At 43.2% G+C, this 243793-nt stretch overlaps 1 protein-coding gene across 7 annotated transcripts; it reads left to right on the plus strand.

Annotated features, from left to right (window-relative positions):
• The first annotated feature begins 39029 nt into the window (after window positions 1-39029).
• Window positions 39030-232802, plus strand: CUNH1orf21 (chromosome unknown C1orf21 homolog). Of its 7 annotated transcripts, XM_040738970.1 has the most exons (8): window positions 39030-39398; window positions 78149-78309; window positions 125197-125433; window positions 150850-150944; window positions 154625-154675; window positions 206827-206903; window positions 213202-213262; window positions 230285-232802. In XM_040738970.1, the coding sequence occupies exons 3-8, from the start codon at window positions 125340-125342 to the stop codon at window positions 230321-230323; spliced, it is 417 nt and encodes a 138-aa protein (XP_040594904.1). In that variant the 5' UTR covers window positions 39030-39398; window positions 78149-78309; window positions 125197-125339; the 3' UTR covers window positions 230324-232802. The 7 variants fall into 7 exon arrangements, with proteins under 7 accessions (XP_040594904.1, XP_040594902.1, XP_005071334.1 ...); XM_040738968.1 differs by lacking the exon at window positions 78149-78309 and having other exon boundaries at window positions 39031-39398; XM_040738972.1 differs by lacking the exons at window positions 39030-39398; window positions 78149-78309 and adding an exon at window positions 48369-48484.
• The last annotated feature ends 10991 nt before the right edge of the window (window positions 232803-243793 follow it).

A 243793-nucleotide genomic window follows, 5' to 3' on the forward strand; every position in this document is an offset into this window, starting at 1 on the left:
CTGTTGGGACCTGCCCTCTTTTTGCATGAGTCCTTCTTTCTATGCTCCGAGTTTCTTCTCTGCCCCTCCCACTGAAAACCTTCACACGTCTACAATCCTTAACTTCTTATTTTGGAGTAAAGCACAGATCATCACTGCACCCTTTCAGCTCTTCTTACTACTATCCATAAACAAATTACTGGCTGGTGTTTAGTTTTCACATTTTGATTCCTTTGCCTACTCCTTACTACAATTCCTATGGGAAGCTAAGATAACCGTGTGTTAGCAAGCTCATTTGTTTGGAGTGAGGTATACAACTCTCACTCTTACTTACCTTGCATTCTTCAGTGAAAACTCTCTGAAGTGTATGTGTATTTAATATTGTTCTCCCCCTTTTTTTCTAATGAGGAAACAGACAAAGAAAATATCTGTGTTGCTGTTGTTGTTTTTAACCCTTTTGGGGTCCACCACCCAGTTCCCAAATAAATACACAGAAACTTACTCTTTTTTTTTTCGCCAATTTTTTTCTTTTTTTTTAAACACTTTCTTTTTTTTTTATTTATTACATAGACACCAGATTGAATTGTAGATGGTTGTCAGCCACCATGTGGTTGCTGGGAATTGAACTCAGGACCGCTGGAAGAGCAGCCAGTGCTCTTAACCTCTGAGCCATCTCTCCAGTCCCAGAAACTTATTCTTACTTATGAATGCCCGGCCTTAGCTTGGCTTGTTTCTAGCATGTTTTTCTAACTTAAATTATGCCATTTCTCTTCTACATTTTGCCTCTGGGATTTTTAACTTTTCGTTATTCTATGTATCTTTCTTTCCTTCTTATTCCATGGCTGGCCATGTGTCCGGGTGGCTGGCCCCTGCCATCCTCCACTCCTTCTTTTGACCCTGCCCCTCCTTTCAAGCCCAGATTTCTCTTCCTATTTATTCTTTCTGCCTGGCAGCCCCGCCTACCCTTCTGGTCTAGCTACTGGCCATTCAGATCTTTATTAGACCAATCAGGCATTTTAGGCAGGCCAAGGAACATAGCTCTACAGAGTTAAACAAATGCAACATAAAAGAAAGCAACACACCTTTGCATTATTAAACAAATATTCCACAGCATAAGTGAATGTAACACATCTTAAACTGGCATTCCACAACATATCTGAATAGACATTTTGCAGGACATTTAAGTGCTCACTATTATGATTCAGGGGCGTATGATTTAAAATAGAGAGAGAACCTTACATCTGCATTGAATGTCTAAGCATTTGAAAGACAAGGCCTGTGGAAATAGCTCTGTTGGCAAAGTGTTTTCCATGCAAACTTGAAGGGCTAAGCTCAATCTCCAGCAACCAGGTAATAAAATTCTTTTAAAAAATCTCAGCACTGGCAAAGGGTTGGGTGTGAAGACATGTAGGTCCTTGGGGCTCATTTGTCAGCCTGCCTATTCCATTCAAAGAGCCCTAAATCCCAGCCTCAAAATACAAGGTGGGACACTCCTAAAGATTGACACTCAATGTTGACCTCTAGCTTCCATGTGCATGAACACATAAAAACATCAAAAACATCTGTGTTCTCAAACACATGGAGCCAGAAACAGAGACAGAGAGAGAGACAGAGACAGAGACAGAGAGACAGAGACAGAGGCAGTCACACAAAGCAACATGCATATATACATATAAGTCAATATTAAATATTGGCAAGTTTGCTGAATAAATAGTGTGATATGATAAAATCACAATGAAATCATTTTCATAATTTCCTTAAAGTAATTGTATACTTACAGCACCCAATATTCTTATTCCTAGGTATTTCACAAAGAGAAGGACAAATTATGACCACAAATGAACTTGGGTGCACAATAGGTAATAGCTTTGTTCTGAAGAGCCTAAACTAGAAATGATGCCAAACTCTATCAACGTTGAAATTTGCAAACAGATTTCAGTTATATTCATATAATGGAACATTTCTGACCAATGAAAAATAATTAGGGTCAGGAAGAACCACCAGCACCCCTGGCTCCTGCCACTGAGTCTGTTCTGTGGATGGATACTTACCTCATGTAAGGGAAAATACAGATCAGCCACAGTACAACTGACCCCCAAAATAAAGTAACCTCAAGGTTTCTGTAAATGTTTAGGTAACCCCTCCTCTCTGAAAGGCAACTTCTTTGGAGTGCTGAATCGCTGCTTGTAATCACAGGTAAGCTACTGGGTGCACCAGAAGGGAAGCATTTGCTGAGATGTTGGGCAACAGCTGACTTAAGCATCTGTGTTGACGCAGTTGGATACATAGAAAATACTGATACTTCAATTTGTGGCTCTGGAACTTTGCTTAGCTACAAAATGCCAGCTGTTCCCGAGGCTCCAATTGCTTACTACTCAAGAACAGAGTTCATGTACAAGAGAGAAGAGAGGACCATGCACAAGCTGGCAGTGAACTCCAGGGAATAGTGCAGACTCCAGAGTTGTTGAGACTAACCCAAACGCCTTTCAGATCATAAGACCTCCACTCGTCATCACTCCTAAGCATATTCTTACAGAACCTTGGTTTTGCTGATTGCTTGGTGATTGTCATAATAACCTATGTGACCACAGTCTGAAAATTCAAGGCCAGACGCTAATATTTAAGCAATCTGCCAAAGTCATTAGGATTATCCATTTACACCACCTCCTGAATAAGAAAGACTATAATGGTTACTCACTGTAAGTTATTTACAATGACCTAAAAACTTTGCCATGACCTTCCCACTGTCAACCTCCTTCACTTGATGTTGTCACTGTTCCCCAGTCACAGAGGCCTTTATTAAACATTTGTTATGTGCCACATTTTAGATTCATTAGTTACCTGATTTAATATTCATAATAGCCCCAAGAAAGAGAGAGTGTTGTCATTTCATAATAAAGATCCAGAAACTGTGTGACTAGGCCAAGGTGACCTGAATAGAGTGTTGGAGTCAGATAGTTAAGCATCTCTATACCAAATTCAGCCCCCAAATGTGTGTCTTCAAGTCATGTAACAATTGCATGATTGCTATTGTCACAGAATACCTAGCAGAAATGTGAAACGTAATTAGATAAATAATCTCAACTGGAAGTTCTTATTTTTTCCCTTTCATCTCCCTCCCCCCCACCTCAATCAATGGCTAAACCCAGGTGTCGAAGACAGAACTGTAAATATCACCTTCCATTGCTCTCAGTTTCTAAACAGCAGCTACCCAGTTCTGTTGGTTTCCATTGTTACATCTGAGCCATCTCCATCTCCCCGGCCACAAGAGCCTCGACTCTGCAGACAGAGACCACGGGGGAGTTCGTAAGAGGTTATCACTTTCAACACACCCCACACGGTGATCACCTCATATTACACATACTATGACAGGCAGACTCCTGGCAGTAACATGCAAAGAGTGGCACCCTGCCAGTTTTCAACTTCTCATTGTTTTTGGCATTTTTGTGATCGATCGTTGCTGCATTGTTTTTGGAAAGGGAGTGAGGCCAGGCAAAGTCACGTCAATCATCACCTGTGCTCCACACTGGATCCTCTCTTGCCTGTCCGTCAACTTATTTCCTTCTATATACATTCCTCACCTATATTCCCTCACCATAACATAAACAACTATTCCACTGCATTTTGTTTGTATGCTACCGCAAATTGCATATTGATGTCTTAGATGTTTGCTTTGAGATGAGGCATTGCTGTGGTTTCCCAGCTGGTCTCCAGCTTCTGAACACCAAGCAGTCTTCCACCTTGGTCCTTGGAATAAATGCACTCTAAGTGAACAACCCTGCTCCTGGGGACATATGCTTTCTAGTTGTGGAAGTGAAGCTGTGCTAAACCACCTTCTGCACTCACTTTTTCACTTGGTGTCATGAAGATGCATCCATGAAGTACATCACATACAGTGTCTGCCTGGCAACAGCTATGAGGAGGCTGGTACATCCACCATTTGATAGTTTATCCCAAGGGAGATGCTCGTCCAAGTTAGATTGGTTCCCACTCTCCAAACCACAGATAATAAATTGTTGTGGCCTTGTGTGGGGGTCACTTTGTCAGTGACACTGCTGGGTAATCTTGCATATTTAATTGGAAACTGTACTGCCAAATGACTCCAATAAAACATTTATAATGAGACAGTGATTGTCACAATGGGATAAGTAAGCGCTATCGTTGTGTCCCATACAAGATGAGACCGAATGCTTCTTTTAGAATGAGTTAATATGTCATCCAAGTGAAAATAAAAGAGAAAGTTGAATATTATAAAATCCAAAATGGATAAAGTGTTTAGAATAATATTAGTGTCCCCTCCTGTAAAATGCAATTTTGGTAGAGCAACAAAACACTAGCAAAAATCATACACATATATATGTACATTATCTGTAAATAAAAGTTAACACATTAAAATTGTGAATAATCCAAGAAATTAAGAATAAAGTATAACCAATAATTTATTCTTATAACCAAAAACAATTAAGTTAACTACTTGGAAATTAAGAACTATGGAACATTTTTTAAAAGACATTTGATCAAGAAGATATCAAGACTAAAATTTTAATCCACAATAAGTAGTGAAAAAGGAGAATGCTCACACATTAATGGATGAGACACAACCAAAGATGTCATCCTAACTAACAATAAGAGGTCATAATGCCTGTATTATTTTCAGTAATGAGAATAAACATTTAAAAAATCTAACATCTGTAGAGAAATATTTTTCAAGCTAGGTAAAGAAAATTTTTAGAGATGAAACCTCAGTTTAACCAATTGAGAAACAAAAATTGATAGAACAATAAATTACTCCAAATAGTAGTATTGTTTTAAAACCAGTGAAATGCATGATCTATTGCAAACTTGAGTAAGGCAATAAGGGAAAGTGATTGAAAATGAGAGGGGCCAGCGAAGTCACTGGGGTAAAGATGCCTGCTGTGGAGGACTAGCAATTTGAAGCCTGGGACCACCCGTAGGAGGGAGAGAACCAGTGCCACAATGTGTCTTCTGACTTCCCCATGCACACCCATGGCATAAGTGACCCACATATCTCTTACACACGCATGCACACACACACACACACACACACAAATAATAAGTGGAGATAAATTTAAAGAATGAGGAAAGATTACAAACTGCAACTAATGAAAATTTAAAAATCATAAGACATAATTACATGCAACTTCATGGCAACAAATTTTCAAATCTAGAAAAAACTGGTAATTACTTAGTAAAAGATAAATCACCAAAATTAATGCCCCCCCAAAAAATATAGGTTGATTGGTACAGAAGATGTTGGGAAGTCCTATGGATGCTTTTCACTGTAAATGTCACCTACTGGTTCACAGCTTTAATCTAACCAGGCTTCAGAGAACAGTGAATTCCTAAGTCAGTTGAACGATTTCAGACCACAGGAGAAATACAGAGCTCCCAACTCATTTTATAAAAACTTTCCAGGTTCAGCACAAAAATTATAAAGAAGGTACCAAAACAGATAACTAGTCTCATTTACGTACATGCATATAAAATTGGTTTTTAAATTAACAAATAGAATCTAATGTATATAAATTGGTTTTTCTTTGGTTGCCACTGAAATGTTTATTAACACATCAATGAGACAGTAAGCATTTTTCTATAAAATTGCATGAATAATTAAGGGTTGGTGACAGCAGACCAAGGTTATTGTACTTCAGGAGATTTAATAAAATGAAAATTATATTATATTTAGAGATGCCAAAATGTCACTTAATAAATTCAACAATCATTCTTATCATATCCTAACTAGGGAGCAGGGGTTCCAGAAGGCTAGAATGAGGAATATGGTAAATGCCCCCCATAGTAATAAGGCGAAACAAAATAATCAGAAGTAATCACTTTAAATTCTAGAATTTGGAAGCCTTTAAGATCCGAGAACTTCACCTTTTGACTCAATTCAGCTGAGTCAGCAATTTGCTCTACAAGCTCTCCTTTCACCTCTTATTTCCAGTATTGAGTCTCCAGTCTTAAACATGTGTCTTGAGGTAGTTTTTCTTTTTACCTATAAATTACTGGGTACATTTTTCATTGCTGTGTTTCTCCACCCCTTAACTACACAGCTTTTGTTACATCTTCCATGGGTTTCTCATCTGATCCCTCTTTTATTCCTACACTCTATTCTCTTCCTTTTCTTCTTATTTTCACTGCTTTTCTTAAGTATTACCTTCCATAGCTTCAACAGCACAAAAGGCAGGCACAGTCTTTCATATTTCAGAGTGCTTTGTAACTTCCTGCTGTTGCTTCTGATTTTAGAGAGAAAAGTAAAATGACAAAGCCTTTGTTCTAATCATTAGCTGATAGTTTCTACTTTAATTCCGTTTAGGTATTTGAGGTCAATGAAGGACAAAGTACTACATTTGATCCTGGGAAGAACAAAAATACAGTAAAAAATCTAAATAGGTATTTCTAAAGACAGAAGTAGAAAGTCTAAACAAATATTTTAAGAATAGTCATTATACAGCAGTTTTCTCTGAATTGAAACAAAACTTGGAAACTCAGGAAGACACTGAACCTTACAGGATTCACAAGCCCCTCCCTCAAGTTATAGGACCAGCTTTCAAGTTGTGTGTGAAGCTCAAGACGTACAGCCTTTGTGAGTTGTCATTCATTTTGGGGTAGGCTTTTTGATAATGTAACTACCTTTTGTCTTCCATATTTCCATAAGTGACTCCAATAAACTCACTGGCTCACTAAACTAGACTTGGATATAGTCATTTTGCTGATCTGACATTGATGCCCTACCTTAAGTAATAGGTGTTTATTTAAATATCCTCAGGAAAAGTCAGACTACAAAAGTAAACACCATTCTATTAAGACATAGGAATATAAGGAAGGAAATATCCACTGGTCACCACAATGACAATAGTTGTTCAGTCTCATAGAAAATTATTCACAACTTTACCTTATGTGAAATGGTTCTATGTTTTGGGTACCCTCAGGGCTACCATAGTCATAAACATGCTTAGAAACATTAATAAATGGTGCTAGACTAGCTTAATAATTATGGTAACTAATAGCCAGTGTGTCCTTCAGTAGGTACTTCTATCCAATGCCATGAACCAACATCCAAAGTTTTCCTCTGACCTCTACTCTCATATTGTAGTACATGTATGACTATACTCACTCACACACACACACACACACACACACACACACACACACACACTCCTTCCCTTCCCCGAGTCCCCCCACCACCATAGTTAAAAAAAGATCTAAACCAGCCCTTACCTGGCTGAGAGAATACTAGCCCCCAAAGACTTAAAGTAATTGTTCTTTGGTAATTAAGGGCAGGAGGGTTTCTTTCCTCTTTTGTCTCTTCAAATAGACATGCAGAGAACAAAAAGTAAATGAGATCAAGCCCTTTGAGGACTCTGATGCTGCTGCCAGCAAAAAAAAAAAATGAATTTAAATATAACTAAGTAGGAGTAGGAGGTGGCATTTTATTCTCTATAAGTCTGAGGATATTGTCACCAAGAATTAAATTTAAGGACTTATGAGTTCTCTCTCTGTCCTATATCAGTTACTTTTATTGTTGCTGCGACCAAATAACTGTCTAGAAGCAACTTCAGAAAGATGGTGTTTGTATGAGCTCATGATTTTTGAAAGGACACAATCTGCTGTGGCCTGGAAGTCTTGATGAGACCATGAGGCAGCTGCTTACATTGTCTCTGCAGTAGGAAACAGAGAGCAGACAGGAAGTGAGACTGGGCTCTAGAGCCTCCACTCCTACCCCTGAAGACACACTTCCTCCAGCAAGATGCTATCTTTGAAAGGTTCCACGCCCTTCCAAAACAGCACGACCAGCTGAAGATCAAGTGCTTCAACACTGGAATCCATGGCGGGAATATCCCATTCAAACCACCTATCTCAAACATGGCAGAAGTCTACACTTCAAAGAAACTGCATTTGACTCTCGTGGTATTTGCTTACTCATTTACCCTACCTTCCTGCTTATCTCCTTCATCTTATTCTCTTGTATGCCCTCAAGAACTGCCCCATGGCTCAGTGACAACCCCTTGTTTCCAACAGAACCCTGGCCTGCTATTTGGACAGCACAACTTACAAGATGAACAGTGAGCTTTTTTCCTGTCAATTTTAAAAAAATGTTCTACAGGAGCCAGCTATGGAAACCTAGGGTGACAAGTTTAGTAGTTTGTAAACCGTATTGGATCTTTGGTTCCAAAAACATTATCATTATGTCTATGTCCAGCTAACAATGATTGGTTCTGAACTTCGAGCCTCATAACAAACCCTTCAAATGTGGACCTGAAACGTCACCTCAGTTCTTCATTCATGCAGCTGTCTTGATAGGGACATCAAATAGTGACGGATTTTTTTAATGACTAATCATAAAGAAACAATTAGTGAAATATAGAATTGCATTATTAAGTATGGCTGACTTGAACATTCAAGAAAGCACTGTGTAGTGGATTATGGAGTTGATTCAGTGGTTTCCAAAATTTGGACAAATATAGACCTCATTTTGATAGCCAGATTCATATTTGCTGTGGCCACAACAGTAGCCTCATGCAGACTATGTTTTCCAAAATAGTGATGACCAGATGGTAAATCTCACAATTCAACACAAAGAACTTCCATACCAGAAAGAATGGAAATTTCTGACTTTTTCAAATTTGGGCCATTTTAGAAATTTGGAGGGGAGTGATTAGATAGAGTCTTCTTATGTAGCCCTGGCTTGCTTGGAACTCCTTGGAGCTCACAGGGATCTGCTTGTGTCTGACTGGGGTAAAGGTGTGACCCTGGGCATTTTAGAACTTTTAAGAGCCCATGATTGGTTTTTATTTCCAGGTGGTTAACTGGATGTTCTCAGACTGGGATCTTTGGAGGTTCAGGGCAGGTGTGGATCATACAGTCTTCTTTCTAGTTTTGCTCAAGTCTTTGACTCACACCTGACACAGAAGAGTAGCATCTTTCTTTTTTCTTTTTTCTTTTGTTTTTGGTTTTTCAAGACAGGATTTCTCTGTGACTTTGGAGGCTGTCCTGGAGCCAGCTCTTGTAGACCAGGTTGGTCTCAAACTTACAGAGATCCTCCTGCCTCTGCCTCCCGGATTCTGGGATTAAAGACGTGCGCCACCACTGCCCAGACTGGAACAGTGGCATCTTATAATCCATTTTCCTATGTGCTTTCTTGCCTCTTGGTTTTTTTAGTGCTTTCAGTCTGAACTGAACATCCTCGTGTTTGATTTATCCAACCATTATTATTTACTAGCTGTTTTACAGACTGATCACTCATGTCCCAACCCAGATGTCACCTCCTCAAATGCAGCAACTGCCTCTTCTGTTACTCTGGCATCCTGGATATCACTGCACCAAGTTAGATACTGCAAGCACAGGAAGATATTTGGTTATGTTTGTGGAGTGTAGAGGATGGATAGAGGGATGGATGGATAGATGGATGGATGGACGGATAGATGGATGGGTAGTACCTATTTCTCTTGGCATGTCAATTTAAAGAAACAAGTTCTTCTCAAAAGCAGATCTCTGGATTTTAGAGGAGTCAAGTAGTAAATTATTGAGGAGGAATTACAGATTGCCATCTGCTTTTGACACTATGTTTTATTTGTCATTAGTGATTGCCTGCATGTTCCTTTCCACTCCTCATTAGAGAGTTGCTGAGTGCCCACTACCTACTGCCCACAGAGATATATCTATAAGCTTATTCACTGCTTATCTCAAGTGAAGTGTGAGACAGACCAGAAAAGTCTGGGAAATAAGCAGTTTTAGCTCTCCCATCCTTCTTTTTAGGACTGTTCACACTTGCCCATCCCTCTGGCCTCCTCCACCATCTTCTCTTAACTAGTTGTCAACCAATTAATTAGCTGGTGAGAACTATTATATATTACATATATAATAGTTTTGTGTGTGTATATGTATGTAGGCGTTTGGTCTGTGGGCCTGTAATGGTGACCACACCCCTTTGGGTGTGGTTTCAGGCAAATAGAAGCAGAAAGAGAGGAGCTTGAGACATGGCTTTTCTTGGCAGTTTTTTTTTTTGTGGGTCAGTGGATCCTGTAGGAAACACAGGGAAACACTCCCATGGTTCTCCATGGTTCTTTGTATTTTTTCTGTGTAATTGCTCCCCAATAAACACCCAATTATCATTTACCTTGGATTTAGTGATACCATTACATCCTCGCCTTTGTGTGTGTGTGTGTGTGTGTGTGTGTGTGTGTACTGTCATATGAAGTATTAGCTCTTTTTTGGAAGTATTTTTCTTTTAGTAAAAAGAATTCATAAAGAGTGGGTTTTTAGCATCTAGAGAAATTAATCTATAATCACAAAATTCCTACCTTGAATAACAGTGGGAGAAGACATTTAGTGACCGAATTCCTGAAAGGTTGCTTCATCCAGTCATAAAACCAGTGCTTGCAAAGTTTATGAAAAAGATCCAATTAGATCCAATTTCTATGTGCAAATTTAAAGTGTATTTTTTTAAATTCTGCATAGGCATATTCATGCTTTGGGGAAGTGGGCTTGATCTAATGAAACTCACAAGTCACTAATTTATCAGTCAAAAAGTAATTAGCATGTTTTTGTTTTCCTTATTATAATATTCATAATTTTTCTTTAGGAACTAGATGTCAAACGTCTGGTAGAAGTGCCAAGAATGCCCCCTCAGCTCAGCACAGAGCTTAGCGTTGCAGGCAGGAAGACACTACTGTTGAGCTATGCCGGCTGCACGATGGGACCTTTTTTGGCTGCTGTTGTTCTTATGATTCCTAGGGACCTAGGAATTAATAATTCATTGAACGACTGTTTGTCGAGATGGAATAAGAACAATGATCAGCTATCAAATCATATAATTAGGAATGAAAGCAGCACAAATAATAAGTCAGATTTAAGAGATTATTAAAGGAAATGGAGGTTAGGTTTATGGAAGGGATGGATTTCTGCATAATTAATGCCATCTGAATTGAATGCTTATCTGCTTCATAATTTTTTAAAAGATAAAAATGGAGTAAGAAAGGAAGGAAGGGTAGAAAAGAAAGGAAATGTATTTTGTGTCTTTATTGTTTATGGTGAAGGGTCTGGGATCACACTCAGACCCCATGCATGATCTACATCTGTTTTAGTAGACTGTCAACAGGAAAGATGACAAGTGGCATGTTAAGCAATGTCCTTATTTTGATGGCGGTGAATGTCATAAAGCTTTTGGCTATACAGGCTATCCCTTAGGCAAGGCCAAGGGCAGAGGCCGCAGGCATAATTCCATACAGGCAGTTTCAGAGACAAACAAGATTACGTGTTCCAATTTGATCCCAGAAAAAGAACATAGGCTACTAAATAAAATGTGTGGGTAGGGAAGGGAATTTGATAGCTTTGCAGAATGTTTTTCAGTTCTGAATATTGCTGCCAGCCCACTACATAGGATAGCTTCCTGGAGACTGCAATACCAGAAATGACCATTACCCTGAGTAAGCTGGGAAAATGTTGCCCCCTTCTATCTCTATAAGCTGTCCTTTGAGCATGCCAGAGACTTCTGCCACCACATTCCTTCACAACATGGCTATGCTTCATATTAAGGCGCTTCTAGAATAACTGTGCTTTAGCAAAACTGCTTCTTTCAAATATAGGAAACATAGTAAACTAACTCTGTTTCTTGGATCCACAGTGTAGGACATACCAATGCCGCATCTTTAAGTATAGTTATTCTAATTCTAGTTATTTTGCAATCTATAACATACCTGTGCATTAGTGCTCAACAGCTATGTTTGAAATCAGTGGAGGTCAAGGTCACCACTATCATTTTTCTGCTGTGTTTTTCACTTTAGGAAAAGGCTTGTCTAGTAGACAGTGTCTTGTTTTAATATGTTTGTCATTTCAGTCCAGGATATAATGAGTTTTACTTCCTATACCTAATGTAGTCTAATGCAAAGCAGCCATGGCAGCTTGATCTTACAGAGCTCTAGAAACTGAAAGACTTCCAGAGATTGCTTTTGGCCCTGTTGATTCTGATTTGCTTGTGCATGCTATTTGGTTGATGCTGTGTTTCACTTCAAGGAAATAAAAAACAAACAAACAAACAAAAAACAATGAAAACCCAACCATTTCCTTTCTTTCCTTCTTTTGAATTATTTATTTATTTATGTATATGCATGTTTTGCCTGCATATATGTCAGTGCTACATACATTCCTAATGTCCATGGAGGCTGGAAAAGGGTGTCAGATCTCCCTATAGATGGAGTTACAGATGGCTGTAAGTCATCATGTGGGTTCTGGGAATCAAACCCAGGTCCTCTGGAAGAGTAATAAATGTTCTCAACCACTAAACCATCTTACTAACCCAAAGGATACTTTCTGCTTAAACATTGCCTTAGTTGGGGAGATTTTCTCATTGCTGGATGATTCCCTATCTCACTCCATAAACGCAAACAAATTCCCCAGCCCAATTTAAAGGATAATTGTAAGAAAATGTAGCATTAAATTTAAAAATCAGCAGCAACGTTTGTTTTATTCACTTCTGTGCTTTCTTGTCTGAGGGATCTCAGCTGAACCTTGTCTGAAGTCCCACATATAAGTGATTTTAGATCATTTGACCCCAAAGTCATGAAACCCAACTCTTGTGTCATGAGCACATGTTCTCTTACAAGACTCCCTGTCCATCAACAGATAGAGCATTAACTCAAATAAGCATTTCCTTTAATAACTTCGCTTGGAAGTGACTGCATGAAACCATGAAATAGAATTTTAAGTTTCTTGTTTCATTGAAATCGGATCAACGTTTATTGGCAAACACTAAGTGCTGTGGTCAGTGGCTGGCCAGGTTTCTCTGTTAGCTGCCTGGTTGTTTCTTCTTTGTACAGCAAGGAGGCATAGGAAAAGTTGGATGGTACCATCTTCCAGGATCCTGTAAGGCTCCTGAGCCGGGCAAACCCTTCCATCTGGCATGCCAGTACTTCCTGTGAACTCACTGGCTGGAGATCTGTCATCCTTTTAGGTGAAGCCTTGGCTGACCACTTCTGCCTGTAAGCCCCTGCTGGACTGGGTACAGGCTGCTTCCCACATCTGCTTGTTTTAGCAGACTTGAAGTTCTGTGAGGACAGTGATGTTATCACATATGTTTTTGTAGCATAGTGGTCAAACACAGTGCCTAAAACGTTAACCATTCAAATGGAACTGAACCACTGGGGTGGAGGTGGGGAACTATGCTTTTAGATGCTTTAGATTCTCTGGGAATTAATGTTTCCTGAACAGAATGCTAGGATGTAAGTTGCATTAGCCATTTTTTTCTGTTGTTGTGCAAAAAAACAACAACAACAAAAAACCGTGACCAGGGTAGCATATAGAAAGGAAGAGTTAATTAGGGTCCATTGTTCCAGGGGTTAAGAATCTGCAATGGCTAAAAGCGGCAGGCATGGTGGTAAGAGCAGGTAGCTGAGAGCTCACATCTTCAAACACAAGCATGAAGCCCAGAGAGCAAACTAGATGAACGTGGCTCAAGGTTTTAACTCTCAAAGCCAGTGACACACTTCCTCCAGCAAGTCCATGCCTCCCCATAATCTTCTCAAACAGCACCACCTACTGAGAAGAAAGTATTTTAATACAGGGGCCTGTGGGGGACATGCTCATGAAACCACTACACTGGGTGATTGCTGGAAATCTTTGAATTAGAGTCTGTCGGTTCCCTAGCTCTGTATGCTGGTAAATTAATTCCTCTTGAGTCTCAGTTGCCTAATCTCTTAGCTGTACTGGTCAAGACTAAATGAGATAATGTAGCTCTCCTGCCATCAGAGGCATTAATAATCTCTTATTTGTGATTAGTGTTTACCCTATGCTTGTAAGAACAAATTTTCCCATCGATATTTTCTTTTCTTTTTCTGTAAGATTCTTACTTTTTCACATAAAGCCCTTTGAAACTCTAAAGCAGTGGTCAACAAATATGTTCTGTAATAGGTCAGATAATAGCTATTTCATGTTTTAAAAGCTTCTCGGTCTCTGTTTGTGGGCTGTTGTTTTTCTCTCAATAAAATGATTCTTAGTATACATGCTATACAAAAGTAGGTCTCCAGTCAGCTTAGACCTATAACCTCTAGTATGCTGAACTCACTGTCAAGCAATGGTCCCCTGACCAGCAGCATCAGCAGGTTTTGGGAACTCATTAATAATGTACATTCCTTTGGTTCTCCCCTCCTCCCTGCCCACTGCATCAGAAACTTTGAAGTTGTGTCCAGCAGTCTGTGCCACAATAAGCCCTCCAGGTGATTTCATGGCAGGTTATCAAGCTTGCTTGCATATTAGACTCACCAAAGGGGCTTTCAAGCATGTCAGTACCCAAACTTCCTTGGATACCACGTCAGAAGCTCTGGGGGGTGGGACCAGGACATAGATGTTGTTTAAAATGCTGAAGGTGATCCCGTTTGCAGCTTCTGCTGAGAATGGCTAAATAAGCCCAGGCGACAACATTCACATCTGCCGAGAAAAACTCAGTACTAATAATGTTGCCAGGGATATGTAGTGCTTCAGAGTCTTTGTTTTGATATTTCTTGAAGGGATCTCACTACAGACAGTCAGTCAGGAGACAGCTATCTGGAGCTACAGATGAAACACAATATTAGAGGCACTGGGCATTTAAAAAGTATATTAACTGAAGGCTGAGATTGAACTCGGTTGCAGTGTGGTGAGATACACCCATAATCCTAACACCCAGGTTGTGGATCAAGGACAGTCTTATTGATTGTTGAAAACATATTGAGTTCCTACTAAAGGACAAGCACTGTGACAAAATGGCAATGGCCGAGAGAAATGGGACAGAATAAGCAGGTATCAAAACTGATTGGCACACTGTCCCCAACAGCATATAAACCAGGAATGGTGGGCCTTGAGAAGATGGAAGATGAAAAGTTCAAGGTCACCTACCCCCTTCTATGTAGAGTTAAAGGTCAATCAGGGATTCAATTTGAGAAATTCTGCCTCAAAAAAAAAGTGTATAGATGCCTAGCTACATTTGAATAATTTGCATATGAAAAAGGATTCCTTTCATTGCAAAGAAGCCCACAGTTTCAGTTTTACAGGAAGAATCAATCTAGAAACACTATTTCCTTTCCCAAATTTCCAGATGTCTTTCTAGACCCCATGCCTCATCACAGTGGGCTTGATCCATTATCCCACTACTCCACAAAGAGTACACTGTGGCAGGTTTCATTCTTGCTTGAAAAACAGTTTTCCTATAAGCATTACATGGAGAAACATTTGCATGGTTTTATACTGGTAGGATAATTCTAGAGTGTCACATTTGACAAATGACATCAGCTAGTCTGCTGTAGCCATAAACCAATTTAGAACTCTTATGCATAATTTGGCTTCAGGTCAAGGTGGTGTAATATGAACCAACAGGATACACAGCACAGAGTGTCCTTAGCAGCTATCCTAAAGATCAGCAAAACTCATTCCTGTCAGAGAAGCTCACCCTGTCAGGTCAAGCCCTGTGGTCATCAGGGTAGGATCTTCTGACTGGAATTGTTTCTTGCCTGGACATGCTTCTGTGTTTTCTTTTCTGTGGCAGGCTTGTTGGATGCTTCCTTCCTCGATTCTCATCCCCTCTGGCCCCCAACCACAGCTCTGCCATCTTTGTTACAGGGATTCCCGTTTTGTTCAGGAACCAGACAGCCATGTTCTCCAGTAAACTCCGACCTCCTTTAAGGTTGACTCTTGGTGGCGACACAAATTATGGTAATTCCACTATTGTGAGTATTGTTTGGAATAAGAATGGAACCACAATTCTGGCCAATGAGCCCTCAGATGAAGTGTGTAGGGAGACCTTCTGAAAGTTCTCTGTCATTCAACGGGATGCAAAGAAAGAGCCTTCATTCTTTCTTTCTTTTTCCTTCATTCTCTCTTTTCATTATTGGGGGCTGAGCCTAGTGTTGCAAGTGCTTTGCCAGTGAGTTTTATCTCAAGCCACACATGTAGTTTCGTGAATACCTACTGCTGGGACCTAATGCAGCCATCTTGCAATGGAATATGAATGGAACTGAAAGTCAACATGACACACTAGATATCTCACATGTTAACTGGGATTCTCTATAGAAATAAAACCAATTGTGTGTGTGTGTGTGTGAGAGAGAGAGAGAGAGAGAGAGAGAGAGAGAGAGAGAGAGAGAGAGAGAGAGAGAGAGAGAGAGATTCATCTAGCTACTACAATTATAGAGTCCAGGAAATCTCCCAATCTGCCACCTGCAAGCTACGGAGCCCAGAAAGCCCAGAAAGCCGGTGCTGTAACTTTCAGTCCAAGGTCCAATGTCTGAAGAGCAGCCTGGATGCAAGCATTAAGTCTTGCACAGACATACTGGGCACCAGGAAATCCAGCATCCAAGGGACTGTTAGCCATATAAGTAGGTGTGAAAGAGTCCTGGGTCACTGTTTGTGTGACTGCTCAAGAATACGCTTATTAGCATTGAGGGGGTGCATTCTGTTGGGAGACTGACTTTGTAAACACTCTTTCCTTTCTTAGTCCCCTCACCCTTATGATGTAAGTTTCTCCACCAAAGGCTGCATCTCACTGACTGTGTATCTGCCATGTTTATGCATAAAGAACTGATGGAATTCTTAGTTTTGTAGTCCCACCCATGCCAGATACTGGCACAATGGACTAGCTATGCCATGCAGGCTCTGGCGTTTTTAAAAAACTGGTTATGCTTATCACTCTTTACATTGTTGTTGCCATGGCCACAGTCTGAGCTGCCTGAAGGTTTCTCTACACGCCCAGTGCTTTGCATCTCATAGGGATTCAGTAACCATCAGATGAATGTACACATGAACTCTGCAAATAAAAGACCAAAGAGGAGTTGGGGAACTTGAACATACTTCTGGTTCTGTCTTGGAGACATAACCCTGAGCACTAGCTAGCCTCTTCTTCCCACATCTAGTTAAAACTCGGAGTGAAAAGTGCCATAGCTTCTTTTGAAGAGCACTGTACACATTTCCCTTACCTGCTCACTATAGACATTTCTGAGCTAAGTAATTGGATCCCTATGGATATTTAAGCCCCAAGAATTTCATTATTGCAGTGTGTGTGTGTGTGTACATACATATGCATGCTTATAAGTGTGCACACATGTATACTTTTGAGAGGGGAGACCAATTAAACCTGTTCTATAGTGACAAGTTTATAGGGAAACTTCAAAGGCATGGGCCAAATCCGAACATAGCATTACTTTAAAATTGTCTTCAAGGGAAATTCCTTACCCAGCAGACTGACTCTGGTAGCTGACAAAGAGATTGGCTTCATTTACTTCCCAGATACCCTCTTTTCCACCCACCCACCCACACCAAGAAAGGCAGGTTTGTGGGACTGGGAATGAGTGTGGTCACAGAGAGCATGGCCCCTTGCTTTCATACAGAAACATCATTATCTACCTTAAAGAAGTGAGGCTGCTTCATGCTAGGACTAAATGTCACAAGATCCACGGAAAGAGAAGGAAAGACTTCAAGCAAGAGGAAGGTGTGTCAGTGGAGACCTGGATTCCCTGAAGTAGACTATGGTTTTGAAATTGAACCCTTTGTGGACAGCGCATCCTCAGGAGTTCAGTGAAAACGGAGAACATGCTAGAAAAAAGCAAACACACATATTAAATATGCTTCTTGTAATCCTTAGCCATCTATGTAAAGATATAAAAACTATTGGCTGAATAAATGATACCAATATTGGTGTGAATCCCACTGTAGTAGCCTGTTTAACTCCTTGTAAAACATTTACTGTTCCTTATAAAATAATGACTTGCAGCCGGGCGGTGGTGGCGCATGCCTTTAATCCCAGCACTCGGGAGGCAGAGGCAGGCGGATCTCTGTGAGTTCGAGGCTGGGCTGGACCAACAGCCTCCAAAACAATACAGAGAAACCCTGTCTCGTAAAAAACTAAAACAAAAAAATAATAATAATTACTTGCTTATATGTCTGTCTCTTCAATCACATTTTGGGTACCTTAATACCTGTTCCACATTTTGAGACATCTTTGAATCTCAGTGGCCTAAAATACTTCCAGTAGCAGGCACTCGGTAAATGTTTTGAAATGGTACTAAATCAGTATTTAATGGTGAAAAGGTCCAGACTCTGTCAGTTGACAGATATTTACTAAGCCTAGAAGAAATAAGGCAGATACTGCAAAGAAAGATATTTTGCTTATGTAATAGAAAAAGCCTGGGATCTGGAGTCAGATAGGCCTTGCTTTGAATCCCAGCTTTTCCATTCACTGATTATTCTAGTTGCAGGTGCTATCTCACTGAACCTCGGTTTCCTCCTTGAGAAAATGGGGACATCAAATTTCTCAGTGACGTGCTGGGAATTAGATGAGGTGCTGTCATAGGTTGAATTGCAGTTACTTTAGGTTGAATAGCGGTTCCTTCCAAATTCCTGTGTTGAAGTTCAAACCCTCAGTACCTCACAGCATGACCTTTGGAAACAAGGATATTTTAGATGTAATTAATTAAAATCAGCTCTGGTATACCCATCTGACTAGAATATAGCTGGTGTCTTGGTTGACTTGGAAAACTTAGAAGGTAGACTTGGACACGTAGAGAATGGGATGGGAAATGAAGGCAAACATCAAAGTGATGTTTCTATAAGTTGAAAACTCACCAGATGCTAGGGAAATGTTATGAGACAGATTCTTCCTCCAGCTATCAGAAGGAACCAGCCCTGCCAGTCATTTATCCAGTCCCCAGAACTGTGAGGTAATGGGTTTCTGATACTTAAGCAACTCTTTTTGTGGCATTTTGCTAAGATAGTCCTAGTAAACTCACACATGTGGCATAAATAGCACAGCCAGGACAGTGCCTGGTAGAAGGAGTGTCCAGATTCTGTACCTATTACTTGACGTATGTGTTATACTTTCCTGGGAGATTATGCTTAAGAATGGCAGAAGGTAAACATTTGATGGTTATGGGGGACCACTGAACACTACAGTAATGGGCAAGATCGTGATTTATGCTAGAAAGGTCGATATTTGCTGCTATGAGTTCCAATAAAATGTAAAGAGATGGCAGTAGTTAGGGAATGATATGTGATGTAAGTGAAATATCCCCCTCTAGAGAACCACATTCTCAGGAGCTTATTAGGAATTTCTCTTTTTTTTCCACAGTGTTTTTCATTTTCATCTTTCTTTATATAATGAAAACAGTAACTTTTTCTTTTTAAAACTGAAAATGCTGATAAATGGAGAATGTCTTTGTAGTCCTCTCCTGTCTGGTGCTGTAATGCAGTAATTGAAATGGGTAACATAGAAGAGTTTGTTTAATTCATGGTTCTGCGGGTTGAAGAGCATGCCACCGGCTCCTGTTGGGGTTCAGTTAGGGCCTTGTGGTAACTGGCTCCACAATGGCAGGCGTGAGTGTGGAAGAGGCTGCTGCTGAGGCACAAGGCAACATGCTAGAAAGGTCAGGCTTGCTCTTTTTATAGCAACTCTCTCTTGTGAGAGCCAACCAGGGTCCCACTATAACTACATTAATTTCTTTCATGAGCTGGACCGCCAAAGACTTAATCACCTTGCTTTAAGGCTTCGCCACTTTAATGTTCTTACCACGCCTCCCACATCACAACAGGAAGCTCAGACTTGTAAAGCAAGAGACTGTGGTGGGCAAAACTAAGCCACATCGGCACTGTAACTTTTCACAGCATGTCTTTAAATCTAAAAGAAAACCAGCTAGCCCAAACTGTAATCAAACACATCAAAATGCCTTCAAATACTTACTCTTAACTATTTAGAATAAAACAACCATGGCTTTAGTAGGAAAAGTACAGTAAATTCTTCCTGTACTTCCCAATTCTTAAAAAGGCCATTTCTTTCCGTGTTCAAGTTTTAAAACAGTGGGCTATTCATAGACATCCGGTTCTCTAGCAGGGGATTCTGAGTGGACCTTTAAACTCCAGCTGATGCTGCAGGTGGAGGAGGTACTGTGGTCTCCCTCGAGAGTGTCTCAAGCTAGTGAGAGATGATCAAACACGCTACCGATCACCATAGGATGAGGAAAAAGCACGTCGAGATTCAGGAACGTGGAGGGATGGTGCTGAGGAGAAACAGCACTGATGGGAGAGGGCGGAGGGACTCCATGAGGCTACAGAAGAGCCCCAGTCTCAAGGGATGAGCGGGAGCTGGTCTGCACGAGACGCAGACCACAGATGGGGAATGCTTGGTGTAGCACAGGGAAGAAGTTCCTCCTCTGATCTGAGAGTTGAAGGGAGAGGGAGGTCTGGAACTCCATGGTGCTAGAAAAAGAGCTCAGTGCCTTGCAGGGTAGGGAAATGTGTAGAGCTGAGGCTGTAGGTATGGCATGGCCGGGATCATGAAGTCTCCTCCCCATCTAAGCTATTCGGCTCATTCAGGGAATCCTGTCCCAGCCTTCTACCTTGAGACTGCAGGCAGGCTGTCACTCCCACCTGGCATCTACATGTTTCCTGGGGATCCTACCCAAATTCCAGTGATCTTGTTTGTGAGGTAAGTGCTTTAACTACTGAGATTTCTCCCCAGACCTGAGACCATGAAAATGCTTATTGGCTATGCCAAGTAGTCGTTATTTTATCCCTTTGGCAGTAAATGAGATTTTTATTGTGAGAAAATATACATGACAAAATTTGCCATCTTAGTAATTTTTTAGTTTGTAATTCAGTAACATTAAGTGCATTCATCATATTACAAAACTGTCACCACTCACTGCTTGTTGCCAGAACTTTCTTACTACCTCAGATGCTATGGTAATGAAATAGTCTACCCAGTTATCCCACCCTTCTCTTGAGGCCTTGGAAACCACAATTCCACCTGCCATCTCTACAGAATTATCCACTCGAGGTGTCTTACATGAATGGACTCATTCAATATTTGTCCTTTATCTTCTGTTCTGGCTCACTTAGTATAAAGTTTTTGAGGTTCATCCATTAACAGCATGCTAAAGAGCTGCATTCTTTTTGTAAGACTACATAATATTCTGCTGTGGATATGTCACATTGTCTTGATTCATTCATCTGTTGGTGGCTCTTAGAGCTTCTTTTGTCTTTTGACTCCTGTGAATAAGGTAGCCATAAACTGGTCTGTAGCTACTTGTTTGAGTCCTCAATTTTAACTTCTCCAGTGGAAGTGCAGGCCATACAGCAACTGTATATTAACTTCATATGGAACAAACTATTTTTTCATAGCAACTATTCTGTTTTATGCTCCTATAAGCAACACACAGGCTTTCAAATTTTCCTTGTCTTTGACAATATTTTTTACTTTCTATTGTGAGGTGGTCACTAATAGTAGTCATCCTAATAAGGATAATGTGGCATCCTACTGTGGGTTGTTTTAACATTTAATTTTTTGAGGGGGTGGCTCATACATGCAACAATGTAAGCATGGAGGGCAGAGGACAACTTGCCAGTTTTAGCTTCTACTATGTGGAGGCAAACACTACCTGTTGAACCCTCTCTCTGGCTCATCACTGAGTTTCGGATCTGAATTTCTCTAACAGGTGGTTGATGTTGGGCATTTTTTAAATGTGTTAATGGTCTCCTGTATGTCTTCTTTGGAGAAACATCTATGTAGTTCCTTTGCCCTGTTTTAAATTAGGTTAGTTTTTGTTTGTTTGTATTGAGTTGTAGTGCTCTTTACATTTCCTGGATATTAATTGCTTACCAGATTCAGGATTTGCAAATATTTTCTTCCATTTCATGGTAGTCTTTACATTTGCTGACAATATCTTTTGATGAACAAGGGTTCATAAATAATTTTAAGAAGGTAAATATTATTTTCTGGCCAGTATAGAGAGGGGATTCAGTAGGCAATGCCAAAGGCAGGGAGACAGGTTGGATCATCATTACCTCTGGGCAAGAGATAACAGTATATGAGTTATGAAAAAGAAGGGAGGGTTGAATAAGGGATGGTTTCATTAACAAAGTTCATGACACGTAAGTATTAGAACAAGAGTCTGAATTCCCAGAACCTATGTAAATTCTGGGTGGGTGTGGTCAAGCACCTGTAACCCAATTCAGAGAAAGAGACAGGGTAAGGCAGGGGGAAGCTGGTCAGCTAAGCTAGTTGAATTGATGAGCTCTGGATTAGCTGAGAGACCTTGTCTCCAGAAAAGAGATGGACAGTAGTCAAGAAAGACACCTGAGGTTGACCTCTGACCTCAGTGGACACACGCTTTTGTACACACACACATGTACACATAAACACGTATACACACATGCAAGCACACAACACAAATATACATTCAAGAGAGGGAGAGAGAATGAGAGAATAGGAAGGAAGAATTCCGTTGCATGACCTTTCCTAGTGATGCCTGAACACCTCATGTATGAAATGATGACAGGCCAAAGAAACTATTCCAATGAAATCTAGGTTAGTGAACTAATGAACTTATGAGGTTACTAAAGAATGGGCAAAAGTTTACTTGTAGAAGCATAGGTGACTCAAAGGTAACCACATCATTGAAGAACTCACCCCGGATGGGTGACAACAACAAAGAACTACGTTCTTGATGCTCCCAAAACACATGCCAGGCAGTTCCACAGAGGGAGCCTCCTTTCCCAAGCCATTACTAATGCTTATATAACCTTGTGTACTACCGCTTGTATAACCTTGGGGAAGAGCCTGGCAAATCAGGAGCTCCCTGAGCCCTGCAAGTTTCATGTACTTCTGGGCTTTGGATGCCTTGTTTACTTCCCATGTCTCCTGGAGGGAATATTTTAGAGCTAACAGAAACTTGCTTAGAAAGTAAAAGAGAACAGGAATTGGGGGTTGGAGTATGGAAGGGAAAGTGGATGGGCCAAGGGAGGAGGATGTGCTATAAACTATTTGACTAGTCAGCAAGAGATAGCCACAACCCACCTGAGGGAGTGGAGCTAAGTGCAAACAAGGGGAGCATTGGAGAAGAGGGAACTCTAATGGATAGGATGAATGTGGGGTAGGTAAAGGGATGGAGGTCCTGGCCTTGAACAACTCAGTAAAGCATCACCTTAGTTTACTGTTAACAACCTGAATGAAGGCTATCTTCAACACAGTCTGGACTGGGTGTTAGGGAGGCTTTAGAGCAATACATAAATGTGAAAAACAAACACACATTCAGATCTGCATTGCCATTTGCATGTGTCCCATGAGCTATCACTGAGCTATATACTTGTGAGTTAATAGCTGATATTAAAGATTAGAAGAGAGATGGCTCATTTGTTGAGTGAACTTGCTACTATTACAGAGGACCTAGATGCCCCGCACCCACATGGGGGGATGGCTTGCAACCTTCTGGAACTCCTGCACCTGGGCATCCAGAGACCTCTTCTGTCCTCCACAGGCACTGCATGTGTGTGATACCTAGAATTATATGCAGGCAAAACATCCATACATGTCCAATAAAAATCTATTTTAAAAATGAGATTTCATGCAGAATCCTGCCCTTTTTTGTCTCTCTTGATAAAGCACATAGGATGCACTTTGCAAATTCCAATTAAGGTGGCTACCTTGTTCAGATAGGCATATCCCAATATACCTCGGTTCTTACCCAGCCTGCCCTAGCTCTCAAATTTACTTCCAAGTAAGGGTACACATGTACCATGCACATTCTGCACCATTTCATGTGCAAATAACCAGCTAAGGAGTATTTATGAAGTATTCTAAATGCTTATTATGTTCTTCATTGCTCTCCTAATTCAAAAATAGAGACACCCCTATTATATTTGAGGTACTTATAGCCTAGTTATATGGCACATGGCACCCAGCTTCACAGAATCTAGTCACCCTGTGTCACTGAACTCGTGAAATGAAGATGTGCTGTAAGTGTAAATTACACATTGGATGTCACATTTGGGTCAATGATAAGCAACATCATTATGAACATTTTTATACTGACTCCATGTTAAAGTGATAATATTTTGACATAGTGGGTGAAATGTTATCTCTTATGAAAATAGTTTTCACTCTTTCTTTTAGTTGTCAATGCAGGTGTTAGAAAAATTTAAATTACACAAGGTTGTTTGCTTTATATGTCTTATTGGGTAGCACCGATCTTGACTGAATGTGGGCTTGGCAGAACTTTACCCAACTCGCATGTGTTGGGAGTGAAATTTGCACTTTGATGAAAATGTTACATGAGTCTGAAGAGATGAAATGTGACCAGGTCTGCATCTGTCACTTGCCAGAACTGGAGCTGAAGTGGCCTGTTTGTTCTTTCAATCTATTCTAATCCATTTCTTCTGCCATAGCTGGGACGGTGAAGGTGGTGAATATGGTGGTCGTGAGGATGGAAAGGTGAGGCTACAAGGTTTAGCATTCAAGACTGCTGAGAAGTTGTGTTTGTTTGGACCCTCTGAGAAGCCATGTCAAGAGGCGCTCAAATGTGCAGATTTTATTGGGGGAAATGCTTGTGGAAGAAAAGACAAAGGAAGACATCCCCCGGGGCATGGTGTGGGGTGGTAGGCTGGGCCAGCAAATCTGAGACACAGACAGGCAGAAGAGAGGAAGAGAAGGAGAGGGAGAAGAATGCTTGGGTCCCTACAGTCTAAGAAAAGCTCTACAAAGGGCCCAAAGTGGGAAGAGTCTGTCTCTGTCTTAGTTGCTGTTGAGTTGCTGTGAAGAGACACCATGACCAAGGCAGCTTATAGATGAAGCGTTAACTGAGGGCTTGCTTAGAGTTTTAGAGAGTTAGCCCATTAGTATTATGACGGGGAGCATGGCATCAGGCAGGTAGGAATGGGACAGGTGCAAGAGTTGAGACCTTTTATCCTGATCTGCAGGCAGAAGGTAGAGGAGGTAGGGAGGGGAGAACTCACTTCTGGGTTTGAAAACTCACACAAATCCACCAATTCCTGAACCCGCAAACCTACCAATCCCTGAGCCTCCAAGCCCACCAGTCCCCAAGCTTGAAACCCCACATCCTCTGGGCTTGCATTGAAATCCCACCAATCCTCACTCGGGCAATCTCCACCCTGGAAAACCCCGCCCCCAAGAAACTCTATATAGAGCTTGCCTCTAGCTAGTTCCGCAGCTTCTCACCTGAGTGGAGGTGGCCAACCTCCTGTGTTCTTCCCAGTAAATATAAATCTCTTGTGTGAGGTTGGTTGTACGTGAGGTGTGATGTGATATTCCTCGGCTCCTGACTGCCAGGATAGCTTTCCCTTCCGAGCTGCAATACTTGTGATGGGGGAAACCTTTCCCCTCAGAGCTGTAACACAGTGTGAGCTTTTGAACCCTCAAAGGCCACTCCCAGTGACACGCCTCCTCTAACAGCCCACATCTGCTCCTCCCTGGACAGTCTACCAACTGGGAATCAACCATTCAAATATATGAGCCTATGAGGTCATTCTGCTTCAAGCCACCACAGGAGTCTCACAGGAGTGGGCTTTCGTACCCTGTTGTACATAGTTGGGGCCTGGAAACAATGGCTGGGGACTGAGCTTTGCACCGACTGGTACAGCGATGTGTTTCAGAGTGCGGCCAAGAGGACCTGGGTCATTGCTTCTGCCTCGTGGAGGTTTGCAGACATACCACAGAAGCCAGCCTTGATGACACACAGGTTAGTTAGGCAATTTAGAAAAAGTATGGCCAGTATATTACTGGCAAGAGATCAGAGACCTAAAATAACCACTCTTTTCTCTCATATACTTAAAGGAAAAGAGCAGTTGTGGTATATAATTAACTATGGTGTAAATTGAAGTGCTGGGTTAGCTTCCAATGAGTCTAATCGGGGTTTGAAATGAAAATCTTAAAGGTCACCTCCACTTCCATACCTGGAATCCCTTCTTTGTTTCCAGGGAAAGACTGTCAAGAGCACCCTTCTCTCAGTGACATGTCCTGTGACCACAAAAGTGAAATGTTTGCTTTGTAGAAGAAGCTATGAAAACCAAAGAAGAAGCAGACACACAGGAAAAGGGTACACCATGTCACTCAGACTGGTGTCAAACTTTCTGTGTATCTCAGGCTAGTCTCATGATCCTCCTGCCTCAGCCTCCTGAGGCCTATGGTGACAGTCATGTACTACTGCACTTGGCTCAAGATAACGTATATTTCAGTTTTAATTTAGCATTATTAACTATTACTATTATTAGCGTGTATGTGTGGGAGAGACAAGGAGATGTGTGTATAGGCATGTGTGTGTAAGTCAGAGAACAATTAGTTAGAGCCAGTTTCTTCCTTTTAACTTTACCTAGTTTCCAGGGATTAAACTAATCATCAGTTTTGCTTTTGCAGCAAACCCTCACCCTGGCCCGTGTGTGTGTGTGTGTGTGTGTGTGTGTGTGTGTGTGTGCGTGTTTCCCTTTTATTGCAAATAGATTCTTTTTTTTTTTTTTTTTGGTTTTTACGAGACAGGGTTTCTCTGTATTGTTTTGGAGGCTGTCGGTCCAGCCCGGCCTTGAACTCACAGAGATCTGCCTGCCTCTGCCTCCCGAGTGCTGGGATTAAAGGCATGTGCCACCACCGCCCGGCTGCAAATAGATTCTTTTATCACACAATATATCCTGATTACAGCTTCCCATCCTAGTTCCTCCCCATCTCCCCCCACCTTCCAGTCCACCCCCTTTCTGTCCCTCATTAGAAAACAACAGGCTTCTAAGAGATAACACCCAAACATGACAAAATAAAATATAATAGCCTAAAACAAAAACCCATCACACCAAAGTTGGACAAGGAAAACCAAAAGTTTGAAAAGTGCCTAAGAGAAGGCACAAGAGAAAAGAGACCCATTTATTCACATACTCAGGAGTCCCATAAAAATGCTAAAGCGAAAGTCATAATGTGTATGCAGAGGTCCTGGTGCACACCAGTGCAGATCTTGTGTTTGCTGCTCAGTCTCTATGCTCTCTTACGAGCCTCGCTCAGTTGATTTAGAGGGTCTTGTTGAGTTCTATAGTCTTACCTCCCTCAACAAGCCTAACCGCCTCTGATAATGTATATTTTTAAAGGCAATCACTCCAAATTCTACAGTATGGAAACAGCTGTTATTAGTAGTTTGTTGTTTTTTTCCAAAAATGCACAAATATATAACTTAATTGATTTTATTGGGTTTTTAAAGGTCTATTTATCTTTATTTTATGTATGTGAGTGTCTTGCCGTCACGTACATATGAGCACCGCATACACGTATGCCTGGTACCTGGGGAGTGCAGTAGAGGGCTTTGGATCTCCTGGCACTGAAGTCGCTGGTGGTTCTGAGTCACCCCCATGAGAGCTGGGAACCAGACTCAGGTCCTCTGTAAAAGTAGCAAGTGCTCTCAGCTACTGAGCCATTGTCCAGACCGAATTAAATTTATTTTTGTCATCCCAGGAAATGTTCAGTTTTCACACTGCTTATAGTCCAGTCACAAACATTCCCTATCATCATCAAACCCTTAAACTAGTGCGTTCTAGTGAAGGTCATGTCCTTGTGGTAAGGTTCTACAAGGTGAGTAACTGTTGAAGGTAAAGCCGTAACACTACTAAAGTAAAACCAGGAGAGCTTTACTTTTCACTTTTAAACATGTCATCATCCAACTGGAATTTAATTTTAGAGTTTTCTCAGAGTAAGCACATATTTTGTTTTTATTTTACAGCTGTGGCCAGCTTGTCCCAACAATTACCGTGGTGTGACCTATCATTTTCCTTTTCACCTTTCTCACAGGTAGTCTGTTGTTCATTCCTAGTGTTGTCGCAGCAGATAATGCAGCCGACTCAGTTTTCCAATGTGAGGAAATGCACTCACATTTCTGCTTTACCAAGCACTGCAGGTCTCGGTTGATGTGAGCTATCGTGTGGCGTTGCAAAATGAATTTTTATAACAACTAAGGTATTTAAGCTTCTGAATGATGTTTATTTCTCTTTGTAAACTAGACTGCTTTTTGATGTTTCGTTTGTAGTGGTATTTGGTATTGCAGTGTGGCAGTGAGGCAGATGGCTCGCCACAGTCACTTCAGTGCTTGGGCTGTATCTTCCCAGCTTCCTTTGCGTTGGTACTTGTGAGGCCTGGCCATTCTGAGATTTCTGATCTTGCATTTCCAGAAAGTTTCTGTTTCCCATTATGCTTCAGAAAGTAATTACAGTAATTCTTCTTGGTCCCTCTGACTCAGGCAATGATGATTAAGCCTCTATTTCTTACAATTAAAAAATAAATAAACCTACTTGGAACACCATGCATTTCCTTCAGGGCTAACGAAGAGACCTGTTCATCAAATGAGGGGGTGTGCCTGGAAATCCAACTGGATGTCTAAGTAGGCAGGCAGTGCTGGCAGTGGGGACACCCTCTACTGAGTAGCTGATCTATAAAAGCTGTTCAGAGTGATGCGAGCTTAGCTGGGCTGGATGCTCTCTTTCAACAACGGTGATGGGCTGTACACTCAGGCACTCTGGGTTTTGTAGCCAGGGCATTCTCAAGGGATTAGTAAGTGCCTCTTCCCACCTCCCTGGCTGCTGTAGCTTTAACTTCTTCAGACTTTCAGTCACTGTCCAGTTACTGTCCACTGCACATACCTCTCTGCCACAGTGAGTGTTCACTGCACACCCTCTTTCCTGCAGTGAGTGCCCACTATACACCCTCTTTCCTGCAGTGAGTGCCCACTGCACACCCTCTATCCTGCAGTGAGTGCCCACTGCACACCCTCTATCCTGCAGTGAGTGCCCACTGCACACCCTCTATCCTGCAGTGAGTGTCCACTGTACACCCCTCTTTCCTGCAGTGAGTGTCCACTGCACACCCCTCTCTCCTGCAGTGAGTGTCCACTGCACACCCTCTCCTCTGCAGTGAGTGCCCACTGCACACCCTCTCTCCTGCAGTGAGTGTCCACTGCACACCCTCTCTCCTGCAGTGAGTGTCCACTACACACCCTCTCTCCTACAGTGAGTGTCCACTGTACACCCCTCTCTCCTGCAGTGAGTGTCCACCACAACCCTCTCCTCTGCAGTGAGTGTCCACTGCAAACCCTCTCTCCTGCAGTGAGTGCCCTTCCTTCCTTCTTTCCTTCCTACCTCCCTTCCTTCCTTCCTTTCTTCTTTTCTTCATTCTCCCCCAATTGTTAAGATTTCTGTATTCCCCCTCCCATACTATTTTGTCATTTGTTGCTGTTCACTTGTTTGAATCAGGGGTTCATGTGGCAGAGGCTGGTTTTGAACCCATGAAGCTGAGGATGACTTTGAATTCCTGATCATCCTGTCTCCATCTCCCAAGTGCTGGGATTACAATTGTGTGCCAGTTTACACTTACTTTATCTTCTGTCTCATCCTTCATAGTCAGTTTGTCCAAAGATACCCAGTAGGTATAAGAAATAAACTCACTTAATTATCCACATTTGAACCTCACCACTTAGTTCTGTGCAAAGCCTTGAAAGAAATTCCAAGGAAACCCGATGCTGGATACCACAATGGCTAAGGTAAAACTATAAGAAGGCTTCCAAAGACCAAATGAAAACAGAAAGCACAATAAATGACACTTTATATCTACTGGGAAGTGGGAAATTAAAAAGCAAACAATAAAAGTCCCTGTGAACACAGGAAGATGTTGAAAATGATTTGTCCAGGATTCGGGGAACATGCTAGAATTAATAGCAGTGGTGATTGTGCAGTTGTGTGCGTATACCAAAAGCCACTGACTTATATGACTTTAAAAAAATCCATGTATGCTTTATCATAGTAAAAATTGATTGGCCAGTACAAGAAACACACCACATTTCAAAATAATTTTTTATATTTCTCAAAATTTTAAGAAGAGGTGAGGGAAGAAGAACTCAGCTCAGACAAGGGAGACGTTAGATGAATTCTCTGAAAACCCAGCACTGAATTCAGAGAGAAAAGAGCTTAACCTAATGACACCCCCCAAATCTCTGTCAGCCAGGCCTTTTCCAGAGCTCTCTGCAGTATGAACTCTGTTGCAGGGGAGGAACTTGAGGCTGGAGCAGTGGCTCAGTGGGTAAGAGTACTTGGTACACAGGCATGATGACTTGAATTTGAACACCTGGAACCCACCTGAAAAGTCACAAGTCCCATGAGGTTTGAGGTTGCGTTGCATGTGTAATGCCATGGGGACTGGAGGATCCCTAGGGCTGGCTGACTCAGTCTAGCTTCTGGTTCAATGAGACTCTTATCTAAAGAGAGAAAGGCAGAGAACGGTAGACAGGAACCTGGTGTCTTTCCTTCGTTTCTATGTGCACACGCAAGTGCTCACATTCAACTGTACCCTCTCTCTCTCTCTCTCTCTCTCTCTCTCTCTCTCTCTCTCATACACACACAGACACAGATACACAGACACACAGACACACACAAAATCTCTCGATGTTAAGAGAGGTCAAGGCAGATTACTCATGACCACACAATAAGCAAGCAGCAGGGCAAGAGGATTGGTTGAGAGGCAGCTCTGGAGAGTTGCGTGTTTTACCTGAGCTTGAGTGGTCTACATAGAGAGGACGCACAAAATGGGTCAAGACAAGAAAACTACACAATGTGGGTGGGAACCTGTCAACACTTGGAAATGAGGACTGGTCTGGAAAAGCAGGTAGGGACCAAACTATGGGAAAATTCATGTGCCTGTTCAACATTTCAGACAGATTTCCTTATAGACTCTTTAGAGTCTTCTAAACTAAAGTCAGAGTTGTGTAGCGATTTCCTCTTGAGCCTCGCTCCGTGAAGAAGCCCAACCCCGTCAAGCCCCACCCCACCAAGCCCCGCCCCACCAAGCCCCGCCCCACCAAGCCCCGCCCTGTCAAGCCATAAATAGTTGTTGGGTAGATGAGACTTTGGTGGGGTAGCTTCCTTGGGAGTGTACAGGGAACACCAGTGACACAACTTTTGCGAGTTGATACCATGCTTGGGTCTGCTTTCTGATAATGCTGCTGCCTGAGTCAACCATGCTCCTGTAACACAAAGTCAATGCTTCACCAGGCAGGCCTGACTCCTATAGAGCATTCCTTTGGCCTGTGGTGGTTATTTCTATTACACGACTAGATGTTTCAGTGCATCAGCCCAGGAGAAGTAGTAACCCAGCAATAAAATGTCTGTGCTGTAGAGAGAACACTCCAACAGGAAGGCTTATGGGAAATCAGATACAGAAAAAACTGGGTCCAAACCTAGGAAGGAAGATTGAGCTTGGATTGGGGTTGTACAAATAAACAAGGAGGAAAGAAAGAAAGAAAGAAACCACCATCCCAAGCTGCTGAATCATTTTATTTATTGTTTGTTTTACTGTACTAGGTACTGATAGCAGGGCCTTCTGCACCATAGGCAAGAGTTCTACCTCTGACTCAATTGTGTCTCCAGCCTTGTTAAGAACATTTTAACTGCTTTGTGTTTAGACTTAACTTGCCATTGACATCTAGCATTTTGAAAAAGGTAAAACTATTTTCACCAACAGTTATTCAGGACCAAGGAGGACAGGGTTAAGTAAATGGAATGCTGACGCATAAGGCTGACGTCTTGCTCCAAGCCTGCTAGCCACGCTTGTGTTGTAATTTCCAACCTTGCTTAATGGTCTTATGGCTAAATGCACAGGAAACTCCTGATCAGTCAGCAACTCCACAGTCCTAGAGCAGCAAGCCCCTCTTCTGGTCCTGGCACCTCACCCAGGAGATGCTAGGAAGCATACTGAGGGTGCCTACTGTTCAGTTGATTCCAGACATGATTCTTTCCTGTGCTAAGTCACACTAGCTTGGCAGGCACAACAGGATGAGTAAGTGGTGAAGAATCCTGTCTAGGACCAAATCTCAGCTCCGTCATTTATCATCTGAATAGTGTGGGGTGGGGCCTACGTACTTAACCATTGTGTTCCTTGAATTTCATACCTAGAAAATAGAGGTAACAGTAGTTACTTCACGGCATTGTTGGAAGCTTTCATGAGCTGAAATATGATTTGGGAGAATTTAGAAATTACCAGTATTCCGAACACTTTGAAATCTGGTTTTGAGATTTCCCAATTTCTTTCTTTCTCCTCTCAGAAACAGCCAGAAAATAATACTTAGCTGATTTTTCTGTGGTAGCAATAATTTTCCATTAGGTCTTCAATGGTCAACTTCTCAGTAATTGTGCCCCATCAATTTTGCAAGCACTGTCCACAATAGCTGAAATATGGAATCATATTCAGATACCCTTCTCTTCAGTGGTCGAAAGAATAAAGAGAATGTTGTATGTTTATACAATGGAATACTACTCAGCCATAAAATATTGTGGATAGAGCTAGATGTCCCAGTGTTAAGTGAAACAAGCCAGACACAGAAAAACAAACACCATGTGTTCCCACTCATTTAAGAATTGAAAAGTCAAGCTTGTAGAAACATCAAACAAACAGTGGTTATAAAGAAGAACAAAAGAGTAGGAGGGCAGAGAAAATTAAGAGGGACTTGTAGACACTGGAAAGACGCTCGGGGGCCATGATCCTTGAGTAGATACCAGGGAGGGGATTGGTCCTTGAGTAGAAGCAGCTGAATGAATAAACTGAATGCACAGTGTATGCAGTGAGAAAGTATCGCTGACAAGAATTTCACTCATTATACAAAATTCCATTAGTTACACAAATAGTACGTATTTAAAGTGTAAATCCTAAAAATCACCAAAGATGAAATGTAACACAGAACTGTATCACAAATCAGTTCACACCATCAGAACCAATGCAACTGATCTAGCTATCTTGCAGGCTGCTGTTTCTTTGCATGAGTAGGACTGTAGCTGTCTTCCTCTTATCTATTTTAACATTGGGCCACTCTCTGAAACAGAGTAGAGAAAGGAGAGGGCATTTTCATAGAGGTGAAGTTGAGTTTCCTGTTCTCTCCCAATTTCTCCTCTTTATCTTACATTCTTTGGGCTATGTCACAGTTGCTTAGCTTTCTGAATGCTGGTATTTGCTGTTTCCAGTAAGAGGAGGAACACAGGAACTTCCTGGGTGAGTCCCCTAGAGCCCCCTTAAGGGTGTGTTGAGCCAGAGTCACACAGCCTACCTCACAGAGTTCAGTAGCCTGGAGCCTGCAGCCAATGTGTGAAACAATGCTATTGCACAGGTAAAATGGGAGCAGGACATGTACTCAGCAAAGATTCGAAAGAACCAAAGACTTGGGCATCCAGGGATCCCCTGTCAGCCTCAAGATGGAAGAGTAGACCTGTGTCTCCTGCAAGAAAGGGTTGCGTGTTGGAAGACTAACCTCACTAACTCCAACATCTGAGCGAAGGAAAGAGGGGAGGCAGCTGGCGGGCCTGGGAGTCCAGCAGTCCTTCTTCTGCATCTCACATCCCCCTGCTGTAATCTCAGTGCTGATTACCGCTCTGAAACTCCTGGCTTCAAGTATGGATATTTTGGTCTACCTACCCAACTTGTGAAAACAAGATAAAAGAAAATATATACCCTAAGGAGAAACCCAAGGAAAAATAAATATAAGAGCTATAATTTTCAGATCTAGAAGAGCAGGTTACTCAGAGTAATTCACACATTGTTGAAAGGCCAATTAGAGAGCCATTAACAAGTTGTTGGCACTGACTTTAACTCAGAGCCATGTGGGAGCTGTGTGCCCTTCGCATGATGCATTATAATCAGAAGACATAAGCCTCTCCCAAGCTACAACTGTACATCATGCACTTACCTATGTGCATAAGTTTTATCCCCTACCCCTATTCTCGAGACTCTGGCTGCTGATTTTTTTTTTAGAGACAGGGTTTGTCTGTGGCTTTGGAGGCTGTCCTGGAACTAGCTCTTATAGACCAGGCTGGTCTCGAACTCACAAAGATCCGCCTGTCTCTGCCTCCCAAGTGCTGGGATTAAAGGCATGCGCCACCAAAGCCCGGCCTCTACCTGCTGATTTTGACGATGAGACAAACATAATAAAATATGTGTGTGGAAGGTCCCCAGAAGCTTAAAACTGTACAATCCAGCAAGTGGAGAAGCAGACACTGGATGGTACTGGAGAAGTGGCAATCATTCAGATGGGACTTTTTTTTTTAAGACTTAAGAGTCTGAATTTGGCTTTGGAAGACAAATAAACATGAGGCAGAAGAGTAGACCAGAAGGAAAAGAAAATATGTTTCTTAAAGTGTAGGCTCACTCCACCTCCCCAGACTTTGTCATTGCATCTGCATGGGAGGTTGAGAACAGTAGCATCTGACAGTGATGATGGGTGGGTGTGGTGCGTTAGTCCACAGTCATTAGGAATTACCCAACATGCTCATGACACACAGCACGTAATCAAGGCTTACTGTACACACGGAGCAAAAACAAGTAGAGCAAATCTCAGGATGTTTGAGGATCATTTGTGTTTGGATTATCAGGCCAAAGCTACCCACCTCTGATTATTCAGAAAAGTTGACTGTATTAGAAAACCTCTAAACTAAACCACATCAAATCAGTTCCTTGTTAGGAAATGCTCTGGCAGAGCAGGGCATCGTTTTACTACCCTTTCTTTATCTTATACATTTCTCTGGGTTTCCTTTTTATATTCAAAGGTAAAGGAAATCTGTGCATCATCTTCAGCTCAGTGTACCACAGCAAGATATCATAGTCTGGGTGACTTAATGACAACAATTAACTCCTCATTGTTTTGGGGACTCAAGTCCAAGATCATGACCGGTATGGCCCAGATTTTGGCAGGAACCTTCCCGGGGCTGGAATGGGTGCCTTCTTGTTGTGCTCCTGTATGAAGGCAGGGAAGAGAGCAGAATGACCGATGGTTGCCAGTATGAGTATGAGAGGCCCACCTTGGAGACCTCACCTATGACCAGCCACTTCCTAGAGGCCCTACCTCCTACACCGTCATGTCAGGAGTTAAGTTTAATATATGAATTTTGAAAAAACACACAGTTCATGATACAATTATATTTAAAAGTAAGAAAAGTAAGAAAGAAATCTAAGAAGCTGCGTTATATGAGTGGCCTTATGAAGCTAAATATTCATAAGCAAAAGTTTTAGAAACTGGAAACATTTTGATGATGATCATGTCTTTGAAGATTTTTTTTAAAAAAGAGCCATTCATTTATGTGTGTGTGTTGTGTGTTCATGTATGTGCTGAGATCAGATGACAACTTCCAGAAGCCAATGCTCTCTTTCCATTATTTATTTATTCATATTTATTTGTGTGCATGCATATGCCACAGCTTGCACAAGGAAGTTATAAGACAACCTGTGGGAGTCAGTTCTCGCCTTCCACCACCCGTTTCTAGGACCAAACTCAGGTCATCAGGCTTGAAGGCCAGGCCCCCTACCTTACTCTGAGGCAGGTCTCTCTTGTTTGTGCTCACCACTGGCCAGGAAGTTTCCACTGGTTTTCCTATCTCCTGAATGTGGGCGTTCGGGGATCACAACCATCTGACTTTTTATGTTGATCCTGGGACTGAACTAAGGTCGCCTTGTGCAGCAAGTACTTTTGCTAGCTTCTATCATCTGGCCCTATCTTTGAGGATTAAAATGTAGCTTTTCTGGGCAAACAAAAAGGCCATTTTCTGGCAAGTTATATTTATAGTGTTGGATGATGCAGAGTTTATCACGTGATGGGGAAGAGCAACAGAGTGAAGCCAGAAGACATTTCATCCTTTTAATGTAAATCTCTATATTTTTATCTCACTATTCACATGTCAATAGAGAAGCTATTTTGCGATGAAGTGTCTGGTAGATTGGGTTGACCAAGCAGTTGGTTTTTGTTGTTGTTTGTTTATTTATTTTTGAGACAGAGTCTATATAGTCCTGGCTGGCCTACAAATTACTATGTGGACTCTGCTGTCCTCAAACCCACAGAGATACACCTCCCTCTGCCTCCTGAGTGCTGGGATTAAAGGTGGTCACCACTATTCCTGGTACAAACAGGGTTTAAAAATTATTTTTATTTTCTGTGAGTGTGTGTTTTGCACCATATATGTGTATGCCTGGTACCAGAAGAGGTGATAGATCTCCTGGAACTGTGTGTACAGGTATAAAAGTGGTTGTGAGCCACCATGTGGGTATTAAGAACTGAACCTGGACCCTCTAAAAGATCACCAACAGCTCTTCAAGTTGCTGAGCAGTCTCTCCTGGCCTAGGCCAGCAGCTTTGCAATACTACTGCCCTTAAAATGAGGAATTGTTATGTACTTTGAAGTAATGTTTATCAGAGGTCAATTTCTATAAGAATTCTACTATAAGTGGATAAACTTACTAAAACCCTCATGAGACTTACATATGATCTCCATGCATATGAACCTTCCCTAGGGAGTTTGTTGTTTGTTTTTTCAAGACAGGGTTTCTCTGTGTAGCTTTGTAGATAAGGCTGGCCCCAAACTCGAAGAGATCTCCTGCCTCTGCCTCCCAAGTGATAGAATTAAGGGCATGCCGCCACTGTCCCGCCCCTAAGGAGTTTTTGATGATTTTTTACAAAATTAATCTTAAAAGTGGCTCAAATTGTAAATGTTTCATGCCCCCATGAAAGTAGATTGCCTGTGGTCAGTACAGACACTTAATAATGAGAGTGCGTCAGTGAGGCTCAAATGGACAGCTTCTCCGAGGAACAACTAACACTAATGGTATATTGTAACTGGGACCCGATAAACTAGCTGGTCCTCTTATGAGGTGCTCAATCAATATGTGCTGACCGAATAACAGTAAAACAAACGAAGGAAAATGGTGGTCATGCTTGAAGCACTTACCAAGTGCTTCTCTCTGGATGGTGGAATTTTGATGATTTTTATTTTCTTCACATTTACCTGAGTTTTTCACATTTAAAAACATTTCACATCCTGGTGTGGTGACACATCCCAGAGATCTCAGCATTTGGGAAGAAGTTGGAAGATAATTCAAGGCAAATGGAGGCGACGTACATGAGATAATGCCACTCAACAACAACAACAAAATCACAAGGAACACGTAATATCTTGACGAATTTCCAAACCAGCTTTAAAAGTTCACAGAATGGGTGGGCTTTTGGCAGGACATGTATGAAAGCACTTGCTCTGTGACCTTCTGTTACCTCTGAGGAGTTTAAGTCACAAGGCAACCTGGGAGCTTTCAGCTCAGGAACTCTTCAGTACCAGCCCCTGTTTGAGACCAGAAGGAAGACAGGTCTACTGCAGAGAGCTTGGTCTGTCTGTCTAGGGCTCATCTAGTGCTAGTCTAGGGTGGTCTGTGTGGATGCAGGAAGGAGAGAGGAGGTGAAGAATAGAGCATGTGGTCCTCAATGTCCTTTTTATGTAAATGCTGGCATGGATGCACACACAATATTCACACTGGTTATACATTTCTTTCATTTTATTGCCAGAGAAGATTTGAGGGCATGTCCCAAACACCCCCAGAGAATGGTTGACCACATTTGGAAAAACTCAGCAGCAATACCCACCCACTTCAAGAAGTAACTTAGAGAAGGAAAAAAAAAGAAGTATGCTAAATTTGGGGTTAATGTTTTTATCGTTGTTGAGAATGACCACTCCTGTTTTTTTTTTTTTTTTTTACTTATAGTAGACACAAAGTATCTTACTCTAAACGCCACCTCAGTTTATTTTCCCATGAGAAAGAGGCTACTATCAATTCCATTTTGCAGAAAGAAAAGTTGATAAAAATTCCCACAAGCACTGTCCTTTCCTAACCACTCCCTTCCAACGGGCTAGGCTACATATGCAGATTACAAAAAGAAAAATAAACTAAAATACAGGTACAAAAAAGATGCAATCCAAGTTGAATTTCACGAACAATGTAATATTGGCCTTTGCAGTTGAAAAAGAGTTGAAAAAAGAATTGAATTTAAAAATAAAAGAGGCCGATTTTTCAGACACTAATGGGTGGGTTTTTCGCTCATTTCATTAAGCTGAATTACGAATTTACTTTTCAATTAAGTGTCATATCACTGTCACAGCTGGGTCTTTTCTGTCTTCATCGTGGCTCAATGTGGAAAGCTATTCGGCTGTGTGTGTGTGTAATCGGTGAGGTCTGAGGAGGATCTTTTACCCCCATTGTTTTCTTGGGTGTCCTCCCTCTGGGGGCCTGGCATTCCTCACGTGTCTAAGGCAATGAAGGAGCAATGAAGCGCGGGGGAGCTGCACAAAAGACAGGCAAAGGCTATCAGTGTGGGAAGATCAATTCAGCGTGCACCCGAAATGCCCAGTATGCCTGGGATGAGGAGAAAAAAAAATACCCCTTCCCAAAGGGAAGAAAATTGCTTGACCTGTGGGGGTCCACAAAGAACAGGGCCGCTAGCAGGGGGATGATCTTTCTGGGTCCCTTGTCAATTTCTCAGCTGGCATGGCCTCGCCCATTCTGTCCTAGGAGGCCTGCGAGGGCCGGGAGAGCAGTGCATGGCGTCCGCATCTTTCTAGCAGCTTTTGGTTTGCACTAAGTCCCAGAAGCTTCCTTCATTCATCTTGCGGGCGCTGCAACTCCTGATGCAAGGTGGGGAGTTCAGAGGCGGGCCTCGTGGCCTTGGCGGCGGCCGGCCCTGCCCGACTTGGGAGGGGTAGGGCGAGGCGGTGCAGCCTTCCCCAGTCAGCTTTGAGCAGGCACAGCCCCTCTGTGGGGCCCAGGTCTGTGGATCTGCAGGACAGACGTTCCCCTCGCCAACCTCCCCCACCCCCCGCCCCGTTCCCGTGAAACCTCCCACGGTTCCCATGCCAGCAACCGAGTGACAGGCCCTGGGAAGGCCAGACAAGACACAGCCTTCCTATCTGGGTCTGCCCTCCCGCCAGCACGGGTGCGCACGAAATCACACACACCTCGCCCTCCATGCAAAACACACACACACGCACACGTACACGTACACACACACACACACACACACACACACACACACACACCACCCTCCTGCAGCACCCACATGCGCCACATAGACACGCAGTCCGCCCTTCCTGCAGCGCGCGCACACACACACACACACACACACACACACACATGCACGCACACACACGCGCGCGCACACACTGAGCTCGCTCCCCTTCTCCCCACAGCACACACACCCAGGCAGACAGACAGACATCCTCAAGCTTGCCTACCCTCCTCCCTCCCCGCAGCCGCGGCCGTCCGGCCCCTCTTCCCGAAGCGCCGCGCCCGCCGTCCTCCGCAGGCCCCGCCCCGGGGGAGGAGAGCCGGACGCGCGCGGGAGCCAGGGAGGGGAGGGGAGGGGACGGGCGGCGGGGGAGTGTCTGGCTGCCCCCGCCCCTCGAGTGAGCGACTGGGCGCGGAGGTCCCCTCCCTCCCCGCTCCGAGTCTGCCAGCTCCCGCTCGCTCCCTGCCCACTCCCGGGGGGCCGTTCCGTGGCGCGGCCGCCGCGGCCACCGCTTCTTTCACACTTTAGTTGCGAGCGGCGCGCCGCGCTCAGTGACTGGAGAGCTGGCCGCACGCCGCCTTCCCGCACGCACGCACGCGGGCCCGGCTCCGGGGTTTTCGGCTTTTACTCCAGGCGGCGGGAAGGAGGGGGAGCCCCGGCCACACTGTGGGGAGGAGGAGGACGCGGAGGAGGGAGGAAGAGAACAGACGAGGCGGCCAGGGGCGGGGGCCGGGGGGCTTGCCACCTTCAGCCCCCCCCCGCGCGAGCGCCCAAGGTAAGCGGGAGCCACCGCCGGCGCGCTGGGTGTCCCGGGTGGGCAAGGAGGGAGGCCTGTGGGGTGTCTGCCGAAGGGATGGGAGCCGTGATCCTGCCGTTTGCCGGCACTCTGCCCGGCCTGGGCTGCTGCTGCTGCCGCTGCCGCTGCGGGGCTGCCGGGGCTGCTAGCTGCAAGGGAGCGGAGCCAGGCTGGGGGAGCTGCAGGGGGGCGTCTGCTTGCTGGGTGGAGGGGCTGGGATGCGGTTAGGGCTGCTGACGACTTTCGTCACATCGAGGCCTGGGTGGCTGGTGTGAGACACCCCTCCCTTCCCACCCGCACCCCGCGCCGCCCTCAGCCTTCCTGCTCTTCTCAAGCTTTGCCTGTAGCCACTGTTACTTTGCAAGCAGGAGCTGGGAAGGAAAGAAAAAAAAAAACACCCAAATTTAGCATCTTTTGCTAAGTCTCCAAGTCCCTTCTCTTGCTTCCACTGATGGTGCGCTTATGTGGGTGATGTGATCCCCGGGGTTTCTGAAGTTTTGACCTTTCCAGGGTGGCTTGTTTTCTCTACATCTGTTTGCCTTCCTGGGTGTATTTATTATTCGTGCCCTTGCGCGGCGGCCCGAGGGTGCTTGGTTGTATTACATGAGCAGATTTCTCTTCCCTCTGCATGCAGTTCGAGAAGTGCCGCGGCGGCGCCTGGGCTGCCTTTGCTTGGCTGCTTAATGTCCTTCCTCATCATCCACCCTGCCCCCTCCCTCCAGAGATTTTTTTTTTTGCCCATATTTAATGTTTGTGTGGGAGAAGTCCCTAGGCTGAAGGGCTTTCATCGCCCATTCATTCCTCTTGTGAAGGCCCTGAATAGCTCAGGCAGGCATGTTGATAAAATTTGGGGGTGCCTTTCTTTGCTTGTAGAGTTGCATGGCCAAAGATAAAAATACACACACTCGAACACGCATTAATCTTGAGAGACAGCAAACACAGTTTGAGAGGGAAGTGATTTGTTTCCAGTAGGAAGTTGACAACCTATGAGCTAGCTACCTTTATCGTATGTGAGTTAGGAAAAAGTGTTTTAAAATAGAGCTTGTGTTCTGCGTGGCTGGAAGACAGCCATAAGTTCAGTTGCTGAGCAGCTCGGAAAGTGATACACCCTGATCAGCCAGAAGCTCCGTGAAGACGCTTTTCTCTGACTCAGACATTGGGAGGGGGCCGGCTGGCCACAGATTTCCTGTAGGACTTTTTTCCCTTTTAGACGCGTGGGGGAACTGACAAGCTCATTAAACATGGTTCTAAGGAGCACCTTCCAGTTCAAGGCGATGGGTTCACTTTCTACCTAACCAGAATAACCTTTGAGTTTGGTAGAATGGGTGCAGAATTTGGGAGTTTCCACCCTTTTCCATACTTCTGGAGCTGGGGTATATGATCGCCTGACTATGTGCTGTGTTGGCTGTGTGGAAATCCAGTTGATGGGATTTGGAAATGAATCTGGACTCCATCATCTGTTTTTGTTTTCCTACTTTGAAGGAAGGAAGGGTCCATGGGATAGAACAACCCAGCCTATTTAAAGGCATTAGAAATGACGCTGGAATTAGCACGTCAGAGCTCACAAGTGCAGCATTGAAATGTAATCTGTGTTTGGTACTGTGCAACTGAGGTTTAGAGAACAGGACTGCTAGGAAAGCAACGTGAACACATGCTCTGGACCCCTTAGATGGGAGAATGTCTCAGGGGGGCTGAGGTACCTCTGGCATTTAGCTCTTATCTCATTTGGAATATAAACTCCACACACACCTTCTTAGAACTTAGGACATATACCCTACTTGCCCTCCGTCCACTTGGGTGGTAGAGAGGAAAAGGTTCATTCTAGAAGGACCCCAATGCTTTTATCTCCCTTCTTCAGGGTTAAGTTTTCACTCCAAGCTGAAAAAAAACCCCGATAATTTTGTTTTCTTGGCTAGTAATTTGCTCTTCCCCAGCCTACCTACCTCCCTTAATCGTTTTGTATGGATTTCGGGGAGCTGACAGGGCACTGTATGAAGTGGTTTGATGAGATCTTGTCTCAAAAGAGGTGGGCAAAGTCCCTGAAGATGACACCTGAGGCTGTCTTTCTTCATCAGATGTACTTGGGCTCTCTCTCCTCTCCATGTTTCTGTGGCTCTCTCTTGTGCAAACACGTGCGCGCACACACACACACACACACACACACACACTTAAAAGAAGTGACTTGAATCTCTTGAAGTGTCACAAGATGTGAATGAGGAACTTCTCCATTGGTTGGTTCTGTCTGTTGTGACTGATTCAGACTCACTACCGGGGATGGAGTTCACACCTTGTACCATGTCCAGGATGCGGGTGTTTTCATACAGTGTTGGATTTGGCATTGAGCAGGCTTTGCTCAATATTGTGTCTGAGTGGTTTTCCCTAGACTATTGTTCGGCCACTTGTATTGCATGCTCTTTATCAGCAAAGATGTCAAAAACTAAGTGTCTCTCTGCTTCCTTTAAGTAAAAAAGATGGGGGGGGCCTTTATAGAGAGAGACCTAAGTGTGCCAATTACCACAGGTTTCCTTTCAACTCATCTATGTAACTGGTAGCCAGCTATATAAACACCTTTTGTGGCAAGCACATTTAAATACAAAGGTCATGGGCTTTTGTATCATTCAAGAAAGTTTTCTTCTAGACTATGATGGTAATTCTGTCCCGGACGATGTGGAAGAAGAATGTGAGTTAACTGAAGGTGTTCAACTCACATGTCTTATAAGGCAATGCTTTGTTTTCCTTCAGCTTGTTAGATTTGAGTGTAGAGGGGGCGTGGCTTCGCTTTGTGTGCCATTGGACACATTTCCCCCTTGCTGTGTCACTGTTGCCTCAAGCTCTGGATACTGGTTTAAACTATTTAGTTCTGGTTCTCCTCACGGCTAAACTCTAGACACCTAAACTCATCAGAGTCATGGGGTTGACGCTGTGCTAGGGAATGACCTGGAGCATTTCAGCAAGCCTTCCTAGCTGCCGGCTGATTGTCAGTCAGAGGTGAGGCTTGGCACATTTGCTCTTATAATGCAATTTTACATGAAAATGGTTTTCACATAAAAGTTGATTGGCCTCCAACTTTTCAGGAACCTCCTGACCATGCTAAACAACCCAGGCATCTAGTAAATAAGAATTCACTCTGATAATGGAGGGGTAGATTTAGTTTCATGAAAAAATACATCTCTTCAAAAATACAGTTTTGGAAATGATTACAGGGCAGACTCCACCTCACAGTGGGTAGAGGGTTTGGAGATGATTCAGGTGTAAAGACCCCACATAGTATACACGGTGGGTGTTCATGTGTTTCTCTGGTCCTTCTCTACTTTAGTATGTAGAAGTATTTTGAATAACCTTTTTGTTTATCGTGTGCTCGTATGTATTCGAACACATACACATGTGCGTGCAGAGGTTAGAGGACAGCTTACATGATTCAGTTTTCTTCCTGTACCATGTGGGTCCCAGCGGTTGTAAGGATTGGTAGCTTGCACCCTTATCTGATGAGCCATGCCATTATATTACTAATAAGTTTTTAGCAAATATGTGAATTTTAAGCTATTTCATGGCCCTTCTTTTAGTATCACTGTATAGTATGGAGTAAGAGACAGTGCAAAATACTGTTGAGAAAGTACACACACACACATACACACACACACACATACACACACACACATACAGCTCTTTTGTGCAGGAAGAACTGCAGTACTAAAACTACATTTTTAAAAATGGTGATAGTTTTGATTTTTAGGACTCATAATTCAGGAGCTTATCTGAAGTGGTGTGTAAATTATACATATACATATTTTTAAAGTAGGCAGTCATTTAACCTGTCTCAGTTCTGAAGTTTAATTTTACAAGTTAGAGTTGCAATAAGAAACAACATGACACTCTGCGGTTATGCAATTATGACAGGAGCGCTTGGGGGTAAACCAGGATAGGATAAACATGGAGAGGAATGCAAGCAATGTCTGCAGTCACAGGTATTAATATGATGCCGACTTTCCTATAAATGTGTAGCCTGAAAAATGTATTTCCTCAGTTGTAAGTCACTCAGTTCCCTAGACTTGGGAAAGAGTACAGCTTCCCTAATCTGAATGTAAGCTACTGACCAAGCTACTAGGAGGCAGGGCTGTCTCGCTCATCTCCGAAACCCCCATGGCAGCTGGCAGGGCATACTGCTTTGCACTTGGACGTCACTCAAATAGTGATCAAACTGAAGGAATTAACTTAATTAGTTAAGGTCTGTGATGTGTTAAAACCTTGGAGAAATACATTAGATGCAGACATAGCTTTTAATAAATCGGTGTGATAGTTTATTAAGATTGCACCAGGGTGGAGTTTTTGAAACATATTTGACAGGGAAGTAAACATGGCAAACAGGATGCTGGAACAGATAACCTCGACTCCGAGTTAAAGTCATCTTAATTTGGAATAGCCGTGATTTCCATAGCTGATGAATCCTTCTCTCTTGTGATCTTCATCTTACGTGTCTGAGGAGCTCAGTCAGCACCTCTACCTTCTAGTTACCATCTCTTACCATTTTCTTTTCATGTCTCCTTAGACATTGAACCGCAGTGGTAGCCATCAGGGATTTCCGTGCTGGCATCTCTCCTGGTAGAGAGGTCCGGGAGAGCTCTAACACTCTCAACTCCCAGTTTATTTGGTCCACAGCTGCTTGCTCCAGAATAACCTGGAAAAAGGCAACGTGGAGCCCAGTGCGGTGAGCTCACTCAGGCTCCCAGCATCCTGGGGCTCTCTGAAATCTGTTCTCTTGAGCTGGCCTTGCTTACCTCCAAATATCCCTTTCACTTCCCTATTCTTCCTGGAGCTTTTCCATGCCTTTCTGCCCTGCAGATGTCCACCCACAACCCCTCTGGTGTCCTCTGCCATTGTGTTTTTACCTGCAAGAGGAGGTTCATTTGAGAATGAACTACACTAGCACCTTAGCCAGGAGCCACTTTCTCTGTGCTCCTCCCACCTGCTGCCCAAAGGCTTCCAAACCCAGCCCCTCCCCCTGCCCTCAGGGCCCTGTGCTCAGTCCTACTTTGCCCCTCACAGCCTCATCCCTCCCACCTTCTTTCCCCCAGTAAGCCTCAGATCTTCCAGCACTTACCTGCCCCTGCCTGTCTCACAGCCTCCCGCCATCTCAACAGGCGTGTTTATAGAATTCGCCAGTTGACAGCCATACACTTTATTCCTCACGGGATAGGTGGAGTTAGAGCGTGGAAGTTGAGGGGACTTTCGGACTTGTTTTCACTTTTGATTCCACAGTGCTGTACTGTAGACTTGAAAGGCTCCTAGGCCTTCTGTAGACTTGAAAGGCTCCCAGGCCGTGCAACAGCAACCAGAGCTTTGCTTCACTTGGCGATTCCTTCCTCCAGCGGACGGCAGCGAAAGGAAAAATCCCGATGGTGATTGTTAATTTGAAAAACTCGATCGGCAAATCCGGGGAAGCATCGCACAGCTTTCCATGATGGTCCCATGCAGAGGCGCACCAGATTCTCTGTGTTGATCACGAGTAGAATGGTTTCCTTTGGCCTTTCTTCTCCTTTGGTTAAATAGACATTGCTGTAACTTGGAACCACACCGCTCCCCCATTTGTTGCGCACCAGATTCTCTGTGTTGATCACGAGTAGAATGGTTTCCTTTGGCCTTTCTTCTCCTTTGGTTAAATAGACATTGCTGTAACTTGGAACCACACCGCTCCCCCATTTGTTGTGATTTTATAGTTCTCCATGATAGTTTGATAAGCTCCCGGGACACATTTATCCCAAGCGAAGGCTCTGTAGCAAACACCTTACATTATCGATTTCACCTGTAAGTCTGTATGTAGTGTGTGTTCACCTTACCAGGGAGACTACAGCCAGTGGAAAGGTGTTTGGGTGAGGACTGTGACCTCAATGAATGAAATGAAATACAGCCCAGGGGTAGTTAGGGCACTTTTCTAGCAGGTCTGAGGTCCAAGGTTTGACTCTCAGATTCGGGGGGTGGTGGGGTGGGGGCTGGAGGTGGGAAGTAAAGCCACATAAGCCCCATATAAGCCATTGGCCTGTTAATGCAGGACTGACCTTTTTAGAAAGCTCGACTTGAGAAGTAGCTCTGACACTGGTAGTCCAGTGCGTGAGCCCTTTGGAAGAGGCTGCTTTTATAGTGGGACAGGGAGACCGGTGTTTAAGGAAGGATTCCCTCTTGGCTGGCTCCCTGCTTTATTTGATGGTGGCAGATAAGGGTAGTAGTTTGAGTTCTCATCACACCCATGTGTTCCTCTTCACTGGTGACTTATGGCTTTTCCTGCCTGAGAAGGGCATCGTTTGCCTGGAATGTGGGGACATTTTTCGTACCTGTTCTCAGAGAGCTAAGTGGTAAGTGAAGTAGGTCTCATAACAGCCTGAGAGGTGCTGTGGGCATCCTGTGGACTCCTGATAGCCTCTCCTTGACCTTCAGTGTTGAGAAAGAGGGCTACATTCATTATCTCCAATTGGGAGAGGCCTTGGATTCACACGACTTCTCATGAGAAGATCCCAAGGCCCTGGCAGAGTAAGGTGACGCAGAGATGGTTCCTTTATGCGGAGGGGTGACCTCCGTTCTGTCTGCAAGCGAGTTTCCTAAGATAGTCATGTAACAGTTCCTAGGATGGGAAGGTTATGAGGGGATAAGCAGCACATACCTCATTATGTATCTCACACATATACTTTGATGGGGAATTCACAATCTAAGAATCTCTTGGAGTTTCTTAGCATCTCCAGAAAGTTCACGTTTTTTTTGTTTCTGTGCTAAAGACATTCTGAGAAAGCTCCCCCGAGGCAAATCTGCTTGCCTTTGTTGCTTCTTCAGGCCAGCCTTGGGATGACCTCCTTCCTCCCTCTTACTGTTTCTCTTGATACTGAAACCCTTTCCCAAGTCCGAGTTCAAATCCTTCATGTTCAAGGAACTCTCTGCTCTAAGAATAGTTTCTTCCTTACCTTCCATGTACTCCTGTAACAATATTTTATTATTACTTTTGGTTTTAGGTTAGAAAGTTCTTTTTCAGTGTAGAGAATGGGATCCCAGATGTTATACTAGACAAGCTCCCCTACCACTGAGCTATATCCCCACCCATCACTTATATATCCTCTTGGTCCCAACTAAATATATGCTCTTCTGCCCTGCCCACCAAGCCAGAAGACTTGATTGTGTTGTATAAGTAGTTATTGGTTGATTGACAGCTATTAATTGATGTGAGGCTTGGAATTTTTTTTAATGAAAATGGTGCTCTCATTTAAAATTCGCTTTAGCTAACTGAGGAAGTCTAGCTTGGATGGGGAATGATAGTGTTGTAGTTGGCCAAGGTTAAGGCAGCTAATCTTTCTTATTTGCTCCAGTAATTTATCAAGCAAACATTTGCTTTTCTTGGTGATGATTTGTGTCATCCCAGTGCCTGGCACCAGGGAGATGTTAGAGATACAAAGACCAGGCCCTGGCTTTGTGTAGTTCCCAGGCAAGCAGGGGAATTGTCACGTGAGCACATGATCCGTGGTGAATACACAAACATGCTTTGGGAGCTGAGATAAGAAAGCACTTGAATTGGGAGATAGGCCCACAGGACACCCGTTTTCCCTGGGAACAGTCTTGGTCACTCCCACTGCTCAATACTGCTGCGTACCCCCTCACCCTCTAAAGGCGTTAGGTTGGACAATAAATTACAGTTTGATGAGTTTTTATTTTTCTCACTCTACTCATTCTCTGACATTTAGGCCAGTTCAGAGACTGGCCTTTTGGGACAAACAGGCCTGGGAGCAGAGGGAAGATGAAGCAGGCCACTGCAGGCAGAAGAGCCTTTGTGATGAGAAGCCACGTGGATAGGGTTCTACGAGGCTGCTCTTTCCAGGTGATGGAGGACTAGAAGCTGAGGCCTATGAACTGTGTGGAGTTTGGACCTTTACCCAGCATCTAAGCAATGGGTGTCATTGGAAGAGGGAAGACACACCTTTTTTTGCATGGTCATTTCGTAAGTGTAGAGAAGAGACTGAAAAGGGGGACAATGACAGAGCAAGTGAGTTGTGGTGTTCATGCCAGCCTGGTCGGGATGCTGAGAGCTAGTCTGGAGAAGAGGTATAGAAGGAAGATGAAAACAGCAACAGAACTGGAAGGAACCAGTAAAGTTGGGGGGAAATGATGAAATATTTTCTGAATGGATCATGTTCACTGAGAGGAAAATCCAAGCACTGAGGGAAAAAGTTAGTGAATCAGTTTTAAAAAGTTAGTGAATCAGTTTTTAAAAGTTAGTGAATCAGTGTTTTAGGTATGTCTGTTCTCTTACATGGAGAGGCCTAATAGACAGGTGGAATTCTGGCCTGGCTTTCAGAAGCAAGTCTGGGATAGAATTACAGGTTTGATCTCAGCTCAGTCATCATTTCTTAAGGAATCATTTTGCAGTTTCCACAGCAAGGTTAAATCCATCTATTCTACCTTCTTACTGTACCATGCAACTCCTCCCTGGTATGCCGCCTCGGTGTTGCAACTGCATGTTCGTTTTTTTGTGATTTTGGGATTAGCATTAATACTAAACCCCAAACCAAGTGTAAAGCTCATGAGGGCAAGACTGTATCTCTTTGATCCTTCCCTAATTTAAAAAGATCCTATCATACACAATGGGGTACAGCACTTGTTTGTTGAGTGGGTATGTGGATGGATGGAAGATGAATGAATGAGATGTGGTAGGTGCTACTGTGATTTGGTATGAGATTTCCCTGGGAAACTGTGTAGGAGAAAACAGAACATTGAGTTCTGGGGAACTCCAGCCTTCAAGATGTGTGATAGAAAGGACAGAGAAGAAAATGCAAAATGGAGGTTCTCAAAGAGGCAATCAACTAGACAGGAGAGGTGTCTGTGAGAGGATGCAGCGGTGGTGTTTTTAGAGTTCTTGCATGAAGAAGTAAAATAATACTGATGAACTTTCCTCAGGATTTGTGATGTCTCTTATTAAAGAGAGCTGGGAATCTCCACTTCATTGAAGAATATCAAGTATTTCCTCAGTCTTCAAAAAACGGCTGGCATCTTGCCATTGTTATGCAAGGGTGTGCTCCATGCAAGGCTTCAAGGTCTGTCACTGTGTTAGTTTGTATATTTAAAATTCTGAGTTTAACACTGTGTAACTTATGCCAGCACCTGGCGAGGTGGTAACAAATTGGAGATGAATTTTGGAAGGAGGATGAAACAGAACAATGTTTAATTGTTGTGGAATCATGAGTGTGTGTATTGATTTACAGGGGGATAAAAATACATCCCGCAGATGAATAGCCAGTGCAACTAACCACACAGTTAAAACATTGTCACAAGAGATGGTTAATTGTCTCTTTTCTACAGAAGTGGAGGGTGAGAAGCCGTGTCATTAAAGATTTGTAGTATAAGCCGGGCGGTGGTGGCGCACGCCTTTAATCCCAGCACTCGGGAGGCAGAGGCAGGCGGATCTCTGTGAGTTCGAGGCCAGGCTAGACCGACAGCCTCCAAAACAATACAGAGAAACCCTGTCTCGTAAAACCAAAAAAAAAAAAAGATTTGTAGTATAAGTAGGGAAGCCCACTAAGAGTCTGATTCTTGTTTTCAGTCTCTGCAGAGACTGGATGCAGAGAGACTAGAGGTAGAAGCAGGTGAAGCATCCTAATTTAGTGGGAAGGGTATTTATTGGCTTTTGATTAACTCCATTCAGCTTCCCCCACTTGTAGCTTGTGACTTACAGCAACAAAACTTGTATTAACAGAAGCTAATGCATACTGAATATTTACTCTGCTCTCTGGTACTGTACTGAGTACATCATACACATTCTCCTCTTTAGTGTGTGCAATAGCTCGCTGCAATAATTACCCTTACTTCTAGTTTATAAATAAGAAAAATTGAGACACAGCATGCTTAGGACCTCTCACCAAAGTAACAGTAGTGGTGATGAGACCAGAATTAATTTCTCTGACTCCATCATAAGATTTTTAATGATTTACTCCTTGCCAACTGTGCTCTCTCCTCTGCCTGTTCCCCCTACCTGTGTTTCTTTTTGAAGCATATTACAGACATGGTTATCATCTTGTCTGTACTGACTAGATTACTATTTCTAAAAGATAAGGACTTTTTTTCTCATACAACCACAATTATCATGCCTAAACTTGTTTCAACAATTCTTTTTTTTTTAAATCAAATATCAGAGAGCAGATCTTTTAATTTCTTCTTTCTATTTTTTAGTGATTCCTTTGTGACATTCAGGATCCAAAAGATGTCTGCAGCTGAGGGATGCATCTGTTTTTATAGTAGACTTCCTCTCTCTGTCTGCATCCCTTCCTCATTTTCTTCCCTAGAGTTTATTTGCTGAAGAGACAGCAGCAGGCCCTGTGGGGTTCCTGCATTCTGTGACTTTTCTGTTTGCATCTTTACCTTCTTTTCTTTCCTGTTTTTCCTGCATACTGGTAGCTCATCACGCGGAGTGTGGTACCCATCCCAATACATGCGATCACAGACAGCCTGCTTCTTTGGGGGAAGAGTTAGGAGAATGCACCTTGAGTGAGGTCTGGTAGGTAGTAAGTGAGATGCTGAGATTGACATCCAGGCTCTAATGAATACTCAGTGGACTTTGTTGTTGTCAACCTGTTCCTTCTATGATAGAATTATCTCAGGTACTTCAAGCTGCTGAGGGTCAATGTCACTGCAGAACAAGTTATAAAATCAGCTAGCTGGAACTTTTCTCTCATGAAACACATCAACCATTTGGTTACCTTGCGGTTTGTGTCTTTTGGTATAATTAATGATTGCTTTCCTTCCCTCTATTTTAATTAATGTTCAAAATAATGAGTTGATTTTCTAGTGGCTTCCAAATGAGACCAGTGAAGTGTTTTGTTGTATTGTTTATGTAAATATCATTATGAACACAGGGATTTTAGTGCAGTTTGTATTTAAATCCCCTATAATTATTGATTGATTTTGTACATTTTTTAGACAGGGTCTTGCTTTTAGACCAGGCTGGCCTCCAATTGGCACTCTTCCTGCTTCAGCCTCCAGATGGTCATTTATTTCTAAATTCTTCCTACATTTTTCCAGCGGGAGAGTCTTCAAATTGGTTTCTGAATCTGCTTGACGAAACTAGGAAGTTATTGACAGATTCATTTCTTTCTGGTTTAACAAGATTTTTCAGATGTGCTTATTTCCTGCCTTGATCTTCATTAGTGACAAATGGTATCTAGATGCCAGAGGCTAGATATTAAGGACTCTTCCTGCCTCCAGATCTTATTGCTTGTTTTTTTCAGTGGGCAGAATTAGGAAGGTTTATATGTATATACATATCTACTGAGATATGAATATAAACACATGTCCATATGCAGATGGAACACTAATTAATATGCATATATGCATATGGTATGCTCAGTGCATATTTATATATTATTTTATTTAAGGTAATCAAACTCTTGTTTCTTTTCCTCATAGAAAAACAGTAGCATCCTGTAGTTCCACACATTCCTTTTTGAACTTACTAGTGTATTTGAGAGATCACTTTGGAGTTTTCTCATTATATCTTACAACTGTGACTCTGCTGTGTTAAAATATCCAAATTGTTTATTGAATATATGGTTGCCTCTAGACTTCTGCACTTCCATTGTAGTGGGGACTGGTTTAGTTTTTTTGATGGAAATTTAGTTGCAAATCAAACAAAAAACTTGAGTGTACAGGACTGCAATGGAAAGTGTTGTGAATATTTGTTAGTATTCTCCATGGCTTATCCTTATGGTAGGTTCTAAGTAGGATCACTGGGTCAAAGGATAAATACCTTGTAGTTTTGCTCAATGCAGTAGTTCCCTGTTGCCCTCAGAGATGCTACAAGATCCCCAATGGGTACCCTGGAGTGGCAGATCATGACAAAGCCTATTTTTACCTCTATACTTCTAGTAAAACTTACTTTATAAATTAGGACATAGTAAGAGGTCAAAATGAAACAATCGTGACATTATGCTGTAATTAAAGTTACTTAAAACCTCAACTTTGTGTTTCTGGAAATTTCCATTTATATATAGTTTCCATAGATAAATATGGAGTATATATTTCATATACTAATAGATATACTTACTGTAAAGCCTTAGTATTTTTGTTATCTAAATAGTGAGAGATGATTATAACGTAACTCAGGACCCAGTCTCGTGAGTCAGGGTCTTTGTAGCTGAGGATGGCCTTGAACTTCTGATCTTCCTGATATAACTTCCCAAGTGCTGGGTAACAGCTCTTGTACATCATGCTCAGTTTTGGTGGTGACAAACCCATGGCTTCGTGAGTTCTAGGCAAGCCCTCTCCCAACTGAGCTTCATCCAAGCCCCTTTGTATCTTTCTTATAATGAGCTGACTTGAACTCTTCTTCTCACGAACCTGCCTCACTTGCCCCCTCCCCACAAATCATCTCTTAAAATTTCCCTCTTTATGTTATATTGGAGATATGATTCCTAATGTTTATGAACTTTTTTGAGTTTACCATTGGACATTTTCACTGATTGCCCCTTTAATTATGTAATGGTTTTTGTCTTTTTTATTGCTTTGCGTTTTTGAGTCATACTTTGGAAAAGCAATCCTTATATTCCAGGCTTTAGAGTAATACTTTATAATAATATAATATAAACCATGCATATAATTGATTAGTAACTATAGTAAATATGTAGAATAAATTAATTGTAATGATATATTTCTTTAACTTCAAAACTATTATTCTAATAAATAATTAGTATTTAAAAGTTATTGGTATTTGAATTTTTATTAGCACATATTACTCAAAAATAATGTTTCATTATATTTCATACATACATAGAATATATTTTGATCATGCTCACTCCCATACTAAAAATTTTAACCATTTGTGTATGTTTTAAGTTAAAAACAACATTTAAAGAGAATTTTGTGGATGCATGTATATGCGTGTTTATGTGCACCATGTGTGCAGGAGCACTTGGAGGCCAAAAGAGAAGGTCAGACCCCTGGAACTGGAATTACAAGCAGTTGATAGCCACCATGTTGACGCTAGTAATTGAGCCTAAGGCCTTACAACAGTCGTACATGGCCTTGACCTCTGAGCATTTGTTTGTCCCAGTTTTTAACTTTTAGCATATCTTGGGCTCTAGTTTCTATTGTAAATACTTGATATGTATTTAGATTTCACCAATTTATAGTTGAAAAAGAGGAACTTCATAAAACCATGTCCCAAGTGTACCTAAGAGTTTGCCAATAACTGAATTGAGTATGAGTGTTTGAACTTCAATTTCATTTGGTTAAGAGTAAATCAAATAATATTCACTTCTCAAGTACTCACTAGTCGTATGTGATTGGTAGCTGCTATTTTGGAGAGCCTGGTCATAGAGAGTCTCGCCTATATCGTCTTTTAGTAGTTGTGTGATTTTTGTCATTAACGTTTTACTATGTGTTTAATCTTAGTGGATGGTGTGGAGACTAGATTCAATTTCCTCTTCTTTCAACCTGGTTATCTGGGCATTGCAAGCCCCTGCTTAAAAAGTCCATTTTGCCCATTGGTTTTTAGATAGGCCCCAATTATAGAATTAATTTCCATACATAATCAGTTGTATTTCTGCAATTTCTATTCAACTCTGTCCCTTCATGCTCCAGTACCTTGCTGTTTAATCATAGTGGATGTGGAATATATTTTAATATTAAAACCATTCATGGTGCAATACCATCTCATGCTTGGCAAGTCTGTCAGTGTCAAGTGATGGGCAAAGACACAGAACAGAGGGGCCGTGCTTATGTCCTCGGCCATGCTAAATTGATGCAGTGATTATGGGAGGATGGCAGAATGGGATCTGCTTAGAGTATGCAGCCAGGCAGGAGTGGGAGCAGAAACTTTGCCACACCAGCCTTACCAGTTTTTATATGAGTTGGGCTGATTCCCCATTGAGAAACTCTTAAACATGTACAAGAATGCCCAGAGCAGTGCTGCTCATGATAGCAAAACTCTTGAAATGGCCGTTGTATCAGCCAACAGTACACTGAGTGAGGGAGCTCTGCATTCATACAACCAGTAGTGAGAATAACCTACACAGTGGTAAGTCACCCTGTTGTACTCTTCTGCCTTGCCCTCCCTCAAGCCTACATGCTTTTAAAGTCATCGTGTTTGAAGGGGAAGGCAAGATAGGACAGCAATATGGGAAGGTTCCATTTATGTGAAGCTCACAATGCTCGGGTAAAGCACCTTTTTGACTAATGAGAGATCTGTATGTAGGAACATGTATTTAGAAAAGCAAGGAGATGGTGGCATAGGAGAGTCTTCATTGTGAAGGAAGATTGTGCTTGGAAGGGGACGTGTGGGAAGTTGCCTGGGTACTTGATGGTCCAGAGATAGGCGTACAGATGTTTGTTTGCATTCCTTCTTTAAAATCTACATGCATTGTTGGTTATTTCATTGCGAAAGAAGAGCCAAACAGCAGTTGCCCAGATACAGACGCAGAGGCTAAGCAAAGCTCAGAGTAAATGTGTGCCGGAGAAAGGCTGCAGGTGTGAAGCCTTGGGTTCTTTTGTTTCTTATGTCATAGCAATAACTTCTCAATTGTATGAAAAACTGAAGGCAAAAAAATGTGTTTGGTGTCTGTGTCAAGCAGCAGGATATATGTTCTCCTGTAGCGTGCGCACATAAGAGACTGTGTCATCACAGGTAGACTTGTCAGTTCTTCCACACTAAGCAAACGAAATGAGCTACTTAATGAAATTATTTTCATGACCATTTAAAACTGTATTGCATGATAGCAGATCCATCCCCCCTCCCTCCTTTCCTTCCCTCCTCTTTCCTCCTTTCTCCTTAGTTGGGATCTCATGTATCTCAGGCAGGTCTCATATTCACCATGTAGTAGAGTCTGGTCTTGAACTATTAATCCTCCTGCTTCAACCTCCCAAAGACTGGGACTATAGGCATGCACCAACATGGCTGACAAGAGTGAATTTTCAATGCAAACTCTTATGAAGCACATGTTATATTCCAGACACAGTGTATACAGGAGCTCATTTAGCTTGAAAATCAGGCCTGTGGAAAACTAGACATGGCTTCTCTTTTGCAGATTAATAAACCAACGTCCAGGAGGGTAAACGACTTGTCTGAAGTCATACAGGAAGAATATGTGGAGTTTTGATACAGATTTATGTACCCCCCAAATCCACATTCATAATTTCTGTTCCAGAGGATTCTAACTTCTGCTCTTTTTCTTTTTGTTGAGAGCTTTGGCTTCTCCTGTATCCCTTTTTGCTTGATGGAGCTCCATCCCAGAAAGACTGAATTTTGGACAGGGAAATTCCTCAGGCTCTTGGGCAAAGTTCTTTGTAATATCTAGGGTAATTTTTAACATTCACTGTCGAACTGCTAAGTGACTTTTTCCTTCCCTTCTGACTTTCATGGATTTGTTGGTGTGAGTGGATTTGTCCAATTCCTTGTTTCCATATATGAAGCCATCCCTAGCTTGTGTCCCCAAGACTAACATGAATCCCCAAACCTTCCTTAGGTACAAACCTTACATGGGTCTTTCTCCAGCTTGTCAGGTTTTAGTACCTATGATAGTTTCTTGCTTCTTAATGGACCTACACATTCAAATTTATAATGGCAAATCAAATACATTCCCTAATCTTTTCTCTTTCTATTACAGTTTTTAAAAAGCAGAGAGAGCACTGATAAGTCTTACTTTGGCTTGGTGGTACAGCTGTGTATCTTCTCAAGTCTCCAGGTCTACTCCTCATCCTTTTTACTGATATTTCCATCAGCAACTGCCGCTTAGGGGGACTGAGTGGCAGAGTGGGAAAGAAAATTCAAATCAGTATTTGGTTGCTAGGGAACCTGGTTTACTCAGAAATTGTGACTTCCAAAAATTCTGTAGAAACCACAGGAGAACTACTTGGGAACTGCTGTCTTTTCCTCTGTTGATTCATGCCCACATGGCTGTTGAGCCTATTTCCCTGGGAGCTGTTTCAGGGAAGTAAAATATGGGGTGGGGGCAAGGAGAGCTAGAGGTGTAAGTCAGAGATAGAGTGCCTGCTTAGCATACAGGATGCACAGGTTCGATCCCCAGCACTAGCAGAAAGCAATAACATTTTGTAATCAAAAAGAGAAAGTCAGTGTAGGAGTGAAAATGGTAGCTGCTCATCTCTAATACTCTGCAAGTTTTTATGTGTCTCTTGATGACAAAGGAATCACTTTTAGAACAACTGACAAATCATATATTCTGTTTTCACTGTTTTGAGTCTTTGCCAAGTCAACTTTAGGTTCAAGTATCAGGAAACATGCTATCTCACAATATAATTTCTCACATGATAGTTTTATGATGCTATGTGTGAGGATGAAATCTTCATTTTTCTTTTTCATTAGAAAAATCACAATTAACCAAATTAAAAACTAACCACATTTTCCCTTGCCCAAACTCATGTGATTGGTGAAGAGGCACCGTGTGTAAACATGGAAGTGCGGGTAGCACCAGCATGGGTCTCTGCTACTCTGACAGATCATGTGCTCACCTTTTTGGGACCCCTGTTTTGGATCTTAAATGTCACAAAGAAAGGTTTCAAGCAAGGGCCAAGAATTAATGTCAGTGACAGAGAAGGACAAACAACCCTGATCCATATGATAAGGTATTTATTGTTCTTTGGGAAGTGTGATTTCTGTTTGAAGGTGTGGCCAGGTTGCTTGCTAAATGGCAAACAGGGTAGCAATGGGGAGAGGATTCGATGGGCTAGCACTGCCGGCCTTCATAGGGCCTGAAGACATTGCAGGGCAATGTAGGAAATACATTCAGGATGCTTTTTCCAATGATTGTTCCATTAAAGGGCTATTCAGGAAGGACTTGAGCCTCATTCTGACCCCTTTTTATTGTGCTTAAGGAGCCAGCCGCATGTGTGAAGAGTAAGGAAAACTCAAAGTGGAGACTTTGTCCAGTTTTGGATGCATATAACAGTAAATGAGTCTTTCTCCTCTTTCTTGTTCCTATGCCCCCTATTTCTCCATGGAGCTGAATCTTTCGTGTGGAACTGAAAGTGAGTTGTCACATTTTACGTGTCTAAATTAAGTGGGAGAAATTTAAATGAATTCCTAGATGCTATTTCCTGTAATTGAATGAATATACACTTACCAGGTAGCTTTTACTGTGAAAAACTCCAAGCATCTCTTAGGTGCTATTTTCTTTCTTTTGAATCCAGCCCCAGGAGTCCATGTCGAGTTTCACTCCAGCCACTCAGTGCAGTGTGTGCACCTGCTAGCCCACTGCACGCTCATCTAGAAATACGCGGACATGTTTCCCCCTCAAACAGAATACACCATCTTGGGTTGCTTTGATAGCTTTAATAACTCCCTGTTCCCTTTGAAGCATCATGATTTTTGTGGGAATGAGGAAAGGCAGACGAGGGCATTTAACCAAGCCATTCATGGCTACTGGGTTGTCAGATGAGTGTTATATTTGACATATGTATCTTTATTCCTTTTATACAGAAATTGTGTGTGTGTGTGTATTGTGTGTGTGTGTTATGTGTGTGTATATGTGTGTGCTATGTGTGTGTGGTGCGTGTATATGTGTGTGCTGTGTGTATGTGATGTGTGTGTGTGTGTGTGTGTGTGTGTGTGTGCGTGTTGGTTGCAGTAAGAGTCATGATGAAAGGAAGAGTTTACAGATGCAGGGTCTGTTTCTTGCACTGATTGGGCAGATAGGTTAATGGATATCAGGAGAGGAAGAGAGTTTGGAGACCATTAGGTAGCCCTGGGAATCTGGCTTCTCATTGTTACATCTTATTAACCTGGCCTCTAACTTTGTTAGCTCAAATGACTGATACAACTCAGAGTAGTTGGAGGATTAACAGACCAATAATACTAAGATTAGGCAGCCATGGAGGAGAAGACTAAATAGAAAGGGTAGCTATTCAGCATCTCCTCGCTGAGTAGGTAGATGACTCAGTACACTTGGTAAAACATTAAAATTGCTCTATTAAAACTGGGAAGTGTGTGAATGCTAATATTATTACATCACAGTGGGGAATGACTTGTTTTTGTTGGTGGCATGTCTGCAAATCCAACATAAATCCTGAACTGAAACATTACTTTTCACTGACTAGATGGGCAGCGGAGTGAACACAAAAGCTCAGAGAATTGATTCTGTAGCAGCCCCGGAGTTCAGAAGATTTGTGCTTATAGGTGAGCTCCTGCACATGAGGAGACCCCAACATTCTGTAACAGAACCCCTTATAGTGGTGGAAAAACACTGCTGTATTGCCTTGACTTTTCATTCATTCATTCAAATCAACAGTGGGTTGTTATTGGGTCATTTGCTAGGACCTGGGGTTTTGTTAAATTGAGGTGTAAATTAAATGTTAGTTATTGCCAGACATGGTGGTACACACCTTTAATCCCAGCACATGGGAGGCAGAGGTAGGCAGATCTCTGTGAGTTTGAGGACAGCCTGGTCTACATAGAGAGTTCCTGGGTAGCCAGGGGTACATAGAGGGACCTTGTCTAAAAAAATGCTATCTATCAAAGAGCTATTAAAAACATGTTGAGTATCTTAAGGAAAGGAATCCCTGATAAGAGCTTAGATATGGGCAGAGTCATGGGCAGGGCTAACTGGACAGAAGGCCAAGACATGTTCTCCCGAAGGCTCCAACATCCTTAGGGGATTCTCTGACATTTGAAATAGCAGTGGTACTGGTGAGATTTTGCCATCCTTTCTCTTACATACCAATCTGACCACGTCTCAAGCATAACAAAATAACACATTAGAAGCCTTTTATCTAATGCTGACAATGCTTATTCAGAAATCTTAGAAGAAAGTCTGTGCCTTTTGCTGTTGTCACAGTGACCCAGTGGGCTTAGATTTAGATGTCAGTGGTTCTTTCTGCTGGAGGCTACCTAGACTTAATTCAACATGAAGGTAGTTGGGTAGTTTAAATGATATTTCATTTTATATTTATTTATTTAAATTTATTATTTTAAATTCTATGTGTGGGTGGGTTCAGGGGTGAGTTTGTGCACATGAGTGCAGGTGACCACAGAGGTCATTGGTGTGGGATTCCTCTGGAGCTGGTATTACAGGCAGTTGTAACGTGCCTGACATGGATGCTAGGATCCAAAATCCAGTCCTCTGCAAGAGCGGTGTCCTCTTTGAATTGCTGAGCCATCTCTTTAGCTCCCAATACTACCATCTCTTGCTTGGCACGTTTTTGTTTGTTTGTTTGCTTTGTTTATTGTTTGTTTTCCCCTTTATTGTTACTCAGTTGACAGAAACAGATCCCTTTGTAATTTGGGGGCACCCCAACCGAAGTTTGCTAAAATTGATAGGATTTTGCTGTGCTTTCTCCTTGGTCAGGATGAGTCATAGCTGGACACCCCCAACCCCCACCCCACAACCTGTTCTTTGCTGTTTAGATCCCTCTCCTGTTGGATTGGATTCTGATCTGCACCTAGTGTAGGAAGAAATCACTTCACAATACTGGGAAGAGGTAAAAGAAATGGAGCGGGGATCCTGGATGGTAGTAGGGATGTGGGCTGCAGACTTGAGGGAAGGGAGGCGATGTCAGAAGAAAATGAGCTCAGTGGGGTCTCAGGGTAATTTCTGTCCCATGTCGCGTGAATGGTTTCTTCAGTGAAGGGTTTCCTCATGGGTCCTAGCAAATGCAAACAGAAAGACGAAGTCTCTTGGTCATGAATTACCAACTCCTTACAGAATAGCAATGAATTCCTTGCTGAGTGCGGACTTTGGTCTATGTGCCCTGCCCATGAGGGTAGCTCTTCTCACCTTGCACCTGCCAGGCTCACAGTGGGCTTGACAAATATATACTGAATTGAATTAAATGTTGTGGTGACTCCAGAAGCCCCAGAGACTCGTCGTTCCATTTCCCATCTCTCTGCGTTACTGAATAATACCCTACGTTCTAGCCATACCCCCATTGGCTTTCCTCTTATTTATGCCTTTCCCCTAGCAGGGCAGCAGAGTAGCTACCGGCAAAAGAGAATCAAAACATTTATATAAATTTGTGTAAAGGCAGGGAAAGAGATATAGCAGAATGGGGATAAAGGGATGAAAAATTGGCAAGCTTGTAAGAAATAAAAATGATATATTAAACATTCTCTATGGAGAAGACGTTACAGAGATAGTAGGAAATTTATTTTTTCAATATGAACTGAAATAAAATTTATCTAAAAATGTAAAATACTAATTGTAACAGAGTTTCAGTAGCAAACTCCTTTTTCAGCAGCCCCAGTAGGCTAGGCTTGGTCACCTCTTCCCTGTATGCATTTAAAGAGGTGAGCAGTGGGAAGCAGAGAGATTTGTTCATGGTGACCGCCTCAGTAAAAGGGAACAAATAAAGGGGTCCACTGACCCCAAGCCCATCCTCACACAACCCTCGTGTGCTTTAGAGAAAGAACTGGTGTGTAGGTAAGAGAGCTGTGTGCTTACGCAGTCCCGGTCAAGATGGGGTCTAGTTGGTCATTTTCTCAGTTCTGGTTCTGAAAGGTGTTTAAAGAAGTGCTTGTGGGTTCTGAAGAAGACAGTGTGCTGCTCTTGCAGAGGATCTGAGAGTGGTTGAAACTCCAGCTCCAGATCTGATGCTTCTGCAGGCGCATGCACTCGTGTGTACCAGCCACCCTCCATACACATAATTAAAGTTATTAGTAATAAAGAAGTCTTTATTGCTTGAGGCGGTAAGGTGGTTCCCGGGAGACATTCCTGGGTATAGCTTCTCTCCAATGGGTAGTTTCTCTCATCTGCTGGGTGGTCGGTCCTGGGTGGTTTTGAAGTTCCTGGAATGCCAGGTGACTCAGGAGGAAAGGTTAAGGACAATGACAGCCCTGTGCCTTCAGCCAAAGTAAAGACTATAGACACAAAATGCAGGCAAATGTCAAACTTTCATCTCTTAGCTCCACCATGGGCCAAGTGAGGAATCAATACTTTTTAGCAAAAGCATCTAGGAAAAAGTTTTGTATCTAGAAAAATAAGTTGCAAGTTTCTTATTATTTCAGGGTTTACTGATATGGCCTGTGAGAAAAAAAATGCTACCTAAGCTAAAAGATCTGTGAATAATTTGTCTATGAAACACAGAATCGGAAGCAATATTTTGATAACTGTATAGATGAAGATGACCAAAGAAGTTGGGAATTGTCTTGCGAAGGCCATCCTGAAACATAGGATGATTTTTGGATAGATATCTAGGATTTTATGTCTTCATTCTAGCTTCTGAAGATGCTGAATAATCAAATTTGTAATAGCACAAGGCATAGTGTAGATTGGACCGTGGGCTGCTATGCAGTGTTGAAACAACAGGGAGAGCCAGCTCATTTCCAGGTGGACATATTTCTGCAAATTGAAATGAATTACAATGGGTTCTAGATAGTGAAAACTTGCTAATGGTTTATGATGGTATTGGACAAGAAGTAATCAGATTTTAGATTTTTTCTAACATATCCATTGGATTTATTTTACCTGACATAATGAAAGTTTAATTTACCAAACATATTTCTTTTCTTGAAATCTCTGTCAAATAATCTTACTTCTCTTGGGCAATCATAAAACCCTACATAGGTAATGTAAATGAAATATTTTCAGTTTGGAGAACATCTCTCATCAATTCTCTGTATTCTACTGACAATATGTTTTTGTTCAAATTTGAATCTTTTTACTTATGGGACAGCTTATGATCAAATCCTAGATTCAAGGGTCTGTCTACTTTCTAGGATTTAGCTGCTAAGTATGCTTGATTTGAGGTAATTGCTTGAGACTCTAGAGTTCTACAATGTAGAACCAGGGGGTGCTCCTTATTCATGACTGACAAGTGAGGGTGCTCCTTATTCATGACTGACAAGTGAGGATGCTCCTTGTTCATGACTGACAAGTGAGGATGCTCCTTGTTCATGACAAGTGAGGATGCTCCTTGTTCATGACAAGGGAGGATGCTCCTTGTTCATGACTGACAAGTGAGGATTCTCCTTGTTCATGACAAGTGAGGATGCTCCTTGTTCATGACTGACAAGTGAGAATGGTCCTTGTTCATGACAAGGGAGGATGATAATTTGTTATTTGTAGTAAGCCGCTGAGCACCTCTTGGTGCTTTCACTCTAGGTGTGGAAAGTGAGTGCCGTCTTTCTCTTAATCCAGCACAATTGAAGAGGATTGGCTATATGTATTTCTTCAGAGGCTCTTCTTTTCTGTCATAAGCCAATTTAGTTCTGGCCTACCTGGTTTGCTTCACTGAGATAGGAGCCCAATGTGAGACATTAAACTTATTTGATGTTCTCCTAATGCTACTGATATGGCTGGGAGATTTACAAGATGATTGTATACTTAGAAATTATTTAAATTATTTGATAGAGATGTCCATAATCATATAGAACCCTAAAGGAAAGGAATTTCCGTTGCATTTTACTCCAGTCTTCCTGTAGATGATGGGTTCTGTGATGACTATATCATTGGATAATTTTTAGATTTCTGTTTATTTTAATTACTCTATGTCACCCACATTTAAACATCACTTCTGTGAGATGAAACAAAGCTTTTATTAGAAAGTAATGAAGCCAGATTATTGCTTTGCAATGGCCCATACGGACTATGTACTTGAAGGTGTATTTTACAGACTCAGGTCAAGAACATATTTCCATGTTTAAGAATGCTCTGACAGGAGGCAAGCATTCCTTAGTGGGAGCCTGAGTCAAATAAATAATACCTAGGCACTTACTAAATAGTATTTGCTTAGTGTATGTCTGTGTTCACACCAGCATGGACACCAGAGATCAAACTCAGGTGTGTTCCTCAGGCACTACCAACTCTGTTTTTGAGGCAGGGTCTCTCACTAGACTAGGACTCCTTCAGTAGGGTAGTTGGTTGGCCAGTGAGGACTAGGGATCTTCTGTCTCTTGATCCTCAGCACTGGGTTACAACTATACAGCACCATGCTTGGCTTTTTGTTTTTCTTTAAATCAAGTGTTCTGGGGAATTGAACTCAGGTCCTCAAGCTTGCAAAGCAAGCACTTTATCAACTGAGTGATTTCCCTAGTCCTATTTACTTGCTCTTTAAAAACCACAAATAGTAAAGTCAAAATCCAAAAATTCCGTTTGGCATCAGTCATGTGAAACCAGAAAAATGTTTGTATCTAGAAATACATTGTGTAAGGCCTGTGTAAGGACATAAAAGAATAAAAGATAGTCTACGAAGCTGGCCCTGAATTTCCCTGCAGCCACTTGAAAGGAAGAGGCACAACTGGTTATAAAACTCAGCTACAAGGTAAAAATATATCATTGTTCTGGACAAATGTGGCTATTTCTGGTACTAGACAGAGGGAAGTTCTCCTTTTGAAGGGACCTTGAGTATTGGCAGTCTAACTTCACGTGGGAAAAGCCCTGGTATGTTCCCCAGGTTGTCTAAAAAGAATCTCATTGATGATTGCGAGCAGGAGCTTTGTGGGACACTGCCTCTATTCACCGGAGTTGTTAACTCAGGATGGGCTCAGCACAAGACCCCTGCAGTTCCTCCTGCCATCTGCTGGGTGGAACTGTGTTGCTGGAGTGGCCCTGCCGTGGTCACTGTGAGCAGATTTTGAATTCTTCAATTGAGAGAGTGACTGAGGCCCCTGTAACCACAGTGTATGGACATTACAAAAGGTATGTGAGAGAAACTCTAAAAATGCTAGTATCCAGGGCTGGGGGGTGTGGCCTGGTAGAAGAGCAATCATCTAATATGTGGGGCCCTGGACTCAATCCTCAGCATAGCAAAATTCCCCAGCACCAACGAATGGAAAATCTAGTATCCACCATCCAACTTCTGAGGTAAAACTCATCTTCAAATCCCCATAAAGATTATAGCATATTTATAGTCATTGCTAACATTCATTTGAACTAAATCTGACAGTGTTAAGAATGACTGGGAATAAGGGAGTGTGTAGTTGCTTTGTATTAGCATTGTTGTCCCTTATGAACATGTGAATGATGTCAGAGTTGGTAATATTAGGTTCATTCATGTGTCTGAAGTCTGGAGAGTATTTCTTTCCTGTGTTGGTTGCTCTAGATCTTGTCAGTGAATCTCTGTGGTAGCTAATCCCAGATTTCACCATACCAGGTGAATCTTTCCCAAGGGCACTCAGGAGGCTGAGGCACTGAGTGCAAGGACACACACACACACACACACACACACACACACACACACACACACACACACACACACACAGAGTTCAATGTCATAGAAAATGAAATGACAGCACCCTTCATCTTTGCTCTTATTCCCAGAGCTATGGGAAAATGTCTCTACCATTGAAATATTGCTGTGTGTGGCCAAGTTATCTTCAGGCCTGCTTTTCTTATTTGTATTTTGTAAATAAGGGAAGTCAAAGGAAAGGATGGGTGTCCTAGTTTGCTTTCTGTTGCTGTGATTAAGACCATAACCAAAAACAACCTGAGGAAGAAAAGGTTTGCTTCAACTTATATTTGCAGTCTGTTACTGAGGGAAGCCAGATCTGGAACCTGGAGGCAGGAGCTGTTGCAGAGGTCATGGAGGAGTGCTACTTACCGGTTTCCTCTCCATAACTTGCTCAGCCTGCTTCCTTGTATCACCCATGACCACATGCCCCGGGGTGACACTGTTCCCAGTGAACTGGACCTTCCCACACCAATCGTTAATCAAGAAAATGTTCTCCAGACTTGCCTACAGGCCAATATTTTATGGAAATATTTTCTTAGTTAGGATGATTCCCTCTTCCCAGATATGTCTGGGTTTGTGCTAAATTGACAAAATCCAACCAGCATAAAGGGGACAGGGCTGTGTCAGATCCAGGCAGATGGAGCAAGGAGGAAAGTCCCTCTGACATTTGCTTCACTGAGCACACACTGCAGGTGTTTCTTCATCAGTCCAGGTGGTTCTCAGGTACCATCCTGCACTCTCCTGTGGAATTTATTATTACAACAATACTGACAGACCTACAGAGGCATTTTGTAGTAGAACACACGAATTGTAGAGTATCTCTTCTCACCCTGGAAAGCCTGACACTGAACCAGAAGTTAATAGTTGCTCATTGAGTTCATTTGGTTAGACACTAGGAAATAGGTTTTGGGTTGTAAATATCACATGGTCTTCCTATGGGAATCATTGTGTGGTCCACAGCTGACCCTCAACCAAATGGAGAAGGCCTCTTGGTGGTAGTAGTGGGGAGATGTTATTAGAAATGCAGAATCAAAAGCCTAACCGTGCTATCATTTGGAAATAACTGTTCCAACCTCATGTTTAACTTCATCTTCTTGAATAGTTTTATGTAGCTTCTGTAGATCAATTCTGTTTTTGGTTGATCCTGGCCTTTTGTTAAAATCTTGGAGTGCCATTCGTAAGTTTTATGCTCGGAACTAAATATGGCTAGTTCTGATTACTGGTTTATTGATCGTCTTGCCTCCTACAAGATCTTTTCCTCCAAATCAAGACATTCTCTCCCAGAGAGATAAGAGAGGTTTAGGATTCTGAGGAGGCTGGAGAAGATTACAAGACTGGTGAAGATTAGAGAGTTGTGGTTGACAAGGAGATCATCATGGAGCTGTCTGAAGCATGGCTGGGGTGCTGCAGCGCACCCTTAATGAGTCTTCAGCCATGCCGGGGTGGGCTCTTTGTCAGCCCTACACCTGTAAGTAACCTGATTCCCGCGCTCCTGTAAATAACCACAACAAATTCTTTGGTTCACCAACCTGGACTTGGGCAGAATCATTTCTTTGGGGTGAAGAGATACTTGTCCACATCTGCCCGGGAGAGAGCATTGGAAGACTCTTCTTAACTCTGTGTGGAGGGGGAGCAAAGCTCTGTGCTTCCATTGTTTCATTTTTCAGCCCTTGAATATTATGCTTGTTAGGTCAGAGGTGCATTTGATGAAGATGAATACAGCTTGAGCAATATCGCCATGAGAACTATAATGCTTCTCCCCACAGCCCAGAGTCTTGCTCGGGATTAGAAGTTAGTTATGAACTTGGCCGTGTGAGTGGTTTTGTGTGTTTGTTTCATATTCTTGGAATGATCATTTACAAATAGTGGTTCCCACTGGGCATGGAAATTCTAGTTTCTGAGCATGGGTCAAGTTTGGGTTAGTGGACTAGAGAGGGACATGTGCCAACAAAGGGGCTTTATGTGTTTAAGCACACTCACCTGGCAGACAGGAGGCAAGAGCCTTCTGGCTTTGCTAATTGACTTTGAGGAATCATTTAGCCTTCTTGTCTTTAGGCCTAATGAGTAGAACAGATTCAGACTTCAGAGCACATGCCAGCCTCTTAAGAAACTCACTGAAGTGACAGTCCATCACCTTTAGCAGCTGGTGAGTCTCTGTGGCAGGAGCCCTGGGATGGAAACCAGCAACATGTCCATGTTGCATGTTCTTTTCTAATAGAGCATGGACTGTGGCCCACATGGTCACAAACATATGGTGTGGGTCAGCACTTTCCTAACTGCGGGAGTAACCCACTAATGGTCTTGAGTTTCATTTAGTAGAAATTGGAAAGCCATTTAAATATTGAACAAGAGAAGAGAAAGTACCAGAAGTATCAAGGAGTGAAGAGTAGCTAAGTTAGAAAGGTTCCGTGTGTTTTTTAGGTACTTGGTTATACTCACACATGCTGGCTGGAAAACACCATCCTGCCTCCTCACTTCCAGGCAACTTGAACAAATAGGACACTGGGAGCTAGTCTTGCTCTCGAAACTCTGGTTCTTTGAGGAGGGTGAACTTACATGGCATAGGTTTTAGTGCTGATGGTGCAACCTGAACTGTCATAGGATGAGTGTGTTGATTTCACAATTGTAAGGGCAAGGTTGTTCTCTCTATCGTAACATGGAGGAAGAAGACCATTCCTAAGTCCATTACTCAGGAGCACACATTAAAATCTGTCCCTGCATGGTTTTATTTATTCATTGCCAGCTGCAGTTGAGAGTAAGTGGAAAGTTCCAGGAATAAACAAGCTGTGATTTACAAGTATGTGCCATTCTGATTAGTGTGCTAAAATAGTGTGCCATCTTGTTCCGTTCCACTGGAATATGAATGAACCGTTTGTCCAGCGTATCCATACTGTATAGTCTACTCACCTGATAATTATTTAGTAGCCTTGCAGTTGTCAAATCAATGGTGTGGACTAGTTATCCTAAGTATATACTGTTGAAAACACTTTATTGTAGATATTACCTTTTGGGAAAAAAGCCATGGTTCATACACTCTGACTTAGATATAGTTTGTCTCCCAAAAGTTCATGTCTTAGAAGCATGCTCACCACTGTAGCAGTGTTGAAGTGAGGGGTTTTAAGGTAGGCCTGGAGAAGGCTAATTAGGTTTTGAAGGACTTGTCCTCAAAGGTTAATGCTGGGCTTGCATATGAGCTACTTTTCTTAAGAGTATATTGTTTTAAGGTGACATGGTTGGGGAGAGATGCTTAATGGCTAAGAGCACTTGGTGCTCCCGTGGGAATCTGGGTTCAGTTTCTGGCACCCACATGGTGGCTCACAACCTTCTGTAACTCCAGTTCCAGGATACCTGACACCTTATTTTGGCTTCCATAACTGACATAAGACACAAAAGAGGTGCACATATGTTCATACCGAAAAATAAAATAAATAAATATAAAAAATTAACGTGCTTGGCTTCTTGTCTTACCGTAATGCAGTTGAGTGGGATTGGGGACAGGCCAGGATGCTAACTTATGCTCTTAGACTTCTAGTGCTGTGAGCTAAATAATCTTTATAAACTATTCAGCTTCAAGTGTTTTGTTATAACAACAGAAAATGGACTAGTATAAGTAGTTCAGGCATACACTGGACATCTTGGAATATATTTACTGAAGAGGAGGGGGTCACTGTAATAGGAATCCCAGTTCCTCTTCTACTTATTTAAAATACATCCCAGACCAGAAAGATTGCCAGGGAGAAACTAAATCTTCACAGAAACAAAATAATTTTCCTAAAGAGATTGCCAGTTGAAAAGAATCTAGATAGTTACTCCCCATGAACTAATGTATCCCTCTCTTTGCTGGTATTTGTTCAATAAATATTTTTTGGGTGAAGGTTCTGTCATGTCACTTCAAATATTTAAGTAAGACTTGTATTTATTCCAAAATCTTTGGAGATTCTTCAAAGAATCATATTTTAATGTTTTTCCCCATCAAGCGGGTGATGAGAACTACAATTAAAAAAGAATGAAGTCTGTGGAAATTAGCCGATTTGCTAGACTAAGGAGAAAGTAGGCTGAAGTCATTGATTCAACTTTATTCATCTGCATGTTTATCTCAGTGGCAAATACCTTCCTCATGCCTTCAGAGATTTTGTACTAATTCTGAAGAAAGGCCTTGTTATTATGTAAAAACAAACCAAACCCAGGCACATTCATCACCCTGTATATGTGGAACTCCTCTTTAGAATTGCCCTTCTAAGTGAGATTATGATCTGCAGGAGAAAACCAGTTTCATGACTTCAGGGTTACACCTCATTTTTATGAAATACAGCATTACTCAATGTGATTACCTATCCCGTTTGGCAAGCTTGGTTCTGCATGCCTGCTGGTTGCTTCTCTGCGTTCAGTCCTTCAGAAGATGACAGATTGCAGCCTCTGGGCTGTTGGGGTGCCATGGGAGCTCAGAAGGTGCCATAGCAGAAAGATTTAGTACATCAGGTTAGTCTTTCTTGACTTCTGGTAGAAGTGCCAGGTTCCAGAGATGACCATGAAGACACTGAAATGGAAAATTGTTGAAGTGTGTTGAGTGTAAAGCAAAAATTATTCACTCCCAAGCTCATAATTTGATTAGTGGTTGTCAGTGAAATGCCTGAAAGCTGAGGGGCTAAAGTTTAGCCAGACAAAGAGTTGGGTGGTCTCCTCTGATTCCACAAGTGTGTGTGTGTGTGCGCGCACTCATGCACATGTGCCTGTGTCTGTACTTGCACTCATGTGTGTAAGCCAGTTGATTGGTGCTCTGCCTTCAGTGTTTTGGGCTCAGTGATGCATGAAGGAAGGGTGACTGCCTGGGCAAGGCGGGGCATGCCCCATGTGAAGTGGATTACTGTCACAGCACTTTGACGTGAGGAGAAAAGCTGCATATAAAGAATATGGCCTTTGCTGCCATCAGGGAAAAAAAAAACAGTCAAAATATAGAGCTGCTTCCATAGCAACAATGCTATTTTTTAAGTATAGTTAGATCCTAAGTAGGCCCTTCCCACAAAGACACTCATGTGTCAGGACAACGCTGACAGTGGTTGCAGTTGGGGAAGGCTTTTAATTAGCCTTTTTTCCCTAAGGACAGCCTGTTTGTTTTATATTAAAAATTTACAAATTATAGATCTCAAATTGTTATTATGATTAAAACTACTTAGTAGGGATTTAAAATTGGGGGGGGTTAACAGTTACCAGAAAAGGAATTTTTGTCATTTATGTGTAATCTAATTTTAGATCTTGAGACTCAAAACAGAGATTTAATAAGCAAGATGGAAACCAGTTAGCCATGTATGAGATGTTTCATCAAAACCAGGCAATTTCTAATGTTGAAATGTTAGTTTCTCCCTTAACCTTGGCACCTAGTTTGTGAGATGGCCACCATCTGTCTAGAAGGAGTAAAAATGTAAAAGCAATTATTTTCTTACATGGTGTGTGGGAGAGAAACCATAGATAAATTTAGGTAAAAAGACAAAGTAACCTGTGCTGGAAGAAGGCTAGACCCTGCAGGTGACAAGGCTTGGTCATATGTCTTCTATGGGAACTGACATCCGCTCCTTGGTGTCTACTATCTTTGGTTCAAGAGTTGGGTGAGGTGGCACCAATTACCTCAGGCAGGGCATTCCCAGCCCTGTCTTCATGCCCAACCAAACAAGTAGTAGACTGATTTGTAAGTTTCACTCTCTCTTGAGAGTGGTTGGCCCCTCTGTTGTTCTTGCTCGTAGACTTTGTCTCCTTTGTGTCCAGATGTTGATCAAGACCTTGACCTACCATTGTGATGATGCACAGAAGTGAACTTCCAGTAGAGTTGTAACTTTTTTCTGTTGCTCTGTGGGACCTCCTGGACCCAGCAGTCCTAGTTGAGTTAGGTTTTCTTTGCTGGACTTGTGAACTGGTTGTCACACTTCCTAATGCCAGAAGCCATGGTCAAGAAATAGCCGACTTACTGAGTAACATTTTTTCCTCTTGATAAATTTATAGGCCTCTGTTATTGAATGTCAAGATCTGTCAGGACTACATTAGCTGGGCAGCTTAATGCCAATTTGCAAAGACTAGTAAAGAGGTTAGGAGTTGTCCTCGTCACAGAAAGCCTTTAGGGAGACCAGGGCTGACTTCAGTAGACTGGGCCATCTCTCTTTGTTGTTGTTGGTTTGTCTGTCAGAATGTCAGGATGATTTTACAAGATGACTAGATATTTTATTACAGAAGTACAGCATTAGTCAGGCATGGTACATTCCTATAATTCCAGCTCTATGGAGACCGAGGAAGGAAAATTGCAAGTTCAAGGCTAGTCTGGGCTGTATAGTGTGAACATGTTTCATAAAACAATCAAGAAGAATATGGCTTCTTTTTTGTTATTCTTCCTGTTTGCTTCTTTTTTTTTCAGTGTCTTTTTATTTATTTATTTTATTTTCCAGTTTAAATTTAGATAAGAAACAAGGTTGCTTCACAAGTCAGTTCCAGGTCCCTCTCCCTTTCCCCCCCCTCCTCCCGTGCCCTCCCTCCAACCCCCCCCCCCCTCATTCCCCCAGGGAGGGTGAGGCCCTCCATGGGGGTGTCCATAGTCTGTCATTTCATATAGGGCAGGGCCTAGACCCTTCCCCAAGAGTTCAGGGTGAGAGTGCACCTCACATTGTTCTATGGGAGTCCAAAGTCCGTGTGTATACTTGGGATGGGTACTGATCTGCTGCCCAAGGCTCAATGGATTCCCTAGGCCTCCTCACCTGTTTGCTTCTTTGAGTCCTTCTTTTCTGTCTGTCACTAACTGCATCCAGAGCCTTTTGAAAACATGGCTGTAGGTCTTACTGTTTGGCACTGTTGAAGTTGTGAGTCAGTATTGTAATGAGGGAGGCAAAGTGGGACTCAGCCCTGGGACTGCAGAGAACTCACTTGGGCATTTTCAGTGGTGTATTCTTAGATTATGTAGTCTATTTAGTCTTTGTGAGGCCAGTTTGCTCCTGTGTAAAATGAGGACAATGATGTCTTGTTCATCCACTTTGGTGAAGATGAAATGAAATGTTGATATACCATGACTGGTGCATAGGAAACATTACTAAATGACGGCAGTCAAGTGCTTTGGTACTTCAGTGTCTTTGTTCATTTTTTTCCTTGCTGTGACAAAATAGCCAAGGCAGAGTGATTTAAAGGCAAAGATTTATTTAGCTCATGATTCTCATTGCTGGAAGGTCTAAGCGGTGTGGTGTTGGAGTTTTTTGAGGCTATCCACCAGCTGGTAGAGAGCATGTTTGAGTGCGATGAGTAGGTGCATGTAGAAGAGGCTCAAGAGTTGGGTAACCTTGCTTTAAAAAAAATCCACTCCTGAGTGACCAGTCCAGTCCCACAATAGCCATGACTCACCAGGAAGCACATCAATTATTCTGGAAGGCTCTGAGACCTCTCCAAGTTACCACCTCCCAACATTGCTGTGTTGGGGTGCAGGCTTCCTGCATGAGGACCTTTAGGGAACATCAGATTCCGAGCCATGGCATTTTTAGCAATTCAGTTTTTTTAGGTCGGATTCTGTGGTAGAATATCCAATCACCATTGCCACCCATTCCACAAATATTCATTAAACATTAGCACTCGAGGTTCCACTGGGTGGACAACGCAGACAAACCCCCGGCTTCACTGAGTGTATCTTCCACCTAACTGGGGAAAGCAGGCAATAAGTATGGCAAATTAATGAATTGTGTCATTTTTGAAAGCATTAATACCATGGGGAGAAAGAGAAGCGGGGAGATAGGAGATGAAGATCCAGGGGCTGGAATATGGAGGTGCCCAGGGCTCTGATTTTTGCTCTCAGAGGAAGGGGAAGGGTTACCTGCAGAAGGATGGCATGATCTAACACTTCCATCCCTTTTTGAAATAGCTTTTCCCCCCCACACAAAATACATCCTAATAACAGTTTCCCCTCCCAGTTCTTCTCCCTTCCCCTCCCATCTGGATTCACTCCCTTTGTGTCTCTCATTAGAAAACAAACAGGTATCTAAGAGATAATAATGAGATAAAACATAATAAGACAAAACAAAACCTTAATGCATCAGAATAGGACAAAAAGAAAAAAAAGAGCCCCCAAAAGGCATAAGAAACAGATATAGAGACTCACTCATTTGCAAACTGAGAAATCCCATAAAAATACTAAAGGAAGCCATTGTGTGTGTGTGTGTGTGTGTGTGTGTGTGTGTGTGTGTGTGTATTAAAATAAAAAATAAGAGTAAAAGAAACAAAGGCCTGACATGACATTATGAGACAAAGGACCTCCAAAGATACCCCTGTGCTCGATCTGTTGCTGGCTGTGCAGCCTACCCTTAAGAGTGATCTCTTTTCCCAGTGAGACTCCCTTGGAGAAAACTATTTGCAAGTGCTTATCAGTTGGAGATGGCTTCTGAGTTGGGGATGGGAGCATGCTTCCATTTCTCCGTTCAGCTCTAGGACTCCATCTGGTGCAGACTCATGGAGGTCTGCGCTTGGTGCCTCAGTTTCTGTGATTTCATGTGTGTGTCGACCATGTTGATTTAGAGGGCCTTGTTTCCATGGTGTCCTCCATCCTCACTGGCTCTTACACTCTTTCTGCCTCCTCTTCTGTGGGGCCTTGAGAGGGAGGGATTTGATGGCAACATCCGTTTGGGCCTGAATGTTCCAAGGTCTTTCACTCTCTGCATAATATCTGGCTGTGGGTCTGGATATTTGTTCCCATCTGCTGAAAGGAGGAAGCTTCTCTGATGATAGCTGAGTAAGATACTGATCTATAAGTATAACAGAATATCATTAGGAGTCATTTTATTGCTACTTAATGTTTTTCCTTAGAACAGTAGTATCTGGTTTTCCCCTAGGTCCCTGGGATATCTAGTCTCAGATTCTTGGCTACCCATGTACTATCCGATATAGGTTCCATCTGGTGAAGTGAGTTGGTACTCCCACAAGCTTTGTACCGCCATTGCCCTAGCATTCTTGCAGGCGGGACACCATTGTAAAATGAAGGTAGCATTTCTCCTTTGGTAGCATGCAGAGAACCTTCCTGTACCAAAGACACTAGCATGTAGGGGTGACGCTCTGTGTAGGCACCGGTTTGACCTCCACATTTTCAATGAGTTGTGTAGGTATTGGCTTAAGCAATAGGGGCCCTTTCTGTCAGTTTGTGGAGAGCAACGTATATCTTGGCAAAAGTCTGGGTTGTTTGGGAACTTTCTGGCCAACAACTCAGTTAACTGTGACCCAATTCTAGTATTGGAAGCTTCATTTGGTGACAACAGATGTCCAGGTGGGTCTCTGTTGCCCAATATTTGCTGATTTCATTTAGATCTTCATATATGTTTATATTTTATGAAACTTCTACTGTATTGTGTTTCCATACTACCCCTTAAATGACCCTTAACTTTGCTGTCTCTCCCTGTATTCCCTCCCTCACTCCCCTCTTTGCTCTCCCTCTCCACTTGGTCCTCCTGTTCCAGCCCCTCCATCCATCTGTAACCTTCTAGTCTATATCCCTTCCTTAGGGAAGTCTGTGTGTTGCCCTTCCCCTCTCCCCTTACTCTGTACCTAACCTGTGTGGTTCTACAGATTGTAGCTTGTTTATCTTTGACTTAACAGTTAGTATCCACATATAAGTGAGTGCATACCATATTTGTCTTTCTGGGCCACCTTACACAAGATGACTTTTTCTAGTTCCATCCATTTTCCTGTGAATTTCAAATTTCATTTTTTAACAGCTGAGAAATATTCCATTGTGTAAATATACCACATTTTCTTTGTCTGGTCTTCCGTTGAGGGACATCTAGGTTGCTTACAGTTTGGCGTTTATGAATACAGCAGCAGTGAACATAGTTGAGTAAATGTCTCTGTGTAGTATGAAGTATCTTTTGGATATATGCCCAAGAGTGGTATAGCTGTATCTTGACATAGATCTAGTCACATCTTCTTGAAGAACCATCGTACTGATTTCCATAGTGGCTGTACAAGTTTTCAGTCTCACCAGCAATGAGTGGGTGTTACTCTTTCTTCACATCCTGGCCAGCGTTTGGTCCCTTGGACTCATGCAGTGGAAAGAGAGAACCCATTCCCACAAATTGCCATCTGTCCTCAATACATGAGCTGTGGCAGGTGGGACACATATACGTGCACACACACACACACACACACACACACACACACACACAGTGTATTAAACAACAAGTGGAAGGGACTCCTCAGGGAAATTGTGGAACTGTCCTTTACACTCTGACAGCCAGGATTTAGGCTGTACAGGAGGGATATGTGCTGATTTTGTTTATTTCACCAACAATGTATCTTTGGGGATGAAAAGCTGAAGAGGTTTTGTAGCCTAAAATGACTTTTGAGTTGTTTGTCCAAATTATTTTAGAAGTATTTGTCTTTGTAGCTTCAAGATTAGATGGATACTTCACTTACCCAGCAGGAGTTCATTATTTTGGTTGTGAGATGTTATTAGAGTTAAATTCTCTAGGTCTGGCCAACTGTGAAGTTAGCACCAGGCAGTCATGGGACCACAATGCCAGTCATGTTAAAATGAGACCTGTGATCATGGATAATTTTTACCTAAAGAAAGATAACGTTGTGAAGCCATCTAATTTTAACTGTTAGGAGGAAATGTCCAATTTGTCTTGGGTTTGTCTTCCATTGGCCTTTTTGTTTTTAGCAGCAGTCAGTGCTAGTCTAGCCCCTGGCTTTCTGCCTTTCCCCAAAAATATCTTATTTGGGATTAAAATGCACTTGTATTTTTGTTGTTAAACTGGAGATGTTAAAAATCTGTTAGTGTGGGGTTGGAGAGATGCCTCAGTGCTTAAGAGCAATTGTTGCTCTTCCAGAGGACCTGGGTTTGAGTCCTAGCACCCTTGTGGTGGCTCACAAACATCTGTAACTCCAGTTTCAGTGGATCTAGTGACTGCTTATGGCCTCTGCTGGGCACAGGGTTGTACATGGAACTAGACATACACGCAGGCAAAATACCTACACACAAAATAATTAAAATTTAAAAGTAGGCTAATATATAAAATAACCTTTAATCAATCTCCTTCAGCTACAATTTTCTAAATATTATAAGCTGATAATTAAAAAATGAGATCTGCAGTAAATAAAGATTAGCCAGTGTACAGATAACAATTGAATGATCTGCAGAAAGGATGATTATCTAAGTTTTGGTTAATTTTGTCTTTGCTTTCGTTATTTTGCTTTTTGCCTCATGATTGCAAATTTCTCTATCTGATTGAGCTAGCCGTGTGAGTCACACTTTCACCATTGTTAGGTTTGTTTTCTATGCATTTCCTCTGATGTTATTACTTTTCTCCTTGAATTCATTCATGCATTGTGTTTGATCAAACCAAAGCTTAACCAGGAGAAAAATAAAATTCCTTCAATTCTGTAATGAGAATTCTTCCCACCAGCCTGGTCCCAGAGCCATGTCAACCTCAAATAACACCCAGAGACTCTAATAGTTACAATGCTGTCGGCCAATGTCCAGGGCTTCTCATTGTCTAGTTCTGTCTTAAGTATTAACCCATGACTACTAATATATGTTTCTATAAGGTCTTATCGAGGATGCCAGCCTCATGTGTCCTTTCTTCTTGGGATCACATGGAGACCCTCTACTCCTGACTACATTTCCCAGAATCCTCCTTGACTCCTAGTCCCACCTATCTTGCTTCCCTATTGGCCAATACCCCCAATATCCCCCAAACATCTAGGCCTCCCCACTTTCTCTTATTCATTCTACTTTAATGGGGAATCAAAGAAGCATATGGATCAGTTGCCAGGAAACATGCGCTAGGTGCAGCGCAGGTTCTTTTGGTCATCAGTTCTCTTTTTCTACTAAGGGTCACAGTTCTCAGTAATAAATCAAAGCTTCCTTACCCCGTTGGTCAGAAATCGAAGATGTCAAGTAGGAAGTACTGTTTACAGTGGTACTGCCTGCAGGTTGGAATGCTTTCTAATTTCGGTCTTACAGCAGTCATTAGTATTACAAGTGTGTCTGAACTTGAGCTTGTGAGCACTGTCTGGTGCTTCATAAAATAAAAAAAACTGCCTCATGGATGTAAGATAAGCACCCCAGGAACCCCGTGGAGATCTGTTCACACACTGTGTGCACAAATATGTATATGAGTAAAAGTATGTAAAAGTACCAAGTGCCTTAAATGCTAACCTTGGCAAGAGATGTGCCAGCCAAGCATGTGGGAAGTAGATGGGGAGAGGGAGGGTCTTAGCATCAAATGTATTGGCATTGGATGATGGGAAGTAGATGGGGAGAGGGAGGGTCTTAGCATCAAATGTATTGGCATTGGATGATGGGTAGGATTTCCTGCGTCATGGTTGCTAGAGCGAGTATGTGAGAGGAAAGAGTGAGCACTAGTTCAGGGACAAGGCCGTATGGATGCTGATGACCTCCACTGCCAGACATTTGTCTCCCCGCTCCCCCTTGTCCTTTTATTTGTCTGTCAACCCTTAGTTCAAACCTCACCATGGCCTCCCTGAGGAAGACTTATTATTTGGACATAAAGTGGTCCCCCAGTGACTTATTATGGAGGCTTGGTCCACAATTGGTGGACCTAGTTGTTGAGAGGCATTTACAAGGGCTCTAACTTACAATGGTTGGACCCACTGAGAGAGACATAACTCGATGGTCTGTTACCGGGAGTGATGGAGACTTTGAAGAGGTGGGGCCTAGTTGTGGGAAGGAGGTGCCTGGGGCATGACCTTGGGGCCTCTTCATTTAATGGCTACTATGAGGTGGGTCTTTTTGGCCACACCCTCTGTGTACCATGACGATCTGCCTTACCACAAGCTAAAAGCAGTGAAACCAGCCGGCCACAGACCACAGCCTCTGAGACCATGAGCAAAAAGTAGGTTGTTCCTCCTCTCTACTGTCTCTTGGCTTTTTTTGTCCCATTGTTGAGGATCTGAATACAAAAGGCTACTTGAACTGCATGTGGGTGTTGGAATCAGACCCTCACTTGCTGTGCTCTTGGGCAAGTTACTTAATAGTAAATGAAATTTGTGTCAACACTGCATGGTAGCAGCGTTGTTGTTCTTCATTGTTGCCTTAGTCTTTCATCTCTGTGCTATCCCCATGAGGCAGGAAATACTGTCTGTCTCATTTCACAGACGGAGGGAACTGATGTGCAGAAAGAAACTAGAAAATTGCTTAAAGGCACACAGCAAGACTGTGGCAACCCTGGGAGTTGGACACTGGCACTTTAACTTTAGAAAGGGCACTCTTTACTGTAGCTAGCCTTGTGGTATGATTTTCAGCAGTGCTCGGCACTCAGTGGTGGCTCAGAATTGGAAGGCATGGTGCTCATATTTTCCATTTCTTTCATTTGATTGAGAGCTTTTACTTTTACATTTTTCTTGTGTTGTATTTGATGCAGATTTTGTATATTAGATTGGAAGTGTCTTGAAGACAGAAACTACATATAGCACGGGTCCTCTAGTAGTGCATTAAATGCTTGCTGAATGAGTAAACATATGAATTATTTTGATCCTGTCTTCCAGGCATGCCCTGCTGGGTTTGAAGTCAACCCTTATCATCCATTGCCTTTGTGTCTTATACACATTAGTTATCCCCCCTTAAGTCTCCACTTCCTTGTTTATGTAATAGAGATAATTTATTTATTATGAAAAACAAGGGGATAATGCCTATCAGAGGCTTGACAGAATGTTCGGCATATGATAAGCCAATAGTTCCCATTATTTTAGTGAATTATTGCCAAAAGTTACGTGCTCTCTCATGTTAGATCTCTAACTTGCTGAGATAAAGATTGTTTTCTCATTCAGGAACTTCACATATCACAAGACAGAACTGTGACCAGATATAGAATTCTGTACAGTAAGATACAGTAGACAGAGTTTGGGTAAACTGCAGGAAAAGAGAAGAATAGCACTTTGGTGGGTTTTGACAGATGAATAAAATTCATAAGACAGAGCAGGATAGGGTCCTCAAATGCCTGGATTGCGAATTTAATTGAATAGGGAATGGGAAGTCATCAAAAGTTTCTGAGTAGGAGGCTGACATCAACAGAGCTGCCCTTTAGGGAGATTAATCTGACAAAAATATGTAGGATGAGTTAGTGGGGGAGAGAAGCTAGGAAATAAATACCACATAGACCTTTAGGGGAACCTCCTACACGGGATAGAAATCCACTCTGCAACAGCCCATACAGATGGTCACCCAGCTGATGCCTGAACCACCCAGCAGTGGCAAGTTCACTACCCATCAGACGGCTCCCTCTTTCCTCTTCCTCTCTGCTTTGCTTATCCATCCATTCCCATGATCCATACACCCACCGTTGAAATGTTTCCCGTGTGCCTTAGGAGGCTAGGTCCTAGGAATGTAAAGCTGAATATCATTGCCTTGAAAATCTCAGTCCAGGAGTCATGGCTTGGTTTGGTTTTATTTTCTTGGTTTGTTTGTTTGCTTTTGTCTGTTGTTGAATAACCCTGATGGCTGGAAATTGTTTCTTTTTAGCTTGAGCCTAAATCTGCTCTTTGAGCCTTTGTCTTCTTGGCCCATTTGTTGTTGTTTGTCTTCCTCATTGTGTGCCCTCATCTCATTGCAAGCATCTTTCCTCCAGGGTCACAAACTTGTGTCAGGGAACTTTCTTCTCTGGGAGACTGGCTCCTCTATGACAGCTGCCTACGGCAGACGATTGTAAAATTTAAGAAGCTGAGTGAGGAGCTGAGTGAAGCTTTGGGAGTCATCTGGAACCTCTATCTCAGCCCTCATCACCCTAAGGTAATATTTGAGTCACAAATAAGTTGTGACTTGCCTAAGATCACCCAGCTGCCGAGTGACAAAACTAGGGCAAGAACTCAGGCTTTCCAGTGTCCAGACTTGCAAGGTTCTTAGTCTGTCTGTCTGTCTCACTACCTCTCCCAGATGTTCTAGTTCTACACATTTTTAATGTCTCCCAAAAGTCTGGACGCAAAAGTTGGGTGTTGTATTCTGTTGAGTGTTGTGTGATGTGGTTGTACTCTGATCTAGGTAGAGAACTGAGTTGTTAGAGTTCTAGAGGCCATTAGTGGAATGTTCCAGCTTCATGTGACCCTCTTGCCTGTATATTCTCATTCAGCCTCCCAGTGGCCCTGTGGATTTGTTGGGCCAGTTTCAAGTTGACGAAACTGAACCTCGTAGGAATAAAGTACTTTCTAACCCTTGGCCACAGAGCTAGTGCATGGACATGCTGGGAAGCCCTGATTTCAGTATCAGTCCATCGATACTTCCTAGAGAAGGGCCTTACCAGCATTTCTAACCAATCATAGCGAAGATGCACTTAGTGAAGCATGGTATTTGTGAGCCTGTGTTGAATGGCCAACACCAGATGCTTGCCCTTTGTTCCTCCCAGTGGGGCAGATGTTCTCTGTTCTTTCACCTCTGGAAGAGTTAAAATCTGAACAGAGGACCCTGTCACTTTCATTTAGACGTCACATCATTGGTTCTAAGCATCTCATAGATCCAGAGTGGAGCAAAAACTCTTGAGAGGAACCTGTTTACTTGGCTGCAAGTCTTAGGGCTCTGTCCTTTGTGGGAGGGTGGGGGAAGGGGCCTAGCAACATTCTTAGAAATCAATCAGGATGTGAGATTAAACAGGCCAGTGCGTGTGGAGTGACTTTCAAACCAGCATGAGAGTGCTAATCCTGGGTTCTAAAATAAGAATGAGTCTGCTTTGCCCAGGAGCTCCTGCTGGATGTTTGTCCCCTGTCCCCACCTTCTTCAGGCTTTCTGTGCTGTGAGGAGAGTCCTCCCTCCTCCTCTCCACCACTCATGATGTTACACCAGCCTATGGGGCAAGGCCAGAGGCCACTTTTGAAAAACAACATATTTTCTGGATTAGAATGAACTTTTCTTGTCAGTGCATGTCTGGCAAGCATGTTTACAGCACCGTGGAAGCCCTTATCACAGCTCGGTGAATTTTTGCTTTGCCCAGATGTGCCCCAGCCGGGGATTTCCTTGAGAACACAGTCCACTGGGGTGAAGCCTTACAAACCCCATCTTGCCTGATTCTACAGAGGGGTCAAAGTAAGCTTTGGTTGCATCTGGTGCTAAACATCTCTCACGGAATCACATCCTTGGGAGGCTCTGCTGCCTTCCCTGGCTTCGCCCCCATCAAGATAAAGCTGTTGGAAAGGACAGGGACCAAGGGCAGAGCCGAGGGAAAATGTGGCCCCGAGGAGCGCTTCCTCCACATTATTCCCAGAGCATGAATGAACTTGGTTGCTGTTATGTAACTGTGAACCCTCAGACCTGCGTGCGATCCTTGTCTGTCCATTCTGACTGAAACTGCCAGGACTGCTATATAGGGACTCTCCTCACTGGGGCCCTCTGTCCCCCTGACCTCCCCATCCTCCAGTTTGTCCTGCACACACAGGCAAATGGTCCTTCTCAGAGCCCTTCCTTCAGCTCCAGGCCCTTCAGCTCCAGGCCCATCGCTCTTGGAGCAGGCACATCCCTAGGCTCGGCCTTCTCCACGGCCTATCATGTGGGTACACTATGCTTTGTTCCTGCTTCACAGGCCTTCCTTCCACTCACTGAGCCTGACAAGCTTTTTTCTTCTAGAACTACCTTCTACTAGCTTTTGATTTCTAACCATATCTTGATTCCTGCCACTTGGTGCTATTTAGTTAAGGAAGTCTTCCTGAATGACTTTTCTCACGGTGTCCAGTACTATTCCCTCTGAACACTGATACCGTCTTACAGTAACTGTAAAGAAGTTACAGTTTATTTTGGCTATAGTTCTAAAGGGCTAGATGTCCATAGTGGCAGAGAAGGCATGGCGGGCAGGTGACAAGAGCAGGAAACTGACTGATCATATTTTAGTCACATACAGCAAGCGGTGTAAGCTAACTGTAAATGGTGCAGGCTAAGAATTCTCAAAGCCCATCCCCAGAGATGTATGTCCTCTAGCGAGGCTCACATTCTAAAGGCCCCAGAACCTCCTTAATCAACAACATTAACTGGGGACCAAGTGTTCAGATACATGAGCCGATGTGGGACATTTCTCATTGAAACTACAACACCATCCCTCAGCTCAGGGTTCTATAAGCAAGACACACTGTGTGCTCCTCACACCGTGGGCATGTATCAGTTCCCCGACTCAGGCAACATTGAGGTGCTCCTGTGTGCTAGGCTGACTTACTACCTTGACTTGGGTGCTTCAGACAGGAAAAGGAACCGCTGGGGTGTTACCTTTAGGCCAGCAAGTAAATGTTCCCCCGGGAGTAGAGATGCTGGCTCAGGTATTCAGAGGGCTGCTGGCAAAGGTGTCTCAAGAAGGTCTGTTTGAGCCGAGCTCAGCTCTTAATTTGCTATTCTGTGCTTCAGGTGTCAAGTGGGCCAGACTTTTTCTGCTCACCCACAGCTCTGTCAGAAACAGGATATAAAAGTTAACTTGACATGATATTCTTAGTGAGCCCCTGCTAGTATGGTGTGATTATAAACATCTCTGCTAAAACTCCATTTTAGCTTTGACAGAAACCTGGCCACTACTTCAGTTTCTTATATCTATCCCCATTTGGAAAGAAAGAATGAGAAAAAAAAAAGCTGAAGTATCTTCTTGTGTTTGCAGCTGCCTTTTGAACTCTGTGGATCCCCAAAGATTCCCAGAGAGGCTTGGAGGCCAGGGCAGTCATCTGTCTTCCACTACTTTCCCCTGTTTTTAGATATTTCTTGTTATTTTCTTGTTTCTTTCCACTAGTAAGCCTAGGGGGGTGTTTTTGGGTAAGAAACAGAGTGATGGCATCTGGAAGCCTGGTGTTCTCTTCAGCACCCAGCAGGCTTCTGCTCTCATCTGTTGACAATGTAGTTGACACGAATGAACTTGATGTCTCCTTCCAGCTCTTGCCCCCAGGCGGCTCTACTTCCTGATGTCCCAACCTTCCAGCTCCAAACTGCAGGCTGAGCAACTCTTCCACTTCAGCTCAAGGCTTGCATACATGACCTTCCTTTCCTGTCCTCCGTGATTGGAAAGGTTGGTTTGTTGCCTTTCTTACCCTTCGTCCTTCTAGCCTCTTCCTCATAGATTTAGCTTATCTTGGGCGTGACCACCCTAATTTGGACAGACTGGGACTGTACTTGGAACTGACTTTGTCCACTCTGAGGCTCACTGACTGTATTGGTATGCCCATGTTTAAATTTGGCTCTAGCTGTTAGGCTGTTTGGTAGGACATTTTACCTTTCTGGGTTTCACCTCACTTTCTATAAAATGAAAACAATGATAGATCTCACTTCTGTGGATGCTGTGACGTATCAGTCGCTCGGCGTTTAGTAATTTATTTCTGGTGAGCGAGACTGTTCAACATTAACCCCTCTAAATATTTGTCTCTTCAAATCTCAACCATTGAAAAGTACCCCAGCAGACTTACAATGAATTTTTTATCTTTTTCATCACCATCTAGGTAACTATGGTTGAAATTTTGCAGGGCAACACATTTTCTACTTGAAGAGAAACTTGATTGCAGTGGGCAGCTTTAGAAGGAAAACTTTAGATGGAAACCAGGGCCCAGAAGGAAAGATTCTTTTTCTAAGTGGTCCAAGAGACATGATCAGAGCAGCTGCAGATGAGGAAGGAAAATAAATACATTGCTTCAACAAAGCTAGCCATACCTCATGTGTCAGAATTAATAATGCATATACACACATTTAACTACATGAGCACTGGGTTGTGTTAGTATTTCCCAGGCATCCAAGTAAGAATTCATTTTTGTTGCTTTGAGACAGGGTCTCATTGAACCCAAGCTGATCTTGATTTCTTATATAGCCAGGGCTGGCCTTGAGCTTCTTGTTATCCTGTGTTCTGGCTGCTGCTCGTTCCAATATTCATTTGTGTCTGGAGATAATTGTTCTAAGGACATAGATCCAAGGACTTAGATCTTAGGACATAGATCTGAGGACATAGATCTAAGGACACAGATGTTTCTGTTGGTTCCTGAGAAGCCCTTGGTCTGCTGGCCTGTGCCCTGAGTAGATAAAATAGGTAGACAGAGACAAAGTAACAGGATCTGAGCAAAACGAAGTGTGAGAGAGATCTGTTTTGTTATTAGGGTGTCACAAGCAGAGGGCCAGTTAGGGAAGAGGACTGTGAGTAGGGTTGTGATCACTGTACGGTTAGGTCTGCCCTCTTTAGGTGTTTGCCTCACCTAGGTCCCTCCATATCTGCTCTCAGTGACTCCAGACAATATAGTGACTCAGTTGTTCACCAGACATATCTTAAACACTCATTGAGTGCCCAACCCGGATGAATTTGATGCCCATTAAGTCTCGAGGAGCTCATAGTCCATTTCTTTTCTGTTTTTAAGGCCCACTCATAACGGTGGCCTCTAAGCTGCGGACACAGGGAGAGTAAAGAAGATCTGGAGCCACAGAACCCAGGCATCTGGCTCCTCTGGAGTTAAACATGCTGATCACATCCCTCTCTTCTTCCCATGCTGACTTCGGTCACAGGAAAGTTCTTTGCATTTGCAAATGACATAATTTTTTTCTTAAAAAAAGAATCTATGAAGGTTTCCAATTCTAAAATTCTGTGATTATATGATTCTAAATTAATTTAGGAAAGTAGGCAGACAGTTTTGAATGTGTTTCCATGGACACTGGATGTCGTGTTGAGGTGTCTGCTTAGTCACATTTGTTGCCATCTGTCATCAGAGAATTGCTGGATTTTGGTCTGAGGGCAATTCAAGGCACTGATGGGGATCTGCTGTGCTAATATTCAGCTGAAATATTAGAATGTTCCAGCAGCTTAGCATAACCGTCAGACAGTGTTAAGCTTGGCAGGCAATGTTTAGTATACCAAAAAAAGTCATAAATAAGTTTTTACTTACAGTAGAAAATAAATCTTAGTGTGAGAATATCCAATAGGATCTGTTTTAGGATATACTTATACTTAAAACATTATCTACCATTAATACACTCATTATTCAAATTAACTGGAGGGTGTGTGTGTGTGTGTGTGTGTGTGTGTGTGTGTGTGTGTGTGTGTGTGAAATTTGACAACCCTAAGCAGCACTGGTCTATAATGTGTGACCTCGTGAATGTCTGTCACATAATAAGGAACTTTCCAGTCAGCTCTAGTGGGTTCCTCCTTACCAAGCTCCTCCTACTCAGAGGAATTGCTAATGATAATTCAGGTGTGATATATCTCAGTGTTCGTAGGGATTTAATGTTTCTTTTTTCTGTTACTGCTGATGAGGTGACAATCCTTTCATTAAAATGACCATAAACATAATATATATCTTAATTATTAGTCAGTTATTTATGGTATTGAAACGCAGATCTTTAAAACAATATTTGGTGAAGTTTGAGTTTAATTTCTGGATGCTTCTTGGCTTTGTGTTTCTTATCTGAGAAAACAGGTCTGAATTTATAGGGGTCAGTACCTGTTAACTGAACTATGTCCCTCAAATAGTGTTCTGCAGTTCATCTTTGATTCTCATCATTTCTTCTTTTAAGATATGGTGTGTGTGTGTGTAAGAAGAGAAAATACAGCCCCATGTCTTTGCAAAATTTATAGGCTTTTGGTGATTTAAGGTATGCACTTAAGTCCTGCATGGAAAATATGAGAGGTTTGCCAAATCCTTGAGGTAATTAGGAAATTCCCCATTTCTGCTTTTGCTACATTTAGTGATGAGAACAAAAATCTTGAGTACAAGTTTGGTGTTTTCATGATCATAGTTGATGTCCAAAGGCAGGGTCTAGAATCCTTATTTTTTTAAGCCTTCACTAAACCTCAGAACTCCTGCAGGCTCATTGCAATTTAAGGCAGACCACAAAGTGTGTGCTACTTTCCGGTCAAGTCTGAAGGGTGATGAGCAACAGGTGCTATCGTTTTCATGTTTCTTCTTGACTTCTACTGGTATCACAGGTCATGGCTCTTCTGGTGGCAAGGGTGGAGTGCGTCTGTATGCGTGATGGTCACTCATGGTCTTGATTCACTCACTCTGTAAACATTCAGTTGAATACATCCCAGTGACAGACGCTCATCTCTGGGTTGGGAATATAGCTGAGAACAACACAGAGTGTCCTTGGTTTGGTGGGATACCTTGTCCTAAGAGTGAATGGTAGCCATAACCAAAGAAGGACTATTTCCATATAAACATTTCAGGCACTGGTAAGTGCTGTAAAGTCAACAAACAGGGGCAGTAGATTGTGTGGCCCAGTTGCTAGGCATGTACCTTGGAAGCTCCTTCTAAACCAGGAGTGTTTGTTTGTTTGTTTTGACCTGGAGGGTAGGGAAAAGTCAGCTGTGGAAAATTGACTTCCCAGAGCCTCTTTTGCCCATGATGGAAAAGAGGAGACTAGATGGGGGTGTGGCAGTGGATCCACTTGAATTTTTTTGTCCTGAAGACCAACCTCACCGTGGACGGGACTTCAATAACCTCCTCCCTCTCCACTACACACAACCACGTACATGCATTGCAGGTTACAAATACTGTCCTGTAAACATAAAAGTGATTTGGTATTTGCATGAAGCTTACTCTAAAGGGAACAGAGGGAATTGGCCTGCAGTATGAAATCAAGGCTCTTGTTCTAGTCATGTAAACAACAGGGGTAAAGAAGGAAATCTTTGTCTGACAAGAGGGTTCTCCCACACCTTCCCTTGGCTCGCCTCACCTCTTCTCTGAACTTTCTCTGTTTGGTTCCTCTGACTTGGGAACCTTTCCCCCTGATATCACACCCTGAGTGTAAAGAGTGAGCAGCTGTGGGTGAAGGTGGACAGGAGACATGGGGGTGTCAGGCGGCATGGGTGCTTGCTCGATGGGGCTAGTGGGAACTTCCATGTGGTCTACAACACTAGCACCCTGTTATGAACTTTCTCCAGTGATCAAAATGAGAACGGGCTGGAGAGACGGTTTAACAAGCCAAGGTACTTTCCACCAAGCCTAACAACCTGAGTTTTAACCGTTGGAACCCATATGGTAGAAGGAGAGAACTACCTCCCTCAAGTTGACCTCTGATGAAATGATTGTTCATGTGCAAGTATATATGTACACAATGTAAATAAGTGCCTGTATTTTAACACTTAAACTCAAGTAAAAGGAGGTTAGAGTTCACATTCTCAGTAGCTTTAGGTGTGACTTTTACTCCAGATCAGTGAGACATAGGGCTTTGTTCATTTCCACGCTCTGTACTTGCTGGCTTACGGGGGATGCCACCCCGAGAAGCCAGTTTTATTTTCCGGTTGTGCTGGGAATTCAAGAGTTGGAAGTGGTCTCAGGGCTTCTGTAATCACCGAGGAGAGCCCTTACCTTTCTCTTTTTGGATGCCGTGGTACTGGAAGGGCAGATGTGTGGCCCTTTCTGCTCCCCAGTTTCATGCTTTAGTTTTTGCCTCACAGCAGAAGGAAAGTAGTTATCCTGCAAGATGTATCGAGCAAGTGAGCAAGATTGCTCAAAGCCCGGCATAGACTGGCCTTCAGGACTAGGGTACATGCTGGGGAGGGTGATATGTCAACACAGCCCTTGATCGGAAGCACTGATGAGACACACCCCTTTATTAGATTGTGCACCCTTTAAGGACAAGGGCTGTGCTTTGTCTGTTCTTGAATACCTCTGTGCTATAAAAAATATGCAGCAGTCAACTTATAAAGAGAGTTATTTTGGCTCAGAGTCTGGGAGGTTTCAGTCCTCCGTTGATGTTCGCTGTTACTTGAGGTAAGCAGTACTAACCAGCAAGAGCACATGGTAAACAAGACTCATTCTCCTCATGACTCATGTGAGGGACAGAAAGAGGGAGGAGCTGTGATCCCACAATCCCTTTCAAGACATACCCCAAATATCTTAAAACCTTCCCCTAGGCCCCACCTCCTAAAGTGTCTACCACTTCCATGTAAGTGTTGGGGAGGCATTGCAGACCCACACTACAGTACTTTAGTCCCTTGCAAAGATTTCTGCAACTGGAAGAGAGACATAAGAATATGGTCACATTTAATGCAACAAGGAGCTCACCACTGACACACACACACACACACACACACACACACACACACACACACACACAGAAGCTGCGTCATTGGGTTGCGATCATGACACATAATTAAGAATGTTATTCTGTCCCTGGCTTGTTTGTTCACATCGGTCTGGCTTGCCTCCTGATTCTGACACTGGGTGACTGTTTGATCTTGAGCAGTGTTGTGGTGGTTCTGTCAGAGAATATCCTGGATCCCGTGGGAGATAGGACCTAGCTTATGTATGTGTCATGAGGCTCGCTATGAAACCTGTAGGCTAGTCTCACCCGTGGTTCTGTCCTCTGCTTTCCTGTCCATAAACAAATGGTTTTTTTTGCCATGGTCTAACTACTGTTACTGCCATACCTTCACCACCATGATGAACTCCTTCCCTTAAGTTGTTCCCACCAGATAATGTCACAGCACTGAGAAAATAACCAGTATAAACGATTTGCCTCATCTCTGGTGGTCCTGGTTTCTACATAAACACAGATGATGGTGTGTGATGGAGCTGAGGAGGCTGAGTCTTATGAGGGTGGAGGCCACTAAGGTGTGTTTTAGAATGATTTGGGGGGATAGAGTTATAGGAAGTGACTTCTGATTCCTCTGCAGTAGATATTGATGGCTTTGGGAAACTTGCTTCAAAATCAACAGCATCAGTATATACTTCCACATACTTTTCTGTTCGTTTGTTTATTTACAGAATTTGTCTATATTTGCCTTGAGGAAAGTCAGAGATTGTTTAAGTTTCCTTGAAAGAAATTTAGTAGGAAATTTTACTTGTTTTAATATAGCAAGGCAGTAGAAGTGTTTCTTATTCTTGCAAGGCTACAACATGAAAACGCTGTGTGTGTTTGTGTGTGTGTGTGTGTGTCTGTATGTGTGAGTGTGTGTGTCTATGTGTGTGTCTGTGTGTGTCGAGACAGTGTGAAGTGGGTGCCGGGGTGTTGAAGTGTATGCCATTTTATGGTACCCTTAAGTGTGGTAAACATTACTACGAAACTATCTGAGATTGAAACATTCCATCCTCCAGGAAAACTCCTTAAACAGAAAAGTAAACAACTCAAAATAGCTCCTGGAAGTCCCTGAAACTGAACAGATTCACTCAGTCCCTCCCTGCTGGAGTCAGAAATAAAATCTGCAAAGACACGACAGAGGGGCTGGGCAGAAGACGACTCTAAGGTCAGCCAGGCCGTGGGAAGCAGAAGCCAGCTGAGCTACCTATCAGCATAGACCAGAAACTTGAGAAGGATACATCCCAGCCTGTTGAGCCCCGTGCAGGCTGTGCAGTGTGCTTCAGCTTTTGGCCTTTGTGAGTTGTCATCACGCTGGGGTGCGCCTTGGTGAGTCATTAGAGTCATTTCTGCCCCTGTAAGTAACCCCGCCACCGCCGGGCGTTGGTGTGCACGCCTTTAATCCCAGCACTCGGGAGGTAGAGGCAGGTGGATCTCTGTGAGTTCGAGGCCAGGCTGGACCACAGCCTCCAAAACAATATAGAGAAACCCTGTCTCGTTAAAAAAAAAAAAAAAAAAAAAGTAACCCCTCCCCCATACTCCTGTAGCAAGCCCTGCAGACAAGTTGGTTCACCACATAGGACTTTGGTGTATCCGTACTTTGGTCTGTTGTGGGATCCCTGTCTGAGGTAAGTAGACATATGGGTTGTGTCTCCCCAGGGAAAGTTTCTTTATAAAACAGAAACCTGGTTTTCTTTATTCAATGAAAGAGACCTGGCTAAGGGGTTAACCAGATTCCAGCTTCTCTAAAAAAAGTTAGGCTCCTGAGTGGCTTAGCGTTTCCATTAGAATTCGATGCCAGAGACCATCTTATGTTTGAACCTGAAGGGTCCTGTCTCGTGCCCTCTGTTTAGTTCAGCTTCCTCAGGAACTGAAGTTTTGCTTGCTTCCTTTGGAGTGGCATAGAGGGAAGAGTTACCTTCTCAACAGGCAAGTCTTCTGCTACAAGTCTTCCTCTTTTTCTTAGTGGAAATTTCCATCCTGAGCTAAATAGACATTACACCTCAGTACAGCTTCCTCTCAATTTTTGTGATGGAGTTATTTTTAGTGAGTTACCGTGTTTCTCCTATTCCCTATTTGACTCTGCTGTATCTGTTCCTTCTCTTCCACCATTAGTTAATTCCTGCAGCTCTTTCTTAAACTGTTCCTCTATTGAGAGATTATATGTATGTATGTGTGTAATATGTGTGTATAATATACATTATACGTATATATAATATATTATACATATATAACTATATATGTATATATGTATGTATATATATTCTTTTTAGGAAAAGATTGGAGGGACATCTGTTTTGTTTGGAAACTGGGTATCAGATCTACCCTAACTTCAGGAACTTGTTTCCAGGGTTAGACTTTATTTAGGCTAATACAATTTGCATTTATTTCCTGGGATGTTTATTCTTTTATTCTCAGTGAACCTAAAAGGATGTTGCAATTTTTTAGGTCCAGTTCCAAATGAGAAGGCAGTAGCAATGCTGTATGATTTTAACAGTTTTGAGTGATTACATTCATCGAAGCTAAACTCATACATGACCTTCCTTAAATCCTATATTGAAACCCTGGGAGACAGATTGTTATGTTTCTTATTGTACCAATGACTGGGCAGAGTTAGCAATTTAAGCACTGTGGAATAAATGCATGCTTCTAAGCATCTTGGAAATGTATTAGTGTATTTAAAACTACTGTCAACCCCAAGGTAACCTAAACTTTGTCATTATTGTAGAAGGTTATAGAAGAATTGGAGAATAGTTAAGGTAATTTGCTAGCCCATTTCTGCAGTATTTCATGCCCAGCAGGTATGGGTGTTGACAGGGCCTGATGCTCACTGGTAAGGTGGAAGGTAGCAATAACTGTCACAGTCCAACCTTTGGGTTGTGATCAGTCAATAGAAGAGACTGATAAGGAAAAGCACCTTGGACAGTGGGGGGTCACATGGTGCATCAGTCAAGTCCTGACTTTCCCCTTACTCTTGGATGATCTTGCAAGTTACTTAGCACCTCTGACTTTAGGATAGTCGTCTGCAAGTAGAAGCAGGGGGCCCTTCGGGGGCAGTGGTCCCATTAAATGGAAAAATGTTTGTGAATTGTTTGGAGCTGGACACATAATAAACATCCATTCAAATATCAGCTGCTGTTAATAGTTGATGCAATTGCAGACTGTAAGTTGGGTGAGGTCACACAGTGCTAGTTCTAAGTCTGTTAGCAATAGACCCTCCACTAAATCCCTTTGTCTCTGGATTTCTTGATTTGTATGATGGGGATATTTAAAAGAGAGTTATAGGGCCTTTAATCCCCGCACTTGGAAGGCAGAGGCAGGAGAATCTTTATGAGTTCGAGGCCAGCCTGGTCTACAGAATGAGTTCTATGATAGGCTACAAAGAAACCCTGTATCGAAAAACTAAAAAAAAAAAAAAAAGGTGGGGGTGGTTACAGTAAATCTTATGAGATATGCGACATCTGAAAATATAGAGCATTTGTTGATCTTTGTAAATGCTGATGACCCAACCTTTTGCTTGACAGGCTCTGGGCACCTAGACTTAGTGGTGATGTATTTACACTGGCCATGAGTTACCCTATGGCACTTAACAGTTTGACTCCAATCTCATGTTTCCAGTGACTGACATATGCTTTCTGGGTCAAGACTTGGATTAGATCTTTAAATTCTTTGAGGATCTGAATTCATTTGTTTGTGAAGATTAAAGCCTTTATTCTACAGTTGATAGTCTTTGGAAAGTCCTTTTCTGTTTTAAATTAATTTTAAGTTATGATACCAAGTAGCTGTTTTCATTGTGGCATTTTAATATGTATATGTCGTTATTCCTTGTTTGTATCCTCCTCCACTCTGCCCTCCCCATCCCCTTTTGTTGGTCTCCTTCCCCCCAACAATAGCCCCTCCCCTCTGCTTTCATGTCACATGACAGGTGGCCCTTATGCGCATCTTCTTGGATATATTCTGTGCTGAAAAAAATTCTGCATATGAGAAAGGAAGCTGTGTATGAAAGGATTTATATTGTTACCATGTGAGTGGGCCAGAATTTGCTATTAGACCAGCAGTGTTTTCAATAATTAAAAACATCATTTGGCATTTTTAATGTTGGAAGACTTTGCTTCATTCTCCCCGTCCATTCCATATGAAGCGTTATGGCTTGAAGTTGGTAATAGCAGCGGTCATTCCTGGGCTTTGAATGTAAAGAAAAGATGAGCCACACCAAACGCAGAATGGCTCTGTGCCTTTTCCTGGAGATGCCCTCCCTTCCCAGGTACTTCCCTAAGGTTTAGGTGCAAAGTCCCAGAGCACTTACTTAGCGCTTCTACTCGCACTGCAGTCTGCTTTATTTCTGTAGGCTGTCCAAGTGCCCTGCATACACAGCTCTGGGAGAGACGATTGTGGGTAAGATACGATCTTCTTCCTCAGCTGTCTCACGGTTTGGGAACCGGGGATGACAAGAACTGCTCTGATGTATATCGTTATCTGGTTTTACAGTCTGAAGCTTTGTTCGCCACTGGGTACTGGATTTTATATTCCACCAGATAAAAGTCTATAAATACTGAAATAACTCTCCTCTCTTCTCTCACAGAGGGCCCCACCTCCTGTGGCAGGCAGTCCTTGTGAGCTCATGCTTGGCTCCAGAGCCTACAAGCTAAATTTTCTTTGTAAATACTGTACCAGTGAAAGCGGTGTTGTGTCCACTTCTACTTTTGCTGCTTTTCCTGGGCCTACGGTTTCACTCAGTAGCCCAGACTGGTCTCAAACTCACCATCCTCCTGCCTCAGCCTCCAAAGCGCTCAGATATTATAGGCCTGTGCTACCTCAGAGGGCTCTTTGCCATACTGGGACGACGGGGAAAGTTCTTTTCCTGTAATTAGACTTGATTCACTTCTTTGGGTGTTGCATCCTTCTTCCTAAAGCTGTCCCGAGCATCCCTAGAGGGATGCTAGTGAAGTCTCTCGAACTTCATTATCCCATCAGCTCCATTTGTCTTGCTGGCCTTTTGCAGAGCCACTGAAAAGATGGCAGGGCGATGGTCAGTTCCTGCTGACGCGGTGGGTCAGAAACATCACTGCGCCAAAAGGCACCTGATTCTGGTACATCTGGAGTCTGAGCCAGGAAGTGAGATGTCCGTGGGGACTGCACACAGGCAACATTCTCCGAATGGAAGCACAGCATGACTCTCTAGAACAAGTGAAAGAATGCTTGCTTCTCTCAGAGCACAGGCTGCTTAGGTGCCTTTCACCTGAAGGCATCAGCCGTATCTCACAGGAGGTTCTTCCTTCCCACGAAGCCAGTTTACATAGAGATTCAAGGCGTAGTGATCCAAATCTCACCAAAGGAAGATCTTTGCTCTTCTCTTTCTGGCTTCAGCCCCAGCCTTATGCTACGAATCACCCCAGTCTGTTATTCTCCCCAACGTTATTCACAGGTGCAGGGGGTTCCCGAACACCCACTAACTAGCTGGGAGACTCCTGGGGAGGTCATCTTACATTCTAATCTAGTTCTTTTAAGTATAAAAATGAAGGTGTCATATCTAGCTTTCCTGTGCAAGTATATGATTGTTACGAGGAGAAAGAATGGAATACTCCATGCTGTCACTCAGGGAATATTTAATAGTCACAAAGAGGTTAGCAGACCGGGAGGGTAAAAGTAAAAGTCTCCAAGCTAAGAAATACTATCATACCTGTTGCATTCTCAGCATGGAAACGCCTGGAAGAATGATAAAGCATTTGTCTATGGGTCATATGGAGTATCATTTACAAATGAGAAAATAGCCAAGGAAGTGGGTTACCATTTCCATGAGGTGTGGGAAAAAAACAACCTTCCAGCAGAAGGAATGTTTGAGTTGGGCTTTTCAGTTGACAAAACTTCATGAAAAAGCTGATATGTTTGTTGCCTTTACTTTTTGTTCTCTACAGTGGTTGTCTGTCCCTAGTCTGTGCGCTGGCATCCTTTACTGGCTTTTGACTTAGCATTTATCCTAACAAAAGTCACTTTATAGGTGTACTTACAAACACACTGAGAGCAGGCTTGTTCCCAAATGTCAGTTTCTGGATATGCGCTTCTATAATAATAAGTCTATTTACTTTTCTGGGTAAGTTTTGCTCCAGACTACTGCTCTGTAAATCAGAACTTGCCTTGTTTTAGACATGGTGTTTATTTCTAATGACAGGGTAATTATAATACACAGGGACACTTAATGCTTTGGAACATATTTGATATAAATGTTGAAGGAAAATTTTATTCTTTAGGGGTATAGACAAGAGAAAGGTTAAAGGTGACTAGGTAGGCTTTCAGAAGAGGCATGTTTGATGTTTTGAGTGTGTGCCTATGAAAAAGATGTCATGTGGGGATAATGGTGAGAATTACAGTGTCACATGCAACCTTGAGTCGCTATGTTATTTTATGTTAATAGTTACATCGGTGCTGTCCTTGGCTAAATATTTTTCTTGCAAGATAAAGAAATGTGACAGTAGACACTGATTAAGCTGTCTCTCAGGTCCACGCCAACTTTCTTAAAAATAAAACATCCTCCTTTTATCCATCTTGATAGAATTCAGCAGTCTTTATACATTATATTTGTCAAAATACTGAACTTGAATCTGATCAGATGTCTACAGCCATGTGCCAGTGTTCACAGTGTGAAGGAGTGGAGTGGGCTCCCCTAGAGATACTTTATAGTTGTAGTCAACAGAGCATAAAACTTCACAGGTCAGATGACCCAGAACACAACCAGCACACATGCAGAGGAAACTTATAGCAGGAAAGTGGCCAAGAGGGCCTGGTAGCCGATTTCAATGAAAGGAAAATACAGGGGAACTTAGAATTAAACTCTGACTTCATTTTTAATGGTTTTAAGGACTTTCAGGATCTGCTACTGTTTTTTTAAAAAACTGGTCCTTTTAGAGACTGATTCTGATGTTTAGGAATGAGATCATGGGAGCTGATGATTTTTAAAGTTAGGCATGGCTACAAGGGACAAACCAAAACCTGACTTTGAAATGGACTCCTGTTTTTCTGCCCTTCCCAGGATCCCCACCATACATTTCTAGAAAGGGTGCTGTAGAAGTCATTGTCTAGACTTAGTTCTGTGATTGACTCAGCATTCTCTTCTGTTTCCTATTTTGAAATTTTTATTTTTATTTTATACTTTTGCCTGTGTGTATATGCGTGTACCACATGCATGCTTTGTACTCATGGAGACCAGAAGATGCGTTGGATCTTTGGAATTTGAGTTAGAGACCGTTGTGAGCATCCATGGGTTTGCTGGGTCCTCTGGAAGAGCATCAGGTGCTCTTAACCATTGGGCTATCTTTCCAGTTGGCTACCCATTTTTTTCCTTTTTAAAAAAATTTAAATTAGAAGCAATCTTATTTTATCTACCAATCCCAGTTCCCTCTTGGCTACCCATTTCTTAACTGTTGTTATCTTCAGTTCTTACTTTCCTTGAGCATTCTTAATCAGTTCTTAGATGAACCTCAAAAAATAATTAATTCCTCTGAGGTGTAGTGCTTTGTATATGCAAATGTTTGTTTTTTCAGAAGTCAGCCGTTTGACTTTTATCTTGGTTCGGCTGTGCATGATCTAAGAGCGTTGTGGACTGCCTCACACCGTCCTCACTTTTTGTTCCCCTTCCTCTGTGTTGGATTCTTGTCTCTGGTTTCTGGCCTGCAAGTCTGTCCTTTGCAGCAGCCCTGGGCATCTTTTGTCTACTTATCTTCCTCATCTGCATTAACACCTCAGAGGCTATATTTGTGTAGTTTCTGCTCAGGCCACACACCTCTGAAGTATCCCAGATCTTTCTTCCTTTCTTACCCTGAGGTCTCTTAAGTCTGCTGTGCCCTAGACCCTGCACTTGCTCACCGGGCCTCCATTACACGCTTTGTGCCAATCGCTTTGCTTCTAGCCTTGTTTCTTCTGCTCCTAGGAATGTGACACTAATCACATCTGCTTGCTGGGCCTCTCTATTGATACCAGTGGCTTATAGGGGCTCAGTAAAGCTCTCCATCTTCATTATCAGTCTGGTTTCACACATTTCCTCCCCAGACCTGTTCAGAGTCTGGAAAGTCAAACCCCCAACTTTTCCTGGCATCCTGCCCTGCTGTGCTGTCAATGTGGAAATGTCTCCCTCTCCTCCCATTTTATGGGAGGGCTCTGCTGGGCCCCTCGGGTGCTGCCATTTGCAAACATCACCACCTAGGACTGTTGTGAGTTTTTAATTGTGTGTTCCCAGGGCTGCGCACTCACTTGCCAGCACTTCCATAGCATCTTTGAGAATGAATGTCTGCCTGTTGCCAGAGACTGGGAGCTGTCCGATGCATTTGCTGGGAGCCTCCAAGCACTGTTCTTTCTCACTGTGGACCTCACTCCCTGCTCTGCCTGGAGGTGGTGGCACACAGACCTCAAAGTCCCTTCTCTGTTGGCTCTCACTTCCCCAAGAGAGGAGAGATGTGAGACTGTGTGCTGGAGGGGAGGGGACAGGCGTGTTTAAAGACGTTTTTCTTCGGTGACTTGAGTGTGTTTCTCCCCTTGTAAGTTCCCCTATTTCCTCTCATTTTTTTTTAGTGACTCCTATAAAATATGGGGGTAAAGCATTTGTGGTAAGACCATTCTCTTCCCAGTCATTCTGTTTAAATATGTATTTTGAAGTCAATAAGGCAATAAAATATTATTTTAAGTTTACTATATACTGCTGTTAACCCCACAAAGAGTTTAAGTTGATTTATTTTTAACTTTTATTTTATTTATCATTATTGTGTGCATGTGTCCATGCATTCCGTGGTGCATATGTAGGTCAGAGGACAACTTGTAAAAACAGTTCTCTCCTTCTATTCTACCTTTACATGGGTTCTGGGGATAAAACTCAGGTCATTAGACTTACATGGTGTGTCACCAGCTCTAACTGGATTTCTTAATACCCATGAACTGCTGAACTCAGCGGGGATAGTAGACCTCTTTTTCTCAGAAAATAATAATTTAAGTCTTCTGAGAATGGTTTTAGACAGAAAAGGTTTTCCCTATTATCTCAGTGTTATACATATAATACCAGTCATAATTAAGATTCCCTGTGTTTAATATATTTATAAGCTGAGGATTAGCAACTGTGAGCTTGTATCTAATTGTATGATCATGCATCTCTACATAGCTTCCTTTCAGTGCTTAGCAACTTCCTCACACCAGGGGTTTGGACCAAGGGGCAGGACATGCTGGCCCTTCGTAATTCTGTAAGTGGGGAAGGAATGCTTGTATTAACTTGGCTTTAGAAATCTTAAGTGCCCCAAACTGTTGTGTCAGACATGGACAGGGTATGGATTTGAGGGAGGAATTTTTGTTGAGATTGGATAGGCAGGTGTTATAGCTCAAGGATTAGAGCCTGGAAGACAGCATGGCGGGGTCCTGGGTGGATGTCTGCTACAACTCTCACCTTAGGGTTTTCACAAAAGGTCACTCATGCTTTAGTTCAAGAAGTCCCATTTACTAAACTTGCTAGAATCAGGGAAATGCAGAGCATGGGAGGTGTGGGCTTTGCTACAGCCATCCAGGCGCGGTGTCCCTCCAGGTAAACGTCTACCTTCCGCCCTTTCCTAGACTCCCCAGCCCCATTGCAGCTTGCTTAGGTAAATACGCAGAGGTAAATGGGGTACGGGAACAGCGCAGATGGGAGAATTATTTGCCTAATAGGCATGCATTCAAATGGGTGCTAGCAATCTCTTAATACAGTGAACGAGAAATCTGTGAGCTTTATGGTGGTGATAGAATAGCTGCATTGTAGGTTTGGCATACCACAAAGGTATATGGCCCCCAACCCCCCCACCCCAACACCCAGAGGGAGAGCCAGAGAATACATCTAGATCTCCTGTTCTTTTGCTGTAACTTTTATATACTCTGCTTTGTCCACACCAGCATTAAAATTAATGAAATTTGTTGTTCATGGAAGGTCTTAGAAAGGTTAACATTGAATAGAAGGTATTTTTCCAGTTAATGAATTATTTTAATCTTTATAGCCAGCACTCACATAGGGAGTAACAACTGCCTGTAACTCCAGCCCATAGGATCTGACACCCCTTCTAGCTTCTGTGGGCACCTTCACTCAGCTGCCCAGCCCCCTTCATAAACACACACATGGTTAAAAAATAAATAAACCTTGGGTATTTATGTTGTTGTATCCAATTTCATATGGTACCGTGTTATGTAAGGACATTCTTATACAAGTGCATGTTATACATTAAGTACAACTTTAAGTGTTTTTAAATTCAGTTTTTGAACACTGGTTTTTAATCTCAATCTGCCCATCAACATTTGCTTAATATCTTATGGCTCTGAATGATGGGGCAGGGGGAGAGGGAGAAAAAGGTTTCTTTAAAGATTTAGGAAGCGTGCCCCCCCAAACAAAAATGTGTTGGGCCTGGTCTGGGGGCACATGCCTGTCATTCCAAGCAGTTGGGAGGATCCAGAGTTAAAAGCTGGCCTCAGCTACATAGTGAGACCCTGTCTCCAAAAGGAATATATTACTTTTTTCTTTAAAGCTCATTGTGTAATTTCCTCCCAGTGAGCATTTGGCATATCGCAGCCTCTGTTGCTCTGAGTTCACAGAAAGGGCAGGAGTGAAAGCCGGGCATCAGAAAACTCTGCTTCCCGTGTTTATAAACTGGATGAGCAAGTGCTTCATGGACTGATTACATCCTTTGTAAATTGTTTTGGTTTTAGAAATAAATGTTAGTGTTAGTTTGTTGTTGGACAGAAATTAAAGTGCTAATGAGTCCCCCGAATGATCTCTTGCTGCTCTCCCTCCCTTCAAGGCTAGTAGTTTGTGATGTTGAAGTCATGAGTCAAAGCTAAGGCCAGGTACTTAAATGAATTTCTCCCCTTGGTGACCCACGGAATTTGTAAATCCTGGGACAGCTGCCTGCGTGGGATGGAAGCACTCTTAAGGAGTACTTTCCATGGGAAGTTTGGGATCTTATAATTGACAAGCAGAAGGCTGGCTGGCAGGAGAGCTGTGAAGGAAGGATGGTGGATCACTGTGTCACCTCCTAGGAAGGGCTCTTACTGTTTTGTTCTGAAACAGGGTCTCGAGCTGCAGTACAGACTGGCCATCAAGTTCAGTGCAGTCAGCCCACCTCAGCCACCTGAGGGCTAAGATCACAAACGGGAGCTGGAGTAGAACACCCCACTCCCTGTCATTACAGGGGTCGTCACTGAGCATGCACTGACCCCTTATTAGTGGGGTCACCACTAGAGAGGCCAAGGGTCTGTTGTGTTTATAACAAACAACCGCATTAGGAGTTGCTCTAGAAATGACCTCTGAGTTTTCTATTTGTGACAAAGTCATGTCCATATGCTGCATGCAGTAGCAACGTGACCCCGTCATCACCAAGAGGAGAGAGGCGTTTTGGCCACCGTACTGACTGGACTTGTACATTTTCTCTGTGTTTCTTTGTGATTGGTGTCTCAAAGCAAGCTTTGGTTAGTCTTTTTAATCAATAAATACCATAAGTTCTGTGGATCCCTTTATTTACAGTGTCACACCGAATTGTTGAAATTGTATTCTCTGGGGCAGGAACTGAATCTGTGTTCTATCCTCCTTATTTATTCCCCTCCATGATCCCCTGGAGCATTGTCTTTCTGTGACCCCACATAGTTTTACTGGAAACAGCCCTGTTTGATGAGGGATTTTTAAGGCCTTTAAAACATTTAATAGCTTTTTTCTCATCTCCATTGTTTGTACCTTAAAAGCTTTCAGCAGCCTCCAGGGTGGAAAAGTCACTTAGAAGGAAGCATGAAGCCATTTGACGAGAGGACTGCTGTCTTTCAGAAGCTATTGATTCCTTTTATTCAGCAGTTTCCCTCTTAAAACAGTGAACTGACTCACTGGGAGCCGTGGTGTACTTCTAGAATGACCTTCTGGTTGGGGAAGCACACTATGAACTGTCTCTACTGACTAAGAAGTCATTGGTTTGGGGAGAAGAAGCCACTGTTGTGTTCTAGCCAAGCTGTCCCTGTGGAACAGAGCCCCGTTCCATTTTGCAGGTCCTATGCAGGAGGAGCTGCAGCTTGCATGGGGTGCCCAAAGTACTTGTAGTGTTGCCTCTGGTACAGGGGCAGCCAAAAGCACTGTTTTGGACACCTGCTTTTGTTTTGAATTCTTCCCTGGCCATTGATAAAATTTTAGTTTGAAGTATTGCATAATGTACAGTGTGGTAACATATTTAAAAATCTAGAACCAGCTTTCTCAGGAAATGGATGCTTCATTTTCCAGAAGGAAGCCTCAGTGTTCTACTGTTATGTTGCTTCGTCCTGACAAATGGCCTGATTTTAATGCCCTCTCCATGCTCCAAGACTTCATTCGTTGTTGGCACCTGCTTTTCTTCTTACTCTCTGAAGAAATCTTGACTAGAACTAATTTTTAAATTATTTTATTTTTTAGATTAGGTTCTTTTCTGTAAATTGTGATGTTCTATGAAGAAATAGCTGGTTTTCTCTGAGATGAGGAGGCAGGGAAGACCAGCTATTCCTGCCTCTGTCCTTTTACGTTAGAGTTTGTCTAAAGGTAGCTTCTGCCTTTGCTTTGCCTAGGATGAGTTTTAGAATTAAGTTTGAAATGCAGCCCACAGAGAGGACTACTTGCAGCGAGTCTTTGGAAAGAGCAATGGAACTTTGTTTCTGATTTTAAAAACAAATATATCTCATGGATGGGACTTTAACCTGCATAGTGTGTGGGGGGGCTACATATTTTGATGGAACATTTATCACACACATATACACCTACTCTCTCTCTCTCTCTCTCTCTCTCTCTCTCACACACACACACACACACACACACACACACACACGGTAAATTACATTTCTTTTGGAAAGACAGGAACTTTGTATATTTGGAACAGCCTTTTTAGTGAATGAAACTGAAAAACTGAAGGAAAGACTAGGAATGCTTCAGATGTTCCATATTTAATCTACCACAGTGTGATATGGTTGGGACAAATAGATACTTTATTGTATGAGTAATCTGTTGTCAGGACTGACTGGCAGCAGTCACGGATTCTTAGAGGTAAGTTTATGGTGTGTCCAACAGTGGCAGGCAGTATAACCCACCAGTCACTTGCTCGTGGAAGGGGCCGGGTCCTTTAACAGGTAACTGCTATTTGATTTCCCTAAATTTCTTAGAAAACATTGGCCCCAAGTGAGTGCTTTATTAGTCTGAGATATCTGCATTCTTTTTGGAAATGGAGAACAGTACACATTTTCTCTTATATAAAGAATTTTAAATGAATTATGCCCTTGTTTCAAAACAGTCTAGATTTTGAAAGTGGGAATTAAAGTTTAATGAGGTGTGATGTGTCATGAGTATCTAATAATAGATCTGTTCTGACATCCGAGTTTTGAGTTTCTCAAAGTTCTGTTGTTAAAGGTGGTGAGGATATTTGTAGGTTTGTCCCTAGCCTTATGACCTGGCATGTGTTTGGGACACTGGACTTCCTCTAGACTTTTGGTGGCGTTGCCATGGTACTGAGTTAGAAAAGAGCTGTGGAGCTGATCTTGGATGCCTTTCGTGCAGGGACGGGGGTCTTTCAAGTTATTATTTTTCTTTTGTAGAAATTGTCCCTCTGAATCTGTTAAAAGAGAATAAATACTCAGAGCCTAATCACAATGAAGCCCAGTTGTGCCCCACTGGTGCTTAACCTCACCAAAGTCAAGTTCTCGGACCCTGGCTCTCCCAGAAGTTTGGAAAGAGCCTTCAATGTCTGATTTGCCACTTTCTAGGTGAGCTGTCTAGCAACTGAACTTAAAAATAAACCCAGTCCCAGCACATTTCTACACCTTCAGTGTGCATGTGAGGTTTTTAGCAGTCAAATTTGGAGCCCTGGGTAAGGCCCAGCATCTGCATTCCTAAAATAAGGCCAAATCCATCTCGGTCTTGTTGGTCTCCAGAGCAGACTTTGAAAAACAGTCTTAGGAAGTAACTGTGACTCAGTCATGTTCTGTGTACCCCACAACTGGATACAGCGTCCTTTGGGCAGCAGTATTTCCGCCTTTGGGGGCAGCAATCAATATGACTACTTTTCAAGGTGATTGCTAATGTTAAGATTTACTAAATAGCTTCTGAGAATTCCTGTCTTTTGGTTCCCCTCCCTATTCCCAGCATCTACAATAGCTACACATGCCAGGTCTTGAGTAATTGTCTGCCGAGTGAGTAAGATTATGGATGAATGATTCTGTATCTCTGAGACTGGGGATCTTAGGGGGTTTTTTGGTTTTCAGTGTCATATTTTCACCAAGAAGCTATATACTTTTGTGAGTAGAAATGAGTGTTATATGTTATGAGACCTGATTCTTGCCTGCTGGAGAGTGTCACTGTTGACACCTGGTCTCCTTTCGAGGCTTGGTGCTTGCATTTACTTTTTTGGATTAACTAAGATAGTTCATCAAAGCCAGCAGGTTAGAGACAATATGGTGTAAGTTTGAGATATAGAAACTTGTTCCTTGGGAAGGTTATGTTTTCCCATGTTCTTAGATGGTACTCCTGGCTCCCACTCCTTTTGAGGATCAAGTGTAGTGGGCAACCCATACTCAAGATCTTAGAATTTTCATGCTAAAATTCTTCATGCTCCAACTCAAGCCCTACTCCTCTATGCAGTCTGCCCTGATTCCATGCAGATGTGCCTTGTAGCTTTACCTTTTTTTTTTTTTTTAAAGAAAGAAAGGGCCAGGCGTTGGTGGTGCACACCTTTAATCCCAGCACTCGGGAGGCAGAGGCAGGCAGACCTCTATGAGTTCAAGGCCACAAAAACCAAAACAAAACAAAAACTAGTTAGTAACAAGCCTAAGCTATTAGCCTAGCATTTATAATTAATATTAAGTCTCTGTGTGGTTATTAGGGAGCAGTTGGTCCTGATGAAAACCTCCACCTACACCTTTATCTACTGGTAGCTTTACCTTTGATACTTGGTTTTCTGCTAATTCAATTACCTTATTATGCCACAGAGTTTTTATTTTAATTATGTTTTTTATTGTATGTTTAGAGTAACATGATGTTTTGATATATGTATGCCTAATGAAAGGGCCACAGCATTGTAACAAAGTAACATGTCTAGGATACCTTTACATCAAGTTACCTTCTAAAGGGTGTGTGTATGTGTATATGCTTGTGTATATATGGGGTGTGTGTATATGGTGTGTGTTTGTGTGTGGTGTGTGCCTATGTGTATGGGGGGTGTGGTGTGTGTGTGTGTATGTGCATGTATATGGGATGTATATGGTGTGTGTGTGTGTCTAGGCAATAGTACCTGAACTCTACTGTCAGCAACTTTCCAGTGTAAAATACAATGTAATTTACTTATCCCCTGTAACTGTAGCCCTGTGCTCTTTGAATTACTTCTCCCCAAACCACACATCTGTTTTTGGTAATTACTATGCTAGTCCCTGTTTCTATGTATTTAACTTAATTTTAAACATGCATCCTAATGCATTTAAAAGAGGCAAGGTCAAGCAGTATTTGGTTTTCTGTGCTTAGCTAATTTCACTTAGTTTGATGTTAACCAGTTTAATCTATATTTTTGTACATATGGGGTTTTCCTTTTATAAGACTGGATAACACTCCATCTGATAGTTCTTTCGTTACTCATCTCTTCAGACACTGGGAACAATGCTAAAGACAGCATGAGAATGCAGGCATCTATATGGAGTGCCCATCCTGCTGGCTTCGATTATGGATTGAGAAAGAGGATGACTAGGTCATGTGACCGCTCTAGTTCTCATGTTTGACAATCATCATACTGATGTACAAAGTAACTGCAGAGAGCTACATACTCACTAACAGTGCACAGAAGTTCCTGTTTCTTTCCTTTTTTATTGAGGTTCCCATTTCTTCACCTTTTGACCAATACTTGTGGCTCAGTTAGCTGTTAAATATGGCCATCCTAGCAGAGGTGCCATACATTTCATTATGGTTTTCATGGGTACTTCCAGTAACCAGGGATGCCAGCACCTTCTCATATATCTGTTGGCTCTTTGTATGTGCTCTAGAAGTGAGTGTTTAGGTCCTTCCCCCATTTTAACCATAAAGTTCTTTATATATATATATGCTTTTATCTTTGATATTTCCACTCATAGAGATAATGAATTTTAGTCTATTTCAGCCCTTATTACCCTGTCTAATCTCCCCTCTTTCTTCCACTGAGACCTTCTTCCCAGCAAGTCAGCCTCTTTCTTTTGTGGCCCTTTTGCGCGTGTGACCCATTGGACTCAGTCACGGTCGCTCATACATCCATCAATGGGAGCCTGTTTACTGGAGCATGATCAGTTTATCAGTGGCTACACCACTGAAGAGAGTGACACGCCTCCCACCAGCCGCCATTAACTTTACGTAGTTTCTCAGTGAGGTGGAGTCTCATGGACCCTTCTCCCATGATGAAATGCTGACCGGTCCCGTGTTGTGCAGATAACCACAGCTGCGGTCAGCTCATGACCAGGTCATATGGAGAAGATGCCACCTCTCGCTCTCTTCCCAAACCCTTGGCTCTTACTTTCTTTCTGTCTCATCTTCTGCTGTGTTCCCTGAGTCTTGGGGAGAAAGGTAGATGTTTTACACTTGGGCACCTCCTGGGTCTTATTCTCTGCACTTTACCAGTTGTAAATCTCTGTGTTACCCGCTATTCACTGTGAAAAGAAGTGTCTTTGATGAAGGCCAAGAGCTGCACTACTTTTTGGATATTAAGGTTAAGTATTTAGAAGCCAGTTTGCCTCGAAGTTTCTCATAACTCGCCTTTTGCTTTTGCTCTCTGAAATTGCTCCATTGAAATCAGATTGTGTGTGTGTGTGTGTGTGTGTGTGTGTGTGTGTGTGCGCGCGCGCGCGCACATGTGTGTGTGTGTGTGTGTGTGGTGTGTAAGTCCAGGTATGGGTTATATTATACTAGTCTAACAATAAATGTAGGCTGAGAAAAATTAAAGAGTAAAAGACTAAGCACAAACAGAAAATCACCTAGGGCTGCCTTCTGGAGAGGATGTCAAAGGATCCTTAGGATCAAGTTTCTCTCTTGTCCATAATAAATATGATAACATTGTCCTTTATATTTTAGTATTGTAAACAAATTCTTCACAGGATAGTATTGCCTTGTGTGCAGTAATCAACGAGGACCTTCGAGTATTCTAGAAATTCCTACTTGAAGGAAGGAAGGTATTCAGGACACAGAATGACTAGGATTACATGAGTTATCTTGAGAGGTAAATTAGCATGCTCAGCAAACGCTGAACAAAGGTGAGTAGCATTTGACTTGCCTTCTAGGGGCATATGCTGTGTATTATATAGACCGCCATAGACATACAGCACTGGCCTGTTGAGAAGTAAAATGCCATGAAAATCTAAAGGGAGGAGACATGGATCCTAGCTGAAGGGAGTTCAGGCTGATAGTTGGTTAAAGCATTCCTTCCTTTTCTATCTGTCTACCATCTACCTTTCAGTCTGTCTTTCTGTCTATGATTTTTTGATAGGATTTCACTGTGTAGCCTTGGCTGCCCAGAGACTCACTAGGTAGACCAGGATTCTCCTTCCTCTGCATTTTGAGTGCTGAGATTAAAGGTATATGAAACTATGACCAGCTATAACTATTTTTTTAACATAGATTCTATTTCTCTCTACTTCTCTACTTGGTTTTTCGAGACAGGGTTTCTCTGTACAGCAGCCCCAGTTGTCCTGGAACTTGCTCTGTAGACCAAGCTGGTCTCGAACTCACCGAGATCAACCTGCCTTTGCCTCCTGAGTGCTGGGATTAAAGGTATCTGCCACCACTGCCCAGCTTCTTGCTACTTCTTAAGCAGACTCAATAGGCGGCAGACAGTTTGATGTCTGTGAATACAGAATCACAATTAGATTTTGTCAGCTCCACACAATTCAGAGTCATTTGGGAAGTGGAACTCTCAATTGAGAAAATTCCTCCACACGACTGGCCTATAGACACGTCTGTCATGCATTTTATTGATTAATGGTTGATGTGGGAGGGCTCTGCCCATTGTGGGTAGTACCGTCACTGGTCAGGTAGTCTTGAGCTGTATAAGAAAAGCAGGCTGGGTAAGCCATGAGGAGCCTCTGCTTCAGTTCCTGCCTTGAGTTCTTGCCCCCACGTCCCTCAGTGATGGACTGTTACCTGGAAATATAAGATGAAATGAACCTTTCCCTCAAGTTGCTATTGCTCATGGTGTTTTACCACAGCAATAGAAAAGTAACTAAAACGCTTTGGGGCTGCACAGAAAGCTGCTGCCGCTGCACTGCATGGACCAAGCTCCCGTGGCCTCTCGTGCGTGCCTATGGTTCTTTTGGCCTGCATTCATGGATATCATGGTAGCCGTCATCATGCTTGCATCCACATTCTCTTTCCTCTATCTGTTGGCCCATAGACAACAGGTAAAGTGTGTTTGCATCAACTTTGGATGCCCTGAGATGCCTTCCTGGGAGTAAAGCATGGGATAAAGGGCACTAAGGCAGTTATAGCTCCCTTTATCATTGAAGGGTCTGTGTACTTCCTCATAGGCAGGCACATATTTTTAAATGGACCTTATCCCCTGTAAGAGACCTACTAAGTTCTTGATACTATACCTTCACTTTGCATATTTTGCCTCAAATCCTCAGAAGGATTCTACAAGGTAAATGCGGTCATACCTACTTTTTGGGAGAGGAAACATGTTTAGAGAGATTAGCTATGCCTAGGTTCTGTCCACTGTCCAGTTTGTCTGTCTATAGGTGAGGGGATCGTGAAAGTACCTTGTTCCTGCTGGAAACCAGTTACTTGAAGCATGGATTATTGAGCATAGAGGGCCAATGACTATTGCTTTGTATAAAGGTTGTTCTTGAGGTGCATACTGCTTCATTCAGCATGGGTTGGCGGGGGTGGGGCGGGGGTGGTGCTGGGCCTCAGACTCTGGGCCTCATGGATGCTATGTAGGTATTATACTGTTGAGCTATGTCCTGAGCCCATCTCCTGCAGTCCTTGTTTCTCTTCAGGGTTTGTGACAATCCCATAGTCACTCATTTGGCTGTGCTGGGTCCCTTGGAAAGGAGATTAGAGAATGCTTCTCTAAAGAAGTTAGCTTGTATAATTAAAGATCTAGACAGTAAAGAACTGCGTCTTATGCCTGGCCCGTGTGTACTGAAGTAAATGGATATGCCATCAAGCCGGCTATAATTTGAAACAACTCCACAACAATTCAATTTAACGTCTCCATTCGCTTACACCAAGTCTGACTTTTACAACTGTCTGGCTTGCCGCCAGTTATCACAAGAGATTTGGAAATTATCTCATAACAAAGTTAATTTTAATTCATTGTTTAAATATATGCCATAAAAGGAACTTCAGAGACTCAGACTAATGCAGCACTTGAACGGTTAGACTTTGTGCTGGGAAACAAAACAGTGGTGGAATGATGGTGCCTGGAAAACAGGGAGAAATTAATGCTTTCGTGAAGGCTCTCAAGTTGAAGTAACTAGAAGCCGGAGTGTGTTTATGTCTTTATTAGAGTTCTGTATCGTAGAGGTAATTTTCCCTGAGGAAAGTTTGGGTTTTTAAAAACAACCGGTGAGTAGTTTGCATACTGCAGCCTTATTTAGCTGTCTTCACCGTGTCACTCGAGGCTGTTTGTTAGGCTATGTCTTTGCTTCGGTGTGTCAGTATTTCAGTCCTTTTCTGGGCAACGGTGACAACAAGGACTTTTCTGGAGTCCTAAACCTCTGTGTCAGCTTCCATCATCTTCACTGACTGTGTCAACATGTTGTGGAGAGTGACCTGTTTACTAAATAGCCAGACATTCAAGGAAGAAATTCGGAACTAACTAAATAGACTTTCTCTAATTATGTCTCTCTCTTTTTTTCTTCTGGAGAGGGTAGAAGCTAAGTCAGACCCCTAAAACATTTTGTTGTGAACAGTTTTGGTGATCAAACCCGGGTCCTCAAGAGTGTGGAACAGTCACCAGACCACCTAGCTACCCTTCCAACTCCCCAGCTCTGTCAGGTTTTTTAGGTTTGCTTCCATGCTTTTAAAGCAGATACTGTCAGGCGTTAGATTTGTGCGGAACATAGCAGGCACCAGCGGTAGAGTGCCTAATTTGGCCTCACAGAACACTGAAACAGTGTGCGGCTTTCTCTTTTTATTTCCCTGTGAATGAATGAGTCTCTGAATTTCTCATAAAAGAGGTTTTATTGGTGTTCCCTGTGCTGGGTGTTGGCTTGAGATCCCGAAGCTGCCCCAGGATTGTTAGAGCCTGCCTGTGTTTATTGACCTCGTTTACATGTTTTAAGCCTTATCTGATACATGCTTTGGACACCTGCACCTCAGTCACAGTACGAGGCGTCATTTAAAGGTGAGGAGAGGAATGCTGGCTTCCGTCCCTCATCCTTGGCTGAAGCACTGGGAATAAAGGGCGGGGAGTTGCCAAAGGGCTGTGAATATGCTGGAAGCAGGGAGGCCACCAAAGTCCCCAAGAGCCAGATGCTTGGAGCTGAGTGTGAGAGGTTGAAGCGCACAACTTCTGCAGTTCCACAGTCATCCCGCACTCTGGAGGCTGCGGCAGGACGATTGCCATGAGTTTGAGGGGAGCCTGGGCTGTGTAGGGAGCTCTAGATTAGCTGTGCGACAGACAGCACTGTGAGACGCTGTATTGAAAAGTACGGCAGACAAGAAGGATTGACCTGGCAGGGAAAGAGAATATCCCCCAAACCTTTGCATCCATTCACTTCTCTGTTTCTTTTCTCTCTTCCTCTGGGTTTCCCCAGCTTTCTTAGTCCGCCATAGCCCCTCAGCACATGGGTATTTTTATCACCCCACGACTCTGCAGCTCGTTTGTACCATTTCATACTTTTTCCTGCCAAAACTCTAATCATGGCCCTTTTCTAGACCCCAGACAGCAAAGCCAGCAAGCGCCCTGGGAGAAAACAGCTCCACTATGGATAGAAATCATTATTGGTTCTCTATAGATATTTACTCACAGATTTAATTTGCAATCTTGTTGGCAAGTGGTGATCAGATAGTTAAGTTGGAATGAGTAAGCGGTAGGAAGAAGGTCACTCAGCTAGCCCTCAGATGCCAGTGTTTGTTCTGTTTACTTGAGAAGCCATTGCCACTGTCAGGTGGGTCATGTTCCCCATATGACTGTTGGCATTGCAAACAGTGTGCAGCTTCAATGGACATTAAATGGAAATGGAATTGTGTTGCAGTTGGGGATGTTGGTCGGGGGTAGAACACATGCTTAGCATGTCTAAATCCCTGTGTTCTTGTCTTAGTTAGGGTTTCTACCATGGTGAAAAAACACCATAACCAAAGGCAGCTTGGGGAGGGTTTATTTCCACTTAAACCTCTCAGATCGTGCTCCATCACTTAGGGAAGTCAGGGTAGGAACTTAAGGCAGGAACCTGGAGGTGGGAACTGAAACACAAACCGTGGAACACTGCTTCCTGGCTTGTCTGTCTGTGGCTTGCTCAGATCGCTGTCTTACAGGATCCAGGAACACCGGCCCAGAGTGGCATGACCTACAATGAGCTAGGCCCACCAACACCAATCGTTAATCTAGAAAATCACTACAGACTTGCCTAGAGGCCAGCTGGTGGGGAGCATCTTCTCAGTTGACGTTCCCATATATGTCTAGGTTTGTCCTAAGTTGACATGAAACTGACTGGGACAGTCCTATTAACAGCACCTATCCCAAAAGATGACTTACATATATTCTAACAGGAGAAACTAAGGTCAGAGATGTTATAAATACTATTGACTATAATCCAGTACTCATTTTTAAAATAACACTCCAGAAGAGATCAAATTAAGGTAGCCACTCCCCTTGTAAGCATAAGCTTCTCCCTCCCTTTGTCTGGGCGCCCAGGTCTGGCTAGCTTTACAAGCATCCAGAACCATGCTGTTACTTGTCTTCTAAGTTGCTTGGATGAGCCTGGCAAACTGACTGGGAGTGAAAGGCACTGTGCACGATGGGATGCTACATAAATATAAGTCCAATTTGTAACTATGGCTCTGAATTTTGTAGCTGACCATCACCACATGTGACGTTGAGGAAGGATAGGTATCTTTCCTTGTCTCCAGCTGTGGTTGGATCACCTGCTGCCCTTGGGCCTCACTGCTGGAGACAGCCTGGTGTCCACACCTCACTTCATGCTGTGACCTGTAACACCCATCTCATTCACTCCATTGTTTGTTCCTCTGGTTGGGGCCACAAAGAGCTTACTAAGCTAGACAGGTTCTGAACTGGCCTGCTCCTTGTGGATAGTGTGTTCTGTCTAATACCAGTGGATAGGATTTCCCTATGCCTTACTATACAACACACCATCCTCTTGACAGAGGTGTGTGGGTGGCCAGCTTCTAACACTGGAGGTGACAGGAAGGAAGGTACTACAAAACCGATGTAGGATTTGGGGCCTTAAGCATCCCATCTGCATGCTAGGTACCTGACCTCAGGAACCTTGGGAAGTTTGAGACTCCGTTTCCAAGGCAGAGCTTTTTAAACTTTTCCCACGCTGGGCCCTTGTTTACTAAGAAGTTCTGACCTGACTTGATAGGTTTATGAGCCAAACATTTACTGATAACAAATCATCAGATATTTTATTTTAAAAAATTCTTTGGTATATGTAGAATTTTAACATATATATTAAAGATGAAAGCAGATTTGTTTTCTGTTGAGATTAGTGTAATTGTTTTTACCTAGAGAGCTAAACCTTGGCTGATTATTTGATTCTTTAGGAAGTAAAGTATCTTCAGTGTTTTTCAGAGTTGGTGGCTGTTTGGTTTTTTATCATTGTCAATGTTCAGAACACCATGTCACATGGTTACATAGCATAAAATATCAGGATGTTTTATGATTCCAAGTCTTTATTTCACAAACTGTTGGAAATTCTGTCCTCATCTAAACCAAAATTCATTTAATGACCTTTAAATGAAGCTCAAGTCAGCAACCCAAACATCAACTAGTACAATCACACATTTTAACACAATACAGTTCAGAACACACTGATTTGATGCCTGCTGAGCAATGGTGGCTGGGAAATAGTCGAAGTTTTGTTTCCTGGGCCCTGGAAGATGGCTTCGTTTGTAAAGTGCTTTCTGTTGCTGTGGTAAGCACCATGACAAAGAACAGCTTACAGGGAAAGGGTCGTTTCATCTTGGAGATCTTAGTCCATCACTGAGGGAAGAGAGGGCAGGACCTTAAGCAGGGACCATGGAGGAAAGCTGCTCTCTGACTTGTTCCCAGACGCATGTTCAGCTGCCCTTCTTTATAGAAGGCTCGCTCGCCTTGGGTTGGCACTGCCCACAGTGGGTGGGACCTTCCTATACCAATTAACAATCAAGAAAATGCCCCCAGACATGTCCACAGGCTAGTCTGATGGGGGCAGCTCTCCAAATGAGATTCGTCTTTCCTGGATGTGTCAAGTTGATAGCCAAGATCAGCTGTCACACAGTACAGCTTGAAGACCAGATTTTAGATTTCCAGAACACACATACAAAGCCAGGTGTGGTGGACATGTGTCTGTAATCCTAGTCCTGGGGTGACAGAAGCAGGAAGATCCTTAGAGCTTGCTGCCAGCCTAATTGGTGAGCTCTGGGTTCATAAGGAAGGTGCCTGATACTAGCATCAGGTCTACACACACACACACCCACACCATACGTGCTCGCACACACACACACACACACACACAGCTGCATGCACACAAACACACACATAAGCACTCACACGTACAGAAAATCTCCGTCTTCCATAATTAAGCCATCTCACTTCTATAAGAGCAGAAGAGTTGGTGTGAATGGTAAATAAACAAATAAATCAAATATTGCACTTCACAGTAGTCTCTAGTCTGAGTCAGACCATTCCAGGATGAGTTCTTAGCGTGACAGCGCATGCCGTACAGAGTCTCTGAGTTGTGTGTCCAGAACCCTCACCTCAGTTGTTTGACCCCATGTGGGGCTCTGACCTGCAGCTTAAGAAGGTGTGTCTTGGGCTCTGCCACCTCTAGATGGGTGTGTGGCCATTGTTGCCTCCCAGTGGTGGGTCTCATCAGGAACCCTTCCCTGCATTACAGACCTGGCAGCAGAGGAAGCAGCTAGTGTTTGAAAAGGCTGCAGGTCTAGCTGCAGCATTTCCTGTCTTACAGATTGATGGTGTCTAGCTGTTCTGCTGATGTCATTGTGTATCTGTGTTTCCAAGTGAGTGCAACAGAGGAGGAGGGTGGCTTTAATCTAGCAAGAGCTCATTACCCCTTGAGGGATGAAGGGTAGGCTCCTGGCTTACTTCTGTTTGATTTGTTTGCTTCATTGGGGGAAAACAAATGACTGTGTCATCCTATAGAGAATTCTACTTTCTCGTTGACATACAAATAAACAGCCTCCCACATTTGATGTATTTATTTATTTATTTTACCACTGCTGGAACCATTAGCTTCTTAAAAACCGCATTGTTATGTTGCTTTACTATATTTTGACCTTCATTTTTGGATGGGAAGAAAAAAACAATAAATATGTCTCTATATTTTATTATACAGCAAGTGAAGCACTCTTAACTACAAATGACCACTAGACACCAGAATCCTCTAAAGTCTGATGGATGAGCTGAAAAACCAAACCACACCACAGGGAGGAGGATGGGGGGGGGGTAGAGGCAGTGTAAATTGTTTCTGGCAGTACCTTTATCTTGAGGATTCAGCTTTTATCCATTCATTAAAAGAAAGCATTAGAATGCCCTCTTCTCCCTTGTTTGTCCCCTTTATCTGTCACAATGTAGATGGTAATGAGTACATTTGTTTGTTTTCATTAGAAGTGCACATCTGCCTGCAGAACCCATAATATAAAAATGTTAGGTATTGGCTGTTAGGAGCTTCTAGAAATGTGAGCTGTGCCAAGGCAAACATGTAATTGGCAACTGGTCCCATGTAGTCTGCATCCTTCCTCTTCATAGTCCTGCTGCTCAGGATTTTGGGGCCTGGCATCCAGGCTCCTGTGATCTTGCAGTTGTTTTTCTGATCTATCTGCCAGAGTCAATTTGTCATTAGCCAAGTCTGACTTGAGCAGTGGGTTTCCAAGTCTTTGCCAGGCAGGTACTGTAGATGCTTAGGAGAAGGTCTCTCACTGCTCTGTTGCTAGGTTACTGAACCCTGAAGTACTGAACCCTGAACATACCGTCTATGCTCCAGATTTGTTATTTATGGTTGCAAGCAGCTGCTGTTCATATTTTGGATGGTAAACAATGAGATAGAAAATGAATAAGACCAAATAGTTAGACACAGCACCGCAACAAATAACTACAAGCAGATGTCTAGGACATGCTCGGCTAAGGATACTGATTTGAAGTTACTGTTTATGCTCAGAGAGTTGGCGCCTACCTTTACAGAGCTGTGGTGTTAACTCAGCCAAGAACTTGAACCCTGTCAAGTTAAGAACTAGATGATGAGGCCGCAGATGCTGCTGCAGTCCAGTGCTCCTGGGCTAGTGGTGGGGTTAAAAGCATCAGTTTTAGATATGGGATCTTTACGTTTTCCCCTTTTATTCTTTCCATTGAAATTTCTCCTTTGTTCGTATTTTTAATCATGTGGGAAACTTTTATTCAGAGAATATATTTACCAAAATTGTGGTATAATTATATAATCAACATTTGACCATTTGAAAAAGCCCAGGATAGTGATTTTTTTCCACCTGCTCTTCTCATAAAAGTTTTTAAAGCTGAAATTACTATTGTTTCTCATCCTACACACTTCTAATCAGCATATAAAGTAATAAACATGTGTTAGCCTCCTACCTTTTGCAACGATTTGCACAGTATCAGGCTCATCAGAAAGCACAGCTGGCCCTCAAATTTATAAACAACACCAAGACAAAAGTTCACAGTACAAAACAACAGTGTATAATTATTTTATAAATGAGAGTTAAGTGCTAACTGCAGAGAGAGAAGACTCCAAATGGTCCAAGAAAGATGGAGAGGAAAGATACATGCAGACATTTAGCAACTTGGATCATGCTGTGTGAGTGGTTCTGATGGACCTGTGCTGAGTAGGTCCAGTAGACCCAGGCTGATGACATTAGGCAAAAGGAAGTGCTGTGGCCTAGAGCAGCATTTCCTAGAGATGTTAAGATGTGTTCTAGCCTTTGAAGGGTGGGCAGGCTTTGACAGCAGGCAGAAGTTATAGGCAGAGTTCTGGTTAAGGGTGTGACTGAGAACACAGACTTTTGTAGCTAGACACCACACTTGTTACATCAAGGCACCTGTAAAATCTATATGGGATGATGGCATATGTGTATGGAAAACCTTCAGTCATGTGACAAGGATTTAAGCCTCTTCTTGGAGAAATTCGCTTATTACTTTCTAAGAAAGATGTATTTAATTGTGTGTGTGTGTGTGTGTATGTGTGGGATATATGCTATGTGTGCAGGTGACTTTGGAGGCCAGAGGCATCAGATCCCTCTAGGTGCTAGTGACCAAACTCAGATCCTCTGCAAGAGGCTCTTAGCTGCTGAGCTGTCTCTCTACCTTACTACATTTTTAGTGAACACATATTCTAAGCTATGCTCTATTAGAAGACGTGGTTAATGTGAGGTGTGATGGCATGTGACTGTTGACTGTTACCCCAGCACTCAAGAAACTGAGGTAGGCTTGGTTACACAGCAAGACTCTGCTTTAAAATGGTACACAAGAATAAGAAATGCCATAGACTCCCAAGGAGTCTACACTTGGTATTTCTAGAAATGATAGACAGGTGATTGGGAATGAGAGCCATTTTGCACATATGGTGGCTTTGAGGTGGGTCACCACCACTGGCTCCAGCATTTTTGGGGGAAGGTTTGCTTACATACACCAAAAGTCAGGCAAAGATGAGGCAGGAGAACCCATTTCTATGCAAGGTTTCCAGCAAACACATAGGTGGGGAGACACAACATCCTGCTGCTTGGCATTTGGAGAATCATTGAGTTTCTAGTTTTTCCCCGTCAGAGCTTCCAACACAGCAGTGGGAAAATACAGAGATGTGGGTCTGTCTTCAAAGGACTACTGCTCTCAGTGTGTCTTCTAGACTGGCATATCTAAGAGATACCACAATGATGTACATGCAGGCTTTCTCTGGAAATGTGCAGGCTTGAAGGGCACTTGGTGAGACCCATGTGATGGTGTTAGTTATTCTAAGGCAGTAGGAGGAAGCTGTAGTGGTTTAGCGGGTCTGGGTGAAAGTTAGTAATCTAAGTTCCCCAGCATTCAGTGTCTCATTTATGGCTTAGGAGCCCAACCTTAATCAGTCTGGGGTTGTGTCTCGATTCAGAATCCATCTATCTTAAAGTCTTTATCCTGGAAGCATTAGTGAGTACTGGTGGATGTGAGGCTAGAAGAAGGCCTCAATTTATCTTTGTTATGCAAAGTTGATGAGATTCTTACGAAGTAAGACTTTTTAGTAAAAGTTTGAATCGTTTTCTGATGCTTTCACAGCCGCCATCCTAACATCCATTGGACATGACTATGCAGTTTTCCCTCTTTCAGGTAAAGCAAAATGTAAACAAAGGGATATAGTAAAAACTGAAGTTTTAAGGCCAGGTCCAGAGATGATCTATAAATACTAATTTTAATTTTCATCCTAACTTTTTAGAAATGTTTTCAGTGAGTTCTATGAATTAGAAACATGTTGTCTTTACTTTTCCCAGCCTGGAGTGGTAGTAACAGGGATGAAGTAGAACTGGGGGGCAGTGTGGTGGTCCTCATAGCACATGGGGACACTGTGGTGGTCCTCATAGCACATGGGGACACTGTGGTGGTCCTCATAGCACATGGGGACACTGTGGTGGTCCTCATAGCACATGGGGACAGTGTAGTGGTCCTCATAGCACATGGGGACAGTGTGGTGGTCCTCATAGCACATGGGGACAGTGTGGTGGTCCTCATAGCACATGGGGACAGTGTAGTGGTACTCATAGCACATGGGGACAGTGTGGTGGTCCTCATAGCACATGGGGACAGTGTGATAGTGGTCCTCATAGCACATGGGGACAGTGTGATAGTGGTCCTCATAGCACATGGGGACAGTGTGATAGTGGTCCTCATAGCACATGGGGACAGTGTGATAGTGGTCCTCATAGCACATGGGGACAGTGTGGTGGTCCTCATAGCACAGCAGTAATGAACAGCTTGCCCTGTGTGTGTCTGTCGTTTTTTAGGCATATGTAGCCACTTGCAGGTGAGCCACCCATTGGTGGTTTTATAAGAGCTAGCTGGACCAGAATGCGGCCAGATCCTCATTTGACTTCTTCAAGACCTCTCTGGTAGAATAGTCACTCACTGAGCTCAGAGTTGAGTACTCTGTTTCAGATGAAGCCTCCATATCTCCAGTGAGACATGCTTGTAGCCAAGCATGTCTTAATGCTGCGCTGTGGGCCTTCTGGCTCATCTTGTAGAGTCCTATTGAGCTTGTCACATGGTCACTTTCCGTGCTGTGGATGAGTAGGAGAGAACACCATGTCCACAAACAAGACGACTTCAAGTAGGGAAGATTGGATTGAATCAGAATGATTGTTTCAGTCAGTCTCAATTTCTGGTAACATTTACAAGGTCATCATAGCTTGAGACCTTTAGCCCTGCATGTTCCTTCATAGATTTTCAGTGGCCAGATAAGAACAGCCAGGCTAAAGAGGAGCATCTCTTCTGTTTGTCCTCTTGGGAAACAGTCAGAGATGAACTGCAGGTGCAACGAAAAGACCTTTCAGCCCAGAGTTAAGGTTAACTGTGGTAGTGGCAGGGCCAGCTGACCTGCTCTAGGGCATGGCCATCACTCTGTGACCTTGTCTTGTCCTTTAGGATCTATTCTCTAGCTTCTTATAACAGTGATGGCACAGAATGGCTTTTTTGGCTGAATGCTGCAAAATCAAGGAAGTTCCCCAAAGCCTTACGCTTTCCTTGAGAAAAATATGAAAGAAAGTTGAGATACTTAAAAAACAAAATCCAGTTTAGTATGTGAAAGGGCCTGACTTATGCTGCCCGAAAATGATGTTTATAATTTAATCTTCTGAAGACGCCATTCTTAAGTTGTTATTTGCCATGGAAAACCAGCCAAGGACTTAAATTCCATTGAGAACAAACAACCAAAGACTGATTTGTCAGATGGGTCCCTTTCTGAAGTGTTGCTGTTCATGTATTAATTCTGACTAAAAATGGGGAAATACATGCAGGAGGCTGGATATCTTATTGTGAATCTTTGGACGCTAGTGGAAGGTGGAAAATAAAATAGGTTGTAAAAAAAAGTAAAAGTATTTTCAAAATAATAGCACATTTCCCCCAGGACACATTATGGCCACTATTCTAGTGCCAAAAAACTTTGAAAATTCTTCACAACTCCTCTCCTGTCTTTTTGGGGAGAATAAAACTAACATTTTAAATTCTCTATGATGGCCCAGATAAACATTTTGAACTTTGATCATTGGTGATACAGTAAAGATGTCACTGTCCATGGGGGTAAATTAAGAGATGGGATTGAAGGCAGATCCCTTCCTTAAAAGTATTATGTGCCATCTCTCTGTAGAAAGATGTTTCCAAGATATTCCATCCATTGCCATTTATTTACCGACTGTTGGCTTGCCATTGTGGTGGAAAGAATACAGTGAGAAATTACTGGACCGGTTGTAATCTTGGAAATCCCCTAGCAAAAGAGACAGGTATGTAAGCTGGTAACAATAAGCTCCATGCGCACTGGAGCTGAGAATTAGTGTATTTGCACACAGCCCTTACCTGTAGAGCCTTAGCATATACTACACAGAGACTGACTGCCCCCCATACAACAGAAACACTTGGTGTACTGGCTGGTTTTGTGTGTCAACTTGACACAAGCGAGAGTTATCAGAGAGGGAGGAGCCTCAGTTGAGGAAATGCCTCCATGAGATCCAGCTGTAAGGCATTTTCTCAATTAGTGATCAATCGGGAGGGCCCAGGCCATGGTGGGTGGTGCCATCCCTGAGCTGGTGGTCCTGGGTTCCATAAGAAAGTAGGCTGAGCAAGCCAGTAGGCAGCACCCTTCTCTGGCCTCTGCATCAGCTTCTGCCTCCAGGGTCCTTAAGCTTGAGTTCCTGTTCTGAATCCCTCCAATAACAGACTGCGATGTGCAGGTGTAAGCCAAATAAACCCATTCCTCCTCAACTCGTTTTATGGTCTTGGTGTTTCATCGCAGCAGTAGAAACCCTAACTAAGACGCCTGGCACTGCTCGGGGCTCTTTATTTGCGTTACACAAGGGCACACGCTTCTCCTTCTGCAGAATGCGCTCCCTCTCCCACTTCTCTCTCCATGGTGGGTAAGCCCACTAACCTTTGTTTACTAAAACCAATAACCTGCCACAGCTAACCCCTCCCCCATTTATTCTTCCCAGTTTTTCGACTCTGTTCTTCTAAAGTTCGTCAGTGTGCCATTAATAGTGAGGACTGTGACGATAGGTACTTACTCAGTGGCTGTTTCTTCATGCCAGGTATCATCTCAGGTGCTTGGCATAGGGCATCTCTCCTGTCTACATTCTCAAGACTTGATCTCTTCATACAGATGAGACTCAAGGCATGGTGAAGTAAGGAACTTGCCCATACGTCCTTTGCTACAAGACACTGGGTGTAATTTTTCCACCTCATTAGAATGGGGTACCTGAGATAGAAACATCTCCCCTCCCCACGAGGTTTTATCTATTTACATTCACAAACAGTAAAAGAGAGGCTTTCCTGTAGAGGTGTGTCTCCGTCAGCAGCCACCTGCTTCAAAGTCTGGGGTTAGTGGGCCTTCACAGACTCCATGCACACTTGGATTGTGCGGCTGAGTTCCTAGAATGAGAGCTCTTAGGCCCAAGGAAGCCCCTGTGTCCAGGCTCTTAGAAGGAAGAGGGGAGGGAAGCGGTAAGAGGTGTGTTTATATTTTTATTTATATGTATTTATTTATATTTTTAGGGAAACCGCTTTGAAGTTGTAGGACTAAGATCTTTTCAGCATTCCTACTTTATTTCAACGTAATACTAATTCTGGCTGTATTAAATATATCCACTCTCAAATATCAATACCAAATTTAGTTCTCAAATAAAATCCATGGAGTCCTTAATGTTTCCAAGTTATGAAGACTTGTTTGCTTCTGGTTCATGCTTGTTTAGTTTAATTTTTTGAAAGATTTGTTTTTATTTCTGTATATGTATGAGTGAGAGGAGGGGAGGAGGGAGCTTGTGTGTGTGCCTTGGGCACAGGTGGAGGAGAGTTTGTGTGTGTGAGCCTTGGTCACAGGTGGAGGAGAGAGTGTGAGCCTTGGACACAGGTGGAGGAGAGAGTGTGAGCCTTGGACACAGGTGGAGGAGAGAGTGTGAGCCTTGGACACAGGTGGAGGAGAGAGTGTGAGCCTTGGACACAGGTGGAGGAGAGAGTGTGAGCCTTGGACACAGGTGGAGGAGAGTTTGTGTGTGTGAGCCTTGGACACAGGTGGAGGAGAGTGTGTGTGTGTGAGCCTTGGGCACAGGTGGAGGAGAGTGTGTGTGTGTGAGCCTTGGGCACAGGTGGAGGAGAGTTTGTGTGTGTGAGCCTTGGGCACAGGTGGAGGAGAGTTTGTGTGTGTGAGCCTTGGTCACAGGTGGAGGAGAGTGTGTGTGTGTGAGCCTTGGGCACAGGTGGAGGAGAGACTGTGAGCCTTGGGCACAGGTGGAGGAGAGTTTGTGTGTGTGAGCCTTGGACACAGGTGGAGGAGAGTTTGTGTGTGTGAGCCTTGGTCACAGGTGGAGGAGAGAGTGTGAGCCTTGGTCACAGGTGGAGGAGAGAGTGTGAGCCTTGGGCACAGGTGGAGGAGAGTTTGTGTGTGTGAGCCTTGGTCACAGGTGGAGGAGAGTTTGTGTGTGTGAGCCTTGGGCACAGGTGGAGGAGAGTTTGTGTGTGTGAGCCTTGGTCACAGGTGGAGGAGAGAGTGTGAGCCTTGGACACAGGTGGAGGAGAGAGTGTGAGCCTTGGACACAGGTGGAGGAGAGAGTGTGAGCCTTGGACACAGGTGGAGGAGAGTTTGTGTGTGTGAGCCTTGGACACAGGTGGAGGAGAGTGTGTGTGTGTGAGCCTTGGGCACAGGTGGAGGAGAGACTGTGAGCCTTGGGCACAGGTGGAGGAGAGTTTGTGTGTGTGAGCCTTGGACACAGGTGGAGGAGAGTTTGTGTGTGTGAGCCTTGGTCACAGGTGGAGGAGAGAGTGTGAGCCTTGGTCACAGGTGGAGGAGAGAGTGTGAGCCTTGGGCACAGGTGGAGGAGAGAGTGTGAGCCTTGGGCACAGGTGGAGGAGAGAGTGTGAGCCTTGGGCACAGGTGGAGGAGAGAGTGTGAGCCTTGGGCACAGGTGGAGGAGAGTTTGTGTGTGTGAGCCTTGGTCACAGGTGGAGGAGAGTTTGTGTGTGTGAGCCTTGGGCACAGGTGGAGGAGAGTTTGTGTGTGTGAGCCTTGGTCACAGGTGAAGGAGAGTTTGTGTGTGTGAGCCTTGGGCACAGGTGGAGGAGAGTTTGTGTGTGTGAGCCTTGGACACAGGTGAAGGAGAGCCTCAGAGGTCAGAAGGAGTTGGTTCTTCTGGAACCAGAGTTAGAGGCAGTTGTGAGCCACCCAGTGTGGGTACTAGGCACTGAATTTGGGTCTTCTGCAAGACGATTTTTGAGAGTCCACACTGCTGTAGGTGCGTGGTGTTAATCAAGCACTCTTTGGCTGCTGCATTCTCAGAAGCTGTGTTCACTACTCACGGACTTGGACTTACCTAAGCAAGTAACAGCAATAGTTTTGAGACACAATGTAATGGCACAAAGTTCTTGTCCTTAGCTCGAAGCTTTTTTTTCTAACCAGTTCCCTACAAGACTCACTTCTAAGTAATGTCAGGCTTAGACTTATAAGCATCTGCTTCCAAAAAAAAAGTGTGTATGTAAATGAAATCAAGGTGAGATCTAACCGGCATTTAAGAAAGAAGCTTAGCGGTTGAAGTCCAGCATTGGTCCACGGGCAGGCCTGCGCGTGTTTGTTAGCCTAGTGTTCCCTATTTCTACTTTCCACCTTGTTTCACTACCTCACTTGGAGGACCCCACAGAAATGTGTCCTCTTGCATAAGGCCTGCTTCTCCTGTATTTCTTTGACCTACCTCTGTCCAACTGTTGTTTGTAAAGATATTTTCTATTAAGAAAACAGAAGTCAAAATTCATGTGTTATGGGAGTTAATAGCATGCTGTTGATCAACATGATACCAGATGATTGTGAAGGGAGGGGTGAGAATGTTCTTTGATGCTAACAGGGAGATTTGACTTCCAGATACCTTCATGTCAAATGTGACATCTCTGTGTATTTTTAGCAATCACAGTGAAAAGGTGTTAACAGTAGCTCAAAGATACCAAAGCTTCAAGATTAGAAATCACTTCCAAATTTTCTTTCTTCTCCACCACCCCCAGGTGGGCTCTTGTATTAACACTCATTATTGGGAAACACAGCAGATGGGCAAACAGACTAATGTGTGTGTGTGTGTGTGTGTGTGTGTGTGTGTGTGTGTGTGTGTGTGTAGGTGTAGGTGTGTAGCTTAGATGCTGGCTCTTTCTTCAATAAAAGAGGAGCTTCTAGATGTTGTCTTGTCTTGCTTTCCCTTTTTAATCAAAAGTACAAAAGGGACCACTTCACTCTGGTCTATTAATAATGCAATCACATCCTTTTCTTAATTGCTGATTTCATAGCCCTCTATATGCCCATTGCAATCAGAATTTGATTTCTTTCTAGTCCTGAAGGCCTCCTGTGGGCCTTCATGTCCATGTTCTTTCTGGCCTAGGGTTTCTTTATGGGTTTTATCTTTTTTTAATTTGTTTTTTTTTTAGATGTGTTTTTCTTCGCAAGAAAATTGTCTCAAACATTTTGGCATTTTTATGCTAAATGAAAAGTTCTTTAATTAGTTAGTGGAAAATAAAGGTTACCTATACCATTATGTAATCAGAAATCTTTTGCTGTAGTCTTTTTGTTTAAACAAAAGGGTCATTTATCTCTTTAACTTTTCTCAAAAATAGAGTTTTCCTTTTCAGTTTTATGAAAGTGATCTTTAAAATGAAACTCTTTTTTTCCTTTTAAGAGGGCTGAAATACGCAGTATGTGATATTCATGTGTGCATATAGACAGAATTTGCCATGCTACACTATGAGTTAGTATGGAGTAGTACTCTCATGATGCTGCAAGAGCCTTGGATCAGGTTTTAGGGGAAGGATGTACACCCATGGTCACACATCTTTAAAGTCTTTCAAAAAATTGAAATAGGTTTGTAGATTTGCTGATGCATTTTATTAAAAAATGGGGAAGTGGTCTATACAGATGGCATTGGATTAGGTTAGGTCATGGTATTGTGGTTCCCACATTTTGAGGACATTACACATGTTATGTAGGCCCCAATTGTTTGAGGAGAATGATACACAAAGTCATAAGCAGTTAATTTGGCTCTGTTTTCTGAGATGCCTGATGGTCCTGTCTCATAGATTATTTAGCTTGAAAACAAACCAACCTGTGAGTCAGTTTCAGAAGTGTCCATCAAACTTCAAAGAGATGCTTCAGTTCAGTTCTCACGCTGTGATCTGCAGCTTCAAGCAACAGCGTGCTGTTAATAACGATACGTGAAAATGGGGACTCTGCTTGCACCGGGAACCTTGCCTCTGAGTGCTGTGGTTTCAGAGACATAAATGAGTAGGCCAGGTGGGGGTGGGGAAGAACCCAAGCAGAGTGAAGGAAAGGTGGAAGCTGAGAGGAGGCCAGTGTTTATGTGAAGGTACAAACTGAAGGGGAGGCATTTCTGAAAGATTGTTCAGCCGGAAGTCTTAAGTTGAATTCAGGTTGAGTGAGAGAATCTTAAGTAGAGATGAAACCTTGACATGACACACTAGTATAAAAGGTTATGCATTTCAAAGGTGTTTTAATGGTTCCTTAGTTGTGGTCTGGTCTTAACCCCAGGGCCTCTCTAGACTCACTTTCTCAAAGCTGAGTCAGGTGCTGGGCGGTGAAGACCTTGTTGTCCTGTATTGCATCTGCAGTAGCTGGACCACGTTGCTGTGAAACTGGTCTAATTACCTCCTTCACTAATCATTTATATTCTGTGGGGGCAGAGAGGAAATTCATCTTACCACTGTGTGCTTGGTACCTACGAATCACAGTCTGTTACTAAGGAGTTTTCAATTAACAACTGCTAATTAAATGATTGAATGATTGGACAAGTGCTTATGACATAGTCAAAACTTTTCGTTGCTGATCCATGCATGATTAACTTCAGGAATTGGAGATTTGCCCCTCAAATGACTTTACACTGATAATGGAGAGAGAGCTCCTATTGGGTGACAGTGCTTATTAAAACATAATTAGCTGAGTGTGGTAGTGTATGCCCATAGTCCCAGCTACATGAGAGGCTGAAACAGGGAGTTCAAGACCCCTCGGCCCCCCTCCCCATGATATCACATGATATGATATATACTAAATACATATGTAACTAAACTGAAACTTCCTCTGGAATGGTTTGAATTGGGTATAAATTGTGACTGTGTACCTATTAACCTGACCCTCACTCCAGTACTTGAGTAATAGAGACATCCTTTAAAAAAAAATCTTACATTGTTTTATCCTTGTTAGCAAGAAGCAACATGTTCTTTTTCATGTAACTTTAACTTCTTACATTCAAGTAGATTTTTAACTGAAGCACAGCTTTTATAAATGAGAAGCAGCATGCAATGCCTCTTGGGGTCAGGAGGCTCATTCCTGTCGGACACTGATGTTACGGTGGTCTCTCCGCATCTGTGAGTTCAACTTCCATGGTTTCAGTTACCTGAACTCAATGACACTACTAATGTTCTTGCCTCATCCCAAAGAGAATACCATGCCTCGTAGTGCCATACAATGCTTCTATTTTATTACTAATCACCGCCGCTCTCTTACAGTCTCTAATTTGTAAAGTCATTTTTTTCACAAATATGTATGTAAGGAAAACAGTGTATGCAGCGTTGCTTCTGCTCTGTTTTCATCTGTTGGGGGTCTGGAAACGTACATACCTGGGCAGGAGTGAGACTTCAGTCTTTGTAACTACGCAAGAAATTTCAAATATGAACTTAGAATGAAAAACAAAATAAAGCCCACTGAGGCGACCGAGGAAGGGTGGGAACGTGTCTCTCTGTTCTCGGAAGCCCTGCGTGACTGGATTAGTTCATTTCCCTTTCTTCTCCTGCTTTCACCTCATTGATTCTGAAGAGGTGACAAGAGGCAAGGAGAGGTTCCTGTCTGAGTGGTTTGTCTCCCTGTGCCTGTGTGAGGTGGTCTGATTGTAGACTTCCTGTTTGGGAAGGGAGGGACTTCCCTCCACAACTATGGCCTTCCCCTATGTCGCTATTCTGGGGATGGAGGATGCTGGCCTGAGAAAGTGCTGACAGAAACCAGAAACCACAGCAGCATTGGCAGGGAGAGGACAGCAAGAACTCTTAGGTGCCATGAGCTGGGGAGGGTTTTTCACCTCCTCGCTCCTACCTGTAGAGACCAGTCTCATCTATTGTTTCAGTGATGCTTCTTCAGAAACTAGGCGAGGTAGGCAGAGGGGTAACTGTGTTACTAGTTTAATAAGTGTCGCAAGATGGTCTCCCATGATTATGATCCTAACTGCATGAAGCTGGATGGAGATGGCAAGGCCTCCAGACTCTTCATAAAGCATCACAGCCATGCCAGCCTCTGGCTACCCTGACCCTTCTGGAGCAGGTGCACACATGTGCCCTGTCTTTCCCTAGCCCGGTTCTTATTCAGCTGCTCCTCACGTCTGTATGCCATCACTGTGTTTTCAAACTCATCAGTTTCTACCACATCTTCACTACAGCACAGAAATACCACTTCCTCTCTCTAGTCACTGCCCCCACCCAGTCAGAATTTGACCTGATCTTTTGAGTTCTACGTCCTACCACGGCCCTTATTGTGTGTATATATTCTTTTTGTTGTCAGAAGCTCTTCCCCATCATGTTCCTGAGACATGTAGATGTTTCAAAGATATAACTGCTAAGTAATAGAATAGTTTGTGTGTATATTAGTATGTATACCAATAGACCTAGATTTCGTATAGCTTTACAAGATGAAAATGTTGTAACACAAGGACCTGATGTGTGAAGGAGGAGTTAGCATTAACTGTCTAAGAAACAAATGTCATGGTTTGTAATATTTCTGCAAGCAGCCTTATACTTTGTTCTCATGGTCAGTGATGAGAGAATAGTCTGAGGGATTATATGCAAGTAATAAGTCACAGTATTTATTGTCATAGTACTATATGTCATAGTATATATTATAGTTGTAGTAGTTAGTTGTAGTTATTGTTTGCATGGCTTAATTTAGCTCATTCCCTTTGTATTTAATCTCAACTATTAAATTAATTATGTTGTTAGGAAGTGCTCTTTGCTGACGTTTTATGTCTTAAGTGATCAGATTTCTGTATCCAAAGATGTCCTTTGCCTTCTAAGAAGAGCCTAGGGTCCAGCAGTTTTGTTGAAAAATGAAGCTTGCAGCTGTGTTTCAGTAGTACCATCTGTGAGACATGCCAGGCTCAACTGTTCATAGCAGACATGCGGAATGTGAGTGTTGGTGAAGGTTGAAGGAAGAATGGTGCTTTCTCGGTGCTGCCAGGGTTTCTTGAGGAGGTAAGGGGTGGAGGTGGAATGAATAAGAGAGGTATTCCGACAGAAACAGCTTCAAGATTGTAGCACCTCATTTACAGGACTGGAAAAGCTGGATAAGACTGGTGGAAATACAGCAAGAACAAAACAAAAGGAACTTTTCAGAGCACACTGGGCACAGCAAACCCTGAGAATCTGGGGCAGCTACCATCAGTGTGGCAGGGAAGGGGATCTCACTTTAACAGAATGAGAATCAGCTCTGAGTGACTTATTCATAAATGGTCCTTACACCTTTATGAGAGACCACTTGGCACACCAAGGCCATGCCAAGTATTAGACAAGTAACTGAGCTATGTGTTTTTCTCTGTCTCCCTACATTTTCTCCTCAGTCCTTAAAACAGTAAGAGCTGAGCAAAAGTTAGCACAAGGAAGCCTAAATCTTGACTTCAGTGGACTCCAGATGTCTAGCCTAGTCCAGCTGTCTACTCCAGATGCATCGTCTACTCCAGGTGCCTAGTCTACTCCAGATGCATAGTCTACTCCAGATGCCTAGTCTACTCTAGCTGCCTAGTCTACCCCAGCTGCCTAGTCTACTCCAGATGCATCACCTAGTCTATGTTTCAATGTGAGGAGGAAGATGATCTACCGAAACAAGCAAAACCTGTGAGCACTGGCCTGCAGGGAGGGATGGCAGAGGCACGGTGTGACTTACTCTAGAAGTTTTGATGTTCCAGAACGTCAGCAAGTTCATAAACCTGAAGATGCCCATGTGTCAATCAGTAGTTCTCATTTCCTTGAATAAAGTCATATGTGCTCTACATCTCTTTGAAATTGTTTCCTTCCCAACATATGTTGTGTGTGGCAGGGCTTCTAGGTTGCTTTCTGAGCAGGGATCTAGAGGGGATGATCACACTGTACTTCCTTCTTCAGCACTGAGTGTGGAATCCAGGGATTGGGCTCTCTCATTCTGCCCCCCTTAAATCCCCCGGCCCCCCGCAGGGAGCAATCCCAGGTATGGAATCTCCCTTTCTGATCTAGCCTTCTCTTCTTGCAGGCACATACACCGTGACCTACACAGCAGCAGCGGCAGAAGCAAGGTGGATTTCCTTTGTGTTTAAAGAGAAAAAAAGAAAAATGTGCCCGTGTCTGTAGAGATGCTTTGCAGTGCAGCCCGGCTGAAGCTGACCGAATGAGACTATGGGCTGTGCCTCTGCCAAGCATGTTGCTACTGTTCAAAATGAAGAGGAGGCTCAGAAAGGGAAGAACTACCAGAACGGAGATGTGTTTGGCGGTGAGTGCTAGCACGCTTTCCTCTTGGCCTGTTGGTTCCAGGCCTTTCGCTTTGGTGATAGTGAACAGCTGGACTGGTCCTTGCGTTCCACTGTTGGGTCAAAGCCATGCTCAGACTTGAGTGAAGTCAGTGCAGACCTTTTTTTCTTACTGTCAGTGTATATCGTGTGTACCTAGGGAGGCTTGGGGAGCATCGTAAAGGTTTTATACAGTGAGTTCAGATTTAACCTAAAGAACTAAAGAGGTTGAAGTTGGTACATGAAGCAATAACTTGTGTTCTGCTGTGTGACAACTGAAAATACAGGCCAAAAATGGAGTGAGTGGAGGTTTATAAATGAGAATGTGGGTGTGTTTTAGGGTCAATAGCATAAATCTACATTCGAAAATACAATGAAGAGTAATTATTATGTACCTAGTGAAAAAGTCACCCAAATTGCAGGTTCATGGCCTTTTCTCTAACCCCCCAAAATTTGCATTCTTTAAAAAATGAAGCTGCACCGGGCAGTGATGGTACATGCCTTTAATCCCAGCACTCAGGAGGCAAAGGCCGGCAGATCTCTGTGAATTTCAGGTCAGCCTGGTCTATAAAGCTACATAGAGAAAGACCAAAAAAAAAAAAAAAAAGATTCTTTGCACAAAAGCTCAGATATCTTCAGTAGCTCTGGCAACTCTGCATCTTTTTACTTGGGGATCACCAGGATAGGGTGGCATTTGTCCCTTCAGTAAGCCTGTGGCCTCTGTTGAACCAGGCTCTTCCCCATTAATACACACCAAGCCTAGGTCACTCTCAGGCATTCATTACCTGCCTGGCCACTTAATGAATTTTGAGCTTCTTGACCTTGAGTTTGTCCCTTGGAAGATCAATTTCTGCTATGATGGAATGTGAATATTTATATATAACTCAAGTTAGTACAGGGCATATGAAACAGTTTTTGCTAAATGACTTCATAGTAATATCTACTAACTGAAATATAAATAAAAAATAGTGCGTGCGTGTGTGTATGTGTGTGTGTGTGTGTGTGTGTGTGTGTGTGTGTGTGTAGAGGCCAGAGGACAACCTTAGATTATTTATCCTCAAGCACAGTCTACCTTGTTCTTTTGAGACAGGATCTCACTGGCTGGACAAGATACAGGGACCCAGCCTGTCCCGAGATTATACTGGCCTTTTTGGGGAACAGACTCAGGTCTTTGTCATATAAGGCAAGCTTTAAACTGACTGAGCCATCTCTCAGCCCTGGCATTCAGTCCATTGTAATGATTGTTCTTGAGCAGGAATTCCTTCTGTTATATTAAAATGTACTCCTGTGAAAGAGAAGTTTTGTTTCTGTAACATATTTGTCTGTGTGGCGACTTCCTGGACGATTTAGAATGTAGGGAAATATGGATATTTGAGCATTTTAGCAAAGCCAGACACCAGCTCACTGAAACTACAGAGACTGGGGAGATAGCTAATTGTAGCTAGAGTCATTATTATGACCCTTAACTGCTAGGAGAAAATGATCCCCCATCAAGGATTTGTTTAAACTAGCCTCTGCGTGATGTTCTGTACGATCGGTTTTGTAATGGAGCTACCTCAGATGGAGCTGCCACCATATGTCAATACCGGGAGGCATTTGCATTCATTTTCGTGTTGAATTTTCACAACAATCCTGTGAAATATGTGCTGTCTCAATTTGCATATGTTGAGGCTGAATCACACAAAGCTGGCTGCTTCAAAGCTGCCCAGCTGTTCAACGTCAGCATCCACATCGTTCAGGCCCTGGATCACCTCTTCGTCCCCTGCCATTCCCTAGTCTATGGCCATTCCCCATTGCCGTACACTGTTTGAGGCCTTTTGCTAAGCATCTTGGAGATCACAGAGGCAAATACTGCACAGATCTTGCAACATTTGAGAGGATAAGGAAGTGTTGTGAGGCAGAATAGGCCAAATGCTGGAAGATACCTGTCATGGTAAGACCCAGGGGACGGACTGTCTTAGCTTTAAAGGCAGAGTCAGGACCACAAGAATCTAAACTTGTTGGATAAGAGTTTAGGAAAGAGCTGGATGAGAAAAGGCTGGAAGCAATATGTGGCCTACTCAAGAATGATAAGGAATCCAGTTTGAATGATGAATAAATTATAAGTGAAGAAACCCAAGTCAGGGTTAAATTGTAGGAAAAATGAATATCAAAATCACATTCTTTAGAAAGAACATCTTATACTGCAAAGGCAAGGCTTGGTGATATTAGTATGGAATATTTATATTTTGTACCACCTAACTATCCTTTTCCTAATTTAGTTGCAACATGGATATGCAGGAAGTGTACCATGTGTATTTCTCAGATATTAGCGTATGATAGAGGAACCTTGTGCTTGTCATCTGTTGCTGGGTAGACTCTCAGTCTCAGGGGTGTGCAACAGCCAGTGCTTGGTTTTGATCTTGAGTTGCTGGGTCAACTTGAATGTTGCTTCACTCACCTCTCATCTTCCTGGTCCTACACACCATGAACCACTGAAGGCAAACCATCCTTTCTAAGAGCAAGAGTATGAACCATGTGCACCACATTTCACTAGCCAAAGCGGGTGTCACAGGCCCAAAGTCAAGAGGGAGAAAGTCCCTGCTGACCACATTGCATAATGCAGAGAGCAGCTAGAGTTTGGGTAATGAGACTGTCCCAGCTCTACCTACCTAGTCCTCTCTGGCTCTATGCACCCATGCAGTTCAAATCTAGGAAATGCAGTTAAGGAATCTGCTGAGGTGGCTTTGTTGTTTGTTTTGTTTTTTAATCTCCCTAATACTTTTTATTTATCCCAGTATTTATTATCTTGTTCATTTTTTCTAACATAAACATTTGTAAGTTTGTGGTATAATGTTAAGTAAAGCAAGAATATAAGGGTGGACAAGGCTTCACCAGTCATAAAAGATCTCTCTCTCTCTCTCTCTCTCTCTCTCTCTCTCTCTCTCTCTCTCTCTCTCTCTCTCGTGCTGAATCTTCTATGTTACTGAATGCTGTAGTTTAATTTTGGCAGGATACATCCTGCCTGTATCTCTCTATTTAAGTTAGTTTGCAGGGAGAAGCCCCCATCCTAATATTCTCACAGCTAGTACAAGGTTTCTGGTATGTTATTAGCCATTGGATATCTTCTGTCATCCATAGTCTCCAGATTCTGTTATTGTATAGTAAACAGCCTCCATCTTAGTTGAGCAATGCCGTACCGATGCATTATTTCTTGTTGCTTGGTGGATCTCTGGGGCCTGTCTGCTTTCCACCCTCAAGTTCAATCATGCACCTTCGCTTAGCTAGGATCTTATGTGAGCTGTACTATCCAAGATGTCTTCAAGCCTCTCCTGCAGACTGCTCTTGACATGTAGTTGCCAAACTTTTCAAATGGTGCCTCTCCTCCATGTGAGGAAGCTAAGGCTGCCAAGTGTCTTTTCTCCTACCTTCTTCCCTGCAGATGCTTTCTGGTTTCCAAAGGTAAACTGCATGAGCCATTTCTAAGGTCAGCAGAAAGCTTCTCTTTCTTGTTATCCCAGTTTTTTTTTTGCTTTGTTTTGAAAAATAAGTTGTGTATTTGATGGTAGGTCTGATCTCTCTTATCAGTTGGTTGACAAGCGGTGGGAAGGAAGTGCATGGTCTTTAGAGGGCCCAGGTTTCCAGAGAGTCAAGGAGCAGGATACAGAGGAATGCCCAGAGGTCAATTTGAACACTGGCAGTACCAGCTTCCCTTTGTAACGAAACTGGCTCTTAACTGCTGCTGAGTTTGGTTTAAGGAGTACCTGATGTTTATACCAGTCCTTTAAGTAGAGGCACATGGATTATCGTAGTAAAACTTTTTGGATGGCATTGTAAGACCAAACAGCTGATAATCTATCAGGAACCTGGCAGCTACCCTTCATATGGACTTAGTTATACTCTCATACTTGGTGGTACATAAAATGGCAACATGAAACAGGAGAGAGAGAGAGAGAGAGAGAGAGAGAGAGAGAGAGAGAGAGAGAGAGAGAGAGAGAGAGAGAGAGAGAGAGAGAGAGAGAATTTTATACCAATCTGCTACCTGTCCAAAACTCTTCAGGGACCAATTTCTCAGGGAAGTGGTGAAAATTAAATGATAAAATCTTTTCTGATGTAAAAGCTGTGGGAGGCAAAGTAATAATTCATTGTGTATCCCTCATAATTTTGATTGCACAAAGTGAAGATTCATTAATGACACTTTGCTCTTAACATAAGTACAGAGAGAATAATGTATATCTGTATGGTACAGTAGCCATTGGCCACACATGGCTGTGGTGTGTGGATGATATAGCTAGGCCTGAGATACTTGTACATTTTGTGCTAAATGAAGAGTTAATATGGAAAATAATATAAAATAGCTCTTTAAAAATCCTGCTATTGATCACATTAAAACGGTAATTTGGATCTACCAGATTAAGTAAATTGTATTATTAAAATTACTTGTAAGCCGGGTGGTGGTGGCACATGCCTTTAATCCCAGCACTCGGGAGGCAGAGGCAGGCAGATCTCTGTGAGTTCGAGGCTGGGCTGGACCGATAGCCTCCAAAACAATACAGAGAAACCCTGTTTCGAAAAACCAAAAAAAAAAATTACTTGTATCTGCTCTTATTTTAATGCAACTACTAGAAATACTAAGAGTCCAGGCCAGGCGTAATGGCACACACCTTTAATCCCAGCATTCAGGAAGCAGAGGCAGATGGATCTCTGAGTCTGAGGCCAGCCTGGTCTACATAATGAGTTCAAGGACCTGCCAAACTACATAGCAAGAGCCTGTATCAAAAAACTAAACAACAAAACCAGAATGTTAAAGCTGGAGGTGTCTAGGAGGACTTTAATGGGACTAGGTTATGGTTGTGGAAGCTAAGAACTCAAAAGGGTAAACACCAAAAGATCTAATAATCCAATCAAAAAGTGGGCAAATGAAATAAACATTTCAAATATATCACTTGTTTTCTGTGTGGGGACTATCTTTAAAAAAACACACACACAATAATGTAGGAAGAGGGACTGTTAGGGAATAGGAAGGAATATTAGGAGTTGGGTGTGGTATAAGTATGGGTAATGAACATGTATAAAAGTACCATGAAACCCACTCCTTCATATAACTACCATATACTACTAATAATAAAAAGAAACACAGGCGGCCAATGTATGAAAACATGGTCAACACCATTAGCCATTAAGAAAACACAAGTCAAAACTGCATTGTGATTCAGCCTCACACTAGACAAGAAGAAAAGAACAATAAACACTGTCAGGATGGGCAGGGAAGGGACCCCCTTAAAACACTGTTGTTAGTCATGTAAGTTAGTCCCACCACTACGGAAAATGGTTTGGAGGTTTCTTCAGAAAACTAAAAATAAAATTACCCATGATCTAGCTATCCCACCACTGAGAATATTACCCCAAAGAACAAGGAAACCTGCATGTCCATGTTTATTATTGTGGCACTAACAGCAATAGCCATACTATGGAATCAGCCCAGGTACCCTTAAATGGATGAACAAATAAAAAAACGGTGGTCTACATAGGCAACAGGGATTTTATTTAGTCATAAAGAACAAAATGTGGTTGTTTGCAGAAAAATGAATAGAACTTGAGATCTTTATATTGAGTGTTGCTTGTTATCTCTCATGTGTGGAATTTTGGGGGAAGAGACTTAAAAGGTTTTTAAAAAGTACTGAAAAAGATAAGGGGACTGCAAAAGATGAAGGAGACGGGAGCATCATACAGGGTAATAGAGATCGTGAATATGGCTACATTACATTATAGACACATGCATGGAAATGCCATGGTAAAACCTACCTTGTATAATTTCTGTTCGCCAAAAGAAACTTAAAAACAAACAAACCAAAGCCTTTAACTCAAGATATGAAGAACATATCCTAGTATAGTCTTGGAAGATGTTATGATGTTTCAAACAAAGGCCCAGAAAGTTTTGCATGGCTAAAAGCTCACACAAACCTCATAAATTATAGAAATTTGACACACTGGCCAAGAGTTTTAACTCCATGCTTTTGTGTTACAAGTGCAGCCTGCTCGGTTACTGAAGGCTTTGAGAGTCAACATAGCCTGAGGGAAGTTGTTTCTGGAGACCTTCTTGATCGTTAACTAATTCAGTGTTTTCTTAAAAACAGCTTGTTTCATACCAAGTAACCAATGACAGTTGAGTTTCTCCTGTGTGTTGGGCACCATATTACGCACATGACATGTATCATCTTACTTCATCTTCAAAATAGCTGGAGAGAAAACAGGGCCTCTAATGTGCCAGGCTCTGCTACCCAGTGACACAGAGAGAGAGAGAGAGAGAGAGAGAGGGAGAGGGAGAGGGAGACGGAGAGGGAGAGGGAGACAGAGACGGAGAGGGAGAGGGAGAGGGAGAGGGAGACGGAGACGGAGAGGGAGAGGGAGAGGGAGAGGGAGAGGGAGACGGAGAGGGAGGGAGGAGAGAAGAGGTGGGGGGAGAGAACCTGCCCTGTCCATGATCATTTTTAAAGTGAGGAAACCAAGGCCTTATTTATCCAGGGTCACACAGCTATTAATTTGCTAATCTGGGACTCTGGTACTCAGTTTCCACCACCACTACTAATAGCCTCTAATATGGATCGTGCTGTTGTCCCTGACTTCCCAAGGAGTAAGGAGGGGGGGCTGAGAAATATTTAGGCAAGGACTAACTTCTTTGTTTTCTAATATCCAACACCCTCCACCTCATGCTGTGTTACACGTGCTCACACCCATTATCTGAGTTCCCTCCAGCTGTTGTGCTGGTAAAAGTCAGCCTCTCCAGCTGCCCTAGATCCCATCCACATTAGCTTTAAAAGCTTCAGTGTTGCGGTCTTTGCTTTGTGCTATTGGATTCTTTTCATCACCTACTGTCTGTAATTGCACTTCTTCATGGAGACATGGGTAGTCTTGATCAATTGTTTGTGTAAAAATTTATATATATATATAATTTATATATAGAGTACCATGAAACAACTGGGGAAAATCTTACATATGAATTGCAGTCAATCTATAGATTCATTGGAAAGGAACTGACACTCTTTGTGGGGACACCTCAGAGAGTTACAGACTACCTATCACACTGAATGTTATGTTGTTCAATATGCCTTTTTCAGTGTCATTCAACAAGCTTGTGTACCACACACACACAAAATGCTGGGTTCCATGTTCAATGCAGAGAAAATGTTGAAGAATTTGTTTCTTCTTCTTTAATGTCTTCTAGTCCATTCTGATGCACGTTTACTTTGAGAGGTGACTCAGGTTGCCATGTACAGGTAGGTTCCTGTCACAGATAGAGATGAATTCTGGCTTACCATCAGGAGTTTGATTCCAACTCCACCACTGTCTGGATTGCTTTTGAAAAGGACCTTAGCCCTGTCTGTGCCGCATTCGTAGTGTAGAGATAATCATGGCATCTATCACAAGGAAGTGTGTAAGAACAGAAAATGGGTGCCACAGGGCCCGATGCAAAACTAGCTCTCAAGCAGTTAATTGTCACTGGATAGATTTGTTTCAGTTGACTGACTTGGCTTTTCCACTTTTGCCTCCTTGGCTAACACACACACACACACACACACACACACACACACACACACACATCATTTGTCAACCAGTCCCATGAGCCTTGCTCTCTTGGTGGGGGATATGGAGATAAGTGAAAGATAGCATCATTTATCACTCAGTGTTCCAGGCAGCCTGACTACAAGAGAGAGAAGCCCCTGACTTGGCAGAACCCCTCACAAGGTTACTGGCAGAGCCCTGGGGGGGCCCTACAGCATCCCTCAGTTTCTCAGTTGCCTCCGCCAGGAGTCTTGCCTTTCTGTGGCTGCTTGGATCCCTCTGGCTGAAGCGAAGTGAGCTTGGCTCTGTGCAAGGCAGTGGAGACGCTGCTGGTGCTGCTGGCATCCCCCAGTGAGATTCACTGAACACTGGAGCTGCAGCCAAGGCTTGCTTGGTGCTGGGGGAAGTCCTAAGGCGGTGACTCACCAACAAGAGTAGAAGTGGGAGAGTCTCTCCCCTTGGCAATTCTCTGTGTTTCCTTCCCAAATGACATCAAAGAATTTGAAACTGGGACTTCTTCCTGGAATCCTGGCTGGCGTAACAAGATGATGTTCCCTAGGCATCTGCCTGTCTCCAGACAGTCTCCACCCAGCATCGCCCACCTGGCAGGTTGGCCTCATTTAATATCTGATGTTCCTATAGAATCCGACACCTAGGGCTTGAGTGTGGCTGCTGCTTTTGCCCCTGAATTATTACACGGCATCAGAAACACAGCGTTGGACTCTTGCATTACAGTTGATAAGGCTTGTTCACATGCGCCATTGTCACAGTCACCTCTGTGTAAGAGGGGAGGAGGCTGAAGCTAAGATCCACACTTAACTGAAGAAGGTTTGTGTGTAGAATGAGCAGGGTGGCTTGACTGAGGGGATTCCTTCTGGAATAAGCTTATCTGTTGGGAGGCATTAGATCTAAGCCAGTCTTTGCTTAGGAGCTTTGGGGAAGTAATTGCTAGCCGGCTGCTTTAACTCAGCTTTGACTGTTAAATGAGGATGTTTGGAGATTCTATTGTGATAATTAGGGGTGTTTTCGATGGACTTGAAACACCGTCGTGTTAACCACACAGCCATGAAATCTTGTAAACTAGCTTCAAAGCCTGGTTGAGTTCCTCACAAACAGACTTGTCGAGCTAGTGAGTTAGATCCTCCTCTGTGTAGTGTGGGGGTACCGTGGGGTTGTGGGCCTTAGACACATGGTTGTATATTAAGCATCTGAATACTACTTGGTGACATGTGACAAGTTCTGAGTAGGTGGCAACTGCTAGTCTCATCATCCTGTTGGCAGCCCGAAGACACACATGCCTCTTAGTATTCAGCCATGACGTCTGAAAGTTGTTGATCGGTCCTGTGTGATTAAACTATGAAGAATCATTATCATTTTCTTACAGATGTCAGATTCGTCAAACTTGAGCAACTGATCCGTTAGCCTGATGATCCTTATCTTTTTTAGTATAGATTTCTAAGTATTTGTGTTACTATGATCTGTTCCCTTTCTATCTTGACCTAGTCAAGACTTCTGTCTGTGTAAGGTGTGTGTGTGTGTGTGTGTGTGTGTGTGTGTGTGTGTTTTAAATGAGACAAGCGATATGATTTAAAAATGACAAATACGTTAAGGTGGCATATTTCTATGAAAGTGTGGTTTCCCACCGTATAGCTTAACAAGGATATGCTTTATTTATTGTGTTAGTTTTTTAATGCTGTGACAAAGCAAATGAGTAAACCAAGGGTGTAGGGACTTAACCTTGGCTCACAGTTTCAACCTGTGCTGGCTGACTCCTGTTCATTGGGCCTAAGATCAGGTAGACATCATGGCAATGGGAACATCTGGCAGAGAAGGCTGCTTGTCTACGAGGACAAGGAAGCAAAGAGAAAATGACGAAGGACCAATAGCCCAATTCCTCAGACTAGGTCCTGCCCGATAGTTTCCACCACCTCTCAATAGTTCCACTGAATTATTAATAAAAAATATTATGACTCCACGGATTAGGTTAACACCCTCGTGACCCAGTCTCCTTCCACATGTCCTGCCTCTGAAACAAACCTTCAACATATGAGCCTTTAGAGGATTTCAGTCCATATTACCAGGTGTGTTTGTATGTGTGTGTGTGTGTGTGTGTGTGTTTCATAGCCTATACTTTTCCAATTCTTCATGTACATGTGGACCCAAGGATGTTTCTAAAAGAATATTTCTTTGTGAAGCACCATAGAGAGACAAAGAGGAAGCAGAAACTGATGATGTATGTGGGTGTCATTAGAGAACTGCATCTGGAACTAAATGAAACTTTAAAATGATGTACAAAATAGATATTATTTCAGTTCATGTTTTATTTTTGAAAGATGCTAGTATTCATAATATTAAAATTGAATTCCTCACTTTATATTAGGAATTTCCAGTTGGATCTATTACAGTTTTGTTTATTTAGTGTGTGTGTGTGTGTGTGTGTGTGTGTGTGTGTGTGTGTGTGTGTGATTGTGTATCACACACATGCTATGGTGTGTTTGTGGAAGCCAGAGGACATCTCGCAGGAGTTCTCTCCTTCCTCTGTGTCACCACGGAGGCCCCGGCACTCAGGTAGTCAGGCTTGGCTGCAGGTGCTGTTTTCCTCTGAGTCATCTCACTGGCCCTTCAAGTGACTAAAAATTTAAATGTAAGATAAGAAATCAGAAGCTGAAGAAATAGCTCAGCCCATGAGGCATTTGCCACACAAGCATGAGGAAGATTCCATTCCTAGGACCCATGTAAAAAGTAATATATGTGTCACCCCTCCAAGGCTCAGAGAACATCACAGAAGAGTAGGTAAGAAGGATAGAAGAGTTGGAGGTGAGGTGTGCTCCAAAAAGACTTCTGGGTAAGATATGGGATTGCACTCATGAACTCACCATAGCTGTGGTTATTCACATAAGACATACACAAGACTGGGCCAGTCAACATTTCATCATGGAAGGGGGAGGAGCTTACGAGACCCCACCACTCACTGAGGGCCTATTAACACTTCCCTTTTTTTTTTTTAAGGAATGCTTTATTTTGAGATTAGTTTATATTTTTTTAAATTAGACACAAGCTTTCTTCACATATCAATCCCAGCTCCCTCTCCCTCCCCTCCTTCCCTGGCCCCTACCAAACCCCCCAACACCCCACCCAATTCCCCAACCCCCCACTCAATCCCCACTCTGCTCCCCAGGGAGGGTGAGACCTTCCATGGGAGATCTTCAAAGTCTGTCATATCATCCCTGGCAGGGCATAGGCCCTACCCCATGTGTCCAGGCTGAGGGAGTATCCCTCCATGTGGAATGGGTTCCCAAAGTCCATTTGTAAGCCAGGGATAAATACTGATCTACTATCTGAGGCCCCATAGATTGCTGAGGCCTCCTCTCTGACACCCCCGTTCACGGGATCTGGGTCAGTCCCATACTGGCCTCTCAGTCACCAGTCTGGGGTCCATGAGCTCCCCCCTTGTCAGGTCAGCTGTCTGTGGGTTTCACCAGCCGGACCTAGACTCCTTTGCTCATCACTCCTCCCTCTTTGCAACTGGGTTCTAGGAGTTCGGTTCACTGTTTATCTGTGGGTGTCTGCCTCTGCTTCCATCAGCCACTGGATGGAGGCTCTAAGATGGTGTATAAGGTAGCAATATAGCTACTAGGAAGTTGCCTATGCTCCAGTAATCACCTCCCACTTATACTCACATGGGAAACCTAATTAAACACAGTGGTCACACACACACACACACACACACACACACACACACAAGACATGAAACTAAGGATTGGGCCTTTTTGGGAAGAAGTGTTTTGGAGAAAGGACAAAGATGTGGATAATGGAGGATGGAAATGAATAAAATCCATGCTATGCATGCATGAAACTAAGACTAGAAATAAAACTTAAAAAGTAGTGTTTTCCAAAGTCCTAGCTGTGATGGTGTGTGCTTTGTAAGCTCAATGCAGAGGAGGAAGAATGGGACCCACTGACCAGCCAGCCTGGCCTGTACAGATACTAGAAAGTGTTCTTATAATCTTAGGTTGCAAAATGTCTTCCATATAGTGCTATGAAATCTGATCTCATAAAAATGAAGTGGATAAATTGACTGCATAAAAATCTAAAACCTCTGTGCAGCATTAACTAAGCAAACCACTCTAAGTGGAGTTTAAAGACAACTGTCAAACCATAAATAATATTTGCAAAACAAATAAGGTAAATGTGAGAAATACAAAAGAAAGACTTGAAATTTAAAAACAAAGAAATTGCTAATTGAAAACTGGACTGAATTTGTGACCAAGCAATTTGAAGAAGAAAAATTTAAGAAAGTTCAATAAGAACAGACAGAAAAATATTCAACTGCTCAGTCCTAAGTGACCCCTAACCTCACCCCCATCCCATCCCCAGATTACACACAGAAAGAAAGAAAATCAAAGCAGTTTTTACCCCTCAAACTAGGCAGGAGTAGACATCTGTCTCTTGTTCTAATGAGTTATGCCAAAGCAGAACAGTTTTTCTGCAGCACAAAATAGCAAAATGCATATGGGATTTAAAGAAGTATGCCCCTTGCTCCCGCAGTGTGACAAGGAGATAACCAGACAAGCCGATGTGGTACATACATGTCTACCTCGCTACCCGACATGTGTGCAGTAGAACCACTAAAGATGAAACAACCCTGCAGGGTGTTCTAAAGTGAACGGTGCAATAGACTTTACACAGCATGCCTTGTTTATAATGGTATCCCAAGAGTTTGTGTTCAGCTATATTTACTTGTGTGTCTGCTTGCTTGTCTGTGTATTGATTTATGATGTGTGTGCCACAATGCGCATGTGGGAGTCAGAGGGCCGCTTGTGGGAGTCACTTCTTCCCTTCTGCTACGCGGGCCCTGAGATTGACCAGGTGGTCAGGCCTGGCAGAAGGCACCTTCACCAACTGGGATATCTTGCTGGACCTTTGTTGTAGTTTCTGAGCCTCACGGTGTAGCCCAGGCTGGCCTATAGCCCGCTTGTCTACCCAGGCTAGTCTCATATTTCTGGCAAACACCTGTCTCTGCTGGGATTAGAAACATATGGCACCATACCTAGCTGTAAGTTTGGTTTGTGATATATGTAACATTCTATGTCATTGCATAAAGAAGGTATTTGGGACCCTTCCACCAACATTAGCAGTCATTTCAGGGGATGGTGAAGTTTTTCTTTGCATTTATAATGAACATTTATTAGTCAGTGTAACTGTTTATTTTGATGAATGCAATTTAAATGTTCCCAACCTCTGAAGGGCTTCGGTTGGATTTTGGGGCAGTGCAGGTCTGCTCCCTGAGGACAGCGCACTGTGACTGCAAGTAGCTTTGCACCATAGGGATCTGTGCGATGGCATGTTTGCTCAGGGAAACAGATGGGGTCTGATTCCTGGTGCTTGCTTCATTCAAACCTTAGCATCCCTTGTCAGTCTGAAAACATTTGCTGACTGTTTTGCGTGCCTTGGGCACCATGCTAGGCATCATGGCTCATACAGACGGGCAAACCTAGTCTCTGCCTTTAAGGCACTAGTAAAGGGTAACAGATGAATATCTTAGCGTAAAGTGTCAGTATCCTGTGACGATACTGCAGAAGGGTGCCTCGTCACAGAACAGGGTGAGTAAGGCCTTTGCTTAAAAGATGAGCAAACAGAAGAACGGTGGGACTGAGGCATGGCGACGGCACAGGCGGAAGGCTCAGGGACAGTGCGCACAAGGTATATCTAGAGGAGGCTGGGGAGCTGAACAGACAGGCAAGAAATTAGCCAGAAAATCTCACATTAGGAAAGGAGCCCCAAAAATTTGGGGATTTCACACTAATTTTCCTCCCAAACACTAAAAAGCTCCCACAGACAGTATGAGAATCGTGTTACAGATCTGGAAATTGGCTGAGCATTTGGAAAACGCTAGAAAGGACGTCTAGAAGATTGGGAGCTAATTACCTCATATTAGATAATTATGGACCCTGAAATGATAATTTCAGAACACAGGCTCACGTGTATGATGAGGCTGCATTATCGATAAACCATGACAGAACCAGATGAGTCATGGTATGACAGTATGACCTTTGTGGGACTGGACACAACTTACTTATTTTTGTGAATTGCTAGTGTCTTTAAGGAAATGATGCATGCAGTCTGTGCATCGTATATTACATGCAGATATTCTTCAGGAAGACTTTCAAAGGAGCTTGTGAGAAGGCTAAGTGCCCTGAGTTCAATGCCAGCATGCACATAAAAACCAGGTATAGTGCTGGAGAGCTAGAGACAGGTGGATCCCTGGGGCTCAGCGGCCAGCCAGTCTAGTCAAAACTGAACTGCACATTTAAGGACATACCCTGTCTCAGACAGTAGGTGAAGGTGATTGAGAAAGACACCTGACATCGACCTCTGACCTCTAAATGCATGTGTACACACACACACACACACACACACACACACACACACACACACACACACACACACACACCAAGCTTTGGGGTCCTCGCTGCCCTAAGATTTAAGTTGCTTCCATTGCTGCAGGTAAGCCCTGAATCTTCACCAGTTTTCAAAGGGGAAGATTGGGACACGGTGGCTAACATCTGTAGTATGTCCATTCCCATGGAATGCAAAGTATCCATAAGTCATCCACCTCTGTAAGACAGCAAAAGTGTGGTGTAGAAGCCTAGCTTTAAGCTATCTGCCCTCCCCTAAGTGTTCCTCAGATACAAATCATTTTCAATTGAGCAGTTTGTGATCATAAATTGGTGTCAGAGTTAATTGTGTTTCTGATAACAGTGTTTTAAACTGTGAGGAAAATTGCCCCAACCAATTAAGTGCTCCTAAGCTAATAATACCCTGTGAGGGGTGTTGATTGGCTAGTTACAAGATTAAGAGTGTTCCATGGGAACGAGAAGGCAGTGTGTGCTTGCTGGTAGCGGACCAGAGGTACAGATTCAGGTGTCCTGCCCTTTGTCTTTAAACTGTTTTAACAAGAGAAAATGTTAATGTGTAAGAAACTATTCAGCGAGAAACTGAGGATCGAAAGCAGGCACTAAAGGGTAACAAGTGTCCTGTGGACCAAATGCCCACCAGTGCCCTGTCCACCAGTGCCCTGATGCTGTACTCTGAATGTCCCTGTCACCACTTGAGTTAGTATGATGAGATTCTAAATCTCAATTTAACAGTGTTAAGAGGCAGACTTTGGGGGCATGGTTGGGTCCAGAGAGGAAGCACTCATGAATGTCCTCACTGCCCTTATCAAACAGTCCCAGAACAGCTGACCTGCATTTTATGCCCTGTAACAACACATTAAGAAGGAACCATTTGTGAGAAAGCAGGCCTCACCAGACACCTGCTGGCACACTAATCCTGGACTTCTCAGCTTCCAAAATGTGAGAAACAATCTACATAGAAGTACTATGGTGGAGCAGATGAGCTACCTGTAGTAGAAACTGTGGTGTCCCCCTCTTTGGAAGTAGGGAGAAGAGTAAAGTGGCATGAGATAGGCTTCCCTGCTTGGAGAACAGCCTGGCTCGGGTTCAGGTAGTCATCAGTATGTTACAATCACAGACTCTGATCCGCTTGAAGAGGGAGTAAATGGTTTACTGGGTATCGTTGCACACACTCAAGTGAGGGAGCCGAGGTTGGGAGAAGCAAGGTGATTTCTGAAGGCTCACACAGGTCATATCTTACAGCATTTGGTCAGAAACACCCCTGTTTTTGATTCCTAAACCTCAGTCAATGAACAAGTGGTGCTGTGGGAAGAAGAAGCCCCAGGGAAGTTATGCTGCTAGGCCTGCAGAGGGGTTAGGAAAACGTCCAGAAACAGTGTCTGTGTTCTAGAAGCTTCCAGTTCAATGGAAGACCAAAGTCTTGGATCACCCGTCTGTTGCTTTACAAGAATTTTGATTTATCAGACACTGATGTATGAAGCACAGTGTCTGTGAGGCTTTCTTGGCCCTAGTCTGCTGAGTGGTCAGGGATAGATAGCTACGTACTCTGGCTCCCATTCCTCGTGCTGACATACTGTGACTCCTCAGATGACAGTGACATGAGGACTCTGAAGACATGCCCTCTTATTGTAACCTCCTCCTGAGCAACTCTTATTGTAACCTCCTCCTGAGCAACTCTGGCTGTTGGACTCCAGGCAACTTCAGTCCAAGGAAGACCAAAAGTATCTGTGTTTAGAGGTTGATTGCTAGAGACTCATCCCCATGTTTGGCTCTGCCTGGCTCTTGAACATTTTGAACCAAATAAAAACTGTGTGCACCAGATAATTAATGTCACAATAGTAGTATGTATATCTATGTTCTGCTAACACATAACTAGCAATTACTATTTAAACATGAATAGAATTTATCTTTGAAAGTTTTAAAGGTTTTTCATAATAAAATTTTAACTAGAAGGGCCATAAATAAGGGAATGGCCCCTGTGGAGGGATGGAGACTATGAAGGACAAACATAATGTTGGCAGCCTACTTGCTCTTTACTCATGACCCATATTTGAAGTTACAGTGTATATGAGTGTTTCAATTTTCATTTAAAATGTTTTCACAAGCCTATGTATATGACTATTAAGAAATAAAGAAGTGCTAGAGAGATTAAATCAGTGGTTAAGAGTACAGCTGCCCTTGCATCTTCATTCCCTACACCCACATTAAATGGCTTACAATGCCTGAGTCCAGTTCCAGTGGAGCCAGTGCCCTCTTCTGGCCTCCTTGGGCACTGCACTCAGGTGGTACACATGCATACACACATAGTAAAATATAAAAGTTAAAGAAGAGTTGAAGGTAAAAGTAAGGGCAGAGTAGAAATAACATTTCTACAAACTATAAAAAGCACATCTACCAGCCTGAACAATTTCCTCAAGCTGCAAGCAATGCCACATAGGCCCATATCTTTATCCAGACCATGTTGCATTTCCATTTTGAAAACCACATTAAAAATGAACTAAATTACATTTGAATTCCCTTCCAGCTGTGGATTCCCAAGCTTTGCTATGTAAATGTCACTGCTGATCTTGATATGCAACCACAGAAGAAATTCTCAAATTATATGTATGAATATGAGAGGTTAGTTTTAATGTACCCAAGCAACTTTGCATTTATTATGTCATCTGTATGGCAGTATTTTTCCGTTAGTCTTTTAGTTTTGATTACCTCCCTTCACTCAAGAAATGTCTTTACTTCACAGTACTCATATCTGGAGAGACCTTTCCTCCTTGTGCCTTCCCTGATGCAGTTGTTAGGTCGCCAGTGTTTAAGAGAGAAAACAATGTGCTTTCCATTCTAATGGAACTCTGAAAAAAATCACAATTACCCATTTAAGAAATACTAACTGTGCAAATATTATTAAAAGGAAGCCTGGCTTTTACTAGCAGATAAAAGATGTAATTAGACAATGGCTGTCTGTTTTGCCTGCACCCTAGGAGATGAACCAGGCAATAGCTGCAAAGACAGATCTATAATGTGGTCAGACAGGGACGAGGCCACATAGAGAAAGAAGAGCTCAGCAGGTGACAGGGTGGCTTGTTCAGATTCATTGTCCAGGAAAAGTCAAGGAGTTGGCCTTTGCACACACCTGAAGGAAGCAAGCCAGGAGCCATTGAGAAAGGGTGTCTGCAGAAGAGGCAGTCTAGGCCAGATGTCTGAGGACTGCCTGGTGGATTCCAGGAGGGAAGCTTGAGTGATAAACAAGGAGAGGCAGCCAGGCCCAGTAGCTGAGGCAAAGATGCAGGACTCTCTTGTAATGAAGTGGCAATGGTAAGGAGAGGGTTCACGTTGGATGAAGTCTGACTTTGTTTCTAAGCTTAAAGAATTACCTAGGGTGGGAAGGGATGGCTCAGTGAGTGCAGTGTCACAGTCAGATGGAAGAAAATCTGATACTCTGATACACAGCAGGGTGTCTATAGTTAATAATAATGTTTGTGTTTCAGACAAGTTGAAGAAGGGATATTTGAATGTTTTTACCACAGATAAATGGTGTTTAAAATGATCTAATAACCCTGATTGGGTCTTTGCACAATTTGCATGTACAGGGAAACACCCCGTAAAGGTTTGCAAGCATTGTATGTTAATAAAAAAAATTTATAAAGAAGTTTTTTAAAGGCACCATCCTGGCTGTCATGCAGGGAGTTGATTGTAGAAAATGAGAGTGAGGCATGATATAGTCCACTTTTAATCTCAGCTCTTAGGGTCTGTCTCAGTGTCTCTCTATTAGTGGAGGCCAGCCAAGGGCCGTGCCGTGGTAGTGTGCCCCCAAAGAAAAGTGTGTGTCTGTGGGAGAGTGAGAGCAGATGAGTGGCGTAGCGCTACTCCATTGTCCTGGTGAGTGGTGACTGACGGGGTCTGCACTAAAGTTGCCGGTGGAGATGGGGAACTCAAGACTGGGTGTGGGGCTTCTGTGAAGAGTGCTTGTGCGTGGACGTCACCATAGCACTCCTATCCGTGGCTCTCTCCATGAGGATGGGAGAGTGGTAGAGGCTTGTACCAACAGAAGCTCCCCACCTCCACCCCTCGCCCCCCCCACCAGTCTTCACACTGTGGGAAAACCAAGAAACTCGGGCCCTCAGTGTATCCAGCTGGGCTGAGGGGTCAGTATGGTCGGGACTCTCATACGTTAACGTCTGTGCCTTGTTTTTACATTTGATTATGGCTGAGACATGAAAAGCAGAACTGGAGGTGATGATCATGTGCTTACAGAGTGACGGGGGCTCCGCATTGCACAGGCACGAGGTAGAGACTCGTCCCTTCTGGTCTAAGAACCTACAGAATTCGGTTACACTTCCTTACATTCAGCCTGAGCATGAAAGGGGAGTTTCAGGCATGCAGCATTGGTTTAGTTGGAGTGCATTCCTTGCCTGAGGGCCAGTGCTCCCAAAGAGGCAAGTTGCTGGTCTCACCTGCCTCCCCATAACAGTCATTTCTGGACTTCTGCCACAGTCTCTGGTTCGCCCACTCTTTCTCGTCCCTCAGGGCCTTCTGAGTTCCTCTATTTCCTCACCATCTGCCCTCAGCTTTGGCCCGTGTTCCCAGTCTCTCCACTTAGGATGCCTTCACTGCATCCTCAGGTAGCAGTGACCCTATGCCCCGAGAGGAGGGGTGTGTGCTGAAAGCCCCGAGAGGGGGTGTGTGCTGAAAGCGTAGCTTTCTGTGGAGGCTCAGCAAGCACCCAGGCAACTTCCCATTGGGAGTCTCCAGTGTGCTCTCTCATCTGCCCTCCCTCCATCCCCACCATAACAGCATCAGGAGTCCTTAAGGTGCTCTGCAAAATGTGTCCTGTGCTCCACGGTCTTACAGCAGGAGAAAGTGCCCCATGGCAAGGTACAGGGTATGTAGACACAGTGACACTTGTGTGAAGGGGGTCAGTGCTGGCTGGCTTGACCTCTGCAGACTGTGGGGAACAGTCGAGAAAAGATGAGGTGGTAGACATAGTCAAAGGATAGAGAAGTGATCAGGGTACTGAGATGATAAAAATGTGGTAAGTCAACCAAAGCCAGGGCCACCCATATGGCATCTTGAAGGAGAACGGGACAACTGCAGAAGATCTTTGGTTTTCTGAGCATGCGGCCCTTGTGAGAAGAGGTACATACAGACTTACCAAAGGAAAGGAGAGAAGAGCCCACAGGCCTCCCTCACACTGCCAGCATTCCCGCTGCTCATTTCCAAAACTTTTGGATGAAGGCAAGCAGGGAATATTTTTCAGAAGTAAAGACATTATATAAATTTTCCATGAAGTATAGTTCAGATGTGTTTTCCCATTTTAAAAGCCCGTTCACACTGCTTGTATCAGGGAACTACTTCAGCTGAAAATGACTCTATCCATTTTCTTCCCATTCTTTCTAATAATGACTTCGCTGCTGCTGAAGTCTTGTTAATAGTTCTATAACGCAGGTAAAGCCAGGCTCGTGGAAGCCAGCATCAGTCCAGAGGCATATTAAAGGAACACCCGTCATCATTGGAAGGCTATTTAAACTTTTACTAAGACCTGAAAAGTCATCTCATTCATGAATCACACATTGAAACTTATTCCTCCATAAATTTCTGCCCTTGACTGCTCCCATTATTCCTCTTTTGAATTACTTCAAAACCCTCTCTTCTCTTGTGTGCCCTGCAGCTTTCCCTCTAGACCAGCCTACTTAGGGCTTCCTGCTCTTCCTTGCATCTGACTATTTTCCTCCCATTAGCCCTGAAACTCAGGTTTCATGTAGATTGGTCTGGTTCCCAGGGTTACCTCCTCACCCTGCTCAGTCTGTTCCACAGATCTCACTAGTCCATCTGCCCTAGGCAAGCCAGACCTCTACTTGAGTCCCTGGATGTTGGGTATTTAACACCTAGACAAATGATACAAACGTTTCTCTGCGTTCTGCCATGATTACCTGAGGATCTTTCCTCTACCAGAAGTTCACTTAAGTCAGGACCTGGTGAAGGGAATTGAGTCAGACAGACGTAGTCATTAGACTGTGGTTCTTCACAGTCATGCACACACAGGTGCTCATGCGCAAACACGCATACTCACTCATTCCTACCATTGCCCAAATGACAGGCAGCCACAGTAGTTAAGGAGAGTTTATGGTGTTGACTCAAAATGCAGTGCCTGGTCCAGAAAGAAAGAGACTGTCCTGAAGTGAATAGGAGTGACCACGGCTGTGTTGCAAGGACCAAGTGACCCTGAATGATATGTTCCACTGGAGCAGAGGTTGCTTGAACCCTTACAGGCACAGTGTTTGACAAACTCATTGATGGAGACATCAGGTAAGCATGTTAGAGGGGTGGGAGAGGGGTTGTCCCGGATGCTGCCCATAGTTTTAGAGTTGATAGAAGCGAATGGTCTACGATGTACTAGTGACATTTCAGATGGTTTACCTAATAATGACAAGGCTGTGCAGTCAGATGTAGAGGCTGGTAGTGTTTATTGAGAGGACTGATGACACTTTGCAGCATTCATGGCATGCTACACGATCTGTAGGGTCATCAACTTTGGAGAACATGGGTTCACCTTGGATGACCATGCCCTCTCCTACTAATCAGTCATCCTATAAATTTGTGAGTGTGGTTGGCGGAAAAAGCAACTGCAGATGAAACAGCTGAAGTGGAGTAGAAAAACAATGTGTGTTTCTGGCCCTGCAGAGAGTGGTGGGGTAGAAAAACAATGTGTGTTTCTGGCCCTGCAGAGAGTGGTGGGGTTACCAGTCTCATATGCAGAGAAGGACACGTGTGACATGGTAGCCGTGTCTTCTCATATTTGTCTGTCACTGCTCTATAGTTTGCCTAAAAAAGAATGTCTGTGTTTGTATTTATTTTAGATTTTATATAAAACATGTACACATATTATGTAAATTCCATTGCAGACCCAGATCTGAAACTCTGCCATACAACAAGCCAATGTCCCATGAAATAGGAACATTATCACCACTACGGGGAATTTTAATCTGATTTTTGCTTACCTTTTGTTTAAATACAAACAAGCATTAGGTTTCCTTATTGGATAAACACACAAAGAGCACAAGGGATTTGTATCTTGGTGACATTAACATGCTTAGATTTTGTGGTATCTTAACAGGGACGGATATAAATATGAACACTCTCTGTACTTTTCTCTAGTAGGCTTCCATGTCCAGTCTCCACAAAGTTTGTCTGAAAACAATTCTCCTTGTAAATTTTGAACAACTGAGATCTTCAGATCTTTAAAACTTAAGTGGCTTCATTTGAAAGTAGTTGTATTTATCAGGATCATTTAATACAAACTGGAAAAATAAGAATCTTTCTATGAATATGCAGAAACCTTATATAGGGATTTTTTTTTAGGAGCAGACTGTGTGTAACTGTCCTAGAAATTATTCGATATACTATCACTTTAAGGCTGATGAGATGACATTATACAAGTGCAGTTACAGAAGTCATGGATAGGAATTGCCTGACTCAGGGCTTGAGGGCATTTCGTGGAGTTCTCCAGTAGAGTCTAGTCTACTTCATGCATAACGTCATTCCAAATTTAGGGTCCGTCTGGTGAACCTTGGCAGTGAGATGCTGTCAGTCTGTGTGTACTGAGGGATATGCCCAAGCAGGAGACAGGTCCCCCCTCAACAGCTGTTTTCCTAGGGTACCTTCTACATCCGCTTCCCCATCTCCCCTGCATGGCTTATCACAGAACCCAGAATGTAGCATACATTGATGGGAGCTTTCCAGATGAGGAATGATTAGAAGTGACCTCAGATAAGCTGACATGATCAAAACCTTCACTGCCTTACACGTAATACCTCTACAGTTAAACTTCTGTCAGTCCAGCGAATGTCACACACTGAGCTATTGGTAAAAAGCTAGTTAGCTAAAATGGCTATTGCTAAAAGGGGAACATGATGCTAAACTTTAGAGAATAGGATGATAAGAGAGGTAAGTTTAAAAACATGGTGATATAAGCGTTGTATATGGGAGTTAAAATGCCTGGGTCCACAGATCCACTGTTTATAAGGTGTGTGCAAAATGCAGGGGACAGGGGACAGGAGATGGAAAGGAGGAAGCAAAGAAGGAAAGGAGAGGAGTACGGGGAATCTGACAAAAAAAATTCCAAATTTATTAAAAGCAGTGACCCGGGTTCAAGAGGCTCAGTAGAGCCCACAAAAGATAAAGATCAATAGGACTGGTGTACTGTTGACTTCCTCTACTCCCATCCTTAGCACACACCCAGCCTCAGTTTCTCCCTTTGTGCTGCATACTTTTGAATGCACCAATTAAAGATCCTTCTTTGACAAAAATAACCTTTTGACTGTGCAGTAAAGAAAGTTTGAGAAATGGCTTTGGAGACGTGTCCTGGTGGGGATGCCGCAGCGGCAGGACGAGGGTAGGAAACAGCAGGCCGCAGTGGCAGAGCGGAGGAAGGCGTTTGAAGGAGAAGCTGTTTGACATCAAACATGCTTTCTGCCTGCTTATACTGTTGGCTCAGCTCCAGCCTTCTGCCCAGGAACAGGAGAGGAAATGCTTCATGTCTCATCTAACATCACAAGACTGTTTCTTCCCAAGACCTACTCGGATGGTTTCTGAGCTCTTTGTGGCCTGGCTCAGCTCTGTTGAGTTAAAGGGGCTTTCAGGGAGGGAATGAAATGAAAACCAGCTCTTCTGTAACTTCTGTGCAGACCTGTGCTTTTAAGTGCAGAACATGTGTGTGTGTGTGTGTGTGTGTGTGTGTGTGTGTGTGTGTGTGTGTGTGTATTATGTATGATGGGAAGTCTCTGTTCATGTTCTATAATGAGGTGTGATTATATGGGGGTCCGAGGTAGGACATTAGAGAATCTACCAGATTGTGATACGTTAAATTTAATAATTGGAGACTCAGCTAAGTGTTCAGTTAAACCGTAGCAATTATGTCATTGTGCCGTGATTTATAACTGTTAATGCCTCAAACTAAAGTTGGGATGCCCCCATTGTTAAATTTTTATGTTTTGTCTGTATTTTGATCTCTGTGTGATTATACCAGGTACATAATTATAGCTGTTCTTTTTTTAATTAGCAATGCTTTTGCAGCTTATGAGTAAACAATCCTTAATTAAATGTGTTGGTATTATTAACTTCCTTTTTTTCATCTGAATAGCAAATCAGAGTATGAGATTCTCTTGTTTGCTTTTTTTATTTTGAGATAGTATTTTCTGGGTAACCTAGACTGGCCTCAAACTCACACTGTAGTTAGGCTGACCTCAAACTCAAGACCTTCCCATTTCAGTCTCCTGTGTACTGGGATTATGCACATGAGTCAGTGTGTAAAAGACTTTTGCTTTGTACTTGTAGATTCAAATCCATCTATTAACTTGTTAATTTTAGACTTGGGATTCCTGAAAGGCTCATTACTGCAATCATACACACGTCTCTCAAATTTCTTTAGAAAGAAGTAGAAATGGGGCTGGGGAGATAGCTCAGTTGGTAAAGTGCTTGCCACACAAGCATTAGGACCTGAGTTCAAATCCTCAGTACTGGTGTAAAAAGCCAGGTGAGAGGGTGTCCCTCTGTAGCCTCATTGCTAGGAAGCAGAGAGAGATGGGGGGAGAGGGAGGGAGGGAGGGAGGGAGGGAGGGAGGGAGGGAGGGAGGGAGGGAGGGAGGGAGGGTTATCCCTGGGACTTGCTGATCAGGTCGTCTAAAGGAATCATCAAGCCATGTCTGCAAGAGACCAGATCTAAAAAAAAAAAAAAAAAAAACAAGAGTGATACAGGCCATTGGCCTCTGACTTCCACATGTATACACGCGAACCCAAAACAAACATACATACCATGCTCATGCACAGAAATACAATAGAAATGTTGACAGATTTTTGTTTGGGCTGCTAACTCACTAAAAACAACATGGAGACTTAGTATTAATTATAAAAGCTTGGCCTAACTTTAGGCTTGTTTCTAATGAGCTGTTATAACTTACATTAACCCATTCTTTTAAATCTACATTCTTTGACGTGCTTGTCCATTACCTGATCTCCATTATGTCTATCCTGGATGTTCCATGTCTGACTGGCAACTCTGCCTTTCTTTTTCCTAGAGTTCTCTCTGTCCAGAAGTCCCACCTAACTCTTGGCCAGTTAGCTTTTTATTAAACCAACCACAAATGATACATCTTTACACAGTGTAAAGGAATATTACACAACATAGAAATAAAGAAGAATTAATATAATCAGTATCTACTTTGAATTGTCAAGTGGAAACAAAACACACAAATGACCTCGTCAGAAGCATTAGGTCTGGATATACACATATATGCAAATAGATTATCTTCATAAAGAGAGGAGAAACATTTGCCAAGCACAATTTCTTGGGTGTTACTATAGCTAGTTTTCATAAATATTGTGTCAAGAGATAAGCTTGGGAAACTACAACTACATTAGGAAGTTGCATTATAAATACTAGAATAAGACATTTTTAAGGAATATACTCATTGTACTCAATCATAGGCCATAGGAAAACATGTTACAGCTTAGCTTGAAACACAAGCTTTCTTAATGATAGACAGCTAGCTCTTAGAGGTGAGGCCAAACCATTTTCAAAGCAGTTTGCTGGTAAAATTTTCTACTTCCATAATTTCTGTGATTTTTCTCCCTCTACAAGTTGGACCAAAGATGAGTAAAGAAAATCGCACCTGTTTTTGAACTTAATGTACCCAAGTCATTTCCTGTTGACAGACATCTAGTGAAAATGTCATTCCTGCCACCACTAAATCTCTGACTTAGAGGAGGACTTTGGCCGCACTCTTTCCCGATTTTGTCCCATGATGAAATTGACATTGGGATCCATGTTCCTGTCCCTGACTGTTGACAAGTCTAGGTTCCATCTACAGCCTTCTGTACCATCCAAGCTTGGGGCAGTAACAACCCATTTAGAGCTGGCTGATATTTTGCCTCTGTGCATGTAACGTCATAGGGGTTAAAGTGTAGATACACAGGTGACTGTTGGAGTTTAATGTAAGAACCCTAAAAAAGAAAAAATTTCCAGTTGGTTTTGTTTACCAGTACAACTCTGTAGTCATAAACAGTACCGTATTTCTCAAAAGGGGAAAAATCTAAGGTGTGAACATAGAGCTGAAAATCGCTGCTACAGGCACTGTGGACAGAGTCTCCTGGGTAAATGAAGACACTGAGGCTGATGTGTGGTCTGTCCCATGTGTCTGGATTGCAGAGACTTTCAGAGTCAGAGAGCCTGCTTCTTACCTAGTGTTTGCTCACTGTATAGCCTGCGGTGCAGGCAGGGCAGAGCTCCTCTTCAGAAGGACCCAAGATGCCCATGCGTGATTGTTCCAGATTGTTCTAGATGAGCCGCATGGACAGGTTACAGGGGAAAGGGTCTAATGTATGGCTTTGGCTTTACTGACACTTTTCTGCCATTGTGGTAAATTCCTTCCCTTTTTTTTCGTTATTCAGATGAGTATAGGATCAAACCCGTGGAAGAGGTCAAATACATGAAAAATGGAGCAGAAGAGGAACAGAAAATAGCAGCCAGGAACCAAGAAAACCTGGTAAGAACTGTAGTTCCCTGTGAACAGTGACTTGTGGTGACTATTGGCAGAAAACCTGGTAAGAACTGAAGTTCCCTGTGAACAGTGACTTGTGGTGACTATTGGCAGAAAACCTGCATCACACATTGGGCCAAGGCTCACACCCTGGGACAAGATTTCTTGAAAATGCTATAGCTATTCTTAGCTTGCCTGGAAGCTGCACCATTACCCTGTATCCTGTTTGTCTCAGAATAGGTCCCTTTTTAATCTGATAAGAAATGCTCCAGGGAAAACACAACAAAATTATTAATGTTTCTAAAAGTCAAGTTGGAGGGAGTTTTAAAAAAAAGCCCGACGTAGGATTGAGATGTACAGGAGGTGGACCCCTGCCCCCCCAACATGTATCCAGGTTAGGATGAATAGTAGCATTTCATTATTTGAAACGTGTAATGAGGAGGCTGCCTTTCAAAGGAAACCTCGTACTTCTAAAATAGGTCTCCATCCAAAGAGCCTGTTCTTCACATTTGTGGTTTTAAAGGTATCGCACGTTTAAGTGAATGTGAGAATTGTAATAATATGAAATTGGAGAGCTTCTTTCTCTGTTATGAAACACTCTACACATTTAGGCAGTTATTGTCTTGGTTTTTAATAGGTTAAAATAGTTAAGAATGTACGTTTATTCAGTTGCATTGGTACCAAATAGGTTTTGTTTGTATCTTGCATATATTTTATATTTAGATTGTTTGCTTATAGGATTGAACAAGTGTATTTTTTAGAATTTTGTTTAACATTAAGTACTTTTGCTTCACTGACATTTTTTCTAATAACACATTTTGTTGTTACTTTTGTGTCTTCTCCTGCAGCGCAGGGATTGACACAATATTAACCACTACTCACCGCTGTCATTTTCCATCAGACTCTAGTGGGTGTTCCAGGCTTTGTTTTGTTTGTTTAAGTTTGTTTCCTTCATTCTCTTCTACACGACAGCCCTAAATAGTAGACTGTCAGGAAGTGAAGGTTTTGCATCTTACATAGTGAGAATAAAGGACTGTTCAGTGGAGGGACACCTGCCTGGAGCAGCCTGGCCTTGGCTTCCCGGTCTGTACATCTGCTTGGTGTGCTTGTCTCTTGGGACCCTGAGGAAGCTGGAGACTGAGTTGCTCTCACTGCTCATCCTGCTGAGGTCAGCACAATACTCCCCCACCCCCACCCCTGTCATCCTTGCAATCTGTTGGCTCTTCTGATACATTCCTAGTCAACTCTGTGGTGAGAATTGGTGCTAGTGACCTGTGCAGACCAAACAGACCCTTGAAGAGAGAGACTTCTGGTCATTCTGGCTGATTGGTGTGATATGTATGCCAACCCCCACTCCTTTATTTGGGCAGATGCTCCGGGTCTACACTGCTGATGGCAGTTTTCCAGTGTGCAACATTTGCATGGGAGGTAGATGTCTCTGGTACTCAAATGAGCAGGCTGCTTTCCAAAGTTAAAAGTGATTTTCGCCGGGCGGTGGTGGCACACGCCTTTAATCCCAGCACTCGGGAGGCAGAGGCAGGCGGATCTCTGTGAGTTCCAGGCTAGGCTGGACGGACAGCCTCCAAAATAATACAGAGAAAACCTGTCTCGTAAAAACAAAAAAAAAAGTGATTTTCAGGTATCTGTTAGTATGCTATGTGTGTCAGTTTATAAGTCAATGTCTAGTCTCCGCAGTATGAGCTACCCTGTAGCTGCTCTGCGCTCTTGAGCCTTTTGGTCAGTTTCCGTGGCTTATGAGTCCTCTCCATGCAACATTGATATCCTCTAAATTCACACAGAAATGTATTCTGATGTCTGTCATTGCTCTATATCTACATATATTCCACTTTGCTTTTCACATATTTAATTTTTTGCAGAGAGAACCTTTCTTAAAGAAGACAAAGATAACAAAAGCTGAAGAGAGAATTTTCTTTTTTCTAACGAAGTCAAATACTTTGTTAGTAAATTGGAATAGTTGCAAGACATAGGTAGTAGATAAGGAAAAGACATAGTTAATACATAAGAACCTTGTAGAAAACATTTATGATAATAAACAGTGAAAAGACTCATACCTGAGATACATAAATTATACCTGTAAGTAAGAAAGGGGTAATCTGTTAAAAAGATAGATAAATGAATGGACCAAGTAGTTCACAGTAAACCATATCAGGTCATCATACATAAAGCTGTTCTCCATCTCTTGCCCTGTGCACACTCTCTCAGAGACAACGATTTCCTTTGTGTCTCTGAAGGGAGCTGGGCCCCCAAGGTACGCTTGCCTGGGTTTCTGGTGGGCTGATCTCTAAAATCACTTGTGCTTTTGTTCATTTGATTTTGTGTTTCCAAGAGCCAGAGGTGTGCTGGTTCTCAAACTGGTTTGTGCTGGTTGAATGTCATTGTAATTATGTAATTTAGTTAAATAATATGCAAGCCAGTGAAACACCACCGTGGAGAGAGCTGTTACAGTGAAATTTAAATGGAAGGCTTTGAAAAGTCTTGATGAAAGCAGGTTATTAAAAGCTTGCTGTTTAATTGAATTCTGCATCCAGCCTCTTACAAGGCCTTTACTTTCTCACTTCACTTAAGAAACCAAATAGCATTCACAGCTGTGCTTTGAGGACACGGTCAGTGAAGGAGGAAAAGCCATGTTCTTGTGACAAAGGATGGGAAAAGAAATGTGCATCTTGGTATTTTAAAATAAAATAACATGTTTGGTGTGCATATACATTTTACATGCCCCTATTTTGACTCAATGGCCTTAATTACCAGTTGGCATGTTGTCACCTAGTACAACTTACTATAATTAGGGAAATACAAATTAAAATGTGATCCCATTTTTTTCACCCATTAGATTGGCAAAAAACTTGAGGTTTGATGATATCAGGCTTTGGCATGATTGTAGGAAAATACGTGTTCACATACCAATAGTAAACACCTCCCTCAGAGGACAGTGTAGTGGTTGGTGTCTGTGAATGTTTAAACACATTTATCCATGACCCAACACTTCCACAGCTTGTATCCAGTAGGCAGCTGCCTAGGGGCATGAGGAAGCTTGCACAAGACATTCACCAATAGTTTTCGGTTTATATTGGAAAAAGAAAAAACTGAGCGAAGAGTTATCCTCCTGTCAGGAAGAAAACAGTTGTTACATCACACTAAGCAACAATTAAAAAGAAGAATTTGGAACTGTTATGGGGAAAACCATGCCAATTTCAGCATTGATATATGTACTGTGATGCCTTTTAATATTTTTTAATAAACCCAAAACAGCAAAGCTCTGCTTTTTCCCACAAATATCCATGTATATGCAAAAATTTAGATATTTCAGAAAGCTATGATGGATGTGTTCCAGATTAGCAGTACACAGGAGTTTAGTTAACTGATTTGCAAAATGGGCACAATTGTGGAATTCACTTTGGTGATAAGTTGTACAAAGTATGTAATATTATCACAGTTCCTGGTGAAGAACATGCCATTATGGGCTATTGTTATTTTACTTTTGTTAATGGAGTTGTGTTACTTAGGGGAAGATGAGAAAGAATTAATTCTGTGTTCAAGGTAGATTTTTATTACTTAAATATTGATTGAAATTCATTTATTCAAATGGGATAAAATAACAAGTTTCTAGTTTTGACTACTTCAGAGTCTTAAGTATGATCATGACATTTTCTCATTGTCTTGGGTAGGTAGAGCCCATGTGGGAAGGACTAGAAGTCAGAACGGAAACATGGCGATCAGTAAGTCTTATGCTATGGAAGTTCACAATTTGCACGTAAATAGTTTAGACATGTATTACTCTAGACTTGGCAGTATCAAGCCCTTCGCCTCTGATAGTGTCTTGACAAACATCCTATGTAGAGTTGGAAGCCCTCCTCACTGTTTAATAAAACATTGTCTGAGTGCCTTAATTAGCACTTACCATTCTGAGGACATCCTCCCCCAAGGGCTATTAAATCATTTCATGCAATTTGTTTACCTTGCTCGTTTAGGGTGCACACTCCCTAGGTTTACATATGGTGCATTTATTTTTATTCACTCTTTCAAGATATCTTTGTATAAATGAAAAGATGCTTTTCTCTCACACGATACACAACACAAGCTTTTGACTTCTGTCTCATCCTTATTGGTGAAGGATGATTTAAAACACCTCTCTGTGGTGCTCGAGAGATGGCCCAATGGTTGGTTAAGAGAGTTTACTACTGCTCTTGAAGAGGACCCTGAGCTTGACTCCAGCAACAGTGTCAGGCAGCTCACAACCAGCTGTAGATACAGCTCCAAAGAACCCCACACCCTCTTCTGGCTGCCTCGGGAAACTGTACCCATGTGCGCACACCCACACACACAGACATGTAGCCATTCACATAATTAAAGATTTAAAACAAACAAACACCTGCATCTAAATCACCAATTCCTGAGCACAGTCAAGGAACAGAGTTTTTAAAATGAAATGCTCTAATGTGCTTCATCATGGAAGTAAAGTGGAATTTAGTTTTACACATGACTAGACACACCCATTTTCAGCCTGTGAGGCATTTGATTTCAGAGAAGACTTGAAACTAGGAAATATCTTTGATGAGGCACAGTGTACTAGAAACACATGAGAATCTTAGGAGCTGTGACATCTACCTGGTAAAGTAAGAAAGTGCCCTTGGCAAGAGGACTCCCATTCCACAAAGTAGTGTTTCTGCTGGGTGATTTAGGTCAACAGGAAAGCTAAATGCTCAAGACCACAGCCACCAAATCACTCTAATTGTCAGTATATACTTTGTAAAGAATAAAGGACATGTGACTGAAGGTTGTAGGTGATAACACAATGCTTGTTCTAATCGGATAAACATCCCCATAAGGATATTCTCATAATTAACACTGCAGAAGTCCATGTGGACTGCATTTGTTTACCTTTACCATGACCCATGGAGTCGCTAATACAATAACTGTTTAAAGTTTGGCCTGACGATCTTAGGGATGACTGTCTTTGACCACTTGTCCTCAAATGCAAAGTTAAGTTAATTTTTTTAGAAACCAAATAATGCTAAACACTATGACTTTGAGTGTTTCATTTTCCCAACCCGTGTAAACATTCCTAGGACATTTTAGCATGAGGTAAGTGAACCAACAGTGGTAAAGGAGGTGTTAACAGAGAAGTGGGAAACTGTATGGAGCACCTCTGCTCCAGTTGTGGCTTGAATTGTCCTCAGGTTGGGCCCTAGGTGATTTTGTTAGGGATGGAGGTCTGAACTTGGAGGGACTTGCTTCCTGGCTTAGGGACTGTAGAGACTGAAAAATTCCCACAACAAAGTAAAGGAAGGCATGCTTGATATCTTATTTACACAAGGAAATTAGTCACCTGACTAGATATAACCAGATACCCAAGAAGAGGCAACACAGTTGCTGGGGATATGTCCATCATGGAGAGGAAGACACTGGCCAGTTCCAAGGTGACCGCAGTGTCCCTGTTGCACACTTGTTGCAACAGGAAGCAGAGATCAGACAGGAAGTTGGGCAGGCTCCCAAACCTGCCCCCAGCTACCTACTTCCTTCAGCAATACGCCACCTCCTAAATCTTCCACAGCCTTCCTGAACAGCACCACCAGTTAAGGGTTTAAGCGTTCAAACACATGAACCCATGGAAGAGAGTTCACATTTAAACCACAATGGCAAGATGTATACTCTCCTATAATACAGTTACTGCTTTGGCATTAGACTTAACCCAAGTACATCTAAGAGCTTAAGTATTCTAAGGGTGAGGAGTCCTCTTCCTCCCCTGTAATATGGGTTGACATCAGCCTGAAGTTCTCCTGGGTAGTCATCAGCCTGAGGAGGGCAGAATGTGCGAGTAGAGGGCTTTGGCACCCTTCCCTCCCACTCTGTTTCGCATAGAAGGAATAGCTGGAAGAACAGTGCCTCTGCACCCATCTTGGAAGACTTCCTTTCCCCAGCTGGCGCTTTTGTGGCACTTGAGCCAAGCACATTCAGGCTCTTAGAGATTATTATGGCACTGTGGTCATTTGTTCTCCAGCAGAACAAGAGTTTGATCTCTAAGGAGGAGGGATTTGCTGACTCAGCCTTCTGAGTGTCCTTCGACTAGCCGCAGCCTGGCTCCTGATTTGGAAACAACATGTTACGGGATTAAAACAGTGCTAACAGGTGTTCTGTACCGTACAGACCAGCCCAAGCCGTCACTGCCTTGCCTAGTTAAACAGTCACCTGGACCCATTGCTGTTACTGGTATTTTATGGCAGAAACAAAGGTAGTTCTAAGTAACTATTTACCCACCACCGTTGAAGAAAGAGTTGTTACCGTGGTTTATTATTTATTATTTGCTCCCAGGAAACAACGGTTCAGTTATACACATCATTAAACATTACACTATACAAAGAAATCAATGACTCAAATGTTGCTGGGGAGTAAGGGTTCTGGCTATTGGGCCTAGAGCCCCACACGTGCAAGGCAGGTGCTGTACCACTGAGCCACACCCCAATTCCTCAAAAATGGTTTCTGAAATGACAGCAAGACCATATCAAAAGGAAAGCATAGAAAAACATGACTGAAATTGTATTTCAGGTGACCTTTTCTCTCTCCCGTACTGATACAAAGCACTAACAAAGTGAGAGTGAACAAAGGCTTGGATCCCAGAACCATCTGTCTCTTGAATAAATACATTTCAGTGAACTCCGTTCTGGCCATCAGTTAGGCACTTCAGGAACACCGATGGGATAGAAGGTTTGACAAGGTCAAGTGGTGACTCCCAGGAAACTTAAAGGAGAACAGATGTACACAGTGCAAACAGAAGTGAGGGGACCTTGGGAAGACTGGGGAGAGCTCCAAGGAAATGGTGGTCCCTCACTTGGGACCTTAGGGCAGTATAGTAGGCCAGTCTTGGAGCAGAGCCTGAACCAGGCCAGCTTGTCGTTAGAAAAGGAGACTGGAAAGATTTTGAGCAGAAGGGAAAGGGTGAGGCCATCGTGGAAAGTTGGCAGGAATGATAAGTGACTTAGGAGGCTGATGGAGTACGCTAGGAAGTTTTTGTGACTGGTTGACATCGACTAGTTCTATATTTTATCTTGTATCTTTTTCCCTTGGTGACACATTAGTTCCTGATTTATCAGTCGTCACTTTGTGTTGTCTACTACATCATTTGTATCTACAGACTAAACAGGGCAGACCCTCCTAGTGGAAGTTAAAGATGAAAGGTGTTAATGACTCCCTGTTCACAGCATAGTTGCCAGAGTGATTGCTTTTCAAGATGCCTTTCCTGAATGGTCTTAGACGAATCTGTTCTTGGTCTTCTCCTGCCCAGTTGTGGATAGCCCCTGGACCAGCCCCTGAAATGATAGAGTAGACACAAGCAATGCTTTGATTTAGATTTCTGGTCTCTTTCCCAACTGTGACCCCAGTGTTTAAGTAGAACTACACAGATGCCATCTTCAAGGCAAAATTCTGTTCCTGTCATTCTGGGTATCTTTTCGCCTCTAACACACAGACACTCTGTAGGCACTTGGCTTGGTTACAATGGTGGAGTCTGGGAAATGGGTGACAACTGAGGTGACTGACATCATTAGAGTGCTTAGAGCCATTGTATAGTGTTGTGCCTTTCCTGGAGGCTGTTCAGCTCTCTCTCTTATAACTTACAAGAGGCTAAAAATAAAACCAGAGTGTATAAATTTCACCCGTCTGTTGACAAACTCAGTGAGGTGGCTTCACCCCAGTTTAATAATTTATGCCATGGAAGTGAGAGTATCCAAAGAAGCCATGATGTTTCCAAAAGCTGGACTCTGGTCAGCATCTCTCCTTCATTTCTGAGAAGATAATATCCAGAATTTGCTTCGTGGTTTTTATCTTCAAAGGGTTCTTGGTAATTCTGAAATGTGTGATCATTGAGAAAAGGAGGGAGGGAGGGAGGGAGGGAGGGAGGGAGGCAGGGAGGCAGGGAGGGAGGGAGGGAGGGAGGGAGTAGAAAGAATAAACGAACAAGGCATAAAATATTCATCCATCTCCTCTAAAAGCAAGAGGGTGTATTGCTTAGCCTGTCAGTATCATAATAGACATGAAAATACTGCTCTAACCGCCTGCCTCACATGCATAATAGGGCTAATTTAATTTATTTACTCAGTGTTCTGTATGATAGTTGATGCCAGATTTCCTCCTTTGAAAAATAAAACAATTGATAGTGACAACACTGTCTTTCCAGACTCGGTGAGCTGTCTTGGTTTTCTGCTTTGTGTCTGAGTAGGTGGTTGCCGAACAGACTCTCATCTGTGGACAAATTTCTCCTAACCTGGTATTTTAGGGGCTTGGTTAATCCCAGATAAATACTTCTTTGATGAATTTTTATGGTTAAGGGAACTTAGACCAGACGTGAAATGGTATTCTGTGGGAGGGAACTGGCATATGAAGAAAAGATTAGTCCCAGAAATGAAACAAAAGACTGACTATTAGAACAGAACAGTGCAGGACTGACATGATTCTGGGTCTCCCAAATGCTGCCCAGGGGCTCCTTTCTTCTGTGGAGTCCACGGCACGCTCGCATGAAAGGGACAGCAGGAGATGGCAGCTGTAGACAGGCAGGTGACAGGTGACGTTGTGCTCTTGAGGTGCTCTGCAGTAGTACCTTAACCCCCATAATGCTTAAGCTCATTATCCAGGATCCCTGTGGGCCAGCCAGGGAGAAAGGGGATGAGCCAACATGTAGCATGTGCCATGTGTTCACTCCTGGTGTTTAGCTGTGCTTCCAAAATTAACTTTTCCTCCTTCATAAATATACTACTTGCTTTTGAATTACTTTAAAACACACTTGGCAAAAGATAGAAGTGAATAAAAATAAATAAAATCATTTACAAGTCCCACGAGAACCATTTATGTTTTTGTACCTCGTATGCATAGAAATGTAACATTCCCAAGCAAAAATAGATTTTTACAAAGCTAAAAATAGTCTCACCATATGTCCAGAATCATGCTTTTAGAATCTTTTCCGAATTGATTGAAAAACCTGTGACCATACAAAAACCATGTGCCTCCTGATAGCAGTTTCATTCATAATCACCCAAAACTGGAAGAAACCAAGATGTTGTGGATAGATGAATGGACAAACTATGGCATATCAATACAATGGAATATTACTCAGTAATGAAAATAAATAAGTTACTAAGCAGTGAAAAATTTTAATGAACCACAAATACATATTGCTAAGTTAACTGGGTTAGGATCATTAGTGATTAGAATTCCCTCTTGCTTTCTTGGACTTGAACTTTACATGGAATATAAAAATAAATTCAGCTATTACTATTCTAAAGTTCACCATGGGCAAATATATTTGGGCTATGCTTTTAGAAAATAGAATGTGGGACTGGAGAGATGGCTCAGGGGTTAGGAGCCCTCGCTACTGTTACAGAGGGCCTGGATTCGATTCTTAGAACCCACATGACATCTCACAGCCATCTGCAACTCTGACACCTTCTTCTGGTTTCCACGGGCATTGCTTACACATAGTGCATAGATATAAAAAGAAGAAAAATACCACACATATAAAATAAAACAACAAAAGATTAAAAGTATTTTTTAAAAAGAAAGAACATAAGAATTGTTTGCCATTCTGTGATAAACTCCCAGTGTATTTAATCATTTTGTAAGCCTTACTCTTATTTTTGGATTAAAAATAAAGGCAAATATTTTTCAGTATCCTCCCTCTATTCTTTGATAAGAAGCCCAAATGGTAAGTAAAATGTTTTCATGGGGACATTTTTGTAGTCCCTTGAATCTTTGAGAAGTTACTTCTCAATAAGAGAATTTGATGCCTACAGCCTAGCCACCACTTGAAGTACATATGGTGCTTCAATGTGTGCATCCTACCCCCAAGATAAAATTCTAGTTGCTTCAGAAAGGTACAGTTGCGTCAGCCTGGAAGTCTCCGCTATCAACATCCTTCCGATGAACAGTTATTATATAACAGGTCTGCACTGTTTCATGCCTTCCTTATTTTTGGACACTTCTGCAGATTGCTTGACACAAGGTCCAGCTGATATCTCAAGGGCACCTGCTTAGGATATGGGCTGTGCTTAAGTAGATGGTCAAGATGGCTTGCACACAGGGCTGGCAGTTTATAGAGGCTGTGAACTCATCTGCAGGACAAAAATGTCCACAGGACTTCTACATGTTGTGGGATTCTTGCAGCTGGTAGACTAGTGGTAGTCACATCTATCACCTGATAGTTGGCTTTGTACAAGCAGTGGAGCCTCTGTAATTGTCACAGAACCTACCTGGATGGGGGGAAAATAGACCCCACTTCTTAATGGCAGAGTAACGTGCATGGCAAAGGACTGTGTGGAATGAGAGAGAATGCCCCCGCCACCTTTGGGAAACGCAGGTTGCTATAATCACAATTTACTCAGATTTCTGGGTAGTTAGGTACTGCTCCATGAGGACCCACTGACTTTAGACAACTGGATTGAGCCCTTCGATCTAATTCTATTCAAAAAGAAAAGCTGATCAAGGAAACCATAACCTCAAACTTCTGTTCTGAAAGAAGCACTCCTGTACGTATTAGGTACCCCCAGGGCTCCCGTTGTCCATCAAGTCTTAGCCAGATGAGACTGAGAAAAACATTAACCTTGCTTCTAACTCAACCAACTCCATGGTCCTTGCCTCCTTCATCTGTAACAGGAATGATGGTCACATTCTGGGTTCATGTTCTTTGTAAACACCTAGTAAGCAGCACAGTGATTTCTTAATAAAAGGTAGTGGTTCTTGCTCCATCTCTATGTCTTTACTTCCATTTGTAGCATATGTCTTCAAAACTTTCTAGAAAATTCCAGGCACTTATGCTTGTGAATCACAGTTTACACTGTTTTGTTAAACATGACCCACAGAATTTTAAAAATCAGGTTTCTGATTCCAATTTTAGTCTGTGAATATTAAAATCAGCATTAATAATTGTTTAGTCTTCTAAGAATCCTAATATGGTGGCCAATGTTGAGTTGTTGGTTTAAAGTGGAAGATTCCGTATCTTAACCCCCAACCTTCAAGTATACATGCCCATATTGCAAATGAAATTTGAGAAAGAACAAATTCAGAGAGTTTATAGAGAATGATACTGCTTGTTTTACTAGAATTTGCCATCACACATTAATGAGGAAAAGCTGTGTCTATCTTTAGACAGCGCTCTTGTCTCAAGGGCCTGCTAATTAGCTAAATGTTTGGCATATCTCCGTTACCCCGGTGGCCTCGATAATTAAAGTCAGCTTTGAACTCAACAGTCTTCCATGTCTTATCTCTGCTTTTGCGGCATCTTCATCCACTGATGAATGGTAGTGCCTCGCTTCCTAGCCATGCAGAGAGAACGGGCTCACCAAGTATCTCACTTTTCACACTTTGAAAGAACATTTAAGTTACAAATAGCCTTTTACTTTTTCAAAGGTAAAATTTCTATTTGGGGGGGGATCTTTACAGGGTTAACGCTCCTGGTAGCGTATCCCAGTCCTTGACAAGAAACACGAAGATTCAAGATTCAGCTCAAAGGAACCAGTGGTTAACCCCATTATTTTAAATTGTTGATTTGTTTTTTACACAAAAATTCAGGGGATCCCATGACATTGAGAAGTCCCACAGTATGATACTGGTGTGGCATAGCATGTTACCAATGGAGGTGTCAGGGACTGGAGAGATGGCTCGGTGCTGGGTAGCACTTGTTGCTCTTGCACAGGACCTGGCTTTGGTTTCCAGCACCCACGTGGTTCATCACAGCCATCCATGACTTCTATTCCAGGGGTCCAATGCCCTCTTCAGACCTCTGCAGGTGTGCTTCTGACCACCAGGCATGCTTGTGGTGCACATGTAAGCAACACACACACACACACACACACACACACAGAGTAAGTCTAAAACACGCAGACAAATAGAACCCAGGAAAAAAAACAAAGTCTTGGCCCCAGCCATCTGTCCATTCTTTCACTCTCAGAGTAAGTATTCACTAATCTCAGATTACATCTCAGCTCCTGGCTTGGTTTGGGTGTTGTTAGGAATACCCAGAGTCTTCTCTCTGCTACTGGGAGGCAAACCCATGAGCAGCCTGTTTCCGTGGAGCCTCCTGATGGGTCTGAAGTGTGAACATATGGCACTGTGTGCACCTGACATTAGAAGTACATTAGAAGAACATTAGAGAAGCCTTCATGGGAGAGCGCCCCTCACCCCGTTTTCATTTAGCTTGAGCCTCAAAGTCCCGTGGAAACTACTGTGGAGAGCCACATGCTCCTGCTATCATCTGTGTATAATGAACAATGCTGCAGTGTTGGCCTCATTCTTGGGAGTAGCCTCCGTGCTGGGATATTTTGTTTATTCTACAAGTAATCATCTATGGGAATTGTGCCTAGAGTAGCAATAAAAGGGTTTACAAAATTATAAGAAACATGGCCTCTATGTGATGCCCACATTCCAGAAGAAGCAGACTGGTAAAGGAGTATAAAAGATGACACTTAGTCATTTTGACTACAGACTAAAGGAGCAACAGGTCACGGGGACAGCCATTTACGTGTGAGGAGCTGTGGGAAGGCAGGATCTTGAAGGCTGCAGGGCAGTGTGGAGGAAATTGGGCGAGGGATAGCAGGAGCAGAGGCCAAGAACCTAAATCATGGTGGCCAATCAGAGCTTCCTGGCCTAACATGATTCAATACCTCAAGGGCTTTGAATACACCCTAGCAAAGCTGGACACACTGTTGCGTGATGGTGAAATATTTGACTGTGAGTTCAGCTACTCAGGTTCAGACCTCTGCACTCTTACTGGAGTGTATTTACCTCTCTGGGGCTCAGTTTCTTGAGGACACACTCACAAGGTCTTGCCAACAGGGCTACTGGACAGCTACATGAGACAGTACAAGGAAAGCCTTCGCTCACAGTCTGCCTTAGCAGATAGGGAGTGACTGTTCCCATTTGTATCCAATGGCCTTTGGAAGCCTTTGAAAGTCACTATCTTGCTATAGTTAATCCAGGCTGCAGAACCACTGTGCATTATCTTAAAGGGTTTGGGGATTCAGCAGATGAACCTTTGGGAAGTGATTCTAACTGCTGGTGTATTAGACACTTTTCTCATTGGTAAGACTAACCTGGAAAAGGCGACTCAAGGAAGGAAGGGTTTATTTGGGTTCGTGGTTTAAGGGTACTATCTGTCATGGCTGGGGGAAAGTTGGTGGAAAGTAGCTGGAGGACCATGAAACTCCTGTTCTTGTTGCACCTCAAGTCAGGAAGGAAGGAGAGAGGAATACTAATGCTCAGCTCGCTCCCTCCTCTCTCACACAGGGACCCCAACCTATGAGATGATACTGCACATATTTGGGGTGGGCTTTCCTTCCTCAGTTAAGCCCTTATGAAAGCATCCTAATAGGTCCAACCACAAGTGTGTTTCTATGGTTATTCTAAGTCCTGCCATTTAATGAGAAACATTAAGCATCACAGCCAGGTGCATATTAAGTGCTGGGTACATGTTTATACATATATTAATTTAATGAAATATGCAAAGCAATAGGAAATTTTTTTTGCTTGACAGTGAATGAGGTAAATTCAGAGAAACTGAGCTCCTTACCTGAGGTGGTTCATCTAATAAAATGTTAACAAGTATGCAGAGTATGTCTGACTCCATTTTCAGTGCAACTACATCTTAAAATTTGATTTAAAGGACATATATATCCTGTCATCATAATACATTTTTCATTTGGGATGGGAGGAATGCTGTCAATATTTGTTAGATTTGAGTAGTGACTTTTGTAGATGCACAGTCATGGCTGGCATGAATTTTGCATTTCAGGGTTTTTTTTTTTTAGCCTTATATCATTTTCCATTTTCCTTTATCATCATCATATTAAATTTTAATGGGTGTATAAAAGTACTTAAATTGATTTTCTTTAGCTTTTATCCAGCAGCTGAGTATTAATCTACTTCCTGTTATTCATCATTGCATAGGGCATAGTGTTTCTATAAGCACGTCCCCAAATGCAATCAGTGTCTTCTGTTGATTTACTTCCTTTGGTGAGTTTTCGGAAGTGGGATCACTGGCTTGATGGTCATGAATGGTTTTGTTGTTTTGACATTCACTGCCTAGACCCTCCCACTAGTATGGAGACTGCCAGTTTCAACACTGATGTAAGAGGAGTAGCTTATGTTGTTAAAAAGCTTTTACAGATTTAATGATAACTGCAAATGATACCTCAAGGCATTTTGCTTTGCATGTTTTGATTACTGGCTCTTTGAAGTATGTTTTCACCTAATCTAATAACCCTCTCATTTCTTCCTGATCTCATTTCTCTTATCCAAATATTAAATGTGCCTTGAGTACCTACTCTGTGCTAGACTTGCACTTCAGATACAGAAAGAATGGGAAAGACACGGGGTTTTATGCTTTGCTAGCGAAGGTGTCTGAATGAGCATACAGCTTTAGTTGCCTAAGAAGTGTCCACGTGTGATATGGATAAGACACCAGAGGCAGGAATAACAAATGCTTGTTGAATAAAATGGCTGCTGAGCTATTTCCAAAGACATTACTGATGCTACACATGCATAGATGTGTGCGTGAATGGTTGTGATAGCTGTTAGGAATATGTAATAATTACTCACTACCATGGTACGGTGGTATGACAAGAGGAAGGCTTGTCATAAGATGAGAGCACCCACAAGGACAAGGATGGAAGGCCAAAGCCCTGCAGAAGAAAACGAAAAGTACAAGGCAGTCTCAGTGCTGTGCTGTCTGTGTCTACCATTTTCTCCCCTTTCCAATATCCACTTATTTCTCACTGCTCTGTGTCTGTTTCTCCAACCTGTGTCCTACACACTAGCCCACCCAGCCTGCAGCGCTGACTTTACTGCTGACTAGGCCATGGGGATCTTGCTACTGTCACAGGGTAAATGCGTCCATCCTGCTCTGTTCGTTTCTTAATGAGAATGTTTCTTTCCATCCCCTAAGAATGAGTAACATCTGCTTCCTGAATATTTTTCGCATGATGTGCTATGTTTATTTCAAGGGATTTACAATTGCGTCTAGGATCTTCTAAGCTTTTCTTTTTCATTAGTGCTGTCTCACTAGGGCCAGATTCCCCCCGATTTTCTCTGGTAGGCTTTGAGTGCTAGTGACAAGAGAATGAAGTTTAAGGTTTATTTCCACCAGCATGGGCATTAAGAGCAGGTCTCCCCCCCTGCCCCAGTCAGCGGGCACAGCTGAGGTTGTAGTTCAGGACAGTTTCAGGGAACACGTTGATCTTTCCTCTGCCACCTGGTGACCGCCAGTGTTTATCCCCACAACAGACGAGAAGCATGGTTCAGATTTCATGTCATCAGTGTGCTAGTTTATAAATAAAAATTTTCTTGTCTTGATTTTTATTCTTTGTGAGTGTGCATGTAACTGATTGAATTAACGCTCAGATAATTTTAAATGGATTTTTTTTTTTTTAGTTTAGAGGAAACTCTTTGCGTTTTCATTTTCCTCAACAAACTGGATTCTGCATCTGATGTTGATAAAAATCTAGAGTGAGTTCTGGTGTCGTGGGGAAGGGTGCAGACGGAGGGTGTGGGCTTGATCACATGACGCCGCCTGCCTGGCCTCGGGTTTTCAGCTGTAAGACAGGAGCCGTTGTGCCAATCTTCCAAGAGGGCTATGAAGATTAGAGGAAGCAGATGACACACCGCCCCTCACAGGCTCTATTCCCAGTGTCGTTAACTCCAAGTGGTTGGAAAGCAAGGCCAATGCTATAATGGAGATCTGAGTCAAACATAGGAGAGCGCAATGGCATGGTGTTTATTATTAAAAACATAAAGCACTACATCACGACTGTGTGTCTTCGCTGTCCCTCTGTTTTGACCACTCCCTGTCCCGTCCTGTCTGGTCCATTGCTGCTTGCCACTGTCCGGATATTAAAGCTGTGTCGTAATGCAGATCTGAACATGTCTTGAGTAAAGACAATGGCTTCTTGTGGCTCTTGTGTTATCCCCTGATCAGGTGAGCCCTTACATGGCTTTGGGCTTTGGCCCACTGTCCCAGAGCTCTGAGAATCTCTTTGATCCCTAACATGAGCCACTTGTCTGTCCCATGGTGACCAATCTTGAGAGAATCCCTCTTGGCCTCCTCTCACAGCATGCCCTTCATTGCCCGTCACCTCCTCTCCTGTCACCTCGTCTCACGGCATGGCCTCCCTGCCTGTCACCCTAGTTGATGCAGCACTTTCACGGCCACCAGCTCCTGGGAGCATCATGCATTAGGAAGTCTGTGCTGTGGGTATTTTCATTTCAATTTGAATGACTTGAGACAAGAAAAGGCATAGAAGAGAGGTCCTTGCCAACTGGTGCCTGCAATTTACTTTGGAGTGAAGTGGAATTTCTGTTTTAATTTCCTGATTGTCAGCCGTACCGCTTTAAGGAGATAGAAGGTGGCAGTGCCGAGTCTCCTGAGCCCAGCCAGGTGTGGGCCTCTTTTCTGCATTATAAATGTTTTGTGTCTGTCTCAGCACAAAAGATGTAGCAAAAGACATCATTACAATCCATAACTTTTTCTTCTGTGTAATTCATTTTTACACTGTGTTTCAGAGTTCATTTTCCTCTCATTTGCAGTCATTCCATAAACATATATTAATTGAACAGCTTCCAAAAACCAAGAACTGCCCCATGTATGGGGAACAAAGTTAGGGGATACGCCCATCCCCCACCCCCAGATGCTTGCAGCTTGTTGGGATGGTTTGGAAATTAAAAAACTAAAATATGGTTAAACAGACAATGCTGTGGACTTGCATAGTTTTTCCTCAGAGTCAGGGAGAGAGCAGGCGAGGATACTCAGAGAGGAGACACTCGGGAGATAGTGAGAGAACGTGCCCAGAAGGATGGGGAGAGATACCCCTGGAAGGGAGTGTAGGCCATGGTGGGCCAGCAAAGGGAGCAGTGGGAGCCAAGAAAGATTGTGTGTGTGTGTGTGTGTGTGTGTGTGTGTGTGTGTGTGTGTGTGTGTGTGTAGGGGAGGGGCTACTTCTGAGAAAGCTCAGGCTTTCTCAGGCAACAAACAGGAATCCCCGGGGGGATTTTGAAATCCAGTACGTGACATCAGCTTTGAAACAGTAACGGCATTGATAAGTTTGAACACACCAAAGTTCAGTGAGGCAGAAGAGCAATTTGTCATAGGAAAGGGATCCCCACTCCCGCTGCTGCCACCCCTGCTCACATGGAAGTGACCCAGGACAGCTGTGAGGGACTTGGAAAGAGGTGTGTAAAATCCAACCTGGGATTTCAGTTGTCAGGTGATTTAGAGTCATCTCTCTTGCCAAGAAACTCTGGGGAACAACCGTAAAGTTCCAGCAGGAAGAAAGAAGCCCTGCTTGCCCTGCTTCGGTAGGCTGGATCCAGAGCGTAAGTGGGTAGGCGAGTTGCCTCCTGAAGCAGTTCCCAGCCCTTTCAGAACTTCTTACACACAGCCTCAGATGCAGAAGAGACAGCAGGCAGCGCCATCCCCTGTTGAGCGTCATTTCAAGTGGGCAAACCAAAGAAACCGTGAAAAAGTTCACTGAAAACAAACCTGGCCCCTTACCCCTTGGGTGGACTCGACCTTAAGTGAGGCTGTGTTTTCTCATAAGCTCACCAAAAGCCTCGTGTTTTCACAATCATAGCCAAATCCCGGTTGTATCTGAGGTTAAGTGCAGAGCAGATCACTGATGGCTGCCTGGAAGACTTTAGGAGATATGACTAGAGAATTGCCTGGTGTGGCTGCCTCCTTGTCAGAAACCTCGGAGTTTCCTACTAGCGTTGGAGCCTGCAATCTACACTGGATTAAATCATTTCTGTTAGGAGTTCTGTTGATCATGCTAAGACAATTGAAATGATGTCATTCATAGAATTAAACACTGTTGCTACCCCTGCCAGTCTTCTGTGAGTCATGATGCTATGAAGATGGCTTTAAATCACTAAAGGTCCGTGGGGTACTTCACCTCACGCCCATCATTTTGATGTACAGATTGCAGAAGAGGAAGCCATGTGATCTGGGCATGATCTTCTCACTTCTCCGCTCTTAATTGCTTCATCTCAAGACATAAGCGTGAGCCAGTTCACACAAGCACATTTGCTCATTTGTGGCTAAATGCTCCGTTACAAGCCTTTATTTTATTTCTTTTACACGCAGCACTACATACAGATAGTCTGCAGGGCTGGTATGGAAGCTTTGTAGCTTCAGCGACCCAGGCCCCTTGTGTCTTGTTGCTCTGCCATACCCAACACACAACTTCCAAAGTGGGTTTTAGAATGCTGCTAAAGTGCCCAGCTAGCTAGAAGAGAGAAGTCCCAAGGGAGGATAAGCAGACTCCTTCCAAGGCCTGACCATTCCCTAGCCCCTGTGCATACCTTTCTGGATAGAATGTAGCAACAGGTTACACATTGCTGGAAGAGATATTGCTGGAATTGCTGTCATGTCTCATAAGTGACATGTGCTCACATAGCACTTGTAAGGGGCAGATACTTGAGAATTATGATAATTAGTCCAAGCACCATGTCTGATTGCCTACAAACTAGTGAAAACATTCAGACAGTATGGGTAGGGTGACATTGCCAAGCTCAAGCGACTACTCTGATGGAATGCGTTCATTTTCTTTTTGGTAGGGGAAAGGATCGCTTTCCCACAGAGGGGAGAATAAACAAGAAACGTATTCTCTCTCTTCTTACCTCAGAACTAAAAAAAAAAAAGGACTGAGACTTTAATTTCCTCTTGCTATCTGTACATCCACTCTTTGTTTTATATCAAATAAGTTCAAGCTGGTTTCTGTTGGGTGAGGATTACTAATCCTCTTCCTTTCAAATCCCAAAATAGGAAGACATAACAAAGGACCATTATTGAAGGAAAGCTACATCTAATGTTTGAATGTCACTGGTGGGGATTTGCTCAGTTGTGACAAAGTACACATAAAAGTTACCATCTCAGTCACTTTCTAAGTGTACAGTTCAGTGGCATTAAATAGATATATGGAACACAAACACCACCAACATCTCCAGAGGCCTCTTCATCTTATAGAAACTGAAATTCTATTAACCAGTAGCTTCTCAACACCCATATGCACACACACGCATGCACGCACGCACGCACACACGCTCAGGCACCTACACACACCTGGCTAGTGGCAGCCATCATTCTACTCTGCCTCTAATCTGCGCTGCTCCAAGTGCCCCGTGTAACTGGAATATGTAGTGTCTGCGTCTTGGAGATGGGCTTATTTCACTTAGTATAACGCCTTGGAGATTAACCCTCATTGTGCCATGTCACGATTCTTTTCCTTTTTAAGTTTGAATGATATTCTCTTGAATATGTTCAATGATTAATCTTCGATATCAACTTGATGGGATTTAGAAGCACCACCAGGTGCCTGTAAGGGTGTTTCCAGAAAAATTTAAAGAAGCAGGGAAGAGCCACTCTGGATGTGAGTGGCACCATCCAGTGGGCTGAGGGGCTGGAGTGAATATAAAGAAGAAAACGGGCTATGGAGATACCTGTGGTTTTAGGAGTTTTCTGTATTCTGGGCATTATTTTTATTGGATCTATTTCAAATCTGTTCTCTTATTCTGTTATCTGCCTTTTAATTTTGTTCATGTTGGCTTTTAAAATGTTTTTCATTTCTATTTTAATTTGTTGCTCAAATCGTTAGTGATATATCCAAATTTTTGGTCAAATGTAAAATTGTAAAAAATTGATTTTATTGTCTCCTATAGCTCTGGGTCTTGCAATTTGTTTTTTTTTTCTTAATAGATATTATTTTAGTTTTGGACATCTCCATGTATATCCAAGATATATACACAGTATATCTTGATCATATCCCCTCCCAAGTCCCCTCTGACTCCCCAGTAGGAGCTGGCTTTATTTTTAATAGCTCGTTAAATCTAGTTAGTCCTGCCTGCATGAGCCAGCAGCTAGACATATCCCTGAAGAAAAATGGCTTCCTCTTCCCCAGGGGCCTTCAATTACCAAAGCTCTTCAACCAGGGGTGGAGCACCTTGGGCCCCTCCTCTATCTACGCTGGGAGTATTGACTGGCTTGGCCTTGTTCAGGTAACCATAACTGCTTTGAGTTCATAAGTGCAGATACCATGTCATGTCCAGCAGACAGCATTTCCCAGCACCCCTCCCCATCACCCAACTCTTACATCTTCTCTCTGCCCACTATGCTAAGATAGTCTCTAGCCCTTTGGGAGCTGATATAGATGTCTCCTATGAGACTGTACCCTCCATGTTCGCTCAGGCTCAGCACTTGTGCAACTTACAACGTTCTGCACCGATTGCTGCCTTCTGCAGAAAGAAACTTCTCTGCTCAACGTGGTGCTGCTGTGCAAAGTTGAAGGTCACAGTAGATCCCTCTGGCTCTAGCAGGCCCTGGTCCTTGGAGCGTCAGTGTTCTGTGTGGCTCTAGTGTGTGTGCTACAGCTACAGGGTGTCCTCCTGTTGTCTCCTAAGAGGTCTGTAGTTCTAGGCCTTACATCTCTTATCCATAACTTAAGTTTGTGCATGGTATTAAGGCCCAGTGTCATCTTCTTGCATGAGGATGTCCACCTTTTCTTAACAGTAGTTGTTCAAAGAAAATACGCATCTTTAATGCACTGCCTTGGCACCTTTGCCAAAAATCATCCGATCAAATGTACCAGAACTTATCTGAGCCTTGCATTCCACCCCATTGTTCTCTGTGTCTTTCTTTTATCAATGCCATACTGTGCTGCTGTTAGGGGATTTTAAAAAATAACCTATTAGTTTTAACAACCTATTTTGTGATGCTTTTCAGATTTTTCTAGATTATGTCATCTGCAAACAGAACATTTTACAACTTTGATGTTCTTCCTTGCCTAATTGCTGTGGGTAGAACTTCAAGTTCGATGCCCGCATGATACCTTGACTTGCAACAGTATCCCCAATGATGATGGACATGAAAGATGAGTTGTCATTTGAAACTACTGAGTTTAGGAACATGTTACCACAACATAAGCCCCCTCTGAGGGAAACCCTGGCCCATGAATGATAATCAATGGGAGCTGAGGTTGTCACTCCACAGTCCTTATAGTGTAAACTCATTAAGTGAATTGTCTGTCGTGGCTAGTAAGTGCCAAATAAATCTTGTATACAGTATATGTGTCCTTCTGTTCTGTCTAAAACACTTTTATCCAAATGCTAATCAGTGGTGCCCTCATTACTTTCTTAGTTTATTTGCTGTCTTTTCCTAGTAGTTACTCATAAGTATGTTTTCTAGTTTTTTAAGTCAATGTGTTTCCCTGAACATCTTACGTTTTGAGTATCTTAGAGATGTATCAAGTGTTTGAAAGAAATTGACAGACATGGTATATTCTTGAATGTGGCAGTTTTACTATTTGGGGATCTGGCAATTTCTAAATTAATTTTGAGAAAAGTTCAGTATGCTAGAACATTCCATATGTAGTCACATGATGAGTGATTTTCTGTTCTGTAAACCGTAAGTGGCCACATTGTAAATGTCATCATACCAGCTTTCCACTCCAAGCATTTATCATGTCTATTTAAAACTATTATTGAAGTATATTGGTACATTTAAAATAACCTTTTTAAAGGATAAATCCATCTATCTGAAAGCCAATTACAAGAAGAAATAACATTACTTCTGTGCTTCTGTTACATATTCTAAGTGATGCACATAAATTAGCTCCTAAAATCATCAAACAATCATCTTATGCAAACTGAGGAATAAAAAAAAATCAAGAAATTTGCTGAGACATCTATCACTGGAGAACTGAGGAAGTAGGGCTTGAAACCATGCTGCCCGGCCTGAGCCTCTATCTGTACTCAACTTCCACTTTAATAGGAACCCAAAAATACTGTGTCCTCTGATATTTATACCTGAGTGGGCAGTAGTGGCAGCACAGATTATAATATACATTGTATGTCTTTCCTATCACATTTGGCGTATGATATTTTTTAAACTCGGGAGACACGTGTTTGTTTTGTCTATCTATTTGACAAACAAATAGTTTCTACTTCAAGCATCATGCTAACTGACAGACTTTTCTGTAATGGTCAGAAGAACCACGGGGGACCACTTAATTGATGATTGTTTGTTCACCCTTCTCCTTTCCCTCCTAACACAACAATCATGACCTCATCTCTTCTTAGGCTAGGACTGTTTTACAAGTGACTATACAGGAAAAGGTATAACTCTTTGCCCAGATCCTGTGGACCATCTAACTATGGCATATTTACCTAGAGAGCTTGTGGTCCCCTGACAATGCCAAGAGCCTGAAATGTTTGCAGTGTGCCTCGATGAACACTTTAACAGCAGTGCCCTGGCTTGCTTCTGCATGGTGAGCAGGGTAGACCTGGACATGCAAGTGGGAGGCTCATCTTGGCTTGCTCTTTGGAAAAGGTGTGCCCAGGAGTGGGACCCAGTGGCATCGTGGACAGTTTGCAGAGATGCTGAGGATGACCCCTCTGAACTTCAGCAGGATGATGATGATATTTAACGTGCCTTCAAGTGTGCTATAGCATCTTAGCCAGCTATCCATTTGCACTTTTGTAAGAATGGAATGCCTGACTTTCTGAAGTCGAATGTTGTGGAGAAAAAGGAAGGTGATTAATTGCCCTAACTATGTTCTTGTTTTTGTTCTCAGGCAAATTCCTCCCCTGCACAGGGTGCAGTCGTATTTAGCCTGTCGTGATATTGTCACTGCTTGTTGGGAGGCTCAGTGCCTGTGCCACTTGCAGCTGCCTAATTGAGCAGAAACCCCAACCCTTCTACTGAATCTCATATGGGTATAGAAATACTGAGGAATAGGACCAGGGAATTCACAGAATAAAGCCAAGAATAAACACTGTGTACCTGCCACAGGCTAATACCTTACATGCCTCTACAAGCAACCACATATTTTCAGTATCCCTACTTCACATAGAGAGAACTCTTGAGTACCTAGGTAAATTGTCTAGGATCACGTAGGTGGGCAGCCTGGTAGAAGAGACTGGCATGACCTGATCATAGTCCATGGTAATAGGTAGAGGTGGGCATTCTTCTGATTTAGATGTTCCCTGCTTCTCTGGAATGTCACCAAGTCCCAATGTTTTTATGGCTTTTCATAAAAGACAAAGTGTTTTCTCCCACAGAACCATTTATGCTCCCCAAAAACTGTTGTTTGTATTTGACTTGAGACTACTGTGATAGTTCACCCAAGTTCTGCGGCGTTACAAAACACAGACATTGAGTCTCATCCTACCCCCGTCACGTAAGCCTCGTGTGATCACTTGCTGTTCTGTGTAGAGTGCATGCTGAAGGAACTCTGTCTACTGTCAAGCCCTGCTTCAGTGGTCATTATTCTCCTGCGTTGATTGTGTCTGGGAGATCCTAAGTGCCATGGTAGTGGTGTGGAGGTTGAGGGATGCTGACTTCCAGCCTCTACTAAGAAACCCTTTAGCTCCTTATGAAGAACCTTTCCTTCTGAATCCCTGATGATGTGTTGGGTGTGTCCAAAGAGCTTTTGAGATGAAAGAAACCCTAGTCAAAGCAACCAGATGGCATTTCTGCACTAATTAGTTGAACATACTTGTCTGAGGACTCAGGGAAATCAGAGCTCTCCTACTTTATTGGTATCACATTCCTGGGGAAAAGTTTAGGCTAAAACTTTTCAAATTTTACTGCAAATTACTTGTGGTAGGGGCAGGGAGGAGGGGTGGTTGAGATAGGGTTGAATCCAGTCCAGTGCAGTCTGTAATTCCCTATGTGGCCTAAGCTGGTCTTGAACTCCCAATATTCCTGCCTCTACCTCTCAAGTACTGAGCTCCTAGGCATGTGCCACCATGTCTGGCTTATGTAGATTCTTTTGAGACCATTAGGCCTTTATCATATTGGTATACTAGTTATTTATTACTGTGTTAGGAATTGCCACAGAAGTTAGCTTAAAATAAGTACTTAACCCTATCATAGTTTCTGAGTTCCGATCAGGACAGTTTAGCTGGAGGTTCAGTTCGAGGTATTTCATGAGATAGCTTTTGGCCAATGTTTCCATTGTCTCAAGATATGCGTGGGGCTAAACGTTCATGTCCAAGCTCCTTCGTGCTGTATGGAGGCCTTCAATGGGTAGCCTGTATGTTCTCACAACAGAGCTGCTGGCTTTTTCCAGAGCATAATCCTGGAGACAGCGCCAGCAAGCAAGAGAGCTGCCGAGTGGAAAGCTTCCATCGTTTCTAATCTAATCTCGGAAGTGACCATGCCCACATTTCTGCCACAGATCAGTGGTTACATAGGCCAGTCCTGTGGGAAGAGACTACCCAAAGGTGTGAACACTTAAGATTGGGATTCTGGGGGTCATCTTCGAGGTTACTGGCCTCATGAGGCTGCTCTCAACACAAACCCCAGGGAAGTGCCACCAAGCCACCTGGCCATCTGCCTGTGACATGATGATGCAGACTGTGTTGCAAGCTGTTAAGAAGATCTGTATATGCAACCATGAAAATCTCTAAATTATAATAATAAGTAAGGAATTAGGATAGGAAGTGATGTATCACTGCCAGTGTTTTATGTAAATTTAAAAATAGATGTGCATACAGTCTGGTATACTCCTCTTTTTTAAGAACAGAAAACTGTTACCAGTGACTAACTCTTCCATCTCTCTCTTCCCCTACCTTTCTCTGGTTGGGAATTTTTAAGAATTTCAGATTGATACAACTCCCTCTGAATCCCCCTGCCTCATCTTAGCAATTGATCCTCCCCCACACAGATCTCTCCTTTTCCAGTGCAAGGTCTGCCGGCAGATACTGCCTGGCCTGTAACCATTCCTCCCTGGCCTCAACTTCTCATTTGCAGTGTTCCTGTCACTTGGTTTGCAGTCTGAGTGACAGGTAGAAGCTTTGCCTTTATGTCCTCTGATAACTGGGCAGGAATCTTTGTCTCAACAAGTCCTTCGAGTCCCAAGATGCCTGGTCTATCTGAAGCCTCCAGAGTCCCTGGAGCTCTGGCTTGCTGAGGTCCCCCCAGCTCCCGTGGGGATACTGTCTAAAACCCCCTCAGCTCCAAGCAGGCCTTGAGGCACAGCCAGCCTGACTCTGCATGTTTCTTTCCAGCCCTAGAGGAAATTGTTTCAATGAAAACCCTCCTTCTGATGATAAACGGGTGAATCCATCTTTTAGTCTGCCAAAAATGAGGATCCCAAAGACTGTGGTGTCTATGTAAATCTTCTAGGCATCTCCTTCATGACCAAGTTGAGCATTTCTTTCAGGGTAACATCTCCATGGTTGTCCTTTTCATTAATGTGTTCCTTAAATATACATTTTAGCCTTTTCTGTAGCAGTGGCAGGGGTAGTCATGAACAGGAAGCCTGTTCCTGCTGTAGTGGCTCTTGTCCAATAGGAAGGCCTGTTGCTACCCAGTTAAGCATAAATGACTGCATACTCCCTTAAGTCCTGGGAATGAAAAGGCCTGTTGTATATGCAGGGTAGACCTGCAGGATCAATGACAGACTATGTACTGCCTTTGTACAAATTAGGGGAAAAAATCCCCTCCGTGTGGACAAATTGAGTGGTGGCCTCCAGGTATATGCAGACTCGCTGGCATAGGCTGGCAGGTTGGTATATGCAGACTCGCTGGCATAGTCTGGCAGGTTGGTATATGCAGACTCGCTGGCATAGTCTGGCAGGTTGGTATATGCAGACTAGCTGGCATAGTCTGGCAGGTTGGTATATGCAGACTCGCTGGCATAGTCTGGCAGGTTGGTATATGCAGACTAGCTGGCATAGTCTGGCAGGTTGATATATGCAGACTCGCTGGCATAGTCTGGCAGGTTGGTATATGCAGACTCGCTGGCATAGTCTGGCAGGTTGATGGGCCCCTTTTCTGGTTCTCACAAAGGCTTTCTTTTTTCCCGTTGGTCACAGCCCAGGCCCAGCACTCGTGTCTTAGCTGGCAGATCAGCCTTCCCAACCCTGACCAGACTCTGGGCACTTGCTGACCTAAAGTATCAGAGCAGACCCGAGAGAAAACCTCAGAATCAGCTGATAGTGAGAGGGGCCATTGATAGCCTTTCAAGCAAAGGAAACTACAGTGGGAGTCAACAAAGTTGAGCCAGGGAGATAGCTCACACAGTAGAGTTCTTGCTGTGTCAGCATGAGGACCTGGGTTGGGACCCCTAGCATCTCCATGAAAAGCCAAGTGCAGCAGCCTGTACCCAGGATCCCAGTCCCAGGGAGGTGGAAACATCCCAGTCCCAGTAGCCTGCTGGCCACCCAGTCTAGCCCACTTCATAAGCTGCAGTGGGAAACCCTGTTTCACAAAACAAGGTAGAGAGTGATTGAAGACTCAGTATTGACCTCTGGCCTGCATGTACTGCTCTCTCTCTCTGTCTCTCTCTCTGTGTCTGTCTCTGTCTCTCTCTCTCTCTTTCTCACTCACACACACACACACACACACACACACACACACACACACATCACCAAAGTGGGAGAGACCTTGGGTTCTCTCTAAGTATAGAGAGAAGTAAACAGGACAAGGCTGCAGGTATATATTTGAGTGGCCAAGCTAAGGTATATGTTTGAAATGGTGTCCTTCTCTTGTCTATATAGGGGTCTGGCCTATGTAGCTACCTTTTTGTCTTTAACTGTAATTGCTCTTTACTTACGTGGATTTATGTATGTGATATTATTGCCAGTTAAACGTACAGAATCTCTCTCTGCACAAAGGACATATGTTCAGGTTCTTAGGGTAGCTGATAGAAACGTGGTTTCTGAGAAGCACAAAGCAGAAAGCTAGAAGATCCTAAAGAGGCTGTCTTCATTCCCCACCTGAGGATTAGTGCACACACACGTGTGCGGGCATGCACGCACGTACTGGGGGTAGGGGTGGGGGAGAGAACAAACCTGTGTGGGTGTTGCCTTCCACATACAGAAGAGAGAATAAAGCCAAATGTGTTTCTCTATCTTTTGTTAGCCTTTCAGATATTTAAATTTTTATCTACTATCTTAATTGTTAAAACTGAATAGATTAAATGAGAACAGTCAAAATGAATATGCCACCCTCTGGGAAGATGGTGTGGGGTTTGATATTCAGAGCAGTCTGCAGTGTAGACCTCGGACATCAGAAATGTGTCACTTCAAAGTGCACAGTCCGGTGACTGGAAACAGGCAACTGCCACTGCCACCTCATCAGCAGCCGCTCTGGTGTTACCTGCTCCTTCTGACCATTGCTACAGCCTGGGGAAGGCCTGTCCTCTGCTGTGCCTTTTATCTGGGTCTGTCTCTCAAAGCCTTGCTGATGGCTCCTGGTGGTACCCCCTGCTGCCTGGGGGAGAATAGGCTGACTACCACCAGGTGAGACCAGTAAATAAGGTATCCTTAGGACCTATGGTAATTCCCCCCCACATCTCCCAATCATACAAGCATATCCCCCCCCTCTCTTTCCCTCCCCACCCCACTCCCATTGGCAGGTTAAACTGGTCCTAATAGAGGATGTGAACTAGGCTGGATCTACACACACCTTTAATCTCAGCACTTGGGAGAGAGAGGCAAGCAGATCTTTGAGTTCAAAGCCAGCCTGGTGTACAGAATGAGCCCCTGTCTCAGAAAAAGAGGAAGTATAACCTATAATTAACTGATTCAGATCAGTGTTGAGTGGTAACTTGGCTGTAGTTATTCATTTGAGCCACAGTCCTCACAGACTCGTTGGAGGAGACTAAACAGTGTGTGCTAGGTTCCTAGCAAGTATTGCACTGTAAACCCATAGGGTCTACAGACGCCACTCAGGAAGTCTGTGGACTTGAATATGAAGTGCGTTGTACTTAAAACACCAGACCTGTATTTTTTTTTACTAACCTCTAGCACAATTTAGGCTTTTAATTTTGACCAGTTTTCTTTAAAGGAAGAAATATGGCATTCTGCAAACAACACCCTGATTATGAACATGGGTGTGGTGATGCTAAGAGTTCTGTAAGTCACAAGTCTTTCCATATAATATTAACATTGTTGAAACATTAATGTACATACATACCCACAGGTAAGGCACACCTAATGAAGTGGATAGCTGCCTCACTGTGTAACTATAAAACACTAAGCGGGGACTCAGTTTCCCATTTGTGAAACAGTTTAATCACATGACTAGAAATCTCAGTGAAGGAACTTACTCTTCACCTTTTCATTTAATATATAAAAGTATGAGGCCTTGTTTCTTTGCAATTTGCTTCTCTGTTAACAGCAATGTATTGAAATATAAGAAGTCTGTACTTGAATCTGCAAAATGTGGGAATGTGTTGAATGTAACAGTTACACCTCTTTTAGTTGTTGGATTTAAATATTTTAGTCTGCAGTTTTCTATTCATAAAACAGTGCATTCTCCACACATTCTTTGCCTGTGAGATAGCATCTGTGGGTTTGTCTTCTTTTTAAATTATGTACTGACAAATCATAGTTATCATAGGGGTGTCACGAGACACAAAGGGATGTTATGATTTTTTAATATAGTACAGAAGGATAAAGTTAAGCTGGTTAACCTACCCATTACTTCAATATGTGGTATTTTTGTGGTGAACACATGATACTGAAATGTACAGTACTTAACAACTAGCATGTTCAGCACAATGTGCAATATAGATGTAAAGAACCCATACTCTGTGTGTCTACCTGTGACCTGGTGCCCTTCCCATACCCCATGTCTCTCTGTGGCCTGGTGCCCTTCCCATACCCCTGTGTCTACCTGTGGGCTGGTCCCCTTCCCATACCCCTGTGTCTACCTGTGGGCTGGTCCCCTTCCCATACCCCCTGTGTCTCTCTGTGGCCTGGCACCCTTCCCATACTCCGTGTGTCTCTCTGTGGCCTGGTCCCCTTCCCATACCCCCTGTGTCTCTCTGTGGCCTCATATCCTTAGACGGTCATGTCTGTAGCCCTCCTGACTTTCAGGTTCTGGTAATGATTGTTGATTACGTTTCATGGTTTCAGATTCCACACCTTTCAGTGTTTAATTTATTTTACCCAGCTTAATGGTCTCCAGGTCTGTGCTGCCCCTCACACCATCATTCTTCTTTGTAAAAGGCTGAATAGTACTCCATGGTGTACGTGTATCACGTGTTCTTGTCTGCTCATCCACTGATGGAAACCATGGTACTATTACTTGACTGTTGTGAATGTGCACAGTGAACATGGGGGTTCAGGAGTCCCTTTGACAAACTGATGTCAAGTCTTTTAGGAAAATGTCCAAAAAAGAGGCTATTGGCTTGTGCAATAATTCTATTTCCTTTATTGATTTATTGTGAGTTGTTGAGGTAAGAGGGCAAATTGCAGAGCCCATCTCTCCTCCAACGGTGTGGTTCCCAGGGGTGGAACTCAAATTGTAAGACTTGACAACAAGGACCTCACCCACTGAGCCATTTTGATACCCCATGGAGTAATTCTTTTTTTTTTTTCTTTTTAGTTTTTTAAGACAGCGTTTCTCTGTATTGTTTTGGAGGCTGTCCTGGACTTCTGTAGCCCAGGCTGGCCTCGAACTCACAGAGATCCACCTGCCTCTGCCTCCCGAGTGCTGGGATTAAAGGCCGGGCTCCCATGGAGTAATTCTGTTTTTAGTTTTCTGAGGGACGTCCTGGAGATTTTTGCAGTAGCTGTGCTGATTCACTAAGAGCTTTGCTGTTGTCTGCTTGCTTGATTACTTTTGTGGTGTGTGAAAATTTACATGTAGGTAAGAGAGGGTATCAGCTACATGGTTCTGGAATGTTCCAGACTGGTATTTTCCCCCTGAGCTATCACTTGTTCTATTAGTGGAAAATGTCATTGAGGTACAAAAATAATTAATTTCTGCATTTACCTTTATGTTCATAACTGGCGTTAAATCCTTTCTATTTCACCAAAGTACCTAACATCTGCAGAAGGTGCCTTCAGTATTGACTAAAAGACACAATGTTGTTAAGGTTTTTAAGATGACTTCCCTGGAGGTTCCTGAAAGTACCAAATATTACATTCTAAAAACAAATAGTAAAACACAGTACTAGATGGGATTGCTTGCTTTAAAAAATATTTTGAAGGTAGAGTAAATAAATTTGCTTCAACTTTTTAGGCTGCCTAATTTTCTTTACCCATTTTTAAAGGCAAATTATAATGCCACACAGAATCTACTTACCAAACTTCTCTTAGCTTCCTTACTTAGGTAGCCAGCCCGGGCTGATAAGCAGGAGTTCGGGCAATCAGTCTGGCCTTCCAGGAGTTTAGTCTCTGCTGGATGATAGGATGGATTTCCTGGATGGATCTGAAGCATAGCTAGTGGTTGGTAACATGGTAGAAGAAATTAAAAACATGTTTTGCAGAAAAGAGCTACAACAAAATTTTAAAGAGCAATAAATAAAGGGGAATGTGCTATCACAAACCCTAGAAAATGCAGTGAAGTGACAGTGATTAGAACAGACGTGGGATTAAGTGGCCCTGAGCTAAGAGCCCTGAGTCGCACACACAGATACTGGTGACAAGCGTTTGAGTACCAGAGCACCACAAACCAGTGGGGAGAAATGGACTGATTAGTCACAAACCACATACCAGTGAGAACCGATGAATTGGAGAATTGTCATTTTTAATCATGTTGTTAAAATCTACAAGAAAGCAATTGGTAAGTATTTAGCCCATATTGGAATGAGGTAGTGTTTTGAATGGAAAGCAAAAAAACCACAAGAGACATAATCATTATGCTTCACCTTGTCTTAGTAAAGAGAGCCTTAATTATGAGGAACAAAACCAACTAAAAATATCATAAATAAACCAAAATGTTGCCTAGCCACATCTCAGGTTATCCTAAGGGCAGGGCCAGGGCTGGAGTAGACCTTCCCAGGGTCGAAAGGGAAATAGTTCTAGATTCTGGAAGGACCTGAGCCCTGTATCTTCAGGGCTCATCATTTATGAAGCTCAGTTGCATAACTGGGTTCTGTTTCTGGCTAGCTGCTCTTCCTGTGGCAATCTGTTGTTTGGTGGGAGGGTGAGCCCACTGCCTCCTCTGGGCAGGAGTGCATCAGACAGAAAGGGGATCTGGGCAAGGCAAGAGTGCTCCATGCTTAGTATGTGTGAATTTGAAATGTCATAGATTGGATAACACACAAACACTTAAAAAGGCAAATTCCACTTGAGAAAAATATTTATGACAAGTGTCATGCAAAAATTATCGATACCTCTAGCAAAGAAGACAGTTTTGACAGTCATGAAATATCTAGCTCAGTGTGGCCTTTAAGTGGGTGAAGGAGATGATAGACAGTTTGCTGGAGAAAATAGGATGCGTGGAAGGAGAGAATAGAGAAGGTTAACTTCAACAGAGGCATAAAAGACACAGGTTTAATAAAACAAAGTGATGCTTTTGCCTAGGATGCCGGCAGCACTTTTGTGGAGTTTTTGTTTGTTTTTATAATCATACTGTTAATTTTGGCAAAGAGTGAGTCAGACCCTCATATTCTACTGTTGAGAATATAAAGAAGTACAAGCTTCCTGGATAAAGATATCAAAAGCCAAAGAGATGATCCTGTTCCACCTGGCCAGCAGTTCTGAGAAGGAAAGTCAAAGAGGTACAGCCATGGCAGATTGTACCATTTGTGGGGGGTTGATAGTGGCGAAACTGAGAAGAGCCAGCATTGCTTCAGTGATTAGTGAGAAGGTGTCCAGGTATTGAAATGTCATATGCCACTAAAAGTCATTCATAAGTGTGAAGGAGGCAAAGAGGAAAAACTTTTTTAGAACAATTACATATATTTTATTTAATGTCCCATACACCCAAAGAAAAGATTATGGAAAAACATTACTACCACACGACGTGGGTATTAACTCCTTAGCAAATTGAGCCTACCATGCCATCAAATGCTATGCAAGGCGCTGAGGATACAGTGACAAATGGGATCTTATGGGTGATATTCTAAATTTTAACAGCACTTAATGAATATAATAGATGACTTCTTTACTACGGTGAAAATATTACATTGGTGATAAAAAAACAGCAATAGCAACATATCTGCTATGTGTACCAAAGACAATACACCTCACACACTATCAGGTGGCCCTCTGCTCCCTCAGACCCTCCCCTTCCATGGGCTCTGTCTGGGCTTCCTTTACCCAAGTAGCCATTGATGCCAAGCAGAGAATGCTGATGTCCTCACCAACATAGCCCCTCAGGGTTCATGCCCTGCTTGTGACATGGAAGAATGCTCACCAGAGTCCATTTGTCTATAGAACTTTGGTGTGGTGTGGGAATGAGCTCTTGGACTCACATTTAGAGCCTGAAAGAGAATTCCCGAAATAAAAGTGGAGTCTACAAAGGCTGATTAAAACATCAGTGACAGTGACGGTGAAGAGAGTAGAATGTTACAGTTCCAAGAATAATTACAGTTGGCCTTGGTTTTTAGCCCCCTCAAGAGCCATTTCTTGCCCACATCTCTGTCAGAGCTAGGATCTGATAAACTGATAAAAATCCTTTGGAATGTATTAACTTAACAACAAAACCCCATTCTCCACCAACCACAGAACCCAGTGCTGGCATCTCAGACCTATAGGCTGAGATTACTTCTGCTGACCAAGCCATCCTTCAAATGTTTCCACCAGTGTGTTTTATTTGTATTTACTTCTTTGAGACAGTCTCTCTATGTAATCCTACCTGTCCTGGAACTATGTAGATCAGGTTACCCTTGAACTCGGAGGATCACTTGCCTCTGCCTCCCAAGTGCTGGAATTAAAGTCATGTGCCACCACACTTAACATGCTTTAGAAATGTCTTGATTCATAGCTTTCTTTGTTCTGTTATCATAAACACATCCATGTTGGAGCAATGGAACCTGGGTAACTTAAGTCCTTGTTTCTAGGCCATGGTCACTCAGATTTGCCTGCAGAACAAACTGTCTTTTCCTCTTTGAGTTAAAAGCTGAATTTTGGCATTGGCAGGCCAGTGTGCACACCCACAAGCATCCATCAACACCTGTTAGCTTCTAGTTGGCACTCCAATGCTCCTAAATTGTTCTTTTTAGTAAAACCTCACTTTCTGGTTTTACCCTCAATCCAGAGTGTGGTATTAAGAAAAGCAGATACTGTGGGTTGCTGGGGGAGGCTTGACCAAGTCAGAAGTCCAGAGTCAGGAAAGCTTTGCTCCAACACGGACATTCTTCTGACTTAGCTAAGTGTGCCTCTGGTGGGAAGAAAATCATTTTCATCTTGCTGCTGAGCAACTGAAGCAAATCTGCACTGTATGGAGCAGCCCACTGGCTCTCCATGATGGCTGGACACTGTGGACCCCTGGGGGCACTCACTGTGGACCCAGGGAGGAACCCTGCTAAGACAGACAAAGCTTTGTTCCCAACTGGACTCTAAGAAATGTTATCCTAATCAGTAACTGCCTCCTCTCTCTCTCTCTCTGGGAGTCCCTGCCCTCCCCACCCCAGGAGCACACACACACACACACATTCACATACACTCACACATTCACACACACTCACATAACACACTCACATACACTCACACACACATACATACACACACTTATACACACACTCAGATACACACTCACACACACTCATTCACTCATACACACACACTCACATACACCCATGCACTCACACACACTCACATATGCATACACACACACTCACAGTTTTCACAGTATTCAAGGTATCTCTCCTCACTTTGGGGTGTTGGTCATATACACTGTAAATGCTAGATGAAGCTGGGTGGTCAGTAGCAGTGATCCCACTGGAGGTTCCTACTTCAAACAAGTCCCCCCTCCCCTAGGGCCCCCTCACCTATTGCAAGCTTCTGATATGCTGACTATATATCCCTCAGCTCCCTCCTGCTTCAGAGCTCAGGAGAGCCCAAGCCTCTGCAGAAGGAGCCTTTGTTCCAGAAGGCCAGAGAAGTCCCAGGGACAGCCCCTTCTGCAATAGGAAGGAAGGCTTCTTTTGGTTTAGGGCAGGACTTCTGCAATGGCTGCCCATTGTTTTTTCAGGTTTGTGTGGTCATATAATGATTTCAGCCACAAATGCTTAAAACCATTATGTTTTATTTTGGAATAGTTCAAGGTGTTGAAGAAAAATACACAAAGAAACCCAGACCTGGATTTACCGATAGTGGAAAGGTGACTCCTGCAGAGTGTCTGGGCCCCACGCCACCAGGCCAGGGTGGGGGGATACATACGCCACACTGGCTTCTTAAATGCCTAAGCCTTATTGTTACAGAAGGTTGTTGTAATTTTAGAGAGGAAAAGATGAATGGAAGACTGTCTTGGCTTAAAAAGTCTATTTCTATTTTTTGTCCAGCTGAATCACTCCAAGATAAAAGCGGCCCTGGGCATCACAAGACTTACTAACCTTTATGTCATGTCCCCTCCCACTCTGTTCCTGAAATGGCTTTTTTTTCCTCTGTGGGTTTTTATCCTGCTGTAAACAATATGGAGCTTCTCCACACTGGCAGGCATTACACAGACTTAGGAATTATCTCTGATTTGTTTGCGAGCACATCAGCTGTCTTCTCCTCCCATGCTCTCTCAGATTGGAAAGCACCGTGTCAGCATCTAGACCTCCTGACTCATGAATATCAATGGGGGAATTGTGAATTAATCATTATTGTTCTTAGAGTGGTGGGTCGGTCCGAGAAACATTTGAAATGTTCCCTTTGTGATTTAATTTGTTTTAAAAGCACTTATGTTATTTTGGTACTTTTTGAGTATGTATTAATTTTTAACTAATTTTTGCTTTAACTTAGAATGGCTCGGCGGTGCTACCACAGGCTAGCTGACCTTTTCTCTAGATGAGATGATTGCACACCCCTGTTCAGATGTGGGGGACTTCCGGGAACTTCACCAGAATGCGGTTGTCCTTAGGCTTCCTTGAGATGGGCGCTTTGTTTAATATTAATTCAGGCACGCATCTGCATACAAAGCCTCATGCGTGTCCTGCTCGATCCGTTTGGCGTTCAGAATGATAAGAGGAAAGGGCAGCTGTTACAGTGTCCACAGCCAGCTTTCCAAGGGCAGGGTCACTCCAGTCCATTTCCCGGCTCTCCTTTCTCCCTACGTCTCATTACTTCATCAGCAACCATTAAAGTAAAAGTGGCCTTAGCTATGTTTTCCGCTCCCACCAGCTCCTGCTCATCTGTCCTAACACGCACCCGTGAGAAGGCCTCGCCATGTGTGCTACAGCGTATAAAAACCATCCGTGTGCATCAGTAAATAACCCTGATGATTCCTGTGCTCCCCATTTGTGTGAGTCATGACTGCTATTTTCACTCAACAGGGCTTTCAGAACTTGGCCTTGGCAAGTTGCTCATTTCTGTTGTTTCTTAGAGTAGTCATTCCTAGGATTTTTTTAATGCTCAACTTTTATGAAATTCCAAAGTTAAAGTGTGCATAAACCATCCAGTTATGAACGAAAAATATTAATAAACCATTAGGACTAAAGTGAGAAGTAGCTTACAGCTGCTGCCCGTCTCCAGCCTCCCAGCACTTGGTCCAGTGCCTGTCAGCGCATTACTCTTCATAGACAAGTTGCAAGTGTTAAATTAGTTAATACGGGACAGGTCAAATCCTTTGGACTCTGTTAAGTACAAAGTACTCAGTGACTGGGAGAAAGTACTACAGGCTCTGTGTATGGAATTTACAGAACGCAGGAGACTGGGGCTGAGTTGAACCTACCCAGTAAGAATCTACAGTGTGCTGATACTTACATTGAAAACATAACAATGAGGTAGGTTACTCACTCTTGTCCAAGTTCAAGTTTCCCTTTCTGTATAAAGATTCCACTGAGCACTTGCTGGGGAAGGCAGTAGGTAAAACACCAGGTCATTTGGGCTAGCAAGAACTCACAGAAGATGCCTACTATCAAGCAGAGGGACAATTGTGATTAGTCATTTTGCTCTTGGTTCAGGAGGAAAGACAAAAGAAGAAGGGTCTACGTGGAGGCTGCAAAGATAGCTCACAGGCTAAGATCACTGACTGCTCTTCCAAGGCTCCTGAGTTCACTTCCCAGCAACCACATGGTGGCTCACAACCATCTGTATAATATCTGTTGCCCTCTTCTGGCCTGTAGGCATGCATGCAGACAGAACACTATATAATAAATAAGAAGAAGAAGGAGGAGGAGGAAGAGGAGGGTCTACTTGCTTTCATAACACTGCCCTCGACACATGACATCCTTAATTCATTAATTTGGAAGTTATTTCAGATTTGGGATTTCTAGGAACCAAAGAAAAGACACTGAGTTTTTTGTAAGCCTGGAGAGCCAACATTTTACACCAACCTTCTAGATAAATAAGGTGGTTTATATAAACATGAGTGATAGCAAACATCCCTGGGGCTGTTGAGCCGGGAAGGAAGGAAGGAAGGAAGGAAGGAAGGAAGGAAGGAAGGAAGGAAGGAAGGAAGGAAGGAAGGAAGGAATGTGGAAAAACCGCACATCAAAATCATTTCAAAGAAATCCATGTGTTTTTCATTTTTCATTTGAATATAACCTCCCTTGTCCTTCCTGAAGAGCCCGCAGGTTGAAAGAATCCTGGTGTAATGTCTTTGCTGCAGATGAAGAAGGTGGAGAATGGGGTCGGGATTAAGGGAAGGGAAGCTGCTTCATTGCAGCCTGTGACCCCAGACAATAGAAAGTCCCCACCCTCCAGGATTCCTCCCACCCCGGTATAACCAATGCAGCCTCTCGCTCACTGCCTCCAGAAGACACCAGTCCCTGACACAGATGAATCCTTCTCCTCACCTTGAGTGACCATTTGATCATGGATTGAGGAGCTGGTGACCAATGGCAGCTCCAAAATTGCCCGTTTTAAAGAATAGATGGGAAATGTTTTTATTTAGGGCTCTCCAATTGTCTGTCTATAAATGTCAACCTCTAATGTGCTTAGGGCCTTTTGAAAATATCTTTTTCTTCTGCTACGTGAGCATTTTTGAGCACTCATATTTCCAGCGCTCTCCTAGAGGACTCCTGATAAGTCAAGGTTCACTTCCAGCCTTTTTAGAAATCTCTTTTGGTACTGGAGGCCACTTTGACAAAGACGTCTGCCAGGTTAAGAGTAAATTGTGGGGCTGAGGAGATGGTTCAGTGGGTAAAGGTGCTTGCCATGCAAGCATGAGATCCTGAGTTCGAATCTCTAGGTCCCTTGTAAAAGCTAGACATGCAAAAAGGAGTTAAAAGGAGTCTGTAATCACATTTACTCCTATAGGATGTGGGAGGTGGAGACAGGAGAACCCCCAGAAGTTTACAAGCCAGCTAACTGTGGAAAACAGCAGAGATCCTTTGTCAAACAAGGTAGACGACAAGGACCAACACCCGAAGTTGTCCTGTGACCCACACACATGAGCCATGACATGCATGCTCTAACATTTATAGCTATAAATATACACACACAGCACAAATAACAATAATTATTGCTAATTATAAAATAGAACAAGCTGTGGAGCACTGGGTTTGCTTAGCCCACAGAGTTCTAATACCCCATCTCTGTGCCCAGCTCAGAAGCAAGGCCATGAGCAGAGCCCTGCTGCAATTTCGTGGCCTCACAGTAGGGAAATGAGAGGACACCTGCTCTCTGGCCAGCTGTATCCTGGATGGCAGATACTCCCAGAGGCAGTTAGAAGCAATGCTCGGCGTTTTAGGATCAGCTATTACGCTTTGGTCAGAGACATAATCTTATCACATGCCTTCTTCCAGCCCCCATCTAATTATTTCCTAGATTTTCTAAGCAACTCCCTTGAAAGTCACTTCAGGTTCTAAACGTCTAATTGTGTCTGGTGAATATCTACACTTTTCAGAATTTCATAAATACAATCCTTTTCAGGAGATTTCCCCCTACGGTTTTCTCTCCTTCCTTCCCTCCCTCCTTCCCTCCCTCCTTCCCTTCTCCCTCCCTTCCATCCATTCATCCATCATCTAGGAGCAACTTATACTCACCAAAACTCTTTTAAGGTTCTCCCTTTTTTTTAGTATACCCATCAAAATAGAAGTGTTATTATCGCCAGCTAAAAAGGAGCTATGTGTTATGCACACTGGGGAAAATGATTTCCAAGAACAAACTAAAGAGTTCCACACAAAGCCATACAGGAAGTGACTCTGAGGGTGTCCTGTAGTGTAGAGAGAAAGCCCACACTGTGCCTCCATGTTCCAAAAGTGGCAAGATCTCAGCAAAAACTACCTTGGACTTCATGAATAGAAAGTAAAGGGGGTTTTGTTGTCACTTGCACTTTAATCAGAGTGACGTAATAATAGCTCTCCTGCACTGCAGAGGCACGTCACTGTGAACTTGGATATGGATGATTCTGTGTGGACAGGATCTCGTCAACACATGTTCCCTGGGCTCCTTTTGCTCAGCGCTGCTTTATCAGCTACATAAAATAGTCAGTAATTTTCTGGAAAGTCACTACTTCCACTAAGGTGTGATAGTGATACCTGTATAAACTGATGATGTGTCCACTCCATGGTATAGTCATGGAGGGGCATTGTTGTAAATGAGGCGGGGGAGAACAGCCAGAGACATCTGGAAGAGTCCACAGTAGAGAGAGAAAGTAGTAGACTGAACATAGCCAGCAGGTTGGACCTGGTCATGGGAGAAGCAGGTGAGGAGGTTGCTTAGAGAGAAGGAGAGGAGATCGTGGGAGAGTAAGTAGAAGTGGGGTGAGAAAGACTAAGAGTGAACATAGACTAAATGTCAGGGTTATAAGGAGAACCAGTAGCTGGGCTGGGGAGAGCCTATGAGTTGGGGAAGTTTGAGGTAAGGGAGGAAGTGAGAAGGGCTAGGATGCCAGCCAAGTACTTATAATACTGAGGGAGCCTGTGTTGTGCTCATAGGCGCCACAGACAGCTAGTTATTTGTCCCTTCTCCATTAGGAAAATAGAGTTTCTTAGGACCTGACAATGTGTTCATATGCTGTCAGTTATATACACAGTGACTTTCAGTACACATGAGAAGTCCTTCCTCATTTTCTTTTGAGGAAGAACTAAAAATGTGTAACGAGTTAAGGAAAAACACTACTAAGCATGTGCTACTAAAATTATTTTATGTGGAACTTTGAGTTCTACAACAAATAATTCCTTATACCACCAGTGAAACCTCAGGGACAGATCTACATTTGTATGTGTGCTTAATCCCTAACTGTTTGGTCTTCAGAGTAATCACACTCATTGTTCACCCTCTGATGTGTGCAGGATGTTTCCCAATTAAGAATGAGCCCATGTAATTAAACTTGTGTCATTTGTAATCAGTGTTTTAAGGCAAAACCAGCTTTAGGGGTCTTGTAGGACTAGATTCAGCCATCTCGATAGCTTCTAAGATAACATGAAACACAGAGTGTGGATTTAATCAGTGCACCTGGGGAGGAGGAACAGATGTGTCTAAACTGAAGCACACATGTGCCTAAACTCATTTTCAGGAGACTGGCATGAATTTTAGGTTTCAACAGGAAGAATATGCAGACAGGAGGTCAAGAGGTCTCCATAATTAACCAGTAAGTCAAGATGTGGTCTAGCTGATCCTTGATTCCATTCTAATTCTCTGAGGTGCTCCAAAGAAGGGACAGGGTGATAACCAGTCACATCCCTCACCAGAGACATCCTCCACATAGTAGATAATTGCCCTTATTTGCAGCAGAGGGCTGTCTTTCTAGGCTGTATGCTCCTGGAATCCTGGGTAACTGCAGATTTAGCACAACTCCAAATTGTTAGCATCTTTTGGGGATCTAGAAAAAGACACTCAAAACTGATGGTAAGACACCAGGCTTACTCTGGTCCCAGGATCTTTGGCCTTAAAGAGGGACTGGGAAGGTTAGGCATTACCAGTTTTTAGCTAGCTGCTCCTTGAGTGTGTTTATCAAACATACTTACAGAGGTTATCAGGTGCCCCAGAGCACAGGTGACATGAGAAATAAAGGCACAGATGCCAGATTTTACCTGCCTTGTTTAACCGTGGTGACAAGGCAGTTTGGAAGAGCCTGCTAGAGGCTCAGCATGTGCACCGCTACCCATCCTGCTCCTCCTTATCCCACTGTTTCCTTCATCATCACTTAAAAACAGGAGTGCAGGAGGCCAGGACAAGGTTTCCTGGCCAGTAATATTTTCATGCCACGAATTTGACTTTTTTTTCATCTTTTATATCATGCATTCTGTTACCTACTTTATGACATAAGTCTGTATACCATCAATTTCCTGCCTCCATGCCATTATCTTTTCATTAAGTTCTTGGACATGCAAGGAGAATGAAAAGGTGATTAATGCTTCAGCTTGAATAAGAAGTCACTGTGAATATAATGAATGAAACTATTTTTAAATCTCTTCTGTAGTAAAATATCATGTTAATTAACACTTACCAGACTGGAGCTAAGCAAATTTCAATTATAAAAAACCTACACATTCTCCATATTCTAACACAGTGTCCAGCCCAAAGAGCCAAATGAACAAAACTGCTCGGCAGCACCCCCTAGCACTTGTAATCTTAGACAGGCAAACTAGGAAGCAAATCCTAGTTGCCATTTTGTCTCTGAAAATGTGTTATTTTTCCATGTCTAATTAAGTGGGAAATTCGGGACATTGCTCTCAGTCACGTCAAAGATAGCTATCAGAGGAGGTTGCATAACCTAGCAAAATTATTTTTTGTTAGATATTTTCAAAATGGTATTACTGTCACTCTGGATATCCTCTATCCCTTGCTTCTGTTTTGGTTGATTGACTTAGGGAGTGCTTGCCTGCCTGCTTGCTTGCTGTTTTTACCTTGGTCATTCCTTTTAGGAAAGAGAAGTAACGGGATGGGAAAGATCTCTAGAGTAGGCTAAGGAAAGCATCATATGCAGCTGTCTTTGGAGAACGTCGAGGATATGGTCTCTGGTATTGTGATCTTGGGGAAGCCCTTCACTACTGAGCAGCAGGCCGCGCCCCTCCGTGAAATGGGTAACATCCCCAGAGGAAATGTTGGGCGGCTGAAAGCTAATAGTCAACGAGGTCGTTGTTATTGTCCCTCCTCCACGTGGAAGTGAGGAGCAGCAGCTGAGGCTTTGATTTCCACCTGGGAACTCTTTGGGCAAGTTCTTGGAACTCAGTTTCCTCGTCTCTAAGTGGGGGTAATAACAACTGCTGGGTGCAGTTGCACAAATAGAAAACCCATGCAAAGCGCCAGACAACAGTAGGAATAGGTAGAACAAGCAGAGCACAGCTGTTGGGCTTTTCGGAGTAACAGCGACTGCAATGTCAGTGGTCTGTAAACCGGAGAGAGGGGATAGACACTGACTCAACAAACCCAGGAAAGCCAGTTAAGCGCTACCGATGACAAAAGGTCCAGGATTTGCTAACACCAGGTATCTTTAGATACCAAAAGGATTTTGGGCTCAAACCAAGAGGGTTGATTGGGATTCTATTTTTAAAAACCATTTGGAGATGGGGAGGTGGCTCAGTGAGGAAAGCACTTGCCATGCAAGCGTGAGGATCGAACTTAGATCCCCAGCATCCGTGGAAAAGCTCGCATGCCCCCTTAATCCCAGCCCCGGGGGAGCAGTGGAGGGGACAAGAAGAGTTTGCCCCTCCCTGGAGCTCCAGGCTCAGGGGACTGAGAGATCCCGTCTCAGAACTTACGAGGAATATGCCCTCCAGCCTCCATGCTCACCCCCGCCCAACACCCATCCACACTCACCAACACACACAAACACGCTAAATCCCATGTCCCCACACTCATTTTCTGCAGCCGGGCACTCTAAGGGAAGGATATCAAACTAAAATCACAGCTCTTACAGGGACGTCTACATTCTTAGTGCCAACACCTTTGGGTTTCAGTCCCCGGCCCCCATTTAATGCCCAGAATGCTAGCAAGAAGCTATAGGTTCTCCCCGTGGATGAGATGAGATGATGAGGCCACGTGAGCCTTCTCACATGTCCCTTCTGTGTACCAGGCAAACACACCAAGCCAAAATCTGTCTGTTCTATCCAGACATCCATTACCACAGTGTCCAACCAAAGGCTGGGAATTATTGTCAGGAAGCAGCTCTATCCCAGAGCGGATCTTCAGAGCCCTGGCTATCAAGGCTCCTCTGTGGACTTCCTTTCAACACTGGTTCATGTCCAGGGGAGCTGTGCACTGTGCTACCTCCATCAGCTGCTTTCGGTTTCTGTCACCACTCTCTAGAAAATGGCATGGGGCTTCTTCCCATAAAGAGGCCGGGCACTGGAGTCCTACGCAGACCTGGTACCATGCTGCTCTCACATTGTTGCTCTCAAATTAGTTGCTCCGAGTTCTCAAAGTCCAAAGTTCTCAAAGGTGTGAAACTTCACTTTGCCAATGCCCTGCATATCAGCCTTTCATGGCCTGTGTAGTTTTTCCAGAACAGCCGGGCTTGGAGGTCACTGTTGTTCAGTGGATTATGTGGCACAGACGTGATCCTGTGAGATTGTAAGTACACGAGTAAGTGCTTTAACAGATCTATGTACATACGTAGTATGTTTCCTATTTAATGTTGGTTTTGAAATATTAAAAAGTGCATTTAATAGATTTGATCAAGAACTTTAAAATGTGTGGTTTTTAAATCTTATTTTTAAAATTATGTAGGGTAATATATATATAGTATGAGATTTGACATTTTTAATTTTTATTCTTTGACAGTAGTATATAATATATAATTAATTTTAGTTTTTCACTCCTATTACCCTCTCTCACACCCCTCCTACTCTCATGCCGTGTGTGTGTGTGTGTGTGTGTGTGTGTGTGCACACACACACACACATACTTGCATTCATCCTGCCAAGTTTAGGCTTGCTTCCAAGAGCATTTACAAAAGGTTATTTACTAGCATGGGCTACCCCACTGAAGAAAATACCACACCCTTTCCAGCAGCCAGTAGCCCCCCAGGAAGGATGAAGCCTCCTCATTTGATGATTTTTAAGTATATGGTGCATCATATCAACTTGCTGCACCACCAACACAGCATCCCCTCCAGGACTTTTTTCATCCTGCAGAGCTCCAACTCTGTTCCCATGAGTCACTCACCCCCGCCCCCGTTCTTCTCAGCCTCTGACCACCCCCATTCTGCCTCTCCTGGATGCTGTGAGTTTTATAGCTCTTACACAAATAATTATTATTATAAATGAATGAGTAGCAACTGACATTTGTTGCCATTATGATCCAAAGATTTATGGTGAAAATACTTCACAGGTCTTTAGAGTAAAGTTAAGTTTTTTTCCATCTCTGAAATAACTTAAAACATGTTATTAAGGAGAAAAACTACCATAAACTTCTTATAACCCAGCTTGAAAGTGATGGTGCCATGAGTTTTGGTAAATGCTGTTTCTTGCTGGCTTTTCTTTTCCCCCTGTCCTCCTTAGTCACTGATTTAGTCAAGGCTGCAATTAAGATATCAACCCCTATGTCTCACTGCACTTGTAAGGTTCATTCTTAAGATCCTCCAGCCTTTTCTGTTGTTCAACATTATTTTGAGTGGAATTGTTGTCGCTGAACAGTGTAACAAACAAGAAAGACAAATGTTCAATTTTATTCATTCAGCAAACACTTACTGAGTGACTACTGCTGTTGTCTATGTGGTTTGGATATGAACTGTCTGTCTCCCAGAGGCTCATGTTTTGAAAGCCTGACTCCCAACTGGTGGATCCAGTGATTAAGAGATGACTGTCTCATCAGGACCCTGGGCTAATCAGTGGATTCATCTGCAGATTGATTCTAGTTTTGTGGTTTGAATGGAAGATGGTAGGTGATGGGAACTGATGGAAGAAAGTAGCCAATAGGAGTGTGTCTTTGAGAGGTACCTTCTCCCCGGCCCCTTCCTGCCTGTCTGCTTTCTGGCTCCCATGAGACAAGTGGCTTTCCTCTGTCGTAAATTCCAGCTTTCATGATGTTCTGTCTCACCTTGGGTCTAAAGCAATGAATTCAGCTGACTTTGTTCTAAAAGTTCTGGGATTATGGGCCAAAACAGATCGTTCCTCTTGAAGGTCTTTCCTCCAGATGTCTGTCACAGCAACAGAAGTCTAGTACATCTGTATATAAACAGCTGGGATACTAATGCTAGTTTTAAAGGCCTTGTGTTTTATTAGGTGCAGGCATTTAACCCAGGCCATAAGAAGAGACAGATGTATAAACTTAGCGTGATGGCTGTCCACCAAGACAATAACGGAGGTTGGAGTCCTGCCCAGGAGGGTGACATTATCGTTTTGGTGTGTTCCTTACCTTTTCTCATAGCCTGGAGCCTTGCACTAGACTACTGTGTCTAGCTTCTACAGTGACTGCTCACGGTCTCTGGAGGTTGTGGAGCCATCAGGTGGTTTCTGAAGCAGAATAGTGGGTTCTTACTTGCATTAGAATAGGCAGTTCCCATTATCAAGTCTTTCATTTCTTCCTGACCACATAGAAAGGATATTTGAGAGAAACATTACCACATACACTTCACCCTGGTGACACTAAAGCACCAACCTAGGTGGCTGTAGCAAATGAGTCTTATAGATGAAATAATAATGCCTGTCTATAACAAGAGCTGACCAAACAGCCTAGAGCAATGAGGCAGATTGATTATAATGTCAGTCAATTTATGTGCTGTAGTTGGCTTGCACAATGCCTAAATATTTAGGAACTAGCTCTAATATACCCCACGGTAGATGTATAATTTATGTGTTATTTGGTTGTCACAAGCTACACTTTTGAAATGTTTCAATTGAATGTCTTCGGGGAGGACCTGCTCTTAATGATGAACCGTCGTCCCCATTCCTTGTTAGTTACTCAAGCCTCATTGATCTCTGTACGTTCTGGGCCTTGACTTGTTTTGGCCTGGAAGGGCAGTTACAGATTCTGAGCAGTGACATAGGGACAACACCAGTGCTCAGGACTGTGTCGTTAAAAATGTGCCTCCACCCACGTGTTGGTCTCATACAAGAGAGATTTGTAAATGAGTGGACTCCTCTTTCCCACATCCTCTTTGATTTATGTAGTGCTGGCTTTTTAAATAATACAAAGTTGTATTGAAAGAGATGTCCATTTGGGGCCACTCTTTCACCCGGGATGACAATTATTGTAGAATCTCCATTTCTTTAATGACTTCCTCCTTATTCTCATCTTATGTGGTTGTTGTCAGAATTAACTGATACATATTAAGTAAACAATAATAGCAGTAAGAATAATGACTGACATTTACTGAGCTAATACCACTGGGGCCTCTGGTTGGAGTTTATCTGTATCTAAATCAATTATAGCCCACGGGCTAATGTGGTGTCTGACAAGGGAAAGTTGCCATCAGCGCTGGCTGTTATTTTTATTCTTGTTACTACCCTTATAATTGTAAGAAACTTTCAATAACGCAGAATCGGTGTCTCTGTTTCTCCACTGTTGACTTTTCATGGAAACATCGGTTAACTGTGTATGCTGTCATGTCAGAAGCAAACGAAGTATTGTCTAGGAGTTTACCTTTCATAGCATGAAACTAGAGAACAGGAGAGGGGAAAGTGGAAGCATGCATTAGGCATGAAGGCCCCAATATACAAGTTTTCTTTGGGTGCCCCCAGTACGACAACTAACAGACAACAGACTGTGAACTTTCATGTCAGTGTATTACTGACATGAGATTTCACAAAGTGGTATAAGGTCTCCAACGTGTCAACTAAATTTTATCATGAAACTTTGGGTTTTCTCAAAAGATATCCTTTCATCCCTCATTTATATAATAAGTTTCTTTTACATCATGGTTTCTGTTTGTTTGGGGAAAAAAATGGATGCCACCTGTCTTTGAGTCTCAAAGGAAGACACACTCATTTATCTTGAACACAGCTTAAAAGACTGACAGACATGTCTGTGGTTCCTTTGGAAGTTCGTAAAGCTTTTCCAGCAGGTCATGGCTTTTTGTTGTTTTTTTTTTTCCTAAAGGAAAAAATTCTAATTTAGTAATGACTTTTGGTGTGTCTTCATAAACAGCCTTCCTCTGGGGTTCATGGGACTGATGTAAGGTCTCATGACACATGCAGGACTGGAAGTTGAAATACAGATAAGAACAACCTTAAACTTCTGATCCTCCTGCCTTCCTGTCCTGAGTGCTAAGATTATAAGCATGAGCCACCATACCTGGCCTAAGCAGCTTTTATCAATTACTTTGAAAGGATAGTAGAGTGTGTGGCAAACTGTACCACACTGGTGGCTTAGCATTAAAAGTGCATCTTATTTCACATACTTAGGAGGAGGATAATATGCCTGAAAATCAGATGAGTTTAAAATGCTTCTGATACTAAGTGATTGTAGCCATCAATGTCAGAGGCACCGGGAAAGTTTAGATTATTTCACGAGTATGGAAAATAGTATTTCAGATTAAGATGGGTTTTCCATATCATGTGACTGTTAACACATGCAGATACATCTGAATTAATAAATCATATTGAAATCTAAAGGTTCCAGTCACACCAAAGGTTGGCATAGTTAAGCTTGCCAAGACATGCTCTGGAAATACAGCAAGCTTATCTTCAGGTCCACATAGCTGATTGAAGCTCTTAAGCCTGCTGTTTAATTTTGTTTTATTTTTGCTTTTTACTCAAGCAGGAGAAAATTCTTGCTGAGTTCTAAAGATAAGGAATGAGGGAATCAGCAAAGTGACTCAGAAAACTGATTTGTGAGTGTGTGTCGTGAGCAGTAGGAGGTGCAGCCTGATGAACCCATCCCTCGGGGGCCTTTCCAGGAGCAGCTGTGGTCTTGACTTACACTGCATAGGATTTTAAGATGAGGCACTATGAAGCAAAATTGGGATTTACCAAGTTAAGAAGGGATTTATTAAACAAGGGAAAGTATGTTGCTGTTTTTTTTTTTAAGATTAAGGGTTTTGGGGAGATAGCTTGAGAGGTCAAGTGTTTGCATTGCAAGCATGAGAACCAAAGCTGGGGTGTCCAGAACTCAAGTAAACATACATGACGACATACCTATAATCCCAGCACCTGGAAGGTAGAGACCAGGGCTCCCTAGAGCAAGCTGGCTAGCCAGACCAGCCGGACTAACCATATTGGTGAGTTCTGGGCTCAAATGAGAGACCGACCCTGCCTTACTAAATAAGGTAGAAAAATAATAAAGAACACTCTTGGGTCAACCTTGGGCTTCTAGCATGAATGCAAAAGAGGAAAGGAAAAGGATATTATACATTAAGACTTAAGCACCAGCCCAGAGAGAGAGACAGAGACACAGACAGAGAGACAGAGACAGAGAGGAAGGAGAGAGAGAGAGGAAAGAAAGAGAGAGAGAGGTGTCACCTGAGCAGAGGATAGAAGGTAGTACACACTTGAGGAAAATGTGGTTTCAGACAGAGAATGACATCATCGGGAGCTTTGGGTGGGATTGTGGATGGCTTATTTATGGTCAAACTCTAATGGAGGAGAATAGTCATGGCTTTTAGGGAACAGTCCAAGAATGGTCAGGATTTCCCAAAACAGTTTAACTCTTATACAAGGTTTCTAAATATATCATGGGTCAATGGCATGATGGGAACAAGCAGCTTAGCAAGGCCAATGATATGAAGATGCCATTATAGCGAAGGACAGTAAGCCACCATTGAAGTCTGTCGTGTTGATAGTAGCTGTAGTACACCCCTGAATCTCATTAACCATCGGAAACTGTTCAGCTTGCCTATTAGTTTTCCCTGCTTATGTAGCCTGCCTCAGCTGGACCTAGAGGGCATACAGAAAGAATGAAGAGAACAGTGTGACCAGATGTTCCGAAGCCTTTTCGTGGGGGCTGGCTTAGTAGGCTTCGGCTAGGGGAGAAGCCCTAATGGGAACATCTGCCAACACCAACCCTCAGTTAGATGGGACAAGAGAGCAGCAGATGTGGTAGACTTCTCCTCCATGACAGGCCACCATGCCATGCTTCACAGAGCCATCACTGTCCCTCCACCCTCTATAAACACCCTACTGAAGACTTAAGGAGATGTACACCAAATTTAGGGGCGACTGTAGAAAAAGACAATATGAGAGCTTTGATAAAAGACTTCTAGAAGACTGCGAAACTAAAGTAATGAAGAAACTCAAGGCTAAGCATGTCAAGGTCAATGCTATTTCTGGCTGTGTGCTTCTCTAAAGGAAGAAAGAGGAAAGAGACACGCCTAAGCACTGTAAATTTGAAACATGAAGAGCCTTTTCAGCCCAGACTATAGCTACCACCAGTCTTTACCTAAAGCCTTGGAGTACTTACAAAAGGGAACAACACCAGATTTGATTATTGAGTACAGGACTGTATAGGAATCTAGTGACAAACTCCATCCACTCTGTGAAGCAATTACAGCACAGCAGACCTGACGTTTATATGGGCTGGAAAGCCAGAAGGGAAGGGCACTATTAAAAACAGGACTTTTCATTTGCTTAGACTTCTGATGGGAAAAATGTGTGAAGTGGGAACTAAATTGAAAAGTAGCTAAATCTTTTTATAGAAGTACTTGAAAATGGTGCCTCATAAATGTGCACATTTTTATGTTTTTCTATATCTGTTAAAATCAATTTAAGAGTGGATGGGAGAAAGGGAAATGAAAAAGAGAAATCTTTGTTTACCAGTCCAAAACTTAAATCTCTTAAACGTGAACACATATGCTCACTGTATGGTCTGTGTTGCATAGATTATCATTTTAATAGTATCTTTTTTACATAAGCATACACATATATGTCCTAATAGAAAGTATTTGTAATACAAAGAGCCCATATGCCTATGGATAACAAATGTTGTGGTGGCCATTGCATCCTCTTTTCTCAGCAAAGGTGCTGTCCTGCTGTGACACCACCGCCACAGAAGTGGCCAGCTGCGTCCTTCTCTGGCTTATTTCAGTGGTTTCCTACTATTCTCGACTAGGACCAGAAGGAAAGATTCTTGCCTTATTGACCTACAGATTAGGGAGGATTGATTGAATCTACAGCTGTCAGAGTCATGAAATAAATTAAACCAAGATGATAAGTAAAGACAGACAAACTTCACGGTAGTGGGTGAGATCAGATCCATTCCTTTTAGGTAAACCAATATAGTCCTCATTGGCTTGAAGGAAATCAAATGGCGGTTCCAGCCCCTGTATTTGAAGAGTCCTCACTGATGGGGAGCTCTCTCAGGCACACACTCAGCATCTCCTGGCTCCACTCCCCCGCTCTGGTCTCTTCATTCACATCTCCCACTGGATGAATGGCCCTGGAGAACTGAAATTTCTTCGCACTCTACGATCTAGTAACCATCTCCACTATCAGGCTCACCCTGTACTGTCCATCAAAAGACCACAGGATCACTGCAGCCCACTCCTCAGGAGACAGCCTGCCTCTGCTTCTCATGCTCTACTGTGATGTTTCTAGAACTCATATCTAGTCTTGTGACTTACCTGCTTAAAATTCTGCAGGATTCTCCATTATGTCTAGAATAAAATCCAAAATCTTTATTTATCTTCCATGCCTGGAGGAATATGGCAGAAGTTCAGTTCTTATTTCCTTCCACCCTGAATGTCACGCCAGCCATGAACAAGGATGACAGAATGCAGAGTAGATAGTTGAATTCCAAAGACAATTGGTCTTCTTGATGAAGACCACAGTGAATGGGATTCCCACCCCTATGTGTTCTGTTTTGTTTGATGGTTGGGAAGAAGCAATGGAGAAGCTTTGGTGTGTGATCATATGTGCTTTCCGTGCCCCGTGCATTTTTCTTGAATGCATGAACTATAGATCTTATGTCTACATTGTAGTGTAATTTGCCAGGGAGAGCCACTATGGTCACCTACCAGAGTGCTTTAGCCTGTTCTCAATTTCGAATGGCATTTTAATCCAGTTTAAAGTGTCAGTAATGTGTTTCTGTATTTTTATAGAAAAAAATCACATTTTATAAATAATGGTATTATGCATCAAACTGTTTAGAAAAGGAGAAATCTGCCATTAATGTTAGGTAGTACTATGATCTAGCATATGTGCACTTAGAAAAACTAGAAGTGTGGTAGTTACTAGGGCTATCTAGAAATAATTCAGTTGTCCTGACAAATGTGTAGTAGTTAAATTGTGTTCTCTCTCTCTCTCTCTCTCTCTCTCTCTCTCTCTCTCTCTCTCTCTCTCCCACACCCCCCACACACACACTTATTTTTTAAAGACAAGGTCTCACTGTATAGCCCCTGCTGGCCTGGAACTCATATTGTAGACCTGTCTGGTCTCATGTGGTCTCTGCTTTTGACTTTATATGTTCTGTAACATATGACCAAGTAAATATGATGATTTAACCTTTGCTGACCTCAAGCAATGGTGAGTTTGATGTGGGGCCTCAGTTAGCTTGTGTATCTGATTTCTGCACCCTGCAACGGATAAGTAGTGTACTCGCAGTAAACTTTCTTTCTGTTAAGCACCTGATACTGGATGCTCCTTGTTACACAACACTAGCTGCCTTCCCCTAGCTGATGAAAGCATCATGGGCAGACATTGAATATAGTTCCAAAGCCAGTGGATCCCTGTGTGTGTATATCTCTTGAAATACCTAGAGTAGCATCGTCTTTTTAAAATGTCCTTAACTTACACTTGTCAGCAGGATTTGGTAACACTGTAGCTTGTGTCTTTTAATTACCGACATAGTGACTTAATGACTTTGTTCTAAATTTGTTGATATACAATTAAATCTGTTCCGAGCTGTTTCCTGTGGCTGTTTAACTTACAGGATTATTTTAACTGTTTCTGGTCTGCCTTACAAAGCAACTGCATGAAAAGCGTTAGATGCTCTAAAGTTGCCTTATACCCTTCACATCACTTTGCTGTAAAGTGGGATGCAGGACAGTCTTTTCACTAAAGGGGAAAGAGTTCCTAAAAAGCTGAGACTTCGCATTTCCACCTTGTCACCAGCAAATGACTTTAACAAAATACTAATAAGTTTAGAAATCTTGGTACCCAAGTGATGCTGATGGACTGTTGTACTTAACATCATTGCTCCGACACTGGCTGACTGGGTTTATTAGCTGTAGCTGGTGGAGTGGACATTCCCATATGTACATGCACTAATTCTGGGGAAGTAAATGTGGCTCAGCTAACCACGGTCATGCAGAAGACTATTTAAAAGAGATGGTGTCCCTTCCCATCTTAATATTATGTAAGAAATAAAAGCTTCCATGTCAAGTGAGATGGTTTTCAAAGAGTTTACATTCTATGAAATACATCCCTCTGAAGTGAAATGATTATTTTGTATCTAAGTATGTTCCTATTTTTCAAATGTTCATGTGTGTCCTAAAGTTTCTTGATTATGGGATTTGGCAAAGTGGCTTTTTCCCCTCGTTTCCATGAAGTGAAATGAAGTGGTCTCTGAAATGAAGATGCTCAGATGTGGAGACAGAGAGACATGGGGCTAGCCTGTAGGGCAAACTCTTTGGGCCTTCTTATTCAGGGTCATTTCTCCTTGCAGGACACTGTGGCAGTCCCAGGAGCTATTGCTATACTTAGACCCTTGGTATTTCTAAGTAAGAGAGAACTCCTTGCTGCGGACAGGAGAAAACATGAGGGTTTCTCTCTGTGCTTTAAACCCAACTAGAAAAGAAACCCTCACAGCAACTGCTGTCAGCCCAGGCCAGATAAATGGGACAAAGATGTCCTGTCCTTCTGCGTCCCTGCCCAGAGCAGGGGCCTTCTGTCAACATTCTGAGCAGGTGCTCCTCCTCCAGCATCTAGAAGGTGAGGTTAGGATGTCTTGAGAAAACCATTGGCTCTTCTGGGTATTTCCTCTTTTCCTCCTCCCCTCGGGGAGTTGCCAGAGAGTAGGGAGCTCTTGGCAGCAGCAATAATACAGTTGCTTTGGCTGTCTTCAGCAACTGAGAAGGGAATGATAGGTTTACTCTGACATGACAAACCTGCTCTGTTCCTAAAGAAAGAAATTGTTCTGAGCCGAGGAAAACTCAGTTATTTAAATAAGCTCATCACTACCTGACAGCAGTTTGCAAGCATTTTTGGAAAATGGATGTTTCTTCCAGCCAATGGTGCCACTGAGCATAAGAGTTAAAGGGGAGGCTGCCCTGGCATGTCTCTGCGATGACCCTGAGATGTTGTCTGCACAGACCCCCAGGAACTGCTCTGTGAAGGGCTAATGGGGAAATCCACAGTGTGGAGGCATCTTTTCTCTGAAAAAAAGTGCTCAGATCTATAAACGATCACCGAGGAGTTCTTTTTTCAGTTTACAGCTTCCTTGGGCTGCAGAGACTCTATTCAGGGTGTCCTGAGTGGCCCCAGAGTCTGTGTTCTAAGAAGCCCCCTAGGGGGTTCAGATGGGTGTGGAGAGAAGAAGACCCACGGCTTCTGCTCGGCCCTCCTTGTCCCCAGCTCGTTTGGGTAGGATAGTCATGTAAAGGGGAAACATCGTGGAAATGGTTTTGTCTTTAAGGGAAGCAGCATCCCAGTGGTCTCTTCTCCCTCCCAGTTTCATAGCTGGAACAGGTGTTTTGTAGTTCTCAAACCCCAGTCAGTGAGCCATCTGGCTGCAACCAACAGTCTCCACCACTCCCTCCAACATATTTGTACACAAAAGCTCACGTGAAAGTTGATGGCATCATTCTTCTAATAGTCACAAACTGAAAACAATTAAACTGTCCATTAAGTGGTGGCCAGGAGAGCAAAACATGCTATATCCATACACAGGAATGTTACTTTTAAATTAATATAAGTGAAGTTCTGGTACATGCTGCATGTGAACAAATCTCAAAAATATACTAAGTGAGAAATGCTAAAACAAAAAGCTACCCATTGTGTGATTGCCTTTATATGAGTCTGTAAAATGAAGGTTTGTAGACACAATGATTGTCGAGATTTACAATCTGATTAACTACAAATGGTTTTAAGGAGACTTTGGTGGGTGGGGGATAATGGAAGTGTTGAAACTGGACTGTGGTAATCAGTATACTCAAGTACGGTTATACTAGGGAAGTTTTATGGAATGTGAATTTATCCCAGGAGGCTGTTAGTTTTATTTACATAGTGTTCACCGTTTGCACCATGATCAGTGCAGTAAGCTTTTTTCTGTCTGAGAGAGGAACTGTGGTCAAAAGGTTTCTGAACAACCAACCCTTGAGTTCCCCAGGAAGGTGCCCTCACCAGGAGGAAATAGATGAGACTACCTGATCTTGAACTTTTCTTTTTGTAACAAATTACCAAGCTTCCAGTATTTCATGATAGCAACAGAAAACAATGATACAGAAGTCAGTGTGTATTGGCCACCCCATCATGACTCATTCCCATTTTCATTTAAGAATGACCTCAATGTAGCAATATAAAATAAATTTCATTACATCTCATGCTTGGAGGCATATCTTTTTGATAGCCTTCCAAAGCAGTGTCTTTATGAAGAAAAGCACTTCCTCAGTTGGTGGAGTCATTAGCTGAATTAGCAGTTCCTTCTTTAATGGGATAGCATGACTCCTTTAAAACAAAGATCTTGGATGCTCAAGACTGGGAATTTGGCGCATCATTTCCCAAAAATGAATGAAGAAATATTGTTACTTCGAGGAAAATAATTGACAGCAGTTTGTTTTTGTTTTTGCCAATGATAAAATTCAAAACTTAACTAAAAACTGTAATATTGGAAAGTTCTGTGTCTGCCACTATGAACTTGACAACAGTCAAGGGATTTCTGGTGGTATGGGTGCAGATTTCAACAAATGCATTTGTTTAATAATGTGAATGTAGTCTCAGTTTTTGAAGAATATAAATAGAAGCATTGGGTTCTAAATGTTTGAGAACTGTGGCCTAGTAACTAACAGTGTGAACTCTGGAGTCAGGCTGCCTAGATTAAATCCTAATATTACCACTTACATAACCTCAATAAAGTCCTTCATCTCTCAGTGCCTCGGTTTACTCATCTGTAAAAGGAGAATTAAGTGGCTAGACATGATGGTGTACACTGTAATCTCAGCATGATACAGCTGAGGAATGAGGCTTGAGACTTCAAAGCCAACACTGTATCAAGAAAGAAAGAAAAGGTAACAAAATAGTACCTAACTCAGATGTTGTAGGTGTGAAAATTAGTTAATGTATACAAATATTTATGAACACTAAATAAATCAACATACATAAATTAGAATACTGTCTTACTTAATAAATTGTTACTGTTGGTCTTGACGAATTGTAATTTGTAAACTAAATACATAGATGCATAGTAGAAAGTTTTGCCATTGAACCTCTGCCATTTTGGGTTTTGTTCTTAACAAGCATGTATAATGGGTTTTTTAATGAAGATTTGAAGATGTAATATAATTAGTAGGATAGTTTAATAAGAATGTAAATAGGTTACAGTTATATGACATTTCAGTTCCCTACCCCTGTGATGTTGAAAATTATGATTTTGAGGTCTAGGAATTTGGAAGATTATGTTACCAGAGAGGAGTGGCACATCAAACCTTCCCACTTTCAGTGTTTAGGAAAACATACAATTTCAAGGAGACAGTGACCAACTTGGGAGAAACCCGTGTATTTGACCCTGCCTGGAGGCTTGTCGTAAGCTGTTTTCTTCTCTAAGATGTATAGAGAGGCCAGTCGCTTTGCTGGCCCTGTTGGTGTGCTCTGCTGCTCTGTGTGGAACACCCTGCATGATGCCCGAGGGCCTTATCAGGCAGCACAACCCCAGTGCAAACAGTGGACATTGGGCCTGGGCCACTGGAGCTGGTGCGGTAGTTTGCTAATTCACCTGCCTGCTTTGTGAAAGGTCCAGTAACTATCTGCCGTTCCCTACCTAGCCCAGCAGAGCAAGGACTATATAGTCTGTGCTTCTTTTTAAATTTATTTAATTTTATCCCTGGGTAGTGTGGCCAACACAGCATGCATGCAGAGAGAGCTTCTAGAGTTAGTCCTCTCCTGCACCATGGGTTCTTGGGGTGGAACTCAAGTCGTCAGGCTTGTGTAATGAGCACTTTCACTCACTGAGCCATCTCACCAGCCTTTTGTACTTCTTAAATGCTCATGAATACATTCTTTTAGTATAAGGAAGGTAAGGTGGCCTGCAGCAGAATGGCAGTTGTTTTCTTTTCCTAGAACATGAAATTGCCATATTTTTAGAGTGCTAATATTATGCAGACCCACTCATGTTTGATGGTAAATAACAACCAGCTAGAGCACATAAAAGTTGCTCGAATTTCACTGACTCAAATGGTGTCAGCTCTCTTCAGAGAAGCAGAGACACAAAAGAGTCCATTTGGGATCCATCTGTTTCATGCCATCCAGGCTACTCTGCATGTAGTGAAGCTGGTAAGCTAGTCCACTGTGGTGTTTAACTCTTAAATCCTGGAATCTTCAATTTTGGCCCCAATTCAAGGTTTTTTAAAGGATGAATAGTCTCCTGTTAATGAGGCTTAGTCTGATCCTTCCTTCCACTTTTAGGGTGTGTTTTTCAAGCGACACATAAAGCACTGTGCGTATGTCTCTGAAAGCACGGGATGGTAGCCTCTCCGATAGGACACTTACTGATGTGCCGGCACTTCAGTGCTAGAATATTTCCTTCCCGTGTGGCTGCTATCCTGGAAATACAAAATCTTGTCAAGTCGAAAGCCAAAGACTTTTTTTAATCCGGTAGAATCTAGTCCCAAAATGTACTGTGAAGTGAAACTGTTAGTCATTTGTAGTCATGCCCTTGTCCTTGTCCCAGCTAGGGTCATACTCACACTCCATGTCTTAGCATCTGCACTACAGCCAGTTCGCCTGGGCAGGTAGACAGTGCCTGCGATTGTCCCGTTCCCTCTTTCTGACACTGGAACCTTTGTCAGTTCTCACACTAGCTGCATGCTGTTTCCTAAACACAGTGGTACTCTTTTCACTACAGTGCTTCCTGTTCCAATGCCTGGCAGGTTCTGCCTGCATTGTGTAACATCTTTGAAAGGACCTTTGTCTTTGTGACCTATCCAGCTCCGGGAGAGGGTCTCCAACACATCAAAGAGTTCATGATGAAAATGATCGTTATTATATAATCACAGGTTCTCATCTTGTCTTTTACATATGTGCTTGTGTTTCAGGAAAAAAGTGCCAGCTCGAATACAAGGCTTAAAACTAATAAAGAAATCCCTGGATTGGTCCATCAACCCAGAGCAAAGTAAGTCCCGCCTTCTGTTTTCCTTGTGTTGTCCTTAAAATTCTGTTTTTGCCTACCAGGTAATCAAGGTTTATTACAGAGCTTTAGTGATTGAGACAGTAAACAAAACATACCCTCAGAACATCCTCAGTGCCTATCAAAACTGACAGTTTCAGGCCATTTAGTAAAATAAATAAATAAGAGGGATGGCTTTATGGCTATGAGATGTAGGGATCTTAATTAATATATAAAATAATACAAAGCTCAAGGAAAGTTACTAATTGATGGCTGCATTTAAAATTGTGAACATATCTTCATTAGAATATAATTAAAATTATGAACATACCTTTATTAGAATATACTGTAAGACAGTAGAGGTTGCAAGACAAAGGATGGCATACAAATGATAGTGTGGATTTTCCAGACTATAGGAAATAATACTACAAAAAAAATGCAGAGAATAGGAGAAGTTGTGAACAGCCATTTGACTGAAGAGGAAGCCCGAGTGACTGGTCTGTGTGAAAAACATGTTATTTCATTCCATCAGATTCTCAAAAACATTTAAGTCTGACAACACAAAAGTTGGCCAGACTACAAATACCAGACTCGCTTTAACCCCTGCTGGTGGGTTACACAATAGTGCGGGGGGGGTTCAGGCTGCAGTTTTCCTATCTAGTAAAGATGAAGCTAGGCAAACTTTGCCCTCCAGCACCTCCAGGGGCAGCCATATACCCTTGAGAAACATATCCACATTTGTGCTGGGAGATATTTTGGAATCTCCATAACAGCAGTTTAGATAAGCTTTCAGAAATAAAACCAAGTGCCCATCAATAATGGATTAACAATGCTGTGGCATGTTCTTCTGATGGGAATGCTACATGTCAGTCAGTGAAAAGAGATGAGGTAGATACATGTTACACACATCAGGATGGGACATTCTCAGAACAGTAAATGTCGAGATGTTCCTTTAAGCTCAAAGGCATAAATAAGAAATATTTTGTGTGTAAGTATATGGCAAAATAACAAAGACAAGCCAAGATATAAAAAAGCCTTGTTGAAAATGGTGGCTCGTGACTGGGTGAGACACAGTTGGACCAGAGGCTCCTAATCTAAGTTATGAAGTAGCAACAAAAGTAATTTCTGGTTGTGGGCCACCACAACATGAGACAATGTATTAAAGGGTCACAAAGTTAGAGAGAACACTATCATCTTGACACCTGGAAGCTACTCCATCTGCAGGGAGAGACGGGACTACAGCTTTTAGAGATATATACTAACTGGAGTCCTATGCTTACTTTAAAATGCGTGTGTGGCATGTGTGCGTGTGTGTGAGAGTGTATACACACACATGTGTGTTTATGTGTGTGTGTGAGAGAGAGAGAGAGAGAGAGAGAGAGAGAGAGAGAGAGAGAGAGAGAGCGCTTTAAATTGCACATGGAATCTTGTGTATTTAAAATGCCTTGGGAGTGAGAAAACAAAGACAAATGCCCTTAATTGGGGCTGTGTAAATGAAATACAGGATGTTTACACAGTGAAAGATTGGTCAGCAGTTTAACCAAGTGCTCTGCGGCAGTGCACAGTGCTGCGTGGACCCTGGCAATGTGATATTATCCTACATTCGCTACATAGAGCATGCTGCACGATGAATTTTAAAACTACAACCAAAATAGATAACTTGATATTTTAGCACATTCAGAAATACTGCAAGATAAAAGGCAAGGGTTGGTTTCCCTGGGGCAGAGGGACACACAGTTGGGAAGTAACCTTGGGTCAGCTATATCTTGTGTTAATTAGTTTTGGTTTGAGTTTCACCGCAGCGTATATTGGTTTTGTTTTTATTTTGAACAAAATAATTAAACAAATAAAAGTAGCTATTTATGAACTACCACTGGGAGGATGCCAGAAAGATTAGAATGAATCTTCTGCCCCAAAGTTCAGTTGGAAATGGCTGATGATCACAAAGAAAAAAACTGAGCAGGATAAGATTAATTTTGGGTGTGCAAGTGTCCAGGCAGGACAGGCTTTGCCTCTGTCCACTTGGGTTTCCATCTGGACCTGAGAATTACATTGTTACAAGGTAGATTAACAAGAAAAGCGTATATGCTGGGAAGCCCTGTGAAAAAATGACGCAAAGCTTTTGAAACCCTCAGTGTTGTAAGGAGCAAAGAGAGGCAATATATTTGGGGATGGCACTTTACATCTTCAAAGGCAGAACATTAGGAATGTAAGGCCTTGCCTCCTGTCTTAGTTAGGTTTCTATCACTGTGATAAAACAACACAACCAAAATCAGCTTGGGGAAGAAAGGGCTTATTTCGTCTTACAGCTTGTACTCCATCGCTGAGTTGAAAACAAAAAATCAAATTTTGATTGCTATGGCAAAATACCTGAACAGATAATGCCTGAAGAAAGGAAGGTTCATTTTGGCTCATAGTCACTTGCTCTGTTGTATCTTGGCCTCTGATAAAGGAAAAAAACATCATGTCCAGGAGCTTGTGATATCACAAAGCAGCTTACCCATGGCAGCCAGGAAAGTGGATGCAAGGAGAGACAGAGGCAGGGATAGCATGAATGTGTAAAGGGCCAGAGACAAAAAGCATCCTTCAAGAGCCTGCCCCGACTGGCCCACATCCTCCCGCTAAGCCCCACATTCTAAGGTACCCACCACCTCTCAATAACCCATTACACTGTAACTGTCAGTGAATTCATCAATGATGAGCTTAATGATCTAGTTGCCCCCTCAGAACCTCTTCCTCTGAACCTTGCTGGATACCTAGCCTTCGTGGCATTACCTTTGGGAGGTAGGTCATTATGAGATCCAAGCCACATTACTGTCTTGCATTTTTGTGGCTGAAGTTTTCCATACTTGGAAATTTTATATGTTACTAGAAATGAAAGCCGAATGCCTTTAGTTCTGAAGCTCATCTTGCCCGTCCTTACTTCATTGGATTGCTTTGCACATGAAGCTGAATAGTAACTTCAGTAGGAAAAAAAAGCCTCCGAGGGTGCAAGTTGATCTTACAGAGCTTTGCAGTGCCCACTCGGGTATCCAGTGAGGTTTGTTAGTTAAAGCAGACACCACTATGTAACTTTTTGTTAAGGTTTAGGTCTAGTGAATATTCGCCCCACATATCATGCTGTATAAACTTGTGTACCGTGGAGCAGTAGTCCCTTTGTAATATATACAGAGGAAAGATAAGAAAGTCAGTGGCTCTCTCTACCCAACTCACAGTCATCCAGTTGTGCATCAAGAAAAGAAGATGCTGAGAAGAGGAATGGTACCCAGGAAGGGACTGGTCCTCATGGGGCAATCTGTCCTCTTAAATGCTGATATTAGTTCTGCAGTGTTGATAGGGTTTCCATGTGATAAAGGCAAGTTCCATGAGTATCCAGGCAAGCATTTGTTTCATCAGATTCCGTGTTGATGAGATTTCTTTCTTCCCTCTGGAATGAGCCCATGGGAGAAAGGGTAAGCCTTCTCTTTCTTACCTCACTAAAGGAAGTGACAGACAGCTAACTAGGACCCGGAGGGAGCATTTGCTCCTCTGGAGAAGTATGCCGTAGTCTCTCTGACAGAAGCATTCATCTGAAGATGCGTACGTCATGCCTGAGGTTTTGATAGTAACAAGCCCCTTTCCCATTCACTCGTTCCCACCTATGGCAGGAAGCATACTGATTTCAAGAGTGAACTTGGCCTGGTATATAAAGGCGGGCAGGGAGCAGTTCCTAACATTGGACAGTGCAAGCTAAAAACACGGAGTTTTTTGTGCTTGTGTCTGCACACACATCCTTAGGCCAATGCCCGACACCTTTAGTCTTAAGTTACTGATACAGAACCCATAATAAGTCCATTGTGACCACAAAGATGGCAGCCGCGCTTGCAGAGTTAAGATACCCTCCCTCGTCCTCCGTGCGTGTGTGGCTGCTAACCGGGCACGGCTGTTTTCGTGTTGTCATCATTGAAGACATAAATGGAAGTGGACAACAGCAGCAGATGGTTAGCAATAGAGGCTTGCTTATGTGTGAAGAGGAGTCTGAGGCCAGGCACCTTACCCGTGTGACAAGCCGCACTGCCTCTGTGAGGGGTCAAGAGTCACATGAATTTAAACAGCACTCCGTTAGTTAATTAGCAAATGTCTGTTGCCTTGCTGTTGAATACAAAGTAACATATTGCTAACAACTGAAGGCAGTAGCTTGCACCATTAGCACCAAAGCCTAAAAACTGCTGTTTTCACCCTGGCAGTGGTGGTTCACATCTTTAATCCTAGCATTCAGGAGGCAGAGGCAGGCAGATCTCAGTGAGTTTGAGATCAGTCTGGTCTACAAGAGCTAGTTCAAGGACAGCCTCCAAAGCCACAGAGAAACCCTGCCTCAAAACCGCCCCCCCCAAAAAAAACTACTGTTTTCATGAAGTCTTTTGAACATTCTTAAGGCGGCTGCACAGACATGTGTCTCTTATGTTATCTATCTGAGGACACACAGCTATTTTAAAGCCTTTGCTACTGGGAACTTACAACTGTGCAGAGCCTGAACAAGAACAAGAAGAACCAAAGTGTGTCCATGCGGCCAGCATGGGTTCCGGGCAGCTCATGCTCTGCACCCTGAGGGAGCCTCAGAGCCTTGCCCTCCCTGCAGACACCGCTGAAAAGCTTGACTGTGCTGATCTGAAGCCTGCAGGAAAGTAGCATCCAGGACAGTAGCAGAGGGAGGACCAGCACCACCCCCACTGCCAGAGAGAGTGTCAAGATGAGATATATACAGAGCTGAAGCACATGGGGCTGCAGGTTTGTGCACAGCCAGCCAGAGCGATCCACTCTCATGGCCCTGGGTGTCACAGTATTGCAGCAGAGTGTGCTGGATCAAGACTTCTGGAATGGCCTCTGGTCAGCAAGGGAACATTAGTAGGTGGTTACAGTAGGCTCGCTATTAAAACAATGTGTAGTAGGTCTGCCTCCAGAGTAGCACAGGTAAACAAGACACTTTGATGTTTGAGCAGGTGGAGCCAGGAGGAAGCTGGGAAACAGTGCACACGGTGGCTTTTCTACAGAGGGAAGGCTGTTTGCTTCGTTCGCTCCATCCCAGACTCTTACCCTGCCTTTCGAATCTGCTACAACAGAGGTCCAATTCCCAAGCAGAACACTTCCCTGGGCGAGCGATTTCATAAAGGAGGGCAAAATTGCCCGCTATGTGTGAACGTGCTTTGTCAGCTGTGAACTGATTAGTGGTGTCACAGGCTTATGTCGGGTTTTTGTTTCATCGCACAGCTGGTGGCATGTGCTCGCAGATTTTAAGTCGTGGCCTTACACCTAGAGGAGAGCTTCTCGTGGGAATCCAGTTCATGGAAAGCCAGAGGGGTTTCAGGACACATGTGCCCTCCTGTGGCCTCTAAGGTGTGAGGAGTGTCATGTGCCGTGCTAATGCCACGTAGATGGGCTTCTCCCCACACTCAGCTTAAAGAAACCAGTCTAGGCCCGCCTTCCACCCTTGTCCCCAGACACTACAACCACTGTAGTTTGTGTCTCTCATACAGTGCCCTTCACCTTGATGGAATATCAGTGTCATTAGGCTAGGACCAGGTTAGCCCTGAGGCCCGTTCTGCCACAACTTCCCCATCTATGATCCCTGCTCTCTTTGCCTTCATACATGTTAACCCAAACAACAACATCATCAACAGCTAACTGAGCAGGCGAAATTGGGGGGTGGGGGGACGGGACAAGCAGCACACGGGGTGAGGGTGACTCAAAGGCACTTCTTAACCTATCCCCTATGCCAACGGAATTTCAGTTGCTAAAGGTGCAAATGCTGGCCAGGGGCAGTGTCAGGCAACCGTTGTGTCCTCTGCTCTTGTGTCTTCAGCCAGTATTTATAGAATCATAGTAGCCTGTGCCAATAATGCTGCAGCTTCTGTTCGATCCATGCTTCAATGTAACTGTGTAATGAGAATAATTTGCTCTGTCTCACACACACACATGGGGCCGAAAATGCCTCATGTTGCATGTCCTTACTTTGTTCTTTGAAAGTCCCAAGTGTGTTTTTGAAGAAAAAAAATTGGCAGGCCCTACCCAGTAATATCAATATAAGTAACCCCTGGACATTGAGTGGAAGTTGTATTTCTATGTCATGAGCACTAGTAGACTTTGGAAATACATTTGCAAGATCAGCGCAATGACATCTATTCTAAAGTAGCAGTTGGGTGTTTTGGTGGGAAAATATGCAGTGAATGGCTGTCTAGCCCAGAGTCTAGGGGTTCACTATCATTTCCTCGAGAAGGCAAGGTTCAAGAAGCATTGAAATATGTACTCACCATTCTTTGTTTTCCAGCATGCACATCTCTGAAAGCCAACAAGAATTCTTCAGAATGCTGGATGAAAAAATTGAAAAGGTAAGAATGCAAAATAAACAAACCACATTATTTCTAGATAAATCTACTAACTAGAAGCTGGGATGATACTTTTTACCCCTGTGTTCTAAATCTTCTGGCAAAGAATTGGACAGGAAGTTTTAAAAAAGAAGACAAACAAAAAAGAGTGCATATGAAAATGATGTGTTACGCCCCAGAGTCATAGGCTATTCCAGTTCATTCTAGTGTGTCAAATCAGGTAGACGCCACTGGCTGCTAAGGATGGCTACTGCCTACCAAAGTCTACCTGGTGCCGGCATCCGCCTGACATTACACTGAGTCTTTTAGCCATCTCATCCCTGTTTCCATTACTCCCCTCCTCTGGGCAATGTCTTGTTTGCCTCCAGACCACACCAGCAGAGTGCTGTTACAGATAACACACAGGGCTATTGTCTGCATTTTTCTGAGGCACAGAATGCTTGAGTGACTTTCCCACGATGCTCCCCTTAGGCTGCAGCCTCCCTTCCTACAGTTTCAATTACTCACAGTCAAATGTGGTCCAGAAGTACTAAAGGAAAAGTCAAATAATAATTCATGGCTCTTAAGTAGCTCACAACTATTGTCATAACTATTATTCATTATCATTAACCTCTTACTGTTCCAAATCCATATATTGAACTTTATTATTCTCACGTAAGTATCTATGTACATTCACATGGGGCCTAACCATCATCCAGTCAGACGAGGGTGATCACCTGATACTGTTACACAGCTGAAACTTCCTCTCACCCAGTACTGTTGGAGGCACGCTGCCACATCGCAGCAATGTCTGTCTGTTTGTGGTGATGCCACTGTAAAAAAAGAAGTACTCCACTGCCAGTTGCAGGGAAGGCCAGCACATGCAGTTACAGTACATGATGCTTAGTAAAAAAGGGCTGTCCTGCTGATGCGTATACTTCTTGTGGCTGTGTTTAAATGTTTTCCTTCTGCATATAACAAAATAGAAGTTGGCTGTAAGAAAGGATGGCCTTTCCACATTGATATCTGTCTCGTGCATCTTGGGTACCTTAACAAGCCACATTAGGTGACTGGCCTATGCCATCCAGATCTATGGGAGCTCCCTCTCTGGTGTTTAAACAACAAAATTGTCTAATGGTATATTTCTCTAAATGCAGCCTCATCATTATATGACATGACTCTGTATAGGAAACCAGAATATATAGGGTTTGGGAACCTATTCCTGGCAGGTTATAGGGATGACTATAATAATGGGGATTGGAATTCCACGGTTCTGTCTCTCTTCAGAGTCTTCAAGTTGTTTCTCTAGCAATCTATGGATTTACATTGACAGTAAAGTATACAGTTGATCTGTGTAGAAATGCAAAGAGTAACTTGATCTCAAAAGCCACATGTACTGAATGGAGTATGGAAGCCAGTGGCATTGTTAACTTACAAATCTGACATTATAACCTAAAAACGCTATTCTAAGAATAAACTCAGAACACATTGTACTGCAGTTAAATCACCACAGGACAGTCTTTTGAGTTTCAGTTTTGATTATTTTACCTCCTCTTTCCATGTGTGTATGTGCTGTTGCACATGTTGGTTTGGATGCACACATACATGTATGCATGTAGAAGCTGGAGGTCAGTGTTAGCTATCATTCCTCTGAATCTCTCTGCTTTGGTTTTTGAGGCAAAGCCTCTTGCTGGGACCTACCTAGAACTTGCCAGTTGAGCTAGAGTTGCTAGCCAGTGAGCTCCAGGGATCCACCGTCTCCACATACCAGTGCTGAAATTAGTCATGTGCCATCATGCCCCGTTTTTTTATGTGGATTCTAGAACTCAGGTCCCTGTCCTTGCAAGTTAAGGACTTCATGATGGAGCGCTCTCTCTCTCTAGACCCACTCCGTTTTTGTAGATTGGGGGCTCTTAGGTGGGTGTTGCTTGTTTTCAATTTTGATTTTGATTTATTCTTTGTAAACTTCATGCATGTATACAATGTGTTTTGATCGTACCTAACCCTCACTCCCCACTCCAAGCAACTCCTCTCAGGACCCTGACCCATCACAGCTGTCTCCCAACTTCATGTTCTCTTTTATAATTTTTACTTCTAAACCAGAGTCTGATTAATGCTGCTCATATGTGTGTAGACATGGGATAACATGGGGAACCTACCAGGAGCCACACTTGTTAAAAAAAAAAAAACTCTCCTCTCCAACGGCCAATAATTCCTCATCTAGGGGTGGAGCCTGCTACGTCCCTCTCAATTCCATGCTGGAAATTGATACTGTGCTGGTCTCATGATGTAGGTAACCACAGTTGCTGTGTGTTCATGTGCAGCAGCCACATCGTGCCCAGAAGACAGCACTTCACAGCTCTCCTCCCCACGCTCTGATTCCTGCCGCCTTCTGCCCCCGCTTCCATGATGTTCCCACACAATTGACAAAGGCGGGGATATTGATGTCCCGTCTGTGGCTAAACACTCATAATCTTTTGTTCTTAGCACTTAAAGCAGCCATGCCTCTCTGCATTAACCATTCCCCACTGCAGTGAGAAGCTGCTCTGAGCAAGGTTGGAAGTAGCCCAAGTCTATTGGTAACAACATAAGACCATGTTTGCAGATGCAGGCATGAATTCCCTCCTGAGGAGCGGACCTCAAATCCAATCTAAAGAGTAGTTGGTTACCCCGTTAACTGCCTTGCCACTGTTGCAGCAATGGGTACATCTTGCCTGGAAGGTCAGTATTGTAGCAGGCAGAGTCCAGCAATGGATTAAAACCCTTGAATTATTCATCCCCCTGCATAGCACCTTCCAGCTTTATGAAAGCCAACCAGGGGGAGAGTTTTCTGGTCAGCTCAAGGCTGATTTCTCTGTGTCCTGCATCCGAGTGTGTGGTGTCCAGAAGTAAGATCTTACCATCTAGTTATGGTAGACAAACAAGAACAATGGCCATAGCCTGTATTATTTTTGGTGCCTCTTGGTGTTCTCTGAGAAATAACTTGTATGGAGGTAACCCATGCCTGGCACGAGATTTTCACTTAATAACTGGTGTCTTTGGAGAACACCATTATTTACTAACATGGGGTACTTCTGTTGAAACTCCTTTCAAAAATAGTTTTAATTAGCTTACATACTAGTGGAGATTCCTAAGGCTTCTTCATACATCTGTAATTATAGAACCTACCTCGACCTCTTCTTCATGCCCCCTGCATCCCTGTGCCCACTCAAACCTTTAGCTTTGGTATTCTCCTATTTCCTTCATAACCCATATGTTCTACTATCTTCTCTTATGTTTTTCACTTGCACTACAGGATCATGAGTCCTCAAGTAACTTTGTCATGCAGACATCATTTTCGTTAAACCTTTCCCTGGCCCCCTATTTCCCATCGCTCTCTCTCTACTAACTGCTTGAGCCGTTCTTCCCCCAATATTCCCCTCTCTACTTTTCATTTCACTTGTATTTTACTAGCTTCCTTGTGCTGAACACAAAGATTTGAAGCAAGGATACACATATGAGAGAGAATATGTGGTTTTCTTTTACTGTTTGTGGGTGTTGCATCTGGACATCTCTTCCTGAAACCCTGCCTTATGGTTACACTACTTAATGCAAGATAGAAATTATCTTGAATTCATACGAATTTCGGAGTTGACCCAATATCAAAGTGGAACTATGAAAGAGTAAGTTCATAGTCGTCTTTCTCATTGAAAGACAATAGTGTCAAGGACATCACAAGAAAAATCCACAGAAGCAACTAACCTGGCTCATAGGAACTCACAGAATCTGAACCAACAATTTGGGAGTCTGCATGGGAGACTCCCAAGTCCTCTACATGTGGCAGCTGTGTAGCTTGGTCTACTTGTGGGACTCCTAACAATGGGAGCAGGGGCTGTCCCTAATGCTTTGCCTGGCTCTTGGGAACCCATTCCTCATACTGGATTGCCTTGCCCAGCCTTAATAGAAGGGTAGGTGCTTAGTCTTGCTGCAACCTGTCATGCCATGCTTTGTTGACACCCATGGGAGGCTTGCCTCTTTCTGAACAGAAACAGAGGAGGAGTTGACTGGGGGTGGCGGGGAGGTGGGGAAGAGGGAATGGGAGGTGAGGATGGGGGGAAACTGTGGTTGGGATGTAAAATTAATTAATTAAATTTTTAAAAAAGAAGACGAGCAGCTACCACCAATGTAAAAACTGGAGATGGGTAATGAATTTAAATGCTACTCTGTAGAGTTGCCAGCTTGTATAGAAATATTTTAAGTGTGTTTTTTTTATTTTTAGTAAAATATTGGCATACGTCTGACTTGACATTGAAAACTTCATTTCAGATCAATTACCAAGTTTCGCATATTGGTTCAAAAGACGTTCAGCATGCTGATACCATTTTGTTTAGTAAAGAAAAGCAAAAGAAGAAAATTGTTCCCACTGTAATGATAAATTTCTTCTCTGTTTATTTTGCTTTTTTCCTCTACTAGCTTGCTTTTGGCAATAAAAAAGATTTGCTCAGTGGTTCAGGGCAGACTGGAAAAACTGAAACCTGCATTTTAAATTAGGTTTTCAACATTTATGAGCTCTGATAGGCATTAAAATGACCTTATCCCTTCCCAGGGAGTTTCCTTGACTGAAACTGTCTCCTTTTGCTCAGAACCAAGTTCATCGTTTCTATCTAAAGCAAGACTTCCTTTTGTACCTAGGATAGGGCGTGACATGTTTGGCACAACCAAAACACCAGTTCTGACTAAACCATGCACTGGGTAGAACCTTCTCTAGACAAGGAGTATTTTAAATTCAACATGAACAATGCCCCCACTATTGGACACATTTTCTTTTTCTTTTTTCTTCTTTTGTGTTTGGTTCTGATAATCAAACACAGAGACTCATACCTGGTGCCTGCTGGGCAAGTGTTCTGCTTCTGTGCTATGCCCCAAGCCCAGATATATTTATATATAAAAGAAAGCTGTTACTCCATCTGCCATGCACTCACTTGCTTTGTACAGATAATCCCTTGGCCTATAAGCTATGTCTTTCTGTTCCTCCTCTCTTCTCTACAATTCCTCCTTTTGTGTATGCTATTCTAGGTACTATTGAAGCATTAAGCATCCAAAATGCTCCTTCTTAGTGTTTTACTCAATGCAACCCTTGCTAGCATTTATATAGCCAAAATTGAAGCTGGAGGCTTCCATGTAATTTTGCTGGATTTTTTAAACATTGCTAAGTAGTTCTTTGGTCAGTGCAAGCATGAGGACCAACTATAAGCCATCAATGGAAATCCCGCCATACAAACCCATTGTTCCTTCCTTTCTCACTTCCCTTCATTCTTCTGCTTATAAGTACCTTTCTAGGTCCCTCCTATTCTTGCATGATTTTGAGACCTTAGCCTTCTTGGTAGGGATTACTAAATGTGATGGTTTTTGAGGAAATGTCTAAGGAAGAGTAGTATTTGAATTGAAACTAGCTCATTTTAAGATGCGACTTCGTTTCTCTGGACTTCCCTAGCTATCAACAACCATTTATTGACACTTGAAAAATAGTTAAGTCCCTGAAGGCCTGATTTCCTTGGGCTCAAAACTATTCTAGTTGGTAAGAAAGGTTATGATAAGTCTGTGTGTCTGACGTTATTTCAGGGACCCTTTTCTGTTACATCAGATTGGGTCAGCATGATTGGGTCATCAGGCATCAGCAGCACACACTTCATCTGGGGAAGTGATGACTATAATGTTGAGTTCTGGGTGAACAATTCTTTTAGGGACACTGAGTCTCTGAGTTGCTGGAGAACCAAATACAGTGTTTGACACCTGCAGCTCATGGGACAAAGCTGAACTTTCTGGCAGTGTATTTAAAGACTCCTTCCATGCCTGAGATTGCTGAAAAAACATGGGACTATTATGTACAAGCCTAAAAAACATGGCATGGCCTGCCTCACATGCCAAGGAAGTCATGCCATGTATTATTAGAGGTGGGCTTGGCTTCATTATCATGATATAGAACGGTTTCCTGCAGGGCTGGGGATATGGCGCTGTTGGTAAAATGCTTGCTTGAGCAAAAAGAGCTGAGTTCAGTTCTTAATAGCCAGTAAAAAGCTGTGGCACAGCGGCAAACATTGGTAACCCCAGTGCTGAGGGAGGGAACACGGGAGCATCTTGGTGCTCTCTGGCCAGCCAGGTTAGCTAAGAGTGACATTAACCTCTGGCCTCCACATGGGGAGTGCATGGGGAAGTGTGCACTCACACATACACACACACACACACACTCTCACACACACACACACACCAATCTCTTGCTCCATAGTGATCTTGACATAAAACTGCAGCCGCATCTTTTGCATCTCCCCCATCACCCCTTGCCTTTCCATCCCTGCCTCCCACGTATGTAGCCTAATTAAGGCTGTGACTGCAAGGGGCAAGGATGACTCAGTCCCCTTTTGTTTTTATCCCTGCTGCATAGCTTTGTGCAGATGACTTAGTAATTGTCGTGACAGTAACCCTGGTCTAGAAACCACTGGTGAAGTGTGAACACTCTCTGGCCTTTAAGAACCCAGAGCCATAATTGTGGAGTTGTATGGGACTGTGGAGACTGTCTTACCCCCATCCCACCTGCTTCATCTTCCTCTGCGGCAAAGAATGAAGCCGCCAGCGTCTGTCACTCAGGAGAGCATTGTGACCGTGCTCCCATGATTCTTCAAGTGATTGTGCTGGGGCCTCTGCTCTTCCTGGGAAAACCTACCGCGTGGAGATGTAGTGTGTTCTTTGCCAGAGCTGCCCTCGCTGCAGTTCTCCTTTAGAAATTCATCGGCAAGAGCAGCACCGAAATGTTTTACCCTCGGATTTTCATCCTTGATTTTTGGAAGTTTGGAGCTGGACACTCACACCTGCCTTCTCTCTGGGTACCAATGAGTGATGGAAGACACAAGGATAGGGCAGCATTCTGATTCAGCATCTACCTCATTAGTGATGAGTGATTCCCAGACACAGATCCAGAACTAGTTTGGGATCCATAGGTAACATTTAAAACATCAAAAAGTTTGTTGTCAAGTTATGTAATATGAAATGTGTAATTCAAACTATTAAAGACTAGGTATATGCCCTTGAAATTATCTTACATAATACAATTAAGTTCACTATAGCAGTCCGTGTTAAATAGCAAAGATGAAAATTTAAAAAGTTGGAAGCCACTGAACTTGCAGGAGAGGAACAAATTGAATCTTCTGTATCCCCGTATTATGCAACAGTTAAAAGAAATGAACCAGATGTATTGATGGCACAGTTGCATTTTTCAAATGATATTATTAAATAGAGTAACAAAATTGTATAAAAAAGTATGTTGTAAAAAATACTATGATATATTTTTATACTTAACATTCAACAAATAGATACCAGACACCAATCATTTGTCATGTATTGACAGGCATATGATAAATGCATGTACATACATTCACTTTAGCATGGTATGTTCTATATAAAATATCTGTAAGTACCAAGTATTTATATGATATGTATTTAAATGTTCAGACACATAAAAATGGCATATTTGGTATAGTATAAGTAACATGTTATCAATATAATAGGAATATTAAAATCTCTCAAATAAGCTTGGTATGGGAGTATATCAGTTTAACACAAAAAATAAAACCCAGTAATCGATATTGGGGTTCAAGCTGAAGATCAGAGTAGCAAGCCACTACCTCTTACCTCTACCTCAGACTAAAAGAGCCATCCTATCCTCAGCGTGACTGGAAAATAAATCTCTCGTGAGACCCTTTTGTTCTTCCTTTTATACCTCCCTAGTGCTGAGATTAAAGACATGGGATCCCAAGTGCTGAGATCACCTTTGTGTGGGATGTCTCTCCTTAGGACTGGCTCAATTTCATGTAGCTTAGTGTTGCCTTGAACTAACAGAGATCCATCTGCTTGTCTCTTGAGTCCTGGGATTAAAGGTATATGCCACCTCTGCCTGGCTGTCTGGCTAGCCACTATAGCTGTTGGTATTAAAGGTATGTTTCACCATTGCCTGGCTCTATGACTTGTGGCTAGCTTTGCTTTCTGTACCCTCAGGCAAGCTTTAATAAATCATAAGTAATATATCACCACAGTCAGTGACTGATATAGAGGAAGAAAAAAGCTGAGAAGCTGAATACCAAGCCTGTGGCCATTGTAATTTCATGTTCTAGTTGGGCGGGTGAAAAATGGCAGCTTGATACAAAAATACGAGGAGCTCTGAGTTCTGTACAGTGTTCGCTCCATTCTTTGTGCTGCTCTAAATCTTAAATTTCTCAAAGTCAAGAGATATCCCTGAAAACAGGAATACATTTATGAAAAGATGTCAAGTGGGAAAAAAGCAGATTACTGGTGGTCACTGGCCTTGCTCACACCTTCCACTGAACCCAGTATGTGCAGTTATCCAGAAGGACATCTCCAAGGAGCATCAACACCCATCCGGCCAGTGGGGCATGCACTAGGTCACCTGAAGCACTCCTGTTTTAGATTTCACTTGAAACTGTTCCCAAGGCTTCCACAGTCATAGTCACACATAGAACTGAGTTGCCTAGCCTCTATGAAATGCTCTTCTTGTTGGCTGATTGGTCACATGTGTCGTCACACTGAGTTTAATTGGCATTTATAACCCATTGAGCCAGGCAGTCTCCACATACACAGTGAGTCAGCCAGCCCCGCTTTTACGTTTTGTATGAAGTCCACTTGGTTGCCATCCTCCCAACATATCGTATTCTTAGGAAATATGTTGGGTTGACGTACGATGAAATGCAGTGGACCCTGTGGGGAATGTGGGTTCGGTGTGGCCTGGAGAAGGTAGACATCACAGGTTCCTTATGCTGCCTTCTCACTGCTGCTCCTTGTGGGGAAGGACATCACTAAGTGATGTATGCACCAGTGTCAGGCAGAGCTTGGGAAATAGGAGCTTTAATACTTCTGAATGGTCATTGCTGTTGGTGGGTGGTGGCGTGGATACAATGGATGGTGGTGGTAGCTAACGTGTGTACTGTCTTGAAAATGAAAAGTCCCATACGCCAGGGTTGCCATCGCCTGTTATCACGGGGATCCTTCCTGAGCATGGCCGAAGCAGCAGCCATGCTCTGCTGCTCCTCACCAGCGAGGCCTTTTCCCAACTGAAATGATAATGTGCAAGTCTAATTAGAATAAAGCTCATTAGAGACAGAGACAGCCATTAATGCCTCCATTGATTTTTCTAATGAAAAGGGGAGGAGACTTTACCAGGGCAGCTAATTATTTTTTGTTTTCGTCGGCATTTCTTCTGCATTTAAAACTGTTGTTGTAAGCTGTCATTGGGCTGTAAACAAAAATGGAGCCAAAAGTGGCTCTGACATTTTCAACCCTGAGGAGGGCCTCTGCTTCCAACCCACAGCCCTACAGGGAACTGTAAGACCCCCCGGCCCCCTCCCCATTGTGATCTTCTGCATCCTGGCTAGTGGCTCTTAGATTAGTTGTAGAGTGTGGTTCTGCCCCTACCCCTGTCCACATTCCATAGGACCTGGATGTCATTGCTTCACAATAGTCATACCTAGAAGGAGCAGCTTGTTCCTGTTCTGGGAAGGGAAATTCTCACGGGGTTCATTTCTGTACACAAATGCACCTTGCTACTCAGAAAGCAGTAAAGTCCCGGTAGAGGCTGTTATAGCAGGGTTAACCCGGGTGTGTGGCTGGGGCAGAACACTTGCCTGGTGTGCATGAAACTGTAGGTTCAGCCTCAGGACTAACAAAGAAAACAAACCAACTGGGCATGAGCCCACATACGCTTCACCTAGAAAGTACTTAACTAAATAAAAATGTTGACTAATGAGCAGTGGGATTCTAGTATCAACTTCTAACCCCCCTCCTTCATCGCCCCTGCCCTTTCTTCATTTCCATACTGTTCTAGCAACACAAGTTGGCCTGACCTGTAGCTATAGCTGATGCAGTTGAATTGTTCAAGGGGGTGGGACTTCCTCCAGTGGGATCCAAAATCTGTGGACAGCTTCCTTCTCATATCAGAATGCCTGGGCACTTTCAGATTACTGCCACTCAACAGGCTCCTCTCAAGGAGGGGTGTTCACAAGTGATGTCATAGGAAACACACAGGATTCCGTTGACACCAAAGGATGGAAGTGAGCAAGAAACATTGCCTGTCCTCTCAAGTAAGGGAGGCCAATATTGTGGACAAAAATGACTGTACAGCCTGTTGGAGTAAAGAAGAGACAGGTTCTCCTTGGAGCGTCTGGGGACAGAGTGACAGGAAAACATCATACTAAACCCAAGTCATATAGACTTAAGTAGCCAGGCAATGGATGCTGGAGAAGTATGAAGGAAGAGAGTAGTGAGCGTATGGGAATAAATGACTGTTTCAGGCCCAGGGAGGATGTATGAGATTGCTGGAGTTGTCTGTCTAGTGATAGGCAGTAAGTGGACGGATGGACGGATGGACAGACAGACAGACAGACAGACCTTTTTCGAGATAGGGTTTCTCTGTGTATCCCAGGCAGTCCCGGAACACACTCTGTAGACCAAACTGGCCTTGAACTCACAGAGATCCGCCTGCCTCTGCCTCTCAAACACTGAGATTAAAGGCATGCACCACCACTGCCCGGCTGTATGAACATATACCTGTTTTCGAATACTTCTTCCCATGACTTATGAAAAGAGCTACAAGATAAATACTTGTAATTGTAAAACTGGCCACTTTGTAAAGGTATATATGATTTATACACCATAAAGCACACTGATATTGCATGCGTGGGCCAATGGCTTTTAGCAAGTTTGCCCAACTGCAGAACCGTCAGCACACACTAGTTTTCAGACACTCTGTTGTGTGATTAATGACTCTCCTACTTAGAGTCAGTCTCCGTTCCCACTCTAATCGTATATCTTTGGGTTTCATTTCTCTGACTGGTATTAAAGGGGATACAAGTCTTCTCTTGGATTAAGAGAGATCGCCAAGCCACTTTGAAAGCAGCCATACTTGTCATTGCTGGCACTCACTGAGAGCTGCATCCCTCTGTGCACCCTCAAAAACTGACTGCCCCGAGTTATTTTACCTCTAATCACTTGTATTTGTTCATGCAGATAATTTTTCTCTTTGTTTGCTTTTTGCCTGTGTCTTGAATGAGTCTCCGCTCTCTGTGACTTACCTCTCTTTAGGATCCTCTTTTAAAAATTTTTTGGATGAGTTTTCTCACAGCTTGCATAGTAAATCCCTTGGCTGTTTTTGCTAGTGTGAAGTTTTCCCTTTTTTTAATGTGTGAGTATAAGCGCATGCATACAAAGGTAGATGTGTGTGTGTGTGTGTGTGTGTGTGTGTGTGCGCGCGCGCGTGCGCCAAAAGACAACCCTGAATGGCATCCTCAGGAATGCTATCTACTTCCTTTGAGGCAGTCTCTGACTGGCCTGGAGCTCACTGGTTAGGCTGGACTGGCTAGCCAGCAAATTCCAGGTGTCCTCTGTCTCCACCTCCCCAGCGCTGGAATTACAACATGCTCCACCATGTCCAGCTGCGGGGAGGGGGTGGGGGGGGTCACAGACAGTGCACGTGTGCCACAGACAGTGCACGTGTGCCACAGACATGTGAAGACTTGAAGCTGACATCAGTGTCTTCCTTGGTCATTTTCTATTTATTGAGAGTCTCTCTGAATCTGGAGCTTGCCACATTGGCTATCTGGCTAGCCAGCTTGCTTCAGAGGCCCCATGCCTGCTTCCTGATTGCTGGGGTCACAGGAGGCCGTCATCCCTTCCCTGCTTCTTATGTGACTTCTAGAGATCCAGCCTCTGGTCCTCACACTTGTGCAGCAACGGCTTTATCCTCTGAGCCACGTCCACAGCCCCAGCACCCAGATTTCACATGGATTCTGGGGACTGAACCATGTCCCCTGCTTACAAGGCAGGGGCTTTACAGCTTGAGCTGTCTCCTGCTTGACGGTGCTTTTATATTTTTCTTATGTTTTAACTCTTACACTAAAGCTTTGTTTTTAACATGTTTATGAGCGCAGCACACACACACACACACACACACACACACACACACACACACCAGGTATTTAACTGTTTAGTTAGCATGTCCTCAAATAAACAGAAGTTTAGTGTTATGCTCTGGTAAATTTTTAAGATTCACTACCCTGTCAGATACTTAATTTCCATGCAGCTTAAGCTGCATCTCTGGGATATGACACTCTGTATTCGTGGGTTTCTTGGCGTTTGCTTGTTTTGGATGTGTCTTCTGAAAGGGGGAAGAGAAGAAGAAGGAGGGAGGGGAGGAGGGGAAGGAAGAAGAGGAGAAACAAGGAAGAAGAAGGAAGAGGAGGAGGAAACTGATTTAGAATCAAAGGAGTCTTGAGGTATATAGAAACAGGTTAGACTCGGGAAATGGTCAGAGACGGACATCCCCTGGATCCAGAGGCCAAGAGCATACCTTCTCTGGGGGCTGCAGGAAGGCAGGACTTTGCTGCACTACTCCAGCATACTTACATAACACTTGTTTTGTGTTGTGGTGGCACATGCTAAGTAGACACTTTATCACTAAGCTGTACCCCCTCTTTGTTGTTGTTTGTTAAGTTGCCCAGGTTGGTCTTTAACTTGGAAACCTGCCTCAGCCTCCCAAGTGGTTAAAAATGGCAGGTCTGTGCTACCAGACCCAGATTTTCCTGTCATTGAATTTGTACCAAAATACCCCTGTGGCTCTTTGAAATAATCGTTCCTTGTCAGCGTCATTTGGAGTTTCCATTCTTGTAAGGTGCTGGGGTCTCTCTGAAAACTCTTGGTGGGTCCTTCACACAGGCTGGAATTGTGACTACCATACAATTGCACAGAAGGCTTTACAGAGGCTGCCTTCTGTTTTTGGGTCCCTTTATGGGGATGGAGGGGCATTCTTAGGCTAAGAGACCTGCTGTGTCTCCAGCCTGTTCAATCCTACTTCCTGCCTCCCTGATGGCTGCTGAAAGTTTGACAATTTGGGCTTTAGAAGTTCTTTGACAATTTAAATGAGACATGAAGTCCTGTCAGCAGAAACTGGTTCTCTGACCTACCCAGTAGGACCAGTGTGCAAATGAGGGTGCTCATGGGATATGGGGATTGGAGCCCTCCCAGCAGGTCTCTGCGTCACTTAGGCACGCCTCTTAGCTGCAGTATGTTCTGATCGCCGAAGCCTTTGTTCCCAAAGTATTCCATCCTCCTAGCTGCCATCAGGAGATAACAAAAATGAAACCGACTGGAATTTGAATTTTCTTATCAAGTCACTCCGACCTCCCAGGAAAGGTAGAGATTAGCTTGGGGATCTTGGGCTTTTCTGAGATTTGCTCACAAGCCACGAGACTCCACTCCTACCCTGCAGAGTTGATATGAATAATAAATGAAATGATGTCTGCAAAGCAACTCGTGTGGGTTTTTTCCTCCTTCTCATAATAATTAGAAAAATTTAGAGGAACAAATTCTCTGGAAATGCAAGTCTCAGGGTCTGGCTCAGAGTGAGGTTTTATTCAGCTTTGTCCCTCCAGGGGTAAGATAGAAGCTTTTGTGTGCTGGCGGTAAACCCTCAGGTTTTTGTTTTGTTTTTAATGTGTGCTGTGTGTGTGTGTGTGTGTACAAGTTTATGCCTACAGTGCTTTAGGAGGCCAGAAGGATGTCAGATCCCCTAGAGCCGAAGTTACAGTAGTTGTGAACTGCCATGTGAATGCTAGGAATTGAACCCAGGTCCTCTGCAAGATCAGCCAGTGCTCTTAACCACTGAACCATCTCTCTAGCCCTGGGTCCTTTAGTTTTATAATCTTGTAGCTCTTTCCCATGTTTCGAAGCACTGTGTTAATCAACAAATACAGGTGTGTGTGTGTGTGTGTGTGTGTGTGTTTGCTTCCTCATAGTGGAGGGACCCACTCAGCCTCGCATGAGCTTCCTGAACCTTTGCTTAGATGTGAGGCCTTACTGTGACATACGATAGGAAGGGACTTTAGTTTTTACCATGAACTTGTCTTCATGTACAGATTGGGATTGAGATCTGCCTGGGACATACTGCTGAGGAGGGGGGAAGTTCTCTGTCGCCTGTCAGGTCTCACCTTAAGACCACAGCTTTCAATCACAAATGAGGCTTTTCACCCCTACCAGGAGCATGATACAATAACAGTGACAACAGTTAACATTTATTGACTATCTGACAGAATGAGGTATTTTTCTGCACATAACCCTGATCACATAGCCCTATGGGATAGAGAAAGGGACTATGCCCAAGAAGCCAAAGCCTGTCATTTTACCCATGTCCACTTTATATGCTAATTAAATCTCCATGAAAACTCTGACCCCAGCCTATCCTTCCCTGCTTACCCAGCATCTGTCTCCAAGTCCAGTCTGAACCTCCCCAGTTATAGTCACACGGAGACCATTGCTTGATGCTTGTGATCTTGTGCTGCAAGATTTGTATGTGTCCTGTTTCCCATGCTGGAGAATAAACGCTCAGTAGTCAGGAGCCTTGGGGGCTGGTCTCCTTTATAACTCTCCACTTGATGACTGAGAGAATGGCTCCTGCCTGGTCAGGGACAAAACTCAGGATGGTATCATCATGAGCCATGTCACTGGGAAGGCTGCATCCTCTTCTTGAGAGCACTGGTTACCCGTTTTCTCTGTCCCCTAGAGTTGTTATGCTTCCAGTGAGTCACACCTCAGTGGACACTGGACTTCCATTCTGCAAGGCACATGGGACTGCACTCTGCTGGTGGAAGAAACGAAATCAGGCTATATAGCGACTCATTCTGACAGAACAAGCAGTCTGGGCTGTTTGTCAAGGAATGGGTGACCATTCCTGCTTCTGCAGATCCCAAGACTTATTTGTATGGTAGTGTTTGCTTGTTTTGTTTTTGTATGTGAAACACACTTATATACATGTATGTATACACCATGAACAAAGTAATTTACCAGTCACCATTTAGACACTATTAATACTAACTTTTAACAGCCATGCCAGATAACTGTCATTATTTTTAATTCATCAATAAGTAAACTGAGCCTCAAAGAGGTACCAAAATTAGTAAGAAATACAGCAGGGATTAACATCCAGAATGTATTTAATAATTCATTATAGTGACACTTCAATGTTAGGGAAATGTGAAATATTCCCAATGTGCAGATAGATAACAAAGAAATATGCAAGCATGGTATATATTTAAGGAATAGTTACATTAAAAGTGTAAGCACTGATGCTTTTAAGAATCCATTCCAATTATTTAGAAAATTTTAGGTTTGAAAGAAAAGAAAGGAAGTTTGCTGAATATGCTGTAAGTAGCAGTGGGCTGAGGGGTTAGAAAAGTACCTTCAATAGCCAAGAATTCTACTTTTTAATATAATAAAATAAGACTTATAATATTAAAAAGTCAGCTTGAAATCAAAGGAGTATGCGCACAGTAAACAAAGAATTGTTTGTTTTCAATACGTCATGCGCATCAACTGCAAAGTTGAGATAGAATAAAGAAAAACAAAAGAAGCAACAAAGTATGAAATAAATGTACTATAAAATAGTTAACAAGAGAGCTGGGCAGTGGTGGCACACACCTTTAATCCCAGCACCCGAGTGGAGGAGGCAGGTGGATCTCTGTGAGCCGAGACCAGCCTGGTCTACAAGAGCTGGTTCCAGGGCAGTCTCCAAAGCCACAGAGAAACTCTGTCTCGAAAAAAAAAACAAGAAAATAGTGTGGTACAAATGACTTGCTTATCAAATAAGAAAAACTATGGGAACATCCATTGTCATATACAACTTTAGTTACATTGTTTGAGGTTCTTGTTTTTGTATGTTAGAGAGCCAAAATTTCTGCCTTTCAAGGAGTGTTTGTCCCCAAATATAGAGCATCTAGTTTGTATTTGAAAAGAAAAATCAGTGAAGGGTACAAACAAAATAATCCAACTTGACTGTGGGGACCAGTCAACCTGTTCAAACATGCCTGAAAAGAGGAGTGAGAGTTGAGGAAGAAAAGAGACAAAAGACAGAAGCTAGAGTCCAGAGGGCTCTCAGTGAAAACCGTAGATGCCTCAAGTGTGTTAGTCATAGTTTTTCTATAACCCAGTCAAAAAGGGGAGGGCAAATGACTTTCTTACTGTGATATAAGGAACAAAGGTACCTCCTTAATACTTAGTACATCTAGTGACCACACCCTAAGTCAAGCATCCTATTATTTGGGCTCGAGGAGCAAGACATCAAGTAGCAAGTAGCCACACATTTCGCCAAGCATCCTGTTGTTTAACCTTGAGGAGCAAGAATACATTTGATCTCTATGACCTTAAGTCAAGATGAAAGGGAGTCAATAACAAATGGGCCCTGACACTTGATCTTTCGCAAAAGCCTGGCCTGTGACATAGGTGATGAAATAGTAAGGTACTTTTGTCTTGTGCTGTCTGTGGAGGCTTGTACTCAGAAGGCTACATATGTTTGTCACAACAACCCAGCCAGGTCAAATACCAAGCCTCAATCCTGGTCCCAGCTGTGTCTTCATAGTGGCACGGGGATAAAAGACTCTCAAAAGCAGCCATTCCCTACTGTCCTTAAGCCTGCCAAGAACCTGCTTGCTGGCAGGCACATCAAAGCCTCTTGTCCTTAAAGCCATTCATGAGGACCAGGCACAGCCCCAGGTCTGTCACACATGTTTGTAACATCCTTGTTTGCTGTTCCTTTAAACCATCTTAGAGAGTTAAAACTCGGGCATCCCTTGATTTATGCTTCCTCCTTTGACATTTTATGTTGCAAGCGTGGGGTTGGAACTGTAGAATACGAGCAGCAGAGAGGGACTGTTGAATCTCCCTGGTGAGAGATAAGACTTGTAGCTGCTTCATCTCTTTAACTTCTTCGTGCGAGCGGCATCTCGTGTGCGCCTGTAATATCAGTTGACGTAAATTCTTGCCAGCATTTTAACGAGCTTGCTGTGGGCGTGGTATATCATGCCTTGAGATAAATGGAGCTTAAAAATCAGCCAGCACATGTTTGGGATGCATCTGTCTGTACCTAGCAGTCACCGGTGACAAAGCAGACTTAAGCCGGAAGAAAATGCATCACCAGTAACTGTTTCTATTCATGTGTTCTTCTTTTTTTATTCCCAGGGTCGGGATTACTGTTCTGAAGAAGAGGATATCACATAGCATCGGTTCTCCCACTCAGACCAGGAGCTACTACTGTGTAAATAGGTTACACCCCAGTTGAAACCTTTGCAAAGGTCGGTTCTCTTCACCGAACAGCACTATAGCAAACGAAGACCGTTCCATATCGTATGCCCCATTAAATTACAGTGTTTCTTAATGAACCTGCAAAGGAATATTGCTAAACACAAACACACACACACATACACATACACACACACACAAAAAAAAGAAAAACTGTTCTGGAACTTTCTTTGTTGCTGCTAGTTAAAACTTGTTGCAACTTTTCACTTCTCTCGTGTCCAAGTATGCAGCAAAGTTCTGCAGTTCACCTTAAAGATGCTATTGGTTTTCCGATGCTCTCCAGCCTATTTTCTATAAGATGAGGTAGTGATGAACTCTGATACAGACTTCAGTTCTAGCTTGGTTCTGCTTTGAAGTCAAGCTTCTCCTCCCCTCTTTCGTCCTTATCCATCTCTTCCACGTGGTCCAGAGATGGCCTGAGCCTTGCTTCTCGCTGGTAATGTGGGTCTTTGGAGATGGGATGGTGGCCATGGTGAGCCTTGTTTCTCTGCTCAGACGTAGAAGAGCCACAATTGGCTAAAAGCATGCTGTGACCTGGCTCCTGGAAGTGACATAGGAGTGAGCCACGGTTGTTCCACTCACTAGGACACTTAGTGCAGGATTAAGCTTGTAGCATTGGCTTTGCTCAGATGCAAATGGAAGTGTGCCACAATCATTTTGAATCCCTCCTCCTCACTTTTTTTTCTAAGAAATAAACATTTTACTGTTTTTATGTATCCTTGTCTTCTCCCATTCATCCAGTTCAGCATTTTAAGATGATCCTAGGTGTGGAAGTTAAGTGTTCCTTCATAGTGACACTGATGATTGACCTAAATGGCTCCCCACCCTACTGTTGATGGCTACCATGGTTTGGAAGGACTGTGAGTTCTTAGAAGAGATGAAGGGACAACCCTGTGGGCTGGAAACCTCCATGATCTTTGGCTTTCTTAAGTATTAAAGCACGTTGTTTTCTAATTCTCCCCCTTCAGAATGCTACAGGAGCCTTGCCACCTCCTTCCACTGTGTTCCCAGCACCGGTAGGATGGGTAAAAGGTGTCTGCCTAAAGGGAAACAGGACATTGACACGGGTGATGTTGGAGATGTGGGGAGTGTTGACTGCGTGTCCAGTAGAGTTTATTTTTCCATGCTATATGAAGAGGATGATCTCTTCTCAAAGACAGAAGTAATATTTTTAACAAATATTGTCACAAGTAAATAGCAATCAAAAGGAGAAAATAACTTTTGTATTTTTTTATCATGTTTGATAGCTTTGACGAGGGTTCTCTTTGTTACTTTCAGGGGAGGGCACCCTATTAAATGCCATGCCAGCAGTCCAGGGTTGGGTTTGTCCTACACACACACACACACACACACACACACACACACACACACACACACACGCTGTGTTTTTCTCTTTGAGGGTTATGAGTTTCAAAGGCCTCACTATCAGCCACACTGCCACCTTTGGAAGGTGGAATAAGTTACAAGAGGAATAGTTAAGATGTTCCCATTTGTCAAAGGATTTGCCACAGAATAGAATAGAAAGCTAAATTGGTTCTTGCCAAAAGGAGCCTTGACTTTCAAATCTTTCCACAAAATGGCAAGATTCTTCATCTCCTGACAGACCCAAGGCAACAAGAGTGAAGGAAAGAAAATACAGTCAAGTGCTACAGAAAACGGACTCGAGTATAAACAAAATCCCATAATTCTTGCAGCCAGCAGCAGCTATTTTGGGGAGCAGCTGTGGTTGTTACATAAATAGAGTTGCAGCCAAAAGCTAAGGCTTTTTTATCCAGCATCAAGCAGAAAAATACAGGGAGAGTCCAGTAGTCTAGGATTTTAAGTTCCCTCCCCTTGTATGGTTTTTGGCCAAAGGACGAAAATAGTTTTCCTCAACTGTAAATGAACTGCTAAACCCCACCTCAACTTGTTCACTGGAGACTTTGTTCACTGTTCTGTGGATGGCCTTTTCCGGAATCTCCTGTTTATATCAAGCAAGAGTGAAGCGAATGTTAACGTCTTCCATTTGACTCTTCTACTTGGTGTCTAAGACAGTGTCTTCCCAGATAATCACCACCCTCTACCCGAAGATGAAACACCCTTGTCCTTTTCCTCAGCCACGTTTAGCATTTTGGATGTTACACATGTTTCTTGGGAACCTGACTTTTGAGTGTTAATAAAACCCTAAATGCTGTTTAGGAAACAGCGGTTTTTCACAGTTCCATCTCCCATGTTTCACACTGGATACCTCTTCGCTACACAGAAGTGATTTCATCTTCAGACACATTTGGTACCTCTAGAAATAGGTCCAAGAAATGGGATGGCTGAGTGGATTGGCATGAAATGCTTAACTATATTAGCAGCACTCAAAACTGTCTGTTTTCCATTTGTTGGTTTGAATCATAAAATTGTCAAGTGATTTGTGTTTGTACTTTATTTTTGTGTACCTTCTGGAAGGATCTCAATTAAAAATATATCTACCCCCACCCTCATATCAGGACACTAAGCAGGTTGTCTCAAGCATAGCGAAAAGGATTATCCAGTATAGATGCCAGCACTTCTTGCTAATTATCATGTCTGTAGGGCTTGGGAGTTGAAAGGAGGGAAGAAGTGGCCTGGTGGGTGGATGCAGAAAGAAAGGTGTTGAAAAATGGACAGAAGATATTTTGAAGAGCCTTTAGAGTGGCTAAGGGATAAGGCAGTTGGTCTAATGGCCAGTGTGAGGAATGGTAAGATTTGCAGCTCGGTTACACACGCCTCGTGTTCTCCAGGTTGTAGAGTTGTAAAGGCTCAGCAGTGTGTGCGCAGCTTTCTTTTGCTTGGCAGAGATTCAGGGTCACAGAGTACCGCTCTCATAATTGAATACGTGTTTCTTGCTGGCAGACAAACTCAAAAGAGGCTTTTACCTCCATGAGGCCTCCTAGCCTCAGGCTTAAGTGGGAGCATAAAGTGACATTATGGTCTATTTAGGGACAAAGAAGTTACAAGGTCCAGAGATGAGAAAACTAGGTCAGCCCCCAGAAGCAGCCACACAGTGGCAGGTCCCTCCTTGTCTGCTGTGCCTAGAATGACTCAAGTAAGAGCTACGTGTCCCAGGAATAGCCTTGGTTCCCAGCCCCCTGGTACCTGTCCATTCTTCCACTGTAAAGAATGAAGTGTCTTTGTGTCATGGGTGTACCCAAGCACTGAAGTAACAACGCCAGAAAGTTGACAGATGGTAAGCCCCACACCTAGATCCAGGGGGGATGGCCTCTGACACTGAGTTACAGCTTTGTCCTCCACCCAAACTCATCGCCACCTTTTTTCTATTCCAGCAGGAGTAGTCCTGTAACTCTGCTAAAACTGATTATACCTCTTCCAAATTTTACCTCATTCACCTACAGTGCAGTTTGGCATAGTGATAAGTCCTGTTTAGACCATGGGTAAGAATTTAAAAGTTGTTCGATCTCTACTGGTCCCAAGAAAAGAAACTTCATTAAACATTTTTGTTTTGCAACAAGAGAAAATATCACCTTCTTAACCCGGGAAAATATAAAGAATCTAGTTTTTTAAATCCTGATATTTCCACTATAAAAGACACAACAATTGATACCAAAATCGTCTCCCTTAAGCTTCTCAAAGACAAGGATGGGGGGCAGTGTCGCATTGTACTCTGTAATTTTACATAACCTGCCTTCCTTGCTTTTTCCACCAGAAAGCTATCTCTGAGCTGTATTTCTTTATACCTCTTTAGAAGTTGGTCTCTTTGTTAAATTGTTTAAAACTCCAGTAGGAAAATAAGGCGTGGTTGGTGGATAGGGAATGTGTGTTTTAAGACATAATGAAAAGGTGGCTGGAAGCAGGGGCTTCAGGATTTCATGGGTGGGTTGGCAGGCCCTGGTGTGTCTCTTCAAAGCTGTGTGAGCCCTCTACAATTGCTCTGGGATGAATTATTAGAATTCCTTGAATGAGTTCTGTCAACTACTTTTTCAGACAAACAGGTGCATTCTTTGGTTCCACAGTCACCTTTTCTATTGTTATGTCTCCAGAAAAAAAAAAAAATCACAACTCTGTGGGAGACTAAATGTCCCTTATGACGAATCCGGGGACCCATAGTGATGCCATGGTTTTCAAAAGATCCTCTGTCATATCTGAGATCTGATTTCATCTTGAATGGGAAGAGGATAGGGAACTAATAGTCACTGTTCGTGCTCACTCTGCACCAGATGCTGCCCTCAACATTGTCATTGTCTCATGTATTTCTCAAAACAGTCCATATGCCCGGAACGTTCTAAGTGATGTGTCTTACGTGTTGTGTTCATCTGTCCAATGAAAATGCTTCTTTTGAAAGAAGGAAAGACGTGATTCAAGTGTATTATTACTACACACCTGCAACACTGTGAAGAAAGCCTTTGGGGGCATCTACCTTCTAGAGTCTGTCTTTGGCTCCTTATCAGCTTACTTTCTTCATGGCTGAGTCTCACTTGGCCTTCACTAATCCTACAAGCTTCACACAAATCAAAGAGGCCACTGGTGACAGACAGAAGGACTTTGGGGCTCAGAGGGCAGAGGCTTCAGGGGATTTAAACACATCTTTCCAGCTTCTGAGAAAAGATGGAACCTACAGCACGCTTTGGTGCTGTGGTTTCTTCCTTGGGTCTCCTGGGCTTGTCTTCCTCAGAGGCTTGTCTTTTGACAATTAAAAGCCTCACCTTTTGCTGAAAGATCTGGGAGACTCCAAGGAGGAAAACAATTCATGGACCACTGATTTATGTGGAAATCCTCTCTGGTGGACTACGCTTGGATGTTTCGCTTGCTGGGCTGGAGTCTGTGTTTTTCAGGCTAATTTAAGCACCACACCTAGATATGTTGCTCAGTGGTGACATAGAGTCACTCTGGTCCAAGGTCAGGCCAGCTTAGGAACTGTACAGAGTTTATCTCCCTGCCCTGTAAAATGCATGGGCCAAGAGATGCCTCATCTCCATGGCAACGAGTAAAGATACTGCCTGGAGGGGACCCACAGCCACCTTCATTTACTCGTCTTGCAAGATTAAAAAGAATTTCCTGTCTAAGTTCCTTGTGAATTAAAGGTCCCCAGAATCCTGGTTGCTGCTAGCCTAGCAACTTCCAGATTCCTTCAAGATGGTGTAGGAATGGCTCTCATCTCTTGAAAACCAGAGAAATTCCTTAAGTCAGGAAAGTTGCACTAGGCATGACATTGTCTCTTTGCCTTGAATCCATTCTTCTTCCCTTCCCAAGAGTTATTTTTAGACCAAGCCCTTGGATTTGACTGAATAAAATTTAAAGTAAAAAGAACAGCAGAAACTTAGCCAGACCTGCCTTCAGTTCTACAGGGTTGAAAATTAGATCTTAGGGCCACTTGGCTGGGACCCAGAAGGTTGTTTGTTTGTTTGTTGGTTTGTTTTTAAAGTAGTCCCTGGCTTGGCATTTCAGTCCAGACATTCAGGGACTCTTTTGCTTTGACAGGCAAGTGAGCAAAGGAAGTTTTGCAGGAGATTCCAAGCCATATTTTTTCTTCCAAAGAAAGATGTAAATTCTTAAAAATTACTATCTGTTTTCCTGGATCAGACCCAGGCAGTTGCCTTATTAGGGCTTTACATTTGGATCTATTCTTTTAACACATACACAAACATAGATAGATAAAGAAAACACAAATGCTTAATCACAGGCGGGCTAGGGGAGGTGAGGAAAGCTGTCTTTTACCCTTCTGTAGTCACTACGATATTGTCTAGGGGAATATCCATGTAACTGTAAGGATGCTTAAACTGGAAAACCTAGCAACTGCTTTTACATAGATTTGAGTGAACTCCAGTGAGAGCACCAAGGTGTCTGCGTGGTCTTTTCCCCTGCTCCCGTCTGTGCCTGGTGTCTGCATGTGTCTGACTCTCCTGGGCCTCTGAGTGGGTGTTTTGATTCATGTCCTTCCTCATCCCCACAGTGGAACTGGAGATACATGCCAAGTCCAGCCTTAGCATTGCTCACACATTCCTACTCATCCTTGTGGCCTTGACTGTGACATTGTAGCAACTCCATTGGGGTGCTCTGTTATCAATGTGTAGACTTCATACCTTTCCAGTTGTCCTAGTTGTAGCATATTTAGCATTCCCCTTCCCAGTCCTAAGGACATGTTCATTCACCAAATTATTTGGACACCTGGTAGGCTCCAGGCCCTGAGCCAATGGCCAAGCAATACAAAGGTGAACCTCCAGGAGCCTGCCACTAAGCAGAAACAATCTGGAAAGACTGCCTTAAGGAAATCAAGGATACTGTGGGGTGAGGTAACAGTGATAGCCAGCCAGCTTCTGGCACAGAAGCTTCCAGAAAATAACAGCAGAATTCATACTTGTCTGGACACAGAGGGAAAGTACCAGAGGAGTCATCCTGAGAGGACAGCATGGGGTTTTCTGCGGATGAAGAGGGCCATCTGGGGCCTCCATGCGGGGAAAGGGTTGGAGCTTAAGAGGAGCAGAGAGAAGAGCAGAAGATGAGAACAGGGAGGCAGACTGGGCTCAGGGACTTTGCTACGGATTTGTGGAGAACGAAAGAGAGTCGGCTACTTCTCTGCACTCTTCACTCGGTGTGTGTCCCTGAGAGCTACATGCGGTTGTTCTCAGAGCGGCAATTGCCTTCCTTTGGAAATATACAGCTGCTGGCTGGAAAGAATTCAACCCACCCATCCTTTCTCTCCTTTCCACCTTCTCTTCCTGTCTCCAGAAGCAGTTTGAGTCCAGGGGCTTTAGCCTGGGCTGGATCTGATTTGGAGGTTCGTGGGAGGCAGAGCTAGTTCATCATGACCTGTCTTTAGAGAAATGATGGCTAAAAATACCCCTTGGGACTAGGTTTGCCTAGACCTAGAGATGAGAGTACACCCTAAAATAAATATTTAGGACATGGTTAGGGCTTCCCTGATTCAATGTGTGGTTCTAACCAGAAGTGAAACCTTTATGTAGCCTTCCCCGGTTAGTTCATCTGCACTCACCCAGGGAAGCAGTCAGGTCTCTGCCAGGTCACAAGAACAACCCTGAGTCACGCCAAGGACAGAGTTAGGGGCCTTGGGGGGCATTGTTTTGGTTTGTTGTTTTTTTTTATCATAAAATGCAGGTGAATGGTGTTCCAGTGCAGAATATCACAAGGTTTCACAGTGGCTGAGAACCTTGTGGGGACTTTCACTGCAGGTAGCTCCCCTGGAGTGAGTCTTGAAAGGCCCAAGAGAGAGGCAGAACAATTGGCAGTGTCCTTTAGGTTTTCCAGAGAGAACCTATTCTCTCTCTCTCTCTCTCTCTCTCTCTCTCTCTCTCTCTCTCTCTCTCTCTCTCTCTCTCTCTCTCTCTCTTTCCCTCCCTTCCTCCATCCCTCCCTCCTTCCCTCTCCCCCCCACACACAAACAAAGTGTTAGGCAGAAGAAACAGAATTAGGTACATCAGAATACTAGCAATAAGTCGGCATGGCTGGGAAACGAAGGCAAGACTCACAGGGTGAAGTTCCCCTGAGAGGCTGCGGGCCACGTGGCACTGGTCCTCTGCTTGGGGATTCCAGGCAGCCCTCCCTTGCTGTTCTTGGGGTTTGCAGCCTCAAGCTGCCTACACCAGCCCTCCTGGGTGCAGCCAGACACACCTCACATCCACACCCACCTTCTAGACTGGAGGGAAGGATTTTTTGCTCAGACGCCCACTCTTTTCCCAGATAGTCCTCTGGCTTCTCACGCAAGGATTTCTAGTTCTATGTCTTGTGGTTCCCTCTGCGGTGTCCCCTGTGCCTACCTCGAGCCTGTGTTGATGCTGATGCTGGAAGCCAATGGAACATGTGGCCTCTCACTCACCCACTTGACAATTAGGGCTCCCTCTTGTCATTCTCTGTCCTGGCTCATTTCCCACTGTCTCCATCGCATTGCCAAGAGACGGTCGGACTGCCTCCATGCCAGTCGTCAAAGACTGCGTAATGGCTCCTCCCACGGGCATTGGTGTTTATTTAGGAGCATGGCCTTGATTCAAGGGAAAGCTACTGGTGAAGTGTTCAGCCCCAGCCTAGTTTGCTCTTCTGAGCACCTGAGAAATAAATCGGCGTGGGGTGGGTCTGGGAACACAGGGTTTATGCTGCATCACAAGGTCCTGTGAGGCAGTCAGGGTCTGTACCTTCCCACATGGCTGCCATGTGAGGTACACCCTCCTGTACATGAATCCGTTAAAGTGTCCACCCATTTACTTTGTAGTAAGAGACAAGCAAAAATGAAAAACAAGGGCACAGCTTTAAAACATAATGATACATAAAATAGTATTTTCTCTCTGGACTCTTAAGTGTGACCGTGGGTATCTCCTGGTATGTTGGATACCCACTTGAACACCACTACTTGGTGAAAATCAGTATGCCATGATGGCATCCCAGACCCCTGTTTGGCACTCAGCCTGTGAAAGGGAAAAGTCACAAGGCAATCCCCAAGAGCTTTGAATCTGAGAAATCTGGGGCAAGCAAACTCACGCAGTGTAGATTTAAATACCTGAGGCCCCTGGCAGGAGAGCTGTCCTGGACAGTAGTGGCTACCGGTGCTAAGAACAGGTAGACTGGACAGGGCCAGGCGTTGTTCCCCTTCCCTCCCCGCATCTCCGGAAAAGGACATTGTCAGTACCCCAGCTGTCTTCTGAATGGAACTCCTTGAACCCTCAAAGTGCTTTAGCCGTATCGATCCCATGGCGCCAGTGGACTGTGGCTTGCATATTATTTTTGATTTGGTTATCGGGATGTTATGATGATTCTGTTCCACTTTGAAAAGGGTCTAAGAAAGTATACGAGTCTAATTATGTATACATATTTATACATGTGTATTTTTGTTTATTGTTACATTTTGACATTGGAGTTTCTATTAAATAATTTTTAACAGTTGCCCTGGCTCTATTCTTTCTTCCTACCTGGGTCTGGGTGGGAGGGGTACAAAGGTCTTTGTTGACCCTGCTGATATCCTTGTCCCTCTTTTTCTCTCTTCTTGACTTCCCATTTGGGAGGGTGTCTCCTTTCCTTCCTTCCACGTACTGTTTCCACAGCACTAGTGTTTTATCAGATACCCATTGAAAACCCCATCCTTGCTATCTCCAACCTTTCCATCCACACCAGAAAATGTATAAATCCATATCTGATAATACACACGTGGAAAATGATACAAAATGATGCCTTGAGCTTTACTTCTTGTTACCTCCCTAACACACACACACACTCATACACACACACACACACACACACATACACACACACACACACACACACGAGAGAGACAGAGACAGAGAGTTCTACCTGTGAGGCCTTGAACAAATTACTTAACCCTCAAGTTTGACTGCCTCACAAAAAAACCATCTGTTTCCCCAAAGACTTATTTATTTGTTCTACTCATTCTGCCAACTGACATATGTTATTTGTTCACTGTATGCTAAGCCCTGGAGTCACCCAAGTAGATAGTGGGGCGTGGGGGTGGAGGACTTGAGGAATTCTCCAAAGTCAAACATGCCAAAAAAAGCATCGTGAATAAAGCCCTGAACCTTACAGTCCCTACATGTCCAACTCAACCCTGCAACTACCCGACTGGCTTTGAAATCTCCATGGCACCAGCTGCCCATCCACCTCCAGCAAGTACTGGTCTGATCAGCTGGCCCACCAGCCTTTGACTCATAAAAATAGGGTATCTTCATGATTTCCTGATGGTATGGTGAGAGAAGGGGCCAGCTGTGGGGAGGAAAGAAGTGATACACAGCCCCAGCTCCCGAATTCTCCTCCAAGCCATAAAGTTAGAATTTCAGATTCACTGCTGAGTTTTATGAGCTGTCAAACTAGGCCAAAACTCAAGCCCAGAGTGATCGGGGAGTCCCAGCTGGATCTTTCAGAAACAAACCTGTTTTTCCAGCACAGACCCACTTAGCATCCCAAAGGCCACTCACTCCCTTCCCCTCAAGCAGAGGTCAGTGTAATTCTACTTCCTGGTGGTTATAGGTACAGGATGAACAGACTCCAGTGATGTTTCTATCACCTTTCCTCTAGTTTCTCCATATAGGTAACATCCTCTGAAGTCACAGCTCCCGTGACCTGGGAAAGGAACTGGACCTTGACTGATGCTTTGAGATCAAATTCTGTTCAGGCATTTTTCCTTGAATGAGACCTTAATCCATGGGCTTTGATCCACCTGCATCTCCTCCCACAGCTAAAAGGCCATCTGGAACCTCACACCAGCATCCTCAGTCTCGCCCACAACTGCTTTCCACAATGGCAGAAGCTCTCAGGGCAGAATAGGCCCTAGCTTTGGCCAATGTGGATGGTCAGGTAAAATGAGCTATACTGGGAGTTCTACCACAGATGCTTGAGAAGAATCACTCAGGGGGTCTCAAAGAATGCCCAGGTTTTAGGCAGAACCGTAGATGATAGACAGGCATGCATGCATCTTGGTTATCCCATCTGACTCATCAAAAACGCCGACCTGCAGATTCAGGAATGGTGCCTGGCAGATGTGGGAACCAGAGCATGGAGGTGAGAAGACACTGAGAACAAAGTTTAGCAGCTGAGGAATAGGGAATAGCCAGTCTACGGAGGAGGCAGGAATTCCACAAGACTTAGTGAGTTACTCAGTGTGCTTCCAAACACCAGAGGAGACATATCTGCCAAGGAGCTCTCCTTCCAAACATGTTCAGTCCCAGGTTTTCATGGTTCAAACAAGGCAGGTGTTGAGAATCTGTCATGTCATACACATTAAATAAAAATTTTAAAAACAAGCAAATACCGTGTCCCTTTGTCAGAGCTTCCTCATTAGTCCATGAGCAGTGTGCACTGATGGGTCTCCACCATGTCCATATGTTAGGATAACTGGGAACCTCTTAATACCGCAGCAGAATACTGGGGACTCTCCTTAGTAGCAGTGTCCTGACCAGGTCAAGTCAATCAACGTCCTGAGGAGGGGGTGTAGAACTGCACCTAGGATTTCCATGTATCTTCCTAGACAACTGTGAGGTGAGGGATTGGAGGAGATCCATTTGCCCCCCTCTCCAGCTATTGGACTAGACACTAGCAGGCAGCTAAACAGGCCCACCCCTGAGGAACTTGGGAAGAACAGAATACAGGCTGGTGAGCACACTCCCAGGGGCTGGAAAGGCCCTAGAGGGCAACAGCTCTTCCCAGAAACGTCTTTAAGGACAGAGCCAAGATGAGTCTGCCTTGGGCAGAAAAGACTGCTGGGTCTTACAGATGTTTAGAGGAGCCAGCTGAGAGTCGCTCCTGTGGATTAGGGGCAATTCCCACGTGACCAAGAGCTCGGCATAAGGACAGATCTCCAGGCAGGGCTCACCTGGTTTTGAGGCGCGCTTTTGTTCATACCATTACAAAGAAAGGGTTTTTGTGACTAGCCAATGGCAGAAAGCCTGTTGTCTCTCCTGGAAACGGCTGTACAGGAAGCACTCTACTAGCACAATACAGGCTAAGCCTGCTCCATCCCTGCATTGACCCAGCTAGCCCTGCTACCCACATAAGCCTAACTAGGAAGCCAGAACTCAGAACCCAGAAAGATGGACTCTTTACATACTTGTGTCAACAAGCCAGGACAAGCAAATCCCCATTCTCAGAAAGGCCTCCATATGAAGGAGGATCATGGGTTTCAAGGAACTGAGGGCAGAAGCCACTCCGACTGCCTGCCAGGTCTCCTCAGCTGACTGAACAGAAAAACAGGACTTTCACACCCAGAGCCTTTCTGGGAAAGAGTGTTGTTAACTAATACTGTGGCTTCAATGGTTGAGTTCCTGGCAAAGGAAGCCCATCTGGTAAGTTGGGGAATTGCCCACTGATGTATTGTTGCAGATCACTACAACATATGACCCAAAACAGCAGCCAGGCTCGTGGCTGGAATGTCAAGCATTTGCTCCAATTGTTTGTAGAGCTCTAGTTATTGGTATGCTCAGCATTTGGCCTAGAGTCTGATGCTGGGTTCTGCAACTTGCTATCCTATTGAGGACTGAGAGCCTTGGATCCAACAGCACAGGGACAATCCAGTAAACATCAACTATAGAGACTCACCTTTCTCCTCCTGGTGGGAGGGGCATCCGGAAACGGGGAGGGGGTTGCAGGATGGATGCTGAATAGTCCCTTAGAGTCCTACATCAGCTGAAGACTCCAGGAGATACTTCTCACCGACCATAAACCTAGGCTTGTGCCCACAGGGACACTTGTGCCCTATGATCATACTGGAATACAAAGGTGATTTAAGGACATGATTGGGTAGTGTGTGAGGAGTGGGGAACACAGCAGGAAATCCTCTTCCCACGTGGACCTGAAGTCACTCAGAGCCTTGTCTGGTTCTAGTTCCTACTTGCTACTCATGGGTTTTGCCCCAAAAAACAATAGAAGCTTTAAATCCTCCCAAAGCCACCGTCATCCTTGAAATGATGGGTGTGGCATTTTTGTCTCTGCTAACACAAGGATGTTCTGATGTCTCAGATCCTTCAAAGGGTACTATGAAGAGGTACAGGGTCGCCTCAAATACTTCTCCCTACCTCCACACACAGCTGGAAAGGAAGAGTTTGGGGATCCTCCAAAATGTCAATATGCAGAATGAGGATTGGGAAGAAGACTGAAACGTTTCACTGGAAGACACATGGTCTGTGCTGGGTCTGGATGTGCTCAGCAGAAGCTAGAACATTAACCGTGTCCACATCATACAGGCAGCCATCCCCTGCCTGATCCTCCTAACAGGCTCTCATATAGTAACGCATCTATACTCTCACCTAGTAACTCCTGGAAATGGCTACTGACCGTCTGTTTTATAGTTAAACTAAGCCTCCAAAAGATGACTTTGTCCGAAGTCACACAGCAGTGAGTGGTAGAAATGCTTGGCCCTATCCGCGGTATGACTTCCATCCTTTGAGCTCCAACTTCCTTCGTGTTTGTACCCCAGGATGGCATGCCAGGGCCACCCAGAAGCACCTCATCCATCTTTGGGGTGACTCTGCCCATCCCTGGACAGACACTGATGTCTTCATTGTGCCCCTCCTATCCTGCATCCCACCGGCAACCCTCTGCTGGTAGGTCTACACTGCCTTGACGCATAGACATGGGGCCACCACGTTTCTATTCCCTGGCCAGTGTGACCCTCAAGCAACCCTTCTCACAACAGCTTCTGTCTATTACTTCCTAGTTTTCCCTCTTTCTTCCCTTTGTTTCTCCTTCACTGTGTTTCCTCTCCTCTCAATCTTTCAGGCGGATGAGCTAGACAAGTGGGAAACTGAATGAAAAAAGAAATAAAAAGGAGAGGAAAGGCCGTGACCCCGCCCCTAGATACAGTGGAGGAGAAAGTTTATTATAGATAAAAGGGAGAGCATTGGAGGCAGGGACATCTGGGAGAGTCCAGAGTAGACACGACCAGACCGAGCTGGGCCTTGTGGGGAGGTGGGG

Source organism: Mesocricetus auratus, unplaced genomic scaffold, assembly GCF_017639785.1.
Source record: "Mesocricetus auratus isolate SY011 unplaced genomic scaffold, BCM_Maur_2.0 Super-Scaffold_100676, whole genome shotgun sequence".
In the NCBI taxonomy this organism is placed as follows: Eukaryota; Metazoa; Chordata; class Mammalia; order Rodentia; family Cricetidae; genus Mesocricetus; species Mesocricetus auratus.

Coding starts and splice junctions, on each gene's coding strand:
- CUNH1orf21 (XM_040738970.1), top strand. CDS start 125,340: ATGGGCTGTGCCTCTGCCAAGCATGTTGCTACTGTTCAAAATGAAGAG. Junction 125,434..150,849: donor GAACGGAGATGTGTTTGGCG/GTGAGTGCTAGC, acceptor TTCGTTATTCAG/ATGAGTATAGGATCAAACCC. Junction 154,676..206,826: donor GAACGGAAACATGGCGATCA/GTAAGTCTTATG, acceptor CTTGTGTTTCAG/GAAAAAAGTGCCAGCTCGAA.